The sequence below is a fragment of the Dermacentor variabilis genome, chromosome 4 (assembly GCF_050947875.1).
Source record: "Dermacentor variabilis isolate Ectoservices chromosome 4, ASM5094787v1, whole genome shotgun sequence".
In the NCBI taxonomy this organism is placed as follows: domain Eukaryota; kingdom Metazoa; phylum Arthropoda; class Arachnida; order Ixodida; family Ixodidae; genus Dermacentor; species Dermacentor variabilis.
Genome location: NC_134571.1, coordinates 128,616,191 through 128,904,548, shown reverse-complemented (window position 1 = coordinate 128,904,548; position 288,358 = coordinate 128,616,191). Strand labels below are relative to the sequence as shown.

The 288,358-nt window shown below is 46.8% G+C and overlaps 2 protein-coding genes across 4 annotated transcripts in view; both read right to left on the bottom strand.

Moving 5' to 3' along the window:
- Nucleotides 1-121,723: 121,723 nt before the first annotated feature.
- Nucleotides 121,724-233,598, bottom strand: LOC142578334 (ubiquitin-like modifier-activating enzyme 1). Its single transcript, XM_075687732.1, has 25 exons — nucleotides 233,494-233,598; nucleotides 230,770-230,843; nucleotides 191,796-191,964; nucleotides 188,657-188,791; nucleotides 186,097-186,203; nucleotides 185,770-185,860; nucleotides 167,603-167,729; nucleotides 166,071-166,168; nucleotides 163,808-163,954; nucleotides 158,957-159,127; nucleotides 154,185-154,289; nucleotides 149,220-149,297; nucleotides 148,191-148,343; nucleotides 146,387-146,552; nucleotides 144,787-144,983; nucleotides 144,276-144,340; nucleotides 143,087-143,138; nucleotides 141,271-141,417; nucleotides 132,188-132,262; nucleotides 131,847-132,014; nucleotides 129,605-129,895; nucleotides 127,321-127,425; nucleotides 125,161-125,244; nucleotides 124,011-124,105; nucleotides 121,724-121,888 (listed from the first exon to the last, which is right to left on the bottom strand). The coding sequence occupies exons 1-25, from the start codon at nucleotides 233,596-233,598 to the stop codon at nucleotides 121,747-121,749; spliced, it is 3,147 nt and encodes a 1,048-aa protein (XP_075543847.1). The 3' UTR covers nucleotides 121,724-121,746.
- A 22,514-nt stretch (nucleotides 233,599-256,112) lies between these two features.
- LOC142579766 (alpha-tocopherol transfer protein-like) overlaps nucleotides 256,113-288,358 on the bottom strand; it is a 92,456-nt gene continuing 60,210 nt past the window's right edge. For all 3 annotated transcript variants that reach the window (XM_075690317.1, XM_075690318.1, XM_075690316.1), the window contains 3 exons: nucleotides 271,522-271,715; nucleotides 261,563-261,673; nucleotides 256,113-257,965 (listed from right to left, as the gene is read on the bottom strand). In XM_075690317.1, coding sequence (XP_075546432.1) covers nucleotides 257,792-257,965; nucleotides 261,563-261,673; nucleotides 271,522-271,715 — 479 coding nt within the window. In that variant the 3' untranslated portion in view covers nucleotides 256,113-257,791. The remainder of the gene's footprint in view (nucleotides 257,966-261,562; nucleotides 261,674-271,521; nucleotides 271,716-288,358) is intronic.

Here is a 288,358-nt window from a genome sequence, read left to right as displayed (position 1 = left end):
TTGGTTTTCATGCAATATGATAACGTACATAAAACAGTTTTAAATAGCGTTTGTCGCCTTACGTACGTTAAACGTAATCACCATTGCGGAACGTTAGGGTGTGGGCTCTTTCCAGGTCAGTGAGCATGCATTGCAGTTGGTCCCCTGAGTTACTAAGCAAGGCAATATCATCAGAGAATCGCAAGTTACTAAGGTATTCTCCATTAACTCTTATCCCCAATTCTTCCCAATCCAGGTCTCTGAATACCTCCTGTAAACACGCTGTGAAGAGCATTGGAGAGATCGTATCTCCCTGCCTGACACCTTTCTTTATTGGGATTTTGTTGCTTTCTTTATGGAGGACTATGCTCTTTCAAGACTTTTACTTTACCATACTGGAACGCAAACGTAAGGAAGACGTTATAAAATATGGCGCCATCTGGTGCCTCGTACCAAACGTATCCAAGCCAAGACAATCCATTAGCAGCAATCCTATCGTTTCTATGCCGACGCGTCTCGTTAAGTGCACGGGCGCCGCAATTGTCGAACGATATGAGAAGTTGGACACGCTATGCGCTCATAACTAACTTTTCAGGTGAGTCTAGAGAGAGCGAAAACGAAAGCTCATTTCAACTACGAGAATTTTCGCTGAAGCGGGAACCATGTTGCCGCCATGTTCGACAACGCTAGTTCTTAGCGTACGTAAACATTAGTCGCCAAATAACGTACATCATCATAGCGCACGTAAACCTCAGAAACCCAATGACATTCAGAGCATCCGCAGTGATGAACCTTTTTCTTTACGTAAGTAATGCATTAAGATTAGTTGCAAGCGCTAAACTAAAACTGTCTATTATCTGGTGAGTTTAACGTTCTTGATGTTTACGGACGCCAATAAATAGCGTTGTCAATCCTCGCGGCGCTCATGGCTCCCGCTTCAGCGTGAATTATCGTTGTGGCTACGCTCTCACTCACGTTGATCCCCAATAACTATTGAAATGACCTTTCTCTTTCTCGAAACTCACCTTAAACGTTAGTTATGAGCGCATAGCGCACCCAATTTCTGGGATCCTTGGGCGATTTCGGCGCGCTTATGCCTAACCAGGCGCCTCAGCATAGCAACGACAGGATGGTTGCTAATGATTAGTCTTGGCTTAGATACGTTTGACAAGAGGCCATAAACGGCGCCCTATTTTATAACATTTTCCTTGCGTTTGCGTTCCCTTATGGTTAACTGAATGTCTTGAAAGGGTGCGCACCGTAAAGTCCCGCAAAGGTCCTTACGTTTAACGCACGTAAGGTGACAAACGCTATTATATAGCTGTCTATTATTGTGCTCATAGCAGCGGGTTCTTCCTTGCTTAAGCAGCTCAAGCTGGTATCCACTGCGTCAAAATGTGCAAAAAGAAACAACCAAAATACTACGTCGCAACGCCGTCTGTTCATACACCGTCACAAAACTCGAGCTAGAGCGTCAGCTCTTTCGTTCACCTCCAGGTTTGCGTGTCCCGCGCAACACACTAGTCTGTGTGTATTCTTGAGCTCCTTTCCCAGGAAGTTGCTAACCTTGAAAGGGAAGCGGCCGTTCATGAAGAAGCGGCACGCCTCCTGAGAGTCCGGGATGATAGTGTTGTACGACTCCCCGTGCTCTCCCAGTCCTTGATTGCCAAGGCGATGGCAAAACATTCTGCCTTGGCAATCGATGGCACTTGGGATTATGCTGGTCCCATTGCCTATGACACCGATTACCGAACGCTTCCAGTTTTACTGAGAGGCATAAACATAAACGGCATTTTCACTGTTTTTGACTAGTTTGCCTAGCCATTTCACCCCCTCTCTGTTTGTTTCTGTCTTCGTGCATATTTCTCGGGACAGGAGCGACTGAAATCCTGCTTCGGACGGGACCGGGAATATCTACCAGTACCTCGTCCAAATTTTGTGGATGTCGTGGTATACCCGCCCTCACCAGGATCTCCCTGCCCGATGTTGCCTGGTTAAGTCGGCTTCATTGTGAAATTAAAGTTGCCGCCTTGAGCTCCGCGTACCTGTTGTATACGCCAAGGCCAAGGAGCTTGTCTGAGGCCTGCCTAACGGTAAGCGCGAGGCCACCTTGTAGGTGCCTCTGACAATAGAATCAACCAGCTCCTGCTCACTCTTGTTGAGTGTGTGAAAAGGGAGGCTGTATGTTAGTTTGCTGATTACGAGTGCCTGTACTAAACGGAAATTGTCGCTTTCTTTCTTGCCTTGTTTATGGAAAGTGATTCTTTGAATCATTATTTCCACTCGTTTTGTTGCTGAATTTAGTAAATTGATGGTCTCGCTGGCCGTGCCGTTGCTCTGAACCCAGAATATCCCAACATCCGAGCAATAATGACGTCTTTGATTTGCTGATTTTTTATTTGAATTCGTATGTTCCTATGTCCCCATTTCTTTGATATCGCTTCCCGTGGATGCGCATTATCTCCGATTTTTCAGGAGCATTGCTAAGACCACTGACTCCAGTAAAGTCTACAACTGCAGTGGCCACCTTTTGGGGAGCCTGCTCCTTCTTTCCTAGGGACCCGCGCGTGGCCGTTAGGGTGATGTCGTCCACGTAAGTAGTATAACCCAGTAGCGGGACACCGTCTAGGGTGCGTGCAGGTCTACACATGGCGATGTTAAAAAGTAGAGGATAGATGATCGCTCCTCGAGGCGTACCTTTGTTTGGCATTTGAAACGCATCGCATTTGGTGTGCGATATTCCTATCGCAGCCTTCCTCCCCATGAGGAATGTTCTAATGTAATTAAAGACCTTTCTTCCACAGCCCAATATATTAAGATCGGAAAGTATCGCTTCATGTGATACATCGTCAAAGACGCCTTTCAGGTCAAGAGTTAGCAATAGGTGCTCCCCAGCCTTGGTCATACCTTTGAGTGCCTCTGCCTCTTCCTGTGACAGGAGGAACGCTTCTTTTGTCGAGAGGCCGTTGCGGATGCGCAACATGGTGGCCGGGAACAAGCCCCTGTGTTCAATGAAATTTTTAAGCCTAGTGTGTATGACCGATTCGAAGATGTTTCCCATGCAAGACGTCAGTGAAGTAGATCTGAGCGCCGGCAGGAATGGTTTCTTTCCGGGTTTTGGTATTGCAATATTTTGGCAGTTTCCCACTCTTCGCGGATCTTTGCCTTAAGCCAATAGTTTTCATTAAATTCATTTGTGATAGCTTCTATGACTTTATCGTTAAGGTTCCTAATCATAGCGTTGGTAATCTGATTGGCACAAGGGGCTGTATTCTTCTTGGCCGCCTGGGATGCCGCAAAAACCTCCTCCGTGGATATTGGGCTGCCTGTCTTCGCATCTTGTACTGCCGTATAATTGATCTGGTCTGTTGACTATATCGCGCTCCCCCCGACATATCTTTCCTTCAGATCCCCTATTAATTCCTCATTCGTGCCTGGAAATTCCTCCGCGATCCTTTGACATGTTCTGCTGGTCGCGAATTTAAACTTTTACGGCTCTAGGGTGTTCCTCAGGATGACCCAGGTTTTTGCGCTGCTCAATGTGTCGTGTAGCGAACTGCAAAATTGGATCCACACCTCAATTGCCAGTTTACGGACATATTGATTTGCTTCCTCTGCCAGAGCTGCAATGTTGGGCAGAATGTTTCTGTTCAAACCTATTTTTCGCCACCTTTTTAGCAGCTTACGCCTGCTTTCCCACAGGCCCAGGAGGTGGCTGTCCACCACCGGTGTTTCCACCGTCCGTGTGATCTTTTTCTATGCCTGCCCGTGTGCTGCTTAAATGAAATCGGATCCTTCCCCCCTCGACTCCGGTTCGGCATTGGGTGGAGGTTTGTGTACTCGGAGCTTTATCCAATTTTTCAGCGTTGTTTCCCCCACCACCCGGCGTAGCTTGGGAGTCGATAAGGGAATGCTGATGACGAAACGATCACTTCCTAGATTTTCATCTTGGTTGGTTCAAGTGGTGTGCCCGATGATGCTTGTCAAAGTGAGGTTCGGTAACGTGTCTCTCTCTACTCATGTCGTTGCCCATTCCAGTGGGCATGGTGGGGGACGTGATCAACTCCAGCCTCAGCCTGGATGCAGCTTGCTCGAGACGCGTTCCATTGGGTGTGACTTTGGGTAGCCCCATGCGGTGTTGGGAGCGTTGAAGTCTCCCAGCACCACGAGGCGTTCCTTGCTACCCAAGATATTAAGTGTCTTTGCAAGGAGTTTGCTAAAATCTTCATTCCGGTCTTTGGGGGGGAGGGCTGTGCAAAGATACTGTTACAATCTTTGTCTTGCCTCTTTGTAGAGAGAATAAGCTTATTATCTGGTGATTGAACTGAAGATTTTCTATCTACTCTACTTTGGCCTCGATTATCCTGCTCACCAGGGTGGCAACGCGGGGATAATCTGAATTTTGCAAGGTGTAATACTTTTACGTGTAGCTGTAGCCTAATGCTATATACATTTATTCAGAGGAAGCTAACGGAAGGCCACAATGGCGACGCTATATCAAGCGGGTCCACATCGTCTTCCATCTCTTCAGTGCAGCCACACTGTGGTGGCTGTGGTGGAGAAGGTGAGCGGGAGTAGCGGGGTCGTGTCAAAGGTGTCGTACGGTCAGATGATGCAGCGGGCATAGAAGGGGCGAAGGAAAAGGATGCGCTAGAGGGGCGAGGGTGGTAATCAGAAGAATAGAGCGTCGGAGAAGTCCAGCGGCTGCGGCAATGGCGAGCGACATGTCCAATGCGTCGGCAGTAAAAACAGATTGGCTTGTCGTCCACGGTTCGCCATTCGGAGAGGTTGCACTGTCCGTAAGAGCAAGAAGAGCGCGGTGGGGACGTGCGTGGAGAGAGAGGTTCTGAGCGTACGGAACGAATGGATTGCAGGCCGACGTTGAACAACTCTTGAAGGACGACGGCCTGTATCAAGGAGATTGTCACCGGAGAATTATCAGGTGATGGGAACGAAGGGGCCGCCGGTTGTGCCGCTTCGACCTCACGACGATTGATGCGGGTCAAGTTGTCACATCGCGACGGCTGGTGGTAGAGGTCGTCACAGGATGACGTAGCAGCTGTGTTGGGAAGTCGCGTGACGTGCTGGTATACCCGGCGGCTTTTAGCTTGCTCGAGACGGCGGCACTCCTTGAGGATCGTATCGATGCTGGTGACGTTGGTAAACACCAGTAAATTGAAGGCCTCGTCAGCAAGGCCTTTGAGGACGTGATTAACCTTCTCGTCCTCAGTCATGGTCGGGTCAGCCTTGGCACAAAGGACCAAGACGTCGAGAATGCGTGACACGTAGGACTCGGTCGACGTCTGTACACGTGTGGCAAGGGCTTTTTTGGCATTGACTTGGCGACCGAACGGATTGCCAAAAAGGTCGCGGAGCTTCTCTTTGAAGAGATCCCAGCTCGATATCTCCCCTTCGTGAGTTTGGAACCATGCAAGTGGAGCTCCGTCGAGGTAGAAAAGAACGTTCGCAAGCATAACAGTCGGATCCCACCTGTGACTGGTGCTGATGACACGTTCGTATAAGCGAAGCCAGTCGTCAACATCAGGACTGCCGACTCCGTTGAAAACACCAGGATCCCGAAGGGGGGGGGGGGAACGGCGACGTAGGTCGGGGCTGCAGGCGGAGACGGTTGTGTAGATGAAGTGCCGCCAGCAGGAGCCGAAGTTGCACTGTGGCCGTTGCAACCGCTGCGAAGCTCCATGACGGGTACGGGGAACGTCCACCTCCACCAAATTAATGTTACGTGTAGCTGTAGCCCAATGCTATATACATTTATTCAGAGGAAGCTAACGAAAGGCCACAATGGCGACGCTATATCAAGAGGGTCCACGTCGTCTTCCTCCTTTTCAGTGCAGCCACACTGTGGTGGCTGTTTCGTGGGAACATTCTTGCAGCTTGACCATTTTAGGGCCAATTTCCTGCAGGCATATTATATCTGGTCGAATAGGTGCACCGTTTATATAATTTTGGAGTGCAGCTGCACGCTTGTGAAAAGTGCAGCAATTTCATTGCGAAATCTCTAATTCTTCCGAACTTTTCAATTTATTTTGAGCCATGATGTACGAGAGCCTCCGGATCGTCCAGACCCACCTTTGAGGATAACTTCTTGGGTGGTATGTATTTGCGCGTCGTGCTGGTTAGAGTTGACCCCCAGGCAAGAGGCCTGCAGCCTGCTAATTCTTTCTTTTTCAACTTCTTATGGAATCAGGAGATTGCCAATTGGAATTGTTTGCGCTCTGCCTCCATTTGGACCTTAAACTGTTTAATCTCTTGCGTTAGTTTTTTTCCGTCTATCATTTTTTGGTATTGCTGATTGACTGTTATTGGAGCATCGGGAGACACCACCCCTGCCAAGCTCAACTTATTTTAGGGTTGGTTGGCAGCTGCTCCTTCTGCTCCGGGTGGGCGCGAGGGGAGGTGTTTTTTCTGTCGTTTTTGTTGGTCAAAGTGTTGTTGAGGTTTGGTTTCCAAGAGGTCTCCTCGGTTTTGTTGGACTTGGTTTGGCGGGCCCTCGATCTTGGCTTTGATCCTGATCGTAATCTTTATCTAGTCCAGTCCAGTTCCAGTTCCTTCCTTCGGTTCATTTATTTACTTATTTATTTATTTATTTATTTATTTATTTATTTATTTATTTATTTATTATACCTCGAGGACCCCAGAGATGGGGCATTACATGAGGGATGGGCTTAGTTTAACAAAACAGTGATTCGAGAGCAGGCTTGAAGTGATAGGTGTTGGAGTGGTGCGTGACGTCGCCAGACAGACCGTTCCAGTCCCTGGCGGTTTTCACAGAAAATGATCGTAGATGAGAGGTAGTCTGCGCCAAGGGAGGATACACGGCTTTGCTGTGGTTAATGCGGCTGGACTGACGATGAGCTGGTAATACAGCTGAAATGTGGAGTGGTGAATGATAGAATTTTGTGAAAAAGGCACCGCCTAGAAATAAAACGTTGCGATTTTAGATTAGTAGGACCGGCACTGGTTTTTAGTTCAGACACGCTTGCATGATAAGAATATTCAGAATAGATAAACCGCGCTGCACGGTTTTGAACTGATTCCAGTGTATTAGATAGGTTATGTTGATGAGGATCCCAGACAGAGCATGCATATGCTAACTTAGGGCGGACATATGTAACATAAGCTAACAATTTTACTGATGGGGGAGCAAGTCTTAGGTTCCGGCGGAGAAAACCGAGGGTTCGATTCGCGGCATTAGCTAAGTTAATGACATGATGTGGCCAAGTAAGGGTAGTTGAAAAGGTTATGCCGAGGAATTTATATGAGTCTACGGATGACATTTCGGCGCCTTATATGGTGTATTTCCCTTATTGGTGATGCTGTCTGCGATGGAAAGAAACTAGCGAGGTTTTTTTAGTATTTAATGACATCAGCCATTCGTTACACCATAATTCAATGCGTTTTCGGTGATTTTGAAGCAAATCCATATCTGAAGTGTTAGTTATGCGTCGATAAACTACACAATCGTCTGCGAACAATCGAATGTTAGAAGAGATCTCAGTAGAAAGATCATTCATGCAAATTAGAAGAAGTAGTGGTCCGAGAACTGTGCATTACGGTACGCCCGAAAGGACAGAAGATCGTTTAGATGACTGCGTGTTAGCAAATACAAACTACTGTCGGCAAGTGAGAGAGCTACGTATCCAGTCTAGTACAAATGCATTAATCTTGAGACGGGAAAGTTTTAGGAGTAGCCGTTGGTGTGGAACTTTGTCAAGTGCCTTTTTAAAGTCTAAGAAAATCGCATCTACAGGTACGTTCATGTCTGGAGGTTAGAGCTTAGATCATGAAGAAATAAAGCTAGTTGGGTGTCACATGAAAGACCTTTACGGAAGCCATGTTGAGCAGAATGAAATAGGTTATTGCATACTAAAAAGTTTGCGATCTGAGAGTAAATAACATGCTCCATTAGTCTGCAACAAACACTGGTGAGTGAAATGGGACGATAACTAAAGCACAACGATTGAGGACCTTTTTTGGGGACTGGAACAATCTTGCCTACTCTCCAGTCTTCCGGCACCACTCCTGATGACAATAATTGCTGAAAAATGGCACATAACATCGCGCTCACATTTGTTTTGGTGTTTTTGAGTGTGTTAACAATTATTTCATCGACACCAGACGATGATGCAAGTTTTAATGAATCAATTAGTTTCTCAATGCCGTAAGGACAAAAGGTAATATCAGGCATGGCTGCTTGATCCGAAAGAGGGAAGCGAGGTAATATGTTAACAGGTTCAATTGTGAAGAGGGAAGAAAAAGTACGTTTAAGTTGTTCAGCAATTTTGCAATCGAGAATACGATGGTTTTGTTCATCAAACAGAGCTAATGGCTGGGAGTTATTAGGGTTAATATTCTTCCAGAATTTTTCGGGGTTATTTCTTAACATAGACGGCAGCGTTTGCGAAAAAAAAGTGCGTTTTTCTTTATTTGCTAGAGCTTCGAATTCTTTTTCTGCAAGGTAATACTTATTCCATGCGCCTGCGTTGCTAAATCGTGTAGCCGAGCGAAAAAGCCTTTTCTTTTTATTGTTAAGACGCTTTAGTGTGATATTAAACCATGGGGATGACTGTTTATTTTTTTGGTTAGGGTGATAACGGGTACGTATCTCGCGAACACGTCGAGCATTTTGTTTTTAAAGAGCAGTCAGTTAATTTCGACAGAACGCATAAAAAATCTGGTGCGGAATTAATCAGCAAAATGTGCGAGTTCCAAGATAATTGCCGAATAATTCGCTTTGTCATACAGTCTGATCACTTTGGTCATCTTTGTAGGTTGTGTAAGCTGACAGGAGTAGGATGCATGGATTATGGAAATATCACCAAGACCAGGGAGATGCGTCTTTGCATAAACTTTGTCAGGATCAGAAGCAAAAATGAGGTCGAGTATGTTAGAAGAATTAAAACTTTGACGTGTAGGTTCAGTGACAAGTTGCGTTCATCCAAAGGTTAGGCATGAGTTAACAAAATCGCTTTCGGTATTGTGTTGCGAAGTTGCTGATGTTAGGCTAGTCCAGTTTATGGCGGGAAAGTTAAAAATCACCGAACAGTAACATCGGAGAGTGGTGATGCAATTCCGTTACCGAACGCACTGTCTCGTGGAATTCTGCAACAAAGTTAGGATCATTACCAGGGGGGCGATAGCAGACTGCGATTATTGTGGGTGGGTAAGAGCCGCAACACAGGATGAACAGAATTTCTAGGGAGGACGATGTCTTAATTTCACTGCATTGAAGGTCCTTATGTGCGCCAACGAATACGCCGCCACCACGTTTGGTAGTTCGATCATGCCTGAAAATATTGCATGGATTGATTCCTCCCGTTCCGAGCTGACGCATCCGGGGGGTTTCCGTTGCCCGACTTCCGGGAAGTCCTTTTTTCGAATTCAATCCTATTTCCATCGAGGCTGCCCGATTCGAGAAGTTCGGGTGACGATGTGCTTTAGCTTCTTTCTGCATGAACTGTCGCCCGTCGCATGTTCGTCGCCACAGATGTCCCACTATGGCGAGCAACCGTGTTCCTGATTGGGTTCAGTTGCCCCACATATGGAACACACGCTCATATTGGGTGATGGGCACATATCGGTTCGAAGACCCGTTGGCCGGCATATTTTGCAAACCTGGATTTTGGATTTGTATGGGTAACAGATCGGTGTCGCTTCCATAAAATACACACACCTTGGAAGCACCTTTCCGGTGAAAATCACTATCGCCGATTTGTACGAACAGAGCATTAGGATTCTTTCAAGCTTCGCACCTTCAGTGCGGATCCGTAGATTCTCCACTAGTTCCACCTGACGTGTTCCGAGTGATAAGCCGTGCACAATGCCTCGCAGAACATTTTCTGGGTATGCCACATATGAATTAAAAAGTGAAGCTTCCCCGTTATTTTCAGTTGTCGAATTTCTCGCAGCCTTCCCACCACTTGTTCGTGTGGTGGGGATATGACAATATTGAATCGGGGATGAATGCACAGCAAGAAACTGCTGCCACCAAAAGTATTCTGACAGGCCTTTATGCTCGCTTTAGCGAGCTCCGATCCAAGCCCATCTTTAACACTGAGGCCCTTCTGTGGCCCTTGATGTTATCCTTCGGGAGCGGCGGCGGTTCACGGCGTTTCCTACGTTGGAAGTCGCTGTTAGCCCGGCTCTCTCTATCTTTCGGCGAGTTTCTTAATATTTCTTTCGGTTCCCTCTTCAGGTTCCTTTTCGCTTTTCGGACTGTTCTTTTTCTTGCGACGTGACAGAACGGTGTGCCACCCGTCCTCCATCCGTGTTTGAGACGCTCAGATATCCGCGTCGTTATCTAGAGATGCGTCATTATGTTCCCGCGCCTCGTTATTTGGTGTTACATTTTGCAGGATGTCTCACGCTTCATTTGATTGAAGCTCCGACACCCGAGAGAGGTCCGGAATCAGCTCGTCTATGTCCATATGGTCTACAGTAACTGCTAAGCCCCGTCCGGCATGCTCGTTGACCAAAGGAAAACGATCGACTGCCGCCGTCCGCCGCGCTAAACCTATTCCTAGGCTTGGGCATTTCGCGTCAAAAGTTGAATCTTTTCCCACTCAAAAGTCTGAAAAGAGTTGGGAAGGCTCACCTTCGGCTTTCCTGCCGTCAGGGAATGTCTGTAGAATCCGTAAAATGTTGACTGGAGTCCTGCAAGCACATACAAGCACAGCATCCGGCACGTGCGAGAGCCTTTCCGCGCCTCGTCGCCGGCCGAAGTCGACGTTAATGTTGGCCCCTTGTTTGGATCGCACCGCTGGTACGATCTGTTGGGAACTCGGCGCTGACGCCCGTGGTTGTACCTGGGTCGCAAGCCCCAAGGGTAGCGTTGGCCTGGCGGCCTGAGGTACAACTGGAAGCATCCGAAGGTCCCGGCAAAGCATGAGTCGACTGGTAACAACAAAACAACTTGTTTATTTTAACATCGCAAAGAGTTGGCGGTCAGGTTGACCGAAGTAGAGAGACGGGAGAGCACTTTTCTCAACAGAAGAAATCGGAGCCCTCCTTTTGGCGTCCGGGGCAGCTGTTTTTATACTCTCGCAGTTGAGGGCAAGAAGGAACCCCTCAAAAGACGAGCACGTGAATGTACAATGGGCTAATGGTGACGCACACTGTCGTAGCGCTGCCGTAGCACCATGTCGAGCACGATCTCGTAGCACCCTGTTGTAGCGATGCCGTAGCACCATGTCGAGCACGATCTCGTAGCACCCTGTTGTAGCGATGCCGTAGCACCATGTCGAGCACGATCTCGTAGCACCCTGTTGTAGCGCTGCCGGTCGGGCACAATGACTGTAATGAGAGGATGATCCCTGCTTTCGCAGCGCCTGGTTCTGGCACAATGACTGGAATGCGAGGGTGATCCTTTGCGGTCGCATCGCCGCAGTCGCGCCTGGAAACACCTGCCGATGAGCGTTGCGGCGACGACGATCGGGCCAAAATGTCTGCCGCCCCGCCGCAGTCGCGCCGGCAAAACCACGTGTCGCAGGCGAAACGCAACAGACCGCCCCGCCGGGGGAAGGAGATCCCGATGGACAGGGGACTGCATCCGCTGTCCGGAGGGATGTCGCTCGATGATGCTCATAACCGAAGTCGGGCGTCCCTCGACGTTTCTTGAGCGCAGCGCACAGAGAAGGCCTCGTTCTCTAGTTCAGGTTCGCACGGGACACTGCAAAGTGACTTCGGGAGAGTTCACATTTTTGTTCTCGTTCCCGGCAAGCGTTAGAACTACGCTGAAACTCAACCGCTCAGTCAGCAAGCACGGCACAACCCTCACTAAGCCCTGCCAGGCTCTTCCCCCTTTTTATACCACTGCCTAGTTCCTTACAGTAGTCTAGCATCACTCAGAACGCGTCCACAAATTGAAAAATTGCACTAGAAAGCATATCATCACTTTGAAACACTAAACAAAAGCAATATGTTAAAAAAAAATCCTGCCTCAGGAAGAAAAACATCAGTAACAAACAATTTTGAGGCTGATTCCTACGTTAGGGGCTTCGACTTAAGCCATCGGCGTTACCGTTGAGACTCCCCTTTTTGTAACGCACCTCAAAGGAATATTGTTGTAAAGCGAGGCTCCAGCGCAGGAGGCGGCCATTTTTGGGAGAGATGGTCTGCAGCCATTGGAGAGGGCAGTGATCCGTCTCAATGATAAACCTCGAGCCGGCTAGATAGCATGACAATTTCTGAACGGCCCACACGAGACACGCACACTCTTTCTCGGTGGCGCTATACGCCTGCTCACGACTGGTCAGCTTACGACTAGCATACAGGACGGGGTGTTCTACTTCTCCATTTTCCCGTTGGCACAGTACAACGCCCATGCCTCGCTCACTAGCATCGCACTGAACAATGAACCCTTTTGTATAGTCTGGCGATCGTAGCACAGGCTGGCTTGTTAGGGCACTCTTTAGGGCGCTAAAAGCTCTTTCCTTTGTCTCGTCCCAGACGACTGTTTGAGGCTCTGTCTTTCTTAGAGCATCCGTCAGGGGAGCCGCGATATCAGAGTACCTAGGGATGTACCTCTGATAGTAGCCGGCGACACCCAAGAACGACCGAATATCGGTCTTGGTGCGCGGTTGCGGAAAGTCTCGCACAGCGGCCACTTTTATTTCAGAGGGGCGGCGACGACCCTGACCAATCACGAGACCGAGGTAGACAACCTCGGCCTGTGCTAACTGGCACTTAGGAGCCTTTACTGTCAAGCCTGCTTCGCGCAGGCGGGTTAGCACTGCCCGCAAGTGTGTCATATGCTCAGACCAGGATGCGGAGAATATCGCTACGTCGTCTAGATACGGTAAAGCGAATTCTTGCTGTCCCCGCAACACTTTATCCATGAGGCTTGAAAAACAGTATGGCGCGTTCTTCAAACCAAAACTCAACACTTTAGGACGGAATGTTCCCATTGGTGAAATGAACGCCGCATACCTACTAGCCTCTTCTGTAAGTGGAACCTGCCAATAACCCCTGACAAGATCTAGGGTGGAAATAAACTGAGCGCTACTAACTTTCTCAAGGCGCTCCTCGATGTTAGGGATCGGATAAATTTGATCCTTAGTGATGGAATTAAGCCTGCGGTAGTCGACGCAAGGACGAGGTTCCTTGCCCGGTACCTCAACTAAAATCAAAGGGGAGGTATAATCACTCTCACCTGCCTCAATAACACCGAGCTGTAGCATTTTCTTTACCTCAGCCTCCATAATATCGCTCTGGCGGGGTGACACCCGATACGCCTTGGATCGTACTGGCTCTGGGGAGGTAAGTTCTATATCATGAGTAAGTACAGAAGTCCTACCAGGCCTCTCAGAGAACAGACCTTGAAACTCTTGTAATAGCTGGTGTAGTTCGGTTTTCTGCTCGGGCGACAGCGGTGCTTTACTGATAAGGTCACTAATGACTTGACCGTTGTCTTCCCTGTTCGTCACTGAGCCTAGTCCCGGAAGCTCGACCGGAAGCTCTTCAGGAACGTTTACCATCATGCACACCACTGCTTCCCTTTGTCTATAAGGTTTGAGCAGATAACAGTGGTAAACTTGCTGTGCTTTCCGCTTTCCTGGCAGACTTACCACGTAGTTAACGTCCGACAGTTTCTGAACAATTCGTGCTGGGCCCTCCCACTGCACGTCTAGTTTGTTGTTTAGCGATGTGCGCAATATCATGACCTCATCGCCAACCTCAAAACGACGGGCCCTGGCTGTCCGATCATAATAAACCTTGGCCCTCTGCTGGGCCTTTGTCATTGCTTCACCTGACAACTCCTGTGCCCTTCTTAAGCGTTCGAGGAGCTTAAGCACGTACTCCACCACGACTGGGTCGTCGCCCCTACCTTCCCACGATTCTCGAAGCATGCGAAGCGGAGATCGAAGCGAGCGACCGTACACCAGTTCAGCTGGCGAAAACCCCGTAGCCGCATGCGGCGCGGTCCTTAAAGCAAACATCACCCCAGGCAGACACAGCTCCCAGTCAGTTCGATGTTCAAAACACAACGCTCTCAACACGCGCTTCATGACGGAGTGGAGCTTCTCAACGGAATTCGACTGTGGGTGGTACACTGAGCTGTGTAACAGCTTTACCCCACACCTTTCGAGAAAAGTTGTCGTCAAAGCGCTAGTAAACACTGTGCCCTGATCTGATTGGATTTCCGCAGGGAAACCAACTCGCGCAAATATGGACAGTAGTGCATTAACTATCTCAACTGAGCTGAGTTCTTTAAGCGGCACTGCTTCAGGGAACTTTGTCGCTGGGCAGATCACAGTCAAAATGTGTCTGTACCCCGTGGCTGTTACCGGCAGAGGTCCCACAGTATCAATAACGAGCCGTCTAAAAGGCTCCGTAATGATAGGTACCAATTTCAACGGCGCCCTCGATTTGTCCCCTGGTTTGCTCACCCGCTGACAAGTGACACATGTCCTCACGAAATGGTCTGCGTCCCGAAAACACCCTGGCCAATAGTACTCTTGCAAGAGACGGTCCTTAGTTTTCTTAACTCCTAGGTGTCCGGACCACGAACCCCCATGCGACAAGCGCAACAGATCCTGACGATAGCATTGAGGAACGATCAGCTGATCGAACTCCACTCCTCTGCGGTCTAGATACTTCCGGTACAGGACTCCACCTCTTTCCACAAAACGCGCAGTTTTCCTGGCGATACCTTCTTTGACATTGCAGCGCACGTTTTCCAGGCTGCCATCCTTTTTTTGCTCGGCTATCAAAGCCGACCGGCTGACTTTTAGCAACCTATCAAGTCCGTCTGACGTAGGCGCGATGAGCAAATCAGTAGATAGCTCTTCTAACTTTCCCGAATCGGGATTTTCCTCTCCAGTATCTGGCGCCTTCAACGCTACAGACTCAATTTTATTCTGTTCGGGCGTGCTCTGAATATCAGCTTGCTGCGCCTCTGACCCTTTTTCGTTGTTTGATAACGTCGGCCCCGCAACTACCGCCTTTGCAGCGAGCTCCCGAACCTTCGATCTGGTTAAGGCCTGAACACTAGCTTCACCAAACAAAAGCCCCTTCTCGCGCAGGAGGTGATCGGACCTGTTTGAAAATAGGTACGGGTACTGGGGTGGCAGCATAGATGACACTGCCGCCTCCGTCTCAAGCGCTCCGAAAGGTCCTTCAATAAGCACTTTTGCTACCGGCAGACACACGCTATGAGCTTCCACGGCTTGCTTGATCCATGCGCACTCGCCCGTGAACATATGGGGTTCTACATAAGACGGGTGAACTACATCCATCGTAGCTGCGGAATCGCGAAGCACTCGGCACTCTTTCCCGTTCACGAGGAGGTCTCGCATGTAAGGCTCGAGAAGCTTCATGTTCTCGTCAGTGCTGCCTATTGAAAAAAACACAACTTTTGGTGTTGTTTCCGGACACTGCGCCGAAAAGTGACCCGGCTTCTGGCACGTATAACACAAGCGCGCTCGCCTCATCTCGAACCGCTTTCTGCGTTTGGCTGCCGCCGTCTCTTTACGTTTGGTCGGACTGCTTTCGCTCGCATCCGCACTACGCGTGTCCCCCTTTAATCTCATGGGTGTGAACTTTGGCCTCTCAAACTTCGAGCCAAATTCACCCTTTTGACCGTCCTTAGCTCCGCGAGCCCGACGCGTCACAAACTCCTCGGCTAGCTCAGCGGCTTTAGCCACCGTACAAACGTCTGGCCTATCCAAGACCCAGTATCGCACGTTCTCCGGTAACCGACTATAAAACTGTTCTAGCCCGAAACACTGCAGAACTTTATCGTGGTCACCAAACGCTTTCTCTTCTTTGAGCCACTCCTGCATGTTCGACATAAGCCTATACGCAAACTCTGTATATGACTCACTTTTGCCTTTCTCATTTTCCCGAAACTTCCGACGGAACGCCTCCGCAGACAGCCGGTACTTTTTTAGAAGACTCGATTTCACTGTGTCGAAGTCCTCTGCCTCCTCTCTATCCAAGCGAGCGACTACGTCGGCCGCCTCGCCGGGTAACAAAGTGAGCAAGCGCTGTGGCCACGTTTCCCGAGAGAACCCCTGCTTCTCGCACGTTCGCTCAAAGTTAACCAGGAACAAACCAATGTCCTCTCCAAGCTTAAACGGCCGCATCAGGTCAGTCATTTTGAACAATACGCGTTCTCCTGCACCGTGTGCCTGACTTCCATTACGAGCGCGTTCCATCTCTACCTCAAGACGCTTCATTTCCAAAGCGTGTTGACGGTCACGCTCTTGTTTTTCTTTCTGTTCTTTAAGTTCGCGCTCTTCTTTTTCTTTTTGCTCTTTAAGTTCGCGCTCCTGTCTTTTTGCAGTCTCCCTCTCTTCAATGGTCTCAAGGCATTCCGACAGCTCGTCATCCTCAGCCTCTAACTCAAGAATAGCCTTTAGCAGTTCAGGTTTTCTTAGTTTGTCTGAGACATCCAGACCCAACTCTCTTGCAAGCTCCAACAATTTCGGTTTGCGCAACGACTTCAAATCCATGGCTGCTCTGAATGCTGCTTTCTCTACTGCTTACTATTGTCTTGCCGCAACTAACCCGGCAGCAACGACAACCACAATTACCAGCTCTGTTTCTAACACTAACAAAAGCCTGGCAAAGCTCAGAAGAAGAAAGTCCCGCACTCACCAAACCTCGCAGGCAGGAATTCCGCGCAGTCGTTCCGCTGCAGGCAACCAGTCATCACACAGGGCTCGTTGCACTGCTCCCGGATCGTTGTTGAGCTGCTCAGCATACAGTCAACTGCATCTCTTCGCTGCTGGCCTCCGTTGTCGCGATCTCACCGCTGGCAGACAGTTGTTTGAAGTCGGAGGCGATCTCACCGCTGCCAACCAGATGTTTGGAATCGCACCGCTGGTACGATCTGTTGGGAACTCGGCGCTGACGCCCGTGGTTGTACCTGGGTCGCAAGCCCCAAGGGTAGCGTTGGCCTGGCGGCCTGAGGTACAACTGGAAGCATCCGAAGGTCCCGGCAAAGCATGAGTCGACTGGTAACAACAAAACAACTTGTTTATTTTAACATCGCAAAGAGTTGGCGGTCAGGTTGACCGAAGTAGAGAGACGGGAGAGCACTTTTCTCAACAGAAGAAATCGGAGCCCTCCTTTTGGCGTCCGGGGCAGCTGTTTTTATACTCTCGCAGTTGAGGGCAAGAAGGAACCCCTCAAAAGACGAGCACGTGAATGTACAATGGGCTAATGGTGACGCACACTGTCGTAGCACTGCCGTAGCACCATGTCGAGCACGATCTCGTGGCACCCTGTTGTAGCGATGCCGTAGCACCATGTCGAGCACGATCTCGTAGCACCCTGTTGTAGCGATGCCGTAGCACCATGTCGAGCACGATCTCGTAGCACCCTGTTGTAGCGCTGCCGGTCGGGCACAATGACTGTAATGAGCGGATGATCCCTGCTTTCGCAGCGCCTGGTTCTGGCACAATGACTGGAATGCGAGGGTGATCCTTTGCGGTCGCATCGCCGCAGTCGCGCCTGGAAACACCTGCCGATGAGCGTTGCGGCGACGACGATCGGGCCAAAATGTCTGCCGCCCCGCCGCAGTCGCGCCGGCAAAACCACGTGTCGCAGGCGAAACGCAACACCCTCCACATGTGCGTCGAATCTTCTGGCAACTATAGTTCTTCGTGAAGTCGTCGTAGATCCAACAATTTGGTATCCTCAGAAACCTTGTGACTTTACGTACACGATGATTTAATGTTTTGGTACTGTTTGGCAAGACTTCCACAGGATAACATTTTAAAAACATAGCGTGATGCGATCTAGTCCTCACTGCTCTCAGACGCTTGGAGCGTCTCCCAACAGGCGAAGACAAAAAGTTATATGTTCGTGCCTGTCTGATCGATGTCACCTTGGTTCTTACACCTTATCCGCTCAAAAAAATTCGAGGATATATTCTGTAAAATGCACAAGCTGGAAACTATTGTGTTCCTACAAAAAGTACATTAGTAAAACAAAAGGTGAACAAGCAAGGTATTCAAAAAAGCTCATTTAGAAGAAAACTGCTCCAAATTACGAAAAAATTTCGGTTGAAAGTCCGCTGATGCCAAGCAATACATGGATGTGATATTATTTTCCTTATTTGCTTTATTGGTAAAATATAACAGGTCAAAGCGGCTGATGTTGAGCGTGCTAGCTTTAGTGCCCCGAGGACTTGTTTCCGTTGGTTAACATAGAATAAAGAGGCAATGGTTGCTACAAATGAAAGAAGGCTTACCTGATAATTTTTGTTATTCTGGCAAGAACAGCGAGCATGTTTTCTACTTTATTTCCTGGGACGCAATGCAAGAGAGAACAAACTCGACACCTTGTGGTGCTCGAACAAATTTATTGCGTGTCCTTTGCAGTTATGTCTTAAAAACGTTTAATCACCGTCAACTGCCTAACTGCACTTCTCTAGATGGACATCATATGTCTGCTTGACTGATCGTGAAGGTACAGCCACACATGCCTTGACTGAATTCCTGGCACACGCCGCACCAACCTAAACTCTACAGATTTCTTCTGATGAGGCTCCTCAATGAATGCTGCAGACGCATGTAGCAGGTCAATATTCTTGAGGCTCTCATAAGGTTGAGGGGCCATCTCATGCTCTGATTGAAAGGAAATGCCCCTTCCAGACTTCAGGTCTTGCAGGGAAGCTTGGTGCTTAACAAGTCAATGCACACGTTCGGGGCGTTCTTTACATGCCCGGTACCGGAAAACGGCAACATTGCAGACAGCTACTTGGCCCGGCGCAACTAATACAGTTGGTACGTATCTTTAAATGGCCATCTGCACTATGACTGACGCAGGGGACGTGACGGAAGATGGTTGTCTTTATTTTTTCATCTAACATTTATGGCACTCTACGTAGGGAGCACCAGGCGTCCGCTGCAGTTTATGTTGCTTGCTTTTACGAGCAAGGCCGTGTGCGGCTTCCCTTGTGGTGACGACACAGGTGAATATAGAGACTTGTTTCTTGCGACAATAATATCAATGTGCTTCATTTGAGAGAATGGCAGTTCATTTTCTCACAAAAACAAAATCCGGAACAATGCTTCGGCTCTGCTCGCGCTTCTTTGACTCATAAATATCCGCGGATTGAGTGCGGCATATGTATTCGTGAAGCATGCATATTGTGACCCATTTGCCGAGCTCTCACAAAAAAAAAAAGAACGGTTGGAGACGATGCATCCTTGATTAAGTCGCCGCTTTACCTAACAGCTAATGCGACATCGTCTTCGTAACAATTCCGAGACTACAGCCCATTAAAGCTAGGATTGAACCCTATGGATAGCACTTGCATTCACCCAACGTACAATCTGCGGTTGGGGAGCCGCAAAGGCACAATGCTTTCATGCTTTCCAACGAGATTTCCATGCCTCCTACGTTCTCCAAAGCGGAGACGCAAAGGTTCACATCAGTGCAGTAAACGCAAACGCAAATCTCTCTTTGTGGTGCGAGCAGCAGCCATTTCGCACGCAGGCTGCAGAACTATGACATTTGCGGGGTGAGCTGCTTTGAACATCTGGAACGTCTCGCGGATAGAACGTGTGATAAGCTGCTTTGACACCTGCTCTCTCCGGCCGTTCGTGACGACTGTCACAATGTCCTTTTTGTTCGGCCTCTGCCAAGAGCACCCAAGTTCATCATTGGAGAAGTAGTCGAGCGACGCTTGTACATCCGATGGAACTAACCTGAAACACGTGTACTGATCAAAATCTTACCACAAGCCGTGCTTCTCGCACCAATTTCAAGCCTTTCTGAGCATGTACGCACGTTTAGACAGCTGGGATTGCCTTTTGAACACGTTTGCTTGCAACTTGTGGAGGTACGATGTTTAAGAGATGGAGGTGCTCAGGATAGGATATTGTAGTCTCACACACTTGCACTTCGTAACAATGGCCACACTATAACCAATTAAAGCGAGGATTTCACCCCATGGGTAGGCGCATGCGCTGGTTGCTTTTAGCAACCAGATCATGCCCGGCATTATGTCACTGACGGCTCAGGTGCACTGACGCTTTCGTAAGCAGTGCATAAATTTGAGCGTATCACCGTGACCAAGACGCTTTAATTTAATCCCGTGTTTTTCTCCGTAACATCGTATGCTGTTTTTATGAATGGAATATGCTAGCTTCAAGAAGTCTAGCACTGGGCCGTTCCCGCCATAACACATTGCACGTTGCACTTCTTCCATCGTGCCCAGTTTTTTGGAACCACCCAATCATATTTGAAAACGTAAAATTAGCTTGCTATATTTAACCTAATAGCGGGAGATTATAAATTATTAATCAAAAGAATTTTTCGTTCAGAATTTTTTCCACCGAGATTCTAAGCTTTCCTTCCTTATCTCGACTGCTCACCGGTTAATGCCTCCGTCCCCTTCGAATCCCAGCGCTTCTGGAATGTGGACGTTACCAACGGGCCTCGCTGGGCGAACCCCTTCGCATTTCATTATGATGTGCCTAGTAATTTGCGGGCTTTTTTTGCCGTACGTGCATGCCTAATCTCTTGGGGCATATTTGATCCAGTATGTTTTATCCTCAGGCAGCCAGCTCCGGTCCCAATAGTAAGGCATTCCCCTTTCGTTTTCATACAGACTTTTCCTCCTGAGTTCTTTCTTGCCATTTTTGTAATTCTCCAGGGTCTATATTGTTTCTGTTTTCTTTTTGATGACTCCTGGTTGCCTATTTACATTTTCTATTGCACTGTACTTGATTGCCAAATTGCATGACTTGTTCCTTCATTCTTAGTCCACGGTCTTGAGGTACAAATTTTGGCACACTTTAGTCCCCCATTTATTTTCATGTATTTTTCTAAGTCTTTCTTACAAACTAATTCTGCTCGGCGCTTCCATGACTTCAAAAGAATCCCAACCGATGTCACCTCGCACTGCCTTACATGTAGTTTCACCACTGGCCTCCAGAGCAAACTGGCCTACCAATCTTAGGTTAACTTCCGACCCCAACAAGATGTCTGATTTCGAGCACCGAATGGCATTTGCGAAAGTTAGCGCTGGTACCATTATTACGACTCTGAGCTCGACTACTCGGAGTCGTCGAGCACTTATGGATCCAGGTCCGGTTCCAGCCCGAGGTCCAGATCCCGCTCCTTCTCGCGCCCCTGGCCTCACTTCCGGTTGCCGAGAAGGCGAACTCGGTCGCCGCCCAAGCAGCAGCAGCAGGCAGCACAAACCACTGCGGCACCCAAACACAAGGACCCCAGCAGTATCATTGGAAGACCAAGGAAGCCTCACTCAAGATGACTACAACCAAAGAACAGCAGGTCAGCTGGTAAGCAGTAGCCTCCCCCTCGTATAGAAACCGCAGACGCCAACATCTATGAAATTTGAATAGAAACTCACGAGCATGCGCGTACAGATACAAACACCCAGACAAGAAAACAGACAACTCAAACAACAAGCGACACTGCTCACACAAATGCCACAAGAGATGGCACCACACCAGGCCATCACTGACATATGAACCCTCTGGCATCCGCACCTAGATGCAAGCCTTCATGGAAGCTAGAGGCACCCAGTTAAAACTAATAACACAGATTGCAATACAACGAACATAGACAGCAATAAGACACATGGAACCAGCTGGGGACAGCAAGCTTAAGAACCAGCTTCCCTTCATAGAACTACGAAATACACTATGACGGAACCTCTGCAAAGCTACATCTGTAGCACGACCGAACCAAATGCTCTAGGTCATAAAATCACCGACCACAACATCCAAACATATCTAGCCCATACAAGCAAGTCAAAGAAAACTTAGAAACTTGGCAATGGAATTGCGGTGGGTTCCGAAGAAAAAAGGGCCGCTGGCGCAATTGATCACTCATTCCTCAAAGCCACCGGGGTTCACAGCCCTACAAGAGCCCGCTACCCGACCAAAACTAAATGACTACGAAGAATACTACACAAGTCAAGACGACAAGTGGAAGGTAGCCACACTAGTAGACAGAAACATCACAACCATACAACAAAAGCCAATAGATGACGTAGACGTACTACATGTGCTCCTCGAACTCGTCTACAAAAGCAACCAGAAACAGAACGCCTTCGTCCTAAACATCTACTGCCCCCTACCTCGCCAAATGCAGCAAAGCATTGGCAAACTCTTTAGGGACACCCTCCGCCTCACCAAAGAGAGCCCCTGGGTAATCATAGGCGATTTCAACGCTCAAAACACGCTGTGGGGGTACCATAGGCAGGACTGGAAGGATCTCCAGCTAGAAACACTAATTGAACAGTGTCGCCTCACACTCATCACACACGCGAACTCACCGACGAAGGAAGGGAACAGTGTAGCACGCGGCACAACTCCCAACATCACCTTCATCATATAAACCACGCGAGCCGAATGGCTCCACACACTGGAAAACTTAGGCAGAGATCACTACATATTCAACATAACGCTACAGACATGACGCCAACGCAGGTAGATCAGCGCAGCCATACTCACTGACTGGCAAAAAATCATGGAAGCCCAAGAACAGGCCGCACACACAATCACGAACCTGGAAGACTAGTGCGACAAGCGCCGTCGACATATACAACACCACAGAAAGGAAATCGCCACAACGGAAGTGACTTAGAGATTTAAGTATCCCACTAACTCACGCTTTGTCCAGGGGCGCTATAACGTAAAACTATTCCAATTCTGCAATCAGGCCTCCGCGACTGGTCAAAAACTTTTTTGGACCACCCGCACTTCTTGTGTCTGTCACGCGACGTCACGTAAACCACAATAACTCCCCATCTTATGTGACGTGTACACACTGATTATGCATGATTTAACCGAACAAAAGGAAAAATTCTTTTTGATTCGACGCCTTTTCGCCATTAGCCGTCGGCAATTGGTCAAGAGTTTTCGGGCTGCACCCACTTCACCTGCCTGTCACGCGAAGTTACAAAACCAGAAAAGCTCACCGCGTCAAAGTGACGTGTACGCGTTAAAGATGCATTAATAATATGGCGAACAAAACTGAATTTTCTTCTGAATAGCCGCGGACTGTCCCGTTCCGAAGGGAATAAAAGATGGCTGCCGCCGATGGCTCAGGCACTGGCTACTCGCACCTGCCGAAGAACATGGGTTTATTTGCACTTAGTAAAACTTTTTGCGTGGCCGTGTAACGTTTTCGAGCACTTTCGGCACGTTCAAGACTTCGTTAGGCCGACTCTTCTTTGCTGAGGATCCGTTTTAGCGTCATTCTTAAGCTTCCGTTGCATGCGGCCGCGATTGTCGACGAGCCACCACAAGCTAAGGAAAAGTCAACCAATCGCAGATGCTGGTATCGACCTCTTCCTCTGGTTATCGATTTTCATTGCAATGGCTCGGCACCATGGAATCCCTCTCCACTTGAGCGTGCTTCACGCCTCTTGTGAGCCAATTCGATAAGACAAGCCGCTTAGTGTAGGCAATGTTATTCATTTTTCAAGCAAACAAAAGTGACCTCCTATGAGCGAGAAGAGCGTTTGATTGGATTGTCCAGACAAACTTGCGGGTGACAGCCCGATGCTTCCATCGGCGGCTACGCAAATTTGACGTCAGGAGATTCTAATAAAAACAGATGGGAATAGTTTTACGTTATAGGGCCCCTAGTAGAAACACATTGATGTCATTTGTAACAAGGCCCTTAACAGACTAGGTTATTCGCATCATACGGTGTGACTTGCTCCTCGAGAAACTAAACTTCTAACATGTAAAACACTCATTCGTTTCACAGAATTTTGTGTGGAATCCATACAGTCCCTTTGATTTCAGAAAACTATAATCGGTGCAAAAAAAGGCAGTGGGTTTTGTTTGTAGGAGATATGACATTGACTTTTCGCCGTCTAACTCTCTTTCCCTTCTTGGTCTCACTGCTCCTGCAGAGCGTCGCAAACTTGAATGCCTGAAATTCTTTGACACGTTAATCAGTTCTCCTGATCCCTCCTCTCTAGCTACCTATTTGACTTTTTCCAAACCCTCATCTTCGAGGAGTCCCCACACTAAATATTTCAACTTTTTTTTTGACCACACTGATTCCTTTAAGTACAGCTTTTTTCCATCAATAATTGATACCTGGCATTCATTGCTGGGCAACATCCGTTCACTACCACTGAAAGAATTCCCAGTTATAAATATTTGTATGTTTGTTGTTCATCCTACTCCTGCAATAGTCTAATTGAGGCTGCAGTATGTAGAAACAAATAAATAAAATAAATCCAACTGTCTTCGTGCCGGCGTAGTCACGCTGTCCTCGTTATACCTTCGTCATCATTCCAGAATCATCGTCTTGTTGTGGTCACGCCTTCATACCGCCCTTGCAATTCCCTCCACGTCATTCCGTCTTCGTCTTTCCAGAGACGGTACTGCGTCTTCGTAAAGTCATGTCACGCCGTCATGCTCGTTGGGGACTTGCGCAAGCGAGTGTCCCTGCAACGTCGTCTAAAGCCGGAGACGGCGTATAGCGTATCTGGCCAAAGCAAGGAAAGTCTCAAGATGACCACTACAGGTGTATAAATAAACACGACTTCAGTATTACGGTGTGTCGCTGCATTGCTTGAACGCTAATCTCATTATCATCGACATTCATCGTGACACGCGTCCTGACCTAATTTTTCTCCCAACTCGGGATTCAATCCGCGTATTCACGGCGTGTGAGCCCCTGTTCTACCGCCGCCGCCGCCATGGCATACCTCTGTAGTCAATGAGCATGTGTTGCTGGGCTAGTTGGTTACGCATGATTACAAAGACGGCGCGGAATAAAACAACCCACGAAGAAGGGGCACGAAACAGCACGTAGGCGCTGCTGTCTACGCTGCGGTCTACGCTGCTGTAGGCGCTGCTGTGCCTACGTGCTATCTCGTGTCCCCCTGCGTCGTGTGTTGTTTTATTCGGCGCCGTCTTTGTAATCTGTTGTCAGGCCAGTTGTCGTTTCGAAGTAGGCAGTTGAGGCTCACTTGAAACGAGGGGCTCTCGCCTCAGAGAAATACGATTGGAAACTTTCGAAATTGAACGATGCAAGAGTGGCTGTCAGCAATCCGTCGGTGGATATCTTTGGAGAGAGACGGAATGTATTGACGCAGTATCGTAACGCGTGATTAGAAACCCTTGTCATAAGTACATGAAAAAAGGGTTATTCTTCCAACGAAGTACTTATCTACCAGCCAGGCCAGCATGTGAGTATGGATGCATACCTTTGTCCTGCTTCCATGTCATACAAATTTGTGTTTCCGTCTGTAGTACGTGCGGTCAATAAAGTCACAGGCGTCTTAAGACCAAGGCAAGCTTCCTGGTAGCCACGCTCTGACGACGATCCACTCTTGCCACCTCGGAGTTGGCGCGCGTCGCCGTCGAGCTGCTTCCGCACGTGGAGGGCGCCTGCCGCCAGCTATTGTTAAGCGCCCTGCTGGCTATGGCCACGCACATCGAGCAGCCGCTGCTCTAGGAACCACCAGCCGGGGAAGCTCCGATGGCCACGCTGGCAGGTTTCATCCACGATCACAGCGACGCGGCGCAGTGCCAGGAAGTGGTGCAGTACTCGAGGGACATACTGGACCTCATCCGAGACCGCAAGCGAGCGGTCGATGACCCACTACATACACTCTTAGATTTGTATCTCAGTACTACTAATCTTCGCGAATTTCCGCCCTCGAGGTCGTTTGTCCTTATACGGGCAGTACAGTACTTGCTTATTCAAACGGCCGACCGTTTTGCTATTGGAAACTCGAAGCTGATCTTATATTTCTTTAAGTTTTTTTAGAGGAGTGGATCGGCAATCTTCTGTACTATGGCAGAATGTTTCCATTTCATGTGACCTCGTGGACCTACAGAGGCGCCGTAACGTTGCGCGATTGCCTATAGAGCAGCTAGTGGAGAAAGGAAAGAAGGCTACAGTAGGGAGCATGACGTCAAGCAGCTAGCCTCGCCGAGCCAACGTACACTTACGCCGCCCCTCCTTTCCTTCTGGCTTACCTGCACGTTGTGAAAGGGAAAAATTACCATCCACCCGAACGTAGCAAGAAGCTACAACTGTAAAGTTTCACACCTGCGAATCTTTCTTTGAGTAATCCGTATGGGTTTCCTTTGCAGCTTCTTGCTAGGGAAGTGTTTCTTGTGGGGAAAGGAGGCTACTTTCGGGTGGATGACAGTTTTTCCCTTTCATGGCACTTCCTCCACCTTGCGGGATTCCGCAGAAATGATTTGCCTTACCTGCGCGTTGACGCATGGAAAATGCGCCCAGAGTGATTGCCGGACCTCTTAAGGCATTGCATGGTTTGCGGTAGCTATTAGTGACACCCTCTTCACAATCGGCCTTCGCTACACCCACTGTCCGCTCTACTCTCCCCCATGACCTGTGCGTTCCCGAGTTCTAGAAATTACTGCATGCCTATCACGTGGTGAGGACCTATTTCCTAAGAGCACTTCCTATGTTGACTAGGCTTCAAGACTGTCACGTGACACTCCTTTCTGATGTTATTCCTTCATCTATGGAGCAAATACTGGACCAAACGCTCGACCACATCAAGATAAAGAGGAACGCATGTTAGGTATTAGTGTTTCTGTAGCAATATGATTAACGCCAGCCAGCAATAAGCGAGTTCGAACGATGAATAGCTAGAGGTGGCCTAATAAAGGGAGTCTCTAGTCGGGGAGAATGTTAGAACCGCCAAAAAGTGGCGATTTCACAGTCCATGCCAGACAAATGCGCTAGCATTACATCACAGGTATTTAAGGTCCCGGATCCATGATTTAAAGCGCGTTCACCACATTGCAAAGCGTTATTCAAGAGGTCACTCCAAATATGTGCTATCAGTACTTCACATATACTTTCCGTTTGGACACTCCAAATGCTAACTCATTAAAAAGGCTGTTTGATACTGCACACCAAAATGTTTGAAAGAACACAAGTTCGCTTCTTCTGGTTGCTTCACTCAGCTTCTGTTTACGGGTGAAATGCACGAGACAAACCAGGGCTTTCAGTTGTCATGCGACAACATATAGTTCTTAAATGCCATTTCGCACAATTATTGTTCTTGCTCAATGTTAGTCGTGATACTTGTAGAATGTTTCCCCAGGAAATCCGAGAAATGGGGAGTAAATGTTCAGCAAGAGCTGAATTTCTTTTTCTTCTTTTTTTCACTTTTTCGAGTACGCCATTTCCTCGCAAACGTGTTTCTTTAGAACCTTTTATGGAGCGCTCAAACGCAGCTTCGACAGTAAATGGAATAGATTTAGTGATGCTGGATGAACTAATAACGAAGACGACAGACATGAAGAGGAGGGGAAGAAGAACGAAGACATGGAAGACCGTCATGGCAGCTGATTCGTATAATTAATGTCTTTGAAGGCTTTGACCGCGTATTGGAACTTTACAAGAGACACACTTCAAAGCGGAACAGTGCAACTGTTCGTAAGTGATGCCTGCATTCTCTTTAGCAACTGCTGGAGAGGCCTGCGAGTTCCATGATAAAAACAAATCCTTACAGGGCCTTCTGGAAATATCTGCGCGCGATATCATCAATCGGAGGACAAAAGCTCTCTCGGCGTTACGGGCTATCACAGTAGACAATGTCTAGTGGGAGAGACGCGTGGACGGGAATAGTGAAGGAAAATCAGGTCAGGAAGAGAAAGGAAAACGGTCAAGATGTAAGAAGCCGGACGCGGGCTATTAGGCCTAGCTACCTCACGTCACAGGACGGCGGCGTCCTGTTCGCTTTCTGAGCTGCACCGGTATCATCGACGAATGTGCCGCTCGACTTCCTCGAGGACAGACATCTCGCCGCTCAGCACGCGGGTCTGCCGCTGGTCACTGCCAGTCCTGCTATGGGACGCCACCTTCCGCCTCTAATCATTCTCTCATTCTTCTGTCGTCTTTCTTCCCATTCCCTCTCCCAAAAGACACTGAGTCACGTTACCATTAGGACTGCAGCAGTATGTGTCGCTTCTTTATCTCACCTCAACCTTCACCACCTTCACCTCAACCAGCGCATTAAGAGCGTAACTCGGCCGATTAATCAATCATTTCTCGCACGAGTGAAACATGGGTGACTGAAAATACTGCTTACAGGCAATCTGACAAGTCTCACTAGGGACTTTCTGCACTAATATATTTTTGCACAACGACGAAGAAAGAAGAGGCTGCAGTGGTATAAAACCAAAAGACGAAAGCGGAGGTGGACCTGTGCCGCCGTATGAATCTCAGGCATTATGCTAGGATCCCTTCCCATCACTTGGCGAGCCTCACTGCTGCAAGGCCCTGCTCGACATTTAGTGGTATTGTCAGTGCACATCGTGTGTTGTTTACTTCAGCGTACGCACCTGCTACCAAGCCGGAGTTTCCTCCATGGTGTTTGAGCCGGCCACAAGTGCATATAATGATTCCAGGACTACAGAAGAAGACAGATCTACCGGCCCCTGCTCTAAAACAGCTGAGCTTACTTCTTTTGCATGAGAAGTACAGCAACCACGTGCACATCTATACCGATGGATCGGCTACGTCGTGCAGTTCTGCTGGTGCCGTGGTTATACCAACGCGAGGAATGACACTGCGGTTCAAGACATCGCATGTCACGACCTCAGCGGCGGCAGAACTAACAGCCCTGCGTCGAGCACTGAAATTCATTGATTCTGAAAGACCTACAAAATTGGCTGTGTTCTGTGATTCAAAACCGGCATTACAGTGCACGCAGTCAGTTCTCCGACGCGGATGCCATGACCAATTGACATACGAAGTCGCGAAACTTTACCATCACGTCCAACAAAAAAGGTCACGAGGTCGTTTTTCAATGGGTACCTGGCCATTGTGGAATCAGTGGCAATGATTCCGCCGATAACGCTGCTCGCAGATCACATCAAGAAGAGCACAGCGTTCCGATTGCGCTTTCGAGGACAGACGCCTCAAGGCAGCTTCGACACCTGGCACGCAGTCTCACGCTGACCGAGTGGAACTCGCCAAACTTACGACTTACACGACTGCATCGACTAAACCCTTCCCTGCAACTTCGACCTCCAATCGGACTTCCTCGACGTGAAGCTACGCTTCTCTGTCGCCTTTGGTTAGGAGTTGCCTTCACAAAAGCATACTCTGCATTAATTGGAATGACTGACAGTGCAGCATGCGAGGTCTGTGGCACCGAAGAAAACATCGACCACCTGCTGTGCCACTGTCCACTGCCACTGTTGTAGCATCTTGCTACGTTCGGGTGAATGGCAATTTTTCCCTTTCACAACTTGCAGGTAAGCCAGAAGGAAAGGAGGGGCGGCGTAAGAGGACGTTGACTCGGCGAGGCTAGCTGCCTGACGTCATGCTGCCTCCTATACCCTCTTTCCTTTCTCCACGACTTGCTCTATATGTAACCGCGGAACGTTACGGCGCCTCTGTAAGTCCACGAGGTCACCTGAAATGAAAACAATCTGTCATGCGACACAAGATTGTCAATCCACACTTCTAAAAAAACTTAAAGAAATAGAAGATCAGCTTCGAGTTTCCAATAGCAAAACGGTCGCCCGTTTGAATAAGCAATTACTGTACTTCCCGTATAAAGACAAACGGCCTTGAGGGCGGAAATTCGCGAAGATTAGTAGTACTGAGATACAAATTTAAAAGCGTATCTTGTGGGTCATCGACCGCTCGCTTGCGGTCTCGGATGAGGTCCAGTATTTCCGTCGAGTACTGCCCCACTTCCTGGCACTGTGCCGTGTCGCCGAGCTCGCGGATGAAGCCTGCCAGCGTGACCATCAGAGCTTCCCCGGCTGGCGGTTCCTTGAGCAGCGGCTGCTCGATGTGCGTGGCCATAGCCAGCAGGGCGCTCAGCAATAGCTGGCGGCAGTCGCCCTCCACGTGCGGAAGCAGCTCGACGGCGTCGCGCGCCAATTTCTAGGTGGCAAGAGCGTAGCGTCGTCAGAGCGTGGCTACCAGGAAGCTTGCCTTGGTCTTAAGACGCATGGGACTTTATTGACCGCACGTACAAAAGACGCAAACACAAATTTGTATGACATAGACGCAGGGCAAAGGAATGCATCCATACTTACGTACTGGCCTGACTGGTAAATAAGTACTTTGTTGGAAGGTTAACCCTTTTTTTAAGCACTTATGACAGGGCTTTCTAATCAGGCATTAGGATACTGCGTCAATACATTCCGTCCCTTCTCGAAAGATACCCACCGAAGAATTGCTGACATCCGCCCTTGCATCGTTCAATTTCGAAAGTTTCCAGCGTATTTCGCTGAAGTGGGCCTCAACTGCCTACTTTGAAGCGACAACTCGCCTGACTACAGAGGAATGTCACGGCGGTGGTGGTAGCACAGTGGCTCACATGCCATGAATTGACAGATTGAATCCCGAGTTGGGAGAAAAATTACGCCAGGACGCATTTCACGATGAATGCCGACGGTAATGAGAGTAGCGTTCAAGCAATGCAACGATACGCCGTACTGCTGAAGTCGTGTTTATTTATATGCCTGCACTGGGAGGGGGGGGGGGGGCTCATTTTGAGACTTTCCTTGATTCGGCTAGATAAGACACACGCTGTCTCCAGCATCAGTCAATGTTGCGGGGACACTCGCTAGCGCAAGTACCCAACGAGTATGACGGCGTGACCGTGACTTTACGAAGACGCGGTGCCGTCTCTGGTAAGACGAAGACGGAATGACGTAGAGGGAATTTCGAAGGCGGTATGACGGCGTAACCATAACAAGACGACGATTATGAAATGATGAACGAGGTATAACGATGACAGCGTGACTACGCCGGCACGAAGACAATTGTATTTACTTATGTTATTTATTTGTACATACTGCAGCCTCAATTAGACTATTTCAGGAGTGGAATGAACGCCAAACATACAAATATTTAAAACTGTGAATTCTTTCAGTGGTAGTGATTGGATGTTGCCCAGCAATGACTTCCACACATCAATTATTTATGGAAAAAGCTGTATTTAAAGGAATCAGTGTGGGCAAAAAAAGGTTCAAATATTTAGAGAGTGGTGACTCCTCGTAGATGAGGATTTGGAAAAAGTCAAATAGCTATCTAGAGAGGAGAGACCAGGATATCTGATTAACGTGTGAAGGAATTTCAGGAATTAAATTTTGCTACGCTCTTCAGGAGGAGTGAGCCGAAGTAGGGAAAGAGAGTTAGACGGCAAAAAGTCAATGTCATATCTCCTACAAACAAAACGCACTGCCCTTTTTTGGCACCAATTATAGTTTTCTGAAGTCAAAGGGACTGTATGGATTCCATACGAAATTCTATGAAACGAATGAGGGTTTTACATTTTAGAAGTTTAGTTTCTTGAGGAGCAAGACATACCGTACGATGCGAATAACCTAGTCTTTTAAGGGCCTTGTTACAGATGACATCAATGTGTTTCGACCAGGGGCCCTATAACGTAAAACTATTCCAATATGTTTTTATTCCAATCTCCTGACGTCAAATTTGCGTAACCGCTGACGGAAGCATCGGGCTGTCACCCACAGGGTTGTCTCAACAGACCAATCAAAGTCTGTTCTCGTTCATATATAGGAGGTCATTTTTGTTTGATGGAAAAACGTATAACGTTGCCTACACTGAGTGGCTTCTCTTATCTAATTGGCTCACAAGAGGCGAGAAGCCCGCTCAAATGGAGAGAGATTCGATGGGGCCGAGCGACTGCACTGAAAATCGATAACCGGATGAAGAGGGCGGTGCCGGCATCTGCGATTTGTCCACTTTCCCTTACTTAGCTTGCGGTGGCTCGTCGACAATCGCGGCGGCATGCAATGGAAGCTTAAGAATGACGTTAAACGGTACCTCAGCAAAGAAGAGTGGGAAGAACGAGGTCTTAAAAGTGCCGAAAGTGCTCGAAAACATTACACGGCCACGCAAAAAGATTTAATACAAGCAAACAAACCCATGCTCTCCGGCAGGTGCGAGTACCCAGTGTCTGAGCGATCGGCGGCAGCCATCTTTTATTCCTTTCGGAACGGGGCAGCCTGCGGCTATTCAGAAGAAACTTCAGTTTCGTTCGGCATATTAATGAATCTTTAACGCGTACACGTCACTTTTATGGGGTGAGTTTTTGTGCTTTTCTGAGGTCGCGTGACATGCAGGTGAAGGGGGTGCAGCCCGAAAATTCTTGACCAATAGCCGAGGGCTAATGCCGAAAAGGCGTCGAATATGAAATAACTGTTTTTTTGTTAGGTCAAATCATGCATAATCAGTGTGTGCACGTCATATCACTTGGGGAGCTATCGCGGTTTTCTTGACATCGCGTGACAGACACAAGAAGGGGGGGTGGTCCCAAAAGTTTTTGACCAAGCGCGAAGGGTTGATTGCGGAATAGGAATAGGAAAGTTTGGAACAGTTTTACGTTCGCCCCAGGACAAACCGTGTGTTAGCAGGATACCTAAATCTCTAAGTCACTTGCGTTCTGGCGATTTCCATTCTGTGGTGTTGTTTATGTCGACGGTGCTTGTCGCATCCGTCTTTGCGGTTCGTGATTGTGCCTACGTCTTGTTTTTGAGCTTCCATGATTTTTCGCCAGTCAGTGAGTTTGGCTGTGCTGATCTGCCTGTGTAGGCGTCAAGTCTGTAGTGTTATGTTGAATATGTAGTGATCCCTGAATAAGTTTTCCAGTGTTTGAGCCATTCGGCTCGCGTGGTTTATGTGACGGAGGCGATGTTGGGAGGGGTGTCGCTTGTTACGCTGTTTCCTTCCCTCGTCGATAAGTGATGAGTGAGAGGTCACACTGTTCAATTAGTGTTTCTAACTGGAGATACTTCCAGTCCTGCCGCTGGTACCGCCACAGCGTGTGCGGAGCGTTGAAATCACCAATGATTACCCGGGGCTCTCTTTGGTGCGGCGGAGGGTGTCCCTAAAGAGTTTGCCTAAGTTTTCCCGCGTTTGGCGAAGTGGGCGGGGCAGAAGATGTTTAGGACGAAGGCCCTCTGTTTCTGGTTGCTTTTGTAGACTAGTTCGAAGAGCACATGTAGTACATCTACGTCGTCTATGGATTTGTGTTGTATGATTGTGATGTTTCTGTCTACTAGTATGGCCATCTTCCACTTGTATTGACTTGTGTAGTATTCTTCAGAGTCAGGTAGTGTTGATGGAAGTTGACCAATGATTGGTAGGCCGGTTTGCTCTGCGGGTCCGTGGGGAAACCACATGTCAGGCAGCGCACGGTGACATGGTTTGGGGTCCTCTTGAAGTAAGGAAAGCGCCGAGCGGAATTATTTTCTAATGAAGACTCAGAAAAATACATGAAAATAAATGAGTGACTAAAGTCGGCAAATATTCGTACCTCAAGACCATGGACTCAGAATAAAGGAGCAAGTCAACAAATTTGGCAGTCAAACAGTGCAATAGCAAATGTAAATAGACAACCAGGAGTCATAAAAAAGAAAATAGAAACAAAATAGACTATGGAGATTTACAAAAATGGCAAGAAAGTAATGAGAAGGGAAAGTCTGTATAGAAACGCAAGGGGAATGCCTTACAGTTGGGGCCGGAGCTGGCTGCCTGAGAATAAATATATACCGGACCAAATATGCTCCAAGAGATGAAGCATGCGTGCACAGCAAAAAATTGCCCGCAAATTACTAAGCACATCGTCATGAAATGTGAAGGGGTTCGCCAAGCGAGACCCGTTGGTAACGTCTGCATTCCAGAAGCGCTGGGATTCGAAGGGTACGGAAGCATCAACCGGTGAGCAGTCGAGATAAGGAAGGCAAGTTTAGAATATTGGTGGGAAAAAATTCTAGAGGTAAAATTTTTTTGCATTACTACTTTATAACCTCTCGCCCTTAGGTTAAATATAGCAAGCTAACATTAAGTTTTCAAATATGATTGGGTAGTTCGAAAAACAAGACTTGATGGAAGAAGGGCAACATGCAATGTGTTATGGCGGGAACGGCCCAGTGCTAGCCTTCTTGAAGCCACCATATTCCGTTCAGAAACACAGCAGACGATGTTACGGAGAGCGAAAACGGGCTCAAACTATAGCGTCTAGGTGACGTTGATACGCTCAAATTTAAGCACTGCTTACGAAAGCGTCAGTACACCTGGGCCTGCAGTGACCTAATGCCGGACATGCGCTGGTTGCTTAAAAAGCTTAAAGCAAGCAAGTGAGGCTACAAGGTCCTAACCTCCATCTCTTTCTTAACCATCGTACCTCCACAAGTTGCAAGCGAACGTGCTCAAAAAGCCATCCCAGCTGCCGCAGAACGTACATGCTCAGAAAGGCTTGAAATTGGCGAGAGAAGCACGGCATGTGGTAACATTTTGATCAGTACACGTGCTCCGTAAGCCTATTGGATGAAGAAGCTGCGCTCGACTACTTCTCCAAGGATGAACTAGGGCGCTCTTGGCTGAGGCCGAACAAAAAGGACGTTGTGACAGTCGTTACGGAGGGCCGGAGAGAGCAGGCGTCAAAGCAGCTTATGAGACGTGCTATCCGCGATGCGTTCCAGATGTTCAAAGCAGCTCACCCCGCAAATGTCATAGTCTTACAGCCTGCGTCCGAAATGGGTGCCGCTCGCATCACAAAGAGAAGTTCGCGTTTGCGTTTATTGGGCTAATATCAATCGTTGCGTCCCCGCTTTGGAGAACACAAGAGACATGAAAAGATCGTTTGAAAGCATCAAAAGCATTGTGCCTTTTGAGGCTCCCCAACCGCAGATTGTATGTACGTTGGGTGAATGCAAGTGCTACCCATGGGGTGAAATCCTAGCTTTAATGGGCAATAGTCTGGGAATAATCACGAAGACGGTGTCACATTCGCTGTTTCAGACAGCGGCGACTTAATCAAGGATACATAGTGCCCAAACGTGTTTTGTGAAAGAGCTCGGCAAATGGGTCAGAAAATCCATTCCTCAAGAATACATATGCCGCACTCAAGTCGCGGATATTTATGAGCCAAAGTGCGAGCAGAGCCGAAGCATTGTTCTGGATTTTGTTTTTGTAAGACACTGAACTGTCCTTCTCTCAAACGAAACCCAATCTTATCATTGTCGCAAGAAACAAGTCAGCATATTCACTTGGGTCGCCACCACACGGGAAGCCGCACACGGCCTTGCTCGTATAAGCAACAACATGAACTGCAGCGCAAGCTCATTTGCCGCCCATTTGGCGTCACGTCACCTGCGTCAGTCATGGTGCAGATGACCATTTAAAGATAATCAGCGCATGAGATGACCCCTCAACCTAATGAGAACCTCAAGAATGCAGATCTTCTCCATGCGTCTGCTGCATTCATGGACCAGCCTCGTCCGCAGAAATCAGCAAAGTTTAGGTCGGTGCAGCATGTGCCAGGAAATCAGTCACGGCATTTGTGGCTGTTTGCTCACGATCAGTCAAGCGGACATGTGCTGTCCATCGCGAGAACTGCGGCTAAGTAGTTGACGGTGATTAAAGCTTTTTAAGACATAACTGCACAGGACTCGCAATAAATTTGTTCGAGCACCAGAAGGTGTCGAGGGCGTTCTCTCTTGCATTGCGTCAGAGGAAATAAAATAGAAAACATGCTGACTTTTCTCGCCAGAATAAAAAAAAGAACAAGGTAGACTTTCTTGCATTTGCAGCAACCATTGCCACTTTATTCTATGTTAACCAACGGGAACAAGTGATCGGGGCACTAAAGCCAGCGCGCTCAACATCGGCCGCTTTGACGTGTTATATTTTATCAATAAAGCACATGAGGAAACATAATATCACATGCATGTATTGCTTTGCACAAGCGGACTTCCATCCGACATCTTTTCGTTATTTGTAGCAGATTTCTTTGATGAGCTTTTTTGAAAACCGTGCTTGTTCAACTTTTTTAACTAATGTTGTACATTTTGCAGGAACACAATCGTTTCCAGCTTGTATATTTTACAGATTATATCCCGGAATATTTTTGAGCGAATAAGGCGAAAGAAACCAGGTGACATCGATGGGACAGACACAAACATATATTTTTTGTCTTCGCCTGTGGGGAGACGCTCCAAGCGTCTGAGAACAGTGAGGTCAAGATAGCAGCATCACGCTCTGTTTTTTAAATGTTATCGTGCAGAAATCTTAATGAACGCAGCCAAAACACAATATCCTCGTGTTCGCAAAGTCACAAGATCTCTGAGGATACTGAATTCTTGGACCTACGACGACTTCACGAAGAAGTATCGTTGAAAGAAGATTCAACGAACATGTGGAGATGCTAACCCTAACGTCTTCTACGGCCAGCGACGAGGCGCGGGAAGGCTCTCGCACGTGCTGCATGCGGGGCTTGTGTGCGATCACAGGACTCCAATAAATATTTTACGGAGTCTGTGGACATTTCCTAATGCCAAGAAAGCTGAACTAGAGCCGTTCCTACCTCTTTTCAGAGTTTTGAGTGAGAGAAGACTCACGTTTTGACGGGAAAAGCCCAAGCGTAGGATTAGGCTTAGCGCGGCGGTCAATCCTTTTCCTTTGGTCACCGAGCATGCCGGGTGGGGCTTAGCAATTACTCTAGAGGATATGGACGTGGATGAGCCTCTTCCGGGCCCCTCTCGGGCGTTGCAGCTTCCACTAAATGAAGAGAGATATATCCTTCAACCTGTAACATCAAATAACGATGCGCGGGGAAATAACGACGCCTCTCTCGAGAACGACACGGATATCTTAGCGTCTCAGACATGGATGGAGGACGGGTGGCGCATCGTTCAATCACGTCGCTAGAAAAAGAACAGCCAGAAAAGCGAGAAGGAACCCGAAGAGGGAACCAACAGAAATATCAAGAAGTGCGAGGGAGACTCGCGAGCCAGGCTAACAGCGACTTCCCACGTAGGAAACTCCGTGGACCGCCGCCTCTCCCGAAGGATAACATCGAGGTCATTTTGAGGCTACACAAGGGCCTCATTGTTGGAGGTTTGCTTGTTATGGCGGGCATAAGCGCCTGCCAGAATGCTTTTGGAGGCAGCAGCTTTTTGTTACGGATTCATCCCGGATCTAATATCGTCATATTATCCACACCCCACTAACAAGTGGCAGGAATGCTGCGAGAAATCAGACAACTGAAAATGAGGGGCAGCTTCACCCATTTAAATCATATGTGGCAGACCAAGAAGATGTTCTGTGAGGCATTGTTCACGGCTTACCACCCGGAGCACCTCAGGCAAAACTAATGGACAATCTGCGGATACGTACTCAAGGTGTGAAGTTTGAAAGAGCCCGCATGCTGGGCTCGTCCAAATCGGCGATAGTGATTTTCACCGAAAAGGTGTTTCCAAGGTGTGTGTATCTTTAAAACATGCTGGTCAACGGGTCATCGCATCGATGTGTGCCCATCACCCGATATCAGCGCGGGTTCCAAATGTGGGGCAATTGAACATTATCAGGGACGCGGTTGATGCCAAGTTGGGCCAAGTATGACGACGAACACGCAACGGGCGACAGTTCACGCACAAAGAAGCTAAGGAATTTCTCCCCCCAAACTTCTCGAATTGAGGAGCCGTGATGGAAATCGCAGTGCACTAATTCGAAAAGAACACTTCCCCAAAATCGAGCAAACAGAGACGCCCCCGATAGGTCTGCTTGGATCGGGAGCAATCAATGAGCCAAAGGAAGTCCCGATAGAGCTCACGATAAGGATGAAGGCAAAGATCGAGAGCACGCCAAACTAAGGCTAACAAACCTTAGCAACTCTTGGAAACCAAACCTCAAAAACACTTCCGTGAAGAGAAACGACAGGAAGACCCCCCTCACATCCCCCCCCGCCGACCGGAACCGGTACACAAGGAGCAGCTGCCAACAACCAAACAGTCAGGTCAGCTTCGCGGGGGTGGTTTCCCCCAGTGCTCGAATAACGGACAATCAGCAATACAGAAAAACCATATATGAAAAAAAAGCCTAACGCATGGAATAAATCAGCTTGCGATCAAAATGGAGGCATAGCGCAAGAATTCCAATTAGCAATCTCCTCATTGCGTAAGAACTTTGATAAGAGAAATAAAACGTTGCAGCCCCTTTGCCCGGGCGTCAACAGTAACGGGCACGACATGCGAATACATCCCACCCAAGAAAGAGAAATGGACATAGATGAGTGAAGGGGTGATGAACGTCTTGGCATCCCCACACCGACTTACAACCTTGTAAAACAGATCCAAAACCTAGTACAAGAAAATGGGAGTAGCACTGCGAATCTCCGCGAACGTTTAAATTTCATGTGAGACATAGAATGAATCATAGGGGAGGAATTAGGAATTCAGAAAGAATGTCTAAGCGAGACTGCGCGGGACTTGCAGGGAGGAATTAAGGAGCAACCCCTTACCACCCCAATCACTCGTAACCCATCAAAGCCGGGTCTGGACGACGCGGAGGCTCTCGTACATCATGGCTCGAACTTCATTGAAAAGTGCGGAACCATTGGAGATTTGGCAATGGAATTGTCACACTTCTCACAGGCCAGCAGCCGCACTCCAAAATTATGCAAACGGTGCACCAATCCGACCAGATATTCTATGCCTTCAGGAAATTGTCCACAATTTGGTCAAGCTGCAAGAATATTGCACCTTGAAAAACTCAAGTTATCCCGCGTTGCCACACTGGTGAGTAGTATTATTACGGCCAAAGTAGAGCAGATAGAAAATCTTCAGATGAAGCACCATATATTAAGCTTATTCCCTCTAAAAAGCGGCAAGGCGAAGACTATACCAGTAAATTTGTATAGTCCCCGAATGGACAGGAATGAAGATTTTAGCAAATTCCTTGCGAATGCACTTAAATTATTCGGTACCAAGGACCACCTCGTGGCGCCGGGAAACTTCAACGCTTCCAACACCACATCAGGCTACCCAAAAGACACACCCGAGGGAACGCGTCTCGAACACGCAGCATCCAGGCAGGAGCTGAGCCTGATCACACTCCCCACCATGCCCACCATGATAGGCAACAGCGTCGGTAGAGACACGTTCCCGGACCTCACTTTTACATGCAACACCATGGATGCCACCTGGACCAACCTAGATGAAAATCTAGGAACTGATCATTTCTTGATCAGCATTTCCCTATCGACTCCCAAACTACACCGGGAGGCAGTGGAAACAATGCTGACAAACTAGACAAAGTTCCGACTACACAACCCTCCACCCAATGCCGAACCAGAGTAGACGGTGGAATGGTCTAATTTCATTTAAGGAGCCCGCGGGCAGGCATTGATAAACATTACACGGACAATCCAAACACCAGCCGTGGACAGCCACCTCCTGAGCCTGTAGGGAAGCAGGCGTAATCTGCTAAAAAGGTGGTGAAAACACGCTTGAACAGAAACCTTCTGCACAGGATGGCAGCTCTGGAAGTGGAAGCAAATCAAAATGCCGGTAAATTGGGAACTGAGGGGTGAATCCGATGTCGCAGTTCGCTACAAGACACATCTGGCAGCGCAAAAACCTGGGCCACCCTGAGGAACATCCCAGACCTGGAGAAGTCCCAATCCGCGATCAGCAGAATATTGCAAAGGATCGCGGAGGAATTTGCAGGCACCAATGAGGAATTAATAGGGGCTCTCAAGGAATGACATGTCGGGGGGAGCGCGACGCAGTCAGCCGGTCGGCAAGATTAATTACAAGGGCGTCCAAAACGCGAAGATAGACGCCCCGATATCCACGGAAGAGGTTATTGCGGCAGCTCAGGCGGCTAAGAAGAATACAGCCCCTGGTGCCAATCAGATTACCGACGCTATGATTAGAAACCTTAGCGATAAAGTCATAGAAGCTATTACAAGGCCATTTAATGAAAACTATTGGCTTAAGGGAGAGATGCCCGAAGAGTAAAAACTGCCAAAATTATTACAGTACGAAAACCCGTAAAGAAACCATCCCTGCAGGCGCTCAGCTATATTTCACTTCCGCCTTGCATGGGAAAACTCTTCGAATGGGTCATGCAGGGGCTTGTTCCCGGCCACCATCTTGCGCTTCTGCAAAGGAATCTTGACACAAGAGGCGTTCCTCCTGTTACAGGAGGATGTACTCAAAGGCGTACCCAAGGATGGGGAGCACCTTCTGCTAGCTCTTGACTTGAAAGGGCCTTTGACAATGTATCACTTGAAGTGATGTTTTCCGAGCTTAATATAATCGTGTGTGAAAAAAAGGTCTTTTAATACATTACAACATTTCTCACGGGGGGGGGGGGGGATGCTACGATAGGAATATCGCATGTCATATGAAATGCGTTGCAAATGCCAAACGAATGTACACCTCAAGGAGCGATCATCTATCCTCTACTTTTTAACATCCCCATCGGCAGATTTGCGTGGACACAAGACGGTGTCCCGCTACTGGGTTATACTGTTGGTGCGGACGACATCACCCTATGGGCCACGCGGGTGTCCCTAGCACAGAAGGAGTCGAACCCCAAAGAGGCGGCCACTGCAGTTGTAAACTTTGCTGGAGCCAGAGCTTTTAGCTGTGCTCCCGAAAATTAGGAAATAAGGCGCATCCACGGAAAATAATATAGAAGTAATGAAAACTAGGAACATAGAAATTCACATAAAAAAACGGCGAATAAAAGAGATCACCATTGCTCGGATCTTGGGATTCTAGGTTCAGAGCAACAGCAGGGCCAGCGAGACCATCAATTTACTAACGCCGGCAACGAAGCAAGTGGCACGGATACTGCAAAAAAACACCTTCCATAAACAAGGCACGAAAGAAAACGACACTGTCCGTTTAGTACAGGCGCTCGTTATCAGCAAACTAACATACAGCCTTCCTTTTCACACACTCAACAAGAGTGAGGAGGAGCTGGTTGATTCTATTGCCAGAGGCGCCTACAAGGTAGCCTCGCGCTTACCGGTAGGCAGGCCGACAGACAAGCTCCTTGACCTTGGCGTATACAACAGATACGCCGAGCTCAATGCGGCAACTTTAATTTCACAAAGAAGCCGACTTAACCAGACAACATCGGGCAGGGAGATCGTGGTGAGGGCGGGTATTCCACGACAACCACAAAACTTGGACGAGGTACTGGTGGATATTCCCGGTCCCATCCTAAGCAGGACTCAGTCGCTCCTGCCCCGGGAAATATGCACGAAGACTGCAACAAAAAGAGAAGAGGGGGTAAAATGTCGAGGCAAGCTAGTAAAAAAACAATGGAAATAACGTTTATGTTTACGCCTCTCAGTACAACTGGAAGCGTGCGGTTGTCGCTGTCGTAGGCAGTGACAAGACCAGCATAATCCCAAGCGCCACAGTGATCGCCTCCTCGATATCCAAGGCAGAATGCTTTGCCATTGCCTTGAATATCAAGGAGCGGGAACGGACGGGGGACTCGTATACAGCACCATCATCTCAGACTCTCAGAAGGCGTGCTGCTGTTTTATGAACAGCCGTCTCCCTTTTAAGGTTAGCAGCCTCTTGTGAAAGGAACTCAAGAATACATACAGACTGGTCTAGTGCCCTGGACACGCAGGCCTGGAGGAGAATCAAAGGGCTGACGCTTCAGCTCGAGAGCTTACGAACCGTGCGGAGCAACTACCGCCCTTCCATTCACAATAGCCAGGCACTTAACAGGAAAGACGTCGCGAGGAGGAGGATAACGATCCGGCAGGTATGACACAGTGCGATATTCTTGCTCACCAGCGCGGCATGCGGCAAAGATACGGCGCCTCACTCCCTCCCCGCCCCGCCCACATCTTTGCAAGGAGAAGGCGCAATAGGTCTCCGCAGGATTCAAGCCGAGGTCTACCCAAATTTGTCTGTCTAATGTAAGTTATCATAGAGCACATAAACCAAACACACCAAATAACGTTCGGAGCATGCGCAGTGAGGAAGACGGCATTTCTTACGTACGTAATACTTTTATGTTTGGTTGCAAACACTTTTCTATAGCTGTCCGATAGCAAAACAGGAATTGCTCAGGCAAATAACCTCATGTACAAAGATTGTGTTTACAGGATTTTTTCCAGGATGATCTTAAGCACGATGTAGCAATCCCTCGTTTCACCAGTTCAGTGTGTGCAGAGTTGTATGGTAGGCTTCCGTACGTGTGCCGTAAGACCTTGCGTCACTTTACTGATTGAATGTTAACCCATTACCGTCGACAGCCCTCGTCAGGTAGGTTCTGACGCAATTTTTCAAAGTGAAGCGTTTTTTGCTTCTTCCTTCGACTCTTCCACTCATGCTGCTGCTGCTGTGGCTGTTTTCACGCCGCGTCGGGAGAGGGTTCAGAGCACGCATATACATGGTAGGAGCGAGGCATAGACGACAGGCGACACGAGAATTCCGTTTGGACCTTTGCAGCCCGTCGCATGCGCTATATCCTCTGGAGCTCCCTAGGCGTGGCAAGAATACCCTTATGATGGCTGTAATTGTCCGTTATCCCCTGGAAACTTTGCATAGACTGCAGCGCTTGCCTTTCTACTAACGGGCAACACTCCAGAGGGGAGGCATAAAGAATGGTAGAGAGGAGGGAGGGAAAGCAGGCAGAGAACGGGTATAACCCATGCAGTAGCGAAACGAGTGAATAATAGCCTTGGCACTCTTCGCTCCCCACTGTCGTGCATGGAGGAGGGCGGGAGAGGAAAAAGGCGACGTGAGAATGCGAGGGAACGCATTTACTGCAGACGACAGCGATTGCGGACAAACTGCATAATATTTTGTGTAAGGTAGGGCATGGTACACCTTCAGCTATTTCTGAAGAATAAACACCGTGCGAATACCATGCAAAGCACCATGCAACTGACGCACCGCGTTCAGACTCAAAGCCGCATTAAGCCACTATAGTGTCAAGGTGACATCACAGCACTGTATAGCGTCTAGGCGTCCCACGTCGATTCATTACTTCTGTGCCCGCCGAGGTAGCTTTGCGGCTAATAGGTCGAGGTCACGGGTTCAATCCCAACTACGGCAGCCTCATTTCGACAGCGTCAAAATACAAAAAACTATCGTATTGTTAGATTTAGGTGCCTGTTAAAGAACCTCAGGGCGACAAAATTTATCTGTAGTCTGACACTACGGCGTGCCTTATCATTCCATTGTGGTTTTGGCACGTACAACCCCATGATTCGATTAAAGTTTAACGATTGTGCCACGATGCGATGTGCCGTCTTAGGTAATGACAATACTAACCTTCTCAGAGGTTATGAACAATGGCGCACAACAACGCCTCTAGCAAACACGTCTAGCTGGGTGTTCTGTGTACTACGCAGACAAACAGTACGGATGCATGGAAGGTAACATTTACGATCAACTCAGCACTCTCGTATTACACTATACGCTGAACACACGACGCCTACATCAGCGCTAACTATCGTGAGTCAAAGCAAACACTGCAGAAAGCTTCACTTACGTTGATTCCCACAGTGGTTGAATCAGCTTAATTTTGTTGTAGTTGTTGTTCAGATGGACAAAGCTTAACGCTACCTGTTTGCTAGCGATGTGCAATTGTCACGATCATCGTGATTTGGACGGCACCTTGTCTTATTTCACCTCCACTAAATTATCCTGGTGTGCTCCGTCATCCACCTATTTTTTGAACTCCGTCTATATTTACATTTCGACGCACTGCTAGCGGATATTGTGCATCATGTGTATGACAATCATTCTTCTGCACGGGCTGCGACACCACCCATGCAGGCCACTGCCACTCCTGGAGTCGGTGTATTACCGACGCTATCGGCATGTTCGCATGTCTCCCGTGTGTCTCTGGACACAGTGTCGTCTAGAACTTTCCGAGACGCGCTTTTCACGCGTTACGTAAGCTTAGCGGCGTCACCTTTCCGATCGTGCCCTGGGGCAGTGCTTCACCATAGGCTGCCACCTCATGACATCGTGCACGTGTCCCCGCAAAAACTGTACTTCTCTGCCCGACTCATCGAGTCTAGTCTGCGTCGAGTCGCCGGAGGCCGCAAGGTTACATGTGGTGAGCCAGGAAATGCATGAAGAATCGGGCCGTCACAGAGACCACCCTTTGCATGATTCCTCTCCATCTTGACATCAGTATGGCCATCTTGGCCATGCCAGTAAATAAAAAAAAAGCCTTCAAAAAACGCATTTTATTTTTCATCAGTTTTGGCGCCACGTCGCTAAGTGTGGCAAACCAGTAAATGTTATGGTCAACACATCAGTGCACCGGGAAACAACTTTAAAAAGCAGACTCTGACTTCATAGTTTTACTATCTACTACTTTATTGCGACGTATGATTCAGGCATTTCGGCATGAGTTGAGACACGTCGCTTCTGAAAGAAATCCGTTGCAATTATATTCCTCTGCGCCTGCGGTACACCGCTGTGTCGCGGGATTGTAGAAATACATCCTTCCAACAACGCTTCCAAAGCCTAATCGTGAGGGACAGTGACATCCTGCAACAGAAAATTTGATAAAAGGAAATGAAGTCATGAGAAGGTAGTTACGATAAGGTGACATAGAAGAAGAAAGTTTATTAATATATCTGAAACAATTAGGAAAGGTGGTTGGTTAGCAATAACTGCCTTCTACAACTCCGCGCTGCTCACTTCTTGCAACCTTCACTTATTTCGTCTTTTATTCTGAGTAGGGAAAATATTTCATTGGTAAGAATTCCCTGTGCGCCAAATTAGAGCGGAAAGGCAGATCTTACGCAAGGCTTACTGAACACAAGTTTCCTTAGATAATTCCTAAATAGATAATGAAGTGTGCTGACTCAAATGGGGATGTAAGAAACTGCGTTTACAAGGGCCATAAATGGTATTGTTACGTTGCAGAAGTCACATATCACAATGTATTCCCAATATCTACAAAAGAGACAACGATACATTAACAAGATGGCTGTGGAGACCGATTCCACCTACACCTGCTAAACGTCTTCTTCTTGTTGGCTCCACTCTTGGTGGCGCCGTAACAATATTGCGTTGTTTTATCTAAAAATTGTTGAAAGGCGATTCAACCACAACTTGTAATTGCTCAAAGGCAACGTCTTCCTGAGCAACTTGGGGGTGAGAATGGGAACTATATAATTTATTCAGTGGGCCCGCAGGCACCTCAAGTGACAGCGTGTGCGCCTTCGAGCAGAGGCGCGACGTGTCAACGACCACGTCTGCAAATGTCAGCTGTCACGAGAGAATAAGAGAACGCTTCCCTTGCCATTGGTACCAATATCTCCTGTCCAGCACAATGGTACCACCGGTACCAACGGCACCGATACTACTGGGAGTACCAGTAGTACTGGTACCAGGTCTATCTTGTAGATCGGTGTACCACCGGTACCGATATTAGCACAAGCACCGGTACCAAATCTATCTGTGCACTCGGCTCACCTGTACCGAAACCACCAGTACCACCGGCACTGCACGGTGATGCCAATGATACCTCGGGTAAGAAGGCCTTTGACTCGGTTAATCACGTTCGCGTCCCATTTGGACTCTCATCGCTCTGCATGGTCGGTTTCTCAAATGGATCACTAAGTTCTTGAAAGACACAAAGAGAAATATGTACAGAAATATCTGCTAAAGTGATGCATACACCATAAGCAAAGGAGTTCCGCAAGGAAATGTAGTAATTCCACTTCTCCTCAATGCAGCGATAGCAGAATTACAAGCAGTATTTCGGCCAGACACAAACATACCTATGTATGCTGATGACATTTGCCTAAACACATCGCACAAGTGTCTAGACGTTGTGAAGTATCAGCTGCAGGAAACTCTAAATGCAATAAGGGATGATTTGAGAGAGCGGGGCACGCAGATATGTTATCCCAAGAGACTATATTCCCCGCAGGGCCGCTTGCGTACGCAGGTGTTTGGTGTGTGGTGAAACCACGCACCCAAGGACATGAGGGTTGGACCCTCCTGCGTGTAGCGGTGTACGGCTAAGCTCTCTCAGGGGAAGATGCCGTGCGTTTGCATATTTAAGGCCTCCCCCCCCCCCGGCGGGGGTAAAACATCTCTTCGGCCTCTGCTTCCCATAGACGGTGCCTCCAGACTGGACCCACCTGGAAGAAATCAGCATTCGCTTTTAAGAGCGTTAGCTCTTACTCATCATGTTTGTTGATTTCTTGGGGTCTGCTACCACCTTCCTTTGGTGTGAAATTTTAATTCAAGGTGGCGGCCCCCATAGTAAATTGATATAGCGACGCAACTGGTGACTGGCGACGTCACGTGACTGACGTCATAATCCAAGATGGCGTCCAAATTCTGGTGCCAATGATGACTTCGCAATCCAATATGGCGGATAGAAGTGAATCCACGTGATTATAACGTCATAATAAAAGATGGCTGCATGGTTTAGGAATGTCAAATCTAAGATGGCGGCCAAATTCGGGTGCCGATGATGGAATGATGGTCAGGTATGGCGGATATAGGTGGAACCACGTGATTACGCAGTCTGGCAAAGAACTGGTGCCAAAGTTTCGATTTCCTTAATAAAAAGTGGCGGTTTTCGGTGTGACTCCATAGCCGAGATGGCGGCCACTAAATCTGGTTGTACCTTTACCCCCCAACATAGATCTTGTAACAGGGCAGTAAAACCGTCCAGTTGCGGGACCACTAGAGAAAGAAACTCAACAAGAGGGTACACTCGGCGAGAACTGGCGATAGGAAACACGTCACGCCTTGTGTTAATCCCATCCGTTAGTTGACGCGAGCATCGAAAAAAAAAGAATATGAAATGAACTTATAGACAACGTCTTATTTTTTTATTTTTTTCCCGCAGAAACTAAAGAGTTTTGTGTATAAATGAACTTATACTTCGCGACCTATTTTTTGCGTCACCTAGAAACAAGCTGGCGGCACGCCAGACGCGCCATATCATGCGTCATGCCCCAGACGTGCAACCGAAGCGAGCGAGGCCGGATGCGCATGTGAAGTTCGCCATGGCGACCCGTCTCTTTTGGATGTAGCCCGTTTGTTGGGCTCCCGTCGTTTTGTTGCGTTGCTTCTATATTCAGACAGGGCACCACTGCACTATTGGACTATGGCAAGGTGAGAAATTTTTGTTGTCAGTCTGTGACGCATTTCAAGCAAATTTAGGCTTACGGCACAAAACCTAGACTAGTGGCGCAGTTAGCGAAAAACAGCTCGGCCGTTCTGGCGCAGGTAATTTGAGTTAATAACTCGCACTGGGAAATGTTTGCGACGCTTTCTATGAGCCCCAACATTATTTTAACTTATTTCCGTAGTTTTTGGGCACGCTTGCCGCGCCCGGCGATGTGAGGCAGTTAGCGAAATCCAGCTCGACCGTGGGAAGCGTTTGCCGTGCAGTGAATCTTACTGGCTCAAGTTCGTGACGCTTTCCTTGACCCCCAACATTATTTATTTCGCCACTTTTTGGAATACTTCTGAGGTACGTGCGCCGCTCTCGGCGTAGTGGCGCAGTTATCGAAAAGCAGCTCAGGTATCTGCCGCCGTTTCGCGTGTGCTGAAAGCGCCAAAGTTCGCGATGCACTCTCTGACCCCCAGAAAATTATTCTATTTAATTTCATAACTTTTTAGGATACTTCTGAGGCATGCTTGCTACGCCTGGGGTTGTGAAACAGCAAAAACAGCAAGCCGGCCGTGGTGACGCGTAGTTTGGCGTGTACTGAATTTCAGTGTGGCGCTTTTTAAGGCCCTGCAACAACATATACCTTCTCTCGATACTCAGGCTTTTCGAAAGCGTGACGAGCGATTGCCGAGAGTGATCACAAGTGAGTGTGATGCTTGCGCCGGCAGGACACGTAGAAGATAACGCCGATGAGCTCAAAAACCAACAACTTCAGAATTCTGTCTTCTGAGCGACTGAAAACAGGCACTGCACCCATGAATTTATCTTGAGAGTGACTAGAGGGCATTCGGCGAACGTGTGACATTGTCTGGCTGATAGCCTGTGTTGCGGCTACCTCTGTGTACCTGGCGTAACATCGCGTCGACTGAGGTCAAGTTGTTTTGGAAACGCGCAGTCACATGCGCATTTATGCTGTTAAAGTACAGGAAATAATGACCGGAAGGGGAGGGATGCTTCAAAATCAGATATTTTCTTCATACTTTATGGAACTGTTTGGGAGGAGTCCACTTTCTACGAAATGTATGTAAAAGTGAATTTATCTGTAATGCAGCCCATTCACCATTCACGCACGTTTCGCCTGTATGCGCAATATTCCTGTTTGATCAATATTCCAAAATGACACATGTTTGTAATTTATTTTTTTTTAGCTGATGGCATCCGGTGGAGCTCTGTACAGCAACGACTGCTGTTTACTTGGTGGCACAACGTTTGATGAATGCACAAGAAGCCCGGAAGAAGCATTTATATAGAGCAAAATAAACATTTCATCATTTCAGAAGACGTCTTGCGTTTTCTTTATGAAATTGCACGTTACACAGATTCGGTGCAGGCTTTTAAAGATCGTTCACAATCATTTTTACTAAATAATACAATGATTCCGCGCGAAGGTCATTCGTGGTTCAGCAGTAGAAGCAAAAAAAGAAAGAACAAAATGGCGCGCCGATAAGAGGAGGTACGCGCCGGCGTGGCCTGTAACCTGCTGGCGTTCAATACGCGCGCGCTCAGAACCGAAGCCAGAATGTGTTAAATCCCATGCGCTTGGTGCGCTACAGACAATTCGCCTGCTGGGCTCTGTGGGAGTGTCTGCTCTTCATGAATCTCTTTTCTTTCTTTATTACCTCCATTACAACACCACGTAAACGCGTATAAAGCAGGTTACTTGGTGCAGAAAAATATTATTGCATCACTTGGAAAGACTGTACATATTTAAAAGGCCCTCAAAGAGGATATCACAGGCACCAAACTGCCAAGTTCCTGAAACAACTCGGGCGGTTCAATCATGTGCTTGAGGGCATCACGCGTGTACCTAAGACTTTCACTGAGGTGTTCCCTCGCAGACTCTTCAACTACTCGGGCATTCCTGAAATCCATACGCGTTTTTCACACACTGCTCATAGGCAAAAGCATTATCAAGTCAGACGGCACTCCCCCTGTGTCTGCGCATGGTAAGAACCGAATACCGAAAGGACTTAACGGCAGTTCTTTCTTCGGAGTTCGTTTGAGAACATCCCACGAGAAAACGGAGTCATGGCAATCCAAGAAGATGGGCTCAGTAGTATCAGGTTTCTTATATATGATGAGGTTAGCAGAACATGGAACAAAGAAGACCTTGATTTGTAGCCACAGCTTCAAAAGTAGGGTGCCAGAATGCAATTGAAAAAAGACGGTTTTCACTGAAGATCTAACCGGCATCTTTTAACGCGTTTCAGCACATTGAGTTCAGGTCCTAAGTTATACATCGTGCGGTAAACAGGATACGGCAAGAAAACATCAAGCAGATCCCTATAAAGTTTCTTAAGCGTCACAGAAGTCAGAAATTCATTCGAAAAATACGCTTTCAGTAAAGAAAAGGACATAAGAACTTCCCTCAGAAAGCCAATTGGTATTCGAGTTTGCTCATTCGTTGACGAGACAACCCACTCAGGCAAGGAGAACTTAATCTCGCTTGAATAACACTACGCAGAAACCTATCACTTTGGTCCCTTAAGAAAAAAAATCTACTAACAATCTGTTTCAAAAACAAATGTGTTAGCCCTAGCCCTCCATCCTTCACCGAATGAAACAACTTACGCCGGCTAGTTCTTTCCCAAGTGGATCCCCATATATATACCGCAAACACTCCGTGAATATTCTGCACCCAGATTCTTGCCTGCATAACACTTGTAGTACATAATACACCTTTGTAGCTAAAAACAAATTGCAAAAACTAGTTCTTGAAAACATCGAAAATTATGCCCACCCCACTTTACTGTCTGATCTTTATCTCTTTTTACTTCTTCGATTCAATAAGCGGCACTGTCACGATAATGATGAATGACACCCCAAGATATTTTCCTGGGGTAATTAACGCTCCAGTTCATATTGCAAAAATACTCGGGTGCCTGTGGCCAGCTGCCGTGCCATAAATCTAGACACTTAGTTCAGCTGACAACATTTCCAGTTGCGTCGCAAAAAGAAACAACCTCCTTCATAGTTTTATTCACACTTTCTCTATCACGGCAGAAAATTTCCACTTCATCTGCAAAGCCAAAACTCTAGTCTCAATTCCTGCGTAGATAAATCCACGAATAGATTTGCTTTTAATTATTTTCAAACAAAACGGCTCTAAATACTAGGCAAATAAACGAGTCGACGAACAGTATCTTTGTTTTAGTGATGATTCCACTTTTATACTGGCGCCTGATTTCCTATTAATTACTAACTTTGCAGTGCAATATTTGTACATCATTCTTACTCCATCTGTTATCACTGTATCGGCTTTAACATGTTCTAAGAGCAAAACATGATATCATGGACGACTCTGTCAAAAGCCATTTCAAGGTAAATTCGTATCAAGCTACTCTGTCCTCCCTTTCATCGCAACATTCCAGTGTGGCCCTTGCAATGTGTATATTCGAAAAGAACGAGCTGCCTTTGATACCGCATGTCTGATGGGGGCCTACAAGTTCTTTTATAACAGTCTGCATTCGTCGCACCAGTACTTTAGTGTAAACATTATAGTACGTATTTGTCAAGCTTATTGGTCGGTAGGCTTCAACCGCCAAAAGTCACGCACGATCTTTGCTTTAGGAATTAAAATAACGTGCGATGTCCGAAAAGAACTAGGTGCTTCCATGTTCTCGAACATCTTCCTTATCACGTGGCGTAATGCTACAGCTATACCACTTTTAAAGCTCTTATAGAAACCCCTCCCAGACCGTCAGGCCCCGGTGACTTGCCGGTACTAAGTTCGTCAATCGCATCCTCAACTTCTCAAAGGCTCATTGGTCTGTCGAGAGCTTCACGGACCTCGTCTGATAATGTTGGCTTTAATGGCAAGAAGTCAGTTCTAAACCTTTCAATATCACACGTCTTTTTCCCCATTAAACTTTCACAATAAGACTCAAATGCATGTTCAATCATTCCAACATCATTAGTGACTTGCCCTTGATAACTTATTTGTGTTATTTCTTTGGAAATCGCCTGTTTCTTCTGGTAACTTATTGCTCGCTTGGTAGGCGTCTCTTCCATCCATAAACTTTCGGCCCTTGCCCTTAATGCTGCACCCCTGTACTTTTCTTCATCCATGACTTCAAGCTCCGACTTAACTTCTCTGATTTCTTTCGAAAATCCAGGCGAAGAACTTTCTGCGCAGAACATATATTTTAACCTAAGGTGCAATTCCTTCTGACGCCCTTTTTCCTTTGTGATATACTACACATGCTCTTTAAATCGCGGTGAGTTTAACGTCTCTCTTGAAGAATTCACATTCTGCAGTGAATGAGAATTCACTGCGCAGATCTTCTCCTGCGCAGATCTCCAAACCAGGTTACATACGCAGTGAGCGGTGGCGCGCCCGCATCAGAGCGGTGGTGGTTGCGGATACGAGCTCTGGTCTAATTGTTGTTCCCTCGTCCTACAGGTCAGTTGATTTGCGCATGTCTTACTAGTACTTGCTGTCTTATACCGCAACCACCGACGCTGATGTTGCTATTTCGCACTCTTGTTTTCGCCAGTTTTTCAACTTGTGGATTCGCGATGCCTACGCATATCGAATAAGCGTAGAGAATAGATGACCTTCAAGCAAAATTTGACCCTCAGATGAGAAAACTCATTGAAAAAATTGTAGTTGATGTCGAAATGAATTTTCGACAATCGGGATTTGATATCAGGGCTTTAAAATTCAAAGTTACCAGCATGGATGCTAGCCTCAATATGCTTAATGGCATCGTTGAGACAACCATTGATCAACAGAAAGAGATTTCTTCAGCTAACAAATATTTGAAAAATGACAATGAAGCTCTAAGAAAGAAAGTGGCTGACCTCGAGCTGTATGGTCGACTCAACAATGATAAGATTAAGCGCGTCTCCCCTACGCAAGGCTAGGGCTCTGCCGCCATAATGCAGTCCTTTGGCAACAAAATTAACTGCCTTGTATCAAACACTGGTCTTGATGTTCACCGAGTGACAGCAATGTCCGGGCAACAAAACGTTGCGGCCCGCTTCTATTTCCGTGAGAAAAAGATCGACTTTGTTAGGAAGGCACGCAAAGCTTACCGTAACTACGGTTCCACTGGATTTTCTGGGCAAAATACCGAAGCTTTCATTTTCACCGATTACCTTTCGCCAGACAACGAGAAGCTTCTCGCTAAAGCCCTTGAACTCAACAAAAAGAAAGAATAGACGTTTCTCTGGACAGATAAGTGTCAGATAAAAGCAAGGAAGTCTGCTGACAACAGTGTGTTTCATATACAATCGGAGCTCGACCCCCTATCTATCTTCTCTTAGATATATTTACAACTCACCGTTTGTAGCGTCTATCGAATTAGATGGTGGCTTATGTTTAAACTTCTGATCTTGCTTCGTAAATCTCTCTACCATGTAGGTGGTTCGTCGATTTTAATGCTCGCAGTCTAAGAAGAGACCCTGATAATATTGTTACGGTTAATGTTGAACCGGCTTTCTTTAAAGGACGAGGTTGATGGTGAAGTCAATATGGCGTGCAGAGGCTGCGCCAGCTAAGATCTCCCTCCTCTTCTTCTAGCCGGGCTCATGCTGTAGCGATCCCCGGTTACCAGATGAAGTCCGCTGGGCAAGTCCAAATCACTCGGAAAGCTTAGGGTGAAACCGCTTAAGACGAGCAACATGCACTAACTGGGTCCGGCTAGACCAATGACCAGCGGTCGTCAAGCGTGCCACCACGTACATCAAGTCACTCAAGAGATCCACAATGACGAATGGGCCCATGTACTGGGGTAAAAACTTTTCGCATAAGCCACGTTTACGTTCCGGAGTCCACAACCACATAAAGTCTCCTTGAGCGTATGAGACAGACTGGGGTCGGCTGTCATAGCGCTCTTTCGATCGGTGTTGTGATGCCACAGTAAGAAGACAAGCAATACGCCGGGCTTCTTCGGCAAGACAAAGATTCTTGGCAACAGAGTACTCACTGTGAAAGTCAAACGGTAGAATAGTGTCAAGGCACCTTAACGGTGGACGTGCGTAAATTAGATAAAAAGGACTGCAATCGGTCGTCGCATGCTTTGTAGTATTAGAAGCATAGGTGATGAAGGGGAGTACCTCAACCTAGTCTCTGTGGTCCGGAGATACATACATGGCCAGCATGTTAGTTACAGTTCTGTTCGTACGTTCTACAAGCCAATTGTCTGAGGGTGATAAGGCGTTGAATGGTGGAACTGCGAAATGCAGAGACGAAGCAGTTCTTCTACGGCGGCGACAACGAACTCACGACCGCGATCGCTAATGATGACACGGGGGGACGATGCCGAAGAATAATAAATCGAAGAAAAAACGTTGCAACGGAAGCAGCTGTTGAAGATGGTACGGCCGCCGTTTCCGCGTAACGGGTCAAATGGTCGACACATACGATCACCCATCGGTTCTCGTTAGATGATCGGAGAAATGGGCCCAGTAGATCGATACCCACTTGTTCAAATAGCAGGCGAGGCGGCGGCAGAGGTTCGAGAAGACCTGGTGGAGTGGTCGTAGGGCGCTTGTAGCGTTGGCATTGTTCGCAACTGCCGACATAGTGTTTGACTGTGTCCCCCATCCTGGGCCAGTAAAAACGCTCCTGTGTCCGGTTCAAAGTTCTGATGAATCCTAGATGGTCAGAGGTGGCATCGTCGTGCACGATTCTCAGTATGTCCGCTCGCAGACTCTGCGGCACCACCAGAAGGAAGCCGGTGCCTTTAGCCGAATAATTGGTCTTGTAAAGCAGGCCGTAACGGACACAAAATCGACCGGTGGCTCCCGGACGCGATGAAGCTACAAATAGAGGTTCCAAACTAATATTATTTTCCTGCTCTGCCTTAAATGTAATCGAGTCTGGGGATGTAGAAGAAATGAGAGCAAAACAGTCATCAAAATTGCCTTCGTCACACTCCGTCTTCGTCACAGGAAGGCGGGAGAGACAGTCCGCAACTGCGGGGCGACGCCCAGACTTGTAGGAAATAGCGAAGTCGTACTCCTGCAGTCGAAGAGCACAACGTGCCAGTCGTCCACTCGGGTTACGGAGATTCACCAACCAGAATAACGCGTGGTGGTCAGTTACGATAGTGAACGGGCGTCCGTAGATATAGGGCCGAAATTTGCGGACAGCAAAAACAGCTGCCAAGCATTCTTGCTCGGTCACGGTGTAATTTCGTTCCGCGTTAGTCAAAGAGCGACTAGCATAAGTCACAACGTGTTCAGCTTCTTGATGACGTTACACTAGTACGGCACCGATGTCAATGAAACTGGCATCAGCATCAGCCGGTTGAAAGGGACGGCTTTTTGGAGAAGACATGTTAGGGGGTAGACCACGTCGCCGAATCTTGGGACGAAGCGACGAAAATACGAGCACAGGCCCAAGAAACTGCTCAACTCCCGCACTGACTTCGGTGCTTCGAAGGAGCTGACTGCCTCAATCTTACGTACATCCAGCCTCACACTGTTTTTGCCGACCAGATGCCCAAGTACTAACGTCTAAGTTTCCATGAAACGACAATTCTTGGAATTTAGGATCAAGCCGGCTTGTTCAACACAATCCAGAACAAGACTGAAACGGCTGTTATGCTCAATGTGCTGCCAAAAAATACCACATAATGGAGGTAGCACAAACAAATTTCCCCTTTAAGTCCTCGGAGGATAGTGTCCACGAATCGTTCGAATATTGCTGGCGCGTTACAAAGGCCGAACGGCATAACGTTAAATTCATAAAGACCATCTGCTGTCACGAAGGCAGTTTTCCCCTTATCGTCCAGGTGCATGGGTATCAGCCAATACTCCGATCGCTAATCCAGTGATGAAAAGTAGGCAGCGGAATGTAGACAATCGATGACATCATCAATTCTAGGATTCGGATACACATCGTTTTTGGTGACCGTGTTCAGTTTCCTGTAATAAACGCAGAACCGCCACGATCGTCCTTATTCTTTACTAAGATTACTGGTGTTGCCCATGGACTAGAAGGCTCTTGAACAACTGTTTTCCGTAGCATGTCTTTCACTTGTTCAGCGATAATTGTCCTCTCTGTTCAAGAAACGCGGTAAGTCTTTTGCTGAATGGGGCGCGCAGATCCACTGTCAATTCTGTGGCGAGCACGAGAAGGCGGGAGTGAAACCTGCTTGTCGCCTTGTGTGAAATCGAACAAAGAAAGATGTGCCCACAAAACCTGTGCGAGAGCGTGGCGCTCATGTGAGGGCAGCGCCTTGTTGATCATCCGTAGGATCTCCTCTTTAGAAGTGCTTTGGTGGGGATCGCTAGTATGAGACTGCTCCTCCTCGCTTGGAACTGTAATGGAGCTGTAAGTAATCTCGTCAATTTACGCGAGCTTCATATCAGCGGGAGAACAGCAGGGCCGCAAGAACAATTGAAAGACCACAAATTTGAGACGTCATTCACTACTCTCACGACAGAGCGTGGCACAAGTACATCTTTCTTTGCGCAGCTCGACGTAAGTGGCTGGACTTGCGCGTCAAATGATGAAAGGTCTGCAGCAGCGAAATTGACAGAGATACGTGACAGCGACCAAGCTGACTCGACCAAGGCGGTAGCAGCAAATCGTTCGAAACAAGACAGCAGTTTTTCTCTGGTAAGCATGTGTCGGCAAGAGTGGTGAGAAGCGCGCTATTCAAAGTAATTTTGCCTGTGCCGCAGTTAACCGATGCACCACAATGCTGAAGAAAGTCAATCCCGAGAATCACATCATGAGTGCCCCGCGGTAGTACGAGAAATTCAGTTTTCAGATCTTCTCCTCCGATCAAAACACTTGCAACACAAATACCAAGGGGAACTAGGCACTCTCCACTGACACCACGAGACATCGCACCATAATTCCACGGGAAGATAACGTTCCGCAACAGCCTCTCTTTGAAAGTCACACTCATGATATAAACGGTAGTACCAGTATCCACTAATGCTGTTGTAGGTATTGTATCAATTAACACACGTACTTTGTTCTTCATCGTCATAATAAGCAGAAGATTATTTCGCAGAGACTTACCAGCGACCTTACGTCCTTCGGCCGCGCCGCCTAGTTTCCCGACGGGGGTGGTGACGTGGCATGTCGCCGTGGTGACTGCCAACGGCGTTGGGGACTGGTTGGGGGCGTCAGGCTGCGGTCTGAAGCTGGTGAGCCCCTCCTTCTGCTATATTGACGGATCATATGCTGGGGTGGCGCGCTTGTGATGTTTGCAGTATCAGGGTCTCTCGGGAAACGCTCGTCATAACTGTCACGTTGAAAATTAGGCCAAGCTGGTGGTAGGGCCATATGTTTTTGTCTGTCGGCGCCGGCGACAAAAACAAGCAATGTGTCCTGATTCCTGATGCGCCACAGCTGTAACACACAGGCGATGCGCGACTGACGTTGTAAGCCTCTGTGTCAACCCTGAGGCGCTGCGAATAATAAACGCGATCTTCCGAATTCCGATTCTGGTGGTAGCTCGACGAGTGCGTTGATCGTGCGTCATGTCGTCGAGAAAGGTACGTCGGTGCTGTCGCAGCTGATCGACTCGACAGTCTGCAACGTCTGCCATGGCAGACAATGCGGACACAGCAGATGCATGTTCTTGAGGTTGGTAGGAAGCGCAACCAAGATGTTCGACATCCGCCCATTTGGTGTGTCGTTCAAGTTCTTCGCGGACAATTTGCCTTATAGTTGCCGCAAGGTCAAATTGAAAATTGTGGTTGTCGTTATCGTCAACGCTTGCCACCGTTCTCACATTCGCTAACCTGCGGAAATTTGGCGTGATACGGCGCAGCTTCAAGGCCTCAAATATGCTGCAATGCTTCATGAGGTCGGCGACCGAGGCGAGTCTCTACTTTCCGGATAAATAATTGTAAACATCCTCGCCCATGCCTTTCAGAAGGTGTCCAAGATTGTCCTCTTCGGACATTCGAGGATTGACCGTTTTGTAAAGCTTCGGGATCGCTTCTATGTACGTAGTAGAGGTCTCACCTGGGACTTGGGCGCGCTGAAGCAATGTCTGCTCCACCCGCTTCCTTTTCGTGGAAGAATCGCCAACTCTGTGAGGTTCGTAACGAAGCTACCTCACGTTGTGAAGGTATCCTCATGGTTCTCGAACCACACTATCGCAGTGTCTGTGAGGAACAGAACCACATTGTTGAGCTGAGATGCAGAGTTCCAGCCGTTGTACTTGCTCACACGCTTGTAGTGGGTAAGCCATTCCTCCACGTCCTCGCCGAATTTTCCTCAGAAAGGACGGGGCTCCATCTGATGCATCCAGGCACCGGTTTTTCGCATTGGAGCAGACCGAGAAGGCTGTTGGTCGCCGCTGCGGGACATCGGGATCGCAAGTTGTGTCGGAGGCAGTCGAGCGAGCCGTCGGCTCCGGCGTGGCACTTGCTGCAGCAGCTCCGTCGTCTTGGTCGAAGTACCTTGCACTTCCACCACAAAACTGTTACGGTTAATGTTGAAGTGTCCTTATTTAAAGGACGATGTTGATGGTGAAGTCAAGATGGCGTCCCGAGGCTGTGCCAGTTAACGTCTTCCACCTCTTCTCCTCGCCCGGTTATGCCGTGGCAATATTACAAAGTTCTTGTCGTCCACTGGTCACCATTTTTCCATTATATGTATTAGTGAAACATGGCAACATGCCACATGGCATGTGGGCTTCATTAATGAGTGTACAATAGAAGTCGGTGGTAACTCCATTAGACAAGATACCAGTAAGCTATCGCAGGAGACGTAAGATCTGATCAAGAAACGCCAATGTATGAAAGCCTCTAACCCTACAGCTAGAATAGAACTGGCAGAACTTTCTAAGTTATTCAACAAGCGGAAGACAGCTGACATAAGGAAGTATAATATCGATAGAATTGAACATGCTCTCACGAACGGAGGAAGCCTAAAAGCAGTGAAGAAGAAGCAAGGAATTGGAAAGGATCTGATGTATGCGTTAACAGACAAAGCCGGCAATATCATTACTAATATGGATGAGATAGTACAAGTGGCTGAGGAATTCTATAGAGATATATACAGTGCCAGTGGTACCCACAACGATAATGGAAGAGAGAATAGTCTAGAGGAATGCAAAATCCCCCAGGTAACGCCGGAAGAAGTAAAGAAAGCCTTGGGAGCTATGCAAAGGGGGAAGGCCGCTCGGGAGGATCAGGTAACAGCCGATTTGTTGAAGGATGGTGGACAGATTGTTCTACAGAGACTGGCCACCCTGTATACACAATGCCTCATGACCTCGAGCGTACCGGAATCTTGGACGAACGCTAACGCAATCCTAATCCATAAGAAAGGGGACGCCAAAGACTTGAAAAATTATAGACGGACCAGCTTACTGTCAGTTGCCTACAAAGTATTTACTAAGGTAATCGCAAATAGCATCAGGAATACCTTAGACTTCTGTCAACCAAATGTTCAGGCAGGGTTCCCTAAAGGCTACTCGACAATAGACTGTATTCACACTATCAATCAGACGATAGAGAAATGTGCGGAATATAACCAACTCTTGTATATAGCTTTCATTGATTACGAGAAAGTGTTTGATTCTGTCGAACCCTGAGCAGTCATGGAGGCATTACGGAATCAGGGTGTACACGAGCCGTATGTAAAAATACTGAAATATATCTATAGCAGCTCCACAGCCACCGTAGTCCTCCACAAAAAAGCAACAAAATCCCAATAAAGAAAGGCGTCAGGCAGGGAGATACAATCTCTCCAATGCTATTCACAGCGTGTTTACAGGAGGTATTCAGAGACCTGGATAGGGAAGAATTCGGTATAAAGGTTAATGGAGAATACCTTAGTAACTTGCGATTCGCTGATGATATTGCCTTGCTTAGTAACTCATGGGACTAATTGCAATACATGCTCACTGACCTGGAGAGGCAAAGCAGAAGAGTGGGTCTAAAAATTAATCTGCAGAAAACTAAAGTAATGTTTAACAGTCTCGGATGAGAACAGCAATTTACAATAGGTAGCGAGGCACTGGAAGCGGTAAGGGAATACGTCTACTTAGGGCAGGCAGTGACGGCGGATCCGGATTCCGAGACGGAAATAATCAGAAGAATAAGAATGGGCTTCGGTGCGCTTCGCAGGCATTCTCAGATCATGAACAGCAGGTTGCCATTATCCCTCAAGAGAAAAGTGTATAATAGCAGTGTCTTACCAGTGCTCACCTACGGGGCAGAAACCTGGGGGATTACGAAAAAGGTTCTACTTAAATTCAGGACGACACAACGAGCTATGGAAAGAAGAATGATGGGTGTAACATTAAGGGATAAAAAAAGAGCAGATTGGGTGAGGGAACAAACGCGAGTTAATGACATCTTAGCTAAAATCAAGAAAAAGAAATGGGCATATGGGCAGGACATGTAATGAGGAGGGAAGATAACCGGTGGTCATTAAGGGTTACGGAATGGATTCCAAGGGAAGGGAAGCGTAGCAGGGTGTGGCAGAACGTTAGGTGGGCGGATGAGATTAAGAAGTTTGCAGGGACGACTTGGCCACAATTAGTAAATGACCAAGATTGTTGAAGAAGTATGGGAGAGGCCTTTGCCCTGTAGTAGGCGTAACCAGACTGATGAAGAAGAAGAAGAAGATGATGATGATGATGAAACATGGCTATGTGAAAGCGATAAAGACTTATTCACGTCTCCTTCTTATGTTTCTGAATATTGCCACCGAAATTGTGATGCTCATTGTGGTGCAGCTATATTTACATCAACATGCTTGCAATATCGTGGGCACGGCAGCATCGCAAAGATGCAGCCTTCAAATCTGTTCCTGTTACTTCTACAGATAGGCTTCCTGCTGTTCCCCGCCGTGCTACGAGCTACAACCATCGTCTCGAGCTGCTTCTATCGGCCACAGGGATCGGCTGATGCACCCAGCCTCAATCGACGATATCTACCGGCTCTTGCATGATGGCGCTGCTGTTGGACGACCATTTCGGCACAGCTGGCAATGGCCACGGCAGCATCGCGAAGATGCAGCCTTTAAATCCGTTCCTGTTTATTCTACAGGTGAGCAGGCGCTATGACATATCATTTCGTAGTAACGATGTCTGCCTAATTCTACTGCCGTGCCCACGGTCGCTTCGCAAACCCTTTAGTAAACTGTTTGTTTCCTTGCGCATGTTGTTACTTCTGGGTGGACATGTTGAGTTGAACCCAGGCCCTACACTAGATGGCGTAGCAGGACAGTTAAAGCTAATTGCAGGGGATATTCAAGAAATTAAGAAACCAAAATTAATAACAAACGCTAAACTTAATGCAATTCACAAGAAACTTGAAAAGATAGCTGGCATTGAAAAACAGATCTCAGAGATCAATAACCGAATATCTAACTTAGAAATAGACTTACATGCTATGGAAAAGAAAGTCGAGGATCTGGAAAACCGGAGCTGTTGGTCCAACCTTGTCATATACGGTGTTCAAAAGGAATCAACAGACACGCTTCTTCAAATGGCCGAAAAGAATATTTTAGATGGTATACTTCAGATAAAAACCAAGCGAATCGAAAGAATCCACCGCCTAGTAAAAAGAAGCAAACTGACACCTCTAGACCGAGACCCATAATCCTTAAGCTACTCGACTGCCGACACAAAATTTCAATCCTCAAGCATTGCACGATGCTCAAGGGCTCAGGTTTCTCCATCAGTGAAGATTTTCCTCGTATTATTCGAGAAATAAGAAAGAAGCTGTGGGATCGCACGAAAGAATACCGGGATAAGCAGGAAAGGGTGTCGCTAGTCTACGATAAACGGCGTATAAATGGTCAACTTTTTGCTTGGGATAGTGACCATGATGATTTAGTTTCACTCAAAAAAAGAACGCAGGAAAGGACACCTTACAAAAGAGAGTCGCTAGAAGTCGACAGAAGTAACCCTGTAGAATGTAAACGCGCGAAGTCCTGCAAATAAAATAGACCAATTCGAAGCTCTTGTTTTAGAAATTAAACCCGACATTATTGCTGTTGCAGAAACATGGCTTCACTCGGATATTTTAGACCATGAAGTCTTGCCGCCGCGATATGTGATTGTGCGCTGAGATAGGGCCACTAGAGGCGGGGGTGTCGCACTCTTCTGTTATAAAGGACTACGATGCACCGTTTTACCAGATAAGCCAGAAATTGAGGCGGTATGGTGCAAACTACAGCTGCAGAAAGGCTGCATATTTGTAGGAGCTATCTACAGACCGCCTAACGCTGAGACAAGCTATCTAGAACTTCTTCTGGATTATATGCATGATCACATGACAAATGGCGAAATTATCATGGCTTGTGATCTTAAGCTGCCTGAAATGGAATGGTTTGTCAAAAGAAGCGCGAGGTGTTGCGAATGACGTCACGTTGGATATGTTGTTCAAATTTAACCTCAAGTAACTGGTACGCGTCCCTACACGTATCCAGGGCAAATACAGCCCGATTCTAGACGTTGTTCGTGTTAGTTACCAGTTCCTGGACGACCAGACACGCACCGAAATCTTAGACGGCATATCTGACCATAAATCAGTCCTATGGAAACTGCCTCTACCTGGTCTTCTACGACACCATGGCCCTGTAAAACGTGTTCTTGCATTCAACAGAGCAGACAACGATGCAATAATCCTCACTCACAAATTTCTAGACTTTTCAGATCTTTGCTCGGATAAAAGCTCATCGATACATAATACATGGTTACAATTCAAAGCACACGTCATGCATTCTATTGAAAATTTTGTCCCACTAGAGCGCAAACTTACAAAAAATATAATCAATGGATCACCCGCGCAATAATTCACGTTAAACATGAAATTAGTAGGCTTAGGAAAACAAGGAGGCCTGGTTTAGCCGGTAATTTCACCGCTCAGATTTCCGCGTTGAAAAGCAAGATACGGGTTTCCAAAACGCACTACTATGGTACCACTCTATCCAAGTTCATCAAAACGTTACCAGCAAAATTTTGGCGTTGCGTAAATTGTAAACGTGGCGATAGAAAGGCTTCTCCTTCAATAGAAACAAAAGATAAGGCTGTTCAATTCAATAGCTACTTCCAGTCGATTTTTACAATCAATAGTGGACTAGTGCAACATTCCCCGATTATCCCGTCTACCAAAAATAAATTACTAGAAACCCCAGAAATAACCGACAGCGGTATACTGTTTCTGCTATTAAACCTTGATGTAAAAAAAGAGCTGTGGCCCAGACAGGATGCCGGATGCTTTTCTCAAACGGTATGCAGGACCAGTTAGTAAGTACCTATGCTTAATATTCACAACATATATCCAGGATTCACAGATTCCTTCCGAATGTAAAGTCGCAAAAGTAATGCCAGTGCATAAATCCGGTTACAAGACGATCCCATCCAACTACAGGCCCATTTCCTTGACGTGTACCAGCTGGAAAATACTCGAGCATATTGCCCTCAAATTCATCACAATGTTTGCCGAAGACAATGATCTGCTGCACCCCAACCAGCACGGATTTCGGAGAGGTCTATCGACCGTAACGCAACTCGTCGAGATGATGCACGACTTGGCCCAAGCCATTAACGAACACTCCCAAATTGACATAATTTTTATGGATTTCTCAAAAGCGTTTGGTCGGGTTTCCCATGAAAAGCTAGCTTTCCAGCTGGTCCGCAAACTTGGGGATGGGCCAATGACTCGATGGATATCAAGCTAGCTGTCCGACCGTCAACAATTTGTGCAATGCAATGAGCACGCTTCTCACACATTAAATGTCACATCAGGTGTGCCCAAGGGATCCATCTTGGCACCGATAATATTTTTGTTGTTTATAAATGACCTGCCAGCAAACATTCACGCAAATATTACGCTATTCGCAGACGACTGCGTACTATATGAATAGATTGAAAGCTACAGTGACCAAATTTTGCTGAACATTGCCCTGCATTTGGTGCTCTAACTAATAACGTCTGATTCTTCTTATAAATAACTTCTTCTAAATAATAACTTCTGATCTCCGTTGGGCAGTTCACACGAAAGCTATAACCCCCAAAGTAAGGAAAAAATCGTTTTTCATTAAGCAGACGCTGCGGCACGCTGATCGTGACACTAAGCCTTTAGCGTACACCACACTTGTCCGACCGATTCTACAATACGCCAATGTAATCTGGTTCCTCTTCACAATTAGCGGTATCAGCATGCTTGAAAATGTGCAGCGCAAAACGATTAGATTTATTTTGAATCGCTGTCGACGTCTTGATTCCCCGACAGAATTGCTACGCCGTGCAGGTTTGCCCTGACTCCAAAGTCGAGCTCAAGTTCACAGCGTGAAGTTCTTATATATGCTACTGCACAACTATTTTAAGATAGACCACGCAAGAAACGTCGAAACTAAACAAACAAGGCCCCTACGTCATACACATGATCTCATTCACATGATCTCATACTCCACGAAGTCGAACAGCAAAGAATTAATGATTTCCTTGAGATGTTAAATAGCTCACTTCATACGTACTCATCAGCCTGACGTCATTTATTTGTATTCTCCAGATGATTATTTGGTTTTTCCATCGGCATGCTTGTCAATACTCATATTCATACTTACTGTTGTAAGTATATTTTTTCTTCTTATTTGTAATTGTTTAGTACATCTGCCCCTGACAATTACTGTTAATTCTGCGTCTTTCTGTGCCCCACTCATGTAATAACCCTGTGAAAGGGTTGACAGTATGTTGAAATAAATAAATAAATAAATAATAAATAATAAATATCAAAGGCGACCAGATTTCGCCTTAAATGTTAACAAATGCGAATCCGTGTGGATAGAGCTTTATGAACTGCACTTTTCATAAGCCAATAAGAACTTAGTTATTGCCTGCATCTACCGCTCGCCATCATCATCTCTCTCAGAGTTCTGCTTAGCTTTGGGTGATGTGATGAATGCTCCATCACAAGAAGGAAAAAGGGTTAATATTTTAGGGGATAGGAACACCAGCCTCCTTGAAGGTACAAACGCAAAGGTTTCTGGATACATTACTCGTTTCAGTCGGTATGGTTACAAGTGCCTCATGTCTATGCCCACCCGTCTTTCACTTTATGAGAATGGTATTCTCATTGATCATATCTTGTCCAACCACATTAATCCACTGAAGCTGGTGTTGTCGAGGTTTCTATAACAGATAATTACTCTGTTTTTGCACATACAACCACTCCAAATATTAAAAAAAAACCCAGCACCTTAAGAATCACTTAAACATAGCGTCATTCATTAATATTATTGAGTAATGTGACTGGTCCTCAATTCTGAAGTGCAATAATGCAGAAATTCTATGTAAACAATTTTCAACCATCACAGCAAATGCGCTTTCAGCCGCATTCGAATCGGTATCGTGCTGAAAAAGAAATACGCTGCCCCAATTATTCCGTGGCTGACACCTAATCTATTAAAATGCCAGAAGAAAAAGGAAAAAGAAAAACATCGCCCTTTAATGTTCCTCTACCCAGGCGCTATAAAGATTACCCAAACACTTTAGGAAAATTACTTAAAGCCGCTTGAATCAAGTGCTTCGAAGAGAAAATAAAATGGGCTGGGAGAGATAGCAACCAACAGTGGAAAATTGTGAATTCCTTTCTTGGCAGAACTACTACGCGTTCCGAGATAACGTTGGTTCAGTTGGGGAAGCATGTGATTGAAGATCCGTTAGATATTGCGAACGCTTTCAATAACATCATCATCATCATCATCATCATCATCAGCCTGGTTACGCCCACTGCAGGGCAAAGGCCTCTCCCATACTTCTCCAACAACCCCGGTCATGTACTAATTGTGGCCATGCCATGCCTGCAAACTTCTTAATCTCATCCGCCCACCTAACTTTCTGCCGCCCCCTGCTACGCTTCCCTTGCCTTGGGATCCAGTCCGTAACCCTTAATGACCATCGGTTATCTTCCCTCTCATTACATGTCCTGCCCATGCCCATTTCTTTTTCTTGATTTCAACTAAGATGTCATTAACTCGCGTTTGTTCCCTCACCCAATCTGCTCTTTTCTTATCCCTTAACGTTACACCTATCATTCTTCTTTCCACAGCTCGTTGCGTCGTCCTCAATTTGAGTAGAACCCTCATTCGGCGTTAACCCACCTCAGTCGACAACACCCCTCTACTACACATGCTCGCGATTCTCACATGCTTTCATTTCTTTATCCGGCTTCACCTGAAGACGTTTACACTGTTATCATTGTTATTAATAATGCAGCTGCTGATGTTGATAATTTTTCTGCTGGCCACATAAAAATGATAGAGCATTTAATCTGTGGTGCTTTCTGTCACACCGTCAATCTTGTATCTGTAACTGGATTCTCCCAAATCGCACTGAAAGAAGCAAATATGATTCCCGTATTTAAGAAAGGAGACAAGCGAATAATCTCTAATTACCGCCCTATAACAATTTTCTCATTTTTCAGTAAAGTCATAGAAAAACTTTTTGCAGGACGTTTAAGAACTTATCTACACAAGTTTGGTATTCGTTCCAATAACGAGTCTGGTTTCAGACCAGAATAATCAACTTAATTGGGTCTAAAATCACTAACAGATAAAATAAAATCTGCCCTTGACACCGGCAATGTTGGTGGAGGTGTACTTGTTGACCTTTCAAAGGCTTCTGATTCGATTGCACATGATATTTTATTGCAGAAACTATAGTCAATCGGTGTGTCTGGGACTCCTTTAGAACAAAGTCTTAGTTATTTGCATGATCCTGAACAAGAGCTACATGTGTCTGATACCTATTCTAATCCCCGAACCATCAACATATGCATTCCGCAGGTCTCAATCCTGGGTCCACTTTCATTTCTGACTTATCTCAATGATCTTCCGCTAAGTCTTGTACATTCTTCCGGTATACTTTATGCAGATGATACCACTCCATTAACCGTTCTAGTTCCACTCCAATAACTAATAACTCCAATACCACTCCAATAACTACTTCATTCGTACAAGTATTTAGGAGTAACACTTTCGAGAGATCTTTCCTGCAATTCTCGTGTTACTAACCTTATATCATCCGCGAAAAGGACGTTAGGATTTCTAAAACGTCATCTACATCATGCTCCTCAACATGTAAAATTATTAGCCTACGAATCATTTCTAAGGTCAAAACTAGAATTTGCATCGCCTATTTGGAATCCTCATCAAGCATACCTAATTAATGATCTTGAATATGTACAAAATAGCGCCGCTGGTTTCATCCACTCGTCATGTTCCTTCGGTATCCGCGTTTCCTCCTTAAAAACTGCATCCGCATTAACCCCTTTATCGCTCCGTCTTCGCATTGCCAGCCTATCGTTATTTCACGAATTCTTTCATAGCCCCATGCGCATCACACTTTGCATCCTTCCCCCTACACGCATATCTCACCGCACCAGCCATCAGCCACAAATTGCCCGTCCACGCTCACGCACCGTCACGTTTTCAAATTACTCTTTTCCTCGCACAGCTGCAGACTGGAACGGCCTTCCTAACGACGTTCCTGTCATTATGGGACCATCGAAGTTCATCGAAAGTGTAAAAAACTTCGTGGTATTGTCACTATGTATTTTTATTCTTGCCGCCACTTTTGTAACGCTCCATATATTGGGGCCTTGAAGGTAATAAAATGAAATGAAATTCGACACATTGTTCAGCGATATAAGATGTCTAATAATACATGAACGAGCATTTCTTCTAAACAAAGTTGAGGAAATATTCGGGTCATTCACAATGCGGGAGCAATGTGAGAAATATAGCGCACCTAATGGAAACAAAAATACATACTATCAGGGTATTGGCAGAGAGAGGTCCGCTTGTCACATCCTGGAAAAGAACGAGTCCAAATCAGAAACTAAATGCAGTAACAAACTATTATTCAGTTTAGCCACAGACACCTTCACAAGTGCAAATTCTTGCGTTGTAAAGCTTCTTTTTTCTGTGTGACTATGCTATTCTCAAAACTAACACTGTTACGAGTCGCTTTACACTGATCGCCGAGAAAGAAGCCCCATTAATGATATTCGCCCACCTCAAGTAAATAAAGCGAAACCAACTTCTCAAATAGTTCTTCGTTCCTATCAAAGAGAAAACAGAAAAGGGGGCGCAGAACCACATGGACGAAAACCCAAACTTGGAGGCTGTATGCCAACTACTTGTACAGCGTTCACAAAGTATTTGATCCATTTTCTCTATGCTATCAGGTACAGGCGGCTTACACGTAGTTGACGTACATGCTCTGTGTTTGGGATCCCTGTGCTATATGCCTGGCACCAATTGTTTTTCTTCTATGTTCAGTGAACGTGCATAAGTACAGTCGGCAAAAGAATACTGCTCCCGTTCGAATGCCAATAGGAAAAAAATATGAAATCTTTTTTGCAATTCGCATGAATGTATGATGAGTTGACGAATGATTAGACATCATAGATACGGCATCAATTCATATAATTCCTAATAATTGCCTTTAGTAAAAAGAGGAGCGAAAGGAGATATATTACTACCTTGCTGATCGATCCTAGCTTCCACATCTTCGGCAGCATATGTTGCTTGGAGAAACAATAGAACAATCGGCAACAACATCATCGGGAGAGTGTGCGTAGACGCCATCAGTATGGTAGACGCTCGTGGGCGAGTTCTGTGCAGCAGCAGAGGAGCGGCGTTTATATTTGCTCCCCGATTCTTACATTGCCCAGCTGGAAACGTGACTTAACGAACTACGGTCTGTTTTTCTCATATTCCCTACTACGTCAGCAGAAAACACGACTGACGCACAGAAGATCAATCTTCAAAACAAGCTATTTCCTATAACTTATCAAATCCTTTTCACTTCCATTCAACGTTGAATATATAGGAGTCTATGTACGAACGCGCGGAGACCATGATCGAATGTATTTTTTTTTTGCACGAGGAAAATGTAATCAATGTTATGATATATGCACCTAAAGAGTGATTTCTCAGCGCAAGTTTCTTATTTGTGTGTTTTATCTGGATCAGTTCTAAGATGGGGAACTTGTGCATAGTGGTTGTTATGCATGAATAATTTCCTGCTTGTTAGAACCAAGCTCTGTTTCATATTTGCTTAAACATGTTTTCGCAAGTCAGAGTCGGTGTTCTCTTGGCATATGATCTTAAACATATTCAACCCGTCGGGGCTATTACAAGAAAATGAAAAACATATTCTTTCTAGCTTCTTGAATCATCATAACAGAAAGTGAAAAAAAACTAAATGTTGGACAAACCGAGAAAACAGGATAATCAAACAAAGATTCACATCGTATTCGACTGCCGCAGTCGGCTGCGAAATACAGGCTATTTTTGGGCGGAAATAATATTCGTCATTGTGAACGTTTTTCGCTGGAAGTGCTTGAGAGCAGAATCATTCTTTACTTCACTGTACTGCCTTAATGAACCCCGTTTATGGGGTTTTACGGGGTCAACAAACACAAGAGATGGGCCAAGAATTGAAAAATACAAAGAAGAGTCTTCATGTGGAACATCGTGCCATGACGTTCTTTGCAAAAGTTGATGTAGACCTGATGGCTGCAATGTAGCCGGGAAGGCCTTTCCAGTCCACTGCTGTAGGAAGAAAAAATGAGACAGCGAAAGTGGTAGTGCTACCACGTGAGCATGCAATTTGATACGGACGGGTAATGCGATTGGATATGTGCGTCGTTGGGACGATGTAGGGTGCGCGATTGAGGAAGCTGTGAAAAAACTTTTCGAGGCGAACAGAGGCTGGCGATGCGGCGACGCACAGAAATATTTAGACGACCACTTTCGCTCTTGAGGGATGCTATGCTTATGTCGTATGAGTATAAAGAATGGATTGAATAATGAAATTCGTTGATTAAATACACTTGGTGCAGACTCCAGGAAGGCGCCGAACAATCATGTTTGGATCTGATTAGAGACTTATACGCGTGAAGTTTTATTTTCGGTGGGGCGTGAAGCAAATGACACTTTAAACAATGGAGAGATCTGTTGGCTGGTGATATGACTTTGGTGAGGTGTGCGCTCCAGGACAGATAGCAGGATACGGTGACGCTCAGGTGTTTACTGCATTGAAATTGTTCAACAGTGGAGTTAGAGATTAAGCATGACAAAAAAAAACGAGAGGATTATGCTGGTGTTTAGCGAAATGAGTTTGCATTTAGTCTGATTACGCTTCATTAGCCAAAGATCGCACCACTCCTGTACGTGGTTGAGGTAATCTTGGAGAGCAATTTGATCAGAAAGGCTACTAATTCTGCGAAAGATGACACAATCGTAGGCAAACATACTTATATGAGATGGTAGGTATGAAGCTATGAATAGAATATGTATATGATGTAGTAGATATCAGGAGATATGTGGAGGGTACATTGTTAATGTATATTAGGAACAGAAGGGGTGTGAGGACAGACCCTTGGAGAAATCATGATGTTACTCAGAGGTTGCTAGAAAAGTTATTTATAATAAAGATCAAGTAGAAGAGTTAATCGGAAATTACAAAATCTGTTCAAAAATGTTGGGGTACAGGTTGAACTGGGGTTGAACTGGGTAACAGTTGTTTGTGCTTTACTTTGTAGAATGTTTTATCGAAGTCCAGAAAGATTGTATCACTCTAAAGTTTACAGACAGGATTAGAATGTAAATTATGAATAAATATTGCCAGTTGAATTTCACAAGATAAATATTTACGTAAAACATGCTGATAATGAAATTGATAGTGTCTAGGAAGTGTACTATTTGCGACTATTAGGACATGTTCAATGATTTTCTATGGCATACTCGTTAGTAAGGGGGCGGCAGTTTATGGGGGATCGTTTAATACCTGACTTGTAGACCGCAATGACCCTTCCCACTTTTCAGTCATCTGCGAAATTCCTGTTTCAAGCGACCGTGAAAAATACACTGTAATTTTTTATTAGTATGTTTTATTACTTTAGTGTTCTTTTCGTCTACGCCAGCGAATGATGATAGTTTAATTTTGGAGATGACTAACGAAATGCCAGAAAGAGAGAATGTCACTGAGGTCATCATTGGTAATGTCGTAGTAGGTAGCGTAGGCAATGGTAAATCAGCTTCCTTACTTAACACAGATGAAAACGCGATGTTGAACACAACCCCATGATGAGTGTCGCTCGCGGCAGGGATGACACGGAAGGGGGCAAAGAGTGAAGGTGGCCAAGAGAGAAGGGGGCAAAACATAATTCGCCTTCCTTGGTAGCAGGCAGGCAGCTTCTCGGAGTGGCAAGCGAGGCGGCCAGCAGAGCAGACATGGGTAGGCGGGCGATTACTTCTTTTGAGGTGTCATGCCACCGTCACTATATATGAGCACATGGCACTGTACGGTATCGAGTTTACATATAACACATCGTTGTGATGTGAATAATCACACAGTACACTCGTTTTCCAGAGCGGCGCACATTACATTCAGCTGCTTGAAATCGATGCTCGAAACACATTCGGCTAGCTGATTTATTCAGAGCGCTGCACTCCAGGTCAGAGCAGTCAGAAACGCTCTCTACTTGGACGCGAGACCCCGACCAAGTTCTGAGAACAGTTTTGGTCCGGTGGCTCCTGCAACTTCCGCTGTTGGCTGCCTCGGAGCATGCGCGACTTGATTCTTTCCAACTGAAAACGCGCTCACGTGTTTGCTATTCCGACCTCAGATTGCCATGGCGAGCGCCTGCATGTTCGGCTCGGTCACGCTTTATCCGTCTTAGATCAGGAATGGGCTGCGCGTCTTTGCAATCCGAGTACGACCGCGGTAGGTAACTGCCGAATGTAAGATTTTGTGAGATATATAACTTGCCACGTCGCCTTTTTGTATAGTGTCATGGTGTCTCAAAATACAGCTACACTAACACGCTCCGCTTTAAACAAATGTACGAAAGGAACGTGCCGATTCCTGACAACAGGTGGGTGAGGGCCCCTGGGCACTCGAAAAAACTAGGGTTCAGGCTTTCCATGTTGTAGATGACCTCAGTTTGGGCAGACAACCATTCACAAATTCCTACTAGATTATGCTCGCCCCATCATAGAAATGAACTTATAACACGATATCGGAATCAAAAGCGGATATCATCGAAAACATCTGACCTGTTCGCGTTTGCATCCCTTCGCAGACGCCACAGGCTCTAAATTCAAGTAAGCAGATGGTGCTCTCGTATCGGCATGGTCATCCAAATTTCCGACTCGGCTGACTTCCATGGGGTTCATGTAAATGTAACCTATGATTTATAGTGCATCGCATCCTTAGGCACGATTCTCACAGCCGTAGCCCACCCCCTCCAGTCACCGACACCACAGTGGCGTCCATCAGCATCGAGAGTTTCCTCGTCGCCGGTTTCTGCTGACGGACGCCGATACAAACAGAGTAACGGGGCGCTGCTGATGACGGCTGCGTGTATGAGGCTTTACAGCAGATCAGCATGACAACCCTAATCTTAATTTCGCCAATTTTGACAATTAATCTTAATTTTACCGACGTACTTCTACAAGATGAGAGGCCCAACTGGAAAACCTTTTGTTTCGTGTGAGCTGTTACTTGCTGGCCGAGTTCGAAAAGATGCTCCTTATAGCGATCGGCTGACGGCTGTTGCGTACAGATCTAGCGTAGAATTTTTTTTTGTGATAGTGTCACAGAAGTCATCGTATTCATAAAGTGCGACCGACAACAAGTGCTGCTATAGTTTTTAAAAGTGGTGGTGTATAGAAATGCTTTGCTTATATTGAGCTCGTTATCACCGCTGCTGACAACCCAGTATCCTCCACCTGTTGCGGTCCTTTGCTGGACGTCTTCGATTCGCATCTTAAAGCACGAAGTGGAAGCATATCCCGAGTCAGAAGTGGTCAAAAAAGCATAAGCCTAAGGACAGGGTACCCGAAGATTTTCGTTCTGTACATTACACATAATTACACATATCGAGTCCATCTATGATCACAGTGGTAGTTGTTACCAAGATTGTTGCACGAATTTTACGTGCAATTGTAAAGAGCACACACGGACTTTACCTGCAGTAACGCCGGACGGTATGCGTTGGTGAGGAAGTGGTTCCTTCTCATTTCATCATGGCGATCATGATCAGCGTAACCTCGAACTGCCACTTCCTTTATGACGTCTCTGCAAAGTTCGTATATGTTATTAGACAGTTTTAGTATAGCGTACGCTATACCATTGCGTACGCTAAAAAATAGCGGATCGGCACTGCGCATGCGCTGAACGCTAAACGAAATAGCGGGTATAGCGGGCGTACGCAACGCAAACGAGTTATCGTTAGCGTTCTTGCGGGGTTTGCGGAGCTTGCGGGAAACATGGCGGCGGTCCCGGCTGCCCGCTTCGAATTGAATTTGGGATTGCTTTTGTAAAATGCACTTCGTTCGTAGCAGATGACTGTGTAAACGGCTTTCGCTTAGTCTCAGGCCGCTTCGACGACAGAGTATTATGGATAACCTCGTGGTGTTTTCGAGATCGCTTCTCGTTTCGAACGAATCAAAGCCTAACGAAAGAAACGTTCGAGATGTCAGCGCCACCTGTCGCTAAACGCGCGAAATAGCCGCAACGACGGTATATGGCCTCTGAGATCCGAAGATATCGCCGGTCAACTAAAGTTGTAGAAAACGTGCGCTGCTTAGCGTACGCTATATTAGGGAGTTTTAGAATGGGGGCCCCAATAGTTTGGGGCCCCAAAGAGCTTTGCGGGTGTTAGCGTTGGAGCACGCAGGAGTGAAAAGTTTTAGAATAGGGTTTGACGTTTGCGGGTAGCGTCTTGCGCTGACAGCGCCACTACGGCGTCAAGGAAAAAATATTAGCAATATTTAAATAAAATATACTATTTTATGATAGCAATAATAATTTTTTACTTGCGCGTATTCGCGTTTAAGTACAATTTAGAGGTAATTCTCTGTAAGCAGCAAACAATTAGTTGCGCTTAGTTTTGAGCAAACCAACCTTACTAGCCTTCACCAGCCAAGCTTAGCCGCGTTAAGGCTGTTTCACATGCTGCGACTGCAACGACGAAAATCGGTGCTGTCGCACGCGTCGCAATGCGATTTTTAGAGGGCTCATTTCACATGATTGCGATTTCAACAATGCGACTGGTGCGACGCCCAGGGTTGCTTACAGCCAGGTTTCGCGGCACACGCTGCATAATTACTTTATTGTAGTGAATAAAACGTTTACACTATAATATTATTGACTTATCTTCATTAGAAGCAAATAATATGTACGTTTACTAATTTAAAACCGTTAGTTAAGATTTGTCTTGGAGTGCGCGACGGCGGTTTCTGTAGATCAGTGCAACATCGCGCACGTAAACAGCTGTTCGCAGGTGGTTCAGCAATTCTTTATTCTATGGTTCAGCGCTGTGTGTTGTCTTATCTACCTTCTATGACCGTTTCGTTTTGCCTGCGCTACAACAATCTACAAGATGGCCTACCGACAAGTTCATATAGCTGCCCTCACCGTATATGCAGTATTCGGAGTTCGGCTGCACGAAGTTGTCGTGTCAGCCCAACAAGATCCTCGCGCTACCCGTGCTCGGCGTCAGCTTTTGGAGAAATGATGCGTGTACAATGCCCGTCATTGCGCATATGTGGTGCCTGCTCCTAGCCATATTCTTACGCCAAACGCATCAAGAAGCACCAACCCGAACGCCCGCGTGTGCCCCTGAACGAAGCCTCAAACGATCTGTGTGATTACGACGTGGAATGAAAATTGTGTTGTGAAATTCAACCTTAGCGCTAGCCTGGTTCGTCCATCGCCGTGCTTGCGCTGCGAATATATATATGGGAACCCTCTATAAATATTTCTAAAGGCGCAAAAGCCGACGAACCAAATGTTTCGAGCAGTTACCGTCACTTTTGTAGAAACCTGTACGTTGTAACATAGCATTCTAAAAGACACACTTCTCGTCCACTTTGTTGTCCCGTGTCTCGCGCTGGTACTATACTCGGAACTTCTAACAAGAAGACCATATCAATACGCGCTATCCATAATGCAGGATCGTGGGCCCACGGCAGGCGCACTTGCCGTAGAATTTTTCAGCTTTCTGCTCAGCCTCGCACGCCTCTCACGGTTAGCCTGTTCTGTGGAAATAAATATTATTATCAATGTTATTAGATATTATAGTTTCTTCACTGTAATTTATAGCAATCTTCCAGATTTCTTAAGATAGTCATGCATTTAACCTGTATTAGATCAACATTGTTACGACATGCTAATGGGAGTCATTTCAAACTAGATTGCTCAGCCAGAGAAAGTACAAATGCAAGCCTCCATGTTTATTCCAATTTGGTATTCCTAAACAGATTATATTGGCAGAATTTTGTGTCTGCTTGCATTTCCTGCAATTCGATGTTCAGAGCTGGAAAAACTGATTCCTTTTCTTGCTGTCGAAAGGCTGCTTCAATGTCGATAGCAAGCTATAATTATTCATTTCGAAAGTGTTAAGCAATGACTATATGTCTAAGCTTATCAATGCATTTTTGTTCCACGAACACAATCAAGTTTTCTCTCCGTCTCATTGACAGCCATGGAATGAAACCGTTCACTTTCATAAGTATCAGGATGCAAACATTCTGGAGTTTGTCCTGAGCATTTGTCTGCATCCTATAGTGTGCATGTTTGTATCAAGTTATGGTGTTACAATCTATAGTAATTAACTATAGTGCAACAGAAATACGATGGACAGGAACGAAGTGAACACACAGAGCACTTCGTTCTTGTCTGTTGTCAATCTGTTGCACTTTAGTTAATAATGATTACACACAAAGTCATCTAGTTTTCAGTTATTATGTCGGGCTTATAAGCCTGCTTGTGTCCTGGAATATCTGCACGGTTATGTATCCTGTAATTTAATTTCTGGCCATGTGCTTGCAAGTCGCGTGTCAATCTCCTGATTTTCCTGACAATCTTGTGTGATGTGCAGGCCCAAATAGTTTCTAGTGAATCCATGCAGGGTGTTGTGCAGGGTGTAATCTGCACTACAAGTGCTGCTTTGATTGCTTTCAGTTCAGCTTTTCTAGGTGTAGGATGACCTGGAATGGTACTCACTTATATAGGGTTTAGCTTTATGTAGTGTCATACTACTGTTACACTGCTATTGCCATGCCATATGTGCCTTATGTTTGCTTGCATCTTCATGATTAGCAACCTCCTCTGTGTGTTTGGCAGTTGCATATAGTCTCCTGGCTTAATTGTTTGCCCCCATATTCCACGGTATGGGCCTGTTGTGTTTCAAGTTCAGGCACTCCCGAGGTTGTGTTTCTGAAGGGAGGGGTAGTCGTCTTTGCATCTCATATGCTAGCTGGCATAGTATCTTGGGACGAGGTTCTGAGCTCTTGAGACAAAGAATTTGTGCTGCAGGCTGCAACTCTACTGTCTAGGTGCTTGTTCGTTAGCTCTTTCTCATAGAGGTCTTCAAGCATGGTAAAGTTGGAAAGACCTGTTATTACTACCCGATGCCTGTATTCGACGAGTTGTCTTTTTTGTGTGCTGCTGGTAATTCATACCGTACCATACCTTGGACACAAGCACAGCATCTGCGATTTTCTATAGTATCCACTTGTCCACCCCCATTATTTCGAGATTATTCTTTTCACCAGGTGTGGAAGTTGCGTCCAGGCATTGCATAATTGTTTCACCCACGTGCTGGCTCTGCCGTCATGGGCTTACACTGGCTGAGGATTTGTGGATGTTGTCTTGTGGGCATACTTGTCCAGCTATGTGGATCACAATGTGCAATCTGGGGCAGTTCTTGATTCTAGTCTTTCTTTTTTTTTCGACGTTGATATGAGCTGACTTATCAGAAAGCGAGAGGCCAGACCGGCCAAGAAAGTCTGAAGTGTTGTCGAGGGCTTGTTGCATCATTCTTGATTTCTGCATAAGATAGCTTTCCCATAGACTGTAATACACCATAGGCTGTAGTGTTTCTTGTAGTATGCCCGTGTTGTTGGTATGTGTGGGCCAAATGTACCTCCAACTCTCACCTGGAATTTTCTGCCTTTCAGAAAGTTACTGTTTAAGTGCTCTACCAAAAATGTTTTTGCTCATCGTTCCTCTTATTAGAGCAGCATGAGGTACTCCTGTTAAAAGCCTCTTAACTCTCTTTATTCTTTCATAAGCGGTATTACACAATGTCCTGCAATAAAGTTCCTGCTGCTTATGGCCCACTCATATCTGCCAGAAGGGACAACTCTTGAAAAAGGTTTTCTTTGTGCTATGTGTGCGACGTATATGTAGTATGAGCATTCATGCCTTGATATTATACATCTGTAGAACCAGCTTCCTGACAGAGTACTTGCTATACCTGATCATGCTTATTTGTGCAGTGCTGTTGAACAATACATATTGATGCAATGAATATTTACACACTCGAATTATCACGAAACATGGTTGTTTTACAATTCTGCCCTTTGCTTTCTATTGGTGTTAGATTTTGCATAAGCATGCCCCCCTATGCAATAGTATATCGAAGTGTAAGGGTTCAATAAAAGGTGATGAACTAAGTCTAAGTGCAAGAGCTTTTTTTTCACCTATGACTCCCATTGAAATGCGACTTCCATGGCTGGCAAAACAACCCCTCGCCTTGTGTTAGCAGCAGAATGCTATAGCCACAGTGGCAGGTGAACAAATTGAAGAACAATATTTCTGTCTATAATTTTTTTTCTTGCCTGTATGTAAGTAAAGTTTGGAATAAGTTTGTCATTGCAAAAAAGCCCAGTTTGTGTTATTTTATTGAATAAACCACATATTGTGTATAGTTGAAATGCAGAAATTTGTTCTAAAATCCTCGGGTGATATATGTTCTTGCAAGTAGCATGGTATTTCATTATTTATAAAGATAGTAATCGCAGCGGATATCGTTATATGGTTTTACACACTAATATATGTAATCACAAACTTATTAGAAACTTACTAGAAACATGTAAGGCATGAATGTTTCTGCACACTTGATCAGCCGTGAACGTGCAAGAACTGCTTGTACTGGCTGACTTCACTGCACAGTTTTGATTTACTTTTCTTCAGCGTGTCGTTTTATACTCTTTTATCCCCACAAGAACAGGCCATTTGCCTGCTTTTCGCATTGTTGCACGAGTTCTACATAATTGTGCAGGAGGGTACGTTGTCACTGTGCCATTATAGCAAGCAATTTACTTAATCTACTAGCTGTACAGTTAAGTACCTTGCAGAGCATGTGTTCATACAGATGCAGTAAGGATACAAAGTCCGCAACATAGTCAATGTTTATTGGTTTCTGTGCAAGAAAAAAAAATATCCAGAGAAGAGGTGCAACTTAACGTGCATGTAATGTTTTATTCAAGCCACGGATTTAATGCTATCGTAGCAAATTCATTACGATAGCCTACACTTTCGCTCTGTCAAATTTAATAAGAGGCAAGATAAGCTTTCAAGATGCATCGGGAAATTCATGCTTGAAAACCGACAAGAAAATGCAACTGAACGGTACCGCGTTCAGCGCAACGTTGAAACTTCGGGTACTTTGCTGTCTTGTCATTTGCCCTTGCCAAGTTTGAAGTAATTCAAGCTGCTTTGTAAGCGCGATTTCTGCATGCTACTCAGCAAAAGAAAATTGTGACGACCTCGTCGTCTGCTGGGGTTCGAACACCTCCTAGCACTGAGAACTCCCAAAGGCGTACGAAGCAAACGTGAAAATGCACTTCATTTGCTGTGTAGCGTGTCAACAAACGCATAGCAATCGGAGAATGCAATCTGCGGTACAAGTTTTTTATTCTCCCTTCGCGTACGTACCGAATTCGACGATCCACCTCTCCGCGCATTGCACTTGTCGTGCGAGGCGCCATTTTCCAAAACAAACCGGCGGAATAGCTCCGTTGACAGCTCTCCGCGCAATTTCGACGGAAAATCGCAGCGATCGGTGCGACGGTGCGACTGTGCGACCAACCGGTTGGTCGCAGCCGAAAATCGGGGGGTCGGCACTGCGACTGCGATTTTCATCGCAAACGACGGAAATCGCACTTCCGGTGCGACGAAAATCGCATCATGTGAAACAGGCTTTAGGCCTACGAGCCATAAGATCCACAATCGAATTCAATATCAGCGGCGTCTAATGAGTCAATCTTCATAACACACGCTATTTGAGAGAAAGCGATAACCGCACTCACTTCTCCTAGCTTGCGAACTTCTCGCGTTACCGCTAATCGAACCCAGTTTTGTGCTAGGTTAGAGCCGTCGCTTCGATGGGTGCCGCCATGTTTGCCGACGCAAAGCTTTTGGGGCCGCTATTTGGGCTCCCGCTAAATCGGTGAAATAGCGTTCCCAACACAAAACCCAAACAGCGTTTGCGTCTTGCGCATGCGCAGTGGCTTCGACGCTATTTCTTTGGGGCCCCAAAACGTTTGGGGCCCCTATTCTAAAACTCTCTACAATAGCGTATAGCGTACGCTATAGTTGCGGACGCTAAACTAAAACTGTCTATTACTACCAAATCCTCAGCGGCCATGCCAATGTGTTTCCCTCACCACAAGCCAATTCTATCATAGTATTAGTCAATGCTTCAGTGCTCTGCGGATTACATTACCCGACTAGTTAATTTATAAGGTCACACCAGTAAAAAAAACATATTCCATAAATCACTCTTATCGACATTTACGTGTCCTTAACGGCGGAACGCTGCCAAGCGGTCCAAAGTTTACCGGGTGACTGCTCCTACTCGACAGCTTTGCGTGTGTGTGTGTCTGTGTGTTTTCACGAAACTATAGAAAGATGATCGGGCAGGTAACAAGGGTTCTTTTCTATACGTATAAAAATGATTTGAAGTAATTAAGAAGCAGAAACTTGTAAACTGTTCATAAAAACGCTTTGGAGAATACCAGTCAATCTTAAAGCTCACGAAAGAAAAAGAGGCAGAACTGAAATCATTAAACCTGTTTATGCATGCAGAAGTTACTTTAAACATTCCGTGTCATCTCGAAATGTCACCACGCCAATTGTAATAATATTCCAAAGGTTTCAACAAAAAGAGGTAGCGTGAGCAAGCTATCGCTACCTGAGCACGACAACAATATGGAAATGTACTTAAACATATCCGTCATATTGTTACCTTCGGCGAGAAAAACACGTCAGACGTTTTAGCACGGTCATTATTTCTATATTTTTTTCACTATAGCAAAATAGGCCGGCATTGGGAATGCTTTAATTTAACGTTCTTGATGCATATAATACAACAACAACAGCGCATTTCTTTCGAGCTGGAAATAATAAGGGTGCATTTTCTGAAAGTTGCATTTGCATTTTAGAAGAGTTTGTTCCTGAAGCTCGGAGAAGAAGCTGAACAAGCGTTTAAGGTCAACTTAAGACGCACTTCAGGGCAGTGGTAAACGTGATACGCCGTGATATTCCAACAAATACTAAAAAAAAGAAAATAACGCTGAAGACCCCCTTTTTTTTTTGTTCGAGATGCAACTAACAGTAAGCATGCTCTATCCAAACAAGGTTCGAGTGTAGTATGGTGACACAATTGTTAAGCTGTAGACTTTAGTATTGAAAACGTTATCAGAGCCTTATAGGACTGTTTCTCATGGGCCTAAAGCCCATTGGTCGCCGGTATTAATATAGAGATTTTGTTTAATCACTGTGGTAACTAAGTCGAGACAAAGGCGATAACAGCGGTGGTCAGATCTATATAAAGAAACACACACAAGCGTTGGCTCGCTATTTATCGTTGAAACCGAGCGCAGTCTGCTTGGAGACTATATACCTACGAAAGCGGGTGACTATTGCATATGGGCACGTTAGCCGGCAAGTAAAAATAGATTTTTTCGCATTTCTATTTCAAGCGTCTTTTTTGCGAGGCAACTAAAGCGCATTCATGTAATCATCTTGGCTATTCTGAAGTTAGGGCTGTGGAATCCAGTTAAATCCTCTAAAACTATTTATTTATCTCAGATTTGCGAAAACGAGATCAGTTCTTATTTTGCCACTTTGCTAAGTTTATAAAATGGAACCCAGCATAAAGGGTGCAGTTTTTCTGCTCTTACCTAAATGAGTCCACTGCGATAAAAGGACGTTTTTTATATAAAGACGATGTTTTCTTTTTTTTTAGATTGAAGGGACAACTTCTTACACATAATTCATTGTTTTTAGAACATTCGGAATGTTGCTACATATATTCATGTCAGAATGCTTCAGTTTATTCGTTAACTAGCTAGCAGGCTTGCTTAGTTGTCGACGCGTACAGCATACTCAGCAAGCAGATTTAAAAAAGATGTTGGGTTTAGCATCCTAAACGTACACAGTGGGTTGTAAGCGACGCAGGAGTGCTTTAGCTCCTGATTCGTGTATACGATCGGGCGATCGTTCACATGCACCTGTATCTAATTGCAGATATAAACGCAGATATTTGGGCGAGTCGGTACAAACGCACGATGGATACAGGCAGCGCAAGTTTTACACAGACCATAGGTCAGGAAGACAAACACGCGCGCTGAACAGCGCTGGTTCGTGTCTTCTTGTTCGGTGGTGTGCGTAAAAGTTGCGATATTCATTTCCATCATCTAATGCAAAAAACGTTTTTTTTTTTAATCCAGTGGCCGTGTCTAAGTAGAGAACCACTTTGGAGGGCGTTTCGAGAAGCGCCCGCCAGGGCCGGGATCGCAACGCCGCGGAATCTACGCGGCACGGCTTGAGGCAGCAAATGGCTAAGCAAAGAGTGAGCCTCATCTGTTTAAAGTGACCGAACTGGCTGGGGAAATGGCCCTAGAGGGTCCGAAGGCGTGAAAAACTTTTAACACTGTCTTGAAGGCTGTGGTTGGAAGGATCGATGACGTTCTCGATACTAAGTACAAAGCAGAAGCGCGCGCGAATTTGCGACTAAGAACAATGCATACGAGAGTGCGGCATGACAACAAAGCACCGTGGTGCAACGCAGTTCTTGTGAGCATATTTTTCGGTTTTCTCTAGGCATCTGTAATGCTTTGTGAGGCCTGGAATGGATCACAGTTTTTTCTGTCCTACGATTCTCTCCTACTAGACTCAAGATTGACGAGTTTTTGACCCTCGAAATTCAGCTTGGGCCAAAGGGAACACCTCAGCGTGCGGTGATCTCCCCGACGCTGTTCAAAATCTCCCTGATCAACCTGTCGAGGGCCTTGAACAAGATCCCAAACATTAACCACACGATCTACGCGGGCGACATCTCCGACATCAGGGAGGACAATCTGATCCGGATTATCTACGCCTTCGTGCTATGCCACCTCGCTTATTCAGGGGCTATGCACAAATGGCTCGTGTCGGAGCGCAACAAGATCAGTGCCCTAATCAGAATAGTCTTCAAGCTTGCCCTCGGCCTTCCTGTCCGAACGCACACAAAAGACCTCCTCAATTTGGGAATTCACAACACGTTCGAAGAAATTGTTCAAGCCCAAGAGTTTTCTGAGTTTGTCAGAGTCTCCGGTACCCCATCGGGCCGAGCCGTACTTGGCAAGCTGGTACCCACGTTCGTCGGTCCCGACGCTGTGAAGCTGCCGAACGACGTAAGATCTAACATTCCCATACGCCGGATGCCACGCAGTATGCATGCCACCTACAACGAAGGACGAAGACGATCCAGGGATAAAGCTCTGCTCGCCAGTGCCTGCTTCAACAAGGATCGAACCTGATTCGTAGACTCTGCTTCGTACGTTCAAGAAGAAGCCATCTCCTCAGTGGTCATCGACTGTGATTCCAAAGTCCTCAGTTGCACTACCATCCGCATTTCTAGTTCCACCGTTGCAGAGCAGCAGGTTGCTATTGCTCTTGCATTCATGGACAGCGTACTTGACATGATTTCTTCAGATTCCAAGGCCGCTATTAGGGCCTTTCAGATGGGAATGGTGGCTCCCCAGGCTCTACGTATAATCCAAAGTGCTAAAGACATCAAACATCACTCATTGGCCTGGTTCCCTGAGCACCTTGGAACCATTTAGGGTGCCTCGTTCAACCCTTGCGAGGAGGCGCACTCGGCTGCGCGAGGTTTGACTGACCGTGCGTCGGGCAACGCGTCCTCTCTTGGGTGACCCGAGCCTCTCTGCTCGTACAACAAGACCTGCAATCATAATTATCTATAAAGAAGATTCCAGCCTTTACCGCATTCCTCGCTGTGCAGGGCCCAGGCAGTCTCTCTGAGACTTCTGTAAACAAGCACTTACCCGAGCCCCAGGGCGCTGTGCACAATGTACTCCGAGTGGTTCACAAGCCCGGACTGTCCCCTGTGTGGTAGTTATGCGGACTTCGAGCATGTACTGTGGGGCTGCGCCTATGCCGGTCCCCCTTTCATCCAAGAGGAAATGACGGAGCTCATTAGCGCCCAAGACCAGACCTCTCAAATCCTGGCAGTCCAGAGGGCTCGAGAGAGGGCCGTCAGATTTCACCTGATGGTCTCCGAGTGGGCCTAGCCAGGTGACGTTGAGTTTATTCGCGTCTATTGTGGTCCAAACAAAGTTGTTTCACTCACTCACTCACTCACTCATTTAATTGTATCTCGAATGAAATTCATCAAGGTTAACATCGCAAACGCATTTGGTACTAACTTTGATTATACATTACATTCATATAATTCATGTTGAAATACATCCGTCCTTTTATCGCAGTGGAATCATTTAGGTAAGAGCAGAAAAACTGTGCACCCTCTATGCTGGGTTCCATTTTATAAACTTAGCAAAGTGGCAAAATAAGAACTGATCTCGTTTTCACAAATCTGAGATAAATAAATAGTTTTAGAGGATGTAACTGGATTCCACAGCCCTAACTTCAGAATAGCCACGACGATTACATGAATGCGCTTTAGTTGCCTCGCACAAAAGGCGCTTGAAATACAAATCCGAACAAATCCATTTTTACTTGCCGGCTAACGTGCCCATATGAAATAGTCACCCGCTTTCGTAGGTATACAGTCTCCAAGCAGACTACGCTCTGATCCAACGATAAACAGCGAGCCAACGCTTGTGTGCGTTTCTTTATATAGATCTGACCACCGCTGTAATCGCCTTTGTCTCGACTTAGTTACCGCAGTGATTAAACAAAATCTCTATATTAATACCGGCGACCAATGGGCTTTAGGCCCATGAGAAACGGTCCTATAATGCTCTGATAACGTTTTCAATACTAAAGTCTACAGCTTAACAATTGTGTAACCATACTACACTCGAACCTTGTTTGGATAGAGCATGCTTACTGTTAGATGCACCTCGAAAGAAAAGAGCGGTCTTCAGCGTTATTTTCTTTTCTTTTAGTATTTGTTGGAATATCAGGGCGTATCACGTTTACCACCGCCCTGAGGTGCGTCTTAAGTTGACCTTAAACGCTCGTTCAGCTTCTTCTCCGAGCTTCAGGAACAAACTCTTCTAACATGCAAATGCAACTTTCAGAAAATGCACCCTTATTATTGCCAGCTCGAAAGAACTGCGCTGTTGTTGTTGTATTAAATGCATCAAGAACGTTAAATTAAAGCATTCCCAATGCCGGCGTATTTTGCTATAGTGAAAAAAATATAGAAATAATGACCGTGCTAACACGTCGGACGTGTTTTTCTCGCCGAAGGTAACAATATGACGGATATGTTTAAGTACATTTCCATATTGTTGTCGTGCTCAGGTAGCGATAGCTTGCTCACGCTATGTCTTTCTGTTGAAACCTTTGGAATATTATTACAATTGGTGTGGTGACATTTCGAGATGACACGGGATGTTTAAAGTAACTTGTGCATGCATAAACAGGTTTAGTGATTTCAGTTCTTCCTCTTTTTCTTTCGTGAGCTTTAAGATTGACTGGTATTCTCCAAAGCGTTTTTATGAACAGTTTACAAGTTTTTGCTTCTTAATTACTTCAAATCATTTTTATACGTATAGAAAAGAACCCTTGTTACCTGCCCCATCATCTTTCTATAATTTCGTGAAAACACACAGACACACACACACGCAAAGCTGTTGAGTAGGAGCAGTCACCCGGATAACTTGGGAAGCTTGGCAGCGTTCCGCCGTTAAGCACACGTAAATGTCGATAAGAGTGATTTGTGGAATATGTTTTTTTACTGGTGTGACCTTATAAATAATCTAGTCGGGTAATGTAATGCGCAGAGCACTGAAGCATTCACTAATATTATGATAGAATTGGCGTGTGGTGAAGGAAACACAATGGCATGGCCGCCGAGGATTTGGTAGTAATAAAATATATGAACTTTGCAGAAACGTCATAAAGGAAGTGGCATTTGGAGGTTACGCTGATAATGATCGCCATGATGACATGAGAAGGAACCACTTCCTCACCAACGCATACCGTCCCGCGTTGCTGCAGGTAAAGTCCGTGTGTGCTCTTTACAAATGCCCGTAAAAATTAGTGTAACAACCTTGGTAACAACTACTACTGTGATCATAGATAGACTCGATATGTGTAATTATGTGTAATGTACAGAACGAAAGTCTTCGGGTACCCTGTCCTTAGATTTATGCTTTTTCGACCACTTCTGACTCGGGATATGCTTCCAATTCGTGCTTTAAGATGCGAATCGAAGGCGTCCAGCAAAGGACCGCAACAGGTGGAGGATACTGGGTTGTCAGCAGCGGTGATAACGAGCTCAATATAAGCACTGCATTTCTATACACCACCACTTTTAAAAACTTTAGGAGCACTTGTTGTCAGTCGCACTTTATGAATGCGATGACTTCTGTGACACTATCACACAAAAAAAAATTCTACGCTAGATCTGTACGCAACAGCCGTCGGCCGATCGCTATAAGGAGCATCTTTTCGAACTCGGCCAGCAAGTAACAGCTCACACGAAACAAAAGGTTTTCCAGTTGGGCCTCTCATCTTGTAGAAGTACGTCGGCAAAATTAAGATTAATTGGCAAAATTGGTAAAATTAAGATTAGGGTTGTCATGCTGATCTGCTGTAAAGCCTCATACACGCAGCCGTCTTCAGCACCGCCCCGTCAGCAGAAACCGGCGACGACGAAACTCTCGATGCTGATGGACGCCACGGCGGCGTCAGTGACTGGAGGGGGTGGGCTACGGCTGTGAGAATCGTGCCTAAGGATACGATGCACTATAAATTATAGGCTACATTTACATGAACCCCATGCAAGTCAGCCAAGTAGAAAATTTGGATGACCATGCCGATACGAGAGCACCATCTGCTTACTTGAATTTAGAGCCCGTGGCGTCTGCGACGGGATGCAAACGCGAACATGTCAGATGTTTTCGATGATATCCGCTTTTGATTTCGATTTCGTGTTATAAGTTCATTTCTATGATGGGGCGAGCACAATCTAGTAGGAATTCGCGAACGGTTGTCAGCTCAAACTGAGGTCATCTACAACATGGAAAGCCTCAACCATAGTTTTTTCGAGTGGCCAGGGGACCTCATCTAGCTGTTGTCCGAAATCGGCACGCTCCTTTCGTACATTTGTATAAAGCGGAGCGTGTCAGTGTAGCTGTATTTTGAGACAACATGACACTATACAAAAAGGCGACGTGGCAAGTTATATATCTCACAAAATCTTACATTCGGCAGTTACCTACCGCGGTCGTACTCGGATTGCAAAGACGCGCAGCCCATTCCTGATCTAAGCCGGATAAAGCGTGACCGAGCCGAACATGCAGGCGCTCGCCATAGCAATCTGAGGCCGGAACAGCAAACACGTGAGTGCGTTTTCAGTTGGAAAGAATCAAGTCGCGCATGCTCCGAGGCACCCAACAGCGCAAGTTGCAGGAGCCACCGGACCAAAACTGTTCTCAGAACTTGGTCGTGCTCTCGCGTCCACGTAGAGAGCGTTTCTGACTGCTCTGACCTGGAGTGCAGCGCTCTGAATAACTCAGCCAGCCGAATGTGTTTCGAGCATCGATTTCAAGCAGCTGAATGTAATGTGCGCCGCTCTGGAAAACGAGTGTACTGTGTGATTATTCACATCAGACCGATGTGTTATATGTAAACTCGATACCGTATAGTGCCATGTGCTCATATATAGTGACGGTGGCATGACACACTTAAAGAAGTCATCGCCCGCCTACCCATGTCTGCTTTGCTGGCCGCCTCGCCTGCCACTCCGAGAAGCAGCCTCCCTGCTACCAAGGAAGGCGAATTGTGTTTTGGCCCCCTTATCGCTTGGATACCTTCACTGTTTGCCCCCTTTCCTGTCATCCCTGCCGCGAGCGACACTCATCATGCTGTTGTGTTCAACATCGCGTTTTCATCCGTGTTTAGTAAGGAAGCTGATTTCCCATTGCCTACGCTTCCTACTACGACTTTACCATTGATGACCTGAGTGACATTCTCTGTTTCTGGCATTTCGTCAGTCATCTCCAAAATTAAACTATCATCATTCGCTGGCGTAGAAGAAAAGAACACTAAACTAATAAAACATACTAATAAAAAATTGCAGTGTATTTTTCACGGTCGCTTGAAACAGGAATTCCGCAGATGTCTGAAAAGTGGGAAGGGTCATTGCGGTCCACAAGTCAGGTAGTAAACGATCCCCCATAAACTACCGCCCCCTTACTAACGAGAATGCCATAGAAAACTATTGAAAATGTCCTAATACTCGCAAATAGTACACTTCTTAGACACCAACAATTTCATAATCAGCATGGTTTACGTAAATCTTTATCTTGTGAAATACAACTGGCAATATTTATTCATAACTTATATTCGAATCCTGTCTGCAAACCTTAGAGTGATGCAATCTATCTGGACTTCGATAAAACATTCTACAATGTACAGCAAAAAGAACTGTTACTGAAGCTTGCCCAGTTCAACCTGTACCCTAACATTTTTGAACAGATTTCGTAATTTCTGATTAACTGTTCTACTTCGTCTTTATTATAAATAACTTTTCTAGCAAACTGTGAGTAACATCAAGATTTCTCCAAAGGTCCGTCCTCACACCCCTTCTGTTCCTAATATACATTAACAATCTACCCTCCACGTATCTCCTGATATCTACTATATCATATATATCTTCTATTCATAGCTTCATACCTACCGTCTCATATAAGTATGTTTGCCTACGATTGTGTCATCTTTCGCAGAATTAGTAACCTTTCTGATCAAATTGCTCTCCAAAATCACCTCAACCACGTACAGGAGTGGTGCGATCTTTGGCTAATGAAGCATAATCAGACTAAATGCAAACTCATTTCGCTAAACACCAGCATAATCCTTTCGTTTTTTTTTGTCATGCGTAATCTCTAACTCCACTGTTGAACAATTTCAATGCAGTAAACACCTGAGCGTCACCTTATCCTGCAATCTGTCCTGGCGCGCACACCTCACCAAAGTCATATCACCAGCCAACAGATCTCTCCATTGTTTAAAGTGTCATTAGCTTCACACCCCACCGAAAATAAAACTTCACGCGTATAAGTCTCTAATCAGATATATACATGATTATTCGGCGCCTTCCTGGAGTCCAAACCAAGTGTATTTAATCAACGAATTTCATTATTCAATCCATTCTTTATACTCATACGACATAAGCATAGCATCCCTCAAGAGCGAGACTGGTCTTCTAAATATTTCTGTGCGTCGCCGCATCGCCAGCGTCTGTTCGCTTCAAAAAGTTTTTTCACAGGTTCCTGAATCGTGCACCCTACATCGTCCCAACGACGCACATATCCAATCGCATTACCCATCCGTATCAAATTGCATGCTCACGTCGTAGCACTACCACTTTCGCTGTCTCATTTTTTCTTCCTACAGCAGTGGACTGCAATGGCCTTCCCATGCTACATTGCAGCCATCAGGTGTACATCAACTTTTGCAAAGAACGTCATAGCACGATGTTCCACATGAAGACTCTTCTTTGTATTTTTCATTTCTTGGCCCATCTCTTATGTGTGTTGACCCCGTAAAACCCCATAAACGGGGTTCATTACTCTAGTACAGTGAAGTAAACAATGATTCTGCTCTCAAGCACTTCCAGCGAGAAACGTTGACAATTACGAATATTATTCCCGCTCCAAAATAGCCTGTATTTCGCCGCCGACTGCGGCAGTCGAATACGATGTGAATGTTTGTTTGATTATCCTGTTTTCTCGGTCTGTCCAACATTTAGTTTTTCTTCACTTTCTGTTATGATGATTCAGGAAGCTAGAAACAATATGTTTTTCATTTTCTTGCAATAGCCATGTCGGGTTTAATATCTTTAAGACCATATGCCAAGAGAACACCGACTCTGACTTGCGAAAGCATATGTTTAAGCAAATATGAAACAGAGCTTGGTTCTAACAAGCAGGAAATTATTCATGCATACCAACCACTATACACAAGTTCCCTATCTTAGAACTGATCCAGATAAAACACACAAATAATAAACTTGCGCTGAGAAATCACTCTTTAGGTGCATATATCATAACATTGATTGCATTTTCCTCGTGCAAAAAAAAATACATTCGATCATGGTCTCTGCGCGTCCGTACGTAGACTCCTATATATTCAACGTTGAATGGAAGTGAAAAGGATTTGATAAGTTCTAGGAAATAGCTTGTTTTGAAGATTGATGTTCTGTGCGTTAGTCGTGTTTTCTGCTGACGTAGTAGGGAATATGAGAAAAACAGACCGTAGTTCGTTAAGTCACGTTTCCAGCTGGGCGATGTAAGAATCGGGAAGCAAATATGAACGCCTCTCTTCTGCTGCTGCATGAATGATGAATATGAATTGATGCCGTATCTATGATGTCTAATCATTCGTCAACACATCATACAGTCACGCGCATTGCAAAAAGATTTCATATTTTTTTCTTATTGGCATTCAAACGGGAGCAGTATTCTTTTGCCGACTGTACTTATGCACGTTCACTGTAAGTAGAAGAAAAAAATTACCGACGATTACGTTACTTCCTAATGCGAAATTTGAGCGCAGCAAATAAGCTGTTTCACCTTTTGGATAGATTGAGGCAAAGAAATCGAGCAACACATGTATGCGCTATCACAGAATTTTTTTTTTATTTTTCACACGTATTCCTTTAACAAAGACTCCACTAACAGTTCTTGACAGTCATGAAGGAAGCTTTGTGGTCGGAGAAATAGACTGATATATGTTCGACTTGGTACACCAATGCTTGATTCTCTAAGACGAGATCTATACAAGTGCCTCGCGAGGTTGTCACAGCCGTGGGGGAAGCAGAGGCTAAGCGCCGCCGCCGAGAAGACCCTGCCGTTCGCGCCGCCGAAGCGGAGGCTCATTGCCGCCGTCGAGAGCAACCAGCAGTAAGCGAGGCTGAAGCAGAAGCTCATCGCCGCCGCCGAGAAGACCCTGCAGTTCGCGCCGCCGAAGCGGAGGCTCATCGCCGCCGTCGAGAGCAACCAGCAGTAAGCGGAAGCGGAGGGGGGCGGCGTGTACACCCAGCGGCAAACGATGGGGGCAGAAGCGCGCGCAGCAAGCGGACAACACGATAAAGGGAGGAGGGAAGAGATAGCAGCGACTGACTGATGCCTTTGACTGATACTCTTTCTGCATGGCGGCGACGGTGTTCTATGCAGTCACGTTATCTTGACTCTCTAGCGGCGTCAGCGGCATCCAGCGGTATCAGTCGGTCGCTGCTAGCGCTGGGGGGATGAAAGGGAGGCGGAGCTGGTTACGAGGCCGACGACGACGCCGACGCCGACGACGACGCGAAACCCAGGAACGGACGCCAAAGAGCTGCGCTCTAAAAACAAGTGGTGCCAGGCATATAGCACAGGGAACCCAAACACATAGCATGTACGTCAACTACGTGTAAGCCGCCTGTACCAGATAGTATACAGAAAATGGATCAAATACTTGGTGAAAGCTGTACAAGTAGTTGGTATACGGCCTCCAAGTTTGGGTTTTCGTCCTCGTGGTTTTGCGCCCCCTTTTCTTCTTTCTCTTTGATAGGAACGACGAACTACCTGAGAAGTTGGTTTCGCTTTATTTATTTGAGGTGGGCGAATATCATTAATGGCGCTTCTTTCTCGGCGATCAGTGCAAAGCGACTGGTAAAAGTTTTGGTTTTGAGAATAGCATAGTCACAGAGAAAAAAGAAACTTTACAACGCAAGAATTTGCACTTGTAAAGGTGTCTGTGGCTAAACTGAATAATAGTTTGTTACTGCATTTAGTTCCTGATTTGGACTCGTTCTTTTCAAGGATGTGACAAGCGGGTCACTCTCTGCAAATACCCATATAGTATGTATTTTTCTTTCCATTATGTGCGCTATATTTCTCTCATTGCTTCCCACATTTGAATGACCCAATTATTTCTTCAACTTTGTTTAGAATAAATGCTCGGTTATGTATTATTAGACGTGTTATATCGCTGAACAATGTGTCGAATTTCATTTCATTTTATTACCTTCAAGGCCCCAATATATGGAGCGTTACAAAAGTGGTGGCAAGAATAAAAATACATAGTGACAATACCACGAAGTTTTTTACACTTTCGATGAACTTCGATGGGCCCATAATGACAGCAACGTCGTTAGGAAGGCCGTTCCAGTCTGCAGCTGTGCGAGGAAAAGAGTAATTTGAAAACGTGACAGTGCGTGAGCGTGGACGGGCAATTTGTGGCTGATGGCTGGTGCGGTGAGATATGCGTGTAGGGGGAAGGATGCAAAGTGTGATGCGCATGGGGCTATGAAGGAATTTGGGAAATGAAGATAGGCTGGCAATGCGAAAACGAAGCGATAAAGGGGTTAATGCGGATGCAGTTTTTAAGGAGGAAACGCGGATATCAAAGGAACATGACGAGTGGATGAAACCAGCGGCGAAATTTTGTACACATTCAAGATCATTAATTAGCTATCCTTGATGAGGATTCCAACTAGGTGATGCAAATTCTAGTTTTGACCTGACAAATGATTCGTAGGCTAATAATTTTACATGTTGAGGAGCATGATGTAGATGACGTTTTAGAAATCCTAACGTCCTTTTCGCAGATGATATTTGGTTAGTAACACGAGAATTCCAGGAAAGGTCGCTCGAATGTGTTACTCCTAAATGCTTGTACGAATGAACTAGTTCTACCGGCACTACAGAGATTACATAAGGAAATAAGAGAGAATTACGGCGACGGGAAATGGACAAATATTTACACTTACGTGGGTTAAGTTCCATTGGCCACTCGTTGCACCAGTCCTGGACAGCATTAAGATCAGTTTGCAGAGATGATTGGTCAGCGGTGGAAGTGATAGCGCGATATATCACACAATCATTTTAAAACATGGGATTTCAGAAAAACTTACTTTTTTTTTACCGAGAATTGTTCATAACCGTAGCGTATATAAAAATTGCCACGATATTAAATATAAAAATTGATCTTTGAAATTATTTCGTAATAAACTCCTAATCTGAGAAATTGTTTGGCGCATTGTTATGGCAGTACCAAAGTCCGCCAGTGCTTAACGCATTTTGCTAGAAACTCTATGAGTAGCGCCACTTTTAAAAATGTAACGACCAAAGAACTGTGCTCTGAATAAGATTACTGTACCAATTTTAGGTACTTCGAATAATACATTGCGGAAGGTATAAACGATTATCAGTATCAGTACAGTGGGATGACAAAGTTCCTTGGCATAGGAGCAGCCAGGCGCTTACAATAGAAGATAGATGAGAAAAGGATGCATAGAAAGGCAGGGAGGTCAACCAGAGGTAGTTTCGTTAGCTACCCTGAACGGGGGGAAGGAGTAGGGGTATGAAAAAAGAAGGTACAATGCCATTTAGGCAAGGCATAGTACCAGCCATGGACGGACTTCTACGAGCCCCTCGATCCCCGCGATCCTCTATCTCGCTTATGGTGAACGATAAGAGGTCCCCGAATGCGTCCCGTTCAGCGTTTGCCATTCAGATCTCTAGCTTTCTTTCAAGAGTGTTCAGATGTCGATGTTGCAGAAGATTTTGGTACGACTCTGTCCAACCAAGTCTTTCCTCATGGACCTGCCATTTTCCGGTCAGGAACTCGTGGCGGCACTTGCTCTGTGCGGACGCATATTATAACCAGGGCCTGATGAACTTTCACACAGATCTTCGCGCTGTCGTGGTGAGCAGGCACCAGGTGTCTCACCTGATATCTATAATGAGTCCTGGCGAGTTGAGCCGGCTCCCCTAGGCTCAAAGACTAATAGTACACTTTCATTTCTTAAACCTGGCAAGACCCCTCTTGAACATTTATCATACCGCCCCATAGCAAGTTGCTGGAGAGGATGATCCTTGCATTTCTGGAGTGGTATGTTGAGTACAACAGTGTTTACCCAGACGTCATGGCAGGTTTTCGGCGTGGCCGTTCGCAGAATGACATCGTGATCGACTTGGTAAGGTACGTAGAACACTAAAAAGGCGGTGAGATCATTTGTGGTGTCATATTCCTCGACGTCACGTGACGACGTGACAGAAGTTTATTCTTCCTTTCATGAGAAGACAAGAAACACTTACACCAAGGAATACATAGGGGAAATTACTTGTGCCTAACAAATGAAATAAAGAAACGATAAATTAATGGAAATTAAAGTGGATGAAAAAAGAACTTTCCGCACGTGGGGAACGATCCCACAACCTTCGCATTGTGCGTGCGATGCGTTAAATTCCCGATTTGAAGCATCTTGTGGATGTAAGTTCAGCTGCTGCGAACCAAAGCGTGGATGGCACTGCTTCCACGATAGTTGTGCATAAGGCGCCTATCTTGTTTACGTGATTGTTTCTCGCAAGCACAAAAGAAGTTTGCGAATGTATCGTAGTATCTGAAGGTACAAATGGAAAGTGTCGCATCGGATATGAAATTTCCGATACTATCTTGTATCTATTGTATTATTCTGGTAACCTACAGGAGGAGCTGGATAGCGTATCCACTTGCTGCAACAAATGGCTATTGCAGCTCAACACAACTAAATGCAAAAGTATGCGCGTCTTTCTAGCTGTACCGCTTGTGATGTATACCCATATTCAATTAATGGTACTGCCTTGTCAGATGTTAACTTTTATAAGTATTTTGGCCTGTATATTACTTGTAACTTTTCATGGAATGTGCCTCTTCAAGATTCAGAATTCAAGATTTATTATCGAAGTACATGTAATACATTCCATATGACATATAAATGCAGGAGGTCTCAAAGTCGCAAGACTGAGAGTGAGACCGCCTATAAATTCATACATCAGGCATCAACATTTCGGTAAACCGTGGTAAACACAGAAAATTGAGCTATAAAAATGTTCAGTTAAGCAAGAAATAAAACATATGTACATAAATAAAAGAGCGCTTATTCTGAACATTAAGAAGTGTTTGTGAGTTTGGCAAGTTTTAACGCAAAGCCTTTTTAGACGTTTCAAAGGATTTCTGCTTTATACCTACATTCAAGGAATTCTAGAATAAAATTGATCTTAATTTAGCTGTTGACTTGCTATAGTTAGTCCTGAGTTTAGGTAAGACAAAGTTATTTAATTTTGCACTGCGAGTTGATGATACATGATCAAACTGGTTAGTGTGCCGTTCAGGAATCGGAAGCCTTCCATTCACTTATTTATATATAAGAATGCCGAAAAAGTATCCGTTTTGTTTTTTAACTGATAAAATACTATGTGAGTAGAGTTATGAGGACGCATTCGACATGAAGCTGCTGAAGTTCATTATCCTTATTGCTTGATAATGGAAGTGCTGAACGGTTGATAAATGAGTAACGTACGTGTTTCCCTACGATGAGATGCAATATACAGTGTTGCTGTGAAAGAATAATATAGCGTAATAAAGCGGCAACAATATTTCAAAACGAAAGGAAGGACGAACTTTTAGTAACATTCGAATGACATATGCTGCTTCTCGCTTGAGCAGTGAGATATGCAAGTTAAACATTAAATGTTCATCTATTTTGATCCCAAGAAACGTAGCGCTAAAGCTAGCATCAATTCGAGCATCACGCACATAAACAAAGGAATTGTAAGGAAAAATTCAGTTAGTTTACGAAAATGTCACGAAGTTAGATTTTTGGCATTTATATATATTTTATTCATTTTTCAACCATTCAACAACATTTATCAAATCTGTATTAAGTTTAAACAACATGGAGTCGACATCTTTACCGGCGGTTATTGGAGTGGTAACATCTGCTTAAAGTATACAGGAACAATGTACAAGACTTGGCGGAAGATCATTGAGATGAATCAGAAATGAAAGTGGACCCAGGATTGACACCTGCGGAACGCATATGTTGATGGTTCGGGGATTAGGATAGGTATCAGACACATGTAGTTCTTGTTCACTATCATGCAAATAACTAAGACTTTGTTCTAAGGGGGACCCAGATACACCGATTGACTATAGTTTCTGCAATAAAATATCATGCGCAATCGAATCAGAAGCCTTTGAAAGGTCAAGAAATACACCTCCAACAACATTGCCGGTGTCAATGGCAGATTTTATTTTATCTGTTAGTGATTTTAGACCCAATTCAGTTGATTATTCTGGTCTGAAACCAGACTCGTTATTGGAACGAATACCAAACTTGTCTAGATAACTTTTTAAACGTCCTGCAAAAAGTTTTTGTATGACTTTACTGAAAAATGAAAAAAAATTGTTATAGGGCGGTAATTAGAGATTATTCGCTTGTCTCCTTTCTTAAAAACGGGAATCATATTTGCTTCCTTTAGTGCGATTTGGGAGAATCCAGTTACGGGTACAAGATTGACGATGTGAAAGAAAGCACCACGGATTAAATGCGCTATCATTTTTATGTGGCCAGCAGGAAAATTATCAAGATCAGCATCTGCATTATTAATAATAATGATAACAGTGTAAACGTCTTCAGGTGAAGCAGGATAAAGAAAAGAAAGCATGTGAGAATCGCGAGCATGTGTAGTAGAGGGGTGTTGTCGACTGAGGTGGATTAATGCCGAATATGTCATTGAAAGTGTTCGCAATATCTAACGGATCTTCAATCATATGCTTCCCCAAGGGAACCAACGTTATCTCGGAACGCGTAGTAGTTCTCCCAAGAAAGGAATTCACAATTTTCCAGTGTTGGCTGCCATCACTCCCAGCCCGTTTTATTTTCTGTTCGAAGTACTTCATTCAAGTGGCTTTAAGTAATTTTCCTAAAGTGTTTCTTTGTTTCTTATAGCGCCTGGGTATAGGAATATTAAAGGGCGATTTTTGTTCTTTTTTCCTTTTTCTTCAGGCATTTTAATAGATTAGGTGTCAGCCACGGAATAATTGGGGCAGCGTATTTCTTTTTCTGCACGATAGCACTTCCGATGCAGCTGAAAGCGCATTTGCAGTGATGGTTGAAAATTGTTTATATGCAATTTCTGCATTACTGCCCTTCAGAATTGAGGACCAGTCACATTACTCAATAATATTAATGAATGACGGTACGTTTAAGTGATTCTTAAAGTGCTGGTTTTTTATAATTCTTGGAGTGGTTATACGTGCAAAAACAGAGTATATAGACACCTCGACAACACCAGCTTCAGGAGGATTAATATGGTTGGACAAGATATGATCAATGAGAGTACCATTGTCATAAAGTGAAAGACGGGTACGCGTAGACATGAGGCACTTATAACCATACCGACTGAAACGAGTAATGTATCCAGAAACCTTTGCGTTTGTACCTTCATGGAGGCTGGTGTTCCCATCCCCTAAAATATAGACCCTTTTTCCTTCTAGTGATGGAGCATTCATCACATCACCCAAAGCTAAGCAGAACTCTGAGAAAGATGATGATGGCGAGCGGTAGATGCAGGCAATAACTAAATTCTTATTGGCTTATGAAAAGTGCAGTTCATAATGTTCTATACACACGGATTCGCATTTGTTAACATTTAATACGAAATCTGGTCGCCTTTGATATTTATTTATTTATTTATTTATTTATTTATTTATTTATTTATTTATTTCAACATACTGTCAACCCTTTCACAGGGTTTTTACATGAGTGGGGCACAGAAAGAAGCAGTAATAATAGTAATTGTCAGGGGCAGATATACTAAACAACTACAAATAAGAAGAAAAAATATACGTACAACAGTAAGTATGAATATGAGTATTGACAAGCATGCCGATGGAAAAAACAAATAATCATCTGGAGAATACAAATAGATGACATAAGGCTGATGAATACGTATTAAGTGAGTTATTTAACATCTCAAGGAAATCATTAATTCTTTGCTGTTCGACTTCGTGGAGTATGAGATCATGTGTATGACGTAGGGGCCTTGTTTGTTTAGTTTCGAGGTTTCTTGCGTGGTCTATCTTAAAATAGTTGTGCAGTAGCATATATAAGAACTTCAGGCGGTGAACTTGAGCTCGGCTTTGTAGTCAAGGCAGACCTGCACGGCGTAGCAATTCTGTCGGGGAATCAAGGCGTTGACAGCGGTTAAAAATAAATCTATTGGCTTTGCGCTGCACATTTTCAAGCATGCTGATACCGCTACTTGTGAAGAGGAACCAGATTACATTGGCGTATTGTAGAATCGGTCGGACAAGTGTGGTGTACGCTAAAGGCTTAGTGTCACGATCAGCGTGCCGCAGCGTCTGCTTAAGGAAAAACAATTTTTTCCTTGCTTTGGGGGATATAGCTTCCGTGTGAACTGCCCAACGGAGATCAGAAGTTATTATTTAGAAGAAGTCATTTATAAGAAGAATCAGACGTTATTAGTTAGAGCACCAAATGCAGGGCAATGTTCAGCTTAGTTTGGTCACTGTAGCTTTTAATCTCTTCATATAGTACGCAGTCGTCTGCGAATAGCGTAATATTTGCGTGAATGTTTGCTGGCAGGTCATTTATAAACAACAAAAATATTATCGGTGCCAAGATGGATCCCTTGGGCACACCTGATGTGACATTTAATGTGTGAGAAGCGTGCTCATTGCATTGCACAAATTGTTGACAGTCGGACAACTTGCTTGATATCCATCGAGTCATTGGCCCATCCCCAAGTTTGCGGACCAGCTGGAAAGCTAGCTTTTCATGGGAAACCCGATCAAACGCTTATGAGAAATCCATAAAAATTATGTCAATTTGGGAGTGTTCGTTAATGCCGTGGGCCAAGTCGTGCATTATCTCGACGAGTTGCGTTACGGTCGATAGACCTCTCCGAAATCTGTGCTGGTTGGGGTGCAGCAGATCATTGTCTTCGGCAAACATTGTGATGAATTTGAGGACAATATGCTCGAGTATTTTCCAGCTGGTACACGTAAAGGAAAAGGGCCTGTAGTTGGATGGGAACGTCTTGTCACCAGATTTATGCACTGCGATTACTTTTGCGACTTTCCATTCGGAAGGAATCTGTGAATCCTGGATAGATTTTGTGAATATTAAGCGTAGGTACTAACTGGTGATGCATACCATTTGAGAAAAGCAACCGGCATCCTGTGTCGGCCACAGCTCTTTTTTTCCATCAAGGCTTAATAGCAGACACAATATACCGCTGTCGGTTATTTCTGGGGTTTCTAGTAATTTATTTTTGGTAGACGGGATAATCGGGGAATGTTGTACTAGTCCACTATTGGTTGTAAAAATCGACTGGAAGTAGCTATTGAATTGATCAGCCTTATCTTTTGCTTCGATTGAAGGAGAAGCCTTTCTATCGCTACGTTAACAATTTACGCAACGCCAAAATTTTGCTGGTAACGTTTTGATGAACTTGGATAGAGTTGCACCATAGTAGTGCACTTTGGAAACCCGTATCTTGCTTTTCAACGCGGAAATCTGAGCGGTGAAATTACCGGCTAAACCAGGCCTCCTTGTTTTCCTAAGCCCACTAATTTCACGTTTAACGTGAATTATTGTGCGGGTGATCCATGGATTATATTTCCTTGTAAGTTTGCGCTCTAGTGGGACAAAATTTTCAATAGAATGCATGACGTGTGCTTTGAATTGCAACCATGTATTATGTATCGATGAGCTTTTATCCGAGCAAAGATCTGAAAAGTCTAGAAATTTGTGAGTGAGGATTATTGCATCGCTGTCTGCTCTGTTGAATGCAAGAACACGTTTTACAGGGCCATGGTGTCGTAGAAGACCAGGTAGAGGCAGTTTCCATAGGACTGATTTATGGTCGGATATGCCGTCTAAGATTCCGGAGCGTGTCTGGTCGTTCAGGAACTGGTAACTAACACGAACAACGTCTAGAATAGAGCTGTATTTGCCCTGGATACGTGTGGGGACGCGTACCAGTTACTTGAGGTTATATTTGAACAACATATCCAATATGGCGTCATTCGCAGCACCTCGCGCTTCTTTTGACGAACCATTCCATTTCAGGCAGGTTAAGATCACCAGCCATGATAATTTTGCCATTTGCCATGTGATCATGCATATAATCCAGAAGAAGTTCTAGATAGCTTGTCGCAGCGTTAGGTGGTCTGTAGTTAGCTCCTACAAATATGCAGCCTTCCTGCAGCTGTAGTTTGCACCACACCGCCTCAATTTCTGGCTTATCTGGTAAAACGGTGAATCGTAGTTCTTTATTAAAGGAGAGTGCGACACCCCCGCCTCTAGTGGCCCTATCTCAGCGCACAATCCCATATCCCGGCGGCAAGACTTCATGCTCTAAAATATCCGAGTGAAGCCATGTTTCTGCAACAGCTTTAATGTCAGGTTTAATTTCTAAAACAAGAGCTTCGAATTGGTCTATTTTATTTGCAGGACTTCGCGCGTTTGTATTCTACAGGGTTACTTCTGTCGACTTCGAGCGACTCTCTTTTTTAGGGCGTCCTTTTCCGCGTTTTTTTTTTTTTTTTGGACTGCAATTAAATCATTATGGTCACTATCCCAAGCAAAAAGTTGACCATTTATACGCCCTTTATCGTAGACTAGCGACACCCTTTCCTGCTTATCCCGGTATTCTTTCGTTCGATCCCACAGCTTCTTTCTTATTTCTCGAATACTACGAGGAAAATCTTCACTGATGGAGAAACCTGAACCCTTGAGCATCGTGCAATGCTTGAGGATTGCAATTTTTTCTCGGCAGTCGAGTAGTTTAAGAATTATGGGTCTCCATCTAGAGGTGTCAGTTTGCTTCTTTTTACTAGGCGGTGGATTCTTTCGATTCCCTTGGTTTTTATCTGAAGTATACCATCTAAAATATTCTTTTCGACCATTTCAAGAAGCATGTCTGTTGATTCCTTTTGAACACCGTATATGACAAGGTTGGACCGACGGCTCCAGTTTTCCAGATCCTCGACTTTCTTTTCCATAGCATGCAAGTCTTTTTCTAAGTTAGATATTTGTTTATTGATCTCAGAGATCTGTTTTTCAATGCCAGTTATCTTTTCAAGTTTCTTGCGAATTGAATTAAGTCAAGCGTTTGTTATTGATTTTTGTTTCTTAATTCCTTGAATATCCCCTGCAATTAGCTTTAACTGTTCTGCTACTCCATCTAGTGTAGGGTCGGGGTTCAACTCAACATGCCCACCCAGAAGTAACAACATGCGCAAGACAACAAACAGTTTACTAAAGGGTTTGCGAAGCGACCGTGGGCACGACAGCAGAATTAGGCAGACATCGTTACTACGAAATGATATGTCATAGCGTCTGCTCACCTGTAGAATAAACAGGAATGGATTTAAAGGCTGCATCTTCGCGATGCTGCCGTGCCCATTGCCAGCTGTGCCGCAAGGGTCGCTCCAACAGCAGCGCCATCATGGAAGAGCCGGTAGCTATCGTCGATTGAGGCTGGGTGCATCAGCCGATCCCGGTCGCCGATAAAAGCAGCTCGAGACGATGGTTGTCGCTCGTAGCACGCCGGGGAACAGCAGGGAGCCTATCTGCAGAAGTAACAGGAACAGATTTGAAGGCTGCATCTTTGCGATGCTGCCGTGCCCACGATATTGCAAGCATGTTGATATAAATATAGCTGCACCACGATGAGCATCACAGTTTCGGTGGCAATATTCAGAAACATAAGAAGGAAACGTGAATAAGTCTTTATCGCTATCACATAGCCATGTTTCATCATCATCATCATCATCAGCCTGGTTACGCCCACTGCAGGGCAAAGGCCTCTCCCATACTTCTCCAACAACCCTGGTCATGTACTAATTGTGGCCATGTCGTCCCTGCAAACATCTTAATCTCATCCGCCCAACTACCTTTCTGACACCCCCTGCTACGCTTCCCTTCCCTTGGAATCCAGTCCGTAACCCTTAATGACCACCGTTTATCTTCCCTCCTCATTACATGTCCTGCCTATGCCCCCCCAATTCTCTTTCTTGATTTCAACTAAGATGTCATTAACTCGCGTTTGTACCCGCACCCAACCTGTTCTTTTCTTATCCCTTAACGTTACACCCATCGCTCTTCTTTCCATAGCTCGTTGCGTCGTCCTCAATTTAAGTAGAACCTTTTTCGCAAGCCTCCAGGTTTCTGCCCCGTAGGTGAGTACTGGTAAGACACAGCTATTATACACTTTTCTCTTGAGGGATAATGGCAACCTGCTGTTCATGATCTGAGAATGCCTGCCAAACGCACCTCAGCTCATTCTTATCCTTCTGATTATTCCTGTCTCATGATCCGGATACGCCGTCACTACCTGCCCTAAGTAGATGTATTCCCTTGCCACTTCCCGTGCCTCGCTACCAATTGTAAATTGCTGTTCTCTTCCGAGACTGTTAAACATTACTTTAGTTTTCTGCAGATTAATTTTTAGGCCCACTCTTCTGCTTTGCATCTCAAGATCAGTGAGCATGTATTGCAATTGGTCCCATGAGTTACTAAGCAAGGCAATGACATCAGCGAATCGCAAGTTACTAGGGTATTCTCAATTTAATTTTAACCCCAATTCTTCCCAATCCAGGTCTCTGAATACCTCCTGTAAACACTCTGTGAATAACATTGGAGAGATTGTATCTCCCTGCCTGACGCCTTTCTTTATTGGGATTTTGTTGCTCTCTTTATGGAGGACTACCGTGGCTGTGGAGCTGCTATCGATATCTTTCAGTATTTTTACATTCGGCTCGTCTACACCCTGATTCTGTAATGCCTCCATGACTGCTGAGTTTTCGACAGAATCAAACGCTTTCTCTTCATCAGTGAAAGCTATATATACGGGTTGGTTATATTCCGCACATTTCTCTATCACTTGATTGATAGTGTGAATATGGTCTATTGTCGAGTAGCCTTTACAGAACCCTGCCTGATCCTTTGGTTGACAGAAGTCTAAGGTGTTCCTGATTCTATTTGCGATTACCTTAGTAAATATTTTGTAGGCAACTGACAGTAAGCTGGTCGGTCTATAATTTTTCAAGTCTTTGGCGTCCCCTTTCTTATGGATTAGGATTATGTTAGCGTTCTTTCAAGATTCCGGTATGCTCGAGGTCATGAGGCATTGTGTATACAGGGTGGCCAGTCTCTGTAGAACAATCTGCCCATCATCCTTCAACAAATCGGCTGTTACCTGATCCTCCCCAGCTGCCTTCCCCCGTTGCATAGCTCCCAAGGCTTTCTTTACTTCTTCCGGCGTTACCTGTGGGATTTCGCCTTCCTCTAGACTATACTATCTTCCATTATCGTCGTGGGTGCCACTGGTACTGTATAAATCTGTATAGAATTCCTCAGCCACTTGAACTATCTCATCCATATTAGTAATGATATTGCCGGCTTTGTCTCTTAACGCATACATCAGATCCTTGCCAATTCCTAGTTTATTCTTCACTGCCTTTAGGCTTCCTCAGTTCCTGAGAGCATGTTCAATTCTCTCCATATTATACTTCCTTATGTCAGCTGTCTTACGCTTGTTGATTAACTTCGAAAGTTCTGCCAGTTCTATTCTAGCTGTAGGGTTAGAGGCTTTCATACATTATCATTTCTTGATCAGGTCTTACGTCTCCTGCGATAGCTTACTGGTATCTTGTCTAATGGAGTTACCACCGACTTCTATTGTACACTCCTTGATGATGCCCACATGCCATGTGGCATGTTGCCATGTTTCGCTAATACATATAATAGAAAAATGGTGACCAGTGGACGACAAGAACTTTGTAATATTGCCACGGCATGAGCCGGGCGAGGAGAAAAGGCGGAAGACGTTAACTGGCACAGCCTCAGGACGCCATCTTGACTTCACCATCAACATCGTCCTTTAAATAAGGACAGTTCAACATTAACCGTAACAGTTTTGCGGTGGAAGTGCAAGGTACTTCGACCAAGACGACGGAGCTGCTGCAGCAAGTGCCACGCCGGAGCTGACGGCTCGCTCGACTGCCTCCGACACCGCTTGCGATCCCGATGTCCCGCAGCGGCGACCGGCAGCCTTCGCTGTCTGCTCCAATGCGAACAACCGGTGCGCGGATGCATCAGATGGAGCCCCGTCCTTTCTCAGGACAATTCAGCGAGGACGTTTAGGAATGGCTCACCCACTACAAGCGTGTGAGCAAGAAAACGGCTGGAACTCCGCAGCTCACCTCAACAATGTCGTTCTGTTCCTCACAGACACTGCGATAGTGTGGTTCGAGAACGATGAAGGTACCTTCACAACGTGGGATAGCTTCGTTACTCACCTCACAGAGTTTGCCATTCTACCTCGAAAAGGGAGCGGGTGGAGCAGACATTGCTTCAGCACTCCCAAGTCCCAGGTGAGACCTCTACTACGTTCATAGAGGCGATCCCGAAGCTTTAGAAAACGGTCAATCCTCGAATGTCCGAAGAGGACAATCTTGGACACCTTCTCGAAGGCATGGGCGAGGATGTTTACAATTATTTATCCGGAAAGTAGAGACTCGCCTCGGTCGCCGAACTCATCAAGCATTGCCGCATATTTGAGGCCTTGGAAGCTGCGCCGTATCACGCCAAATTTCCGCAGGTTAGCGAATGTGACAACGGTGGCAAGCGCTGACGATAGCGACAACCACAGTTTTCAATTTGACCTTGCGGCAACTATAAGGCAAATTGTCCGCGAAGAACTTGAACGACACACCAAAGGGGCGGATGTCGAACAGCTTGGTTGCGCTTCCTACCAACCTCAAGAACATGCATCTGCTGTGTCCGCATTGTCTGCCATCACAGGTGTTGCAGACTGTCGATTCGATCAGCTGCGACAGCACCGACGTTCCTTTCCAGACGACATGACGCACGACCAACACATTCGTCGAGCTACCACCAGGAATCGGAATTCGGAAGATCGCGTTTATTAGTCGCAGCGCCCCAGAGTTGATACAGAGGCTTACAACGTCACTCGCGCATCGCCTGTGTGTTACAGCTGTGGCGCATCAGGAATCAGGACACATTGCTCGTTTTTGTCGCCGGCGCCGACAGACAAAAACATATGGCCCTACCACCAGCTTGGCCTAATTTTTAACGTCACAGTTATGACGACTGTTGGCCGAGAGACCCTGATACTGCAAACATCACAGGCGCGCCACCCCAGAATATCATCCGTCAGTATAGTAGAAGGAGGGGCTCACCAGCTTCAGACCGCAACCTGATGCCCCCAACCAGTCGTCAACGCCGTTGACCGTCACCACGGCGACGTGCCACGTCACCACCGCCGTCAGTAAACTAGCCGGCGCGGCCGATAGAGGTAAGGTCGCTGGACAGTCTGCGTCTCTGCGAAATAGTCTTCTGCTTATTATGATGATGAAGAACAAAGTGCGTGTGTTAATTGTTACAATACCTACAACAGCATTAGTAGATATTGGTGCTACCGTTTATATCATGAGTGTGACTATGAAAGAGAGGCTGGGTCGGAAAGTTATGTTCCCGTGGAATGATGGTGTGACGTTTCGTGGTGTCACTGGAGAGTGCCTAGTTCCCCTTAGTATTTGTGTTGCAAGTGTTTTGTTCGGAGGAGAAGATCTTAAAACTGAATTTCTCGCACTACCGCTGTGCACTTATGATGTGATTCTCGGGATCAACTTTCTTCAGCATTGCGGTGCATCCGTTAACTGTGGCACAGGCGAAATTACTTTGAATAGCGCGCTTCTCACCACTCTTGCCGGCACATCCTTACCAGAGAAAAACTGCTGTCTTGTTTAGAACGATTTGCTGCTACCGCCTTGGTCGAGTCAACTTCGTCACTGTCACGTATCTCTGTCAATTTCACTGCTGCAGACCTCCAGCCACTTACTTCGAGCTGCGCAAAGAAAGATGTACATGTACCACGCTCTGTCGTGACCGTAGTAAATGGCGTCTCAAATTGTTGGGTTTTCAATTGTTCTTGCGTCCCTGCTGTTCTCCCGCGTGATATGAAGCTCGCGTAATTTGACGATATTACTTACAGCTCCATTACAGTTGTAAGCGAGGAGGAGCAGTCTCATACTAGTGATCCCCACCGAAGCACTTCTGAAGAGGGGATCCTACGCATGATCAACAAGGCGCTGCCCTCACATGAGCGCCACGCTCTCGCACAGGTTTTGTGGGCACATCTTTCTGTGTTCGATTTCACAAAAGGCGACAAGCACGCTTCACTCCCGCCTTCTCGTGCTCGTCACAGAATTGACAGCGGATCGGCGCGCCCCATTCAGCAAAAGCCTTACCACGTTTCTTCAACAGAGAGGACACTTATCGCTGAACAAGTGAAAGACGTGCTACGGAAAACTGTTGTACAAAAGTCCTCTAGTCCATGGGCAGCACCAGTAATCTTAGTAAAGAATAAGGATGGATCGTGGCGGTTCTGCGTTTATTACAGGAAACTGAACACGGTCACTAAAAAGGATGTGTATCCGACTCCTAGAATTAGTGATGTCATCGATTGTCTACATTCCGCTGCCTACATTTTATCACTGGATTAGCGATCGGGGTATTGGCTGATACCCGTGCACCTAGACGACAAGGGGAAGACGGCCTTCGTGACAGCAGATGGTCTTTATGAATTTAACGTTATGCCGTTCGGCCTTTGTAACGCGCCAGCAACATTCCAGCGATTCATGGACACTATCCTACGAGGAGTTAAAGGGGAAATTTGTTTGGGCTACCTCGATTATGTGGTGATTTAGGGCAGCACATTGAGTGAGCATAATATCCGTTTCAGTCTTGTTCTGGATTGTGTCAAACAAGCCGGCTTGATCCTAAATTCCAAGAATTGTCGTTTCATGGAAACGGAGACGTTAGTACTTGGGCATCTGGTCGGCAAAAACGGTGTGAGGCCAGATGTACGTAAGATTGAGGCTGTCAGCTCCTTCGAAGCACCGAAGTCAGTGCGGGAGTTGAGCAGATTCTTGGGCCTGTGCTCGTATTTTCGTCGCTTCGTCCCAAGATTCGCCGACGTGGTGTACCGCCTAACATGTCTTCTCCAAAAAGCCGTCCCTTTCAACCGGACATCGGCTTGCGACGACGCGTTCCGCCAGCTAAAATTTCTACTAACGTCATGGCCCCTATTGCGTCCCTTCGATGCATCCTCACCTACGGAAGTGCATGCTGATGCCAGTGGCATTGGCATCGGTGCCGTACTAGTGTAACATCATCAAGGCGCTGAACACGTTGTGACTTATGCTAGTCGCTCTTTGACTAACGCGCAACGAAATTACACTGTGACCGAGCAAGATTGCTTGGCAGCTGTTTTCGCTGTCCGCAAATTTCGGCCCTATATTTAAGGACGCCCGTTCACTATCGTTACTGACCACCACGCGTTATGCTGGTTGGTGAATCTCCGTGACCCGAGTGGACGACTGGCACGTTGGGCTCTTCGACTGCAGGAGTATGACTTCGTTATTTCCTACAAGTGTGGGCGTCGCCACGCAGTTGCGGACTGTCTCTCCCGCCTTCCTGTGACGAAGACGGAGTGTGACGAAGGCAATTTTGATGACTGTTTTGCTCTCATTTCTTCTACATCCCCAGACTCGATTACATTTAAGGCAGAGCAGGAAAATAATATTAGTTTGGAACCTCTATTTGTAGCTTCATCGCGTCCGGGAGCCACCGGTCGATTTTGTGTCCGTTACGGCCTGCTTTACAAGACCAATTATTCGGCTAAAGGCGCCGGCTTCCTTCTGGTGATGCCGCAGAGTCTGCGAGCGGACATACTGAGAATCGTGCACGACGATGCCACCTCTGGCCATCTAGGATTCATCAGAACTTTGAAACGGACAAAGGAGTGTTTTTACTGGCCCAGGAAGGGGGACACAGTCAAACACTACGTCGGCAGTTGCGAACAATGCCAACGCTACAAGCGCCCTACGACCGCTCCACCAGGTCTTCTCCAACCTCTGCCGCCGCCTCGCCTGCCATTTGAAGAAGTGGGTATCGATATACTGAGCCCATTTCCCCGATCTTCTAACGACAACCGATGGGTGATCGTATGTGTCGACCATCTGACCCGTTACGCGGAAATGGCGGCCGTACCATCTTCAGCAGCTGCGTCCGCTGCAACGTTTTTTCTTCGATTTATTATTCTTCGGCATCGTCCCCCCGTGTCATCATTAGCGATCGCGGTCGTGAGTTCGTTGTCGCCGCCGTAGAAGAACTGCTTCGTATCTGCATTTCGCAGTTCCGCCATTCAACGCCTTATCACCCTCAGACAATTGGCTTGTAGAACGTACGAACAGAACTGTAACTAACATGCTGGCCATGTATGTATCTTCGGACCACAGAGACTAGCATGACGTACTCCCCTTCATCACCTATGCTTCTAATACTGCAAAGCATGCGACGACCGATCGCAGACCTTTTTATCTCCTTTACGCACGTCCACCGCTAAGGTGCCTTGACACTATTCTACCGTTTGACTTTCACAGCTAGTACTCTGTGCCAAGAAGCTTTGTCTTGCCGAAGAAGCCCGGCGTATTGCTCGTCTTCGTACTGTGGCATCACAACACCGATCGAAAGAGCGCTATGACAGCCGACACCAATCTGTCTCGTATGCTCAAGGAGACTTCGTGTGGTTGTGGACTCCGGAATGTAAACGTTGCTTATGCAAAAAGTTTTTACCCCCAAGAGATCGTCATTGTCGATCTCTTGAGTGACTGGACGTACGTTGCTCGTCTTAAGCGGTTTCACCTTACGCTTTCCAAGTGATTTGGACTTGCCCAGCGGGCTTCGTCTGGCAACCGGGGATTGCATGAGGCCGACGAGGAGAAGAGGAGGAAGATCTTAGCTGACGCAGCCTCGGGACGCCATATTGACTTCACCATCAAACTCGTCCTTTAAAGAAAGCCGGTTCAACATTAACCGTAACAATATTATCAGGGTCTCTTCTTAGACTGCGAGCATTAAAATCGACGAACCACCTACATGGTAGAGCCATTTACGAAGCAAGATCAGAAGTTTAAACATAAGCCACCATCTAATTAGATAGACGCTACAAACGGTGGGTTGTAAATATATCTAAAAGAAGATAGACAGGGGGTCGAGCTCCGATTTTATATGAAACACGCTGTTATCAGCAGACTTCCTTCCTTTTATCTGACACTTATCTGTCCAGAGAAACGTCCACTCTTTCTTTTTATCGAGTGCAAGGGCTTTAGCGAAAAGCTTCTCGTTGTCTGGCGAAAGGTAATCGTTGACAAAGAAAGCTTGGGTATTTTGCCCAGAAAATCCAGTGGAACCGTAGTTACGGTAAGCTTTGCGTGCCCTCCTAACAAAGTCGATCTTTTTCTCACGGAAATAGAAACAGGCCGCAATATTTTGTTGCCCGGACATTGCTGTCACTCGGTGAACATCAAGATCAGTGTGTGATACAGGGCAGTTAATTTTGTTGCCAAAGGACTGCATTATGGCGGCAGAGCCCTTCCCTTGCGTAGGGGAGACGCGCTTGATCTTAACATTGTTGAGTCGACCATAAACAAGAAAGGGGCTGACAGATGGAATAGCACACTGTGGTATAAAGTTTGTAAACAGGGATGAAGTGCCTCAGACAGGCTGGCCAACGTTTCGATAGGAGGACCTATCTTCGTCAAAGGCGGCCTCGTCATCCTCGGCGTGTTAGTTTTAAAGGGTTAGTGCAGTGACGTCACGTGCGGGTGTTGTCGCTGGCGGCTGGTTTTAAAGAGAGAGATTACAAGTGGAAACAAGCAGTGTCGTCCGACGTCTGTGAGCTTCATTCTCAAGACGAGGGGACAAGAGCGTGAGAGTGGGCACGCGGGGAGAAAAGAAAAGAAATAGAAGCAGAAAAAAAGAAAAGAAAGGGGGGGGGGGAAACCAGGGCGGCACCAAGACAGACAAAAAAGGGGGGAGTGAAAGAAAAAGAAAGAGAAAAGTGAAATCTTTAAGAAATACGGGGGCTTGGGAGCGTGTTGGGGATGCGAAAGGTTAGGAGGTATTGAGGGGGAGTCGTTGGCGGCATGTTTTTGAGGCATTAAAACGGTCGGTCAAGCGGTCAGCGCGCGAGTAACACAAAAGACAAAAAAAAAAGAGAAAGGAGAAAACCCAGAAACACACACACAAAAAAAACATGAGTTGAAAGTGACTTGAGTAGCATAGTAGTAATACGTCGAGTAACTTTGAAATAGTTAAGGTGGCGACGAGGAGTCTGCGGTGCAATGTATGGGGTGACTGAAAGGCAGCGGCATCGTCTTTCAAGGGGCACTGCCCCACGCGCTTAACGTAGGTGTCGTTACGGCGGCATCCAGAGATGGCGATACTCTGGGTTGAGGCGCCGAAAAAGGCATATTGACTTCGGAATGTGTTGTCGAGGGGATTTCAAGAAAAAAAAAAGATTAAAGAAAAAGGGGGGAGGGAAGGGAGAGGGGGAGGGGGGCTGATACCGGTATAACAAACAGGAGGGTGACGCGCGCAGAAGGGGGCAAGTGTACATGGAAGAAGGGGATCGTACAGTTGGTATAGACGTAAAAACCTGGAAGAGTACATTAAATTGAGTAGTAGGCAGGAAAAAAATTTTTCGGAATGGAAGAGTAGGTGAGGTTAAGAATTAAAGTTGGCTGGTGGCCTAATGTGTTTTGTGTATTGGTTGATGATATGAGAGTTTCAGATTTAAGTTACAGCTTTTAAAGATTCTAAGTTGCCGCGTGCCAAATTAATTCCTGTCGGGTGTAGGCAATTAAACTTGTGTATGAGGTATGATTCCGTATACTTCCTTTCGCGAGGGGAACGGAAATTTGTTTGTAGTATATAGAGCCTTGCTTTGTCAAACATATGTCCATGTTCATTAAAGTGGCTGGCTACTGCTTTGGGTAAATTGTGTTTTGTGTCCACGCGGTGACCATTGAGTCTTGTATTAATTTGTTGTCCAGTCTCACCTATGTATTGTTTGCTACAAGCGGCGCATTCTAGACAGTTCGCATTCTAGACGCATTCGGCGCATTCTAGACGTCTATACCAACTGTACGATCCCCTTCTTCCATGTACACTTGCCCCCTTCTGCGCGCGTCACCCTCCTGTTTGTTATACCGGTTTCAGCCCCCCTCCCCCTCTCCCTTCCCTCCCCCCCTTTTTCTTTAATCTTTTTTTTTTCTTGAAATCCCCTCGACAACACATTCCGAAGTCAATATGCCTTTTTCGGCGCCTCAACCCAGAGTATCGCCATCTCTGGATGCCGCCGTAACGACACCTACGTTAAGCGCGTGGGGCAGTGCCCCTTGAAAGACGATGCCGCTGCCTTTCAGTCACCCCATACATTGCACCGCAGACTCCTCGTCGCCACCTTAACTATTTCAAAGTTACTCGACGTATTACTACTATGCTACTCAAGTCACTTTCAACTCATGTTTTTTTTGTGTGTGTGTTTCTGGGTTTTCTCCTTTCTCTTTTTTTTTTGCCTTTTGTGTTACTCGCGCGCTGACCGCTTGACCGACCGTTTTAATGCCTCAAAAACATGCCGCCAACGACTCCCCCTCAATACCTCCTAACCTTTCGCATCCCCAACACGCTCCCAAGCCCCCGTATTTCGTAAAGATTTCACTTTTCTCTTTCTTTTTCTTTCACTCCCCCCTTTTTTGTCTGTCTTGGTGCCGCCCTGGTTTCCCCCCCCCCCTTTCTTTTCTTTTTTTCTGCTTCTATTTCTTTTCTTTTCTCCCCGCGTGCCCACTCTCACGCTCTTGTCCCCTCGTCTTGAGAATGAAGCTCACAGACGTCGGACGACACTGCTTGTTTCCTCTTGTAATCTCTCTCTTTAAAACCAGCCGCCAGCGACAACACCCGCACGTGACGTCACTGCACTAACCCTTTAAAACTAACACGCCGAGGATGACGAGGCCGCCTTTGACGAAGATAGGTCCTCCTATCGAAACGTTGGCCAGCCTGTCTGAGGCACTTCATCCCTGTTTACAAACTTTGAGTCGACCATACAGCTCGAGCTCAGCCACTTTCTTTCTTAGAGCTTCATTCTCATTTTTCAAATATTTGTTAGCTGAAGAAATCTCTTTCTGTTGATCAGGGGTTGCCTCAACGATGTCATTAAGCATATAGATGCTAGCATCCATGCTCGTAACGTTGAATTTTAAAGCCCTGATATCAAATCCCGATTCTCGAAACTTCATTTCGACATCAACTACAATTTTTTCAAATGCGTGTCCTGTGCAGTTATGTCTTAAAAAGGTTTAATCGCCATCAACTACCTAGCCGCAGTTCTCGCTATGGATAGCATATGTCCTCTTGACTGATCGTGAGCAAACAACCACAAATGCCATGACTGAATTCCTGGCACACGCTGCACCGACCTAAACTTTGCTGATTTCTGCGGTCGAGGCTCGTCCATGAATGCAGCAGACGCATGGAGAAGATCTGCATTCTTGAGGTTCTCATTAGGTTGAGGGGTCACCTCATGCGCTGATTGCAAAGAGGGGCCCCTTCCAGAATTCAGGTGTTGCATGGAAGCTTGGTGCTCAACGAGTCAATGCACATGTTTGGGGTGTTCTTTGCATGCCCGGTAGCGGAAAACGGCCACATTGCAGATGTGTACTTGGCCCGGCACAACTAATACAGAATCTTTAAACGGCCATCTGCACCATGACTGACGCAGGTGACGTGACGCCAAATGGGCGGCAAATGAGCTTGCGCTGCAGTTCATGTTGTTGCTTATACGGGCAAGGCCGTGTGCGGCTTCCCGTGTGGTGGAGACACAAGTGAATATGCTGACTTGTTTCTTGCGACAATGATAAGATTGGGTTTCGTTTGAGAGAATGACAGTTCGGTTTCAGAACTCAAATCCAGAACAATGCTTCGGCTCTGCTCGCACTTTGACTCATAAATATCTGCGACTTTAGTGCGGCATGTGTATTCGTGAGGAATGGATTTTCTGACCCATTTGCCGAGCTCTTTTACAAAACACAGTTGGACACTATGTATCCTTGATTAAGTCGCCGCTGTCTGAAACAGCGAATGTGACACCGTCTTCGTGATTATTCCCAGACTATTGCCCATTAAAGCTAGGATTTCACCCCATGGGTAGCACTTGCATTCACCCAACGTACAATCTGCGGTTGGGGAGCCTCAAAAGGCACAATGCTTTTGATGCTTTCCAACGATCTTTTCATGTCTCTTATGTTCTCCAAAGCGGAGACGCAAAGGTTGACATTAGCCCAATAAACGCAAACGCAAACCTCTCTTTGTGATGCGAGCGGCACCAATTTTGCACGCAGGCTGTAAAACTATGACATTTGCGGGGTGAGCTGCTTTGAACGTCTGGAACGCATCGCGGATAGAACGTGTCATAAGCTGCTTTGACACCTGCTCTTTCCGGCCCTCTGTAAAGAGGGTCACAGCGTTCTTTTTGTGCGGCCTCAGCCAAGAGCACCCTAGTTCATCCTTGGAGAGGTATTCGAGCGCAGCTTCTTCATCCGATAGGCTTACGGAGCACGTGTACTGATCAAAATCTTACCACATGCCGTGCTTCTCTCACCAATTTCAAGCCTTTCTGAGCATGTACGTACTGCGACAGCTGGGATTGCTTTTTGAACACGTTTGCTTGCAACTTGTGGAGCTACGATGGTTAAGAGATGGAGGTCCTCAGGATAGGACATTGTAGCCTCACTTGCTTGCTTTCAGCTTTTAAGCAACCAGCGCATGCCATAAAAACATATTGGAATAGTTTTACGTTATAGGGCCCCTGGTCGAAACACATTGATGTCATCTGTAACAAGGTCCTTAAATGACTATGTTATTCGCATCGTACGGTATGTCTTGCTCCTGAAGAAACTAAACTTCTAACATGTAAAACCCTCATTCGTTTCATAGAACTTTGTATGGAATCCATAGAGTCCCTTTGACTTCAGAAAACTATAATTGGTGCAAAAAAAACGCAGTGCGTTTTGTTTGTAGGAGATATGACATTGACTTTTTGCCGTCTAACTCCCTTTCCCTACTTCCTCTTACTCCTCCTGGCGAGCGTCGCAAACTTGAATGCCTGAAATTCCTTCACACGTTAATCAGATCTCCTGGTCTCTCCTCTCTAGATAGCTATTTGACTTTTTCCAAATCCTCATCTACGAGGAGTCACCGCACTCTAAACATCTGAACCTTTTTTTCCCACACTGATTCCTTTAAATACAGCATTTTCCATAAATAATTCATGTCTGGAAGTCATTGCTGGGCAACATCCGTTCACTACCGCTGAAAGAATTCACAGTTTTAAATATTTGCATGTTTGTTGTTCATCCCACTTCTGAAATAGTCTAATTGAGGATGGAGTATGTACAAATAAATAAGTTAAATAAATCCAATTGTCTTCGTGCCGGCATAGTCACGCTGTCATCGTTATACCTCGGTCATAATTTCATAATCGTCGTCTTGTTATGGTCACGCCGTCATACCGCCTTTGAAATTCCCTCTATGTCATTCTGTTTTCGTCTTACCAGAAACGGCACTGCGTCTTCGTAAAGCCACGGTAACACCGTCATACTCGGGGAGCAGGCACGTCGAAAACGTGCTGGCTCCCCGTAGCATTCCGATGGTGTACTCGACGGCCGGGATGTGATGCCATTCTCGTTGAACGTATCTGTTGAGTTCCGTGAAGTCAACACCGATTCGAACAGCACCCGAGGGTTTAAGAACGACAACCATAGGTGCGCACCATGTAGTAGGCTCGGTGTCAGGAGAAATGACGCCTAGTGTTTGCATCCGCTCGAGCTCTTGTCTTGTTTTTTCGAACAATGGCAGGGGGACTCTACGTGGGGACGACAGCGCGAAAGATTTTGCTTCCGGATTCAACTTGAGGTCGTACTCTTCTTTGAAGGTCCCCATTCACTGGAACACTTGTGGAAAATCAGATTCGGGGTCCACTTTCTTCACTACGTTGATTTGTGGTATTACGCAGAGCCTTTCTATCGCTGGTTTCCCAAGAAGGCCTTTCGGAGGCCTTGAAGTACGTACACGTCCTCGCGGCTGCTCGTTCCTGCAAATGTCATATTCATGGCAGCCATACCAGATATGGCAAGGGATTTACCATCAGGCCCCTGAAGCCGACGCTTTGCTGGTTGAAGTTTTATCGCGGGAAAGATGCGAGTGAAGAGCTCCGCCGGAATGACCGTTTCGTCCGCTCCAGTATCTATTTTAAATACCACATTCGAGGATTCAACAAGGATGGGAACTTCCCACCTGTAAGCGGATGAATGGCACGCGACTCCGAGGAAGCCTGGTTCCTCGGTCCGGTTTTCGACGTTCCTGACAGCTCTGGTTGATCGGCAAACCGCTTCGAAGTGTCCTCTTTTGTCGCACTTTCTGCAGACTGCATCTTTCGCTGGACAGGACGCTAGACTGTGCCTGCTTCTTCCGCACCAGCCGCATGGTTTGGGAACGTTGTTTCCACTTTCAGGCAGAGGTGCGTTTTTCCCAACTTGTCGCGTACCGCTCTGGGACTGTATTCGGTGAACTTCCTGTTCTCGCACGCGGTGAATATCTGCCTGCTGTTGGTTGACGGTCTCGTGCTGTCGTGCCACCAACAACGCTTTCTGTAGTTTTAGGTCCGGATCGAGTTGCAGAGCTCTCGAGATCTTACGGTCTTGGAGACCCACCACGAGACGATCTCGAATTAAATCCTCCCGCAGCTCCCCGTAGTCACACGTGGAAGCAAGCGCGTGCAGTGCAGTGGCAAAATCCTCGACGGATTCGCCGTCTTGTTGCGTTCGGGTGTTAAACTTCATCCTTTCATAAATGATGTTCCGTCGAGGAACAAAGTAGGCCTCGTACTCTTGCAGTACGACCTTAACTTCTGGTCGCCGGGCTCAAGCTTGAACGTTTTGGAGATATCCTCTGCTTGAGGTCCCATTAGATACACCAATGCATCTACTTGACTCTTTTCTGGCTTCCCGTCTAGTCCAGATGCAGTTCGGAAGCGAATAAATTGCTGTTTCCAGGGAGGCCAGTCGTTGGGCGTTGCAAAGCTGAAGGGCTGGGGTGGAGCAATTTGAAACAAAGCCATCTTACGTGGTCTTTCCTTGTAAGGCACTCGTTGACGTGTCCGGCGTCTGGCACTGTTTAGTGGGCCCGCGGCGTCGTCGTTTCAGGGCTAGTCTGACGTCCGAGAGCCGTGGTGCCTCAGATCGGCGGGCGCCACTTCTGACACCATGTTTGCGTCGTGAACAGACGCAAAGAAGTGTGCGTCTTTCACCATCGACAAGCAACAACCAAAGAACCTTTATCGCCTTTATTATCAGAAAGCAGCGGCCTTTATAGACCGCATCACGAGTGCCCCAGCGGCGCTGTAACTGCTGACGCTGCCCAAGCTGGCGAGCTATCTTATCGCACAGGGATATGCACTAGCGAGTGTCCCCGCAACATTGACTGATGCTGAAGACAGCGTGTATCGTATCTAGACGAAGCAAGGAAAGTCTCAAAATGACCGCCCCCCCCCCCCCCCAGTGCAGGTATATAAATAAACACGACTTCAGCAGTACGGCGTGTCGTTGCATTGCTTGAACGCTACTCTCATTACCGTCGACATTCATCTTGAAATGCGTCATGGCGTAATTTTTCTCCCAACTCGGGATTCAATCTGCCAAGTCACGGCATGTGAGCCTCTGTGCTACCACCGCCGCCGTGACATACCTCTGTAGTCAGGCGAGTTGTCGCTTCAAAGTAGGCATTTAAGGCCCACTTGAGACAAGGGGCGATCGCCTCAGCGAAATACGCTGGAAACTTTCGAAATTGAACGATGCAAGAGCGGCTGTCAGCAATTCTTCGGTGGCCATCTTTGGAGAAGGGACGGAATGTATTGACGCAGTATCGTAATGCCTGATTAGAAAGCCCTGTCATAAGTGCATAAAAAAGGGTTAACCTTCCAACAAAGTACTTATTTACCAGTCAGGCCAGTATGTAAGTGTGGATGCATTCCTTTGTCCTGCTTCCATGCCATACAAATTTGAGTGTGCGTCTTTAATACGTGCGGTCAATAAAGTCACATGCGTCTTAAGACCAAGGCAAGCTTCCTGGTAGCCACGCTCTTACAACGCTCCACTCTTGCCACCTAGAAGTTGGCGCGCGACGCCGTCGAGCTGCTTCCGCACGTGGAGGGCGCCTGCCGCCAGCTATTGCTGAGCGCCCTGCTGGCATTGGCCGCGCACATCGGGCAGCCGCTGCTCAGGGAACCGCCAGCCGGGGGAGCTCTGATGGCCACGCTGGCAGGCTTCATCCGCGAGCACTGCGACACGGCGCAGTGCCAGGAAGTGGTGCAGTACTCGACGGAAATACTGGACCTCATCCGAGACCGCAAGCGAGCGGTCGATGACCCACTAGATACGCTTAAAATTTGTATCTCAGTACTACTAATCTTCGCGAATTTCCGCTCTCAAGGCCGTTTGTCTTTACACAGGCAGTACAGTAATTGCTTATTCAAACGGGCGACCGTTTTGCTATCGGAAACTCGAAGCTGATCTTCTATTTATTTAAGTTTTTTTAGAGGAGTGGATCGACAATCTTCTGTTGCATGGCAGAATGTTTCCATTTCATGTGACCTCGTGGACTTACAGAGGCGTCGTAACCTTGCGCGATTACCTACAGAGCAAGTCATGGAGAAAGGAAAGAGGCTATAGGAGGGAGCACGACATCAGGCCGCTAGCCTCGCCGAGCCAACGTCCTCTTACGCCGCCCCTCTTTTCCTTCTGGCTTACCTGCACGTTGTGAAAGGGAAAAATTTCCATCCACCCGAACGTAGCAAGAAGCTACAACTGTGAAGTTTCACAGCGGCGAAGCTTTCTTTCTGAGTAACCCGTATGGGTTTCCTTTGCAGCTTCTTGCTACATTCGGGTGGATGGCAGTTTTTCCCTTTTATGCTACTTGCTCCACTTTGCACGATTCCGCGTAAATGAATTTCCTTACCTGAGCGTTGACTAATGGAAAATGCGCCTAGAGTGATTGCCGGACCTCTTAGGGCCTTTTTTGCATTGCGGTAGCTATTAGTGACACCCTCGTCACAATCGGCCCTCGCTACACTCACTGTCCACTCTACTCTCCCCCATGACCTGTGCGTTCCCGAGGGCTAGAAATTACTGCATGCCTATCAAGTGAAGAGGACCTATTTCCTAAGAGCACTTTCTATGTTGACTAGGCTTCAAGACTGTCCCGTGACACACCTTTCTGATGTTATTCCTTCCTCTATGGAGCAAGTACTCTAGTTGGCCGAAACACTGGACCCAACGCTCGACCACATCAAGATACAGAGGAACGCATGTTGGCCCTTAGTATTTCTGGAGCAATATGATTAACACCAGTCAGGAATAAATGAGTGCGAACGATGAACAGCTAGAGGCGGCCTGATAAAGGGAGCCTCTAGTCGGGGAGAATGTTAGAACCCCCAAAAAGTGGCGACTTCGCAGCCATTCCCAGACAAATGCGCTAGGATTACATCGCAGCTCTTTAGGGTCCCGGATTCATGATATAAAGCGCGTTCACCACATTGCATAGCGTTATTCAAGAGGTCACTCCACACATGTCCCATCAGTACTTCACGTATACTTTCCGCTTGGACACTCCAAATGCTAACTCATTAAAAAGGCTATACTGCACACGGAAATCTGCGAAAGAACATAAGTTCACTTCTTCTGGTTACTTCACTGAGCTTCTATTTACGGGCTAAATGCACGAGACAAATCAGGGCTTTCAGTTGCCATGCGACAACATATATTTCTTAAATGCCATTTCGCATAATTATTGTTCTTGCTCAATGTTAGATGTGATACTTGTAGAATGTTTCCCCAGGGAATCCGAGAAATGGGGAGTAAATGTTTAGCAAAAGTTGCCTTTGTTTTCTTCTTCGTTTTTTTTTTTCACTTTTCCGAGTACGCCATTTCCTCGCAAACGCGTTTTTAAAGAACCTTTTATGAAGCGCTCAAACGCAGCTTCGACAGTCAATAGAAGGGATGTACTTATGCTGGATGAACTGATAATGAAAACGACAGAGATGAAGAGGAGAAGGAGAATGAAGACATGGAGAACCGTCATGGCAACCGATTCGTATAATTCATGTCTTGGAAGGCTTTGACCGCGTATTGGAACTTTTAGAGAGACACAATTCAACGCGAAACACTGCAACTGTTCGTACGTGATGTCTGCATTCTCTTTCGCAGCTGCTGGAGAGGTCTGCGAGTTCCATGATGAAAACAGATCGTTACATGGCCTTCTGGAAATTTCTGCGCGCGATATCATCATGCGGAGGACGCAAGCGCTCTCGGCGTTGCGGGCTATCATAGTAGACAATGTCTAGTGGGAGAGACGCGTGGACGCGAATAGTCAAAGAAAATCAGGTCACAAAGAGAAAGGAAAACGGTCGAGATGTAAGAAGCCGGACGCCGGCTACTAGGTTTGCCTCACGTTACAGAACGGCGGCGTCCTATTCGATCTCTGAGCTGCACCGGTATCCTCGACGAATGCGCCGCTCGACTTCCTCGAGGACAGACATCTCGCCGCCCAGCACGCGGGTCTGCTGCTCGCCACTGCCAGTCCTGCTATTGGACGCCACTTTCCCCCTCTAATCCTTCCCTTATTCTTCTATCGTCTTTCTTCTCATTTCCCTCTCCCCACAGACACTGAGCCATGCTCCCGTTAGGGCTGCAGCAGTATGAGCCGCTTCTTTATCTCACCTCAATCTTCACCACCTTCGCTTCAACCAGCGCATCGGGGGCGTAACTCGAGCGCTTAATCAGTCATTCGTTGCATGAGTGCAGCATGGGGGACTGAACATAACGCTTACGGGAAATCTGGCGAGTTCATCTAGGAAGTTTCCGCAGTAATTTTTTTTTTTTTACACAACAGTGAAGAAAGAAGAGGATTTAGTGGTAAGAAACCAAAAGACGAAAGCGAAGGTGGCATCAAAAATGCGTAGGATGCAGACAGAAGTAGAAAGTGACGTTATCTTGCCTGCTGAGAGTTTCGAGTCGCACGCTATTGTAGTTTTCTCAGCGTGTCCTTTACATCAACGTTTCGTTGTTGATAACTTATCATGGACAGTATTATCCACGACCAAGTAACCGACGCACTGGTTCTACAGCACGAGCTCCACAAACAAATCCAGAAGCTCATACGTCAGGGTTGTAATTTGCATCATTTTCAAAATGAAGTTCATGGGGTTGGCTGCGAATTGGAACTATGACAAGCATGTATGAGGTTGCAAGGCCTGTCGCTTGTTTCACTGCATGGTTGGAGGCAGGTAGGGCCGAGGCAGCCTTCTTTAATGTCCCTGAAAAAAAAGAAAGAAAGATTATGCAGGTCCCATGCACTGTGGGAGTCAATGTAATGCGAAACATTCTGCAGGTATATTTGATTATGTAGCATTGTTTGGAATTGCGCAAAGGATTACCAGGTTGCGTTTTATGTCCGTGCGCTTTATGTCGGCAACAAAGGGGGTGTTTGGGGTGATTGGGGGTGTTGTGGCATAAGTAGGGAGTGCACGAAAGAACGGAGCCATGCAACGCTCCCAATAATGGTTCAGAAAATTTGAGGCGGGGAACATTTTCTCTGTTAAAAAATAACATAGGTAACACATTAGGCAAAAAATGAAAAAAGGAGCTCCGTGGCGCAACCCGCCACCCTGTTTCAAAGGGGACCCTCATAACATCCATCCATCCGTCGATCCAGATAGAATGTCCCTAAGAGCGTGTCTCAGCGCGCATCGAGGTCCCCTAGTGTAAGGAGGGTGTATGTGGCTATGGTGCAAGGTAAAGCCTGTTTGTTGCGAGGTAGTGTCCCTGTATGCAGCTAGTGCGAAGCGACGGCATGCCAACGGCAATGACTTGAAGATGACTGTGGCAGTAGAACAACGACGATAAACATGACGACTGATTTATCGTACTCCGCTGAAGAACCACTACAACCTGGTTGGTTACGATCCAGGCCGATCCCGAAGGCTGTGAGATGCTACGTGGGAATGAGAGTGGTAAGGTCGCTGTTATTTCGTCACGACACGAATGCGTATGTGGCCTAGTGGAGAGAGAGCATCAGGCATGTGATTCAAATCCCACCATAAGACACGTAATTCGTTTTTGTTGAGCAACAGCATGCGTGAGACCTCCCGCGCGTCAGCTCGGAAATACACCCAGCAACAGCCAAAGTCTAGGGAAGAAGCAAAGAAATAAAGATAATAAATTCTGGAGTTCTATAAAGCCAAAACAACGATGTTGTTATGATGAACGCTGTAGTCGGGGACTATGCGTGGGACCGCGTTAGGTTGCTTAACGCGCACCTAAATTTAAGTGTGCGCGAGTGTTTCATTTCGTCCCCATCGAAATGCGGCCGTCGTGGCCTGTATTTAACCCGCGAGTTCGAGCTAAGCGGTGGATCGCCATGCATAGCCACAAAGACATACATAGCGGTTAGTCCCAAGAGGCAAACGATGCTTCCATTTAAATAAAAAATACAGGAATCATCTATAAACGCTCTTTGTGCCTCATCAGGCACAACAAAGCGGTATACGCCTCCTCGATACGCGATAGCTGCGACCACCAGGTCGCCCAAAGTGAAATGCTTCGATATGGATTATCAAGAGATATGCAGAAATGCAAGAATACGAGCCAATCGCAAGGATCGTAAGGAAGTTCATCCATATATACTGTGTACTATATTAATATAGTGAAACACGGGTGGAAGGAATCTTTGTTAATTCTGCGTTATATGCGGGTTCGCCGTAAAACAAAAGCGAGATTACGAAAATGTCATGCTCACCCCCTGCAAAACAGGCTTATTTGTTTACTGCGAAATTAAGATTCCGCAGTAAATGCTATGCCTAATTTTATCCTTGAGGGAGAGATAGAGCGATATTTATTTTGTGAGAAATGACTGTGGAGGGTTTGTCTACTCAGCGTTAGGGTAGGAGGAAAGAGGAACAAAAACAGAGGGAGAAAGCGAAGAACTGATACATGATTATGACCATACGAAAATAAAAGGCATGGATAAGTAATTTAAAATGAACTGGAAACACTTATTACAATCGTCTCTGTTTCCTAATACAATAATCGACATCCCTTTTTTTTAAATTCAGCGAGTTGGTGTTGTTATACATGAACAGAGGAATAACATATTTTAGAATCGTAACTGAGAAAGGTGTATTTGGATCCCCTAAGCAAACAAAAATAATATTGAGGAGTTTTCATATTGGCGTCAATGCACCTAAGTATTGAATATTGTAATGTTGACACTCGCAAAACAATATTGAACGATATTGAAATATACATGAAGGACATTGACTTTGTTGCCACTAATGTCCAAGCATGAGTGACTCTTCCAACTGGTGGGGTGAAAGTTGGCCATTGCTCCAGAGAATGAACAAACGCTGTTAAGTCCAGCGAAAATAACGTTGCAGAAATGCCGGCAACCGTTCAGCAGCCGACCAACGTGTCCATACACACGTGAATGAATGAATGAAAAACTTTAATTATCCCTCATTAAAAGGAAGGGGGCAACGGAATAGAGGGTGGGGGGAGGAACTACTTGAAGTAGGCCTCCTCTATCCTCTCAGCCCATTCCAGGATGGACTCCTGAAGGTCGGTCTTCGAGCTGCGCAAGGCAGCCTCCCACTACTCGTCACTAGATATTAATTGCTTGAGGAAAGGGGATACTTGGGGCACCCTCACAGTCTACTTTGGAAGAGACGCAGAATTTGCAAGAAGGAGAAAGGTAAATGGAGGGATGAATGCAGTGGAGGAGGTAAGGGGAGAAAAAGGTGCGAGTCTGCAGCTGTCGCCACAAAACTTCACACCTGCGCGGGGATTTGCCCATAAGTGGCGGAAAGGTTAAACGGTCTAATCGGTAGTGTGTGCAGATGTCGTTGTAGGTAATAAGCCGATCCCGCGCTATAAACGGCGCCTCCTCCGTGGCGAGGTCCCATACACACGTGAAAATTACCTTAGAATAGCGGCAGAAATCGCTATCTCAAACATTGCTCCAATCATTTCGCGTTGTCATCAAGCAACAATACCATGTCACGACGCTGAATCGAAGTACCGGATCAACAGAGCCCTCATAGTTTCTATAGGCTACACACGGTCTCAGTCATTGCCAGAATTGAACAGTACCCACTTCAGTGCCGGTCCCTAATATTTATCATAGAGTTCTACAGGGAAGCCAGGTGCCCCAATGGGGCAAACCTGTCACCTCAAAAGCCCACTACAACGCTAGGACTGGGTGCGCTTTAACGAACCCCGGGCCAGGCGGTCAGCATAAATCTGGAATACAGCCCCACTACAGCGTGCCTCGTAAGAAGATCGTGATTTTGGCACGTAAGATCCCAGAATTTAATCTAAGATTTGACTTCTATAAATGTGGAAAAGAAGAAAGCAAAATAAATATCACTCTTCCGCGACTTTCCGGGTCACTTATATTATCGGTGGCCTATACATTACTTATGTCCTAGATCATATTCAAAAATATATCGCCTAGTATATGCTCTGGGCTCTGAACATATTTTTTTTTTAATTCTCGTTTTCTGTATACAGTTCAGCGCCTGTACAACGAAGGAATAATTTTGTCCCATATATTTTGTGATTGTGAGCTGCGCGGTTCGCGACCTTTACAAAGAAGTGACCTGTACAACGAATTATCTCGGAGGGCCCAAGCACTTCGTTATATAAAGGCATTCGCCTGCGCCTGGGTTTAGAACGAATCGCACGTACATTCCCTTTATCATCATCGGGCAGGTTGGCGCTATCACTTGCTCAGCACGTATCGCACGTCAGGCAATTCCACTTTCTCGCCGGTGTTGATGTCGTTGCCCATTAGCTGAAGCATCAGGGCGCGCTTCCCGGGGTCGATCTCCGTCCTGGACACCATCTCCGACACTTTACTTAGCCTGCAAAAAAAAAAAAGAGCCACGGACAACGCTCCTAATCAACAACCGTTGAACAGCTGCTGCGCACTGGCAGCTACATACCCTTCGCCCAACGTCTAAGTGATAAAGTACTTTTTTTTTTCTGTAGTGTAATACAAAGCAACGCACGCAGCATTGCAAACAGAAAGCCGGTGACGTCAAATGTGGAAACATAGCAAGGTCGATTCAAATAGGTCGCGAAGCTTCGGGCGAAAAGCGGTTCAGTACAGATTGTCACCGACATCAGCATGGGAGGTTATGGGAGCAGCGATTGAAGCGCGACTAGGTTTGGAGGGAACAAACATTGGGAAAGAAAAACGCGTTTTTTAATTCAAACGAGACACAGTTGGATTCATTCAAGGAAAATAAAGTTCCTAGTCAATTTTATATATTCGTGACGAGTTAAGAAAATACAAGTTTAATTTTATTATTATTAATAAATGCATTTCTTTTCAGCGCCCATCGCTACAGGGGGCGTTGACGCCACTATCACTCGCAATGCAATGCACGTCTTGAAATGGGCAGAAAGGCGCACTCGTATCACCTGTTGAAATACGCCCCCCTCACAGTTTGTGCTTTCTTGCTTGTCGAAGTTTGTCTGAATTTGGTGACGCGGGTAGCTTCACTGCTTCTTAATCTGTTCAGTCAAAAGTAGTGAGTTACGACCGCCAGATAATTGTGTAGTTGTTTTCGTGCGACTGCGCTGCCCGACGGGCTTGGCATCCAGCAATAGGATCAGCACTCTACACCTAAAGCTTTCGTCGGCCTCCAAAGAAAGTATGTTCTGTGCAGGGGTGCGATTTCGACAACCGTACGGCTGGCCTTTTCCTGCATCGCTTTCAACGCTGAAAGCTCGAAACGCCCATCAAGTCGAATGGCGGGGCATTTGAATATATAGCTCCAAAGGAAGAACAACAAAACAAATTTCGCGCCTTCGAAAACAAAATGACGTCACTTGTGCTTTTAACGGACATGGCGTCACATTATTTTTTCTTCCGCCGGAAGTGTTCCCACCACATACAGATGGCGCTAAGCCCCATGGACCGCCGATGGACCGCCATGTTTTGAACGTATGGGCTCCTATGGAAGCTTCGCTACCAGGTATATTTACCTTGAACATAGCGCCTCGGCAGCTGGGATTTTGGACCCGTACCTGCTCCAAAAAGACATGTTTTTGAGCTTAACCCTTCGTCTGCTAGCGCCAACAAATGTCGCCGTCACACAGCCATGCGATTGTTACAGTACTTCAGGACTTGTAGGTAAGCTGGGACACTAAATTTGAAATGTAAATGAACATTACACGCCTATGGTGTGAAAAGGGACAAACATACAAAGAAAGCAAACCACGGAGTGTCGTCTCAATTCATGGGTTTAAGAAAAACGAAAGCATCAGTGTTTTAACTGTCAAAGGGTTAACAGGGTCGTTAAGGCGCCGGGATGACAATTTTTTCCCCTTTCACTTTTACGGATTACACCATATATCGTTTCTGGCAACATTATGATACGAATGTAATGGATAGTTATTCCATGAAAACTATCGCTATTGTTTGTTATTGGTAAAGGATTCAGTGCATATCAAGCTATTCAGTTCCATTATTTCTCTTTTGCGTCCCTTTTAACCCTCTAAAGCTCAAGGTATCACTTATGCTGCACTGAGTTCAACTCTTAAAATATCTAATTATTTATGCCCGGGAAATTTTTCTGGTGGTGGTATAGTATAACTCCTAGTATAGTGGTTTAATAAACCAATTACTGATTAATGTATTGCTGTTTACTAATCAAATTATTAATCAAATAATGTCATTGTTGTTTTGGTCGTCGTCGTCGTCGTCGTCATCGTTGTTGTTGTTGTTGTTGTTGTTGTTGTTGTTGTTGTTGTTGTTGTTGTTGTTGTTGTTGTTGTTGTTGTTGTTGTTGTTGTTGTTGTTGTTGTTGTTGTTGTTGTTGTACAAATCTACTCTCCTTGCCAAAAAACAAAACTGGACATGCTGCCTTAATTTTCCTGGATGTGTAACTGCACTAGGGTATCGCAGGGTTAAAGCAGCAACCCTGAATTTGAGCCATCGCATTGCCTTGTTGAAGCAGCTAAAGCAGGTGCGCTTACGCCAGGTTCAGGCGACTCCGCGACGGGGGTGCGTAGGCGTCGTAGAGCATGCGGGCTCCTTCCGAAAGGTATAGGATTTCGACTTGGAACTCGTTCTGCGGGGAAAGGAAAAGAAAAATTAAGAAACCAGGGCTAAGAAACTGCATTTCACGTCGTGAGCAATAAACGTACTGGAATTTATTACAAAGCAAGTAGTCGTAAAAATAAAGCGTAGCTGGAGTAATAATGTTAACAATAAAAATGGTTAGAAACGACCGCGGAAGAGTCTGTGATGTACTTATCGAAAGACTGCTAATAATAAAAGTTTAGGCTAGAACTTCTTGTCATAATCTTGACCAACATTTCGTGGCTACATTTCTTATGGTTGCATTTTACGCTAGGAACGTTCGGCTCCTCGAATGATGATGATGAATGACGATGATGAATTGCGCCGAAGAACTCTGCGCGCAGATCGGCCAGAAAACAACTTCTGTCGTCGCAAAGAAAGTTCTTTGATGCGCCAATAGGAAGTCAGCAGATAAGTCAAGTGAATGCGAAGATACTTCGCAAGTTGAAAGTGGCGTCACTCAAGTGTTGAGTGGCCCTTAAATAAAGCTAGGTCCCGGTTCCCTCCACTGATCCACAGCTTCGTAAGCAGACTTGGAGGTCTCGTTCTCACTCCGGTAGTTGCGGCTGAGTTGATTGGAGGCAAATATTGTTACGTTCTTCATACGGTGAAGGAGAAGACACTCGTTATAGAATGTACCCAACGTATTGTTCGCCTGGCGCGCATTTTGACTTGCCGAAATAATTTTGATATACAACTGGTGAGAGCATTCGCGGGAATGCATCGACACAATTTTGCTTGTTAAACAGGCAACTTGACATTCAAAGCCATATTCTGAACAAGGAATCGCATAAAACGCCTTTTCAATGTATTTTTGGCGCTGCATCACCATCTTCACTTAGTTTCGATACGGGCTAAATTTCCCCCACCTCGCGCTTCGCCCCCCCCCAGCACGCGCACACACCCAAGCACAAACAAACACACATACATGCACGCACATATGCACACACACGCGCGCGCGCGCACGCAAACGCACACACGTGCAGACACAAACCACAAGTACACGTACACGAGTGCACAATTAAACAAACAAGTATCACTCACCCTGAAATGGTCAAGAAACTCCGCAAGAGTCAACTCCCCCTCAATGTCGAGGCAGTTCCAGAACGTGTACTCACGATCACGAAACTGTTAGGAACAAGAAAAAACAATGCACTAAGAATGAAGTAAAGGGAAGCGAAGCCTAAGCAGCTCGAAAATGTAGTGAAGGTGCCACATATCGTTGAGGCGTATTGGGTTTATTGCGGATGAATTTTCCCTCCGGTCTTGCCTCGAGGTTTCACGCCTCGGGGTTTTATATCGTTGCAGTATATATGTAAGAAATATGTCAGAGAACAATATCTGTGACTACGGGAGGTAGAGTGTTCAGTGAACTCGCTCGCTACCGCGCGCTCGCTAAAAGCTGGGAAAGGAGGACTGTGCGGGTTCTGGTTCAGGCACGACAATTCATCTTTTGTTGGGCGATGATCGAAGGCTTGCTTGCACAAGTTCTCGCGATGTTACTGATACGCAGAAGCAGGCAACGAAGCCAGAAAAAGCACAGGGAAAATTAATCGTTAGGTTTATTTGAAATCTAGAAATATTATAGTTAAAGAGAACGTCAGTGGACGAAAAGATACCTTGACGCAGGCGTGAGCTGAAGCCATATATATATAACTGCTGACGTGACGGCGTGTTTTGATTTCAGTCAGCAAAAATTACCTCCGCATTAGTATGCGAAGTATATCACTTGTGGTTCCACTTGGGCGCAGTGAACACCTCTACAAACATCTATATGTGGTCAATTTACATGCGCCGTTTAAACGAAATATTCATCTGTAACTGTCAAATCAAACGTACGCTGCAATACGCATATGCACAAGCAGTGGTCTTTATGCCATTAGGTAGCATACGAGGTTTTTTTGTTTTTTTTTTTCGGCCACGTCCCTGCTCTTCTAAGTTCTCGTGTTACGTGACGCCATCGAGTAAAAGAAATAGGATGTTCAAAAACCGCGCGCGATGGCTTTGAGTGGCGCTACCTAACACTTCCAGGGCTAGATCTACCATACGTAGATACCCAGGATAGTGGCCGGATTGATAGCCGTCGCCGTAGCGCCATCGGCAGTGAAACACGCGCGTAATGCGGACGTTCTGGTTTCGGCTCCCTCCGGCGGCAAGTTATCTTAGCCTCCACGTTCATTTGTCTTTTCCTCGTTGCTTTCTACATTTCAATTTCAATCGCATCTAATTTCCCCCTATGCTTTCCTTGACTTCATTGTCTGTTGGCTTTATATGTGGTCATGATTATGAAAAATCGAACCCTCTCTCGTTCATACCAAACAAAGAAGCGCATGAAAGTGTCGGCGTAAGCTGGCACGTACACCAAGCACTGAGCACAACGAGGAGGCCGGGGCGTTGCGTAGCCCACTATGAACGCAAATTTAACCGGAACCGTCTATAGGCAGAGCAACATTGTGCAGAGTTGCATTGTAAAGCCCCGTGGTCACGTGTTCGGGTGAGTTGTGGCATGGAGGAAATTAAGAAATTGGACGCGTATCTGCATGGCTACGCTGAAAAATGGCTTTTAAGCAGGTAAGGGTGGTGGTGCCATACGTCACTTCATCGCTGCGTCCAAGAAAAATTTATTGCCCGTTCCTTATATTTGTGCCCTAAAAGGTCACACTGCTCTGACAGTGTTAAATTCTGTAAGGGTCGTCCGGTGAAAGCTTGCCTAATGTTTGAATAAGGCTCTATGTCAATCTTGGCATTTTGCTGTTGTCCAGTTTTGTTTTGCATGTCGAGCGATGTACGTATAAATGTGCTGACGTCTTCTCCTGAGAATATAGTATCAAGGAGGAGGCTGTACGAACAACTCTGTTTAGCACAACTTACACTGCAACATAATTTCAGTTGGAGTGCGGTGACTTCATTATCTAAATGTATAAAAACGAGCTTGGAAATAGATATAAAGTATATATAGGCATTCTAATTGCTTAACAAAAAAAAAAGTGTCTTTACAAAAACCGTATTGACAAAGAGAACAACTGCATCCTTTAAAAATACAGGTATATCTAGGGAATTTAGGTATCCCATTTAGGGGAAAAACTGGTTTTAGTGCTTGGCGGTATACTGTGCGTCGACACCAAGAATGGCGGTCGGCTAGCGTTCTGTCTAATGATATCGCATTGAAATGAATGAAAATGCAAACAAGAAATGGAAGCGCACCTTTTTCTTCGCAGCTGGAATGGGTTCCGAGAAACCGACGAAAGGAAGTGCCAAGTTGACGAAACTGTTCTTGTACAGCTCCAGTCTGTTGTGGCCTTGAACCAGCTGCGTAGAGAAAGCGGGTAAAGGCAAAGATGTCGCACTGCCGGTCATCGTTTCATTTTCCAATGTGGCTACCAACGGACACACAGTTTAAGATCCCCTCGTCTGGCTTGCGATGTAAACTGCTCAAAATGACAATACGAAAGACGGAACGAAAGATTGTTTGCTCGGGCTATCAAATGAGTGTCCGTTAAGCAGCATAAGCACACTCAGTTGATAGTCGCTTAGGATCCTTTCTTGTGTTTACACTTGTCTTGCGACTTTGACGTCGTGGAAACTTTGCCAACAGAACCCAGCCACTCGAAGTTCTCTCCATCTCCTGGAGTTCTTTAAGTTCCAACTCTTTGGATAGAGGGACACTGTTCCGAATAGTGTTAAAGCAACTGCCAGTTTCACATCCATAGCGGGACTTTCACGGATAAGGAACGCTTGAAGTCCACAAATACCCTAGAAATTGCCGGAACTACGAAGGCAAGCTATACTCAACTGCACGATGACCACACTGAAACAATTTTCTGCCCGAAGAGACGCGAATGCATAACATTACTACTATACATGTAACCTGCACAGGTGACCGGCGGAATCCGGACGTGAATAAAGCATGTATAATCTTCGTTTCTAGGAACTCGGCGCGATCATACCAAGTCGGCACGTCTCGACCCGTCCAGACTTACGCACGGCCGCTGACAATGCCACGAAGCAGCGACCGACCGGATGTCACTAATTTCAGCGTGCACCACGACAAAGGCAAGAAGGGACGAAGTGCAAGCGCTCGTCCTCGTATATTCTTGTCTTGTTCCCCGGATGCCAGGTGTTTTTTTTTTTAACACTAACGCAAATCATCAACTAGCCCGGTCTCGTACCAGACGTTGCCGCTATACAAGACGACTCGCCTCGACTTTGTCCTGTTCATGTAAACGTAGCTATGGAGTGTCACAACCACGACGACCACTTATCCAAAAGCTGGAACATGTGTACGGCGTGTGCACGCAGACAGTATATCTTGGGGAGGGGGGGGGGCGATTATACAGACACCACAGGCGCATTCGCGCATGCGCGGATCGCGCGCCGAGTGTTGCAAATCACCTGCAGGATCTGCTGCTGGTGCGAGCGCAAAGACAAGCCGATGACGCGATTGTTTGACCATGTGAACGCATGCCCAGTTAGTAAGTAAATCTCTATACTGCTATTTATGCTACGCGCCCGTAGAAACCACGAGCCTTACTTCGTGTAATAATTTAATTTCATTACTATCCCTGTCGATGCTTTGCCATTTAGGATAGACGGCGACATACTTGTTTCTTTAATTCTACTAGTCTATAAGTAAGATATGTCTTGTGTTGCACATCCCAATGCTACCCATGCGGGTGAGTTATGTCGACATGTTCAGGTTCCTCGAGCGACAAAGTGATACATCACCGATAGGGTATAATAAGAAATTGCGCCACAGACGTTTTAATTGCTGATTTCAGGGCATAAGTTAAAATATTGCGCTCGAAGACACTGACTTTCTGAGGCATTCCATTTTATAGGAATTTGTAAAATAACTAGAAAGTGTGTTAATATATTTATGAGATATATTTGGCCAGCAGGCCGTATTCCGGTAGGCCGTGTCGTACGAGTTTGTCATCCCACTGGCAAAGCTGCGCGTTTATAACGCCGCGAACGTTAAGGAAAATGCGCTCTTTTGTATTTACGAAGGTGGTTAGAATTACGCAGTTAAAAGGGACAACTGTGTTCAGTCCTGCTGAATAGTCACTCTCAACTACGTATGAATTAAGCTGTGCGGCTATTTTAGTTATAAATAAAAGCTACTTGGTGAAACGTTGTTAGCTGCTCAATTGATCTCAATCAGACAGGAAGCTTGTGTTCACCTGCACATAATTAGCCAGGGTCAATGGTTGAAATTCTGCAACGTTCAACTACCTTTCATAAATAAGAATACAGAAATTAAAAAAAAGAATGTCCGGCAAAGTGTCAATTGCACAATTGTCCACTAAAAACGCATTCAGAAAAGAACCAGGGGCCTAATCTACAAAGCTTTCGTTTTCGCAAGTTTTCTTTGCCATTGGGCGGCCGCCTTATGCGCAGCGTTGAGATTGGCTTGAATTTTCTCTTACGAACAATTCTGCAGCGTAAGAGCCTCTCGTGAATACAGAACCAGTGTTGCTCTTCTCTGCACCTTGTAAAGTTCGAGACAGGCGAGGCCCGCCACGAGCGATGCGGTGGTGGCGATGGCGGGGACGATCTTGCCCGCGATGAGCTTGCTCTTGAGTAGGTCGGCCGGCTGAATGTCGTAGTTCGCGGCGCGCAGGTTCGAGGCCGCCGCGATGAAGTCCATGTGTGCGTCGTCGTCCTTCTCGAACTCGAGCGTCGTTAGGGTCAAGTCGTCGAGATCCTTTCGAGCTGGCAGCTCCTTCTGCAGTTTGTCCAGGAGCTCATTGTCTACGTAAGTGGAGAAATGCGACAGCCACTGGTGAAAGGCGAAGAACGGGGACGACCGACGCGACGCGAACTTCCATTCCCCGTCACGGGAAATTGTTGCGCGAATGGAAGTAAGGGGTAGGGCACGAGAAGACACGCATGAGCGTCTTCTTGTGCGGTGTCCATTCCTTCTATTCGCGCACCTATAATTTCCTTTCTGAATCGTCGATCAACGATAGCCTCTAAATATGTTGGGAATACCACGCACGAAGGCACACAGGAACAGGGTAAGCGTGTTCTTGTGAGGTGTGAATTCTTTCTATTCGCGAAACTGATTTCCTATGGTAATCGTACGTCAACTAAACTCTCAAGATGTTGCACTTCCATTCTCCGGTTCGCAGTACTGGGCACCGTGGTCGAAGCTATAAGCGTTATGCGCCACGGCATAAGTCGGTGCGCGAGACCACATGAGCGTGGAGGATGCTCTGACGCTGAGGGACACGTGGCGCATGGAAGACGGGCCCATTGGCACAATCTAGCCCCACGTTGGCTTGAGCCAATAGTAGCGTGAACGACAGCGATACAATCTCGTGAAAAATTAGGCGTGTAGCTTCACTGTTTATACGAGCTTCACTGGTATACGAGCCAAAAAGCTGAAAGCTCGAGGCACGCGCCGTTGGAAGGCAGCGAGGCTCGACAACAACTAGCTACGTCACAAGATAATCATAAGACGTTACATATGCAGTGTATGCGCAGAGTATACCGGGTGTTACAGCGAATACTTTCAAAAAGCTTTTAAAGGTTGCCTGTGACGGATAGCACAATTCCAGTTCATGAACTACTATAAGTGAAGGACATTACTTGCACAGAAAATTTAAAGGCATAATCGACTAATTAACAATTCTCAAATTAAGTGTTTACTAGTTACCCTATGGCGCATATCGTAGTTTACAAGTTCTAGCCGTGGAGTTCGCGAGGCGGATTAACTTGGAATGAATTCTCAGGATGACATCAGTTTGGAGATATTCATTCCCGAACTTTGCGGAGAAATTCATTGGCGTTCCATTTAGTTTCCGAACAAAACGTCGTTTTATCATCATCATCATCATCATCAGCCTGGTTACGCCCACTGCAGGGCAAAGGCCTCTCCCATACTTCTCCAACAACCCCGGTCATGTACTAATTGTGGCCATGCCGTCCCTGCAAACTTCTTAATCTCATCCGCCCACCTAACTTTCTGCCGCCCCCTGCTACGCTTCCCTTCCCTTGGGATCCAGTCCGTAACCCTTAATGACCATCGATTATCTTCCCTCCTCATTACATGTCCTGCCCATGCCCATTTCTTTTTCTTGATTTCAACTAAGATGTCATTAACTCGCGTTTGTTCCCTCACCCAATCTGCTCTTTTCTTATCCCTTAACGTTACACCTATCATTCTTCTTTCCATAGCTCGTTGTGTCGTTTTATGCATTCAAGCAAAAAAGTAACTCTGTTCGTAGGCATATGCGTTACGTGATGACGAATGACAATTCGTCTGAGCGCTTGCTTAACTTACCTTTATACAAGGCATGCGTTTCAGAGCCCTCTCTTCGTGCTTCGAAAATCCGACAAGGTTTCGACTATAGAGCTCAAGCATTCCGTTGTGAGGGTGAGAGATGGAAAGAGCGGCTACAGATCACCCTGCTCTGGTGCAGAGGAGCGTAACTGCCAGCCGAACGTGCCACTACTAGCGCCGTTAGAGCAGCATGCTGCATGCAGCCTACGCACCTGCACCCATCTGCGCATGCTCCGTCCGAGCAAGCTGCCACTGAGCGCCGAGCTCAAGCAAACGGCGCAAGCACGCCCTAGCGCACAGCGGCCCCTCATGCGAAGTATACTACATCGGGGTGGTGGATAATGTGCGTTTCAAACACTTAAAAGATTAAACGAAAACCGCGCAATGACACAAGTAAGTAAGCGAAGAAACCGGTGACAAACGCACCGTCAGGCGGCGCGACCACTGGCTCATTCGAGTTGGCGACAACTTCAGCGTTTTTTGGGGGAACGTAGACCGGTACGTCGACTTCTTCGAGAATCTTGGCAATCACGCCGCGGTCCGTGTTGTTCGGAATACCGAACATGGTTGCCCGCAGGTTCGCCGCAGCTACGATGTAGTCCATGTGCAGTGTCTATGGCGAGATGGCAGGCAGGGCCGCGGATAGAAAAAAACAGAGAGAAAGAAAAGCAAAAAAAACCGCCAAACGATCAGTTTCCTCGCCACGGAAGGGCAAAAGCAATGAGTATATTCTGCAAATCCGTGTCACGCGCAATAGGCGTCGGTACACGGCATGCAAATCCTTACGTTGTTGGGGTCAAACTCAATCGGATGGGGGCAGCGCCTGCGGCCCGACCAGAACGGCATAAACGAACTGGTGAGCTGTGGAGAAAAGAGACAGAGAACGGGCCGGTGGTATTATTCCACCCGTCGCATCGTAACGTGGAATCACACGAGGTAGTTTGGTCAGAATATTGCGACAAAGGCAACTAAAGAATAACGACAGAAAGGCGATAACCCAATTTCTTCTTTCTTAAGCAAAATGGCGAACTGGTCGTATTAGCGTGCACTCATGGCTAGGAAAGCGGGAAGGGACGCAGACGACTGAAGAACACGGAACGAGCGGTTATTACCTGAGACGGTTCTATCAGAAACTTGCATAATGTCGAACCCGGTTATATCGAACGGACTTTTGTACTTGAAATCGTTAGATGTATGAAGCAATTACCCAAACTCGCTTATAACATACCTAAACAGATCTGTGACGCCTTCGTTATATAAGGATTTGCTAACTCCAAGTGGAGGAAACAAACAAGGAAGTAATGCATTTATTGAAAGCAATGTATATTTCCTCACACACACACGCACGCACGCACGCACGCACGCGCACACACACGCACGCACACACACCCACACACACACACACACACATACACACACACACACACACATGCGCGCGCGCGCACACACACACACATTCCTGATAGCCTTCCTGTTAATACGAGGGAGCCACGCGCTATGACTTTTCTCGGACAGCATTCTTGTTCACCGCATTGTCACGTTATAACTTTAAGAAAGCAATGCAGGCCTGTGCCTGCCTTTGTGTTCGTACTTTTGCGCAGAAGATTTGCTCCTCTCGCTGCAGCCGATAACCGAGCACACCGCCATGACTACTGCGCGCGCTGAAAGCACGCGCGATGTAAACAACAACGAATGGAGCCGGCGTCAGGCGATGGTGATGGGGGCCGCGTATTCCAAAATTTCTTGCTTTACTTCCACGAAAGCTATGTATACGACGGAGGGATCATTTGTAAGTTTTCCGAAATTTTTGTCCTTGAGCTGAATTATTCAAAAAGGCAGACATTACTGGCATGATAAATAGAAACGAACACTTAACTAATTAACGAAAATTTACTAATTAACTTCCATATTGATAACTTCATGGCACATATTGGAATTTACGAATTGTAGCCGGCGAGTTATAAGACGTATCATCCACTTGAATTGAGCCTAGAGGATGACATCAGTTCTGAGATACTATTTCCCAAACTGTGGGGCGAAATCACCTTTGTGCTTGAAGTTACTTTTGTTCAATAGTTCAAAACCCGCCGTGGTGGCTCAGTAGCTAAGGTGTTCCACTGCTAAGCACGAGGTCGCGGGATCAAATACCGGCAGCGGCGGCGTCATTTCGTCGGGGGCGATGTGTAAAAACACCCGTGTCCCATTAAATTCAATTCAATTATGGGGTTTTACGTGCCAAAACCACTTTCTGATAATGAGGCACGCCGTAGTGGAGGACTCCGGAAATTTCGACCAGCTGGGGATCTTTAACGTGCACGTAAATGTAAGTACACGGGTGTTTTCGCATTTAGCCCCCATCGAAATGCGGCCGCCATGGCCGGGATTTGATCCCGCGACCTCGTGCTCAGCAGCCCAACACCATAGCCACTGAGCAACCACGGCGGGTGTGTCCCGTTCATTCGGGGCACGTTAAGATCCCCTTGTAGTGAGAATTCATCCGGAGTACTCCACTACGGAGTGCCTCATAATCAAATCCTGGTTTCTGCACGTAAAACCCCAGAATTCAATTCAATGCATAAACGAGCGTTATGTTTACACACACACGCACGCACGCAGACCAAGGTCCGCATTAAAGGCATGATTAGCACCAAGATGTGAAGCTTATTTTCCTTTGTTTATCGTCTGGCCCGTTGAGCAGTGCCCACTTACAATAGCCCCGGAAAGAAAGAAAAAAATATCCCCGTGTGTAATCCGCCGTAGTAACTGCACACAACTCTGCTCAAGTCTGCAAAAACGGTCTCCATTCAGGGATTCACGAGTTTGTCGGCCAGCCGCTCTTTTCTCCCATTCCTCGGCGATGCTAACAAAGCTGGATTCATACGCCGGACGTCATCGCCGACGAATCAGTCACGTGGTATCTGACGTGAATCGGATCCCTTCGCAGCCAGCACTCGCACGGCAGCGGATGACAGCGCGGATGGAGAAGCTCTCGCATCGGCAATTGCGGCCGAGCAAACGCGACCGAGCCGAAAATCCCAGTGGTGCATCGCGAAGCACTTGGCGCAGACTAAGAGATCGCCGCGGGAACCGGTGACGCATGAGTTTGCCGGCGCCGCGTGCACTATTCGCCGGCTACTACACGCAAAATGGCTACCTGCAAAGCGGAAGAGAATGGGCGACCGTGAAAGAGGAGGCAGCTTGAACAAGCAGGGGTGAGGAGGAGGTGGAGCTCCCTAGGAGGTAACGAAGTTTTCAATGGCGGAGAACCTTGCCTTGAGTTGTAGCTACCGTGAAAGAGGAGGGAGTTTGAACAAACAGGGGTGAGGAGGAGGTGGAGCTCCCTAGGAGGTAACGAAGTCTTCAATGGCGGAGAACCTTGCCTTGAGGGGTAGCTTCGCGGCAGCGCGCGCCGCGCTGCCGTGAAGCCATACTTCATGGCAAAATTCGCATATGATTTCCAACCACACTTTACAGTTAAATGTTACTTTTAAATGTTGACTTCTTATGATATTATTAAAAAATCGGGCGCCTTAGTTAACACCTTTCTTCTCGTTCATTGTATGACGAGAGTCTCGAATCCGGCAAAATTGATGCCTTCAGGGAGCACGAGTGGGTTTACTGACCACTTGCCTTCACCCAAAAAGATCACGTAGTCGTGACGCCTGTGGTAGAAAGGACGTTCCATATCCGCCGCCAAGGTTTGTTACTGGTGGCGCTGGCTAACACTTCCAGGTTTAGTTCTCGTAGTAACACATAAATACCCCAGAATGTGGATGGGAAAACAGCGCCGCAGTGCTTCAATTGGTAGAGCACCGCACGCTTATTGCGAAGACGTGGGATCGTTCTCCACCTGCGGCAAGTTGTTTAATCCACTTTCATTTCCATTAATTTATCATTTCTTTAATTCATTTATTAGGTAAAAGTAATTTCCCCTGTGTTGACCTTGGTGCTTCTGTTTGTTTGCTTCTTATGTTAGTATATATATAGAGGGTGTCCCGGCTAACTTAAGCCGGAGTTCAAAAATATGCGAATGCCACGTGTATATATATATATATATATATATATATATATATATATATATATATATATATATATATATACATGTAGCTGAAGCGGAACAGTATTTACAATTTATTTACAGGGAAGCTAACGGAGGCCAAAATGGCGACGCTATATCAAGCCGGCACACACGTCGTCTTCGTCCTCCTCAGTGCAGCCACACTGTGGCGGCTGTTCCGTAGCATCACCCCCGGCTGTAGAAGCACCGTGCCGGTGCTTTATCTACACATACACGTGGTGAAAGGTGTGTGGTATGGTTTTAGTCTCGCCACGTGAACGATGTCACTTGCAGCTGATGATGACGCTGAGAGGTCGGCGGGGATGATTTCATACGTCACATCAGTCACTTGTCGCACCACACGGTAAGGGCCATTGTAGCGCGACAGCAGCTTTTCGGAAAGGCCCACACGTCGAATGGCTGACCAGAGAAGCACCAGAGAACCCGGAGAAAAGTGCACGTCGCGATGGTGGCAATTATAGCGTCTCTGATGCTCCTGTGAGGCCTCGAGACGGGTGCGGGCGAGCTGGCGTGCGTGGTCGGTGTGTGCGATCGCGTCGCGGGCGTATTCAGTGGCTGAACGTGTGGCCGAGGGCAGCAAAGTGTCCAAGGGCATTGCGGTTTCTCGGCCATATAGGAGGTAGAATGGCGAATAGCCGGCGGTGTCGTGACGCGATGAATTATACGCGAACGTCAAATATGGTAAGTGAAGATCCCAGTCGTGGTGGTCGGTCGCAACATACTTTGAAAGCATGTCGGTGATGGTCCGGTTGAGGCGCTCCGTGAGGCCGTTGGAATGTGGGTGGTAGGACGTGCTGAACTTGTGCTTTGTCGACCAGGAGCGGAGGAGCTCCTCGACGACTGCCGACAGAAAGCTGCGGCCACGGTCGTGTGAGTAATTGGCGCGGAGCTCCGTGCGCTAAAATGATGTCATACAGAAGAAAGTCGGCAACGTCAGTAGCACAACTTGTCGGGAGGGCTCTGGTGATTGCGTACCGCGTTGCATAATCAGTAGCGACGGCGACCCATCTATGTCCGGAGCCCGAGAGAGGAAATGGTCCAAGAAGGTCTAGACCAACACGGAAAAAGGGTTCGGGTGGGATATCTATCGGCTGGAGACATCTAGCTGGAGGTGTGGTGGTCTTCTTCCGGCGCTGACAGGGCTCACAAGCGGCAACGTAGCGCCTCACGGAGCGTGCGAGACCCGGCCAAAAGAATCGACGTCGTACACGGTCGTATGTGCGCAAGACGCCCAAGTGTCCAGCCAAGGGAGCGTCGTGAAGTTGCTGAAGGACAGTCGAACGCAGGTGCGATGGAATTACGAGCAGAAGGTCAAGGCCATGTGGATCAAAATTGCGGCGGTATAATGCCCCATCCTTAAGGAGAAACATCCGGAGAGAGGCGTCGCCAGGAGTTGACTCCAGACGGTCGACGAGGGCTCGTAATGAAGGATCGCGGCGTTGCTCGTTGCCGATTTGAAGCAACTGGGACACAGAGAAAACGCAAGCGATGGCGTCCGCATCAGCCGGTTCTTCGGCGGGGTGGCGGGACAAACAATCGGCATCCTGGTGCAAGCGTCCCGTCTTATATACCACAGAATATTCTTGCGGGCGTAACGCCCAGCGAGCGAGTCGTCCCGTGGGGTCCTTGAGCGAGGATAGCCAGCAGAGAGCGTGGTGATCAGTGATGACACAGAAGGGGCGTCCGTACAAGTATGGACGAAACTTCGCAACAGCCCACACAAGAGCGAGGCACTCGCGCTCTGTGATTGAATAATTGCGCTCGGCGGGTGATAGAAGTCGGCTGGCATAGGCTATAACGCGATCATGTCCACGCTGGCGTTGTGCTAACACTGCTCCTATGCCGTGACCACTGGCATCAGTTCGAACTTTCGTTGAGGCACACGGGTCAAAGGGGGCCAAAATTGGAGGCGTGGTAAGGAGAGTAGTCAGCTGCGAAAAATACGCGGCGTGGTCAGGACCCCAAGAAAAAGGGGCGTCTTTTTTCAAGAGGTCGGTAAGGGGACGTACGATGGTCGCAAAATCCTTCACAAAGCGTCGGAAATAAGAGCACAGCCCTGCGAAGCTACGAACGTCCTTCGCAGACTTGGGAACAGGAAAATTCGTAACGGCGCGAATTTTGTCCGGATCGGGTCGCACGCCTCTGGCGTCCACGAGGTGTCCAAGGACGGCGATTTGGCGGCGAGCGAAGTGACATTTTGACGCGTTCAACTGGAGACCGGCGCGGCGGAACACGTCAAGAATCGCTGAAAGACAGTCTAGATGCGTGTCGAATGTGGGCGAATAAGCGATGACGTCGTCCAGATAGCACAAACAGGTGGACCACTTGAACCCCTGAAGCAGAGTCCATCATTCGCTCGAAGGTGGCGGGCGCGTTACAGAGACCGAAAGGCATCACCTTGAAACTGATAAAGGCCGTCAGGGGTAACAAATGCAGTGTTCTCTCGGTCAATGTCGTCGACGGATATTTGCCAGTAGCCGGACCGTAAGTCGATAGCAAAAAAATAGGTGGCACCGTACAGGCAATCTAGAGCGTCATCAATATGTGGCAAAGGGTACACATGCTTTTTTGTGATTTTGTTCAGGTGGCGATAACCTACACAAAAGCGCCACGTTCCATCCTTCTTCTTGACAAGTACCACGGGAGACGCCCAGGGACTACAGGAAGGCTCGATAATGTCCTTTTCAGGCATCTTTTTGACTTCCTGTTGGGTAACAACTCGTGCCGATGCAGAAACACGATATGGACGTCGGTGAATAGGGTTCGCATCGCCAGTATTTATGCGATGGGTCACGACGGATGTTTGACCTAAGGGTCGATTGTCAAAGTCAAGAATGTCACGATAGCCTTCAAGAACGCGGCAAAGAGCTTCAGATTGAGCAGGTGTAAGGTCAGAGGAAACCATCTTCTCAATGTCGACGTCAGTGCCGTGCGATGACGTCACGGTATGGGCTGAGCTGTAACGATCTTCCACTTTGAATGGCTCGACCTCATCATCCTGCAAAGCGCTAATTATAGCCAAGGAGATCCCCTGAGGCAGAACTTGCGCGGTTAGCGCGAAATTGACAAGGGGAAGGCAGGTGCGGTTGCCAGTAATTTTCAGCACAGTGTGCGGCACTGTAACACCATGTGTAAGCATAACGGCCGGAATAGGTGCGGCCGCGTAATTGCCGTCATGTACAGCTGGTGAAGACAACAAGTCGACGTGTGTCACAGAGTGGGGCGGTAGGCAAATGAAATCCATGAAGCTCAAATGGCTTGGAGGCGGGTCCACAGGGTCGGCAAGAAGAGGCAAGTCAAGGCGAAGTGAGCCGGCCGAACAGTCAATGAGGGCAGAATGATTGGCAAGAAAATCCAGACCGAGAATGAGTTCGTGAGGGCAATGCTCGATGACGGTGAAGAGAACGACGGTGTGTCTCTCAGCAATGGTGAGTCGGGCAGAACACATGCCAACAATAGCGACAGCCCCTCCGTCGGCTACTTGTTCAACTCGGTTCGGGGCAGGCGTCAGAACTTTCTTGAGCCGACGGCGAAGAGCAGCACTCATAATTGACACATGCGCCGCGCTGTCCATCAACGCGCACACAGGAACATTGTCAACGAGAACGTCCAAAAGGTTCTTGTTCGTGGATATGGTGAATGGAGGATTTCGTGCCAATGTCGTGATTTCAGCTTCACCTCCAGAAGCTGCACTGTCTAGTTTTCCGGTCGGGGGTGCGGCGAGTAGGTCGGAGAAGGAGCACGGCGTGACGGGGGCGAGTGAGATTGGCGGCGGGAGGGAGAAGGCGAGCGGGAGTAGCGGGGTCGTGTCAAAGGTGTCGCAGGGTCAGATGATGGGGGGGGGGGGGGGCATAGAAGGAGCGAAGGAAAAGGACGCGCTAGAGGGGCGAGGGTGGTAATCAGGAAAATAGCGTGTCGGAGAAGTCCAGCAGCTGCGGCAGTGGCGAGCGACATGTCCAATGCGTCGGCAGTTAAAACAGATCGGCTTGTCGTCCACGGTTCGCCATTCGGAGGGGTTGCGCTGTCCATAAGAGGAGTAAGAAGAGCGGGGTGGTGACGTGCGGGGAGAAAGAGGTTCCTAGCGTACGGAACGAATGGATTGCAGGCCGACGTTGGACAACTCTTGACAGACGACGGCCTGGATCAAGGAGATTGTCACTGGAGAATGATCTGGTAACGGGAGTGAAGGGGCCGCAGGTTGTGCCGCTTCGACCTCACGACGAATGATGCGGGTCAAGTTGTCACACCGCAACGGCTGGTGGAAGAGGTCGTCGCAGGATGACGTAGCAGCTGTGTTGGGAAGTCGCGTGATGTGCTGGGACACCCGGCGGCTTTTAGCATGCTCGAGACGGCGGCACTCCTTGAGGATGGTATCGATGCTGGTGACGTTAAATGACCAATAAATTGAACGCGTCGTCAGCAATGCCTTTGAGGACGTGATTAACGTTATCGTCCTCAGACATGTCCGGGTCAGCCTTGGCACAAAGGGCCAAGACCTCGAGAATGTACGACACGTAGGACTCGGTCGACGTCTGTACACGTGTGGCAAGGGCTTTTTTGGCATTGACTTGTCGACCAAACGGATTGCCAAAAAGGTCGCGGAGCTTGTCTTCGAAGAGATCCCAGCTCGAGATCTCCTCTTCGTGAGTCTGGAACCACGCCAGTGGAGCTCCGTCGAGGTAGAAAAGAACGTTGGCAAGCATAATAGTCGCACCCCACCTGTGACTGGTGCTGACACGTTCGTATAAGCGGATCCAGTCGTCAACATCAGGACTGCCGACCCCGTTGAAAACACCATGATCCCGAGGTCGGGAGGCGGCGACGTAGGTCGGGGCTGCAGGCGGAGACGCTTGCGTAGATGAAGTGCCGCCGGCCGGAGCCGAAGTTGCAGTGTCGCCGTTGCGACCGCTACAAAGCTGCATTACGGATACGGGGAACGCCCACCTCCACCAAATTAATATTACGTGTAGCTGAAGCCGAATACTATTTACAATTTATTTACATGGAAGCCAACGGGGGCCAAAATGGCGACGCTATATCAAGCCGGCACACACGTCGTCCGTCGTCTTCGTCCTCCTCAGTGCAGCCACACTGTGGCGGCTGTTCCGTAGCAACATATATATATATATATATATATATATATATATATATATATATATATATATATATATATATATATATATATATATATATATATATATATATATGCAGTAATTTATCTTGTATCGGGCGTTTAAGAAGCCATACGAAATGCAGGCAGATGTATATATACAGAAAAAGCAAAGCAAACATGTAATTCTACGTTTCAGCTGGTGTACCGCCTTTATCAAGAGGGGGATTACAAGCACAGAGAGTTCAATTTACATATATTCTGCTTAAGAGTATGGTATATGGGCACAGCTTGCAGCAGCGAGAGAGAACAAAAAAGACGCTAAAAGCATGTGCATATACATTTCCGTACAAAAGCACCAAAGGCAGTATAAATGGCTTATACTAGCCGCCACGCTGACGCACCGGCACGGTGATAAACTTGGTACGAGACGTAACGTGAAAGCTGTCTATAAATACGTGGGCTGCAAGTCGGTGCACTGGGTGCATCCTCATTCACTAGTGTGCAGACTAATCAGCCAAATCGAATAGCTTTATTATCATGCCAACGCCGGACTCTAGCCAAACCATCTGCGCATGCGCGCATCGCGAGGAGATGTGTTTAATGGTCTGAACGCAGCAAAGGGCCGGTGCGACGCCATTTTTTTCCGCGTTTGTTACCGCTGAGAGATAAAGATCTCACCTGTTCAGCGGGATAGGCTTGGAGCAGTTTCCTGATTCGAGTGTTGTACTGCTCTTGAAAGTGCAGCCTGGCGAAATCGACGCATTCGTCGAAGACTCTTGGCCGCTCGTCCACCAGAATATTCTTGAGTTCTTCCAGCAAGACGACCTGAAACGGAGTAGCACAGCTGCTCATAGCATGGAGTCCGTTAGCACGACTTCGCAATTAATTCGTGGCCGCGGTGTTTGCATAGTGGTAACGTAATGCTTAGGCGAGGTGAAGAAAACCGTGCATCTAGATATTGTTACTCTTCACAAACAAGGCCATGGAAACGCTTCCGGAGCCGTCCTCCCAACGCTTCGCCTGATGTAATCTAGATGTGGCGTTGGGAAGGCAATGGGTCAAACAGCTCTCCATATCTGATGTCAGTGTCATATTTGATCTGCAAAGCTTAGGTGAAGCGCGTGACGAGATTTTTCAGCCGAGTGCAAATTCACGGTCCGAACTTGTCAGGTGTGTGCGCGCACATAAGGTACAACCGCGCTTCAATGCACAGTATACGGCGTCTGGCACAAATTGAGGAGGCCAAGCAGCGTACGCAGCAGTCTGCGGAGACCGTAGTCGATTGCCTCACATCTGAGAGTAAGACAGGGGTGCCCGTATTTATAAGTAAATTTCGGGACAACTGCAAGACATGCCTGTCCTCAGGGGACATTCAACGCTCGACTATATAGGGCGTACCCGAACATCGCGTGTCCAACGGCAGCGTACTCGGAAGTAGAATGAGCCAGCGAGGGTCCGATGTGATTCTTTCAAAAGACTAACCTAAGGAGAGAGTAGTCATAACTAATTGTCCCGTTTTCTGGGCGATGAGCTTTTCGCGAAGGCAAGATCCCGTCACAGAAACATCAAGTGTTACAAATGGGCGGAACAGTGCTCACCACCACTCTGTAAAGCAGACCCCGACTGCACGCGACAGTACTCTTATTCACAGTGAGCCAAGTGAAAAAAGCAGTTGCGACAGTTTTCTCATTTTCTTTGAAGCGCCTACACACAACAGCCCTGAAGGGTGTGCAGCCATAAAATGACGGGAGGGACAGTGCTTCTCCTTATCCCCGAGCCGCCTTCAGTTGTCGATACGACTGCGAAGACGAACCACAGGCGTCCGAGCATTGCGAGTCCTCTCTTTCGCGAACACGGACAACTGTGTGTGCAAAAGGGTTAGCAAGGAAGATGGGCACGAGGAAGTTTGTTTCTGGAGGATCTGCATGTCTAGAGACAGTGTCGAGCAGCAAAGAGACATAATTTGTAACAAAATGAACGTTGTAGGGAATAACGAATCAGACTGACTCCCATTCGCCTTCTTTGATTTCTTTCTTCTCCGCCTTCCTTTATTTTCTACAACTTGGGCGTCTTCAATTCCCAAGGTGCATGCATGCTGCTCGTGTATTCCGAGAGTGCTCGCATGTGTCCAGTATTTGGAGACGCTTAAAGAGCTCATTCCTCATGAAGACTCCCTGAAGGGGAGGTATCCTCAGGAGATCCGACTGATGTAACAAAGCAAGAGCGTAAAATATTGTTCATGTTGTCAAATAAAAAAAATTGAATGTAACTAGAATACAAAAGAGCGCCGCACATAGTAAACATGTGCGCTGTATACTTTTGTGAGATGCTAAGATTGAATATATTTCCAGGACAGATGGCGCAATGACAGGTTGTCACAAAGGCTGCGACATTGAAAACTATGTCACGCCACTTGCGATAGGAAATAGCTTACGCCGAATTTGACGTGTACTAGTGCAGCCCGCGTGACCACATGAAATAAACAATGCTTTACCTTTTGACTCAGTGGCAACGTCTGTAGCCTATCGGGCAGAAAATTGGGATCTCTGAAAAAAAATCCGAGCCGTGATGGCGTTAGAAAACAAGCCAGAAATTTTGATTGCTCACACACGTCGTCACCAATATGGGGGATTTTTTTTTCTGTTTCTTTTCTTGCACTGATGTCCCGAAATAAATGTATATTCAGTTATGTTTATATATAGTCCAGTGCAAAAGCCAAGCGTAACGTGATCAGAGCCTTGCTTAACCACCGAGTGCCCCGAAACACGACCTGTTTGAAGGATCGAGAAGAATCAGGTCAAGGCCTAAATATTTCCGGCAGCTGCGCTAATAAAGATGGCACACACATACAGCTCTAAGCAATCTCACAGGTAGGAATCGCGTGCCCTGGTGCACGTAGCAATGTATTTAAGCCCTTTGTTTCTAACAAAAAGAGAATTCCAGAGGAATATGCCTTGCGGGGTCCCGAAGTCCCACATATATAGGCGTCAGAAAAACCGCCGACCGGTGGAGGCGTTGCTCTTTAAAAAATCTCGCATGGTATTTAATAATAATAATATTTGGGGTTTTACGTGCCAAAACCACTTTCTGATTATGAGGCACGCCGTAGTGGAAGACTCCGGAAATTTTGACCACCTGGGGTTCTTTAACTCGCATGGTATTTCACTGCATCTCAAAAAAACATACTATTCAAGGCGACTGGAGGTCATTAGAAACGCAATGGAATATCTATGACGTCATTTATAAGTGCCAAGTAAAACATGCTCAAAACATTTACTGCCATATAGCGTAAAGTCATTGTATATACGCTCTAATTAGAGCTGCTGACACTTCGTTCATTTCCTTACTATACACTTGAGCACCGTTATTTACATTCTCGTTTTGATGAAAGTCAATTATTCTTCTGATTCCCTAAATACAAATTATTAATTATTTAATTAATTAACTTATTTATTTACATTTCCGCAGAGACGCCAAAGCGCCTGATGCTGTCGGGTTGGGGAAGGCGTCAAGACCACATTCCCCAATTTATTTAATTCCAGAGGCTGGATTCTTATTTATTTCGTTTATATGCCGACCAAATTTCCTCGCCTTACGGATTAGCTTTCCGAAGGAGCTAACAGAGTGTAGCGAACACGAATTTTACGCCCCTATCCGACGCAATCCTCGGGCGTTTCACTCACCTCAAGTACTCGACGGCATTCACAGCACTCATCTTGAACAGACCTTCGAACTCATCGCGTGCCCACTGAAAAGACAAAACATTTATTCGTTTAATTTCAGTTCTTTTTTTTTCATTTTATTTCATTCTCTGAGTCTTTCTTTTCCAGTGAGTTGTCATAACGACCCAGATGAGCTGGAAAACGCACGCTCGAGGCGTCCGCGCAAAATGTAGACAAAAATTATTTAATGTAACCATCACTAGGCTGCATGGCGATATTGCATCGTCAAGACGTTTTTTTCCCTGTGCGTGTGGAAAGGGACTCTGTGCACTCCTTTTCATGGTAACCCCGCGCGTACAAAGCACATTGTATTTTCTTTTATTTGTTCTTTTCCTACTTGGGGCTCCTAATTAAGACAAACACATCGATATCGTGCAAGGTTCAGCGAGCTGCAGTAGGCGACAGGCCACGAAACGTGCCTCGCGTAAAGCGAACGAGGCTGCGCATGATTATAGTAAGGAGCGAGACGGACCTGCAGCGTGTGCTCGATTGTGTAGGGAAAGTTCTTGATGGTGCAGACGGGCACGGACGTCTCGGGCGGGTCCAGGGAGCACGAGTAGGACTCGGTCATGTGAGGAACCACGACCTGAACGTTGCCCTTCGTGCCCGTCATGCCCGACTCGAGCAGCGGTTTGCAGAACCACACGCATCGCTGGTCGATGTACAGGCCTGCGCGACACGTATACTATTGTTCGACAACCTGAGATGTTGTCGTCGTCGATTACTGGCAGCGTGTCGTCAATGACCCGAAATGAGAGTGAGCGCACCAGTGGTCCTGAAACATAAATAATTGGCTTAATGAACTTTGTGATAGCTGTCGCGAAAGTTCCCACAGGATGGCCCTTTATGCACTCGACATAAAGTGCTGCGGCGGGCTGTGGACGCTGGCGCAGAGAGAGAGAGATTTAGTTACAGAAAGGCAGAGAGGTCGGCCTGAGCTATAACTTGCTCTGGCCTGCTACTCTACACTGGGGAAAAGGGACGGGGAGGGAAAGAGCTGATGAATGATGGTGGTATAAGGAAGAGATGCGTATATACAAATTCACAGTTGTGGCATCTCTGAAGCCGTGCGTCCAGCCCAGTGGCTTGGAGAAAAGCTATAGCGGCACTTGTTACCAGGGGTCACGGACTTAGCGAGTCACTGCTCAAACTCCGTTGCAAGGTCGTCGAGGCAAGCTTTACCGCTGAGTACGTCGAATGAGAGTTGCGAGTCGACGGGATATCGACATGATATGTGAAATGAGTGCGACTGCTGGGGTATCGCGAAGTGCGCGAGGGTGAGGTGGAGGTCACGGAGGTGTCGTATAAGGCACGTTTGACTTGCGGCATCGAAAAGTGAGTTGATTACTGAAGTATATTTGACTATAATTGTCACGAGTCAGCCACTTTATATCCGCGGCCTATAACTTGTTTCCTACTATACTGCTCCGTGGCTGGTCATTCTCTTAAGCTCCGTCATCGAAGCATGCACTTATTTAGCGGGTTATTGCCACGCTATTCTTTCTGAGTCTATGAAACGAAATGGCTTATCCATCATTGCTGGAATTTGCTGGAACAACTATGTCGAATGCCAACTTTTCTCTACTGCCCACCGACTGAGCCAAGTTTGCTAAGCTCGCTGCGCAAATCTATTGTCTTAACACTCATGCGTTTAAAAACGTGGCCCTGCATATCAAATGTAGAGTCAATAGCGGCCTTAGCCTTGGTATGAATTTATTATATAGCAGGAGAGTAATCTACCTTTCTTATCCGAAAGCACCGCACTGAGGTTGTTGTGCGTAATATATGCCGCCTACCATCCTTCACAGGCACTACACTCACAGGCACGCCTAGTTTGCATTCTTCTCATCCCTATCTCATTCCTGCGCTGTGAATTTGCCCCATAAATCCCCAACCATAGCCCGGTCACCTACTCGGACGGTCAGTTTGGCAGCAGCGACTGTTATACCAACTCGATTAAATCAAGAATAAATCGTGACGACACATTTTCGCAGCTTCTCCATGTTGGATACGACTTCATCGCAATCCGCATTAACGAGTCGTATACAGTATACTAATGGGCGGCCACTCACGTGCGTCCAGGTTGTCCAGTGCGTTGGCCACGCCGTCCAGGGATTCAAAGAAGTGGTCGTTGTAGACGCTCTCTGTATCTGTACCGACTCTGTCCTCGTGAACCCTGATGTTGATTTCTGGATTCATTCGGGCCACAGCTTCCGCGGCGGTGGCTGACTTCATGCGCTGCGTTGAGACGTACGGTAAACAAACAAACAAAGATCAGCTAAAAGCAAGCTGTACAGTTAGCGCCTGCACAGCAGGCGAAGCATAAAGCAAAAGTAACAACACATAGAATAAGACATTTTCATCCGTGGTATACCGGCCCGTCATTTACGCTATACGTAGCAACCTCACGATCACGGCGTTCGCTTTTCCACAACTTTTGCTGCGTATTTCTCTGCACGTTGCTTTACCTGTAGTGTTGTGTACTTATCGATTTTTTTTCCCTACAGGCAAAGTGCAATAACCACCATCTGGACCCTTAGCCGCTATGGCTAGTCACGGCAGCATGGACGTAAATCCGGCAAAATAACTGCGAACTACGAAACATGCACGACTACAATTGCACACATCACATGAAGTGTAACCATCTTTCATACATGCGAAAATGCACATATATACATGATTACACACACATGATATCATCATATTATTACATGACATGATTATGGCATGATTGCTCACATAGATGGTTAATATAATAACAATAATAATATAATAATTATAATACATAATATAATATATATAATTGAAATATTATATAATTATAATGTTATATCACTATAATAACATATATAATAATAATAACGATAAACTAATGCACACGCACACACTCAAGAACAAGCTACAACGGATAGATGTATGTGAAGCTCGAACATGTTTTTACGTCTGTGTGTTACGTTATATTAGCAGCTTTATATGTTGTGGACCGAGCTGTATTAAACGGCATGCAGTGAAATAAGATAATGTGAAGCGTGCGAAAGCAGTAGTTAATAAAAATACTGCAAGAACGCGCCTGTTGTGCCAGAAACGCATCGTAATAAGTAGCTGGGGCCCCATTCCAATTTTCCGACAGAAAATAAAGAAACAAAAACACACACACTTTAAACGCAGAAATTCTGTTATGAGACAACCGCTGTACGAATATGGAGAAATTTTGTTGCATTTAAGAGATAAAGTTAGATGATAACTGGTTCAGGAAGCACAATTTCAATTTATGACTTTACATGCTCTAAACAAATTGCCCACAATGGGTTAGGTAAAAAAAATATACAAGCACAAATTTTACAGACCTATAACCCTGCACCAAGAAGAGACAGCGCAGCACTTCTGTAAATTGCATCTGTTGGGGCATTTAGAGCGGGCAAATTTGACATATGAAATCATAGTGCAAGTGAAAATGTTACATTGTTTACAAGCGCCTAGCGAAAGTCGTTGTCAAAAATAGAGGTGCTGTTCAGAAACGTGAATCATGCATCTTATTTGTCCGCTTGAGTTCTTTACATTTAAACTATGGTCCTCTCAGGTGGTCATTAACGCATCGTACCGTCTGTTCTATGAGCTTCCTGCCATAGGGCAATGGCAGGTCATACGACACTGCCTCTTCCCAATCAACGAGATGGTTTCCATGTCTCTTGGAACGGCCACACGCAGTTTTACGACACGGGACCGGTTTGCCAACCTACACAGATTGCTAAGTTTATGCGGTGCAGGAAGAAAAAGACCACCCTCGCGCTGCAGATAAACTTAGCAAACTGTGTCGGTTGAGAAACCGAAACGATTGTCTCGTACACCCCAATGGAACGAAGACGGCCTACGCACACCGATGTCATCGGACCGAAACAGGAACTGCCTGTTGAGATTGGATCTCTCGATGACGTCCATGTCTGTGATGTGAATGCAGCCGTCGGCCGCCCCAACGCCCATCATGGCGAAGTTCTTGAGTAGCTCGCAGCCGATGGCCCCGGCCCCGACCTGCGCATGTTACGGACGCATCGATCCTGATATAAGTGATTTTACTTTGCAAGTTGCGCCATGACAATTTTGCTGCTTTAGCTTATTTTCCATTCATTAAACAGACTTCCGCTTTGTTGAGCAATATCAATGCACCCTAGCGGTTTATCTGCTTCCTGCTAATTGTGACGTTATTTTCTACAGTATAGCCTTCCCAGTCGTTTCTCAGTGGACTTAAAGAAAGTACTATTTAGAAAGTTATGGTGACTTAGGGAGTGTTCACTATGTAAATGCCGTGGCACTTATTAGCGCTTTTCCAGCAATGGTTACGTCCGTCCGTACGTACGTACGTACGTCCAGAAGCTCAATTGTTGTATTATGATTGTGTTTTTTGTTGCATTTGCCTTTCCTGCTCGGGCCTATATAGTGCTGCCGTATTGCACAAATTGAATCAATGATACTCTTCAAGCTCATTTGACAGTGGCCTGCTGCACGCGCAGTTGACAGATACATTTCTATCACACGGTGCGTTTGTCGTCGAATACATGCACCGTGGAAAATTAAGTGATATATCAGGAAGTCGGGTAATCACTGAAGCGCGAGCACAAATTCTATTGTGGCGTCAAAACGTGTCATCCTAGCACGTACTAACTTTTGATTTTTGTTCGTATCATTCTTTTTTTGTCGTGAGAACATCATCTCACTGGCCTTTGCGTTTTGCTGTTATTAGAAGCAATACGAAAATCGATCTAAAATTGTTCCAAACAATACCAATGGAAGCGAATTGATGTGATCTGCAAGTTAGGTACACGAATTATTCCATTCAATCTGCTCGAAGATATTAATTCGCTCGTACGAAGCACGAATTGCGGAAATTCCCCCCGAGCCGATTCTCACCACGAAATACGTCTGTGCCATCAGTAGGTCTTGAACTTGGGTACCGAACACACGGGCCTGCCCGGCGTACCGCGTCTGCTCCTGCAGAAGGAAACAGAGGTAAAAGAAAATGGAAATATAGTACGTCGTTTATCTGTTACATCAAACATATCTAAATGAAAAGATCAGCAGACTGAAGCAAGGTGACAAACTTTCTGGCGAATACGACACCCCGACAGTATTGCCACGCCGCAGCCTCCGAAATATTCGCACAGATGTAGCCGCTCTCAGAATCTGCGTGACGCAAACAACTTCGCAGGAAGTGCTAAGCGCGAATGTTGCGCGAACATCGCGAGATAGCGCAGTGGTTATACTGCGTCCCCTTTCCAATCGCACATTGCTGCAGGTAGATAGGTTCTATTTCCGGGCATTACTATTTGTCCGGCGGTGAGGCCAAAGCTGAGAATCAGCAGGTGCCCAAATTGACAGCAATTTTCGTTCGTATATGCGTTTTTTTTTTTCGATTGGTCGGCCGCCTTAATTCGTGTATATGTCCAGCACCAGGATTGGCTGAATTTTTCTCTTACGAACCATTCTAGCACTGAACGCTTTCTGTGAATACGAGTCCAGCTAGAGGATTGTCGTCTGACGGCGATGCTGTACGACGATGGTGCAACGGAAGGACCAGGTGCCCAAAACACCGTTTCGAGCTTTTAAATGTAATCGCCAGCAAAAGTGAAAAAGAAATTATGAATATTCAACGCGCATATTGAATCTATGTGAAAGGAAGCTTTCGTGAAGCGGGTAGTTAGGCGTTAAAGCACTGTTCATCTTCTGCGACACGTTCAGCAGCATAACAATTACGTTCTTGCCCGGCAAACCGCAAGGACTTGAAACACGCACTGACGCGACCGCGGTCATACACTGTCTGCGAGATCGACCCACTTTGCTATGACACTGCATCCAAGATCGGCTTATTTTACTCGGCGATATACCAATTAAGCAGACCCGTCGAACCTCAAAAAAGAAGGCATAGAAAGCTGCGCTTTAACAAATGTACGCTTGACGGGGTGTAATTATTGTACTGGAGATACGTAGAAACCGCTTCCTGTTTTTGCTTTGACCTGCGTAATTCCGTAAAGAAAAGTGCCAGCCGCCGACACATCTGTAGGGTTAGTGAAATTGAGGCTACACGTAGGCGGATTCGTTATATGAGTGCTGTAGTTGTGTTACATAGCTATTCGGTGAGACGTCGACGACAACAACAATGTCGTCGTCGTCGTCCGCAGCACCAGCAGCCGTGGTCATTAAAATCCGGGAGAGCTCGCTAAGAACGGTTCGCTTCAAGAGAAAGAAAAAAAAAAGACAGCAAATTTGTGCGGCCATGCAGAATCACAGCGCAATTTCCAGCGAAGCTGTTTCATTCGAGCAGTCGCAATAAGAATTTATCTAGCCTGTAATTAAATCACACACTTTATAGAGGTTTTTCACATATTAGTCACCAATTTGCAACATTTCCCACATATAATGTTTTCGAGCATTTCTTTATGTAGCCAAGACCGCGCTTCACCTTCGGACGTTTAGCTTCGCAAATGATGTCTGTCTAAAAAGTAACTGAACTGAAGTGATCAACAAGTTATTTCTGTGCCAAATGGCAAACTCTTTGGTATCGCCTTCAAACTAATCCCTCTTCAGTCCAATACTATTTTTCATCCTTCTTTGTTACGCTTCTGTGCATCGCTGGAAGGATTCATTTGGGATGTTCCGCAGCTTCGTAGTTATGGCCCTCTCGATCACCTCCACGCCTTCAAAACGGTTTCCTAGGTAATTCCCTTGAGCTTGGAGAACAAAAAGTAACAGGGGGAAGTTCGGGTGAACATAGGTTGGTAGTTTTAGGATGGCAATGTTTCACTTGGGCAGAAAGTGCCGGATGCTGAAGGCATTGAGACTCGGTGCATTGCCTTGATGCAGCAACCAGAATTTGTCCCGCCACAACTCCCGTCTCTTCTCGCACTCTGAGCGAAGCAAACGCTGCAAAATCTATTTGCGAACTTGCTCACTCATCATCTGGCCATGTGGCAAGAGCTAACTGTTGGCGATGCATCTGACATTGAAAAACGCTAACAGCTTGACTTGGAGTGCCTTGATTCTTCGGCCTCGCGCGGAGACAGCGGAGACTTCCACTGACATCTCTGGCACTTGGATTCTGGGTCGTACTAAAAAAAATTCACACCTCATCACCGGTAATGACTAGAAAAAGCAACTGTCGTTCAGTTTGAAAATGGTGCGATGATATTCAGACATGTTCACGCGGAGCTAGCTCTGACCCGAATTCACCAGCCGCGACACCATCCTTACACAGATTTCTTGCATGCCCAAATCTTCAGTGATCGCGCTCCAAATGCTGTCCTTTCGCATGTTCAACTGCTTGGCTATCATTCGAACAGTCACCTGCCGATCAGCACACAGCATCTGTCTTACACGGTCAACGTTATCGTCATTCCTGCTTGTTGACGGTCTCCGGCTTCTTGAGTCATCTTCCACGTCCTCGCTCACCTCTCGGAACCTTTTGTGTCACTCAAACGCAGGTGCGCGTCCCGTGACGTCATCTTCATATACCCGTCGAGGCATTTGGAGTGCTTCTGAGGGAGTTTTCCCCCAAACAAACAAGAAATTTCAGGTTATTTCGTTGCTCCTTACTCACAGTTGATTCCCCAGTTTTTCAGCTGACCGGATTGCAAAGAAAATAGTAAAAACAATACCTATGATTAAGAAATGTCAATGGCTCCAGAAAGCTGAGATTACGGTCACACACTAGCAAGACATCCTATTATTGGACAAAATCATAAGCTTTTCTATATTTCGCTCATAGCTCACACAGCAGGCTCAGTCCCGTGACCTCGTATAAGTCTCCTCTCCGCCACCCCTCCCCCCCTCCCCACGCCCGACGCCTCATTCTCGCCAAATTTGATCTCGGTGTCTGTTATACGTATTCCACGAATACGTGCTAAAAGGTGTGCGTGATAGAACGACTCACTCAGAATTTTGCCTGCACATCGACCATAGGCTGTTCTATGTTTCAACGAAATATAGATAAAAAAGGCTCGTTTTCTTGCATTCGTGTTTGCAGCGCGGATTTGGGAAAAAAAAAACACCTACACAGAAGGACGCATGTGGGCTGGACAAGCGCTGGACCAGTCACCACCAGCTGGATCAAACTGGACCAGCGGACCAAACTGGTCCAGCGCTCGTCCGGTGTACTCGTTCCTTTCTGTGTGTAAGTACTTTATAAATTGGCGCTGCAAACATGAATGCGAGATCTAGCAACCAACAAGCCCATCTCACCACTTTGACTGACTAGTTCAGTTATTCAACAACACTATTGGAGCCTCGCATAACCCATGAATATCGGAGAAAATTGAGGGTACAGCACTTTTTTTAAGCAATCGTAATTATTCTAGGAATGGTAAGCTTTCCCCACGCAACACCTGCAACAATGTTCCGATTTCCAATAAATGTTAACTGAATGCCACGTAGAGTTGTTCTCTACTTGGAAACATTGAGTTTAACGGCCGTATACCGCTTATGAGCACTTGCTAAAGTAATTTGTTTCAAGCACTATAAGTTATACACCCGCATTAAAATTCACACGCAAGTGGGTGACAATGTTCTCTTCATTTTCGCCAGACGTGATGTCGGCGACAATCACAGTTCTCCTAAGACTGCGGGCCACTTTTTTCGCAGTTCGTAAGTCACGCTTGCACAGGCACACTCACAGCGCTTGCCTGCGTAATTTACTGCAAATGCTGAAACTAAACCACACCATTAGACCTTTGCCTACAAATCACCGTTATAGTTCGACGAAATATAAGAACTGTGACTCGTTTAGTTGACCGGGAACGCCGTGGGCACTTCGTATAACACATGAAAATATGGGGAAAATGAAGGTCGACAAGTTATTCTCAAAGCTTATAAATATTCGAGAAACGTTACAGTTTACCCTCACAATAAACTTAACATGCTTCCCATTCGCACCAACTTAAGACAGAATTGTGTCCTTACACTGGGAAACAGCGGATAACGGATAACGCGGATAACGCTTGCGAGTATTTGCTGGACCCTTTTTATTACGAAGGTTCTAATTCATCCACAAACTTCTAACTTCGCGTGCAAATAGTTCTTAATGTTCCCCGTATTATCACTCAGTTTAAGCTTGGGTGACAGTTATAGTTTCCCAGGACAGAGGGCTAAATTTTGAACCGTTCGTAAAACATACACTGATAGCGCTGTGGAGCCATTGAAAACGTAATCTACTACAAAATCAATAATTAAGCCACGCGCTTTGAACTTTACCTACACATCACGCATAGCCCCATCCTTTAGTCTCACTAAATATAAACCTGGTACATTGTTTACTTGACCTAAAACAGCCGGGCAACCTGTGGCTTATATCTTTCTCTCGGGATATTGAGAAACAGCTGCTAACGGCAGCATGACGCTTTCGAACGCTTGCTTAAGAAATGTTTTGCACTATCTGTAGTTAACTGACGCTCTTCACACTTGACCAGATATCATTCATAAAATGCTCCCCCTTCTCTCAAAATGTGGACTTTGTGGCACATGAAGGTCTTCCAGACCACTGAGCAGATTGTCTACGAGGTTCGTAATATATGCTTACGAAAAAGGAAGGTTCAGCATTTTTCACTAAGCCTCTAAACCAAGACACTTCAGATTCTTCTTATACATCAGTCATAACATGCATCACATTTCCTTCAAATATAAACTCATTGAATGACCTAGTTTTCTTCTCCTTTCTTGTTTTTTCGTGGGGGGGGGGGGGGCACTCTGAAACCACGCATGTAAGATTTTCGATCACTTCTAGTCGCACTAACAGCTTCTCTCTAACATAATGTGGAGTTGGCATCATTTAAAGTGAAGTGGGCGGTTTCATAGCTACGAGTCATCTACGCAGGCCGTAGCGCTCACCATTGCAATGGCATCCACCTCCGGAACTTCGCCCACCTGTGGGAGGCACTCGAAGGCGTCGAAGTAAAACCACTGCTGGATCGGCGTGAACTTGCCACTGCACGCCTACAACAAGGAAACAACAACATTAATCGGAGCGACGCAAGTCGCTGTGAAAACCATTCCGGTGGTGACATATATTGAGTGGTACGCGTTTACTTCTGTCATCGCAATTTTTCGATTAAGGAAGCACGTCGGTTGAGACAGTATTCGCTCTAACGTGGGACTACCGATCAATATTGTTTACATGGGGTTCCTTAACGGGGACTCCATGTACACGAGAGTTTTTTTTTTCCATTTCATCCCTAACAAGATGCGGCCGCACAGCGGCCGAAAATCGATCCCACCACCTCGTGCTCAGCAGCAATGTTACCGCAGGGGCATGAGTGAAATTGCTGGTCGGTCTGCAAGCTCGGTCGTCTGAAGCTTTAGCAAACATGCGTACAAGCGCTACAACGCAGGACGCGAGTCATGCTTTTGCAGCACGGGTGCTACCCAGTTCAGAAATGGGACTGACGTGACCACTAAAATTATTAGCCCTTGCGAAAACTTCCACTGTTAAAAAAAAGAGGGGGGGGGGAGAGGGGGGCTGTCGACGCTAGAAAAGACAAGGCCGACGTTTATGATGGTTCAAATGGTTATATGATTATATGTTGAATATATATCTCTATTCTGTCTCTTTGTCTATTTTTCGTGTTCATTACTATTTCATTTCGTATTTTCGTATTTCATGCGCGAATGTGCAGACCTTCGTCTTCTTTAGCGTCGAAACTACATTTGTCATTTCTTGTGAATTGAGGGCACGTTAAACATCCCCAGGTGGTGGTCAAATTCATTCCGGAGTTTACCATTACGGCGTGCCTCACAATCAAATCGTGGTTTTAGAACGTAAACCCTAGAATTAATTCAGGTTGGCCCTTCTTTTACTGGAAGTTGTTGCAAGGTAGTCAGATCGCAGCTACTTCAAGCCCATGTTAAGTCAGCAAAGAAGACCTTGTCTTTAAAAGCACGCAAAGTTTACGCGCGCGGCGAGAGCTCGGGGCACGTGGGAACATCCGGGATACGAGTGTAAGCTAGCGTATACTCAACAGACGGCTCTAGCAATAAATATTGCGCAATGTATGAACCCGGATGTTTCCGGCTAATTATACTCATTTTTGTTAGTAATCTTCGTTACTGAATACTGTTGCGTGTTCTCGGCATGAAGAGGTATATTCGATACCGAGATCACGTTCATGCGACATCTACAAATGACCTAACCAACCATTTCTTTGGTAGTGGTTACAAGATAGCCAGATCCCAGACACGCTAAGCCAATGTGAAGTCAGCAGAGAACGAAATGCCTTCAAAAATTTGGCAGTTTCCCCCGAAGGGGAGCGAAGTAGTGATAACGAGATCAAGCCTTATATTTATCGCGTTCGAACTTCTCAGATGGTGTTCTAACGATATGCGCGGGTGTGACGGGTTGGCGCGACGCAAAAAATTATGGGGTTTTACGTGCCAAAACCACATTCTGATTATGAGGCACGCCGTAGTGGAGGACTCCGGAAATTTCGACCACCTGGGGTTCTTTAACGTGCACCTAAATCTAAGTACATGGGTGTTTTGGCATTTCGCCCCCATCGAAATGCGGCCGCCGTGGCCGGGATTCGAACCCGCGACCTCGTGCTCAGCAGCCTAACACCATAGCCACAGAGCAACCACGGCGGGTGTGAGGGCGCGACGCAGTACACATCGCAACTCCTGCTGGTCAGAAGGTACAAGCCCCCTGGCAGCTATACCAGGCGTCTCACGACGCTCAGGTGAGGAGGGGCGCCGCCAGTGGCCCTGGAGGTGAGGTGAGGTGAAATGAACTTTATATGATCCTGGAGGGCCCGGGCAGACACCCTCCGCGTCTGGATGGTACACGAGACGATACTGACGGCAAACAACCGGCGCTAATCAGCATCCAGTGAAACATTAGAGAATCTTAAGCCCGACGCATATTGTCCGTTCCGCTCAGACCAGTGCATACGCGAAAGCAGCTTAGCTAAAACGTTAGTGTTCCTATAGCATGCTTGCACACAATGCTCACGCCCACAGCGAAAGGTAGAAGGCTGTCCTGGGCCTCACCCAGTGATCTCCAATCACCCCCGACTGCTAATCTCCAAGTTTCTGCCCCCATACCGGTAGAATGCAATGATTGCACACTTTTCTTTTCAACGACAGCGCTGAGCTCCCTGTCTTCCTTTGGTAATGTCTGCTGTATGCGCTTTAAGCCACTTTTATTCTTCTGCAAATTACATTCTCATAATGAGGACCCCCTGTGAGTAAATTACCTAAATAAACGTACTCCTTCGCAAGTTCCAGAGGCTGAAAGGCGATCATGAATTCTTGTTTCCTCACCAGGCTATTGAACACTACATTTGCCTTCTGCACATTAATCATCAACCCTGCTCTTAGACTTTCTCTGTGAACGCCCTCCGTCATTCATTGCAATTCGTCCCCAGCGTTGCCGAACAGGTCAATGTCATCTGGAAACCGACCGTTGTTGAGATATTCGCAGTTGATCCGCACTCCTAATCGTTCCCGTCGTTTTACTGCGATAGTAATTACGCGAACGTTCCGGGCGCGCCTTCGCCATTGGTGTCGGCGTTGTTGTGCTGTCCTGCTATCAACGACGCATGCGCGGCGCAGGCATGGAACGTCACAAGGCCTCCAGAGACACGAGGCGCGTTCGGCTGCCAAAAGCGACGAAGCCAAGTGCACGCATCCTATCCCGCACCGCTCAGTCGGCTCTACCGGATCCAGGCCGGCAGTGTTGTGGATTTCAGTGCTGCGGCGTGAACGCTGTGCGCACACGCGGTAGCATTTGCGTTGAGCAGCCGTTTGCGCATCCGGCTGTGGCGAACGTCAAGCTAACTTTTTGTAATCCACTCCTTGCACGCTGACCAACGCCGGCAGTTTTCTTTCGTTCTCATCTCGTGCGTCGTCGAGGTGCGACATCTGCACGCCGTTCGCACGCTCCTCCTTGCAACAGCGTTCGGTGCGCAACGCTAAGCCTTGCTGTCGCTTTCAGTGCTTTGCCTCCGGGAGGAGTTGACATCTCGTTCAGGCAAGCCCACTCCGCTACTCTGTAGAACCTCTCACGTTCCGCGCGTGAGAGACGTTCCATGCGCCGTCGATGGCGAGACAGCACGACGACGACGGCGGCACCACTCCAGCTCGCGGAACCTTCGCACCTCTACAACAGCCTACCGAAATTAACGGTTAGTTAAGAAACACTGGCTGACAGATTTGTTTCATTTTACAGTAAATAGGTTTTACTTCATTTCAATAACCCTCTGAGCGGTTAAGTATTACATAAAGGGTGGGTTAAAGCCCCAGACTCGTAACTGTGAATTTAAACGTTGCAATACAAAAAGACCCTGCAAATAAATACACTTTAATGTAATGCAAGACGCTTACTTCTCGGAACTGGACAGGGGCCGAATTCACAAAGCTTTTCGTTCCTAAGTGCTGTTTTTCATGGGCTGATCACCATCATTAATAATATGTCCTACATCACTATAAGCTGGCAGGAACGCTTTTAGCGTAAGAAAGTTTTGCGACTATGGGCCCATATGTTTAGGTATAAAGACCGAACACACAAGTACTAACGCAATTCTGATGTTACAATTCAATATCAGAGAAGCACATCAACCGAATGCGATCAATATATAAAAAGGCGAAATGCGAAGTGACAGCCTTTGTAATCGCTTCTGTGCATGTTATGGGGGTGATATCACGAGGAAGGCTGTTCCAGTTTGTGGCTGCATAAAAAAAAATGAAGTGACAAGAGTTGATGTACGGACACGCGGTCGGACGACCTGTAGAGAATGGCCAACACGTCGAATATCTGTGGAGTTTAAGATAAGGTGAGCAGTACATAGAACAACAAAAGAAAGAATGCAGAAACTCTATTGGAGTTGTCTAAATATGCGTAAGCGTACCCCCAAGTTTCAGTTGAACCGCCCCCAAATTTCAAGTTGCCCACCCCATCGGGATTTTAGTTGACCCAGCCCCAAAATTCAAGTTGGCCGCACTCAAATTTAAGTTGGCCTTCCCCCAAATATTAAGTTCGCCCACCCCCAAATTTAAGTTGCTCCACATTCAAATTTCAGTCGACAAACCCCCAAATTTCAAGTTGACCCACCCCCAAACTTCGGTTGACCCACCCCTACTATAACCTTCCCCGTCCATTTTTCTAAGGAGTCCTATGTATTCCGACGGGTATTCTCTTTTTATTTTTATTGTTTCAATTGTTCCTTATCTCTTATAAACCTACGAATCATCTACATTAACACCATTATAACGATTACATGTCTTTGGAAATGACGCATTTTTGTGCATATACAAGGCATTACACTTTTCGCGTGACGGGGCTGCGATACTCGCCATAAAATTCTTGCGCATTAAAAGTTGTGAGATGAATGACAGGCTTGCAATGCGGTGATGGAATGACAGAGGTGAATCTGAGATTGCGCTTCCCTTTTGCTGGCCCAGATTCTGTAGACCCAACCGACCCGGTTATGTGCCCTACGTATTACATGGCCTGCCCAGCTCCATTTTATTTTTCTGCCTGATGTCAACTACATTATCTCTCAGTGACCATTTAATCGTTGCTATTTCGAAAGGGCCGACTATTAAAGTGGCCGCAGTATGCGTGGCGAGTGCGTTTACAATCCGTGGAGCAACACGCGTTGAGAGCTCACCTTAATGACTTCCTGTGCGGCAATGCTGCCGATGACGGCTTGCATGGGACACAGGGAACCTGCTGACACGCAAGAGAGCGTAGTGAGAAGCTTCTCGTCCACCTTGTCCAATGGGTCGGCCTGCAAGGCATTCTTCTCCTTCGCAAGCTGGACTACCGCCGCTGCGTCGTCCTGCACCATGGCAATCAGCGGCCTTCGTAAACCAGGCTCTGCGCATCGGCTGATGGTCTTATTACTCGCGATATACGTAATAGTTTTGCTATACTTCGTGAAGTCTGTTGTCTGAAGCAATTCGCGCCGGACGTGTTTCGCCTTATCCAACACTTTAGTTTCAATGGCACATTATTCTCAGTGTTTCCGTGCAGTGGTTCTCATTCGTGTCAGCTTGCCTGAGGCTTCTAATGTGTCATACATCTAATCATGCAAAAAACTCAAGAACGACAAAGGGAAAGAATGCGTGGGGCCGCAACATTCATAAGGGGACTGATCACCAGTGAAGCTGTTTAGGCTGCATAGATGGGCTGCACACATTATGAAATCATACCCATCTGCCGTAACCGCTGCTGCAGCCGCGCCGGCACCTCCGACGCGCGTGACGTTATAACCACAAAAGTTCAGGCCATGTGCACAGGCGCGGTCAGCACACTATTTCCCCCTCTCCCCCTACCCATCTCCATTGCTGCAGCGCGTCGCCAGACTATTTCCTCCTCTCCCCCACTCGTCCGCATTGCTGCAGCGCCGTCGCCACACTTTCCCCTTCTCCCCTACCCGTCTCCGTTGCTGCAGCACTGTCGGCACACTATTTCGCCCTCTCCCCCTACCAGTCTCCATGGCCGCTATCTTGTACACGTTGAAAAGCCGACGTTCGATTTCGCCTCGCGCGATTGTCCAGGCTGCGCCGATATCGCGGCCTAGGCCAATCTAGTCCAATCGCGCGAGGCGAAATCGAACGTCGGCTTTTCGACCGTGTACAAGATAGCGGCCCATTGCTGCAGCACCATTACCACACTCTTTCCCCCTCTCTCACACCCGTCAACTAAAGCCCCTCAAACATCGTAAAGTAGCGGTTAGCTTTGAAGGATGCCGCCTCCTCCTCGCGCGCTCTGGCTGAGGCCGAGGACGCGTCGCTATTGGCCTAATAGCATCACGTGGGCCCTCGCGCCATGCTTAGCGCCATTTTCGCTCGAGAAGCTTCTACGGAGCGGCGAGGAGCGCATGTTGACGCCGTTGCTACGCTCGAGCGGTGTAGGCAGCGTCACGGTCGAGGAGGGTGCGTGAAAAAGAAGAGAAACGAGGAGGAAGGAGGGCGGAGAAGGAGAATGCCGTTACTTTAGGTAGTTTAAGGGGCTTTAACGTCCGCATTTCTGCAGCGCCATCTCCACACTCTTTCCCCCTCTACCCCTACACGTCTTCATTGCTGGAGCACTGTGCCCACAATCTTTCTCCCTGTCCCCTACCCGTCTCCGTCGCTGTTAGTGTTCCTGTATATGCTCCCGCAGGGAGCAGAGTTGCGCATACCTTTTCCGGCACCGCTCGCACTGCTATTCGCCGAGCGCGATCACGTGGTGCAAAATGACGTCAAATAATCAACCGCGCGCTCCGAAGCCAACTTTACGGACACGGCGCCGACTCGTTTCTGTCGGTGCCATCGAAATTGTAATCAGCGGACCATCGAGCGCGCGTAGCAACGATCGGCTCCTGGTTGCAGGTACGGTATTCGAGGACAATAAGTTAATGAATTCGGTGAAGTGCTACGAAGCAGATCATTTTGACACTTGTATTGCAGTATGACGGGTTGCAGCGCACCAAACTGCGCAAATCGCATGGAAGGTGGCAAAGCTTTTCACGCGGTGCCGTGCGGACGGACGACACCGGCCGGCTCCGAAAGGGGCCAGGATATGCGAGGTCCGTTCGCCTTTTTTACAGAGGTGAGTTCGACTTGTTTAAACTAAAGCGACATTCATCTCGATTAACACTCCTGTAGACGCTGAAATGCGTACGCCTGGCATGAGAGATTGTTCAGTTGTACAATTTTTGGTGTATATGTGCAGCGCGACACAGACGCGAAACAAAGAAAGGATGACACGTCTGCGTCGCGCTGCACATATACCCCTATAATGTTAACTTACCAACTCGCTCAATTCTCTTTGTTGCTTATACGATTGTTCTGATTATGCGGCTCCAGAAAAGTGTGTTCAGAACAGAGTGAATACTAGCCGGTGAAATTGGGCCCGCTGCACCATGGCTTTTCTCTGCTCCGTTTTATTATTGTTTTTGTCGGCGTTCTGATTTTCCATGTAAAGTCGATTGATGTCCTGGTGTTCATTGTTTTGTAGTAAGCGAAAACACCGTGCGCTCCCGCTTATAAGACAACTGGGATAGCTACAGCATTTAGCGCCTGCATATATATGTTGCTTGTTCGATCATCCTTAGTCGACGCGTGAGGAATGTGAAATTATTTTTGTACATGTAATAAGCTCTGTTCTATAGAAAATTAACCTGAGTAGTATGAAGAGATAAAGAAAAAATGTGCTGTCATATTACAGTCTGCAATGTGTGAATAATTACTTTACCAGTTTGTCATCTTTTGTGATTAGCTAGTCCAATAAAAATAACCAGTTGTTACTCTTAATAACTTGTTGCCTTTCCAGTGGCTTTGAATTCAGCCCCCCCAAGGCTCCAATAACCAGCACTCATCTCCTGCTGCCACCAGCCATTGCTCATCCATTCCCTTGTACGAAATAAATTTCATCTAGAAGCTCGTGCATCTTGCATCTTTTTCCACTTGCAGACTTGCTGCTACGAAGCAGCTCTTAAGTTTGCGATATGAAGCATAAAAATAAGCTTTGCAGAAGATGTGCGCATGTGAACATTTCAAATGCGTTTAAATTTACGTGTCTGAACCGCATATATCGAGAACGTGCAGCTGCTGTGAACGACGTTTTGTGATGAATGATGGTCAACGGTCACTGACATAATTGCAGGCGCGATAATTCTGTTCGCAACATCCATTATTCGTCTCGTTTTGGCAGCCAAAATGTGCTCACAGAATTGTCTAACACACGTGCGTGACGTTTTCTTTAAACACCCTTTAAAACATTTCTTGCCTTCGGCCTCCGCGAGGAAACTTCACATGCGTGCTCAAAAACGTCGCACCGCTTTTTGTTGCAAGGTAATGCGCTTTTGCACGGGAACTTTTGAGCTGTCTGAGCCACGGGCGTAGTGAGGATTTCATTTCGAGAGATCGAGGGGGTCCTATACTTTATATGTGCATTCGTGCGTGCGTTCGTATATGTGCGTGTATATATGTACACACAAACTAAACATTTCGGGGGCGTTGGTACCTCTACGCCTACGTCAATCGTTGGAGCTTGGCCTGCATTAAAAAGTGTCATCTTGCTCAGCGCTTGCGTACAGTTGCCGCATGTAGCTCGCGACCAGCAGACAAAAGCAAATGGAACACCACGCGGCATTTGCCTCCTGCGCGCGCGAGGAGTGGCTCCACTGCAGAGCTGGATCATAAGCCGGACCTATGCGCAACTCTGCTCCCTGCGGGAGCATATACAGGAGCACTAGTCGCTGTAGCACCGTCACCACACTTTCCCCTCTCCACTACCCGGCTCCATTGTTGTAGTGATGTGCCCACAATCTTTCTCCCTCTCCCCTACCCGTCTCCATTGCTGCAGCGCCGTCGCCACACTATTTCTCCCTCGCTCCAGCCCGTCTCTACAGCTGCAGCGCCGTCGACTCACTTTTCCCCTCTCCCCTACCCGTCTCCCTTCCAGCAGCTACGGCACCTCCGACGCGCGTGACGTTATAACTGCAGAAGCGCCGGCCACGTGTACAGGCGCTGTCGCCACACTATTCCCCCTCTCCCTTAAATGGTAGGCTGCGCGTGTTCCTGTCCACGATACAGACGCAAGCCGCTTAGGGTACCCCCTCTGAGAATGCATGCAGAGGACGGCATACGGGGGCTAGAGATAAACTGCTTCGCTGTAAAAAGTGGAAGAAAAACAAAGAGGTGCACAGCAAAATATTGAAGGCAAAGCCGTCATTTGCAGAGTACCTGCCAGGTGGCGCCACAATACCGCGCCGCATTAGCGCCGCAACAAGCGCAGCCGCTTTGCTAAGGCGTCTGGTATTTGCGCGTTGCAGCTCAAGTTCGTCATACATTTGAAGTGGTGATTGATGAGGAAGAACCCCTACGGCATCGCCACTTTATGAGCCGTGAAACTGCAATACCAATACGCCACAGTCGCAGTTTTATTCAAATAGCCTTTAGATTTTACTTTATCCTCAAGCATGTCGCTAAACTGTCAGTCACCTAAAGGGACACGAAAGGAAAATATTATGTCGAGCTAGATCGATAAGTTATTCATCTAGAAATATATAATCGTTTTCTGTGTCCCAACACGTGTATCACTTTGTTGCATAGAAAGTTCCCGCTGAAGGTCCCGCTGTTCTTTGATTTGAACCACTCACGCATACGCATGAGCTGACGTAGTCTCCACGTGACCTATGCCGCTCTGTGAAATCAGCCTGTGCTGATGCCGCATGAGAGGTACCATAGTCCAAAACAGGTGGCGCCACTCCGATTTCCCAATTTCGTTATTTTTTCGCTTATAGAAGCTCTGTTCTCGCTACACTGACAAATTCGTTATTACAGGAGCGCGATCTGTCAATCCACCTCAAGTTGATATTTTCCTTTAGTGTTCCTTCAAGAGGGAGCCCTGTATGCACTCTCTACCATTCAACAAGTAATTTCCCTCGTACGGTCCACATCTGCTGTGATCGTATAGAGCTCTGTACTTCACTCTACGCTAGCCTCACCGGCATTCAATGCTTCCGTACCATGTTCCAAGGACGCGGGAGCCGCGAGTGCAGCTTGTGAAAGGCGTGTAGAGCCTGGAACCCCAAATGCAGCTGTGCCGGATGATGTGCGTTTGCCGAGTTAGGAGCAACAAACTCTGGGTTCACCATAGATTCCTTCAAGGGTTTCTGAAAAAAAAAAGGCATGAATGGAAACACTGGCATCCACAAGAAAGCACCTCGACGCTCAATAGGAAATCGATACGCACTCCTTAGCAAGAGAGCTTTTCAGTTGAACAAAGAAGAAACAACAACAAAAGCGGGCAGTTTGGCAACTCATTTTCAGGAAAGCTGATGGCGAGAACAATGCCCCAACTAGACTAACGAGACTAATGCACTAACGCCCTTGAATACCTGGCAATGACTTGGTCAAGCTATTAACGAAACAACTCACACTAATTAACCCCCGCACCTAATTGTAACAATGCCCGCACATCGCTATCACCATTTCTCACATCCCATCCATTTTTCAGCGTGATATATGACTTTTGATTATTTGTAAAGATGCTTACATCCTCAGGCGTTTCTCTTTCGGCATTGACATTTTCGGCGCTTAGCGTTTCTCGGCTGTTCACGTCGCAGTTGTAGAACGCGGCACCATGGGGCAGTCGCCCTACCAATGAGCTTGTCGGTAGGCCAATGGATGGCAGGGTGAGGTAGAACTGATTAATTCTTCTTCACCGTGGAACACTGAATAATCAAATGGGTGCCGCTGAAACTGGCAGGTGAAGGAAGTTTACGTGAAAGGGGAACTTCCTCCACCACGTGTATTTCCGCACAACCGCAGTTAATTTAGTAAAGACACACGTTAAGAACCCGATTTCCACAATTGATGTGTATCCGCGCCGACTAAACTGTGTTTCACGTAACAAGAATTAAACTTCAAAATTTCAGTGATGCATTTTAGACAAATGAGACCAGCCGTGTGTTATTCGTATGGTCGTCTCGACTTACCCACGCTATAATATCGAAGTGCGATTAGTTATAGTTAATTACTTGCGTGTAATTATGGAAAATTATAAATGTTTGTTAAGGGCGTAAGTCGCATTTCACAAGCTTTACGGCGAATACAAAAGAACAAGAAACGATAATGTTGTTTGCATCACCTTATATCTTTTACGTGGTTCTTCTTTACCAGGCTCTGTAGGAACCCAGGAAGTATGAGAACGATTCAATGGCGATTTAGCAGTAAATGCAAGAGGAATGCGTTATCGTTACACCGCAGTTCTTTGAGCTCCCGGATCAACGATTTAAACCGCGTTCTCCACATTGCAAAGTGTTTTTCAGGCACTCATCTATGCACGTCCTGCCCCTTCGAGGAACTGACGGGGGTCCGGAGTAGACCACCGTCAGACCACGTGACTGGCTTCCCACACTTCCCACACGTGCTCTTTTCTCCTCTTTAATGCTAACGCATCAAAAATGGTTTCAAAATGACGTCACTGCGTGCTGGCGCAATCTGGATATGCAGTGCTCTCAATCATGTTTCAACAGAACGAAGCCCGCATGCCAGTCGTGAGCAAACGATTATGCCTGCATCCGGGCTTCGTTATTTTTCAATTTATTTACCCTAGTGTCCAAACAGCCTCTGCGAAAGAAACGGACCCATTACGAAGACGCCCACTACCTCTAGCATAAGTTAGGCAAGTAACCTTTCTAATGCGTGAACAAATGTCACTTGTGTATTTCATTACGTCATTTCTGTATCGTAGTGCCCATACACCGTCTTCAGTACGGGCATGATACTTCACGCGACCCACAGAGGCAGCGTCCCTGTTACAGCCTACCCATTTTCTATTCCTTCTTTTTCATATTTGGCAGGTTTTCTTGGGATATTACTTGGAAAACAGAGCGAAAAGATTGGAGCGAAATAGATAACACAGGCTGCAGTGCCCTGAAAAGGATGGAGAGCGCCGTAAAAGATATACGACGTCATAGAGACAACTTTACTAGATGAAAGTTTCAGCGCGCTGTACAACTTTTCAGAAATCAGTTATGCTTTAAGACACACATTTATTTTTCTCAAATGAAGCGCAACTACTTAACTAATCACACTTCGACGAATAGTCTGAGTAACATAATTAAGACGAATAAGAACAATATATGCCGCTGGTCTCGTTTTTTCTAAAATTCACCACTTCATTTTTTGTTTGAGGCTTGCTTCTAGCCACGTGAGGCATGCCGCGATACACGCAGCGTCACGCTCCAGTGGCTACACGGCATGTCGATAGAAATAGCCGCTTACAAACTTGATATCCTTCGGCATCTTAACCTCGGTTGCAACGCCTCCGATGGCGTATTCTCCGATCTTCGTCGCAAGCTTCACGGAGAATGTGTGTGGACCTAAAGGAAAGAAGGACAAAAGCAGGAAAGGTAAACGAGACAGCAACAAGCGGTCTCTGTTGCACAATAACCGCTACAGTATAGGCGATAACGCGTGAGCCATACGAAGCTACCCCCGATTTAATCATCATTACAATATTTTATACCCACTGCAGGTACCAAGGCCGCTTCGCTTTTTCGGAAATGTCTGCAACGCTCTGGAGCATATCTCTTCTACCGGAACGATAAATGTAATCTGTCTCGCGTGCCTTTTATTTGTTTAACGCTGAGCGCATGGTATTTTCACGCCACGAACAGCGTGCACGTATACGAGCAAGACGTATACAGCTTTCCTGTACAGGAAGGTAGAGAGCTCACAGAGAGTTCAAGAAAGGGAAACAACGCAAGATAGATGGCGATTATTATTATCTGGGGACAAAAGGCTCAGGAGGTGCAGATCCCTCTTAGAGTGCGTTCACAACGACACCCAGTGACCTCGTATACTTGTGTCCGTACAACACCGTTATCCGCACTATGCAAACGCGGCAATTTTATCGCAAATTTGAGACACTTGCTGAACTTTGAAAACTTCCGTATCGTAGCACTTCCTGACGCACATACTATGGTTATTAAATGACACCATTTCCGATATTCGGTTTACCTGCGATGGTAAACTGGTTACTAGTTCAATAACCTATAGCTATCCAAAAGTTTGTGAATGGTATAGTTCATCTAGGCCAAGTAGTCACAAAAGACCCGTTTTATTATTATTATTATTGTTATTATTATTATTATTATTATTATTATTATTATTATTATTATTATTATTATTATTATTATTATTATTATTATTATTATTATTATTATTATTATTATTATTATTATTATTATTATTATTATTATTATTATTCAGGAGAAGGAGAAGTTGGTATTTAATAACACGAAAAGCTTGCATATACTCTCCCTATTGCCCTTTTTTACATAGCGTTGTGACCCTTTTTTCTGTTGTATTACTAACTAAAGGCAACAAGAATGCAGGTCTCTGTAATGATCAACGTATCTCTAACGCTACGCTGAGTTTGATGCCTAAAAATTCTGATTTAAGCACAGAAAACGTAACTTCATATTTAGGCCTGTAGTGGTGTTTTGATAAGCTGTCGCGAAGATTGAATTGTGGGTAGTTTAGGGAACGAAGGGCTAATTAATTAGTTTACTAATTCGGTTCTTACTGAAATGATATGTCATTGTTTTTGTACAAGTGTACTCTCCATAGGCAGAAATAACAGCTAACCGGTAGCTTCAATATTTCTTAAAATGAAAGTGTGTCTGAGCCTTACAGAAATATGGCAACTCATGTAACAATCATTCACCAATATTTTTAAAAACCATAACGGTGATATCCTAAAAGTAAAAAAAAATGGCACAGCATTCTAGAGAAAAGGTAGCTTCACTCACATAAAACTTTTACCTCCGTGGGCGGACAGTTATTAATCTCGGGCGTGCCCCTGACCTCTGAAAACTTGACGTAGTCGCCGTCTTCGAAACCATGCCGCACTTTGTCCAAGGTTTTGACCTCTCCTTTCTTGTCGTACGTAGACAGGTGAATCAAAAAGAAGGCGTTACGATGAGCGCATGGGAAGCATACAAAGGCTTAAGTTCAAGGCTTTCTATGACAGCATTTAGCCCCGTTGTTCTAGTGATAGCAATTAATATCTGTGGAATACACGGGTGTGACAGTTACTGGCAGTGTAAGAACTCAGGTAACCGTTACGACGACGCGACGTCAGAGGGTCGCCAAAGAGTAAAACAAGGTTAGTTCAGTCTTGTGAAGTGTTTTTTTTTTTCGAAGACTATATTTGGTGTATTTGGCAAGAGAATGTTTGTTACTATCGGACAAAATTAAGAGCGGCATTTGCCTCTTCGAATTCCGCTCATAAAACGCAGCCCTTGTACTTCAGTTTGACGTCACGGATTTCAAAGTTGCTCGCGTGCTTGAGACATTTTTCTACAAAAACGTTATCAGAGCTCGACAGGCAGAGTCGTTTGTTTCTTCAGAGTGCAATGAGGTCATTGTTTTTTCGACACTATTAACTAGTTCCAGCCGATTTTGTCGACTCCTGATGGCATCACGGCACGCTAGCGCGGTATCTTCAAGCCCGTCTATCGTTTTCTCGTCTTTTAAATGGCTTACTGACGGCTTAACAGTGAAACTTTGTTTTTGCACTTCGTAAGCTCAGTTTACCGATACAGGGGCGCCGTAACGTAAAACTATTCCAAACTTTTCTCTTCGAATTCTGCAGTCAGCCCTCCGCGATTGGTAAAAAAATTTTCGAGCAAGAGCCCCGCTATAGAACACATGCTACGGGAATGCTAGAGACTAATACAGTACGATGCGAGCGAAGCCTCCATCGACAGCCTCCGCGCGCGATGGCAGGCCGCGCTGCACAGCTCGAACCTGCAAGACCAACTCTTGGCAGCCCAGCGGGCCAAGGAAGCCGCCGAGAGGCAAGAACTCTTGGCCGAAACCTCGGCGGAGGTCCCAGCCCACTAACTCGCCGGACTGCAATCGTTCTGATTCAAAATAAAGTTTTCTCACTCACTCACTCGCTCACTCACTCACTCACTCACTCACTCACTCACTCACTCACTCACCTCCCCTGAGCCTGTCTGTCATGCGACGTCACGAAAACCGCGAAAGTGCCTCATCTGATAAGATATGTGAATACTGATTATGCATGATTAGACCGAACTAAAGAAAAACAATAACTGATTCGGTGCCTTTTTTTTTGCCATTAGCTAAAAGACGTCGTTTGTCCAATTGCTACTGGACAAACGTTTTCGGGCTGCACCCCTTCGCCTGTCTGACGCGCGACGTCACAAAAGCACGAGGGCTCACAGAGTCAAGGTGAAGTTACGCGTTAAAGGCGCATTAATATGCCGAACAAAACTGAATTTTCGGACCGCCCCGTTCCGAAAGGAATAGAAGACGGCTGTCCGCCGATCGCTGTGGCACTCTCTACTCGGAGCTGCAGGGGATCATGGATTTATTTGAGTCTAATGAAAAAAATTGCGTGGCACTATAACGTTATCGAGACCTTTCGGCACGTGTACGACATCGCGCTGCCAACTCTTTTTTTTTTTTTTTTGCTGAGCATCCGTTCTAGCGGTATTTCTTGAACTTCCGTTGCACGCCGCCGCGATTTTCGACCAGCCACCGCAAGCTAAGTAAGGGAAGCGGACCAATTGCAGACGTCGGCACCACCCTCATCATCTGGTTATCTACTTTCACTGCGCTGATTCGGCCCCATTGAAATTCTCTCCACTTGAGTGTGCTCCCCGCCTCTTCTCAGCAAATTAGATAAGAAAAGACTGCTCAACGTAGGCAATGCTATTCGCTTTGAAAGCAAAAAAGAGTGACAACCTACAAACGAGAAGCGCGTTTGATTGGGCTACCATGCAGCAACAACTCACAGCTATACAACAGACAGCGGCACGACAACAATTTGCAGCAATACAACAACACTCTAACACTCAGTTGGCAGAACGCATCATGAGACTAGAGGAGCGCACTGGAAGCTCGTCAAAGCCGGCGCTCCAAGAAAACAGCTCATCAGACCCTACCAGATTTGCCAGATTCTCTGGGCTCCCCAGAACCCCATCTTGTGCAGGCATCACCACCCCTTAATAACCAAGAAGGCTCCTCCTCAACATATATGCAGTAAGCGCGGGGGCTCCCCAGGTGAAACCACGGTGTGACAGTGGAATTGCCGGGGCTACAAGAACAAGTATGGATCACTGATACAATACATGGCTACATCAACAAGACCCCCTGAAATCATCGCACTGTAAGAAACGAACACACACGTCCGCCTACCCGGATACGTCACGTATGCCAACGATACAAGTGACAGCATTCCCACCCTGGTTAGTAAGAAGCTAGTTGCCGTTCAACACCAACTCCAACAATCCGAACCGCTTGACATTCTGCTCGAAATTATCCCACGAGCAACAAAGAAGGTGTTTGAATCGGACCGCTGGTACGATCTGTTGGGAACTCGGCGCTGACGCCCGTGGTTGTACCTGGGTCGCAAGCCCCAAGGGTAGCGTTGGCCTGGCGGCCTGGGGTACAACTGGAAGCATCCGAAGGTCCCGGCAAAGCATGAGTCGACTGGTAACAACAAAACAACTTGTTTATTTTAACATCGCAAAGAGTTGGCGGTCAGGTTTGACCGAAGTAGAGAGACGGGAGAGCACTTCACTCAACTGAAGAAATCGGAGCCCTCCTTTTGGCGTCCGGGGGCAGCTGTTTTTATACTCTCGCAGTTGAGGGCAAGAAGGAACCCCTCAAAAGACGAGCACGTGAATGTACAATGGGCTAATGGTGACGCACACTGTCGTAGCGATGCCGTAGCACCATGTCGAGCACGATCTCGTAGCACCCTGTCGTGGCGCTGCGCACGATCTCGTAGCATCCTGTCGTGGCGCTGCGCACGATCTCGTAGCACCCTGTCGTGGCGCTGCCGTTCGGGCACAATGACTGGAACGAGATCCCTGCTTTGGCATCGCCTGTTTCGGGCCCAATAACTGGAATGAGATCCCTGCTTTGGCATCGCCTGTTTCGGGCACAATGACTGGAACGAGATCCCTGCTTTGGCATCGCCTGTTTCGGGCCCAATAACTGGAATGAGATCCCTGCTTTGGCATCGCCTGTTTCGGGCACAATGACTGGAATGCGAGGAGGATCCCTAGGCGGTCGCATCGCCGCAGACGCGCCTGGAAACACCTGGCGATGAGTGTTGCGGCGACGACGATCGGGCCAAAATGTCTGCCGCCCCGCCGCAGTCGCGCCGGCAAAACCACGTGTCGCAGGCGAAACGCAACAGACCGCCCCGCCGGGGGAAGGAGATCCCGATGGACAGGGGACTGCATCCGCTGTCCGGAGGGATGTCGCTCGATGATGCTCATAACCGAAGTCGGGCGTCCCTTGACGTTTCTTGAGCGCAGCGCACAGAGAAGGCCTCGTTCTCTCGTTCAGGTTCGCACGGGACACTGCAAAGTGACTTCGGGAGAGTTCACATTTTTGTTCTCGTTCCCGGCAAGCGTTAGAACTACGCTGAAAACTCAACCGCTCAGTCAGCAAGCACGGCACAACCCTCACTAAGCCCTGCCAGGCTCTTTCCCCTTTTTATACCACTGCCTAGTTCCTTACAGTAGTCTAGCATCACTCAGAACGCGTCCACAAATTGAAAAATTGCACTAGAAAGCATATCATCACTTTGAAACACTAAACAAAAGCAATATGTTAAAAAAAATCCTGCCTCAGGAAGAAAAACATCAGTAACAAACAATTTTGAGGCTGATTCCTACGTTAGGGGCTTCGACTTAAGCCATCGGCGTTACCGTTGAGACTCCCCTTTTTGTAACGCACCTCAAAGGAATATTGTTGTAAAGCGAGGCTCCAGCGCAGGAGGCGGCCATTTTTGGGAGAGATGGTCTGCAGCCATTGGAGAGGGCAGTGATCCGTCTCAATGATAAACCTCGAGCCGGCTAGATAGCATGACAATTTCTGAACGGCCCACACGAGACACGCACACTCTTTCTCGGTGGCGCTATACGCCTGCTCACGACTGGTCAGCTTACGACTAGCATACAGGACGGGGTGTTCTACTTCTCCATTTTCCCGTTGGCACAGTACAACGCCCATGCCTCGCTCACTAGCATCGCACTGAACAATGAACCCTTTTGTATAGTCTGGCGATCGTAGCACAGGCTGGCTTGTTAGGGCACTCTTTAGGGCGCTAAAAGCTCTTTCCTTGGTCTCGTCCCAGACGACTGTTTGAGGCTCTGTTTTTCTTAGAGCATCCGTCAGGGGAGCCGCGATATCAGAGTACCTAGGGATGTACCTCTGATAGTAGCCGGCGACACCCAAGAACGACCGAATATCGGTCTTGGTGCGCGGTTGCGGAAAGTCTCGCACAGCGGCCACTTTTATCTCAGAGGGGCGGCGACGACCCTGACCAATCACGTGACCGAGGTAGACAACCTCGGCCTGTGCTAACTGGCACTTAGGAGCCTTGACTGTCAAGCCCGCTTCGCGCAGGCGGGTTAGCACTGCCCGCAAGTGTGCCATATGCTCAGACCAGGATGCGGAGAATATCGCTACGTCGTCTAGATACGGTAAAGCGAATTCTTGCTGTCCCCGCAACACTTTATCCATGAGACTTGAAAAACAGTATGGCGCGTTCTTCAAACCAAAACTCAACACTTTAGGACGGAATGTTCCCATTGGTGAAATGAACGCCGCATACCTACTAGCCTCTTCTGTAAGTGGAACCTGCCAATAACCCCTGACAAGATCTAGGGTGGAAATAAACTGAGCGCTACTAACTTTCTCAAGGCGCTCCTCGATGTTAGGGATCGGATAAATTTGATCCTTAGTGATGGAATTAAGCCTGCGGTAGTCGACGCAAGGACGAGGTTCCTTGCCCGGTACCTCAACTAAAATCAAAGGGGAGGTATAATCACTCTCACCTGCCTCAATAACACCGAGCTGTAGCATTTTCTTTACCTCAGCCTTCATAATATCGCTCTGGCGGGGTGACACCCGATACGCCTTGGATCGTACTGGCTCTGGGGAGGTAAGTTCTATATCATGAGTAAGTACCGAAGTCCTACCAGGCCTCTCAGAGAACAGACCTTGAAACTCTTGTAATAGCTGGTGTAGTTCGGTTTTCTGCTCGGGCGTCAGCGGTGCTTTACTGATAAGGTCACTAATGACTTGACCGGTGTCTTCCCTGTTCGTCACTGAGCCTAGTCCTGGAAGCTCGACCGGAAGCTCTTCAGGAACGTTTACCATCATGCACACCACTGCTTCCCGTTGTCTATAAGGTTTGAGCAGATTACAGTGGTAAACTTGCTGTGCTTTCCGCTTTCCTGGCAGACTTACCACGTAGTTAACGTCCGACAGTTTCTGAACAATTCGTGCTGGGCCCTCCCACTGCACGTCTAGTTTGTTGTTTAGCGATGTGCGCAATATCATGACCTCATCGCCAACCTCAAAACGACGGGCCCTGGCTGTCCGATCATAATAAACCTTGGCCCTCTGCTGGGCCTTTGTCATTGCTTCACCTGACAACTCCTGTGCCCTTCTTAAGCGTTCGAGGAGCTTAAGCACGTACTCCACCACGACTGGGTCGTCGCCCCTACCTTCCCATGATTCTCGAAGCATGCGAAGCGGAGATCGAAGCGAGCGACCGTACACCAGTTCAGCTGGCGAAAACCCCGTAGCCGCATGCGGCGCGGTCCTTAAAGCAAACATCACCCCAGGCAGACACAGCTCCCAGTCAGTTCGATGTTCAAAACACAACGCTCTCAACACGCGCTTCATGACGGAGTGGAGCTTCTCAACGGAATTCGACTGTGGGTGGCACACTGAGCTGTGTAACAGCTTTACCCCACACCTTTCGAGAAAAGTTGTCGTCAAAGCGCTAGTAAACACTGTGCCCTGATCTGATTGAATTTCTGCAGGAAAACCAACTCGCGCAAATATGGACAGTAGTGCATTGACTATCTCAACTGAGCTGAGTTCTTTAAGCGGCACTGCTTCAGGGAACTTTGTCGCTGGGCAGATCACAGTCAAAATGTGTCTGTACCCCGTGGCTGTTACCGGCAGAGGTCCCACAGTATCAATAACGAGCCGTCTAAAAGGCTCCGTAATGATAGGTACCAATTTCAACGGCGCCCTCGATTTGTCCCCTGGTTTGCCCACCCGCTGACAAGTGTCACATGTCCTCACGAAATGGTCTGCGTCCCGAAAACACCCTGGCCAATAGTACTCTTGCAAGAGACGGTCCTTAGTTTTCTTAACTCCTAGGTGTCCGGACCACGAACCCCCATGTGACAAGCGCAACAGATCCTGACGATAGCATTGAGGCACGACCAGCTGATCGAACTCCACTCCTCTTCGGTCTAGATACTTCCGGTACAGGACTCCACCTCTTTCCACAAACCGCGCAGTTTTCCTGGCGATACCTTCTTTGACATTGCAGCGCACGTTTTCCAGGCTGCCATCTTTTTTTTGCTCGGCTATCAAAGCCGACCGGCTGACTTTTAGCAACCTATCAAGTCCGTCTGACGTAGGCGCGATGAGCAAATCAGTAGATAGCTCTTCTAACTTTCCCGTGTCGGGCGGTTCCTCTCCAGTATCTGGCGCCTTCAACGCTACAGACTCAATTTTATTCAGTTCGGGCGTGCTCTGAATATCAGCTTGCTGCGCCTCTGACCCTTTTTCGTTGTTTGATAACGTCGGCCCCGCAACTACCGCCTTTGCAGCGAGCTCCCGAACCTTCGATCTGGTTAAGGCCTGAACACTAGCTTCACCAAACAAAAGCCCCTTCTCGCGCAGGAGGTGATCGGACCTGTTTGAAAATAGGTACGGGTACTGGGGTGGCAGCATAGATGACACTGCCGCCTCCGTCTCAAGCGCTCCGAAAGGTCCTTCAATAAGCACTTTTGCTACCGGCAGACACACGCTATGAGCTTCCACGGCTTGCTTGATCCATGCGCACTCGCCCGTGAACATATGGGGTTCTACGTAAGACGGGTGAACTACATCCATCGTTGCTGCGGAATCGCGAAGCACTCGGCACTCTTTCCCGTTCACGAGGAGGTCTCGCATGTAAGGCTCGAGAAGCTTCATGTTCTCGTCAGTGCTGCCTATTGAAAAAAACACAACTTTTGGTGTTGTTTCCGGACACTGCGCCGAAAAGTGACCCGGCTTCTGGCACGTATAACACAAGCGCGCTCGCCTCATCTCGAACCGCTTTCTGCGTTTGGCTGCCGCCGTCTCTTTACGTCTGGTCGGACTGCTTTCACTCGCATCCGCACTACGCGTGTCCCCCTTTACTCTCATGGGTGTGAACTTCGGCCTCTCAAACTTCAAGCCAAATTCACCCTTTTGACCGTCCTTAGCTCCGCGAGCCCGACGCGTCACAAACTCCTCGGCTAGCTCAGCGGCTCTAGCCACCGTACTCACGTCTGGCCTATCCAAGACCCAGTATCGCACGTTCTCAGGTAACCGACTATAAAACTGTTCTAGCCCGAAACACTGCAGAACTTTATCGTGGTCACCAAACGCTTTCTCTTCTTTGAGCCACTCCTGCATGTTCGACATAAGCCTATACGCAAACTCTGTATATGACTCACTTCTGCCTTTCTCATTTTCCCGAAACTTCCGACGGAACGCCTCCGCAGACAGCCGGTACTTTTTTAGAAGACTCGATTTCACTGTGTCGAAATCCTCTGCTTCCTCTCTATCCAAGCGAGCGACTACGTCGGCCGCCTCGCCGGGTAACAAAGTGAGCAAGCGCTGTGGCCACGTTTCCCGAGAGAACCCCTGCTTCTCGCACGTTCGCTCAAAGTTAACCAGGAACAAACCAATGTCCTCTCCAAGCTTAAACGGCCGCATCAGGTCAGTCATTTTGAACAATACTCGTTCTCCTGCACCGTGTGCCTGACTTCCATTACGAGCGCGTTCCATCTCTACCTCAAGACGCTTCATTTCCAAAGCGTGTTGATGGTCACGCTCTTGTTGCTCTCGCTCTTTCTGTTCTTTACGTTCACGCTCTTCTTTTTCTTTTGCAGTCTCCCTCTCTTCAATAGTCTCAAGGCATTCCGACAGCTCGTCATCCTCAGCCTCTAACTCAAGAATAGCCTTTAGCAGTTCTGGTTTTCTGAGTTTGTCCGAGACATCCAGACCCAACTCTCTTGCAAGCTCCAACAATTTCGGTTTGCGCAACGACTTCAAATCCATGGCTGCTCTGAATGCTGCTTTCTCTACTGCTTACTATTGTCTTGCCGCAAACTAACCCGGCAGCAACGACAACCACAATTACCAGCTCTGTTTCTGACACTAACAAAAGCCTGGCAAAGCTCAGAAGAAGAAAGTCCCGCACTCACCAAACCTCGCAGGCAGGAATTCCGCGCAGTCGTTCCGCTGCAGGCAACCAGTCGTCACACAGGGCTCGTTGCACTGCTCCCGGATCGTCGTTGAGCTGCTCAGCATACTGTCAACTGCATCTCTTTGCTGCTGGCCTCCGTTGTCGCGATCTCGCCGCTGGCAGACCGTTGTTTGAAGTCGTAGGCGATCTCACCGCTGCCAACCAGATGTTTGAATCGGACCGCTGGTACGATCTGTTGGGAACTCGGCGCTGACGCCCGTGGTTGTACCTGGGTCGCAAGCCCCAAGGGTAGCGTTGGCCTGGCGGCCTGGGGTACAACTGGAAGCATCCGAAGGTCCCGGCAAAGCATGAGTCGACTGGTAACAACAAAACAACTTGTTTATTTTAACATCGCAAAGAGTTGGCGGTCAGGTTTGACCGAAGTAGAGAGACGGGAGAGCACTTCACTCAACTGAAGAAATCGGAGCCCTCCTTTTGGCGTCCGGGGGCAGCTGTTTTTATACTCTCGCAGTTGAGGGCAAGAAGGAACCCCTCAAAAGACGAGCACGTGAATGTACAATGGGCTAATGGTGACGCACACTGTCGTAGCGATGCCGTAGCGCCATGTCGAGCACGATCTCGTAGCACCCTGTCGTGGCGCTGCGCACGATCTCGTAGCATCCTGTCGTGGCGCTGCGCACGATCTCGTAGCACCCTGTCGTGGCGCTGCCGTTCGGGCACAATGACTGGAACGAGATCCCTGCTTTGGCATCGCCTGTTTCGGGCCCAATAACTGGAATGAGATCCCTGCTTTGGCATCGCCTGTTTCGGGCACAATGACTGGAACGAGATCCCTGCTTTGGCATCGCCTGTTTCGGGCCCAATAACTGGAATGAGATCCCTGCTTTGGCATCGCCTGTTTCGGGCACAATGACTGGAATGCGAGGAGGATCCCTAGGCGGTCGCATCGCCGCAGACGCGCCTGGAAACACCTGGCGATGAGTGTTGCGGCGACGACGATCGGGCCAAAATGTCTGCCGCCCCGCCGCAGTCGCGCCGGCAAAACCACGTGTCGCAGGCGAAACGCAACAAAGGGTACCATGTTTGTTCTAAACGTCTGCTCTCGGCCGAAAAGCGCGCCATCGGTCCTCAAACAGGTTTTGGAGCAAGCCACGCACGCAGCAGGCAACCATCCGCTTCCAATAGTGTGCGACTTTAATGCAGCCCACCCCCTCTGGGGTTATACGTACACCATGTAACACCAGGGGAAACCTGCTTCACAAAGTTATTGAGGACATGGATCTCACACTCGTCAACGATCCAAGGAATAGAACGAGGCTCGGCACAAGTTCAAAGAGACACGAGCCCCGACTTAACCCTCACCAGAAGTATCCCCCAAGCTTGCTGGACCAATCTGGGGGAGTACCTAGGCAACGACCACGCGCTGCTAGCCACCACTCTCCATGGGCTGGAATACAAAGCCAGCATAGGCACTGCTCGCCTCACTGATTGGACCAAGCTGCGGGAGATGAGAAAAGAGCTACGAACGAACAGAGTCAACAGCTTCAGTTAATTAAGGACTGGATAACTCAGCTTCACCAGGATGTGAAGGCGCACACCAAAATGCTTAAAACATACACCACTGCTCCGAGCATCGACGCTCGCTTGCTCCGCATGTGGGAAGCCCGGCGGAGCCTGCTGAAGCATTGGGAAAGGCAAAGATTAAATCGCAAGCTCAAGAGGCGAATAGCACTACTCACACAAGAGGCTGCGGATTACGCTACCACGCTATGTCGAGAAAATTGGCTATCCCTCGGCGACAGCTTGAGAGGAAGACTGAGTACTTCCAAGAGGTGGAAGTTATTGAGGTATTTAATCAACCCGGCCAGCAGCAAAACGGAATCCTACCACAAGATGGCCCGAGTAATTCACCAATTTCAAGGAAACGAGGCGGACCTCCTTTGAATCTCAAAGCCCAGTACTTCCCCACACAGCCATCGGGGCCTCTGCCACCCTACACCGGCACCCCTAACGAGCTCCTAGATGAGGGCATTCATCTACATGAAGTAACAGCGGCGATAATGGGCTTGAGACGCCACACAGCCCCGGAAATGGACCAAATTACCAATAAGGCACTTGTAAATGTTGGCAGCCCCTCGCTACCATAGCTTACCGCTCATCTTAACGAAGTATGGAGGGAAGGAAACCTACCCGAAGACTGGAAAATGGCCGAGGTTCCTCTGATACCGAAGCCAGGCAAGCCGCCAGCCATTGAGTACGTATACGACCGATCTCCCTCACTTCGTGTGTAGGAAAGCTCCTACAGCACATCGTTCTCAACCGGCTACAACCATTCCTGGAGGGCTCGGGGAAACTTTCCAGCCACGATGATAGGTTTCCGTCAGCACCTCTCAACTCAAGACATCCCCCTTCAGCTGAAAGAGGATTGTACCAGTGACACGCAACTCCCCCACGGCTATCCTCGCCTTAGATCTTAAATGGGCGTTTGATAACATCAAGCATACAGCAATCTTACAGAGGCTAAACACGCTGGGATGTGGGGCCAGGACGTATTACTATCTCAGAGATTTCCTCTCAGATAAAAAAGCCATCCTAAAGGTCGGGAACCAAGCCACAAGCCCCTTCTTACTGGGCGGGCGCGGCACACTACAGGGCGCAGTGTTATCCCCTCTCCTTTTCAATATCGCCCTAATAGACCTTCCGCCGCTCCTCGATAACAAACCGGGGTTCCGGCATGGACTATATGCCGACGACGTTACCATCTGATCATCCATAGGTTCCATCGCGGAAATGGAGAGCCACTTGCAGGAAATGGCAAACGTGGTGAGCGACTGTGCTATAAGTCCTGTGGCCTCAGATGCGCTCCCCAAATGTCGGAGCTACTCCTGGTCTCACCGCGAAAGAAGCACGCATCCGACTCGCCCACTATCAACATACCACTGGATGGACACACCATCGTTCCGTCTCAGAGCGTAAAGATATTGGGAATGGTTTTCCAGTTGGGGGGGGGGGTGGATCGCACCAATACAATATTCATTCACAAGCTTAAGAATACAACAGCCCAAGTTACCCACATGATTGGGCGAATAACAACCAAGACAAGAGGCGTGGGGGAGGCGGACACGCTTCGGCTTGTCCAAGCATTCGTCGTGTCTCGAATAACTTACGCTATTCCATACGCACTACTCAACGCAACGGAACTCAACTAAATCAACGCAATGATCAGAAAGGCATATAAGCAGGCGATGGGCCTGCCGATCAGTACGTCCACAGAACGCCTACTACGACTAGGTGTGCACAACACGGCAGAGGAGCTGATCGAGGCACATTTATCCAGTCAGCGAACAAGGCTGGCGGTTACAGAAGCGGAGAGGTCCATCGTCTTACGCCTGGGTCTCTCTGCCCCTCTCAGTCATCCGCCGCCTCAGACTGTGAGCTTACCCCATGCCATTCGGAGCAACATCACCGTACGTTTTCTACCTCGCAACATGCACCCAGTGCACCGCGCAGAGTGAAGGCAGGCCCGGGCCATGGCCATACACAAGTGATACGGGACTTTACCGTCTACAGAATACACGGACGCGGGTTCTTGCCCCAGACGCGCAGCGACAACAGCCACCGTAGCCGTCAACAAAGAACATCGGAGCAGCATTTCGCTCACACGGGACCATCCTCTCCAAGTCGAAGAAGCGACCATAGCCCTCGCGCTCTCCCAAACAGAGGTTGAAGTCATAGTGACCAACTCCCAACAGGCGTGCCGCAACTTTGCTAGCGGCAGAATTCATACCACTACGCTCCAGATCATCAATCAAAAGCCGACAACGAGATCAGTCATGATCACCTGGGCGCCAGCTCATCACGGCAATCCTGGCAATGAGGTCGTCAACCACGTGGCTCGAGATTTGACCCACCGAGCCGACGGTGTTACGTTTCGCCTACGACGCGCGGTTTAGCCGGCGCGACTGCAACAAAGCGGCAGACATTTTGGCCGTTCGGCGTCGCCGCTACGCTCCCCGCCAAGCGCGTCCAGGCATGTTCCGATGCCACGTGTCTTCATGTGCGTGTGTGAGTGTATGTGCCATTGTGCCCGACTGGAGGCGCTACGAGAATAGAAGTCACCTTCTCCTCCCAGCCATTGTGCCCGACCAGAGGCGCTACGAGAGTAGAAGTTACCTTCTCCTCCCAGTCATTGTGCCCGACCAGAGGCGCTACGAGAGTAGAAGTTACCTTCTCCTCCCAGTCATTGTGCCCGACCAGAGGCGCTACGAGAGTAGAAGTTACCTTCTCCTCCCAGTCTTTGTGCCCGACCAACGGCGCTACGACAGTATGCGTCACCTTATCCCATTGTACAATCACGTGCTCGTCTATTGAGGGGTTCCTTCTTGCCCTCAACTGCGAGAGTATAAAAACAGCTGCCCCGGACGCCAAAAAGAGGGCTCCGATTTCTTCTGTTGAGTAAAGTGCACTCCCGTCTCTCTACTTCGGTCAACCTGACCGCCAACTCTTTGCGATGTTAAAATAAACAAGTTGTTTTGTTGTTACCAGTCGACTCATGCTTTGCCGGGACCTTCGGATGCTTCCAGTTGTACCCCAGGCCGCCAGGCCAACGCTACCCTTGGGGCTTGCGACCCAGGTACAACCACGGGCGTCAGCGCCGAGTTCCCAACAGGTCGTACCATCGGTGCGACCACAACAACCGTTGCCATCGGTGGGATTCAAATAACGGCGATGAATCTGAACCCGAGCGCAAGCACCCTCTAGTCTCGTACCAAGACATCGCAAAACACTACAAGCTAACCCGCAGAACATATGCGCCCCCACGCAAGTCACTGCCTAGAGAGCAGGAGCGATTCCTCCGAGCTCTACAGGTTAATACATTCCGCCACCCAACCAGAAATCACCTGCCAGCCTCTACACAATTCTCTCCGCAATGCCGCTTCTGCGCAGAGCCCGGGTCCCTCAGGCACATAGCAGGGGGGTTGCAAAGCGGCACCATTAAATCCTCCGAACCCTTACCCCACCAACGAGCTTTGCGAGAGAGCCTTGGCCAGCTCCGACCTCGAGGATCAGCAACGGGTGATTGCGAGGGCCCAGGACGCGGCCCGAGCTCAAGGCCTTCTGGAATGAGGACGCCTCTACAAAGCTGCACTCACCCAATAAATATGCTTATTCTCTCTCTCTCTTTTGATTGGGCTTTTCGAACAACGCTGCGGAATGCCGCCCGATGCTTGCGTCGGTGGTTACGTAAATTTCACGTCAGTGGAGTGGTATAAAAAGAGATTTGAATAGTTTCACGTTATAGGGCCCCAGATCAGCCTATCGTTACTCTTAAGCGTCTCTTGAAAGTAACGGGCCCAATTCAAGTGTTAGAACCATTGCTAAGCCTCATCCAAGACCCAGCCTTTCATGGGCTTCGATATACAGAGCCAGATTTTAACCCATCAGTCGTGAGAAGCATCGCGGGAAAACCGGGTCAGCTCCCGTTCAATCCCAAATTGCTGATCCTGCGCTGTGCGATCCATATGACATTCACGTGGGCCCGCAACGATAGCGTTCCTTATATGTTTTTCAGGAACGTTTTAGCTACTGAGGTTTCATAATGTGTTTATATTGAGCGCTCGGAGCCCCGTAATGTCATACGTCGGCGTTTAGTTTTAGATGTTTTCGATACAAATGCTTCCCCGGGGCAACGGGATGGTTTTGGTGTCCAGCGCGGGCCTGTCTGGCAGCCATCTCGTTATTTTTCTTTTCCCTGTGTGTTAGACCGCAGCAACAACAACAAACGCGCAAGACGACGTCGACAACAGCAACAAAAAAATTTGGAGGACGCTTAAGCTCCACCTTTAAGAGTGGGACGCGATAGTATTCAAAGATCCCTGACTGCTTTTCACGATTCCCGACAGCTGCAGCTCATGTAACCGTAATGTTTACCGCACGACGGCGGGCTTTCTGGTCGAAACGCGGCCTCTTGCAGTGGCCGCGATGGATGGATGGGTGGATGGATGCTATGAGCGTCCCCTTTGGAACAGGGCGGTGGGTTTCGCCACCAAGCCCTTGCTATTATACTGCCTAATGTCCTACCTAGGGTAAAAAATAAAAAAGAAAAGAAAAAACCCACGATGAATTCGCATAAATAAATTTTCTGACTCCCTATTGTGAACTTTGTCCTTGTGCGTCTGTTTTTTGTCGTTTCCCAATTTGTTGTTTACCAATCTTTCAATCGCCTCTACTAATCTCTATTGCGGACATGTTTACTTTCCCCCTGCTCTCGCTGGACCCAAGGGTTTCAAGGAGGCCATTGGTGCCGAAATCGACCACTGGGCAGACGTCTTCACATTCTAATAAAACATGCTCCATCGTTTCCCTAGCTTTCCCGCAGCAAGCGGCGGCGATGCAGCAGAGGCGAGCGCCATCTGGAAGTTTTTCAAGGAAGCGGGTGCGTTGCTCCGTGGGCTCTGAGATATTTACGCGCCCGCGTGCGCAATTGGCGGACGCCGTCTCCGGCCTGTGCATTGTAAAAACACTGGAAAAGAAGTTTGCATGAGTTTTCGCGTAACAGAATTCTGTTTTCTCTTATATTCAAATTACAGTCCGAGAGCTAGTATATGTTTAGGTAGTGTAGAAGTCGTAGTTTACGATTTTTCTACGAATTTTAGCGTGAGAAATTCAATTAGTACACTGAATTCCTTGCGTCACATGGATGGCCTAGGTGTGTGTGGTTCGAAAATCGGTGTGCCGAGAAGACTGCGAGTTGAAATTTTCGGTAGCTGCATCTGATCGTGCATTTTGTTTCTGTTTATTGTTTTTCAGTCTTCATTATGACTTGATTAGTGTTCTCGGTATATCGAGATTAGCCGGCTTTGCAGAGGCCTACCATAGAGAAAGAAATTCAAGAAGAGACGACGCTCAGTAAAAACTGGAAACAGGAAGCACGTCAGGCCTAGTTTCGACTCCATCCGTTATTTGACGCGACCATCGGGGGAAAAAGAATGTGATATGAACTTACAGACGTTTCATTTTGTTTTCATTGTTTCCCACTAAAACTAAAAAACGTTTTGTCTGTAAATGAACTTATTCTTAGAGACTACTTTTTCTTGCGTTGCCTAGCAAGAAGCTAGCGGCACGCCAGACGCGCGTCCGTGCGTCATGCGCCAGACATGCCACAGGAGCGAGCGAGGCGGGCTGCGCATGCGAAGCTCGCATGCTCGGAGACTCGCCTGTTTTGGATGTAGCCCGCTTCTTTTTTTTTTTTTTTTTTTGGGGGGGGGGGGGGGGGGCCGGTGCGCAGGGCTTCCGGCGTTCTCTTGTGTTCCGTCTGCATTTCGATGCGGCACCGCTGCACTACTGGACTACAGCAAGGTGAGGAATTTTGTTTGGCAGTGTATACGACGCATTTCAAGCACATTTAGGCTTACTGCACAAACTGAACCCATATGGTGACGTAGTTCTCGAAAAACAGCTCCGCCGTCCAGGCATAGTAATTTCAATTAACTACTTATACTGGGAGACGATTGCGACGCTTTCTATGAGCCCAAGCATTATTACAACTTATTTCGGTACTTTTTGGGCACGCTCGCCGCACCTGGATTTGTGACGAAAGGCACCTCGGCCGTGTGACGCAGTTCCGCGTGTATATACGGAATCTTACCGGGACAAGTTTTGGCGCCTTCTCTGACCCCAGACATTATTGTAACTAATTTCGCTAGTTTTGGGGGTACTTTTCAAGCACACTGGCCGCGCTCGGCTGTGTGCCGCAGTTAGTTTCGCGTGTATTGAATCTTACTGGGAGAAGTTCGTGACGCATTCTCTGACCCAAAAATTATTCTAATTCATTTCGTAACACTTTTGGGGATACTTTTGAGACAAGCTCGCCGCGCCTGGGGTTGTGAAGCTGTTTGCAAAAAAAAGCGAACCGGCCGTGGTGAGTTAGTTTTGCGTGTACTAAATTTTAGTGGGACAAGTTTGGGACGCTTTTTATGGCCCTGCAACAACATATACCTTATTTCGGTACTCACGCTTGTCGAAAACCCGACGAGCGATTGTCGAGAGGGATAACACGGGAGTGTGTTGCTTGCTACGGCAGCACGCGTAAAAAATAACGCCAAGTAGCTCAAGAACTTGGCATTTCTGTCTTCTGAGCGCCTGAGAACAGGCTTTGCACCCACGAATCTATGTTGAGTGCGACTAGAAGGCATGCTGCGAACGTGTAACATGGTCTGGCTTGAGAGCCTGTGTTTTAGCCACCTCTGTGTACTCGGTGTCCTATCGCGTCGACAGACGCCAAGTTGTTTTAGAAACGCGCAGTCACCCGTGTATTTGCGCTCTTAAAGTGCAGAAAGTAATGCCCGGGAAGGGAGGGATGCGTGAAAATCGGATGTTTTCTTCAGATTTTATGGCATTGTTTGGGAGGAGTCTATTTGTTACGAAATATGTGTAAAAGTGAATTTATCTGTAATGCCTCTCATTCACCACTTACGCACGTTCCGCCTCTACACGCAATATTCCTGTAAGTTCAATATACCAAAATGATACATGCTTGTAATTTAATTTTTTTCAGTTGATGGCATCCGGTGGAGCTTCGTACAGCAACGACTGCTGCTTACCTGGGACCACAACTTTGCATGAATGCACAAGAAGCCCGGAATGAGCATTTATATAGAACAAAGGTAAACATTTCACCATTTCAGAAGACGTCTTGCGTTTTCTTTATGAAATTGTACGTGACACAGATTCGGTGGAGGCTTGTAAAGATCGTTCGCAAACATTTTTATGAAATAATAAAACGATTCCCCGCCAAGGTCGCGCGTGGTTCAGCAGTAGAAGCGAAAAAAAAAAAATACTCAGCGATCAGAGGAGCCGGCGTGGTGTATACCAACTGGTGTTCAATACGCGCGCGCCCGAAACCGAAACCAGAAGGTGTTAATACCATCCGCTTGGTGCGCTACAGTCAACTCAGCCGCGGGGCTCTATGGGAGTGTCCGCTCTTGTTGAAATTTCTTTCTCTGTGGGCCTACCTTCTGCCCCTTCCCCTTTTCTCCGCCCTATAAACGGACGCTAAAGAGAAACGCTGATTCGATTTAGTCCTGCAAAGTATTATCTCGAAATTCTATTGCAGTTAATTTCAGCGCAAAGGTTGCACTGCTTTCTAGAACTGAAAATTAGGATCAAGCTTTCCACTTATCTTTCTTTTCATTTTAACTTTCACGCCGACAACCCAGCGCCATTATGTCGATGTGACGTCATGTCTTTCAAAGCATTCCTTTCTTTTTTCGTATTTGGGCCTTTGTATAGCGCAGCAAATGTTCCGGAAACTCGTAAGTTCGACCTTCTGCTCCTTTAGAATACAACGTGGTCCGTCCTTTCCCATAAGCAACAAAAAATTTACTAGGCCCAAACAGACACTCAAAGTTTGTGGCGTGGTGGCGACCTGGCGAGCGAGTCACTCGGCGGCGTCGCAACCAACCTTTCGATTTGGCGTCTTTTCTAGCTTAGCAAGCGCCCCCCCCCCCCCCCCCCCCCCGGCTCCCTCACGTCAAGAGTTGCTCTTTTTGGCGTTGTAGAAGGCTTTTTTACTCTTACAGCTCCACAGTCCTCTTAAGTGTCGCTTTTAAAGGAGAGTTTGGCAGGGGAGCGTATGAGAGAACGCTTTTAATTCCCACACACCTCGCTGATGGATTGCACCATAACCGACAGCGGCTGCTCTCCGTTGGCGTCGTGCACGCGGAACTTGTCGCCGAAGTCGCAAAAGATCTGCCTGCGGAGAGAAGGACCAAGGTGGAAACACACACGCACACACAGTAGTTCGCGTCATTTCAGTGACGCAAATGGGAAGCGACAGCTCGCTACAGGTAATGCCCAAAACATTGCTTCAGGCGCGTGCCGACAGCAAAAGCATAGCCTTCGAGATTCATTTCTGTTGCCCGGTGGTAGAGGTCACTGAGTGCGCCGATTTGGACGCCACGTATAGCGATCTGGTTGCAGTGTACGCACCCAGCAAGGCCTCTGGTATCGGCGACGATGACAGGGATCTTGTTCTCGTGGGTGAAGGCCGCGATGGACTGCTGCGTTTCCAGTGGGGTCTCTGTCAGCACCACCACCTATAGTGGAGAATCAAATATGGGTTGTACTTGCGTACAGCCGTGCTCTCTTGCCTTGCTTGTGTGTTTACGCTTAATTTCTTATTTTGTTTGGTGACGGTGTCCAACTACCGCAAAAGGCACCAGAGTTCGCGTATTTTAAAGCGAAGCTTTCTGCGAAAAAGCCCTGCAGGAAAGCCAACTTACGCATCCGCGTAGAACACTACAGTTTACATTCGCAGTTGTACCGACTCTCGACCAATATATATATATATATATATATGCTATGCAAGTGTAGAGTTCGTGAAAGTGTGAGTGTGTGCGTGTTAAATAAAGGCTACCCAACTTAACGAACTGTGTCTTTATTCAAGTTCAGCGTTCAAAAAATACAACCCTGAACAAGCAATCAAATCGGGCCGCTCAGCATTTATTGTGTTCGTTGCGTGGTCTTCAACTTTGGACTTTAACTTTGATTCAGTGTCCATGGGGGGAAAGCTTCGTGTACCGCCATCTTTCTTTAAGAATGGGGCTTTGATTTTTATTAGTTCGTATTGTAGCCAATACGTACCACATAAGTTTATTTATTTATTTTTGCAGTGGAAGCTGTTAAGGGCTACTCTTCCCACTTCCGTGCACGCGTGTAGAAAAAAAATTGTGAAGATAGTGCAATGACGGGATAGGCCACGGCCGAGGTGACGCAGGCGGTAAGCACTCCCCATAGGTGGGAAGAGAGTGCAATACCGGGCTGGCCCGCGGCCGAGGTCCAGTTCGCCATTAAGGGGCCCACATACACAGCTTCGCTGGTCATCCTTCTTCACAGAGTGGAACTGAGATTTATTTATTTATTTATTTATTTATCACAAAAAAATGTTTCCATAGCTAAAAAAAATTATGTTGCCTTATTTCTTGCATGTTCAGCATCATTCAAAACGGAAATCGGTAGAACATAACTGAAAGTTTTTCAGCGTCTCAGCAGATTTTGCTACGAGCAACAATGCGAACGGATTAACCTAGAAATCTACTCGCCTTGTCGAGACGAAATATATTCGCAGAAATACGGTGCTCTTAGTGAACCAAAGAGGACGACTCGTGGAATGCCTCAGGCTGGCAGCCAACGTTTCGACAAGAGGACTCTTGTCGAAACGTCGGTTTCAGCCTGGCGCTCCCCTTGTTTGCGCATCTGTCGATCGCACTACTGTAATTACTAATCGTAGTAGTAGTAGTGGTGGTGGTAGTTGCATTGAACTGCGCAATGCCTTTGTTGTTGCTCCCCAAAACAGTTGAAAAGCTGCATTCACAATCAACTTGAGCCCTGTGACGCATTACACCCCATTAACCTGACGCATCGTTTTATACGTTCAATTGCACACCTCCGAACTCTTGATTAAGTGCAGGGGTAAATAAGGAAAGTGTCATATTAGTTGTTAGTAGTGCAAGAAGCCGATCACGGAATAATTAATTACTGTAGGCCTACTAATTCATTTTACTAAAACACAGTTGATAGCATTTTGTAGCAATGCACTATCCGTGGCCAGAAATAAACGGCAACAAAATGTTTTAATCCTTATTCACGTGGAATAGTGTTTGTGGATTGCCTCGTCGACTTACTAGCAAATATACAAGACTGTGATCGGCCTTTGTTGGTGATGACGACGCAAAAACTCCAGGTGGGTCTATCCCGGAGGCAGTGTACTGCCTCCAGGATAGACAGGTTAGTCTATACTTACAGTGCACGATACGCGTCCTAACGAGAGTTGCAATGCGGCAGAGAAACCAGGACTGATGAAACAACGGTGTTGCTTAATCACGCGCTTTGTGTGTCGAAATGAATGTCGTAGTCGTGCGATTTTGTTATTGACGAAGCACCGATAGCAATGCGTAACGACCGTTGGCCGCTGATCATAAAGTAGGCAAAATTGGTTGACAGAAAGGTCACGAAAAGTACGCCGGCAGCGGCATTTAAGTGCTGTGACGAGTTTTTATTTATTTATTTATTTATTTATTTATTTATTTATTTATTTATTTATTTATTACTGACTCCTGCATTCGCTGCAAACGCATTGGATGAGGGAGTGGGAGGGATGTGAATATATTTGCGATATTTTGTTAAACAATAACTCACTACGTGGTGACACGCATCGTAAGCACGACGGTGAGTGAAACTAGGAATTAGTACAACACAAACACTGTCCGCGCAAATGCTGCGTACTGAAATATGGTGACATACAGCCACTGTATTAAAAAGATGTAAAAAATGTAATAAATACATTTTCATGCTTACATAAGTTGAGAGTCATAGCTAAAAACATTGACGTAAAGCACTCATAAGCGAAGCTCTGCAGCATTTTTTTTTTCATGTGTACTTCTACAAGTTAGCAGTGTACTTGTGTGAACAGCGCTTCACTGCTTATGCTTTAATGAAGTGGCACTACTTTATGTGGCGGAAGGCATTCAGGGGAGTTCGGATCACTCACGGTGAACTGCTTCAGGAAATCCTCGGTTAGCGGTTCCGTGTGGGCTTTCACCTGCACGTACTGGTTCAGCCGTCCCAGCAAAGGCTCGCAAGCGTCCGCCCGGTTGTGACCCACGGCTCGTTCACTTAGGTAGTACTGCAACGAACGAAAGAATCGAGCGGACGCCGCTGGTGCTGCGCACACGAGCTTTACAGCAGATGCTAGACAGTCTCTCCGCAGTCTCGTACTCTCGACAGCGCGCTTTCGAGTTACTGATCTTCGGACATGTAACTACAAACTTCGTTGCGCTGTTAAGAACGGCCTGCTTAGATGCAAGTTTTGCCAGCCAGTTGCGACGGCGACGTCAACTTTCTAGGAACGCCACCGTTACGCTCTAGCCTCGTCGCCGTTGTGACTGAATGCGTTCGGCGGGCCAACTATTGTTACCGAACCCACCAACGTCGACCTGTTCTGCTATGAGCGGGGGGGTTGCCGCGGGAACGTCTACCAAGGCCCCTTCTCATGCGCCGTCCGAGACGCAAGACAATGGGTAACCGACCGCGCTGCGGGGTCAGCTCGGGGAATAAAGGACACCTTTCCTGACGTGGGCCCCGAGTTCGACGAAGTCCGGCTGACCTCGGTTGGGGACCGTGAACCTCGCGCACGGAAGTGTGTGTGTGAGTGTGTGTGTGTGTAAACCGTCCCGCAGAGAAGCGACTTGTTTACGATGGCTGGACGGCCGTTTCCGTCACCTGGGTATCGGGGGATGACCGAGTGTTTATAAACCGCTGTTGTGCGGCTGCTCAGGGCACTCTCACTCAAGCAGCCATGTTAGACTGATGTACTTTCTCAAGCAGTCATGCTAGACTGATTTAGATACTGTAAATAAACCCATATTCTTCGTTCTCGATGAGAAGCAGGCGTTCCCTTCATCAACCTCCTCAGCGTGGATAAGTTGGACGACGGCATGGGCCAGCTACCTTCTAATTCATGCCGGACTCCAATCTTGACAACGGGTTACGAGCGATGGGATCGAGCCCCCAATCCTGACAGCGCCTGGTTTAACGTTTTCTTTTGATGAGGTAGTGATTAGTAAATTTCAAGCCGTGTTTTTTTTGTTGTTGTTGTTGTTGCTTAAGATATATATTTTAGGCTATTTTGTCAATACCAATATTCATGAACCTTTACACTTTCCTTCAATAAGAATAAAAATTGGCCATGAAAGCAGCCATATATACGTGTGGCTCAGGTAAAACTTGGAAAGATAGACGAAAGCTGGATACTACTGCGATCGCATATCGTGGTCGTTTCCCGCCCGGCCACATTCCCTACTCCTGCTTTAACAAATTACACCGCTATGTTTATTTGTAAACACCTTACAGCCTGTGAATACCTAGCAGTCCGGCAGCCTTACTTCATTCCAAAGTGGCCAGAGGTGCCGTGAATCCTAAGCCATGGTTGCTGGAAAAGTGATGTGGATGCTATGTAAACTTTGGCGTATATACGACGCGCCTCTCAAACAGAGATTAAAGCGCTAGCCGCCGCGGTGTCTCGTCGCCTATAACGTTCCGCAGCTGCGGAACGTGTGACGTGTCATGACGTCAACGTGTGACGTGTGACTGCAGTGACGTGTCATCAATTCGTGGGCACCGCGGTGATATTCTCAAGGAGAAATGGCACATAAACACTCGCGTAGTAAGGTTTCGGTGCGAAGTAAATAATACCACGTGATCTAAAGAAGTACGGAGGTTTCCGACTGTAGCATATATGCGTCAAGCGCTTAACAATAGTGACAGAAACTATCGTAGATGATTGTCAAAATGAGCAATAGCGTTCCTATGCAATTATGCGGTCCGTCGATGTTCATACCAACCCACCGCCGTTGCTTAGTGGCTGTTGGTGTTGGGCTGCCAAGCACGAGGTCTCGGGATCAAATCCCGGCCACGGCGGCTGCATTTCGATGGGCGCGGAATGCGAAAACATCCGTGTACTTAGATTTAGGTGCGCGTTAAAGAGCCTCGGGTGGTCTCAATTTCCAGAGTCCCCCAATACGGCGTGCCTCGTAAGGCGTACCCCAGTACGGTGTTGTCGCACGTAAAAACGTACAATTCAATTCAATCTTCATGCCATCCCGTGATTCACGGCAACCCTCCTTGTGCGTACAATGTGATTAGACAATACGCTTTTGTTGCAGAATCAGCGTCAACATCAAGGAAATCTTGTGGAGTATAGGAGCGTCTCGCGTCTAGCCATATCTGGATAACAGTGATAACACGGTGAAACCAAACGTCTCATTACTACGCCTCTGATATGCGGTGACTCGCACTGCGCGCATGCCGACGAGGCGAAGGCCTCACGAGATATCGGTGACGTCATGCCGCTCGCGGCTTCAGTCGCCTGCGCCAACCATTCAGGCGCCCCCTGTCTCCTCTCTCGCACTTGTGCTTTCTCGTCCGCTCTCCTCCTCTTCCTTGCTGTTGCGGCCATCTCCAGTTTATTGTGCAAGAAGGTCGTCCATCCGTCCAACCAAATTGCGCGTAGAGAAAGAAATATATAGCTTTAAAGGGGTACTGACAGGATATTGTCAAATCGTTCTTTTTTTGCTTTAAATGAAGGTCCTGTACCTCTAAACCCCAGATATTACGCTGTCAAGCCTCACAGTGCCCTAACTATTTCATTATAATAGATTTTCTAGAGCCAGTTCTGGTTTCGCTTCCCTGGAAGATAATCTGTTGTGACGTCATGGCGCAATATATGGTCACGTGGGAGCCGGAGATTGCGACGTTTTGACAATCACACACTCTAGTCGTCCGCCATGCTTCTACATTGGCCCTCGTACAGAGTAGCAGCACACGAAGCAACCGAGCGAGCCGGAGCGAGTGTCAAAACATTGCAACCTGCAGCTCCCACGTGACCACATACTGTTTCATGACGTCACAACATGTTATCCTCCTGGGGAACGAAACCTAAACTGGATGGTGAACAGTTAATATATTATTTACGGTGCTCTGAGGCTTGTCACTATTTTTTTCTATGGTTTAGAAGTCTACGAATTTCATTTAACGCAACCAAATGAACAGTCGAAAATATTCTGACAGTACCAATTTCTATATAATGAAACTAAGGCTAACGGCCCAAAGTGATAGGAAGGCCCGCTAACCTGAGAAGAGAGGTCCGCCAGCGTGCACACTGCCTCGTCATGAATGGTGACGGACCTGACGCCAGCCAGGATGACGTTCTTGGCAATCTCCACGCCCAGGCCACCCATGCCCGAAATGAGCACGTCCGATTGGGCCATGCGAACCATGGCTTCGCGTCCGAGCACGTAGCTGCAATATGAGTCGTGACTTATTAGTATCTGACCTCCTCTCCTAGGAGAGTGCTAAGAAGCCCAAGTCGTTCCGAGTACGTCTCGTGACCAGATTTCTGCCTTCCTGTTTATTACTATGTTTAGGCACAACACAAGTGGAGGCCATGGGCAGCCACTTGTAAATCAGTGGAGTATCAGAGTCGCTGAAATCACGTTCCTAATTGACATATCATCATCATCATCATCATCATCATCATCCTCACCACCATCGTCATCATGATCATCCTATTTTATGTCCACTGCAGGACGGAGGCCTCTTCCCTGCGATCTCCAATTACTCCTGTCCTGCGCCAACCGTTTCCAACTACACTCTAAAAACTAGGGAGGGTATTGCAGGAGTGAAGCGGCCGATTTACTCTTCAAAGCGCTGTTTTACTCTCGCAAAATGTCAAGTGCAGTGAAATGCATTTTTCACTCCGTCACCAAGGAGAGAGTGAAATGTGCTTTTCACTCTGACCTTCTGAGGGAGAGTATAATGCCTGTTCTACTCTTGCGGCAATAGAGAACAAAACGTAGCATAATCAACTGCTTCAACTGTAGGAGGCTGGCCCCGAACATGGCCATGCATCACTCACGCACGCTGAGCAAAGAACACACCGTTTTGCTTCTAAGAGAACAGGCAGCCACAGTTCAAAGGAACGTGGAGCCAGCGCTCTACTTTTTCACTCGGAGTTGCTCTACTGAGCGCGCGCTCAACATCGCGGAACAGCACAGCGCCGGAGAAGGTGATCCGTCCAGCGAGCAGTAACGAAGGCCATCCAAGGGAGATCGTGTGTCAGCCATCTCGCGTCGCCGTGAAAACACGACACTCGTTCGTCATTCGTTGGATGTAACAACAAACCCTCCACGCTAAGTGAATTCTAACTTAGGTGAACATTCTGCTATATGACATGCTATCGGCAGGAAGTCGTCGCGGCGCTTAGCCGACACGATTGACAAGGGACAAGACAAGCGCGCCGTGTCTCTCGATGTCAATCGAAAAAGCCAGTCGTCGCGATAACTGCATGTGATTTTATCACTTGTCGCTATCCGTAAGAGCTTGAAAATCGCAAACGCTGCCAGAACCATGGTATGTTCAATAAGACGTGATGCGAGAGGACGCTTAAAATGGTTTGTTCACCAGCCCATGATTCCGAGCCTATGCGGAGCATGCTTAGCGTGCGTTTTGTGTGTTTTAATTTATTCAGTTTGGCTGTCTACGGTGTACGGAACGCTGTTGAAATAAGGAGTCACATAATAGAAGGCGTCATTTTGCTGGCAGCCTGCTTTCGTTATAAATAAGCTGCGCGCTTGGCGATGTCTCGCTCATGGGTAATATGCGATCACTGAAGTTACGTGCAGCTCCAGTGCTAGTTAGAAACTTTGCCGCCGTCTTTCAGCTGCATGCTGCAAAAGGTCAGTTGGGTGCGTTATTTTGAAGTTACTGAAAACCCATAAGGAATCCATGGTTTATGCTGAATAAAGTATAAACCTCATATAAGCTATCTTGCGCGCGACAGCTACAAGCGATGCGATGGAGGTGGCTGTCGCGTTCGCTCGTCGCCTACAACTTGTACTCAGTGTTGTCAGGTTGGACGAGGCGGCATAGCCCAAAGCTCGAAAAATTGCACCCCAAATGTAGCCAAGCACAAAAAAAGAGCAAGGAAAAATTGTAGCCAAATATAGCCATTTTTATTTGCAGTTTTATTTGTATATATATTTTCACATTCGACTACGTCAATCACCTTTTGCGCAACCCGTTGTAGCAAAAAGTATGTGATGGTCGACCCTTGACATCAACAACAGCGACATCATGCTTTCACAAACACTTCTTAGTTGGCCCAGAAAACTCAAGTGCCGGCGAATCGCTGCAGAAGGCGAAACTATCGAGATGAATCTTGAACGTAAACACGAACAAAAAAAGTAAATATGGAATGGCAGTGAAAGCTGACGACAGTCGAAGCTTTCGAACGAAAAGAAAATTGCTTTCGCTGCCATTCCATCTTCACAGAGGGGAACGATTGTCATTTTTGCGTTGCGAGTCTGGCGTCGTTTGTCATTCGGAGGTGCCCGGGCTCGCGATTGTCGCTTTCGTTCCACATCGCGGGAACGTTCTTCGTCGGTGGTCGTTTCGCGCCGGTGCCGTTAACATTCTCGTTGCTGTTCCCTCCGGCGCTCCTCGTAGGCATGTTGTTCTTCGGGTGTACGACCTATACGTGTCCGCCCCATCGATAACGGAGCTGTTTTAGCACCGATACCTCTCCGGCTTATATAATGCGATAACCTTGATGTCACGCTGTTGTTCACGGCGAGCGTTATGATCTGTTCCGCATTTTGACATCTACGCCGCTGCAGTGCACTCGCATTGGTCTGTCAGAAGTCGCTAAATGCGTTTCTGTTGCCGGACGCCGAAAAAACTATGGAAGGTTAGTCATCTAGAGCTTTCGCTCTAAGAACTCGGAGGGCGCTTTGCCTTTACAAGTGGAATGCTATAGCATTCAAAGATCCCTTACTGTTTCTCATGCTTCGTTGTAACTGCAGCTTAAACGTAATGCTTACCACCAAACGCCGGCGCCTCTCCCTATGCACAAAGATGGGCTTTCTGTATTTTTCTTTTTTTTTTGTCTTTCCGTCGCACCGCAGGCACTGCCGCTGCCGCGCATGCGAGCGCCACCGGGATGGTGTTGCAGAGAACCGAGCGCACCATTCCCATTAATGGCGAATTCAGCAAATCGCACCGCTACACACCGCCGCACCCCAATGCGCCGATTCATCCAGTGATCATCGCCCCAGGGCCGCCCGGTGCGCGTCGGTGCGATTTGCCGAATTCGTCATAAGCTTAACAGACCTCAAACGACAGCCAGGAAAGGGGGTTTGTGTTGGGTTTCCGCGCAATAGAAATACGTTTTCTCGTGCATTCAAATTACAATCAGACGCTATCATGCCTGTACGTTGTGTGCGAGTCGTATACTTACAAAATTTTCTGACGCATTTTACTTTGAGAAATTCACTTAGTTCAGTAACGCCTATGCGCCATTCGGAGGCCCTGCGTGGTTCGGGATCATTTTTCTCATACGGACAGCGGCGTCAACAACGGGCGCCAGCGCCGGATTTCTTGCCGCACGGTGCCCTTAACGCTGTCACGTTAAGATTCATCATGCAGCTAAAGTAAAATGGCAGTAAAGCTTACCGCGACAAACGTGGAGCAAGTCGAAAGCTGCACGCGGCGTGATACTCCACCCAGAAACGATGGCCATAAACACACTGGAGCGTGTCATCTACCCGTGCTACCCTTTTTTCATGCGCGGTCGCCCGACCCTATTTTATTGCTCCCCCTTTTTCAGCATAGCCATGTTAGTACAGTGTACTGTGAAACACCCTCTACTTCCAGGATCATTCCGATGCCTGGTGATCGGGCGTCTGATGACTGAAACCGATAAGACAAAGATGAAACGATGTTGCTGGCACAGATGTTCGCACGGTGAAGCGCGGTACCAATTTAGCTGCATCAAAGATCAAATCCATCGGCTCAGACAACTGCGTACTTACTGATGGGGATGTGGGCGTTTTACGCACGCACACACGCGCAACCGCATTGCCGGCTCAGCGATATAAAACATGGCCTTCGATATTTGTTTATACTCTACGAGAGCCACTTCTGAAACGTGGATTAGGGCGTCATGTAAAGCCCAAACAAAACCAAGTCGCAGATTTTAAGTAGCCCAAATATAGGCACATAGCCAACTCTCCCAAGTCGACGGCAAAAATTTTTTTTCTGTAGCCCAATTTGGCTATATATAGCCAAACCTGGGAACACTGGAACTTCTACTCCGTGCTAGCGACGATGTTGTGCGACGTGTCCACAGTGTTGCCGGTATGAGGGTTGAAAATACGCGTCGGAAATAGCGTGTCGTGTGCTTTATTAACTTAAATTCATGTATTTTACTGTAAAAAGTAGCATAAAATATTTCCGAAGGTCTTGCAGTAGGTTCTTATCCTTGCACATATAAAAATTCAATCGTTTGCTCGTTCCGCACGACAATCGGTAGTATCTGAGTGTTGTACATCCATTTCCGGCTTCGCGCTATTGGCTGGTCGCTCATACCACTTCCGGGAGAACAGCGACGAATTCTAGATTTCTAGAACCGAGCGATCTGTTCAAGCGACGGCCCGTTTTGTCGCTCGAAGCCGTGTTTCGTCGCCGTCGCGCACTAAATCGCTCTCATAGTGTTTAGCTGAACCTGTTTTTGCTCATGTATTGAAATGGTGTGATTATATGTCTGATTTTATGTCTCCTGTTGCGGTTTTCGAGCACGGTGCAAACTGAAAGGGTGCTTATGTCTGCGAACTCGGTGAATTGTCAAGCAGCTAGTTATGCATCGGCCTTCGAATATAACGGCTGCTGTGTGGAATTACAATTGCAGGGGCGCTTTGCATGCGCTTATTGTTTTGGACATGCCTGTGCTCATATGAGTTGGCGTTTCGGAGTTATGTCATACGAACAGCTGAATCACCCTTCCTCTGGGGTTTACAAGCGTAATGCGTGCATCTTGCTACTGCATGGCTATTAAAAAAGTGTTTATCGTTTTCATATTTTTAGTGGAGAAATAAAGTACCAAAATAAAACATTGCTTTAATTCCGTGTTACCGGTAATCTGTCGTACACAAAACAAGGAGTTGGTCTAATAAACTAATAACTGCGATCTGACTGCAACCTTTACCTGCCTTCAAGAATGTAAAATACCAGATTTCAAACTGCAGCATTAGTCGAGTCTGTCAAAAAAGAACTCCATTGCGCATCTCAAGAATCAAAATAAGTTCGTGCCTTTCAGTAAGCTGAGATTCAGGCCGTAGTGAGCTTTCCTGTTATTGAAATGTGGGTAAGCTTGCCATAACAAACCTTGTTGTCCTTTCTTACAGGCACATCCAGTCATATTCATTGAACCGGAGGACCAAGTTTTCATCCCTACTTAGCATCATGTTTGAAGATATGATACTCAAATTATGGCTTGAGCAGTGGCACAACCAGAGATGGTGCGGGCGAAACACTGGGCACGTGCTTAGGATGTGTCACGAGTGGTGTTCGTGACACACCAGACTAATGACAGACTTACGACATCTGACAATGACCAATATTATATTTTTAGCAGGAGTATTTTAACATTGGTGCTGAAAGAGGATGAACTGTTGGTTTTTTTTTTGTTTAAATCTAAAATTGGAAGTTAGTTTAGCAGTTGACTGTTGCAGTCATTTAGATGTTTCGCATGCATTTCAATAGGAAGATTAAGAGCTAACACTTTCTTTTGGTGCCATGACCTTGACTGTCTTGATGTTGTTCTACACCATGTCCTCGTGCTGATTTTCGCACGCGATATGCAAGGACACAAAGATGTCAAAGACCCAGTCCAGCACGACTCCACGTAGTGCAGAGGAGCGCAAGCCAAAGAATCAAAATATATTACCATGCAATTTGGACAAGAAAACTAGAATGTGGGTATATTGGATGTACCATTTGACTAAATATCAACAAAATCAAAATACAGTACGTCACACCAAGGTGAAGATTCTCACCTGCTCTAGGCAGTCATCTTAACATCGTATATTTATGTAATGTCTCTGATGGGAAAGTCAAAATCAAGTATGCTCTCTGGAGACAAACACATAGGAGCAAGTGTCATAGAAAACTTAGAAATGTGTTTTAAAAAAAGCTGATTAGTTTTGTGAGAAGTGACTGCATTTTGTCTTGCTTCTCAACAGATCCATCCATGTGATAAAAGAATAGCGGTACAATGAAATTGCATATTTGCTTAGTGACATGATACATACTTGCAGTGAGCACGGTGCCTGTGTTCGCTATAGAAAGCAACAGCTCATGCTTGGTTAGGTGCTCGCCTACATTTAACAGCATCAATAGCTTACATTTAATAGCATGTGAATGCAAAGGTGCAAATACAAACCACTGTGATTCTGTATTTTAAATGCTGACATGAAGCAGGCAGATTTTCATGTCTTCCTTTTTATCTATTTTTACACCTAGATTTAGAATAATGGCTTCCTTTTAGGTTCCAGAAAGGGGAAGCATTGGGGGAAGAGAATCCCATATTTAAGAAGTCATTATCGTTTACGTGCATGCGCACGAAACTAGTTCATTAGAATCGCTCGTGCTTCCCGAAACGAACGAAAACAAGGAGCAATTAAGGCCTCTGTGCACACCGTGGTGCACACCTTACGTCTAAGAAGTCAGAGAGTCACTTCGAATTGAGAATTATTTGAAAAATGTAAAATTGTGGCTTGTCTAATCTACCTTACAACCAAGTATGCTAGTGGAGGTAGAGATGCGTTCAATTCAAAGAACTGAGAGCATCTGATTAGAACACTTGTTCATCAATTGGCGGATGTGAACACGTAGTGTTAAGCAAAAGCCCCTTAGTTTCATGGCTTCTGTAGACAATTCTTCCGGACTTAAGATAGAGTGCGCAGTGAGGCGATGTAATAATCTTCCTAGGCACATATGTACTTGTTTTGAGACAAAGATTCTGTGAAGTGCGATAATTTTTCTCAGTTAAGCACATCTTGCCCACTTCAGTAGGAAAAAAGCTTTGGTTTCAGGTAGTTGGTTCATTGGGCAATTATATGCATAGTCGCATGCCAAATCCACATGCATGTAAGGGATATGTGAAACAGGATGGTGCCATTCTCAATTTATGTTTTGCTTCTTTGTTCTTTTTCGTGCACTTCCCTGCCTGTACTTATGCTTATGTTGTCTTTGATGCATCATATTCGTCACATCTGATTTTTGATTCACATCTAAAGCCATGCTATACTTTAGTTAGATTGCATATTCAACGAGTCACAATATTTGATCATGTAATCATGCAAGCTGCTCCTCAGAAGTATAGCATTCTTACCGTAATGGGAATAGAAAGTTACCATATATGACAAGAAATTTGATGCGCAAGATTTTAATGCCAATGCTCCTTGCAGTTTGATACTCATCTGCTACACAATAGATAATATTGTAAATTTAATTTAATTTATTCGTGAGAAAGTGCAACGGATGAATGCCAACAGCACCTGGAAACTACTTTCGTGAGGAGGCCAACCGAATAAGAAATATAATACGCCTCTATACCGGTTTGAGGCTGGGCAGGATATTGCTGCAGAACCATGACAAGACACAATTAGAAACAACGGGGTGCAGCCCATACATGAATAGCTTTATGTGAAATATAAGCAAAGCTAGCTAGACCTGCGGCCTCACATGAAAATGTACAACACACTTCTAACTACACTGTACTCTCAGTCAGGAACATCCATACGCTGTACAGGACGTTATAAAATGAGCTGCTGTCTTAGAATATGGCACACAAAAAAAGTTTCTTGCACAATTTATCCACATTACCAGCCTCATTCATCTAGTAACCTCTGCCATATAAGTGCACGCATTTTGTGCCAGAAATGCGTTTGATGGCCAGTAATGTGGCGCATATTTCTCTTTGTTCATAGCGTCAATACTTTGTGAATTTGCATACGTTCGTTCTATGTTTAACTTTCCATTGTATACTTTATTTTTGAAAAGAAGGAGCCAACTAAAATGAAAGGATATTTCTACACTAATACTGATGAAACTTTAGAGAATACGTATACTTATGTTTTATTACAAGATGTCTTGTAATGTTCATGGACATCATTGTAATGTGATTTTATGTGTTTGTCAGCATGTTTCTGAAATTATTATTCCGTTTGTCTTGTGACTGATCAATAAAGATTTTGACCTTTTAAGAATGAAAATGTTTCATTTGAGTAACTCTGCGACTACAGATTACATCCCATTCACCAAGGATAAGTGCAGAAGCTGCTTATGAAGGAATCAAATACTCCATACATGTAAGTATTGCGAATACCTTCTAACATGACCATGGATCTACATCGTGCGTTCACACTATTGGGAAGGGTACTAGCACTCTGTTCTGAAGGAGTACAAGTACTCTGTTTCGGGGAGCAGAAACACGCGGCTTGAAGGAGTAGAATTACTCAGTTTGGAGGAGTAGAAGCACTCGGTCTGGGGGAGTACTATTACCCCTGTGGGGTGAGTATTAGCACTCTGCGGAAGAGTACTAGCACTCCCTGTGGGGAGAGAAGTAGGACTCTGCGGAAGGTTACTAGCACTCCCTTGCGGCGGAGTAACAAAATTCTGTCTGGAGGAGTTGACCTACTCTCTCTCAAAGAGGGTCGATCTACTCTCGAAAAGAGAGTGGAATATGGGACAAGCAGATACTCCCTCAAATATAGTGCCCCGCACTCTCTTTATATTTAGAGTGTAGCGATGAGGTCAGAAGGGCGTTGCAAGACATGAAACGAGGAATAGCGGCAGGATAAGATGGAATAACAGTCGATTTAATCAAAGATGGAGGAGATATAATGCTTGGAAAACTGGCGGCTCTTCATACGAACTGTCTATCGATTGCAAGGGTCCCAGAAAACTGGAAGAATGCGAACAATATACTAATTCACAAAAAGTGAGAAGTTAAGAAATCGAAAAATTATAGGCTCCTTATGTTACTCCCAGTATTATATAAAATATTTACCAAAATAATCTCTAATAGAATAAGGGCAACACTGGAGTTTAGTCAACCAAGGGAACAGGCTTGCTTCAGGAAGGATTTCTCTGCAATGGATCACATCCATGCCATTAATCGGTTAGGGAGAAATCCGCAGAGGATAATAAGCCTCTCTATATGGCTTTCATAGAATACGAAAAGGTATTTGATTCAGTAGAGATGCCAGCAGTCATAGCGGCATTACGTAAACAAGGAGTACAGAACTCTTACGTAAATACCTTGTAAAATATCTACAGAGGTTCTACAGCGACCTTAATTCTACACAAGAAAAGCAGGAAGATACCTAAAAAGACAAAGGTAAGACAGGAAGACACAATCTCTCGAATGCATTCACTGCGTGCTTCGAAGTACTCAAGGTATTAAACAGGGTAGGCTCGACGGCGAATCGACGGCGAATATTTCAGCAATCTTCGATTTACCGATCACATTGTTTTATTCGGCAACAATGCAGACGAGTTACAACAAATGATTGAGGACTTTACCAGAGAGAGTGTGAGAGTGGGGTTGAAGATTAATATGCAGAAGACAAAGATAATGATAAATAGCTGGGTAAAGGAAGAGTGCAGGATCGCCAGTGGGCCTCTAGAGTCTTCGAAGACATTTACCTAGGTCACTTAATCACAGGGAAACCTGATCATGAGAAGGATATTCACAGAAGAATAAAAATGGGTTAGGTCGCATACGGCAGACATAGTCAGCTCCTGACTGGAATCTTATAAATTTTATTAAAAAGGAAGGTGTATAATCAGTGCATTTTACCAGTGCTGACATATGGGACAGAGACTTAGAGGCTGACAAAGAAGCTTGAGCGCAACTTAAGGACCGCGCAAAGAGCGATGGAACGAATAGTGCTAGGCATAACGTTAAGAGACAGAAAAAAAGCGGTTTGGATGAGAGCAAACGCGTATAGGCAATATTCAAATTAACATCAAAACAAAAAAATGGAGCTGGGCAGGTCATGTAATATCCTGGTTATATTACCGGTGGACCATTAGGGTTACAGAATGGGTATTAAGAGAAGGGAAACGCAATCGAGGATGACAGAAAACTATGTGGAGCGATGAAATTTCTAAATTTGCGGCGCTAGTTGGAATCGGTTGGCGCAGGACAGGGACAATTGGAGATCGAGGGAGAGGCCTTCGTCCTAAAAAAAATAAAACAGGATGATGATGATGATGATGATGATGATGATGATGATGATGAATCACATATTTAGCTTGATAATACATTGTGAATGAAAAATGGAATTCGTATTTCTTCGTCGGGTTAGTAAAATAAAACAATTACACATGTACCTGTACTTGGCAGCAACATTAATGGCTATGAAGGCAAGTTCTGGTTACATGGAGAAGACACGCAACGTAAGTGCACAAGGTATCATGACAAAGAACACGAAATACGTAGTAGCAAGTGGTTTACAAATCTCACAAATATGTATGCAAATGGACACTAAGACAGACAAGCCGTTGTGTAGTCGAAGCGCTCATCTGAATTGACTCAAGCTGTGAACCGCATACAGCAGGTTTGCACCATCTTAAACCACTGAGTTTAGACCGCGACGTGAACTGGAATAGTAAGCTTTCTTGTCATTCCACTGCAACTAATGTAGATACTATTCGAGTGCACGGCAAAGTAGGCAGTGAGAAATGACCGGTAAAAAACTTCGGCAGAGACACTTGAGACTGCTTAAGTGTGGGAATGCGAAATCATTGTGGTCTCTCGGCATTAATGTTTTTGCTTAGGCATTAATCCGTATGTGGCCGTGCACGTTGTAAACTTGGACGGCATTCCTTTTACTGTTCCCTTGCTTCGTCTTCTGCGGCATGCTTCTGCGGGCGACCACGTTTCAAAGATGCCGCTGAGGTAGACGCTTCGGAATGCATCGCAGTGGACACAGCACCGATGAAGTGCGAAGAGCAAGTCCCGCACAGGAAGCATCGACGTCACGTGCAGTGACGCAGGCACAGCGCACAACTTTAGTCGAACATAACCGTGGAGCCACCGTGGTTTCAGTGGAACGTTCTCGTGTCGCACTTCGAAGGCCCGGGCTCGATCCCCACGCAGACAGCGATGGAGCAAATTTTCTCTTCAATTCCATTAATTGACTTTGTTTAGAGAAACCTGCCTGCACAATCCGATGTCAATCAGAGCACTTTTGATGTGTTTTTACTACTTTTCCGGCCATTTGTGGTACCCTCATTCCGTCACGCCGCAGACGGCAACACCAGATTCTCGCGTAATAGAACATACAATGCTTTCTCAGTAATATGACGCCCCTCTATTGTTTTAAAAACACACACACATACGGGAACAATTGTGGCGGTTGCTATAGATAGATGAAAAACTTTACAACCTTTATACGTCTGTCAGCACGCGATATGCTACGCTGATCCACTCCTTCGAAGCGAGATATGTCAGGCTTAACACTCAAGCCAAGCTTTTTCTAGGGATCTTCAAGGGACGCCTTGCAATGACCAACTCCATGAGAAAAACAATAGTCGCAAAGCCTAACAGTGAGAAGAAAAGCAAGAAGAACGGCGCCAGGTGAGCGAGTTGGTTCGGAGAGACGTCAATACTTGACTGAGCAAATGAACTTACTTCGCATTGACGAAGGTGCATTATTCTGGCCATCGAAGCAGAGAACCTTCGAAAATTCTGCGGAAGTGCTCCCGGAATCCCCGCAGAAACGGGAAGCTCTTTCGAGCGGCAATTGTTAACCATACGGTCAGAATTTCCTCCTTTGATTCCACAAAGCCATGCATACGCAGATGCCTTAAGAAGCACGGCGGGAACCGCCTTGTGATGCATGCACGCTCCTTTTGGTTTGCACATTCCGCGCAACGCAAAGGATCTTTGACGCAGTTGAATTCTTTTCTTTGAAGTGCTGCGTGGGGCTTTGCGTAAATACCAGGGCTCTTCGTGTGCTCTTCTGATTATCATTGGGAAATTAAACAATAATCATTGAGAAACCGAGAACAGCTTGTAGTATTCCTAAGCCCCCAGTTCTCTGCAAAGTCTTGATAAGCTTTGCAGACAGACGGAGGCCTTTGTCACTAAGCAAAGTGTCGGGAATGCTATGCATTGCGAAGATGCTCTTGAGTGCCGCTATTACTAACTCGGCAGACGTGGACGGTAGGGTGATTAGTTCCGGGTACCCAGAATTGTAGTCCACCCCTAACAGAAACTAGTGGTCATTCAGATCAAAAAGGTCTGTGGTCACTTGCTCCCAGGCTACTGCAGGAGTTTTTGTTGGCATCATCGTCTGGACCCGTTGGACACGTTTGCCGCTGTGGTTTTCGCTTGGCTGCTGAAATCTGACCACCACACAGGTTCTCTGGCTTGTGCGAAATACCGGTTAAAGCCTTGGTGAGCGTTCTGAAACAGGTTCACAATGTCTTGAAGCAGTATAGCTGGTACTACAAAGTATTCTTTTATCAGTAGAAGACCATCGCAGATGGAAAAGTTGCCTCGGTGTTCCCATTGGCCGCTCGTGTTCAGTAGAAACCAGTCACGCCTAGATGAACCTTCGGAGCAGTATTTCTTTATGGCTGGAGATTTCCCATCTCATTCCTGATTATGCTATGAAATCTTCAAGGTGCTCCGCCAAGCTTGACTAAAGAGGCTTCACAACTTGCGACAGAAATACCTCAACGCTGTCCGCAGAGATTGGAGAAGCTGAGCGTTCCGGATCTCTCGATATAGTGTTATTCATGCCAAGGCGATTGCGTGGAACACTTGACCGTGAACTGGTAATGAAAGAGCCTGGTGTGAAACCGTTGCGCTCTACGAGGCATGAGGTCTAGGTCAGCCATTCCCAGCAAGGTGGTTGTTGGTCAGTTTCAACGAGAAAGCTGAGCCCCCTCACAAACTCGTCGAACCCAGGTCTGCGCTCCTTTTCGATTTGGCTATACCGGTGTTCAGCGAAAGCAAAAGCTTGCGATGGAAAGGCAACTGCTCGTCTTTCCTTGGCAGGTTGATCACGCAGAAGAGATGAGCCCAGTCCATAGGAGCTGGCATCGGCAGATAGGTGGAAATTCTTAGTTATACCAAGCCATGCATGAGCCTCAGGCAACGAGTACTGCGGGGAGTCAAAGTCTGTTGCTCGAGGAGTATGCCATATTTATACACTTTTTTTGTTGCGTAGCAGTCTGAGAGGCGCTGTGGGCTGGATAAAATTGCCGAAAAGCGTCCAAAATGTTTGAGCATCTCCAGCACGCGCTTTATTCCAGTAAATTGTGCTGGATCCTGAACTATTGTGACAGCAGTTATCTTGTCGATGTCGGTCGCGATGCCACAAGAGCTGACGGCAACAAACTGGAACTTGTCCGCCAAAGCACCTAAGTAACACTTCGAAACGTTCAAGGTAACTCTAGGCTCCCGCACCCTGTGGTTGACGGCTAGAATATGGCTGTCATGCTTGAAGAAATTCATGCCGTGTATGAGAATGCCATTCACCATGTTCACACAGACTTCGATACCTTGTAGAATTCTTTACATGTGTCTCTGAAACGCCTCTGGAGCAGAGGTGATTCTGAAGAACAAAGGGGTATTAAGAAAGTGACTAAAGGGGGTAAATAATGCGGTTGTTTTTGCGAGCTTTCGGAGAGGTGTACATGATGAAACCCTGACCTGGCATCTGGCATCCACCTTGTCAAAGACTGTACAAGACCCCAGCAGTCTGCGCAGCTGGTCAGCGGCAGGTATGAGGCACTTCTCGGGCAGGGCCGTCTGTTTAAACTTACTCTGGTCGACACATAGGCGGTATCCCCCTGCCACTCTTGGGATTACTACGACGCCTGAAAACCACGGCGCGGGCTTGGTGGATCAAGAGATGGCTCCTGGATTCTCCAGTTTGTCTAGTTTGTCCGGTTCCTTTTTCGCCAGCCCCCTGAAGGGAAGAGTTATTCGTCTTGCGACAGCACAAGGCAGAATTAAGTCTACCTTAATCCATTGTGCCTTATTTACTTCGCCCTAATTAACACCAAAGTGTGTGAGTTGGACTCCCACCAAAGGTCGAGGGTTTAATTGCCATCGGTGGTCACGCCAATTCCGACAACTACGCCGCATTTTTCGCCTCATGAGCCATACAATGCTTTCGCATTAATAAATGTCTCTATGGTTCCTACATACTGCAAATTGGCTACGGACTAGAATATGTCGCAAAAGCTCTAGAAAGGCACTTTAACTCTACTTCGCCCTCTATTTCCTTACCTCCCACTAATAGTTAAGCTTTGAAAGAGGTCACGGTTTCGCAACTGGCGCATGTAGTAAGCTAGCTGCCCTATTCAGCGCCAGGTCTTGATGGCATCACTACGTGACGAATAGTAAAAAAAATCGTTATTTAGGATTCCTATTTAAGATTCCTTAGATTCCTGTATTCAGGGGGAATCCAAGACTTGCGTTTGTTGGGTGTGCTTCCTCGACTCTTTCATGTCAGTAATCAGTTGTCGAGGTACCCAACCAGCGCAAATGTTCTTGTAACGCAGGAGGCCTTTAATAATGTGGTTCACTGAACCCATGGAAATGGCGAGTATTGTTATAATATCGTGTTACCTTATCCTGGGATTGCCCCGAATCAGCTCGTCCACCTGAACCTCATCAGAGGCCGTTGCGGGCCGTCCACTTCAGTGCTGATCCTGGAGAATTTATGCGGCTGGATTTTGGTCCTTCAAATTTCTTGCCCACCTCCGCTCGGTGTTGACGTCAACACTAGCATCCCCATAAACTCCAGTCAGACGGTGATGAATGCTAATGGGCGCACAACCTTCCGCAGTCAGAAAGTCAATGACAGCCCGCTCTTTCAACCGCACGTCAGCACTGGATGCCATGGATTGCTCAATTACTTTGGAACGCGAAGAGATAAGAAGGTTAAGTAAATGACATTTTATAGCTGAAAGATCAGTGCAATAATGATCAAGAGTTCAAAATCATTGCAGTACTATCAGCAAGGTAGTGGGCTTGAAGGCATTGCTTTCTGAATAGCCCTCGTATATGCTAGCGTAGCGATTTTTTTTTTTTGTGAACGTACGATCAGAGTGAAAGTTGAGGCGCAATGCGAACAGCAGCAGCAACAACGGCTAGCGTGCAACTTCGACCACTGGTTACGTGCAACTGGGCAGGTGACACACGGCATGCGAGCATTCTCAGTCAATCCCGCAGAATAAATGTGTGCCACTAAGAATGCACCCGAATTGACAAGCAGAACACAAGTTACAAAACAGCATTAAATAAAGAAGTCAACAACGGAAATTTGAAGTCGGCCACAGAAAAATGGAGAAATCGGCACCAGAAACAGCCGCGTCGGGAGAAAGAAGTGAAATCAACAAAATTGGACCACAAAGCGCATTGAAAGAAGAATGCTAGGCTACACGTAGAAATTGAGTGAGGCGAGAGCATATTAATAAATATAAAGGGAAGATCCGCTTATCACTGATTCACATGTCATGCGCGTAATTCGTCAATATCTTGCTGTTCTTTTTCTTCACTGTCCTTGCCTTGGTATTGTGCTGGGGATTTGAAGATAGCTGGCTCTAAAAACGTCCTATCTTCTGAATTTTCTGCATTTCAGATAAAAATGTCACTTAAGAAAGCACAAAAAATATCAGGAGGGATAGCAACGGACCAAATCACGAGGCTGGAAAAGCTTCGAGAGAAAACGAAACACCAGAATGTAGAATTTAATAATCAAGCATGCAACAGTAAAAGAATGAAGAAGAGAGTGAATTAAAGGAAGGAAATTAGGAAATATTGTTAGAGAAATTATTGATGGAATGAAACGGAACAACCCCCGACTGAAATTTCTATAAAGGGAGCTTCAGCATATATTGGTGCGTTTTGGCTCTAAGGCAGTCACATGTCGAAATTTTAGGAAACTACCAAGCAGCAAATGTAATCCTGTATGAATAAAAAACAACAAAAAAGGAACAGAAATTTGGCGATAGTATGACAATCTGAAAGTATGGTAGCGCAATTGAAAGACTGAAAGTGAAGATTAAAAGAGAAAAGAAGAGCACAAAGTAACCTGAAATCCTAGAGGCATCAAACGTACACAAAGTCGAGAACTCCGTAATGTGAGGTATTGGCGATAAAGACGTGAAGTAATACGAATTCCAGATGGATGTAGGAGAAAAAGTTTCATAAAGGATGACGTCGAAAAGGAAGTTTGTGACTAGATTTACACCAAGTACTTGCAATTCAGGGGGAACAGACAAAAAAATTGGAGGACGCTTAAGCTTCGCCTTCAAGAGTGGAACGCGATAGCGTTATCGCACCCCGTTCGCACCGCCCACTCATTCGCCCAGCATGCTCTTGACGAGACGAAGGGGAGAAGCGGGTGAGTGGCGCGCCACCTGTCGGGGCGGCGCCGTAGATTGCGAGGAGGGGGTCTTCTGTGTTTGCCGCAAGATGACTCTACGTGTGCGCCAAGCGCAGAAGAAATTTAGCGGAAACGTACTTCGCTACTCGTTCAACTGCGACTTCTGTAATATACATGCTCATAATTACCGATATACACCGCAGTATAACTTTCTACAGCACGTTTCTAAGACAACACCGCATTCACTAGAGGCGCTTTTGTTCCGCTGTGAACCATCGAACTCGTGGCTGAGTGGTAGCGCCTCCGTCTCACACTACGGAGGCCCTGGTTCGACTCTCACCCAGCCCATCTTGCAAGTTTTTATTTATGAATTGCCTTCCGAGATTTTTCGCTCATGGCCAACGCCGCAGCCGACACCGGCTTTTCTGCGACACGAGTTCCTTAACGCTGTCGCGTTGAAAAGAACAATAACAACGAAACACGAGTTGAAACCTGTGAACGTTACAAGGGAACACGTAATGAATATACAATATAAAAGATACCAATCAATGCATTGTCACTTCGAGTATACGCGGGCTGAGACCTGAAATAGTGACAGACCAAGTGCTGATAAATCCCTAATCAAACGAGCTAAAATCAGCTACAGAAAATTTGGGCATTATCAACCACAAAGCTTCATAGGAAAAAGCGGTGAGAAAGTTTTGAAATAGCACAGCTCCAGGATTGTATGGATTTCCAATTATGACAGCCAACTGCCATACGGGCTGGGCTTTCATAATTGTAAATCCATACGGGCTTTCTTTTTGGAGAAACCGGCCGAGCTTTGTGCGCCGTTGACTTAAACTCCCTGACGTATTAATGAAATATAATTAGGTTCAAGATGAATGCAGTGAGCCTTACGTAAAGACAAAGGCGCGCCAGGATTACGTCACATGTCACAAGTGTTCTTTAATTAACAACATCAGCGATGTATGGCGTATAGACAGTAATGTATTGGTGTCTTTTTTAAGTACAGTTAGTTTCAGCAAAGCGTTAACATATACGTCCAGCATTACCGCATACCGGCTACCACGAATGCGCAAACGCTGCACCGAATACCGTGTTTGCGCAACATTGCAGCTGAGGCTACCCGTTTCCATTCTCATCAGTACTTTATATATACTTGTTCTGCTTCGTAATAGCAGGACACAAGTGGTAAAATTGGCTATCGCTTTGTCTCATCTCATGCTGAGGACAAACTATAAGCGCTGTTTTGGAGTTATTATTCGGATCGGTTGCTTGTTTTGACCTGGCCTAGAAGGGCCCGTAGAGATGGTGCGTGTTGTGTTGTCGCCACCCGATCTCTGAGGAGACGGACGCGTAAAACTCGTCGAATTCCATCCAAAGGATTACGCCCCAGCAATCAGCGTCAATAAACGCCATACAGTCATGTGGCCCAATCTAGGCCTATAGCAGCGTCAAAACAATAAACTGATCCTAATGATAACGACACGAAAGCTACAATAAGGGTTCGGTCCGGGCTTGTTGGTTTTACATTATTTACGTGTAGCGTTGCGCGTAGAACAGAGGCAAAAGAAGGAACTGAGTGACACACAAGGAGCGTAAATTAACAACAATTTATTGCGGAGAAGAACGTTGCTTTAGTTACACTTTCTCACAAACACCATTGCGCATGACAACAAGGGCAGAACCACACCGAAAGAACGACAGTACACAGGCGTCATGTCATTCAAATCCGCTATTCCCTGAACTGATAAAATTATAGATGCCATGCAAATGCATTTGTCTTGTAGACTTGTGATACGTGATAAGCTTGTGGATTGCACGGTCATTGCGAAATCAAATAATGAAATCATAAGCCTGGTTATTGAGATTCACAATATCACAAGGATGTTCGTAACATCAGTTAGTGCAGTCGCAAAGACCGTCCAGGGCACTTACAAACTAGATGACGTGCCATCAGCCGAAATTGAAACGCGAACCCCTCCAAACCTCTATTACAAAGCACTGTTTGGTTTCCAGGTTCTCCTGCATTTATCATCATCATGACAATCACCATTATTAGGAAAGAAGCAGGGCATATGCGACAGTCAAAACTGAATTACTTTTTCAGATCCATACATATCACTTGATCACATTAAAACTAGACGTACGCGCGGAGTTTAAAACGCCGTTTTGTTTTGACTGTGGTAGGTGACCTGCTCCTTTACCAGGAATTATACTACCTCATCAGATGGTATTGCGTCGAAGTCCTGAGTTTGAGTTAGATTAAAGTGCACCTAAGACGCGGACACAGGACGGGAGTTGACGTCTCGGCAAAAGGGCGGTTGCTCAGTGATATCGTCACTGACTGCGTTATTTCCTTCGCCTTTCTTCCACGCAGATACAAATGTAGATGCTGGTGGGCACGGATACCGATGTTGTTGTTGTTGCCTCAGGTACGTATGCCATGAGGAGCATAAAGAAAGAATGTGAGCGTTGTTGTCTTCGTTTCCTATTCGCACGGCGCCAACGCCGATAACGGGCCGTGAGCGCCGGGCCAGGCCTGTTGGCTCGAGGTACAATGTTTCACCAAAGCGCACTACGGAGCACCGTGAAATTGGCCGACAAATGTCTATTATGTTAACTTTTAATTCCATTAACGAATTTCGAGGATTTTGTATGATCCTCTGGAGAAGTTTGCAGTGGACAAAGAGGCATTCAGCTCTTTCCAAATTGGATATAGATTTGATCGTACCGTTTTGCACGCTCACGTGCATCTTGAAATAAGTATGAAATTAGCCCGATGTCAGAGGCAAATCGTGACTGTAGTAACATTGGATATAATAACAGCCTTTTATAAATTTGAACATGACATTTTACTGAATCACTTAAAGGGGCATTGGTTCCAAAATTGATTGTTACGGATGGGGTGGGCGTATATACAAGATGATAGATGTTTAGCGTAGAGCAAGGGACAGGACGGTCATTCAAGGCCAACAGGCAGCGGCCAGCTCCTCGCGCGCACCTTTACTTTCTCTTCCTTCGGCTGTGTCGTGCAGCGTGACAGCTTCTCCGGGCGCAGACGAAGCTCAGCGAGCGAAGTATGTAGCCAGATGGTGGTACAGTTTGAGTCGGGCGACGTGCACGACTTGCGTTTTACGTGCCCGCCGGTTGTGCGAAGTCACTCTTGCGATTACGTATGTCACGTCACTCTAGCGCGTCAGTATGACGTACGTGCCGCTGTATCGTGATAGAAATTTTGTGTACAGCCGCCTTTTGAGTACCGGTGTCCAAAGCCAAACAAAGTCCTCAGGAGCAATTGTGACGAGTATATGTCGAGCGTCGTAACGGAGCCTGCCCACGATCTTGTTAGGAGAGAGTCCGGAGGCGGCCCAGTCGACGGGATTCTTCGGCACGAGATAAAGTCTGGCCTATGATAGAGTCATCATGTGGAGACCAGGGAAGGGTAGTGTCCATAAAGCTTTGGGGGTTGCGCGCATACAGAAGAAAGAAAGGCGCATAACCTGTGACTTCATGCTTGGCTGTATTGTAAGCGTAGGTAAAAACTGGTACAATATAATCCCAATTTTTGTGATTTATGAGGCATACATGGCAAACATGTTCGTCAGGAAACGATTTGTGTGCTCAGTGACGCCGTTTGTTTGCGGGTGGTAACATCTAAAAAGACGTAGCAGTTCTTCAACAAGGTCCGCAGTAAACTGCCGTCCAGGATCATTAATCACAAAGCGCGGAGCACCGTTACGGAGAATCCCGGAGTACAGCAGGAAAGATGAAACGTCAGCTGCTGCAGCCGAAGCAAGTGCCGCCGTCTTAGTATACCGGGTGAACTACTCCACACAAAATAATCGATTGAGGTTCGGTAGTAGACTTGGGGAAGGTACCCAGCAAGTCGAGAATAAAATAGTCTACTGGCCTCTTAATTAAAACAAAATTTTATCGCTTTGCGAAATGTTTTCTAAATTTACGTCTAAAGTAACGTGGCGTTCCTCAAGGTACTGTCATTTCACTTTACGGTTCAATGTATAATCAAGCCTTACACATATCTAGCTTAACATTAAAGCTTGCCTCGCAATCTCTAAGCTCCATACCACCGGTCTGGCGACCGATCGACCAAGCGACAAGTTGGTTGCAGTGGCAACACTGATTAGCATATCGATCTGCTTCGAAAGAGCTCATTGAAGCGCCATTTCCCGCAGCACACACAGAATGACAACGTTGACCAGGGCAAAGCGTGGAGTTAGCGCTTCTACATGCTCACGTATGACATGTCCGTAGCGTGAAACATGCCAAAATAAACGAGATTCGTCGGACATACCTCCTTCTACACAATCGTATACGTCTAACAGACCTGCAAAAAAAGTTAAACGGATATGTCGGATATAGCTTTAGCCGCAACCTATTAACTCGTGACGTCTATAAATGTTTGACGTCGCAAACTGACTAATAGGCAGGGGTTAAAGAATGTGCGAGCTCACCGCGTCTTTCCTCCCCCACCCTCCCTCTCTTTCTATCTTGTCTTTCTATTCCCTCTTTCTCGTCGCCCAGCGTATAGTAGCCAAGCAGGCGCATTTCTGGCTAACATCCCTGCCTTCTCTCTTTATTTCTCCCTCCTCCTATAAATGTTTGCCCTGTTAGCATACCTCTGCTGCCTGTATCCGAACGCCCGCCATCCGTCGCAGTCTGCACCTCTGACACCAGGAGAAATGTGGGGAGCTCGGTACGTAGTGTGACACCTTAAGATGGAGGCCTGCTGTTAGAACAGCCCATAGTATAAAGGTGACAAAATTCTTTCTTATCTTAGTCAAATTTTTATAGCTCTTACATTATTTTCTACAAAAGTTCAGCTAACTTCTGTTGGTGCCCATATCATACTTCCAATTCTAAGTGTTGTTGCATTATTGCTCAACTATCACATGTTTAACTTGATGATGCATTGAGAATTAAAAATGAGAATTCGCCGATTAAGTACAATCAAAACAATGCGACATGTACATGTAAGTGGCAGCAACTTTATTGGCAAAGTAGGCGGGTTCTGGTCACGGGGAAAAGACACGCAATGTATGTGCTTAACGCACCGTGACAAAGAACAAGAAAGACGTAGTAGCAAGTGGGTTACAAATGACGAACTATGTATGCTAAGTGACACAAACACAAGCAGCTGTGCAGCCGAAGCGCTTATCTAAACTAACTCAAGCTGTAAATCACATACAGGAGGTTCGCAATCTCTTAAACTAATTTGTTTATTTGTTTGTTTGTTTGTTAGTTAGTTAGTTAGTTAGTTAGTTAGTTAGTTAGTTAGTTTGTTTGTTTGTTTGTTTGTTTGTTTGTTTGTTTGTTTGTTTGTTTGTTTGTTTGTTTGTACATACTGCAGCCCGATCGGGCTATTGCAGGAGTGGGTGAGAAAGACAGAGAAATGAAAATAGTAATACAGGCAATACGAACAATACAAACCAACACAAACCAAAACTATTCAATGGCCGCCAAGAATAAGTTTAAAGGAAGAAAACGAGTAGCACCAGGCAAAGAATTCCAGTACTCGATTACACGAGGGAAATAAACTGTATTTAAATGTGTTCGTACGGGCAAAATAAGGTGCGGTGTTTAGGTGATCGTGACTTCTAGTATTAGGTGGTTTTGCAGGAGTTAGGTAGTTATCTGAAGATATACGGCAAGAAGAGTTAATAATGCAATGCAAAAACTTCAGTGATTCCGTGCGTCGTCGATCTTGCACTCATTTTGGACCGGGACGTGAACCGGAATAGTAAGTTTGTTTGTTATTCCACTGCATCTAATGAACATATTATATGAGTACACGGCAAAGGAGGCAGTGAGAAATGACCGGTAAAAAACTTCCTCAGACTCACTTAAGACTGCTTACGTGTGGGAATACGAAAGCACTGTAGTCTCTTTGGGGAAATGTTTTTGGTTATGTATTCATCCGTATGTCGTCGTGCACGTTGTAAACTTGCAAGGCGTTCCTTTTCCTATTCCCTTGCTTCGTCTTCTGCGGCATGCTTCTGCGGGCGACCACGTTTCAGAGATGCCGCGGAGGTAGACGCTTCGGAATGCATTGCAGTAGACACAGCACCGATGAAGTGCGAAGAGCAAGTCCCGCACAGGAAGCAGCGACGTCACGTGTCACGTGTGCAGTGACGCAGGCACAACGCACAACTTTAGTCGAACATAACCGTGAAGCCACCGTGGCTTCAGTGGAACGTTCTCGTCTCGCACTTCGAAGGCCCGGGCTCGATCCCCACGCAGACAGCGATGGAGCAAATTTTCTCTTCAATTCCATTAATTGACTTTGGTTAGAGAAACCTGACTGCCCAATCCGATGTCAATCCGAGCACTTTTGATGTCTTTTTACTCTTCACTTTGCCGGCCATTTGTGGTACCCTCATTCCGTCACGCCGCCGACGGCAACACCAGATTCTCGTGTAATAGAACATACAATGCTTTCTCAGTAATATGACGCCCCTCTATTGCTTTAAACACACACACACACATACAGGAACAATTGTGACGGTTGCTATAGATAGGTGAAAAACTTTACAACCTTTATACGACTGTCAGCACGCAATGTGCTGCGCTGATCGACTTCTTCGAAGCGAGATATGTCAGGCTTAACAATCAAGCCAAGCTTTTTCTAGGGATCTTCAAGGGACGCCTTGCAATGACCAACTCCATGAGAAAAACAATAGTCGCAAAGCCTAACAGTGAGAAGAAAAGCAAGAAGAACGGCGCCAGGTGAGCGAGTTGGTTCGGAGAGACGTCAACACTTGACTGAGCAAATGAACTTACTTCGCATCGACGGAAATGCATTAATTCTGGCCATCGAAGCAGAGAACCTTCGAAAATTCTGCGGAGGTGCTCCCGGAATCCCCGCAGAAACGGGAAGTTCTTTCGAGCGGGCATTGTTAACCATACGGTCAGAAATTCCTCCTTTGATTCCACCAAGCCATGCATACGCAGACGCCTTAAGAGGCACGGCGGGAACCGCCTTGTGATGCACGCATGCCCCTTTTGGTTTGCATATTCCATGCAACGCAAAGGATCTTTGACCCATTTGAATCCTTTTCTTTGAAGTGCTGCGTGCAGCTTCGCGTAAATACCAGCGCTCTGCGTGCGCTCTCTTGCCAAAATCACATGTACCATAGTGCCCTGTAGTACGCACGGATTGATCTTCAGATTATCGAGGGCTTCTTCAAGTTCACCGAGAGTATCAACGACATCCGGCGTTCGCCTGGAACTAAGCCTCGAGACAAGCTCACCTCGGAAGTAGTTCGAAAGCGGGAGAATGGCCAGGAGCCATACACCGCACAACATACCTCGCTTCACGGCCGAACGTCGCGGGCGTGGAAGCGGCGCAGAAGTGGAGTAGAACGAAGCAAGCAGGAACATGAATGAGCCACTAATGTTGCTACGCATTCCAGGACGTCGACCCACAGCTTGTCTTTGAAAAAAAGCCAGTGTGAGCGAGGTGCAAGAGAACGCTGTAACAAGTAAACAAAGGCCGAGCTTTGACTCCAGCAGAACGTCGAAGAAGGAAACGGGCACTGGTTGAATGCCTTTAACGTAAAACCTTTCTTCGGTTTGGCTGTGTGCTGCAGGAAAGGAGAAAGTGCGAAGAATCCAGGAGTTCATAGGCCTTACGTCCCCGCTGATGTCAATATTGCCGTCTGAGAGGTCGTCGTCTAATGCTCTTAGTTTTTTGTAGTGGATCCACGTGAGCGTAACGTTGTACATGTTGAGTGTCTTCAAGGTGAATGCTGATTCGAAGTAGTTTTGATGCGGTGTTACGACATATGTGTACCCTACGCGCATTTCTCTGTTTCTCAGCTCGTTGTGGCTGAGAAGTATATTATATTTATTTGTTGCCATTAATGTGGAGCCTTTCGTGTACAGAGAGAAAAATGCATTCTGCAGAGATTGCGACGGTGTCTTCAGATCTTTTGCGGTTTCATATTCTAGTTTGGGCCCACATGTGAAGTTTCTCAAGCGTGTTCTACAAACGAAACGATCCATGGCGTCCCTCGACTCAACGCTATCATCTATGAGCAACCAATCGACCAAGTATGACGCGACATGAAACTTAAATGTTTCATTAAGACATGTATGCATGTTTGAACTTAAATGTCGGACGAGCACATTTGTCTTGACACTTTTTGCTGCTTTTTTGTTTAAATCCCTGATAAATCTTCTCCCCGGCAGTTTCCATACACTGATTGGCCACGGCAGGTGGTGAAGCAAAACGTTGTCTTGTTCTTCCCAATGCCTTCTGCAGGTAGCCAGTGCCACGTGATCATGACTTGAGATGGAGGTAAGCAAAGTGGTGAGCAACTGCTCGTTGAAATGCACAGAAAATGTTAAATTCTTTTCCCCGTATGTATTTCCTGCGCCAGTGAGGAGAGGTATGAGTATGGTTAGTAGTGAAGCCACAAACCGTATTCTGGCCATATGTGTACTCTACATAGGCAACTGGGACTGTAAAGATACCAGACGCTTGTGCTAACTATTACTCATGGACAAGCCAATTGCAGTCATTGGGAATGGTGAGTCAAGTTGCTATAGCGCCTAATGATGTTCTCGGAAAAAGTAATCGATGAGTAGTCAATGGCAGCTTTCCTGTTTTGCAGTTCAATCTATACACACGCAAAATGCAGGAGGGCGAGAGGTGCACAGTATTTGCTTACTTGCGCGACATGAATATACCTAGCACCGTTACAACGCAACGTTACCTAGCAACGTTACAAGCACATTATGGGCGAAACGCTGCCTCTATTCCTTAGTGACCATCTTCTAGAGCTGTCGTATTCACTAGATGCCTCCTGGCGACTGCCGGGGCTAAGACCACGAAGGGTACTCCCTGCAGCGACGCCTAAGGAAAGCACAAGGAACAGAATGGTACCAACGGGCGAGTTATTGGCGAAGCAATTTTTGAGGCTTACACATGGAGATGCTGTGAAAGTGCAGTTTCTTTCTCTTGCAGTCGCAGACACATCTCATTCGCATATTTACTGCTTCATTGTGCATTTTCCAATTTACGAATTCAAGCTTGTGAGTTTCCAAGGCTTATTCGTTTTGGACGAATTTGCATGATAACACCATTTCAGAGATGTTCAAAGCCAAAGCTTCCAACGAAATAGGTGGGCATTTCTCTTACTTTTGAGCTTCGATGCACAAAACGGTGGTTTGTCGAATATGCAATTTGAACAATACTGCATATTTGTCGCCAATTTTAAGACGCATATTTAAGAACCCGTGCCATCCTTAACATTCGTTCCAAGTTTACGCGCCTTGCAGATTCACCGACTACAATTCGTTAATATCAACATGTGCTGTAAATTAAGTAACTAAAATTTAATAATTATTTTTGCTAATTATTCAATCATGCGTTTCGATTTCTCGAGCCAGTATCTTGCGTCGCTTCGTGTGACACAGTTCAAGGCTTTCGATTAAGCTTTCTACCACAGGTCATCTAAAACAAACTCTATTCTAAATAAAAAGGCACCCCCAATACAAAACACTTTAAATTACGGATGTTCGAACAGTGAACTTTTGAAGTACGACTAAATGCGAGTAATAGAAAAGACGACCTCCAAATAATGGACCAAAGGCCTAACCTTTTCTTTTTTTAAACAAAGTCAAATATAAATATTACGTGGTGTTGGGTCATTAAAAAGTTGCCTTGTTTATATCATTACGTACACGGATCTGATGCCATTCGCAGTTAGAATTGCGGTTAACTTTTATGAAAACATGGCAAGATAAATAAAACGAGCCTGCAGCCTTTTCGAGTTATATAGGTCTCGTGCGGCTATTGAGGCCGCGGAGCGTGTTTCTATATAAGTTACAGAGACTTGGGTTCCGTGAAAACTGTGTTATGTAGGAGAAGATATTACAAATCATGAACTAACCAAAGGGTCCGCTTCTCCTAAGCCTTGAGATGTTATACGGGCTACGGCAGGCACTGTCGCTACGGCTTCGCTTTGAGCAATCTTCGAATGCATGCACTTTCAATATTTTTACGCAATTAATACATTTTACCATGCCTAATTCGATGACGAGACATGTTACAAATGCATATTTCTACGGACAACTCAATGGCTGTAGAGATGATAGAACGGAGAGATACCGCATCCCTGACGACGTCAGTAAATAAGCAGAGAGGTCGCCACAGAAGTCAGTAAAGATGCTGCGATTGCTCTGCTTCAGCATTATATTTGAGAAAGCGAGGACTGCTTGTGGTATTTCTAGACGTTTAGGTCTTTGCGAATTCTTAAAAGGATTTGCAGGCAAACTGAGACCAGTTGTCACTAAGCAGCGTGTAGGGAATGCCATGCCTGGCGAAGATGCTCTTGAGTGCCGCTCTTACTTCCGCGGTTGAAGTGGACCGAAGGGTGATCACTTCCGTGTACCGATAACGGTATTCCACCGCTAACGAAAACTTCTGACCATCCGGACGAAGCTGGTCTGTGGACACCGCTCCCAGGCTGCTGCAGGTGTTTCAGTTCCCAGCATCGTTTGGGCACGTTGGACACGTCTTCCACTGTAGACTTCATTTGGTTCCTAGGACCTGATCACCACACCGACTCTGGCTAGTGCCAAACATCGGTTAGCGCCTTGGTGATTGCCGTGTAGGAGGCAAAGGTTCACCATGTCTAGACGTAGTTGAGCTGGTATTACAAGGAACACCATCGCAGATGGAGATGTTGCCCTGGTGTTGCCATTAGCGAGTCACATTCAACGGCAACCAGTCAAGTCTAGGCCAACCTTCGGAGGTGTAGTCCTTTATCGCTGCACGTTCATCTTCTGATTCCTTACCAGCTCTGAAGTATTCAAGGCACACCGCTAAAACTGATGAAATAGCGTTCACAACTTGTGACACAAATAGCTCAACGCTGTCCACAAAGACAGGAGAGTTGGAGCGCTCTTGATCCCATGACAGAGTGTCAGCCATGGCAAGCAGCTTTCCCGAAACAACCTTGAACGTGAACTGGTAGTGAAAAAGCCTGATGCGAAACCGTTGCACTCAAGGAGGCATGAGGTCTAGGTAAGGCTATCCCAAAGAAAGATATTAAATGACTATTGGACATTTTCAACCGCAAAGCTGAGGTCCCTCAGGAACGTATCGAACCTCGAATTTCCCATGAGACGGCCAGCACCTCCTTTTCGATTTGGCTGTAGCGTTGTTCGGCGAAAGTCAAGGCTGTTGATAGGCAGGCTGTATCTAGGCTTTCTGGTTGGTTGATCCTGAAGAAGGATCTAGCCCATTCTACAGAACCTCGCGTCGGCAGATACTGATGATTGAAATTTTTGTTTATACTGATCCATCAGTGAGCTTGAGGCAACTGTATATTCAGGGAGTCAAAGTCTCGAGACAGTGTCTTGATGTGTACCAACGTTTAAGCGAGCGGCGCCATGAATGCAATGAGTGTTTTCAGCTCTGCAGCTTTCTTCGCCTCAGTGCTCCCTTCAGTTGATAGTCGGCGTTCGCGTCGTCCACTTCTCTACTCTTGCGTCCTGTCTGCACGCCTCACCTCGTTTTTGCGTAATGAATCCTTACCAACTAGCTGAGCTTTCTGTCGTTCTAAGCTTCAGTGAAGCCCTCACCATTTTGATCAATGAGTATGTGCCACTAAGTGTGTGAGAAGCGTGGGAACAATTCTCAGGGTTCGCAGACACCGGCACGCCACGCTTCTCTTCTCGGAGGTCATGCGCAAGCTTTTAGGCATCCACTACATGGCACAGCGCGTTTTCCAAAAAGAACGAGAGAAAGGAGTCTGGTCGCCGTAGGACGCGCTTCTACCGTTTCTATGGGCTCACACGCACCCGTGCGCCATGAATTTGTGCAACCATGCGCTTCTGGTCGGCAGCGCTAGATGTGGACGAGTGCGCTTAGGAATGCGATATATAAGAGCCCCGCAGCAGCACACGTCTCATACATAACCCGTTTTTGGCGGTGGGGACACGTTCTGCAAATATTTTGATTCAATGCTGAATGCGTACCGTCGAATGCTATCGTGAGATAGCGTCTGCCATTTTTCCTTTAGTTTTCTTCGTCTTCGCTCCGTCTATCTTGAGTGCACTTGTCCCAGAGCATCACACTTGATTTTCGGCAAAGCTAGTCCCTCAAGCAAATGTCGCGCAAGCTCATGATGAGCCCCTCACATACGAGGCGTTCCTCGTCTGTTGCTGACGGGTATTTGCGCTTTTTCACCATGTTTTCGAGCGTTGTGTAGAAGGTGTCCACCGTTACCGCGGGCACCGGTGCACGTCGGTGCAACCGGCAAGATTCGTACACCTCTTTGACCGGATACCAATGAGCACCTCTCTCAAAGGAACCATGGGCCTAGGCGTCCGTTATGAGCGAAGCAAGGATGTCCTGTGCTTGAGTACCCATTCATTGTAGGAACGTGCACACCTTGGTTTGTTTGGGAGTGGCGGTCAGACCCGACGTGAACACATAGTCCTTGAAATGGATTAGTCATACAGTCCTCTGAATTGGGCCTCCAAATGTGATGGATGGCAGAGAGCGGAGAGTGATGCTGGTGACTACCGAGGGAGTTACGCGCAGCCTGGTGTTCGGTATTCTTAGAACATGAAGTGGCGTTGTTTGGACCGTGGTCGTGCTACTCGAATCTCGCGAACAAGAAGCGACTGCATCGCACCGTTGCCGTGCCTGTAAGAGCCCTGACTTTATTTACACTGCGAAATACGTACACTTAAAGGGCACCACCGACAGTCACTTGGGGAATATTTTTGCGCCTTCTACAGCCGTTAATAATATCCGTGTAGCGTAGCAGTGGATCAGTAACGTTGTCGATGAGGAAGGGGCTGTTCAACGATCCAAACAAGGTGGCTGCATTGGCGATATAAACCTCCTGGAGGATTTAGATGCCCGGTATCTCTTCTGGTACAGGAATGCTGCAGTTGTTATCCACTTAATCGCCGTCCAACGGCTTTGCGCAGGGATGCCTTTAAAACCCGGATGTATCTTTCGCAATATCACGCACCAAGCGGCCTGGAATGAACGTACTTTCGTATTACGTTACGACTTGTAACTGTCCTTTATGGTGTGGTCAGTCGAGATGCCTTTGACAGCTTTGAGTTCCTTGGGGGCTCTCTTGCAGGTAGGTACGTTGTTACTGTAAATTGTCTGGCATATTCCTCACTTTGCTACGAACCGTCGAAAGGATTGTTAGAGGCTTTTGGTTGTGACGTTTGTTACAATTTCCAAATTTACGGCTTGCGTCTCCGCATAAGTAAAAATAACTATGTATATCTTCCCGGTCTTATCCTGGTTTGTGTGCCTTGCTCGCAGTGGATCCATAAAATCTACTGCGATGATTTCGAATGATTGTGCTTGGGTTACGCTGTCAGCTCGAGCTCCTATAAGGATGGTGGTGCTTCTTTTCTAAGAGGCCTTGAATTGAAGCGCCTACCGACGACACACTCTCTTGTAATTCGCTTGACGGCTTGTCGTCCTTTTATCAGCCGAAACTTTGTCATCAGCTTCATCAGCGTGTCCATGATTCCACCATATTGACTCGTGTACTTGTTTGTCTTTATCGGGCGACACGTTTCACCATTTAACAAATGTTATTGCACAGCGCAGGACGCGCCTGCTTGTATCGGAAGTTTCTGGAATGTTATCGATGCTTCCATCCGCTGTCTGTGACCGAACCTTGCGTAATCTGATCGCATGTGTGTGTGACGCGAATAATGTAGATCTTTGTGGAACGCACGCGGGTCCCAGCGATTACTCTGGAACATTCGACGACTGATGTATAAAAACCGACGTGCTTGACCCGCTGATCATATTTTCGACGATCGCCGACAGCGTTCGCCGCTTTCGCCGTTCTTTGAGTGTAGCCTGTTTTTGAGGGCACAAGTTCGCCCAATAAAACGCTAGTTTCGTCTTTATCAGTTTGGCTGCTTTCTTCACAGTCACTACCACGTAACATCTGGTGGAGGTGCTTGTGCTTTTATGTACCGAACGCCCCCTCAAAGCCTCGATCCAAGCCCAAAGCCCGACGACAAAACCAACATCGCCCAAGACCAGCGTGCTAGCCGCAGACTGCAAGGACTGCCCCCAGAGCACGGGCTTCTAGCTGAGTCGACAAAGAAGATCGTGGCCAAGACAACCACCATGGCTGCCCCAGCGTCCCCCGTTATCCTGCAACAACTTCGGGACCCACCGACCTTCCATGGAGCAGCGACTGAAGACCCAAAATCCTGGCTGGAGACCTACGAACGAATCGCGAATTTCAACAACTGGGACTCCGAAGACAAGCTGCGGCATGTATACTTCGCCTTAGAAGACGGCGCCAGAACGTGATTTGAGAACCGGGAGTCGACCATGACAACATGGGACCTATTCCGTAGCGACTTCCTGCGCACCTTTAAGAGCGTCGTGCGCAAGGAAAGGGCCGAAGCTAAGCTGGACGCCCTAGTGCAGCTACCTAACGAGAACGTTGCCATATTTACGGAAGAAATGAGCTGTCTGTTCCACCACGCCGACCCGGATATGCCCGAGGAGGAAAAATTCCGCCTACTCATGCGTGGTGTGAAGGAAGACCTTTTCGACGCAATGATACGAAGCCCACCGAAGACCGTAGAAGAGTTCCTTCGCGAGGCCACCAGCATCGAGAAGACACTCGAAATGCGGAACCGGCAATTCAACCGCCGTACAAACACCACCAACTACGTAGGAATTCAATCACTGGCCACGGACGATCTGCGCGAGACCATCAGGGCCATTGAGCGCGAAGAACTGCGCAAGGTCTTGCCTTCGTCGCAGCCTAGAGTGGCCTCGATCGCCGACATCGTGAAAGAAGAGGTGCACCGATCGCTTGGAGTTCCTGAGGTGCAACCACAATTACCGCAGCCCCAGCCAGAAGCGATGACCTACGCCGCCGTCGCATGCCGTCAAGGTCCCCCTCTGCGACCGCGCCAGGGCCCTACAACGCCACAATTGCGTCGTCCGCCGCCGCCGCCGCCAGCATACCCACCTGTCGCCTAACTCACCTACGCGAGGAAAACGGACATTTGGCGAGCCACCGACCACCGCCCGCTCTGCTATCACTGCGGAGAAGCCGGCCATGTGTACCGCCGATGCCCATAACGGGAGATGGGACTGCGAGGTTCTGCCGTTTACGCGCCGCGACCACAGATTGGCGAACGAACTCGCGATATCGCCGACTACCTCGCCACCACTGAGTGGAGCCCTCGACGACCGTCCCGTTCGCCATCACCCGACCACTACTTGTCGCCGCAGCGCCGACCATACACTGGCCCAGCGCGGGGCCGGTCTGGGAGCCCATATCCGAAAAACTAAAAGCAGCAACCGATGGAGGTGCGGTTGATGTTCGTCGAACTAACTAAGATCCTCCGCCGCCGACGAAGACGACAAAGAAACCATCTCGACGACCTAATGACGACACGCCGCCGTCCCGACGAAGTCTGGAAGCAAAGAATACGCCGACGAAAGACGACCTGACGACGCCACGTACCAGCCACAGGTCAACGAGACGCAGCCGTGATCCGACGTCAACACCTAACTATAACGCAAGGCAAAGAACCACCGACCTCGACGTGCTTCTCGACGGCCACGCAGTCCCCGCCTTAGTAGACACAGGAGCCGATTACTCCGTCATGAGTGGACCCATCGCCGCCCAGTTGAAGAAAGTTAAGACTGCATGGGAAGGCCCTCAAATTCGGACCGCTGGAGGACACCTCATTACGCCGACGGGAATCTGCACGGCAAGAATTAACGTTAATGACCGGAGTTACCCTGCCACCTTCGTTATCATCCAACAGTGTTCACGAGACGTCATTCTCGGCAAGGACTTCCTGAACCAACACGGCGCAATCGTCGACCTGAAGTCGAAGTCGATAACGCTGTCGGAAGATCGGGCGATACCGCCGGAGAGCTTTCATAGTCACCACGCCTTAAGCATGCTTGAAAGTGAAGTCAGCATCCCGCCCCGCTCCAGCATTGTCGTTTCCGTCGGCACCAAAACACCTGCCGACGTAAAAGGCGTCGTCGAGGGTGTTCAACGTCTATTGCTAGACCGTGAAGTTTGCGTCGCAAGAGGGATCGCTCGGCTGCACGGACGAAAAACTGAAGTGTTGCTGAGAAACTTCAGCCAGGAGTTCAAACGCATCAACAAGGGCACTACGATCGCGTACATCGAGGAAATTCTGGAAACCAGTAATGCGTTTGTCCGCTCGGATTCTGCCGCATCTACCCCGAACCAGACTTCGAGAGAAATCCAGGTCTCACCATGAGTAAGCAGCAACAGCTCAGAAGTCTTCTCCGACGATACAAAGGCTGCTTTTCGACGTCATCGAGGATTCGACAAACACCGGTCGTAAAGCATCGCATAATCACCGAAGAGTGCGCTAGCCCACTCCGCCAGAGCCCTTACCGAGTTTCGACGCGAGAACCTGAAGCTATAAGAGAACAAGTCGGGTGAAATGCTGCGCGACAATATTATCCAGCCATCGCAAAGCCCGTGGGCATCTCCTGTAGTCTTGGTGAAGAAAAAGGACGGAACCCTACGTTTCTGCGTCGATTATCGACGATGTAACAAGATCACGAAGAAGGATGTATAGCCCCTTCCACGGATAGACGACGCATTAGATCGGCTCTGCAACGCAAAATACTTCTCGTCGATGGATCTCAAGTCTGGCTACTGGCAAATAGAAGTCGACGAGAGAGATCGCGAAAAGACCGCATTCATCACGCCAGACGGCCTCTACGAGTTCAAGGTTATGCCATTCGGGCTGTGCTCGGCGCCTGCAACGACCCAGCGCGTCGTGGACACGGTGTTAGCAGAATTGAAGTGGCAGACCTGTCTTGTTTACTTCGATGACGTCGTCGCCTTCGCAGGAAATTTCGACGAACACCTTAGGCGGCTTGCGACAGTACTAGAGGCCATCAAGTCATCAGGGTTCACTCTGAAGCCAGAGAAGTGCCGCTTCGCTTACGATGAGCTTCTGTTCCTAAGCCACGTCATCAGCAAGTCTGCAGTCCACTTCAGCAGAAAAAAAGCTTTTCTTTCAGGTAGTTGGTTCATTGTGCAAGTATATGCATAGTGGCATGCAAAATCCATGTGCACGGAAGTGATATGTGTGCCAGGATGGTGCAATTCTCAATTTGTGTTTTGCTTCTTTGTCTTTTTCGTGCACTTCTCTGCCTGTACTTAAGCTTATGTCGCCTTTGATGCATCATATTTATCACATTTGATTTTGGTTCACATCGGAAGCCGTGCTATATTTTAGTTAGATTGCATATTCAACGAGCCACAATGATTGATCACGTAATTATGCAACCTGCTCCTCAGAAGTATATCATTCTTACCGTAATGGGAATAGAAAGTTACCATATATGACAAGATTTTAATGCCAATGCTCCTTGCAGTTTGATACTCATTTGCTACACAATAGATAATATTGTAAATTTAATTTAATTTATTCGTGAGAATGTGCAACGGATGAATGCCAACAGTACCAGGAAACTACTTTCGTGAGGAGGCAAACCGAATAAGAAACATAATGCGCCTCTGTAGCGGTTTGAGACCGGGCAGGATGTTGCTGCAGAACCATGACAAGACGCACGTAGAAGCAATGGGGTGCAGCCCATACATGAATAGCTTTATGTGAAACATAAGCAAAGCTAGCTAGACCTGTGGCCTCACATGAGAATATACAACACACTTCTAAATGCACTGTACTCTCAGTCAGAAACATCCATAGCTTGTACAGGACGTTATAAAATGAGCTGCAGTCTTAGAATATGGCGCACAAAAAAAAAGTTTCTTGCACAATTTATCCACATTACCAGCCCCATGCTTAGCAGCTCATCTAGTAACCTCTGCCATATAAGTGCACGCATTTCGTGCCAGAAATGCCTTTGCTGGCCAGTAATGTGGCGCATATTTCTCTTCGTTCATAGCGTCAATACTTTGTGAATTTGCACACGTTCATTCTATGTTTAACTTTCCATTATATACTTTATTTTTGAAAAGAAGGAGCCAATTGAAATATAAGGATATTTCTACACTGTAATACTGATAAAACGTTAGATAATATGTATACTTATGTTTTATTACAAGATGTGTTGTAATGTTCATGGACATCATTGTAATGTGATTTATGTGCTTGTCAGTATGTTTCTCAAATTATTATTCAGTTCGTCTTGTGACTGATCAATAAAGATTTTGACCTTTTAATAGAGAAAATATTTTATTTGAGAAGCTCGGCGACTACAGATTACATCCCATTCACCAAGCATAAGTGCAGAAGCTGCTTATGAAGGAATCAAATATTCCCTACATGCATGTATTGCGAACCCCGTCTAACATGACCATGGATGTACATCGTGCTTTCACACTATTGGGAAGAGTATTAGCACTCTGTTTGGGGGAGTAGAAACACTCGGCTTGGAGGAGTAAAGTACGCGGTTTGAAGGAGCTCTAGTAGAACCATTCGCTCTGGGTGAGTACTATTACCCCTGTGGAAAGAGTATTCGCACTCTGCAGAAGAGTACTAGCACTCCGTTGCGGTGAAGTAACAAAACCCTAAGGGAGGAGTTGTCCTACTCTCTCTCTCTCAGACAGGGTCGATCTACTCTCGAAAAGAGTGAACTATGGGACAAGCAGATACTCCCTCAAAGAGAGTGCCGGGAGCTCTGTTTTAGAGTGTAGCACCCGCAAATCTACACTCCTAAGCAAAATTACACCCTTTGGGGTGTATATCTGCTACACAGTTATAATCGCCATCTGCCTTACTTGCGTTTCCTTACTTGAAAATGCCGCGCCCTCTACTTTCTTGTCGGGAATGCTGTGTCATGCTGATAACTCGCATGGCGTTCGTTACTGGGAAGTACCGGGCTAAACAGTAATGGTGTGGTCAGCAGGCTTTCTTCTTCTTGAATCAACCTCTCTCTCTCTCTCTCTGTCCTTGTTAGTGCTGACATGTGTTGACTATTTGTAATGTGTGATATGTGGGGGCTGTTATTGAGAGCTCTGTAATAGAATTAAATGCAGATAACACGAAGATACGGCCGACCTTGCGCCACATACACGTATTTGTGCTCTTGTGGGTTCACGTTATGCGTTATTGTAATGCCCTGAATAAACAACCATTAAGCTTAGCAGGACTCTTCGAAGAACTATCAGACATTGGTTGGGATATTATCGGCCTTAGTGACATTAGAAGACCTGGTGAGGCTTACACATTGATGAATAACGGCCATGTCCTCTGCTATAGAGGTCTCCCGGATAAGAAGCAATACGGGGTAGGATTCGTAATTAATAGACATAGCGGGCAACACTGACGAATTCTACTGCATCAACGAGAGGGTAGCAGTAGTCGTAATCAAACTCAATAAAAGGTATACAATGCTACGCTCCAACATCCAGTCACGACGATCAGGAAGTAGTTCAGTTTTATGAAGATGTTGAATTAGCGATGAGAAAAATGCAAGCATTGTATACAGTGGTAATGGGCGACTTCAATGCAAAAGTAGGGAAAAAGCAGGCGGGTGAAGAGGCAATTGGCAACTAGGATGTAGACTCTTGAAACGCTAGAGGTTAGATGCTGGTAGAATTCGCACAAAGGAATAAGCTGAGAATAATTAACACTTTTTTGAAGAAACGTAGCAACAGAAAATGGACCTGGAAAATCCCTTAAGGTGAAACAAGAAATTAAATCGATTTCATACTTTCCGCCGATCCCAGCATAGTGCAGGATGTTCAAGTAATAGGTAGGGTAAAATGTAGTGATCATAGGTTAGTTAGGGGCAGGATCCACCTCAATTTAAACAGAGAAAGAGTAAAATTGATCAAGAAAGAACAAGTCAACTTAGAGGCAGTAAGGGTAAAAGCAGGGAAATTTAGGCTCGTACTTGCATACCAATATGCAGCCTTAGAACAGAGAGATGATGATCACATAGAGATAATGAATGAAACCATAACGAGGCTGGCTTCAGAGGCAGCAGTTGAAGTGGGAGGCAAGGCACCAAGGCAACCAGTAGGCAAGCTCTCTCAAGTAACAAAGGACCTAATAAAGAAGCGACAATGAATGAAAGTGTCCAACTTAAGAGATAAGATAGAATCCACGGAACTGTCAAAACTGATCAACAAGACGAAAATAGGTGATATTCGAAACTATAACGTGAGAAAGACTCAAGAAGTCAAAAAATGGACGCAGCCTGAATGCAGTGAGAAGGAAACTTGGCATAGGACAAACCAAGATGTATGCACTAAAAGATAAGCAGTGTAATATCATCATCAATCTTGAAGATATAGTAACTGCAGCGGAAGAATTCTATACTGACCTTTACAGTGCCCAGACGACTCAGGAGCACTCTATTCAAAACAATAATGAACAGTATACAGAAACTCCTCCTATAACTAGAGATGAGGTCAGAAACGCCTTGCATGGCATGAAACGGGGAAAAGCGGCAGGAGAGGATAGAATAACACTCGATTAATTCAAAGATGGAGGAGGCATAATGCTGGGAAAACTGGCGGCTCTCTATACGAAGTGTCTATCGACTGCAAGGGTCCCAGAAAACTGGAAGAATGCAAACATTATACTAATCCACAAGAAGGGCGACGTTAAAGAACTAAAAAATTACAGGCGCATTAGCTTACTCCCAGTACTGTGTAAAATATTTACCAAAATAATCTCCAATAGAATAAGGACAACACGGGAATTTAGTCAACCAAGGGAGCAGGCTGGCTTCAGGAAAGGTTACTCTACAATGGATCACATCCATGTCATTAACCAGGTTATCGAGAAATCAGCAGAGTAAAATAAACCTCTTTATATGGCTTTCGTAGATTACGAAAAAGAATTTGATTCAGTAGAGATACCAGCCGTCATAGAGGCATTGCATAATCAAGGAGTACAGACCGCTTACGTAAATACACTAGAAAATATCTACAGAGATTCCACAGCCACCTTAATTCTAATCAAGAAAAGTAGGAAGATACCTATAAAGAAAGGGGTCAAACAAGGAGACACAATCTCTCCAATGCTATTCACTGCGTGCTTAGAAGAAATATTCAAGCTATTAAACTGGGAAGGTTTAGGAGTAAAGATCGACGGCAAATACCTCAACAACCTTCGGTTTGCCGATGACATAGTTCTATTCAGAAACAATGCAGACGAGTTGCAACAAATTATTGAGGACCTTAACAGGGAAAGTGTAAGAGGGGGACTGAAGGTTAATATTCAGAAGACAAAGATAATGATAAATAACCTGGCAAGGGAACAAGAGTTCAAGATCGCAAGTCAGCCTCTAGAGTCTGTGGCGGAGTACGTTTACCTAGGTCAACTAATCACAAGGAACCCGGACCATGAGAAGGAAATTCACAGAAGAATAAAAATGGGTTGGATCGCATACGGCAGACATCGGGAGCTCCTGAATGGGAGCTTACCGTTATCGTTGAAAACGAAAGTATACAATCAGTGCATTATACCGGTGCTGACACACGGCACAGAGACTTGGAGGCTGGCAAAGAAGTTTGATAACAAGTTAAGGACCGCGCAAAGAGTGATGGAACGAAGAATGCTAGGCATAACTTTAAGAGACAGAAAGAGAGCAGTTTGGATCAGAGAGCAAACGGGCATAGACGATATTCTAATAGACATTGAGAAAAGAATGGCGCTGGGCAAGTGATGTAATGCGCAGACTTGATAACCGTTGGACCATTAGGGTAACAGAATGGGTACCAAGAGAAGTGAATTAAGCGCAATAGAAGACGGCAGAAGACTAGATGGAGTGACGAAATTAGGAAATTTTGGGGTGCAAGTTGGAATCGGTTGGCGCAGGATAGGGGTAATCGGAGATCGCAGGGAGAGGCCTTCGTCCTGCACTGGAAATGAATTGGATGATGATGATGATGATGATGATGATGATGATGATGATGATGATGATGATGATGATGATGATGATGATGATGATTGTCAGTATCATCGGTAGACAGCACTTCACGGCTATTTCAGCGCTCCTGCCAAGCGCTAACTGTCCCTGTGGCTTTTAATCGTTGGTGCGCAGCACTATCGCATAACATTAGCCGCAATATATCAATCAGCTTGGTAGCGATTGCGGAAGGTGCGAATGTCGTACTGAAACGCTCTTCCGTTGAATCAGTCAGTCAGTCAAACTGAGTCGTGCACCAAGTGTACGGAGCTATTTAACCAGATTTTATCGTACGTGTTGTTGGGTGTATTGCAGTGCGATGTGGCTTGCAGCGACTTTAAGTAATTCATGAAACTACCCATTCAAGCGGCGCTGCATGAAATGTTATGCGCATGTGATTAAGCAGCACCCCCATGGCACGTACGGTTCTACAATAAGTTTACATTAGTACAGCAAAAAAATGATTGTTCCTGGATGTTTTGTTGCATGCAACAGATGCATGCCGAGTAATGCACATAGTTCCACGCACATGCGAGCATTTGCGCCGGTTCGTGTAAGAATGAAGACAGTATACCCGGACGAGACTTAAAGCTTACCCGTTGAAGCAGACATGTTCCCCACACTTGTCAAACACCGTCTTACCGTCCGCACAGTGACCCCCCTCCCTCCTTGACTGCGACGCCAACCTCACTCATTCGCAAAATATCCACTAGCACGATTCGAACTACGTTGTATTTTTTCTGAATTTTTCATGGTGACCACCATTTGAGCGATCACAAACGGGTATTCGCTTTGTGTACTTTTTCACCAGACCGGTCTGTGATGCCGACGTCTTGCCGAAAGTCAGGCCGACGTCGGCTCATTCAGTCTAACAGACCTCGCACGTAATTTAAGCCATTGACTTACAGCTGTCTAGAGTAAAGGCTCTCATCGATGTCTGGCGGTTTCTGTTCCGACGGGTCAGAGGTAGCCGCTTGTCCCTGCACATACGAAGGCATAAAAGCCAGACTGAGATGTGGGCATTTACTTGAGCAAATAGGCGCAGATATGTGGTTGGTAAAAAAGATGAAGTAGGAAATGTTGTATAGTAAGGAAAATGGACTAGGGCGTATTTCGAAGAACTGCGGCTTACCAGTACCACTGCAAAGGAAAGCATGTAAAACTAGGGAAGCAAGTTGGACCAATTGACTACAATTAGGCTAGCTAGTGAGTTGAAGTCTAGCGTCGTGTCCCGTGTGCTTATCGTTCTCGTCTTGTCTTTTTAGTGCTAGTTAAATATGATACGCTCGTGGCTATTTGCCAACATCAACCTATTGCGACTGAAATTCAGGGTGAACTGGGGGGGGGGGGGGGGAGGCTTAGAAGAAATTTAATGACCACGCTGCGCACGATAGACAGGAGGTTGATAGGCATGACGTTTTAAGGTATAGCAAGGCATAAACATTGATTATAGATCTAACGCGGATTGAACATATTCTAGTTAAGATTATAAGAGGAAACGTCAGTTGCGCGGGTTAAGCAATGCGTAAAAAAATCTAACAAACAATGGTCCTTTCCATTAAATGAACGTGTTCCAAAGGAAGTGCACATAGTCAATCGGCAATTCAGATGGAGTAATGTAGTTCGGAAGTTTGCAGGAATAAGTAGAATTGGTGTCAACGGCGGATTGCGTTGATTGCACATATCTTGGAGCGCCATGATAAACGTTCAAACGGAGGCTAACGTAAATGAGTGCTGTCAAGTCTGTGCGACGGTGCCTTCAGGCATGATGTTGTCGCCGGCGGTTGAGTTCAGTAAACTGGTGACACAATACCTGCCTCAACAGTCACTGACGGTTACCGCGCTGCCGAGGATTGATTCGTCTGAGGCTCATCTTAACTTCCACTCGCGACTTCGAGATGGCGAATGATTGCCAAAGAGCGGTTCGAGAATAAGTAACCTTTAGCAGTTGTGGGTTTTCGTTGGTCCAAAAGGCCTCGGCACAGCCGACAGGGTTAAATGCCTCACTTCATATCTACCACACTACTAATAGAGCATGGACAGATAAGAAGGCTGCACAGGCACCGACTTACTTCTTAGGGCTTATTTGGAACATACCAACATCCATCAAAAAACGCAGTTGCCCTTCTGAGATCATGCACGCTAGTTGAGACACGCTGGGCTGCTAAATAATGGCTGTATGGAAATGCTGCTTCTTTAGTGCTTTCTATATATTTTCTTTAACTTCCGATCGTGCTCTGCCTTCTGCAAAACAAATCGTCAGTTCTCAGCCAGAATCAGTACATCAACTCTCTCTCGTGTTTCGCGCCATCCACAGCGTCTATTATAACCAGCGCAGCCCAACGCGTCACTTTGTCGCACCTGTGACACCGTCATAGAACGTCCAAAGAGGTTTTGATGTGAAAGCGTCAAATGGCTTATTGAGCGAAAAAGCCAGCGCCTTTCATCTGTAGCAGCGAAACGGCGGGTAAATTTCTATTGACTGCGAAGGCCACGTCATGAGCGCGTCTCGACGGAGCGGAGCCGATAGCGCGCCTGGTGTTGCGTGAAGGGAGAGGGCGTGGCCGCGGCGCCACGTCACCCTTCCCGCTCTCGGAAGCCTATGTTATTCGCGTGTTCTTTGTACGCGCAAGCGCTCGCCTGCGTTCCACCTGCCCCTCGGTGAGGCCAAATCCAAGCGCGCCAAGCGTCTGAATGCGCTCGATTGCCCGCGAGGAGTTGGAAGGACCGCTCAGCGGCACTCAATTAGACGTTAACGCTTTCGCATTCGCAACTCAGAAGAAGTGCTTAGCTGTCCTCGGCCTTTTTTTTTTGCCTCCTTGAGAACATTTCACTGAATTGTGGAAGTGGTGTACTTAGGACACCTCAAAACTTCCAGTCGCTTGCTGTGAACAGCGTGATTGGCAATAAAAAAGAAAGCACTCCCGTGTTGCGTCACGCTAGAGGCGTTCAAGTAAAGAAGAAGCTCCATCCCTCGACCCCACGTATGTAAAATGTTTGCGTCATCTGAATACAAAACTCACTTATAAAATTATGATTAGCTGCCGACAATACGCTTTAGCAGTATTGCTAAATCTTCGTAAATGTACGCCAAATTCACCAGTAGTGCAGCTCATAACCGAAACCGGAAGTCTTCTGGAGCCACTCCCTATACTGTTTCATACTTGGAAAACTCAAGGTCGATCTCATGCTGCTGCCGACGTGCATCAGTGGCAGCTTAACCAGTCCGTGAATGGCGAGCAGCATACGCATATATGGACCGAGCGACTGCGCCCCTGAACTGACTTGCCTCGTCCTTCTGACTTCTAACGACCCTTCGTGAAGCTAAATTTCCATCGCAGATTTTTGAGTGCGTCCATTCGGTTGCGAAGTTACAGCACTAAGCAGAATCTAACCGCACAAAGCAATAACGAAAGCCGAGACGTGTTTTCTTAACTAAGCGCACGCCAAATAGCAGAAGACGAAAAAGAAATTATGTACTCCCAACGACTACTACGGCGGTTGAACGTCCACAGCGTCAGATTCCGTTTAATGTGCGTGCACGCCTTCAAAGCGGGTAAATAGCGAGTTGGTCTCAGCCGAGGGTATATAACAGTGTATGTATGCCGACAACAAATGGCGCTCACTCACCTCCTTTTCCGACGTGTCACGGTCGTCGGTCCTTTGTCTCTTCGCCGGAGGAGAAGGGTCTTCCTCATCTTCCGAATGGGCCATGGTGCCCTGCCGGGCGCCCATCGGACCCCTTGGCCACGACGAGCGTGGTTACCCTTCTCGCGCAGCGGCCGCCGTCCTGCCCGTCGCTGTTCCGCGCCGACGCTGCCTCCTCCGCTGGGGTTAGGGCAGCCTTGCGACGGCCAGGACACCGGTCCCGGTGCGCGGCAGGGACACCACCGGTCGCGCGGCTTCCCGGCGAACGTTCTTGTTCGCGTTTCCAACGAATGGAAATCACCCACTACGGGGAATCGGCCAAGAAGAAGATGAGCCTTCGAAAGGACGAATTTCACGCTGCTGTAACTAAACGCCCAGTCAGTTACTCAAGCTAACGGATGTTATAATAGGAAACAATGCGATTTCCTTTATAAACCTAAAAACAAAAAAAATCGTTGTTTAGATATATGAGATGTCGCAAAATTTTGCCATCGCCAATTATTATTGAATATGTCAATCTGCCTTCCGATGAAATGTGAAAACCTCTTGAACTCATTGCTAAAGGCTTGGAGTGTAGATTCACGTCGTCGATGTCCTATAATTTGCAAAAGTCAGCCTCAACATCACTGTTTGCTGAAGTTACATTGCATGAATTACCTCGAGTGATTCCTGACTTGCCCTTGTCAGCCCCTGGTCCTGATGGAATTACCGTTGACGTGACAAAAATTTTATTCGATCTATTTCCTAGCGACCTTCTAAACGTTATAAACAATTCATTAAACAATGCCTGAACACCGCACGATTGGAAAGCAGCTAAAGTAATCCAAATACCTAAAAAACAAGGAGTAGGTTATAGCAGAAAATATTAGGCCTATTTCTCTTACTTCTTATATGTTCATGCTCATAGAGAGGGTACTACATTGCAGAATTGCTATCTGGGTGACGGATAATTTAATATTAAGTCCAAATCAAATAGGCTTTAGAGCTGATTGCTCAATACGGGGTGCCCATGCTGATTTAGAGAGCCGCATCCAACTTGCTCTGAAAAGGAGACAATATTCTGCTTTAGGGACATTAGGTATAGCTAAGGCATATAACAGCGTTGAACATTCAATTTTACTGGATATTGTGCAGAGTCGTAATTTTACAAATTGTATTATCGCGTGGTTGACAGAATTATTGCGATCAAGATAATTTTATTGCTTCAAGTACGGCTGTTCCTCGTCTAAATTCAGACAGACTCGCGGTGTTACCCAAGGACCAGTCCTGTCTCCAATATTATTTAATATATTAATGAGCTCCATCCCCACTTGTCAGGAGGTGCAAGTTTATGTGTATGCAGATTCAGACTGACAGTGACATTTACGCCCTATGCGAAAAATTACAAAGATGCATGAGTATGCTTGAGGTATGGCTTCAGAGAATCTGTATCTAATTAAATGTAAGTAAAAGCGCAACATTAGTATTCCCGCTCACGGATCCAATTTCAATTTCTATAACTTATAAGTAAGAACCCATTCCATAGGCTGAGTCTCTAAAATATTTGGGAATCATATATGATAGAAAACTCAACTGGAGTCCACACGTAGAAAGTGTTGCGTGTACAACGTGCTTTGGGTATTCTGCGCAGAAATAGTAACCGACAATAGGGATTCCCTGCTAATGATTTATGAAATTTATATGCACCCAATATTGTAATTCGTGTGTGTATTGTTCTCAGGCTGCCCTGCTTATAAAACAAAGCCTGTAATTCTTTGGAGCGTGAAGCCCTGCGCATGTGTCTGGGACACTCAAGGTTTGCGGCTATTAACGTTATCTAACAAGAAGCGCGCCTACCAACATTGCCCTGCAGATTTCGCATCTTAACAATTCCAATATTTCTGAAGTTTTACAGATTGCCGATTAGACGATCTGAATACTCCTTTATTAATGATCCAAATTCCTTCTTTCTTTCTCGTTGGCCTCGTTTTCACGCTCCACAGATTGTATCTGTACAAAAACAATTACATAGTCTGAATGTGAACATTCGAGAGGTGATTCCATCAACTGAATGAAATCAGAATACCAAAATAGAATTTTATGACATTTTCCTCCGTAACCCTAAGTTTCAATCAGTCAAGTTTTTAAATAACCTGTTGCAAGATTGTCTTGCAACACGTACAGCCAAATAACATAGTAAATAAATAGCTATAGATGCTTCGGTGAGCAACGAAAAGGCGGGCGTAGGCATTTTCTCGCTTTCGCTTGGCTGGTAATTTTCCTTGAGACTGCCAGATTTCACTCCCATTTTTTGAAACCGAGCTTTTAGCAATGATTTTAGTGCTTCGGAAACTCCTTTAGAACGCAATAAGTGCGGTTATTATAATATATTCCGTTTCTGTCTGTACTTCGCTGACAACTTCATCCAATTCGCCAACTCTGCAGACGTTTCTAACATTAGTTCCTCCATAGTTGGATTTTCTAAAACTGTTATGGGTACCAGGTCACTGTGGATTATATTTAAATGAAATAAGCGCGAGCATCCCTGAGTAGACATATAATGCCAGTTCTTCCAGTAGTGGCGCACATAACAGCAATTAGATATCGAACATATTCAATTCATAGAGACGTCATTGAATCAATAAAAACATGGACAGAATTTCAGCACCTGAAATTTCTGTGCGAAATCCAGTGGTGTCCATCAAGAATATCAGAAGTATTGGTCACGAGATTACGCTGCTGTGTCCCCCCATTAAACCTCTATTTACGCAGGACTGGTCTGACGCTATCACATCTGTGTCCATACTGCCAAGAAACAGAATACCTAGATCACTATTTTTGTTATGTCGTCGATACAGCTTATTAAGAAAAATACTTCTAGAAATTCCGCTTGTTAAGTTAGGGTTACCCTTATCATCAGAAATAACACTACCTTACGGTGTGTCAGTTATAGGGGTCAGCCACAGGGAGTCGTTTGATGCCGTTTGCGGTTACATACTTTTTTTAATGTTCTTTCGTTATTTCTTTGTTTTTGTATGTGTTTTTTTTTCTTGTTTTGATCAGATATCTAACACTTCAAAGGATTAAGGAAATGTTTCAGCACACAATTGTTCACAAATCCCCCAGCGTGGGTATGAGTCATAATATCAGGCCATCCTCAGCATCAAAAACAGCTATGGTTGGGGACAGAAAGCGATTAACAACAATGACAACAAGAGAAGGCAAGACAGCCAAACACGTCTGACAGCCCTGCCCTCTACAGCCGCCTTCGTCACTACCGTGTCTATTGGACTCCTTTCTCCAGTAGAAAAGAAGTGTTCCAGAGATTCACTCTAAATGCATAAAGGGCACAAGGGCGATATAGGTCTGGCTATATCGCCCTTGTGTCTTTATGCAATGAGAGTGAATCTCTGGAACACTTAGTTTGGCGTGCCAACTTTTCATTGTTCAACGAAAAAGATTTTTACAAGAACGCTTCCAAAAGCTTGTCTTGAATTTCACTCTTCCCATAACTCTTTCTTTTGGGGCTGTTCCTGTGGCTGTCACCCAGTACGGTAGTACTGAGTTACAGCCACAGGAACGTTTGAGGAGCCCTGTATCTTTCTGCGTGAGAGAAAACGAATGTCATGTTAGAATTCTTTAAAATTCTTATAATGTTCACAGCATTCATAAAAATACATAGATAATTGATTTTTTATACCTGTAACAGTAGACACTTTAAATCCCAATTGCAAGAAACTTATTTCACTTTACCCTAATTTATTTTTAAAAAAACATGCTAACAGTTCCTTCACCGCCCCATTCATGACCGATCCCCCAGAGTGAGTTGCACTTGTTCACTAGGGAACAAGAACAAGAACTGCTTTCTGTGCAGCTCGTTCTTCGACGGATCGTTGCCGTGCGACACTGCAAATCATTTCTCTGTAGAGACCCCTTCCTGGCGTCTTGGTGTTGGCGCTATGGGCATAACATTAAGGGATATCGATCGGTTCCTCTCAGCCGTAAATATGGAGAAAACCGCGAAACAAAAAAATTTTCCTTGCAGGAAGTACAGTGTTATATCTTCAGGGGTTCTCACTCAGCTGACTATGCCAACTGCTCTGCGAGAGCGCAGGAATTGCAAATTTTACAGATTATTGAGCAAAAGAGAGGCTCAATACGTAAAGCCCGTTTGATCATTGCAGAGCGATCTCGCGGGTATGCTGGTGGAGCAAATCGGCTTTCTTGTGCAGTAGACTCATTGCTCTCTGATGTCATAGCTTCGGCAGTAGAGAGGGCAATGAAGGAGGCAATGGAAAATATAGTTGTGAGTCTATCGGAGTCATTGGCACAAGTGGTTACCGCTCAAAGGACTCAACTCCTTCAGATGGTTGCCCGTCCAGCCATGGCATCTAAACTTCCAATGCCCTTAGATGCGAATGATGCTGAAAACATCAAATCCGGGCCCTTCTAACATTTGGCCTAACAAGACCCCTCCTGTGTATCATGCAGAACAGGAATCAGATTGGAGGTCAGATTGTGGCTCCCAAGAAACAAACATGGAGCTTAGCTCCCGTGCTCTTAAACGCGATGCATTTCCTGCATAGCGCCGGCATCTACAATTACAATAAAATGAAGACAAAAAAGGGCCAGAAGGAAAATATTTCTAAAAAATCGTTTTTGACGGATAGTATCCTAGACAAGGCAGTTTCTGCTGCTGGTCTTAGATCAACGTAGGGACGCAAAAGATATTACAGTGAAATTGCCGTTCCATTTGTTTCGCTGTTGTTGACTTACGTTAGCTCTGTACCCAACGTTCCTCTGATATCGTTGCATTGCAAGAAACCTAGTTATCAGCAGAAAAGATAGCTCATCTGAAAAACTACCGTACATTTCGTTTGGACCGTTCCTCTTGTGGTGGCGGCTTAGCTATCTTCATCTCGTCAAAAAGTACACACCGGGCTAAAATGGCTTACCAGCGTATGACTTCAGAAAGTGAAATTCTAGTTATAGACATTTCTACTCCAGTCCGCATCCCAGTGACGTTAGTTAATGTTTATTTCGCCGAAGGCATACTGAAGACCAGTAGTCGAGATTCGGTAATTAGGACCTGTAGAAAAGAAATCATTTTCGCCGGAGACTTTAACTCCGATCATACTTCATGGGGTTTTAAGACCAATTCGAGTGGTAAACGTTTGTGTGATTGGACTTCTAACGATGATCTATTATCCATTAACGCAAGAGCAGCCAGATTGGTTTGTAGTCGGTAACATTCCGCGATATGTCTCAATTTCGCTAGCTCTAACTTGTCTATCTCCACATGGTCTGCTATAAACTCTGGCTGAAGTCGTAGCCATCTTCCTATACTTTTTGAGCTTGTATTTCCGCTGACTCAAATTAGCATGCATTCAAATAACTTTGTTAATTTCAGCAAAATCAAGATGGTCCTAAACATGGCTTTATCTAATCAGCAATGGGATATTGAAGAAGAAAAGGCCATAAATTTAATTTTCTGTTTTCCAAGATTCCTTAAAGAAGTCTCAATTCACTGTGCACTCCCCTAAAAGTGGGTCTTCTGACTCTAGGTGGAACGCAGCGCACTCGCGTGATTACAGGATAGGAGAAGGAGCGTTGCAAAAGCTACTTCATAACCAGTGTCCCAGAAATTGGAGAGACTATAGGTTCGCTGCACAAACATTTAATAAAACAGTCGCAAATGCGAAAGACAACTCTGATTGTAGTTTTTAGAGTCTCGATTGTGCAACATTTGGACGACACAAACAGAAGAGAAACACACACCACAGAGCGCTAATTGCAACCATCGTTTTATTCCTTGTCAAAGGAATAAATACAGGAAGGTACTCGTGGGGGGAGGGGGAGGGGGGGGTTAACGACAAAAAAAAATTTCTACAGACATGGCCATCCACCAATGTCAAGCCAGCTTTGTAATGTGATCATTTTTGACATCGCAAAAAAGGAACCACGATACAAAATTCCAGATTAGCGCGTGAGGAAATCGAGCCTCTAATATGCCATACCAACACGCCCAGTCTTCAACATTGGCAATTAGAGATTGCCAAGGTTGAGATTGCCAAGGTTAGAGATTGCCAAGATTGCCAATTAGAGATTGCGGATGTCGGCCATTCTTTAAGAAATGCAAGATCGTGAGTAAAGATGGCAGCCAAATTGCGCGAGAAATAATCGAAGCTGCTGAGATTGCATGTTTGGGAAGTATGTGCGTGAGCATGGCATCAGTCTCCCTTAGTGCAAAGGAAATAGATTTCCTCACGCGCTAATCTGGAATTTTGTATCGTGGTTCCTTTTTTGCGATGTCAAAAATGATCACATGACAAAGCTTGCTTGGCATTGGTGGATGGCCATGTTTGTAAAATCTTTTTGTTTTTGTCGTTACCCTCCTCCCGAGTATCTTCCAGTATTCATTCCATTGACAGGGAAATAAAACGATAGTTGCAAGTAGCGCTCCGTGGTGGTGTGTTTCTCTTCTGTGTGTGTCGTCCAAATGTTGCGCAATCGAGCCTCTAATATGCTATACCAACATGCCCAGTCTTCAACCTCGGCAAGTCTGATTGTAAGCACTTCGACTTTCAAGGGCCACCAACAAAAAAAACACTCTTTGGATTTCTGAGAAATAAAGAGGTCCTTCCGGCACAAACAAACATCGAGTGTGATTCCAACATTCTGCGAATTAGACAAATTACTGGAGGATATTGCTAAAAGTCTAGAATGTCGCTTTAAGTCTACTTTGCCCTAGCACGCTATGCAAGCTACTAATGTGAAGACTTCGAAGGTGTTACAATTACTAAGGCAACTAAGCCAAAATCTACTAAGCCAACTGCCCAATTCCGCGCCAGACCCCTGTGGAACTACTATGCCTATAATAAAAACTTTAAGATATCGCCTCGTGCATTACTTACCATGGTAAACCATTCTCTTAAAACTTCGAGGCTTCCTCCGGAAGGGAGACTTGCAAAACTAATCCCATTATTGAAAAGCAAGGTGCCCGTTACGTCTTAGATAATATTGGGCCACTATATCTTACATCTAACTTAGTAAAACTAATCGAAAGAATCTTACACGACCGCTTAGATAATTGGCTAATAGAGAACATGATCTTGAGTGCATGCCAAATTTGCTTCAGACGAGGGTTCTCGATTTGGTGTGCCCATTTCAACCTAGAAAGTATTATTCAAGTAGCTCGATGTCATAAAAAATATGCAGCCTTAGTCACTTTGCATATCACTAAAGCGCATAACAGTGCAAAACATGTCAGCCTAATACACGAGCTTCAGAATGTAGATCTGTCAGATTATTTTGTCGCGTGGGTTTATGAATTTTTCGACAGCCGGGAATTTTACTGCTCTCAACGTGGACTGTCTTCGTTAACATGTAAACAGTCGAGAGGTCTACCGCAAGAATCAGTCCTATCGCCCTTGTTGTTTAATGTTTTACTGAGTACTGTACCTTTGCAACAGGAAGTGCATGCGTACGTATAAGCCGACTACATCGCATTTTTTGCTGCATCGGTACAGTTACATGTTTTTTGCTAAACACTACAGCCCTATATGAGTAGCCTAGAATTGTGGCTTGATGGCATTAGCCTCTCTCTTAATATCAGAAAAAGCGCCATCCTAATTTTCCTTCAACGCGTTCCTGCGCAAATTTCCATTCTTTATCGAGAAGAGGGTATTCCGCAGGTGAATTCAATTAAATATTTGGGTGCAGTATTCACCGAAAAGATTGATCGCAGTCCGCATATGCAGCTTATTAGCTCAAAAGGAGCGCGCGCAGCAGGAATGCTGCGTAGACTTAGTAGCAAGTGATCAGATTTGCGTCGGCATGCCCTCGTAATGATGTATTATTGCATGTATGTTTAGCACGATGATAGACTTCGGCTGCGTTTTGCTTTCTCATGGACCTGCATACAAAATTTGGCCTCTGCTTTTATTAGAACGATAGGCATTACGTTTATGTCTAGGGCTTCCTAAATTTGCCAGCAATTGATATCTTATTTCAAGAAGCACGCCTGCATTCTCTTTTCATGTGATTTCATATCCGAACAGTACAAACTTTAAAATATGTCCATCACTGCAGAGAAGGTCACGATATGTTTTCATTAAAGAATCGGCCTCATTTTTTAACCACCAGTGATATCGCTCACGTTGCCCTCAACTTGTTTTCGCACGAAACTCTTCTACCCAATAAATGTTCACCTATGCGTGATATAGCCTCAATAAAAACCTCGGCTCCAGTCGCTAAAACTTAATTTGATGATATTTTTTCAGAACAATGGCTAAACATTTACCTTATCAATACATTAATAGTATTTTGGAAGACCACCTTGTATACCTGGGTACAAAGAACGTGATACCAACTAATCCATTCGTCTGCTAAGAGAAGACAGGTGTGGGCATCGTATTAGCATATCTAAATCGGTCTTTTCGCGTTCAGATACCTGACTTTACGCCCATCTTTCAAGCGGAATTATTGGCAATTATTTTAGCTTTACGCAAATTACCATCATCTCTGTCATCAGCAGTAATTTTAACTGAGTGTCTGTCCGTTTGTTCCTAACGACCACGTCCAAATCGTCAGATTCATTAGAAACTGCCTCTTCTCTCCTCCCAAGACACTTACGTCTCGTTCGGTAAGTGTGGGTGCCAGGCCACAATGGTCTAGCATTAAACGAATATGCAGATGCACTCGCAGTAGCATCCCACGATGTTCATATAATCCCTATTTCACCTACGTCAGCTTTCATCACTGCCGCGTGCTCTTTTTGTCAGACAATCCTGTCCTATCGTGCATACGTTCCATCAGGTTATACAGCTCCAGCGAGAGTTGTACATAGCTCTCTCGACTCGAGACAACAGTACTTTGCCCACTGTGGCTCGGTGTCGATTTCACAAGGACTTTTGCCTTCCGAGTCGGTCCGGGTGAGGGCGCAGCTTGCAGTCACTGCGGTGACGAGGAGATCATAGAACACGTGCTTTGCCACTGTCCTCGATACAGCGCGCACCGGCTGTCGCTAGCGGACGTCTTGACACGCCGTGACGACAGGCCACTTTCATAACAGACAGTCTTGGAATGCCGACCTGAACTGTCGTCACACTGAAAGTCGGTCAAGGCTTTGTTGACCTTTTTTCGTGGCAGTGGCCTATTAGAAAGACTATCATGATCCCGTCCTTTTCTTTCTTTACGTCTTTCCTTTTGTCCCCACACTTCTTTCCATGTTTACTTCCCCTTTCCCTTCCCCTAGTGCAGGGTAGCAAACTGGAGGCTTTAACTTTGGTTGACCGCCCTGCCTTTCTCTCATTTGCATCTCTCTCTCTCTCTTTCATAACTGCGGCGCGATGAATAAAATACACTACTGCAGATAGCTTCAAGCGGTAATCGTTGTCAACATACGATTTCTCGCATGTCAATTTTCCTTGGAACAACAAATGGGGCTCCGCTAGAAAAATTGAATTAACGATTACGAGACCACGGTACCGAGTCCCCCTACTGAACTTTTACCTCCGCAAGTCTCATCTGGTTATATTACCTTTGTGTCCTTTATACAGTGAGAGTGAATCTCTGCAACACTTCTTTTTGACACGCCGCTGGTTCATTATTCAAAGGAAAATATTTTCAGAAGAACCCTTCCAAAACCTTGTCTTGAATTTAGCTCTTCCAGTAATTATTTCCTTTGGCGCTACTGTTCTGGGTTCAGCCACAGGGACATTTGTGAAGCCCTCGGCATCTTTATGCGTGAGACAAAAAAAATTGCATGCTGAAATTCTTCTTAATGCTTATTGTGCCCGCGTACCTTTTTTCTGCAATACTTAGATATTTTATTATTCATATCTGCAACAGTAGGCACTTTAAATCCCATTTACAAGATACTTATTTCATTTCACCTTACTTCCTAAAAAAATTGTTAACAGCTTTTTCATTGTCCGATTCATGGCCGATCCTCCAGGGTTGCTTGCGCCATTTCATTGGAGAACAAGAACAAGAATGGCGCGTACTCACAGCGGGGTTGGGCCACGATAGGGTGGCTCGTACTCACAAATAATTTCCGGGCTATCATGCATCTGTTTATTAATCACATTGGCCTCTTTCCACCATCTATCTATTCTGTACCATTTCCTCGTTCCCTCCATGTGTAGCAGCAAGTTTGTTTCATCAACACATTGGCCTCTTACCGTCGTCTATCTCTTCTGTAGCATTTTTCCTTTTCCCTCCATTAGAAAGTAAGAAGCATGTCATTCAAGAGAACCTCTCCACCTTTCGGACATTAAATACCTCCCTCGCTTTCTCTACACCCGTCGCGGATTTCCTGTAGCTATAGCGTTGCGCGGCTGTGGTCAAGGTCGTGGTTCCGTTATAAATATTATCTCTCTCTCTCTCTCTCTCTCTCTCTCTCTCTCTCTCTCTGTGTGTGTGTGTTTGTGTTTGTGTGTTTGTGTGTGTGTGTGTGTGCGTGTGTGTGCGTGCGTGCGTGCGTGTGTGTGTGTGTGTGTGTGTGTGTGTGTGTGTGTGTGTGTGTGTGTGTGTGTGTGTGTGTGTGTGTGTGTGTGTGTGTGTGTGTGTGTGTGTGTGTGTGTGTGTGTGTGTGTGTGTGTGTGTGTGTGTTATTGCAGGGATGAATGAAGAAGTTGACAAGGCAAAACTTGGAACAATGGGTAGTGTGTAAATGAATCGGACCCGATGAGTGAATGATTACATTTAAAAGAAATCGAACAAACGTTCACTTAACTATTTATCCTGGAAGGAAATCACAACTGATAGGTATAGTAAGCAAAACAAAAAATCAGCATGGTGAATGCTTTGTAGCTTGAATGAAGTCACGCACAGCGTTATAGACATTTTAGGCATGAAATGGTTTTAGCTCCCGTTGCGGGCGGCCTTCAAGTGACCTTGAGTCAAAAAGTCAGAGCCGTTATCTGGGCACTCAAACGAGAACATCCGGACAAGTTGCGAGAACAAAGCGAGGTCAACCGGGCAACCAGTCAAAACTTAAGAAAATGCGGTCGCTGGCCCCAACCATTTGTACAGGACCCCATTACATACCGCAGTCACTGCCCAAACAAGTTACAAATAATATTGCTTCCGAGTTCTTCCTAACGTTTCTTGTTCACAATATCACTCAAGCTAGAACTGTAACTTGTATTACGCTGAAGTTTTATTTGTCATTTCGAAGAGCGGACGTTCAAAAGGCATATACAGGGCACCATGCACTTCATTGTCATCTTCTGGCGCTGAGACAGGGTTGCCTGTGCTCTTTTGAACGCCAGCGGTCCGTGAGTTCCGCGGCGCGGGTTTCGCGTCGCTTCGAGAGATAGCGCCACGCTGCGTGGCACCTTCTTTAGGCGTTTTTCTTCTAGCTGGGAAGTGCGCTCTGTCTCGCTAGCGTCTTTCGCTGCCTGTCGTGCCGCCTTCAGCCGGTCTTCTTCTAGCTGGGTAGCGTCCATATGGACCTGTTCACAGTATGGTGTGGTGCAGTGTGGTGGGGTGGGGTGAACCATTGCGAACATGCACTACACCCATATTAAGATTGTGGCTAGTATCATCTCCAGCCAATTTGCTTTGCTGTTTGCCATGTCATGCTTAGATCTACTTTCGATTACGGGAGATCCAGTAAGTCTTCCTCGAGATCGGCTGAGATCACAGATCTGGATTTGAGTGTAATGTACGTCCCCAGCTCTAATTAAGCTGCGTATAGTAGTTTTGCTTCTATTGAGAAAGATACACAATTTTTCATGTTTTCTTGCTCTGTCATGTTGTGAACGCTGTTTAAGGAGGCTGAGAATTACTCAAGCCATTCATTGCTGCTTTTTTCTCATTATTATTTATTTATTTATTTATTTATCTATTTATTTATTTATTTAGGTGGAAAAAGTTTTCTTTGAGATGATTTTATGTTGATTCCTTCATGCATGGCACACGCCCACGAGGGGGCATTGTGCACACAAAAAAGGATAAACAAACTGATTAGTTATAGATAACGAGTAGCAGGTAGTATTAAAGTTGTTGCGATATCGTGGCTCCTACACGCGAGGAGAATTGGGCACAGGGAACAAGGTGAAACCTGCCTCACAACAAGGACGAATAAAGGAAATATTCAAAAAGTAGAGCAGAGAGAATTAAAAGTAAATAATAAAATACAATTAAAATAGAGAAGAGAGAATCCCCTATGTGCTTGTTTTCTGCATTGATTTCTTTTATTATTTTTTGATTGCAGAAATCTTACAGACAACCTCCGCGAGCTTCGTCCGCAGAGCGTAGACTGTCTGTATCTGTCTTTGCTGCGTGCGATTAGGCCCTTGGTGTGGCACCCAATTGCCGGAAGTAGCCAGTAATCATGGAACGTCATCTGACTGTCGTCCATCTGGGTAAGATAAAAGCTCCAATAGCCCACGACGTGGGTTATTGCCACGAAATCCGGCTGCAGCGGCTACATTATCTTTCGAGGGAGAAATTTGAGGCGTACGCAAGTTGATCTTGAGAGATGCACATTCTAATTATAAATTTGTATGCAGCATAAACAACATGGCCAGTCTTTTTCTTGCGACCTGCAGTAATAACTGGGCGATAAATATGATATAGAGAACATAATTGCAAGTACCTTTATGGGCGCAGTCTATCTGGGCAAATATCAAAAACAGAAGGCATTGAGGAAGGAGGTGATGGGAGTTGGTTTCAAAGAAGGGAAAAAATACCAAACTGAGGCGTCCTCTGAGTGTGCGAGTTGGGACACAAGAATATAACTGCGAACGGATGTGCAGACAATCCTGTGGCCCTTCGCAGCAATAATTCTTCATGGCGAAGGTAAAAAAAAAACTGGAAAAGTTAGTTCAAGTCGGTGATACTGCTCAGCCAAAAATATATATAGTATTTTTAATAAAGGTGAGTTCATGGTTTTAGGACGGGCAGAAAAGGCCGGCTATTTTAGCACCGTTACAACATGAGCACTGGGCTGTGAGCCCGTATAATTGAATTGTCGCGAAATTTCTGCTGTTTTTTTCCACCGACCACAAGCAACTTCTTCCTTTCAAAACGAAGGCGTCTTAGGTACTGATGCATCGAATCTAGAGCACGCAAAATATGAATTTCAATGCAATGTAGCACCGGACGTGACTCAAGGAATTATTGGAATGTTATTGGCTACTCTTATGGGACCATTGCGAGACTAGTAGAAATTAATAACATACGGCAATGTAGGTCATGTGCAGCAAGAAAGATATGACCATTCCAGGTTCATGCTGCACTGTGGCTTGCACGAGCCTCAAAGTCGAAGGTAAATCAGTAGTCACCTATTAATACGTCCTGGGAGCCACACTAATTTTGTGCAATTTCTATTTTTTTTTCTTTACCTTTACAACTTCGACGTCGCAGCAATTGCAACAAGTGTCATGTGCCATAAGTAAGAGACACTTCAATGCACATTTTAGAACGGACTAGAATTAGAGAATGCGTGCAAACCTGTATGTTAAACGGTGCCTGTAGTAGGTAACAAGATAGACTTGCCTCCGCTGGCTCAGGGCATATAACATTCACCTGCTCAGCACGCGGTGATGGGTTTAATCCTTGCCATGTCGGTCGCGTTCGAATCGTCTGTGCTTCGAGTGCATTTTAAAGAACCTCGGGTGGTCTAAATTAATGCAGAGCCCTCCACTTCGCCAACCTTCATAGCACGTGTGCAGATTCGCGATGTTAGACCCCACATTTTTAGCGAGAACGTAGTCACGGAAGTTCGGCATACTTTCTCAGGATGAAGGCTATGGAGCGTAACGTTACATTGCTTACAGCTCTCCTGGTGCCTTGGGTTCTCATAAAAGTAGTGAGAATGCTTTAAAAAGGTGGCGCCCACGTAGAAGTTATTCAGGTATGACAAAATCATTTCTGCGGCCCTTTCACCCGTTGCTACGATATGGCAGACTTCAGAAGAACAGTATTAAGCTTGACAATATAGAAGCATGGCAGTGTCTTGAATGGTTTGCTTTCATGAAATTTGTAAGGTGCGTTCAAGATATTTTCGCTGGAAGCGGTTCATGAGGTGACGTCCTTCAATATGGTCGGGTAGCACGCTGCAGAATTTTAAGCTCATAACTTCTGATTTGCTAGCAACTCAGGTTGGTTTTAATCCTTTGCAGACGCAAACCATTTATCCACTTCACGTTCACTCCTGCGAAGAATTGTCTGCGTTGTGAATGCCACGCAGAAAAGGCATTTGAGCGAAGAAACGCTTAGTAAGAGACTTACTTCAAGACATTTTCTTTATCCCTGAGGCTCTTGCACACTGTAGTTTATACAACCAGCATCGCACTACGGGTGATCACTACAGGAACCACTAATATGAACCGCTTTATCTGGGTTCCTCATCTTCGCTTTCTCTTGTACGAAGTGCTCTTATACGAAGAAATTTGCTCGTTCTCTGACGGCGGAATATATTTCTTCTTGGCGCTAAAACTATCTTCAGGTTCACTCAACTCACATTATACATTTAAAGGGCCCCTAAACCACCCTGAGCTCGCAAAGTTGCTACGTAGTAGCTCAGCTCTGTACCACTCTACAAGGAACATGTAGCCGAAATATTTTTTAATGGTGTAGTATTATCAAAGTTATAGACGTTTGATGAACGACTACGCGACCGCCGAAATTTCTCCCTTGCTTTCGCTACTCTCCCCACTGGAACTGTCTCCTCCTCGCCGCGTTTACTCTCACCAACCACATGCAGTGCAGCGATAGCTACGGGTTGCGTCAACACACCCGAAGAAAGGCTCCTCCATTGTGCGCCCCTAATAGGCCTCTGCGCGGCGCCGACTGAATGGAACCTTCAGTGCGCACAATGGCCCAGCACAACTCCATTCTCGCAACACGCAACTGGCTCACGGGTTTTCTTTCTTTATTTTTTCTAATTTGTGGCTACCTGCTGGCGCGTAGCACTGCCATTTTCGCGAAGAGGGATCTTCATGGTACACTGTACACGATTCGCATGATTGTTTAGAATATGTAACAAAAATATGACAGAGATGGTTTAGGTATTATTCTAAAACATATGCGGAGTAAACATCGCTACTTTCTTGATGCTTCCATACCACGTAAGGGGCATACAAATTATTTTAAGTGTGTTGCTAAGGAAGCACGGCTGTCGTACGGAGATGCAAAGTTTAGTACCGTTGACGCAACTAACAAACAAAAAGAACAATGCTCGCAAGCTTGCGCATCTCCAGACGTCTGATCTGAATCAATGTAATTGTATCAGGGGGTTACAATTCATAAACACTGACCTGTTACAATTCTAAAATTCCAATAAGTGCCAAAAGGTAACTAATTAGTGAATTTCCTTCAATTGTGTATATTATGGTTTTCGATTTCTTGTGCAGGCATTGTCCACCTCTTTGAATATTCCAGCTCAAACAATGTAATTGTTCGAAGGCGTGATGCGATCTCTTTCCCGCGTCTTTATTTTAGTTGTCGCTCGAGTGTAGAGCACCACGAGCCCAGTGTGCGGATGCCCAGATGCCCCGATGTTTTCCTCGCAGGCCACCTGGCTCGAGCGCGGACAGCATACGGAGGCCGCAGCTTCGTCTCCCTCAGTCTGATGGTGCCGGTTCGCATGCAAGAGTTGTGGTGCCGGCTCTCTTGCAAGAGTTATGTTAATGTCCAAGAGTCTGCAGCTCGCTGACACCTTGGTGTGCTGTAGCCTTGGCCGCGAAATCCACAAGTGGACGATCGTGAACAGTCGTATTGACTTCTATTCACGACAAGGGGTCAGCAACGGGGTTGTCCGCGTTGAACGTATGTGTCAGATGTCACTTGAAATTTAAGAAGTGTAGGCGAGTTAGAGGATCTCACGGGGTGTGTGGGAAGAGTTGATAGCAGTCGAAGCGCACATGAGCTGCTTGTGGTCGGAAAGAATGTCAAATTTTGAACCTTCGAGAGAGTGGCGGAAATGCTTCACCGCGAAGTAGGCCACCAGCAGTTCGTGACCGTAGTGTGCTGTAATAGCGTTCAGATGGGGAGAGATTCCGTGAAACTAAAGCTACGAGGTGCCTAACTATATCGACCAACTGCTGCAGTACTGCTCTGACAGCAGCGTCTGAGGCGTCAACCATGAGTGACGCGAGGGTGCCGAACTTTGGATGAGCGAGGAGGGTGGTGTTGGCAAGAGCTTCCTTGATGGAGCTGACGGTTGTCTCGGCGTGATCTGTACAGTAGATGGAGGAGTTCGACTTTGATTGGACAGCAGGGCAAGAAGCGGGTGCAAGATAGCGGCGCAGCGGGGAATGAACCGTCGGTAGTAGCTGGCGAAGCCGGTAAGTTCCCTCAGTTGCCTCACTGTCAAGGGAGGTGGAAATTGAATGATGGCTTCCACACGAGCCGAGGGAGGGGAGATCCTGCGGGAATCCACGGGATGGCCAAGGAAGTCCAGTGCAGGAACGCTGAACTCGCTGTGGGGTCCGTTCACCACAAGTTCGTATTTTTGGAGCAGCTCAACAACTTGACGGAGATTACCTTCGTGGACGTCTTCTGAGTGGCTGAAAATGACAATATCGTCGATGTATGCGAAACAGCAGGCCTAACCGCGGAGCACCTGGTCGACAAGCCGTTGAAATGTTGAAGGGCGTTTCGCAAACCGAAGGGCATGTGTATGTATTCATATATGCCAAAAGGTGTTATATATATGATGCCGGTCATCGGCACATAAGAAGCTTCTACAGGTGGTACGCTTTCACTAAGTCAACTTTGTTGAAGATAGTACAGCCGTGCAGCAAAGAAGTGAAGTCTGTATGTGCGTACTATCGGATAAGCGGTCCGGTACCGTCACCTTTTTAAGAGTGCGGCGGTCACTGCTGTGTGCAGTGGCGTAGCAACAGGGGGGGCCGGGGGGCCGTGGGCCCCGGGTGCAAGGGGCCATTGAGGGGGGGGGGGGTGTCATATACGTCTGAAGACACCCCTCTTTCCGCCGGCTACAGCCGGAGAGGGGGTGACAGAAGACCTATGGGCCCCGGGTGCCAGACGACCTAGCTACGCCACTGGCTGTGTGGTCTACTGTCACTTGTGGGTTTGGGCACCATGTGGAGTGGTGACGGCCAGAGATCGGTTGAGGGGCGGGCCTATCCGAGCTCAAGCATGTGCTCGAACTCTTGCCATGGGATTTTGCAGCGAGCAGGTGCGAGACGACGAGGACGTGCGAGAACAGACGCCCCGACCGTCACGATGTGATGTGACTCATTACGTTGTGACGTATTGGGTCTTCAAGGGAAGGAGCTTGATAGAGGCCTGAGAATTCCTGGAGAAGTGGGGAGACTTCGGCATGAACTTGAACAAAACGGAAAGTTGGTACGTGCGATCTCACACCTTGAACCATCTCTGAGTCCATGGGACGGCCATGTTGAAGGCCCACAATAAGCTTGAAGCGCCAGAGAAAATCCGCACCGATGACTGACACATGTACGCCGGCGATTACGAATATCTCGCGGAATGTCCATCACAAGCCGATGTCGAGGGTGACAGACTTCTGACCATGCGTTCATATATCGTCGAACCACTGACTCCAGTGACAGGTGGCATGGTGTGGCGGCGTCAGGGCCCCTCCAGCATAGGAGGGATTACGCATACCTCGAGGTATGCGTGATCCCTGCATCAACAAGGTATAGTACCTTGGTGATATGCGGTCGGTGACGTGGAAGAGGCGGATCTACGCTCGGTCTATGGCACTGACCGCCTTCACTGCATGGCCAGACCGTTTCCCGCAAATGCACAAGGCTGTCGGCACTGTCGAACACGGTCGCCGTACGGGTCGTTGCAACAGCACACGTTGCGAGACAGACTTGGCGATCTGTCTCGACTGCGGCTGCGTAGTCGATGTCGTGATGGTCCGCGATGTCGGTCTACTTTTATTGAACCTAGCTCGGCGGCCAGCTGGTCGACTTTGCGGGTGAGCTGCTCGTTAGCGTCAGGGTTACGGGCCTAGCGCTCGCTGCGCCCCGATGAGCCGAATGGAGAAGACGCACGTGTCCCCTCGATGACAGGGAAAATGGGCGTACCGACATCCATGACTTTGTCGGCCATCTGTGCTAACGAGTCGAGGGCGTTCGATGACACAGCCAAGATCACGCGCAGCATGCTGCGGCAGTTGCTGCAGGATGTGCTCACGAAGGATCTATGAGTCTAGCAAAGCGGTGCGGTCTGCGATTAGATGCATCATGCGGCGCAGGAGATCCATGGGTTGGCAGTCACCGAGTACCACCGCGGTGAGCAGCTGCTGCTCTGATTCGGTTGTGCGACGCATGAGTTCCGGATTAAGATGGCCTACGGGTCGCCAGCAGGAGGAGAGCGCAGAATATCCCTGGCGATGGCTATAACAGCAAGTGGCAGCACGCCGATGACGTGGTCGTATTTTGCTGTTTGTGACGTCCCGCGGCGTCGGCGGGAAACCTGCTCGACGCGGGGAAATCAGAGTTCCGAGTCCGACTGCTAGAACTCTGGTAACTTAAGAGCAGCGACGACAGCGTCGGGTACCGTGGGGTTCGGCGTCGCGGCGTTGTTGGAGTCGGTTTCCATATCCCGCAGGAGTGGGTCAGCCTCGAGCCTTGACTAGGTTGCCACCGACAATAATTGGCCCATGACTGTATATACATATGGTGCGAGCGTCGGGAGGGACGAGGACATGGCGCATTGCTGTCGGGCGTCCGGAACTCATCACTTCTGAGTTGCTTGTTTCGAAGCGGTGCGTATCGAGAAGCGTCCGAGGTCACCACTTGTGAAAAGGCGTGAGGTGGTCTATTAGTTATATCGGAACCATAAAAACGAAACCATTCAAATTCAATTTGGTTGAAGGAAAAGGAAGCTTAAAATTTTGAATATAGAGTTTAAATCTCATTTTTCTAATAGAAAACCTTGGATGGCAGCGCTAACCTTCCCGTAACTGTACCCAAGAGTAGAGGCACCCAAGAGTTGTCAATATTGAATAATTAAATCTAACGCAACATGGCGGAGTGGTTTTTCTAAGGCTCCTTTTTTTAAGGCAATAAATCGCGAAGAAATTTTAAAAGAAGGCTCTATGATCTCATCTTCCCTGCGCTTAGGTAGGTAAGCTCGGTCAGCGGTGGGTTTGCGCACTTTCGGTATTTGTTCGAAACATGGACTCCCTACACGTCCTAATTGTGAGTAAAACCTGCGCAATGGTACCAGTGAATGGCACGTTCTATAAACACTTGTTCACCGAGCGAGTATGAACTTCAGGGTGTGCGCACAACCGTAAGCGCGCAGCCAGAGTTGCGCTGCAGTCGCGTAGTGGTGAATCTTACGTTAAATAAAAGGGCATTCTCACTTCTATTGTAATCATTGTTACAGTTCTACATATGGTGCTTGGTGATATTGCTCCACTCGTTATCTTTGGCGTGGAAAAAATTGCGCTGCGCACGGCTGTGACAATTCTGCTACAAAATGAAATGGCGCGAAATAACTGTTATGTTCGACAGATGGATGCTGTGATGCACTCGGTATAGCTGGCATGCGCATTCATGCGTTTTAATATGACAGTTGTCGCGGGTCCCACAAATCTGGAGCAAGGGCCATGAGTTTGACTGAGTAACTGAATGCTTCACTGACGGACTCCATGACTAACTCAAAAAATTCGTGAGCTGACTTACTGGCCTGGAAGGAATAATTGTTGGGCTGGTTGGTCTTTCAATCCGGATGAGGAAAGTTAGTGAAACAAAACACAACACGCACTGGAAGAGAAGACGCATACAAGCGCTACTTGCAAGTGTTTAATAGCTGGAAAGGTCTTACTTATATGTCACCTTGCCACGCATGCGCATAATAAGTATACATCACATATAAAGGAGGAAGGATACGTGTGCTTCAAAGACGGTTGTGTAAAAAGTCAGATTCTGAGGTAAGACCGCGATCGATGGCTCACTTGTACAACTACATCAGACCTATTCGACTAAATAGGCTTCCAGAGTAAGTCTTGAGTAAAGGTTGCCGTCTCTGTCAAGAATGGTTGTCTCCGAGAAACGAGTCTCTCAACCTACACGAGTAACAAGTTTATTTAGTAATAAGAGTAATAAGCAGTAATAGTAGTAAGAGTTTAGTAATAAGATCAAAAATTGAGTAATAAGTTTATTTATTGAATGCGTTTGTTTGGTTTTTCTGGCAAATGGTGTCCAGATGATTCATCTGTAGCGACGTGATTCGAGTAAATTTTATGGGGCTTTTTTTCCAGTGTGTGTGTGTGTGCGTGTGCGTGCGTGCGTGTGTGTGTGTGTGTGTGTGTGTGTGTGTGTGTGTGTGTGCGTGTGTGTGTGCGTGCGTGCGTGCGTGTGTGTGTGTGTGTGTGTTTGTCTGTGTGTGTGTGTGTGTGCGTGCGTGTGTGTGTGTGTGTGTGTGTGTGCGTGCGTGTGTGTGTGTGTGTGTGTGTGCGTGCGTGTGTGTGTGTGTGTGTGTGTGTGTGTGTGTGTGTGTGTGTGTGTGTGTGTGTGTGTGTGTGTGTGTGTGTGTGTGTGTGTGTGTGTGTGTGTTCGAAGCAAAATAAAACACCGTGCACTCAACTTACCTGTAGCAGCTGCGGTAGAGCAGTCATTACGGTGCTTAGCAGCAGGTGAGCACTAGGTTGAGGGTTCGCTTGCCAGCTGCAGCGCCATTGTGATAGGAGTGGAATTCGAAGACCTTAGTTTGTCGAGTTTTGTTTGCATGTTGAAAAACCCTCAGTGGGTAAAAACTAACCCCTTCAGACACTGCGGACACAGTCAGGCACGCTAAGAAGTGCACCAAAAGCAAAGTAACTGACGAAAATAAAGGCTTTTAGAACTCGCTGCATACATCACGAAACACTTCCGACTGTAACTGCGCTGCAAGTTTGATTAATAAGTGTAATGTTTCAGTAGAACGAGTTGGAATCGGTATAGACGGCTGGATATTTGCTCTCGGTGTTGGTGTTCGTGTCGTCGTGCAACGGGTTCGAGGCTTTCATCGTTTTTCACATGTTGCATCAGGCACGTTTTGAAACTGGCTAGGTAGGTGTTTTCCACGTATGCTGGAACTTAAATAGCTGATATTGTCATATCTCACGTTCCTGCAGAGAGTCTTCGCATGGAGCCCCAAATCTGTAAACTTGAGAAAAGCTCGCCTAAGAAGTAAAGATTGTTAATCCATTCTGTAGCTTGTGGTTTTCGTGATACTAAAAATACAAAAGATGTCTGAATTTTCAATGGACAGAGTTAATGGGTGCGTAAAGGGGCTAATTCGAATCATCCCACTATAAAGAGTCTCTTGTGGCTCGTGCCCTGCTTTCTATTGTTAAACCCCATCAGTCGATTGTGTTACATTCTTCTGGGTTATTGCAAACGGTACATACTTACCTTCTCTTATAGTACTCCTCCTGTACCAGTGTATGCTTTCCGGTAACTTACTCGTCACGGTTATACTGTGGAGACTACAGATCAGCAACAGTCACCGCCCACTGTGACGGACGAAAATGCGGTTGATAGTCAGGGTTTAATAAAAGAATGGTTGGGTATTATTCTTTACTACGGTCACGGTTTGTGTTGACCATTGAAACACTGCCACCGATTTGCTGAATATTTGTGAGGTTGCAATGATCGCTACTCATAATGAGTCTATTAGATCGTTGTTCGAGAGCAGTGTGCCAATACCACCCGCGTATACTTGTCCGCTGTTACTGAAAAACCCTAATTTTTAATCAAATCGTCTGAGGCTATGGAGAAAGAAAAGATAAGTAGCCCCGACCATGTTTCACGGGCAAGACCAGATGTCACGAATTCTACAAGTGTCAGAAGCCACTACACATTAACACAACCAGGTGGCTAAAAAGCGAAGAGCGTGAACTCGTCGCACTACCACGGGACGTCAACCGATAGCTTGTGACGTCGTCAGGCGAATCGTTCAATCAAGACTGACTGTCATTGCTTCGTGGCGAAAGTCCCCTTTCAGACGACACTGACGACGAAAGAAGTGTTGGTGAATGAGGTATGCTATTTATTTCGTTTTTCAGCATCTGGACTTCATGTTGATTAAAAAGCGGTTGACATATCTCCACTGGAATCTGCATCAGCTTCGACGTCCTTCATCGTTTATCAAAGTGAAAAACACCGTCACTTAACAAATAACAGTAAGGTGTCGCCTCAACAGCGAGGACACATCCACGTTCGATTTCTTGAAAAGAACACAAAGAAGAGCGTATTTTGGGGTCAAGGAGAGGAATAAGGAAACCCTGCCCCTACGGTTATGCTGTCGCATCCCACCATTAAACTATTATTTACATGAAGCTGGTCTGATGACGACCCTATTATGCTACATATGCAATGAAGTTGAATGGATAGACCACTTCTTCTTATACTTCCGACGATATTCAAGCCCAAGAAAGAAGTTACGCGGAGCTACACTTTCCTAGTTTGGACAAGGATGAGGTATTCCTGTCATGCGATACCATTTGGGGCCTCAACCACAGGAATCATTGTTGTGCTGTATTTGATAAGAGTCAAATACCGTGCAACAAAGATCCCTGTTGTTAATGCCCCAAGTGATATGAGAAATGAAACAACTACAGTGTTAATTTCTATTTACTCGCCCTTCTCTCTCTCTCTCTCCCTGTTTTTTTTTGTTGCTGTTCACTATTCATTTCAGTGAAATTGATTTATCAATATTTCGTTCATACCACTTTCATAATTTTGTTTCAGTTAGTCTGATTGTTCAGTTGCCCACTATTCTTGTCTTTCTGCGTCTTCCCTTTTTCCATTTTTTTAAGATATTTAGAATAATTATATTAAACCGCCTACTGCAGCCTGATATTTGGCCTGTCCCACTTTGTGGGTACATGCTATAGCTGAGGATTATTATTATTATGAGAAAAAGCAAAAAGTTTTCGAAACGTGCGGGAAACAGAGTGACATTCAATACGCTGTCAAACGCGAACTTTTGCCTTTTTTTTTAAATAACGCCGCGACGTTCAACTTCTCCCGGTATATCAAATCACAAGGGTCGAACCACGACCCTTTCAGTGGTTTCGTTTACACACCAAGCAAGCACATCATAAGTTTACAGGTCCCGAACTTTCACTTGTACAATGGGCAGCCGAAGAGCAGTGTATAAGGGACGCATACACAGTACAGAAAATTGTCACCCCCAGGGGTGCTGGTTTCGTCCTATGACTGAAATCGTAAACTTAAGGAGTAAAATTCAACTGTTCATGGGAACAAAGGACGTTCTGTTTTAGCAACTTCTTTTGTGCTAAGTAAATATGATGACGATAGCTGCGACAGTCGATACGAAAACTGCATGAAGAAAAACTTTAATAGCTGTCGCTGTCAAATTTTCGTCCCGAATATTACGGCGCGCATACAGGTGGTCAGAATTAATTCACAGTTACCAGCTCTGCGCCTTCTTTCATCGCAAGTGTAATCTCAGCTCGCTGTCGTGCAGGTAAAATTGTGACACTGTTGAGAGTATAAGGGTGTTAGGCAGCACACGCAATGGTGCAAAAAAAAAAGGTTGTTTTTCTCTGTGATACTCTTACTCCCATATTCTTAGAACGTGAACTCCTGCACTCGACACCCCATTTCGACTCAACAAAGTGGCTGGAAGCGCTTCCTTTCGACAAGAGTAGTCGCTGCGCTTGCGTGACACTTCACTTCGATTCCTGAGCTAAGGCCTTCTGACCACGTGCTTCCACCGTTGCCTGCGCGAATGCATTCGGGTACAGGTGCCTTCTTCGAGCAACTCCTCGTCCACGAAATCACCGAGGAGGGTTAAAGCAAAGCACGGCGTCCTCTTAAATCGAAGAGTGGCGCTGTGCTTCCAGTGTAGATGCCAGCCTGCAACGCTGATCTGACGAGCATGTATATATATGGGCTGGGAGGCGCTTGTGTGAATCAACGCGCTACGTATATCAGTCGAAGAGACGCCGGCATTTGGGAAATATATACACGCTTAGCCGAGCCAACGGCAGTCGGTGCCGCCTATACCCCAACGAGTGCCTCGTGTTCCTCGACAACACAAATTTCACTTCTTTTTTTTTTTTAAACTCCGACGAGTCAACCTGCGCTCTGGAATAAACAAAAAACAGCAGGGAATGTAAAAAAAAAAGAACGAGAGAAAAACAAGAACAGAGAGAAGTCGTTGAACATTCGTCATCGCGCTCGCCGCTGTAGCGTGATTCCTTCGGAGACGCGTAAGGTATCGGCGCTCGGGTCGCGTCGAAGCCTCTGGCGCCTCTTGGGTCGAGCGCGGTCCCGAGCCGACTGTGCGTATAGTGCATCTCTCTCTCCCCCTCCTCCATTCTCGCTTCTCAGGTGCAGTACCCGTACTTCAGGTCCTGGACGAAGCTGTCCTCCCGGTCGTACAGGCCCTGGCAGTACTTGGTGTTGTCGAAGGGACCGTGCACCCCGCCGTACTCCTCGGGCAGGATGCCGGGCGGGAGGTGCTGGTGCAACGAGGCCATGTCTGAACCGTGGATGTGTATCTGCGGCGCAGAGCGGCAACACGTTACGAGGATGGTCAGAGGAGTCCATCAAGCTCGTGATATAAACGATGCGTCAAGTTATGTATACGCAGACAATGGTAGAGTGCAGGCTTTTAACGTAGCGGACGGGCACGAAGATCTCGAAGGGGCGCTACTGGAGGTATATACACTGATATTAATTGACAGTGGAGGAGGTGTTTACGGTAATTCACTTTCGGGGACACGATCACTTCTGTGAGATTTCGCGCGATTAGCACCAAGCCCATCAGCGTCTACGGGCCGCGACAGCATTTTGAGGCCACAATCAAGCACGATTTCTTAGCACGGTGTCACCATGTCACTTGGTGTCACCTGCACAAGCGGACGTGCCTGATGCTATTCAGGGGAAATCTCGCGGAAGTGATTGAATCCCCAAGAAGCCAACGACCGGGTACACTGCCCCTGAGAGAAAATATTCTTTTGGCGGAAAATTATCGATTATTATAGTGGCCGAAATGAGGGCCACTTTATGCAATTTCGCGCCCTAACCTTATAGTGACGGTATACGTGGTTGTGATATCACGAGAATTTCAGCGTATTTTCCCGCATTCTGGTCATTTAGACTTCTGAAAGGGTCGCGTGGCTTGCTATAAGGTTGAGACTTTGGTTCCCTTCAAAATGTAACGTAGTCTTTTCTTCACCGGCAAACCACTGACTGGACCCGACTAGACGCTGACGAAATCTGTAACGTCACGGCGAGCTCACGCAGAAACTCCAGGGCGACGTCGGCACTTTTCTTTTCGCTCTTGCAAGACTGATTTTCAAACCACACCTCGCGACGCGAGTAAGCGCATCTACGTTAAACATAAAATTCTGGGGGTTTGACGTGCCAAATACCACAATCTGATTATGAGGCATGCCGTAGTGGGGGACTCCGGATTAATTTCGACCACTTGGGGTTCTTTAACGCGCACCCAATGCACGGTACACTGGAGCGTTTCTTCTTCTTTTTTTTTGCGTTACGTCGTGATCTAAATGTGGCCGCCGCGGGCGGGATTCGATCCCGTGCCTCCGGGCTTACCAGCGCAACGCCATATAAACACTATACCACCCCGGCGGATCGCATTTACGTGAAGCCCACGTACCTGTCCTACTCACAGCTTTCATAGTTTTGCAGGAAGGAAGTTGCCGGAAAGTTTCACCTGTGGGCCAAGGAGACGACAGCTACGTCGGAAAGAAGGCTATAGTGATTGGTCCTGGTGGTAACAAGAGGTTGGCTCGAGTTTGTATACAGAGTGGTTCTCTTTTACTTTTTTTTTACTTTACACATTTTGTGTTTCATAAAAGGACTATGAGCGTAACGAACGTGGTGTTTTGCAGAGTAGCTGTAAGGCGAAGCGGACAAACTTTGCAGCTATAACATGAGTTTCAACAAACTAAAGAACATTAGTAATTAACGTTTTTCTTAGAATCTTGGGGGCTGCTGTTTAAACTACCAATTTGGAGGCAGTGACCGTTTAATTGGCCCAGAGAGAGAGACAGAGATAAAAGGAAGGCAGGGATGTTAACCAGTCAAGAGTGCGGTTGGCTACCCTGCGCTGGGGGAAGCGAGTAGGGTAATAGAAAGAAAACGGAGAAAGGAGAGATACGGTAGGGAGACGATCACGAACAGCACGACAGTCAAATGCGCTCGCACAAGCGAGACGTTCTAAGAAAGCACAGAAGTGCCTTTAGTGCCTTCTGATATTGTCTGTTCACTGAGCAGACGATCATTTAGTTTCCTGAATGCGTTGGTCATAGATTGTCTTTGTTTTTCAAACTGAGGACAGTGACACAATAGGTGGTCAGTGCTCTCCTCGCAGCCGCAGACATCCCATGCAGGTCTGTCAGCCATTCCAATGAGTGCTGAGTAAGGTTTCGTGAAGGCAACTCCCAACCACAACCGACACAGAAGAGACGCTTCGCGTCGGTGCAGTCTGGCCGGATATCTGAGTTGCAGCGAAGGGAATTGAGTCTGCGCAGTCTGGTGCACCTTGTACATGCGGTGTTCCACTCAGCTAACAATAGCGTGCGCGCTAGAACGCAAAGCTAATGGACCCATACTTTTTTAAAATTTATTTTGAAAATTGCATTCCTTCATTTGAGATAGCAATCATCGACGCTCAATCCAGGCAATGTCGAAACCGAGGGCGCCGTCAGCGCAGAAAAGGCAGTCCCGCTATTGGGTCAGACGAAAATGCCCCGCGACGAAGTTCGAAGGACGGCACGTCGTGGCAAACACTGATACACAGGGCAAGTCGCGGCAGATGCTTGCCAGCCAAAACGTGCCGCATCAGTATCTGCCGCGCTGTTCAGTTTCAACACTCCGTCGCGCTTTTCGTCACAGAGCGTTTTCGACTGATGCGGCTGCTTTTTCTGGATTGACTGGATTGAGCGTTCCAATCTGATGAAGATTATCCGGAACTAAAATGCGATTTTCAAGACACGAAAGAGTAAGGTGCATTAAAAGATAACTGCCCAAACATTTATCACATAAACAACTTTTACAAGGTTCTAACCAACATTTATTTCATTATTTTCAGTTGCTATTCTGAAAACTTATGTTTTTGTGGCAAAGTGCGAGTTGGTCCGCCTCGCCTGTCAACACTGTAAAATAATTTACACCCTAAAAAGTCAAAAAGGGTGTATATGTGTCTATAACTCACACCCTTAGGGTGTTATCTATATAACGGACACCCTAAGGGTGTGAGTTATAGACACATTTACACCCTTTCTCACTTTTTAGGGTGTAAATTATTTTACAGTGAACTCCTCTACAAGAACGTCACCTTCCCTAGCTCATTAACCCTGCTTTATAAAGAGCTGCCTCTTATTTTTTAAAGAGAAAAACAGCCTGTATACGATCGATTCGGGGGCGATTGAGAAACTAGTAAGGCAGAGTGCTAGAATCTGACCAAACACAGACGGCTTCATTAGCCGCTACATATAGCAAGAAGCGAGATTAAGGCCACTCGTGGAGTGTCCCTCCCGCTAAAGGTTTCTGTCTGATCGCATATGAGCGACGTTATAATACCGCGTAGAATGACACAAGTTGAGGTTTTTTCGGCATGCGCTATTACTAACGGAATGCGGAGCACTTGAACCAAATTAACGTTTGACGCTTTTTTTTTTTACATATACATCCAAATTTTAGTGCACGCCACGGTCACTGAATCTTCGCGCTGCGAGTGGGCTTACATTCAGAGCCAAAAGTAACCCCGTAATCCCGACGTCCGCAGCGGTAGCCCAGAGACTATTCCGTGGCGCTGCTACGCTCACCTGGTCGCTGGTTCAAATCCAGGCCGCGGCGGTCGCATTTCGATGCGGGCGAAATGCAAGAAAAGAAAAAGAAAAACGCACGCGTACTTAGATTTAGGTTCGTGTTAAAAAATCCCCAGGTGGTCGTTGTTAACCAGTTAGCCGTTACGGCGTCCCTCATAAGTATAGACAGTTGTTGTGGCTCGCAAAACCAACCGCAGAATATAATCAGTTTAATTTTAAAAATTCCCGACATTTTGTCGAACGAAAATTTGTGGTGTGGAGAAAGGGAGCGCATTCGACCGGTGATCGCGCACTGACCCTGTTGATGTTCTTGGTGGTGAGGAAGGGCTTGGCCAACGAGAAGAACACGTTGAACACCGACGGCTGGTAAACCACGTGCACGGCCTTGAACCGTGCTGGCAGGCAGTCCTGTCGACACGGAAGCAAGAAGGAAGAAAGTGAACATTGGCTCAGAAACAATAATACAGGAAGCCTTTATTTGAGAAAAATTCAACCCCTGAAAGAAAGAAGAAAAATTTGGAGGACGCTTAAGCTTCGCCTTTAAGAGTGGAGCGCCAATGGCATTCAAACATCCCTGACTACTTCTCACGCTTTCCGGCAACTGCAGCTTATGCAAGCGTAATGTTTACAGGGAAACGCCATGGCACGAAGGCGAGCTTTCTGGTAGAAACGCGGCCTCTTGCGTGGCCCGATCCTGGAAGGTATTGCACAACCGCGCCAAACCTCAAACGGCCGCTTGAAAAGGGGTTTGTCTTTGAGTTTCCGCATAACAAAATTATGTTTTCTCGTATATTCAAATTACAGTCCGACGCTTCAATGTCTGTAGGTTGTGTGTAAGTTGTACTTTACGAATTTTCTGACGCATTTTATTTTGAGAAATTCAATTAGTTCACTAACGCCTATGCGCTACGCAGAGGGCCTGCGTGTTTGGGAATGAGTGGCACAGGATGATTTTTTCCCTCACAGACAACGCCGCCGACGCCGACGCCCACACCGGATTTTCTGCGACACGGGGCCCTTAACGCTATCGCGTTGAAACCTTATTGACGTCGCGCAACCTCAAGCCATATTCTGCAGCTCTGCACAAGTACCAATTTCAGACTGAATCCAAGCCAAGTAGGCCAAGTGGTGCTCCGAAGATGAAGACTTGGATTGACGCAAGTGAAGAAGAAGAAAAGAAAAGGTTGCCTCAATTGTGACGTGAACGGTTCCAGAGGATCTTTGTCGCTGTCCTAATTAACGAAGGAAAGTCTTCTTGTCGCAACGTTGGCACCAATTGAAGCGTTTACTGTTCTAGGTGGCATTTAAGGCTTTTCTATTGGTCACGCTGTAAACTTTTTCGTTCTTCCCGACGTAGTGCCTACTGCTGAGATTAGGGCATTCCCTGGGGGCTGCACAGTGTACGTGTTCTTGTCCAGGACTTTTTCCCGGGATATATTGGTTCGGGCATACGAACGTTTACTCACTGTTTCAAGATACAAGTACAAAACAAAGGAACAGGCGCAATTTTCAAGCTTTAATGTCTGAAACGCCAACCACTGAATTTAGAGGTTCACTTCAAAAAAAGCTCTGGAATTTTACGTGCCAAAAGTATTATCTGTTGCGCTGCATTGTTCTTATAGCATCATCTACCAGTGAGCCTAACAGGAAACTGCATGATCTGATTATGAGGCACGGTGTAGTGGAGACTCCGGATCAATTGTGACCGTCTAGGTTTCTTTAACGTGCCTCTAAATCAAAGTAAACGAGTGTTTTTCTACTTCGACCTCATCGAAATGCGGCGGCCGCAACCGGTATGGTATTCGCCACCTCTAGCTCAGCAGTCCGCCATATATCCACAGGGCTGTAGGTCAAGAGAGAGAGAGAGAGAAAGAAACGTTTATTGTACGAAACAGTGTCCCGAGCGAGGACGGGGATCACCCTAAGGTGGGAAGGCTCCTTAGTCCAGGAACCCTCTGGCTTCGACTGCCCTCTTGGCCCTGGCGACGAGTTGTCGTTGGTCTTCCAGGTCCCCGAAGGTTAGCTTGTCCTCCCACGTTTCGAATAGGTCGTTTGATTCTATTGCTCGTTTTGCGTGCGTCTCTAGTTGCATTTCGCTGCCTTCCTGCCACGCGCATTCCAGGAACAAGTGTGCCAGAGTGTCGGGTACGTTGCAGAGTGCGCAGAGGTATCCGTAGAGCGTCGGGTAGAGGCGATGCATTATCATTCCGTGCGTGTACGTATTACTTTGCAGGCGTCTGAGGATCAGGCTTTCTTCTCTGTCGAGTTTAGGGTGCGGTGGAGGGTACACTCGACGCTCGAGCCTGTAATGTTGCAATATGGCCGAATAGTTGGTGGGTACGGCCTCCGTCTCTTCTGTCACGGGTCCGAGAGCGCGTGGGGAGAGGGGAGCCCGGCTGACGTGCTCGCGGGCAGCGGCGTGGGCCGCTTCGTTCCCCTGTAGTCCCTCGAGTCCGGGTACCCACGTTACGGAGGTGTACGGGAGCGGAGTGCCTCGTCGTTTTAGTATCTTGAGTGCATCGGCCGAGATGCGGCCCCTCAAGAAGTTTCTGCAGGCGGCCTGAGAGTCAGTGAATATAACCACTGAGGAATACATTGTTGCGCCAAAAAAGGAAAATAAAGACTTGAGAAGGAAGAGTACGAAAAAACAGCGCTCAATCTGTCTTTTCGTACTCTTCCTTCTCAAGTCTTTATTTTCCTTTTTCGGCGCAACAACGTACTCTTCCTTCTCAAGTCTTTATTTTCCTTTTTTGGCGCAACAATGTATTCTTCAGATCCCAACCAACTCGCCCAGCAACAAGTTCTACTCGATAACCACTGAGTCTGTGCATGTAGTGGTGGCGAGGGCGATGGCCGCTTCTTCAGCCGTTTCCGGGTTGCGTGCCTTGACGGTTGCCGATGCTAGCTCGGAGCCTTGGTAGTCTACCACGCTGAGAGCGTACGCGTTTCGATGCGGATACTTGGCCGCGTCGGTGTAGCGGGCATTCGGGTCATGCTTGAAACTTCGTTGGATGGCATTGGCTCTAGCCTGTCTTCTACTCTTGTGATATATGGGATGCATGTTGCGCGGGACACGTGCGATGCAAATGCACTCTCGAAAGTCAGGTGGTATTCGCTCTTTCTTGTCCGTGTCTGCGACATACGTCTCGCTGTAGTTCAGGTGTCGCAGTACTGATCTCCCTGTGGGCGTGAGCTTGAGGCGTTCTAGCTGGCTGTTCTTGTGCGCTTCGGCGAGCTCTTGCCACGTGTTGTGGACGCCCATCTTAAGGAGACGTGATGTAGAGGCCATGGCGGGTAGTCCCAGGGCGACTTTGATTGCCTTCCTTATCATGATGTTGAGCTTTTCTATTTCACCGTTCTTTAAAGCCAGGTACGGCGTGCCGTATGTGATGCGGCTGGTGAGCAGTGCTTGTATTATTATGCTTAGAGTGTCTTGCTCCTTGAGCCCGCTTCTTTGGTTTGAGATCCTCTTGACAAGGTGCGTGAGTTGCGAAAGGGTGCGTTCTAGTCTCGGTAGGCTTGCAGCTCCCGATCCGTCTTTGTGGATGTGGAGTCCAAGTATTCGTATGGTGTCGACTTTCGGGATTGTTGTCCCGTTAAGTGTGATGGTAGGGTCGGGCTCTTCGTAGTTGGGTGGTCGGCCTCTCGTTCTTGCTTTCAGGACGAGGTGCTCAGACTTCTCTGGGGCGCAGCGGAGACCGCAGTCGCGGAGATAGCTTTCGATGGTGTCGACGGCTTCTTGTAAGCTACTTTCTTGCCTTCCAACGTTCGTAGCTCTGGTCCAGAGCGTGACGTCATCAGCATACATCGCGTGACGCAGATCTGGTATGGTCTCGAGGAGTGGGGGTAGCTTGATCATAGCTACGTTAAAGAGTAGCGGTGAAATGACCGACCCCTGCGGGGTGCCTCTGTTTGGAAGTAGGAAGCTTTCACTGCGGATGTTGCAGATTCCGACTGTTGCCGTGCGGTCCATCAGAAAGTTTCTGACGTATGCGTAGGTCCTAGCGCCGCAGCCGGTGTCTTCGAGATTGGTGAAGATCGCGTCGTGGCTAACGTTATCAAAGGCTCCCTTGACGTCTACTGCCACTATGGAGTATTTGCTTCGATTGTTTAAGTGATCTAGAAGGCCTTCCTTTAGTTGTAAGAGAACGTCCTGCGTTGAGAGGTGCTGCCTGAAGCCGAACATGGTGTCTGGTAGGTGACCGTTGTCTTCCAGGTACTGGGTAATGCGATCGTGAACCATATGTTCGAAAAGCTTTCCCGCGCACGAGGTGAGGGAAATTGGGCGTAGGTTCTCCAAGCTGAGAGGTTTGTTGGGCTTAGGGATCATGGTAATGTCCGAGTGTTTCCACACAGCAGGCAGTTCTCCTTTCTCCCAGCACTCATTGTAGTAACGGAGGAGAGCCTCGGTGGCCTGCGGCGGTAGGTTGCGTAGGTGTTTGTTAATGATCCGGTCTTTACCAGGGCTAGTATTTCTAGTCAGCTTGGATAGGGCTACGTGGATTTCGGCCTGCGTGAAGGGTCGGTCGAGTTCTGTATTCGGTTTTCCAGAGTATTCTTTGCTGCGAGTTGACGCGGTAGAGGGTGCGTCTCCGCATAGTTTCTTTTGTAGTTCTCGCAGGAGGTGTTCTTCTGATCCGGCGTGGTTGTGGATAAGACTGTGAAGATGTTGCTTCTGTTTCGTTTTGGTGGGTTCAGTGGCCAGGAGTGCGCGTAGGAGGTGCCAGGTCCTCTTCGTGCTCAGAGTCCCCTGTAGATTGTCACAGAAAGCGTGCCAGTTCTGCCTGGCGAGGTGGTCCGCATAGTCTTGAGCCTGCTTGGTCAGGAGAGCAATACGTGTTTTTAGCTTTCTGTTAAGCTTTTGTCGCTTCCATCTCTTCAAGAGGCCACGTCTTGCCTCCCAGAGATGGAGGAGGTGCGTGTCGACCGCGGGTGTATCGGCATCGAGTTGTATGATCTTGGTGTAACGTTCTGCTGTGTCTAATACATTTTTGAGCCACTCGTCAATGTCAGTTATGCTTGCTCCGGAATCTAGCTTGTCCCTAAAGGATTTCCATTCAGTTAACTGTGCAGTTCCGGTCTTGTTCTGTTTACGGGTGTGTGCTACATATAATTGGAGGATATGGTGATCGCTACCTAAGGTTTCCTGGAGTCGACTCCACTCTGCCCAGGGGACGTCAGCAGTAAAGGTTAGATCGGGGTTGGTGTCCCTCGAGACGCTGTTTCCAATTCTTGTGGTCTGGAGAGGATCATTCCAGAGGGTGAGTCTGTGTTGCTGGGCAGCATCATGCACTCTAGCACCCTTCTTTGTGGTGGTATGATAGCCCCATGCCGTGTGCGAGGCGTTGAAGTCTCCCACTATGACGAGTTGGTGTCCATTCGTGGATTTACTGATTTTTCGCACAAAGTGATCGAAGTCCAGTAGCTGGTCGCGAGGCGGGCTGTACACGCTGGCCACGAATAGGCTTTTCTGCGTCTTTCGTTCCGGTAAAACCTCGATTAAGGTGTGTTCGGTCTGGGTGTCCTCTACGTCATGTTTTGGGCTGTGAAAGTTTTCTTCACCAGTATGGCAGTTCGTCGGGTTTGTGCATATGTAGCGTATCCTTGCAGTCGGACGTTCTGCGTGTTGGTTTCCTGTAGTGCTATGACTTCGGGTTGATTCAGCTTGACGAATTCTTGTAGATTGGCGTGTCGAGGGCGGTATGATCGACAGTTCCATTGCCATATGCGTATAGTTGAATGCTGGTTCTTTGCCTTGTGGTTAGGGGTCGCCATCGTCGTAAGATTCGAATTCACGTCGGCGATCGCGAGTGGGCGAGACCGAGTGAGAGTCGCTGTGGCTGTTCGCCCGTGCCTTCTTCCGAGTCGTGGGGCGCGAATTGTCGAGCTGTGCTTTAGTGATATAGTTGTTCTTTACATGCGCGATAAAATTGCTGAGCTGTGGTGCGATCCCATCAATTTTGGCGTTTAACGTGGCGATCTTGTTTTCGAAGGTAGCGGCTGTTTTTTCGACAGCTGATTGGACAACTTTTTCCATTGTGGCGTGAATGTTCTTCATAAAGGCTTCTTGAATTATCAGGCACCTTGCATCTACTATGGCTTCAACGTCGGCCTTGGTCAACGTCGTTCCCGACTGTCTGTTTATGTTTTCGAGCTCCTGGCATTTTTGATGCAGCTTGTCTGTGAGTTCTTGTTGCTCTTTGCATTTTTGAAGCAGTTTGTCGGTGAGCTCTTGCTGTTTCTGTTGACTGCGGAGTAGCTTGTCTATGAGGTCTTGCTGGCTTTGTAATTGGCTGTGCTGATTCTGCAGTTTGCTCTGTTGGTTCTGCTGCTTGTTTGCTGGGACCCGAATGACTGCCGCTTCGGCCGATGCATCCAAGCTGCTCGTACCAGCCGAGTCGCTCGAGCCATTTACCGCATCGGCGTAGCTCGCGCGTTTGACTGAGCGGGAGCGAGAGCGGGAACGTGAGCGCGAAGCACTTCGCAGTATTGGCTTGGAGCTGCTGCGCCTGGGCGAGCTGCCCGCACTGACACTGCTCGAACTGGTGGCCAAGGTGCCCAGCTCCGGGAACTCTTCACTGCTGGAGCTCCAGCGGTTGTCTCTTTCTTGTAGTCTGTTAAGGCGCTGTTGCCGTATATTGTAGGGTGGAGGGCTTGGCTTCAGTTTCTTCTTGCACTCTGTACTTGCAGTTTCGTGCGCTTCTCCGCAGAGCTTGCAGGTCGGTTTGCAGTCATGGTCTTGTGGTTGTCCAGTCTTGCCGCACTTGTAGCAAAAATCTGGGATGGGTTTCGGACAGACGTCTTGGCGGTGTCCCGTGTTGCCACAGGTGCGACAGTACTGCACTGACTTGCGATATGGTCTGCAGCGGAAGTCTACGCTCTGGAAGATGATGTAGTAGGGAACGTGCGGTCCTTCGAAGAATACGATTGCCGCGGTCGACTGACCCATCATTCGGGCGTGAAGGACGGTGTATCGTGCCGGTGCTCGGATTCCTGCCATAAGTTCTGCAGTGCTTGTTCCTGGTATAAGGCCATTGATGACGCCTCGGGATACGTCGTCAGGGGTTCGTATGTTGCCTTTGACGTTGTGGTAAGTGCCTCCGAGCTGTATTCTGTTGATGCTGACCAGCGTCTTGGCGTCTTCCTTGTCGGCCGTGCTTGCGATGATTAAATTTTCGATTCTCTGTACTTGTACGCGTACTTTATCATTGAAGTCCTGCTGCGATAGTCCACTCGCTCTACCGATGGCGTGCATGACTGCGACGGTATGCCATTTGGCGAGGTCGAGACCTGCTTGCGGGCGGTAGACGATCTTAAAGTCGTCAAGTGGCAGGGGCGGCATCCTGGGTCTGCGTTGTTGCTGTAAAGGTGCTGCATTGGGCGTTTGCTCATCGGTTGGTTTTTTTGCCGGCGTCTTTGAATTCGAGGTGTCCTTCTTTGCTTTCTTGTTTCTTGTGATCCAGGTGCTTTCCGCTTCGATTGTTCGGCCGCTTTCTGCATCATAGTTCCAGGTACCTTCCCCGGTGTTTTCTTCCGTCCGGTCTGTTTGCATTGCATTTGCTTCATCTTCTTTCTGGTTTGTCATTTCGCTTGCAGCAGCTGCTTCTCGGCTCATCGTAGGGGCTCTTCGCCGCGGCGTGGGCGAGCGCTCGTGTGCTCGTGCTCACGCGGCGCGTGGCGCGCGGCGCGAGGGTGTTTCTGCCGATGAGATCGCGGGAGCTGGTTCTGGCGTTAGGCTTAACCGGGCGGGTAGGCGGTCGTCGGGAATAACGCTTTATATCTTGAGATAAGGTGCACTCACCCGAAAGTGGCTAGTGTCCGCCGGTTACTCTGGTCTTGCCGGCTGCACCGGTGCAAAACTTGGGTTCGTCACTGGCCTTTTTCCGGGTTGAGAAGCACGAGAAGCGGGAGCCCATGTGAGACACTGCTGAACTCCACGCCTGTAGGTCAAGTTCGCTTGAAATAGCTGTTCGGGCGTACATACAACCCCTGGCTTGCATATCAAATAATAACGTTGCAAATCTTATTGCTACCCTGTCCGTTAATATTTTTCCTCTTCCGTTGTACTTGTGACTTCGCCAAGCGGTTTCGATTTTACTAGATGATCGCCTTTATCAGCTCCCTACAGTAGATACGTTAACTATTATTATTATCAGGTAATTAACATCACACGTGAAGTCGTGCCCTCACAGACAACGCTTTTCTCTGAGGTCATGGCATGGGGCTTCCGAATTGCCGAACGCTATAGGAAAACTGACTTGATGAGTGCCAAAACAGGAAAACTGCGGTGCTCGGTATGAATATAATCTAACTGCTTGTGCATATCAACTGAGCGTAAAACGACAACCGAAAGTGGAAAACAGACAACTAATCAGTGAGGATAAGAAGAGACTAACTAATGATGAACTGCCCCGTATAAACGTACGCGATACTTTGATAGGTGGACATAAACTCGTCAAAGGAATTTGGCAGAAGAAAAATTCACTTATTGAAAAGACGACCAGCCCGTCTGAGGCAGTCATCGTCGTCCGAGTCCGCAGCGCGTCTTTTCTTTTGTTTTTCATCTTTCGGTCTGTACACCTAATAATAAGTGGAATACGAGGGGATATCACGGTGCCGTAAGGCCGCCTTTCACATTTTAATCAGTCTTCATCTCCTGGTACTTGTCCCAGATCCGATGGGCGGCATGTACGTGTTAGAGCAGGCAGTGCTCTTTGCGCCGACTGGTCTACAATTATCGTTGCATGTCTTCAACAGGATATTAAATAGCAACATTAAGTCAGTTTTGACTGGCAAAGCACTCGTTTGAAAACTGTATATTTATTCATTTGGTAGGAAAATGTCGATTAATGTAGGGCACTATAACGTAAAACTATTCCAAACTTTTCTATTCCAACTCTGCTATCAGCCCTCTACGATTGGTCAAAAACTTTTTTCGACCACCCCTACTTCACCTGTCTGTCACACGACGTCACGAAAACCACGATAGCCCCCCAACTGATATAATGTGTACACACTGATTATGCATAATTTGACAGAAAAAAGAAAAACAGTTATTTCTGGTTCGACCTCTTTTCGCCATTAGCCCTCGGCTATTGGTAAAAAGTTTTCGGGCTGCACCCACTTCACCTGCCTGTCACGCGACGTCACAAAACCGCACAAACTCGCCGCGTCAAAGTGACGTGTACGCGATAAAGATGCATTATTATGCCGAACAAAACTGAATTTTCTTCGGAATAGCCGCAGGCTGCCCCGTTCCGAAAGGAATAAAAGATGGCTGCCGCCGATCGCTGAGACGCTGGCTACTCGCACCTGCCGGAGAGCATGGGTGTACTTACGTATAATAAAACTTCTCGCGTGGCCGTGTAACGTTTTCGAGCCCTTTCGGCACGTTTACCACCTCATTCTGCCAACTCTTCTTTGCTGAGGGTCCGTTTTAGCGTCATTCTTAAGCTTCCGTTGTATGCCGCCGCGATTTTCGACCGGCCACCACAAGCTAAATAAGGGAAAGCCGACCAATCGCAGACGCCGGCACCACCCTCTTCATCCGGTTATCGATTTTCAGTGCACTGGCTCTGCCCCAGTGAATCCCTCTCCACTTGAGCGTTCTCCTCGCCTGTTTTCAGCCAATTAGATACGACAAGCCGCTCAGTGTAGGCAATGTTATTCATTTTTCAAGCAAACAAAAGTGACCTCCTATAAACAAGGAGAGCGTTTGATTGGTCTGTTCAGACAACCCTGCGGGTGACCGCCCGGTGCTTGCGTCGGTGGTTACACAAATTTGACATCAGGAGATTGGAATAGAAACATATTGGAGTAGTTTTACGTTATAGGGCCCGTAGTCGAGAAAATGAATCCCAAACTTCCCTTTCATTAATTTCGCCGCAAAAAAGCCCATCGTCGTAATTTCTCGTATTTGGGCTGTTTCGAGACAAAATAATTTGTTGAAACCATAGCTAGATTGCGTCATTGCTCCTTTGAAATAGAGCGTAGAGTTTTTCTGTGCCGATAAGCAGGCAAGTAGACCCGAACGGACATTCTAGGCGGAGAAGTCCCAGCAATTTCTCGGTGTGAAACTTTGTTTGGGCATCACAGAATTACCTTTACTAAGCAAGACTTGGCACGCTAGTTGGTTGGACACTCTGTAAGGTGCAGGAAAGACGAGGGCAACGAGAGAACCAGCCGCGAGCACCCCGCGGGATCGTAAGGTTGACGCCGCGAGCATTCTTTCTATGTATATATATATACACACTCGCCTGCAGCAGGTCGATGGTCTTGCGGACCTGGGAGATGGGGAAGGCGAGCAAGTGCTGCAGCCCCCAACCGCGGCAGTCCAGGATGCAGACGAGCCCTTTGACCTGCACCGCGGGGTCCAGGCAGATGTCCTCCAGGCACAGCATGTTGGCCTTGCGCAGCTGGTAGTAGTCGTAGTCGCACGGCTTCCAGCAGCCTGCAATGGGGGACGAGGCGAGACAAATGTGCGCATGCACGGTCAACGACATTGTGAGAGAATGTTTGTAAGAAGTGAGGGCAAGGAGGTCGCTCTGGGGATGCCCTGCTTGGACCAGTTGTACTCGATCTGCACCGAGGAAACAGGAAGACGAGGGAGCTACGAGTTTACCGGATGGAGACGTGGACATAGGGAAGCGGCGCAGAACGCACAAGAGCCAAGGGCGTGCGAATGGTGCATTCGAAATTTCGAATAGCCTGCGCTATTCGATTCCCCATTTTTTGCGAGAATTCAGTAGCAGAAGTTGTCGAATGTTCGTTTCCGCTCGAATATAAGGGGCAATGGCACTTATTTGAGTCTATAGAGACCAGCGAGATTGACCGATGCGCCGTGGGGACTGTTCCGAATGAATGGCCTGTAGGACAGTCGTGTTTATTGAGCAGAGGCGGCAAGTTCCTCAGCAGACGTACGGGGGGACAGGTGACGTCTGCTCAATGATTTCCAGTCGTTCAATAACAGGCAGGTGGTATAGAAATTTGTCATCTCTACTTAGGCAAAGCAATTTTTATTTGTCCAGTCGCACTTAGTGCGCATACATTTAAAACAATGCGCGGTGCTGCACAATCATTATTGTTCTCTCCTTCAGCAAACTCGACACTGTACTTGTATGTGGTGAAGTGCCGCTCCCTTGTTTCATTACTGCCATTGACATGGTGCTCCAGATAGCTGAAAGCAGTCGTTTCTCATTTACGTACAAGCTCCTCAACTGACTGAACATTCATTTGCGAACTGCATTCCCAGAACGCATCGAATCGTGTAAATCAGGCCTTTTTTTAAGTAAGAGACTCCATGTAGATTTGCATTTCACTTTGTTTAGAAATGAGAAAATATTCGATATTCAATTCAATATTTGCGGTGTCTTCCTTTTTTTCATATTTCTACTCGACTAAATTTTTGAAGTTCGCTATTGGAACACTCCTAATGAAGACATTATTCAGATTCTAGAATTTAAACTTATGCTGTTTAGGAAAAGAAGCACTTCAGGGTTGACCTGAAAGCTAGTGTTGGTAACGCAGGAGAACCAACTAAAATATCGCCAGTGAAGAGCTGGTTATGAAAGCAGTCAACGCCTGTATATCACGAGCGTAACGAGGGTTCAAGAGACAGGCAATATCGTGCACAGTTTTAGGGACGTGGCGGCACGCAGTCTGCAGTTTCAGTTCTGACGAGTGAAGACATCTATATTTGCTACATAACCAGAATTTATGTGGAGCGGTGTGAACTTCGCGTTAAACAGAGTTGAATAATGTAAAAACCTAACGTAAACAGGAACTAAGTACACGAGTGTTTTCGCATTTCGCCCCCCCCCCCCCCTATCGAAATGGGGCCGCCGTGGCCGGGATTCGATCGTGCTTGGCAGCCCAACACCATAGCCACTAAGCAACCATGGCGGGTTGAGTACTGACGTCAGTGCCTCGTCAGTGTGATAGGAGGTTGGTCGCACACCTAGTAGTAAAACGATTCTGCGTTACAAAAACAAAACAAAACACACACACAGGACACGAACGGCCCGCCCGTCTGCTCGCAAACAAAAACCGGCTGTGCTCCTCTTGCGCGATTGCTTGCTTGATAACTTGTTGCGTTGGCCCGGAAGCGAAGCCATGCAGGAACGAGCTACCATAGATACTGGCTGCGCACTTGCTCCGGAGTCTTTTTTCCCCGACAGAATCACATCGCGGAAGAACAGCAGCGGTGCGGGCGATTTCGTTTCCGCTGCTAGAGAGTGCGATTATCAGAACAGAACGTTTACGATGCAACTCCACTGATTGAGAGAGAGAACTTCTTAACAACTGCTGAAAGAGGCGGTAGCTGACTCCTAAGGTGCCGGGAGAGTAATATACACAGCCATGATAGCAACCCGACTAACTGGAGTATAGTGTACTTAAATGCAACCTCTTCACGTACTGCGTTGTGCAAGCTACATGGTTGGCGTTGGCCAAACAAGTTGGGCTCATACGACCATCCAACGCGACGGACGATTTCCAGGACGAATCCTTGAAGTCAGCGGAGTGTCCGCATACGCAAAGAAGGCAGAGAAGAACGGACACCAAAATCCGTGGCTTTCGATGTATGTAACAGCTCTGCGACTACCATTTGTTTCTGCATATGACGTCACAAAGTATATCGGGTGTTTCCGGATGACATTAGGTAATATTTTAAAAAATAGTCGTTTTGAAATAAAACGAAGGTTTCTTCTGAGACGTGCCGTGCCACCAGTGGTGGAGACCGTGGAGTGAATGTGATATGTGTTAATTAGCCGCCAATTAACAAAAATTATATTAGTACCTTTTGATCTTACTGTTTCAGCATACTCATCGCAGTTGGGAAATTGAAGCGAGCGCTCCGTAGTAGCCATATTAACTTTTGTTTCTGTAAACATTTGATTACCCACGGACTGTGGCACGACAGATTTTTGGTTATCAGAGCGCTAAGCTCGCTGCATGTATACGCTGTTAAGAACTCGAGGCGATGTTCTGCTTTACGCCACCCAGCAAGCAGGCAGCCAGTGAGCTGCAGCTCCGTGCTCCTAGCTGTCAATTTCAAGCAACATTTTGGCACCTGTGTTTGTTTCACATGTACGAATTAGAGAATTGAATAAAAAATTTATTATGTACGTATTTTGACATTTTCACCTTGCTTCGAGTCATTTATTCGAACCTTGAATTGAGTACTCATTTCACTGGCTGAGAAATCCGTGATCTTTAATTACTCCTCTGTTAAATGCATGATGCGCTACACGGCTCAAGGGACAACGAACGAAGTGTTTTTCCTGTTGACACGAGTGCACTTCAAGTGTTTTACGAGAACGGAAATAAATTAAACATACGAAAGCAGTAACACAGAAGGAAAAACAAAACTCGACAGAACCCATCTCACGATGACTGTCGACGGCAATGCGTTTAGCATTGAATCAATATAGCGACACAACGTATTGCCACCCTCCAAAGCAGTGATGTCTGAGGCGCGTCCTGCAGCGGGGCTCCCCTTCCGTACTTCCCTGCGCGGAGGCCTGCGCATTTCGGAGGCCTGTGCGTGGCCTCCGAAATGCGTGGCGCGCCGGTGCGTGCGAACGCTCAGAATCGTTCCCTCGCTTGCCTCACACCCAGTGGCACACACTCAGTGAACCAAGTTGGCGAGAGGTGCTTTGAGGAGAGACACATACCCGGTGGATGCGTGGCGCCGCCTGCTAAAGCGGCGGGCTGCTATCCTTGAGATCTTGTGACCTGGGATCGATTCCGCTCAGCATCGGAGAAATCTAAGGGATCTTTTCCGTCATTGTACGATACATTCCCAGTGGCGCGTACATATATAGTTGCACAAGTTGGTGTCAAATACGTTCGTTTAAGAGGGGCACGCACATAGTGGCACATGCACAGTGACCAAGGTTGGCAGTTAAGAGGTTTATTGAATGAAGACTGGCACAGACCGAGCGGCACGTACCCCTTGCTCCAAGACGGCGTCAAAGGGTTTCATCGAAAAGCAGTGCCCATGCAGTCCCGCATCTACAGTGACCCATGCCGTTGTGAAAGAAGTTCGTTGAAAAGCGGCGCATACGTACATATCCCCACATGCTCAGTGACGCAAGTTGGTCCGTTGGTTCGTTTCGAAGTCCGTTCCCTCAGCATAGCGGCCCGATGCGCCAAGCATTCGAACACGGTCTACCCAGTCAACGAAGTAGGCGGGAAAGTAGAAACGAATATAGAAAGATAGCAATCGGAAAGTGCGTGAAGTACCCAAAGAATGCTAACACATTAAAAATAAATTTGCAAAATACGACGTATTGTTCTTCATGCGTTCATGATGGGCGCGCTGGCGGCGCCGGTCATGAAAAGAAAGAGAGAGAAGTGGTTCGATGTGAAATGGAAAGGTTGGTGCTATCTTCTGTAGCCCTTGAGGGAGCACGGCTCAGCGCCAGTCGTGAACGCCCGAACAAGTTACGCTGGTATATAGTGGGAAAGAGTGGCTTGCAAGCTTTCCCCTCTCTCCCCTCTATTGCTGACAAGCTTGTTCTAAACATGGAATCGTTGTTGAAGCTTCTCGAAAAAGCGGACGACACCAAGAGATGTGTCCTTCAGACGACCTCACGGTTTTTGATCCATTAGGTTGGCTATCCCCGTTCGTCGTTAGGATGACAGTTCCCTTTCGAAGATTGTGGGAGCATGGCACAGCGCGGGAAGAAGTTATACCTGAGCCACTTAGATACGAATGGGAAACTTCATCCAATGAACTCAAAGCTCTAAGGTGCTTTCACTTCCAAGGTATGAGCTGAAGCTATTAATTGACGAGCCTACAAGCTTACAGTTTCACGTATTTGCGAATGCCAGCTCTAGTGCTCACGTTGCCCTAGCTCATCTGACACTTAAAGATCAATGCGGTAATGTCGACGTTTAGTTTCTGTTTTCGAAGTGTATTGTAGCGTCAATGAAACGGATCACGCTACAACGTTTGGAATTGGTAGCCGCGGCTCCGGCTTCTCTAGAGTCCTAAAGTTCTTGCGGGAGGCTGCAGAGACCAGGCGCTAGAAAATAGAAGAGCACCTGTGGACGGACTCAATTGCAACGTTTTGTTGGATACAAAGCTCGGCAACCAAGTGGAAGTAATTTGTTTATAACAGAGTTAACGAGATACTTCAAGTAACAGGTCCATACCAGTGGCATCACTGTTCGGGAACACAAAACCCGGCTGATCTGTTGACGCGTGGGCTTTCGCCTACAGACCTTAGAAATAGCCAGATGTGCTGGACAGAATCTAACTGGCTTCTACGTTCGGCAAATAGTTGGGCAACGAAATATGACATTCAAGATTTTGGACCGGCTGACGAACAAGTTGCTTCTGAGTTAGAAACAAGCGTTCTAATGCTGGTGAACGTGATAAAAGAACCACTTTTTCAGTGCCGAAAGATTTAGTTCTTAGATACGGATCGCAAGAGTGACAGCATGGGTAAAACGCTTCGTGGACAACTGTCGATCGCCGTCGTCGCATAGAGATGGAGCACTTACATCTACTGAACTTCAAGACGCCGGGAACATCTGGTTCAAGCAAATACAAACAAATACATATGCCAGAGAGAGAGAGAGCACAACTTGAACTGGGACAAGACCTCGACAAGACGTCGTCAATTAGACACTTGCATCCCTTCATCGACGATAAGGGCATCATGAGGATCAGAACTCGCCTTCAGAACTTTGATGTCAGTTACAACGAAAAGGCTCCCGTGCAACTGCAGCGCGACCACCGGGTTGAGCGCCTCGCCATTTTGCAAACGCATAGAACTGTGCTTCACGGAGGTATCCGTGGCACCTTAACGGAACTTCGCGCCCGGTTCTTGGTGCCCAGAGTGCGACACGCAGTGAAGCGAGCGCTGCGAAAATGTGTGATTTATGCTCGGTTCCGCCTGAAGGCTGCGAGTGTACCGGCAGCCCCTCTTCCCAATGATCGTGTGTGCATTTCGCGCCCTCTCGAAGTTGCGGGAATTGACTTTGCAGGGCCAGTTTTTTTTTTCTTTTTTTTTTGAAGATTGCAGTGGGGCGTTAGCGTGTGCATAGTGCCCTTCCCGTGTGCAGTAGTAAGAGCAATTCATCTTGAGCATGTTGTTGGACTTACTGCAAATGCTTATCCTCGTGAACTTCAAAAGATGTTGTGCAAGACGTAAAATAGCGCGAATAGTATACTTGGACAACACTACAGTATCTAAGAAAGTACACGTGAGCTAGGTTCCATGCATCACTTGTAGAGAAAAGACGAAGTCAGCCAGAATAGCTTGGCCCATGGCATAACTTGGAAATTTACTGCAGAGAGAGCCTTGGTGGGGTGGCTTTTGGGAGCAGTTAGTCATGATTGTGAAGATGTGCCTTCGCAAGTCATTGGGAAAGGTGTCTGTTAACTCACAACAACTGAGCACTTCGCCAACAGAAACTGAAGTTGTTGCGAATTCCAGACTTATAATTTCCATTTACTCTGCTTCTAAAGAACCAGACATTCTAACCTAGTCTTCTTTTTCTTTTTTTTAGGCAGCTGTCTTCTGTCTAATCGTTAAACTTCGGATAAACGGGAAGAAAATGATACTGAGCTGCTCAGTTTGTGGGTCCACAGGCGGCTAATTAATGTAACGACTGTAGAAGCGATGGGACGCTATAACGTAAATCTATTCCAAACTTTTCTATTCCAATTCTGCAGTCAGCCCTCCGCAATTGGTCAAAAACTGTTTTGGACCACCCCCACTTCTCCTGTCTGTCACGCGACGTCATGAAAACCGCGCTAGTTCCCCATCTGACATGACGTGTACGCGCTGATTATGCATGATTGGACCTAACAAAAGAAAAATAGTTACTTCTGATTCGACGCCTTTTCGCCATTGGCCCTCGGTTATGGGTCAAGAGTTTTCGGGCTGCGCCCACTTCACCTGCCCCTCACGCGACGTCACAAAACCGCGAAATTTCACCGCGTCAAGGTGACGTGTACGCGTTAAAGATGCATTACTATGCCGAACAAAACTGAATTTTCTTCTGAATAGCCGCAGGCTGCCCCGTTCCGAAAGGAATAAAAGATGGCTGCCGCCGGTCCCTCAGGTCCTGGGTACTCCCACCTGCCGGAGAGCTTGGGTTTATTTGAGTTTAATAAAGCGTTCTGCGTGGCCGTATGTAACGTTTTCGAGCACCTTCAGCACGTTTACGACCCAGTTCTACCAACTCTTCTTTGCTGAGGATTTGTTTTACTGTCATGCTCAAGCTTCCGTTGCATGCCGCAGCGATTTTCGACCAGCCACCGCAAGCAAAGTGAGGGAAAACGGACCAATCGCACACGCTGGCATTCACCCTCTTCATCCGGTTATCGATTTTCAGTGCAGTGGCTCGGCCCCATCGAATCCCTCTCTACTTGAGAGTGCTCCTCGATCTTGTCAGCCAATTAGATAAGACAAGCCACTCAGTGTAGGCAATGTTATTCGTTTTTCAAGCAAACAAAAGTGACTTCCTGTGAAAGAGGAGAGCGTTTGATTGGTCTGTTCAGACAACCCTAACGGGTGACCGCCCGATGCTTGCATCGACGGTTACGCAAATGTGACGTCAATAGATTAGAATAAAAACATATTGGAATAGTTTTACGTTATAGGGCCGATGGCTTCGTGAATATATCTCCTAACACTTCAAAGGGTTTACTCGAGGAAAGCATGAAAAACACTCATAGCATAAAGATGAGGTTGTGATTATTCACGAGGCCAACGCTCCCGGAATGTTCGTGGAAAACTGGTGCAGCGAGCGACTGTATCCAAAGTAAAGATGGCATCGTTCGTGCTTGTGAAGTCAAAGCACCCAGAAGCTCACAGCTGGTCCGACTTGCAGAAACTGTGCCCTTTAGACCTCGCCACCTCAGGCTCCCGGATGTTTTACATATTAGAGGAAGAGAGCTACGTCGGGGTCTAGCGCGTTCAGCGCAAGCGGAGTGCTCGTGTTCACGCGTGCTTCTTGAATGATTCCAACGACTAGCTTGGACGCGTTGCTACCGTTATCCTGCAGGGTAAATGACTCTCCCTTGTCCCTCCCATTTACCGCGAAGGCTCCTTTGTTTCGCAGATACATCATCAGGGACGTCATGAATGCGTGGTTTTGTTTTGTTTGAGATTTATTCGGAGTGTGACGCCCGTCAACCACCAGTGGAGGAAGCGGCACTCGAGCGGCGCGTCGGCATGCGACCGTGTGCAATTTCGACGTCCCGGTAAAGCTATGGAGTCTCCGCAACCTCTCAATTTGCGACATGCATGCGCGTATCAGTTGCGACATGGTAAAATTGTGCGCAAGATTGATGAAGGGCATGGTTGCGGGAAAAGATAAGGCCTAGGTGGTGGCTGAAGTTGTCGAGGGCGTGTTTTAAACGCTAACGTCGATTTTCACGCTACCAGAGTAATTTAACGCAGCCAGGTGCGGTGCTGTTGCACTTCTTCCCGTTTTCCGACTTTGTGACATTAGGAGGCTGTGCAGGCTGTCGCCTGCCCGAATGTAAAATTGTGGAGGCGTGTCGGTTTATCAACGATGCCTGGATAGCGGAAGAGCTGGCCAATCGAATTCATTCCGGTTTGACTGAAAAAACCGTCGGTCCACATTTCGTTAGTCGTACCTCAGGGAGCACAGATAGTATTGGCCCTGTCGACCAGTGGCGTTATGTAGATAAATGGTGTCATGTGCCACGCGTCAACCGCCCCCCGCCCTACAATTACCGTCTCTCGTTTTAAATCCTTCTCACGGGAGCCACTCCGCTGACAAAGCTCTTCGGAGCCTCGTGACTGGCCGACTTCAGTGCGTCGCCGGCGTTCGTGATTATCCTACAATTGGACGGCGATGACGCAGTGAGGAAGCATTTTAACGCTCACGAAGTGACCCGCCTACGTAATCTCGGCACCCCCTGACTTCATCTAACGCTTCCACAGCCCGGCGCGTTATTGCCACTGCAGTGTGCCGGAAACTATATATTTCTACTCGTTACATGGTGCGGCCGAGTTGGGACGAGGCGGAGCACGGCGTTTCTCGAACACGTTTTGCTCGGCGCCGCACCTATGCTTAGCGTCTCCGGTTTGGCGGTTATCTTCATCGGAACCATTTGTTTCTTTTTTTTCCTTCGGCCAAGCGGTGAACAAACAAGCATCGGCGGCGGCATACCAGCCACGCCACTGCTCCGTTCGGCGTAAGCGCTTCCGCCTGGCTGTGTCTAGTCTTCCCGTTATCTTTCCTGTTTTTCTTTTTCTGGTATTTTTTTATTGCGATAGCAATTATACGGACTCTCGAGAAGCGTTCTTCCCGTCGGCGCCGTCGTGCTGTCCTGGTATCAATCGTACATGCGAGACCCGCTATTGGAATGCTAGAACTCAAAAGGTCCCCAGAGCTGCTCAATGCGTTTGGCTACGAAAGCGACGAGGTCCCCAAGTGGACGCACATTCACCACTCCGTTCACTCATTCAGCGGTGCTGAAGCATGACCTTCGAGATTTGCGCGCGCAAATCTAGGAGGCCATGGCCGGAGCCAGGTCGGCGTTCTGATGTCCTGTTGGCGTGAGCGCTGCGCACACGTACACTAGCCGTTCTGCTAATGAACTGTGCACATGTGCGTAGCACATCATGGTCGATACATTTGTCGCCGCAGAAGTGTACACGGCGGCTGACGATGCATTTCTCTAAACTTGTGCTGAGCACGGTATCTGTGCTATACGAATCTGACTCCACTACTCATCGACATAATATCCCCAACTTGAACATGTGCACCCCCTTAGGTGAAAATTACGGAGTTAATTGGTCACACTTTGTTGATTAGCTAGCGTGACACTGTCACTTGGTCGCGCTAGTAATGCCCGCCTTTTCAAGAAATCCAGCTGATGTGCGACCGAATTGTGATCTCCGTCGTAAAATATTCTTAAAGCTTGTTTCAAACATTGAAGTAATCCTCTGGCATGTACTGACTGCTTGCAGAGGGAGCAGCGCCAGCTGTATACGTGACTTTTCCTGTTACACCGCCTGGCTCGTCCGCGCACAGCCATATAGCGGAGGGCACGTGAACGGAAAGCCTCGAGTCCCATCCAGCAGGATAGTGGGCCTAACCTGTCCCTCGTCGCTCTGACTCACTCGTTGAGTTTATTTTAAGCTACGCGTGAGAGGGGGAGGGGGGGAGGTATAGGTTGTCCTGAGTGATGCTTGGGGCCTCGCAACCTGCGAGCGATAGTTGTGTGAGCAGGGCACATGTATACAGGGGCCCTATAACGTAAAGCTATTGCAATTTGTTTTTATTCCAATCTCCTGACGTCAACCTTACGTAACCATCGACGCAAGCGTTGGGCGCTAAGCCGTAGCGTTGTTTGAAAAGCCGAATCAAACGCTCTGCTCGTTTATAGGAGGCCACTTTTGTTTGCTTTCAAAGCGAATAGCATTGCACACATTGAGCCGTTTTTCTTATGTGAATGGCTGACAAGAGGAGAGAGGCCCGTTCAAGTGTAGAGGGTTTCGACAGGGACGAGCCAGCACAGTGAAAGTAGATAACCGGATGAGGGGGGTCTGCGATTGGTCAGCTTCCACTTAGCTTGCGGTGGCTGCTACAATATCGCGGCCCCGTGCAGCGGTAGATTAAGTATGCCGATAAAAGTGATCCTCAGCAAAAAAGAGTTCGCCGAGCGATGTCCTATGCGTGTGGAAAGGGCTCGATAACGTTATACTGACCCGAAAAAGTTTATAATGCGCGAACAAATCCATGCTCCCCGGCAGCTTCCAATAGCCGGTGCCAGAGCGATCGGCGGGCAGCCATCCTCCATTCCTTTCGGTACAGGGCAGCCTTCGGCTATTCAGAAACAAATTCACTTTTGTTCGGCATAATAACGCATCCTTAACCCGTACACATCACTTTGACGCGGTGAGTTTTCGCGCTTTTGTGCCATCCCCTCACAGACGGGCGAAGCGGGCGCAGCCCGGAACCTTTTGACCAATAGCAGAGGGCTAATGGCGAAAAAAGGCGTCGAATCAGAAATAATAATTTGCTTTTGTTTCGTCTGATCATGTGTGCACATGTTATATCAGAGGGGGCGTTTTCTCGGTTTTTTGTGGCGTCGCATGACAAAGATGAAGTAGAGGTGGCCTGAAAAATCTTTTGACATATCGTGGAGGGCTGATTGCAGATTTGGAATAGAAGAGCTTCGAATAGCTTTATTTTATATCACCCTTAGTTACAAAAAGTAGGATATCTGCAGCGTGTTCTGACCGGAACGAATGCGTAAAGTGATCAGCAGTGCTTTTACTTGCAGTTTTCATGTTGTGCGCATACTTTGTCCTTTCTGGAAGTAAATGACTATAGTTGATGGTCTACAGCGCTTGTTCTGCCCTTTCTATCCTTGCCTTAGTGTTCCATCGCTCCGCTGGAACAATGCAAACACGTAACCAGTACTAACTATAAAGCCCAGCTCGTTACCCTTACTGCCCTCCAACCTTTAAATTGCTCTCAGAATTTCATGTTCGTGGCCGTGAGATGCGGCGGCTTAAAGGGGCAGTAAATTGGGATATAATCTGAGTTGGATTAGTAACCCTTTTTGGTTAACGTTGCCTACAGGCAACAACCAGAAAAAAATTTTGTTTCTCTTGCTGAGTTTCGGTATTGAGTACAAGATTTCTGGCTAAATATTGTCAGCCAACACTGAATGACAGGCAGCAAGCGTCATATGTCGGTTTAGATCAGGAACACGGGTCGAGGAAAAAAAGAAGTTTGGCACGCGACTGGTCTTCTTTTGAAATTTATTTATCAAAATTACGGATTTCTAAATTTATTCGCTCGACACATATTTAAAATCTGCCGGACTCTTGGCCAATTCCCGGGAATGCGTATGTGCCAAAGACGTTAAGGCCATCATCATCATCATCATCATCATCATCATCATCATCATCATCATCATCATCATCATCATCATCATCCGCATCATCATCATCATCATCGTCGTCGTCGTCGTCGTCATCAAGCTCTTTGTCTACACCTACAAGCTCGTTCAGAGAAGACAGACCTATGCAAGATCGCCGGCTGCATTGCACCTGATCACGTGCCACACGTGGTGTACAGCAAATCGAACGTACAGCTATGGTTCACATATGATGAAAACTGTCGGTACAAATTCTAAATGAAGCCATAGGTGGTTCGGGGCGAAGCCCGCTTCAATGTCGAAGGATCTTGAATAGCAGAAGTACGTGCGAAGAATACAAGGAAGGACAGAGCGCTTCCTCGTACACTCTGAGCTGTCATCACCTGCTCTTAAACAACTAACTCTGCTCCTTTTGCACGAGAAGTACGCCGAACACGTACATATTTATACTGATGGATCGGCAACTCTCCAGTGTTCCTCTGGAGCCGTGGTCTTCCCAGCGAAAGCCACCACCATCAGTTTCAAGACATGTCACCCAACGACACCGATGGCCGCGGAACTTGCAGCCCTTCGCGCTGCACTTCGTCTCGTCAGCCAAGAGCAACCTCGAAGGTGGTCAATATTCAGTGACTCGAAGGCTGCACTGCAATCTTTGCTATCGGCCCTGCAGCGCGGACCACACGAACAACTGGTATTTGAGATTAGAGAACTCATTCATACCTTAACTGAGAAAGGACACCACGTGACATTTCAGTGGCTTCCAAGTCACTGCGGAGTCATAGGGAATGAACACGCTGACAACGCTGCTCGGTCGGCTCTTCAAGGGGACGAAGAGGAGCCGATACCGTTATCAAGGACAGATGCCGCTCGAAAACTTCGAATGATCAGCCGTGACATCACGTTCTCCTTGTGGAACGCTGGAAGTTTTCACGACTACCGACTCCACAATCTTGACTACTCTCTACGCCTTTGTATTCCAGCTGGACTCTGCCGTCGCGAAGCTACCCTGCTTTGTCGACTATGGCTAGGGGTGGCTTTCACCAAGTCTTTCGCTTACCGAATTGGATGGGCCGACGACGCCACGTGTGAGGACTGTGGTAACGAGGAGACTTTTCACCACCTTCTTTGTGACTGTCCTCGATATAATTTACAGAGACAATCACTCGCAACCGCGATAGCGCGCTTTGACCAAAGACCTCTCACAGAGGAACTTATTTTACAATACCGCCATCACAAGCCATCGCAGCAGAGGGCGACGAGGGCACTGTTGCGGTTTTTGAGGGCGACAGGATTGGACAGGCGGCTGTAGCCTGAACAAATGTTGATAGTGTGGCAAGTGTCACTGTGCTGTGCGATGACAGTATTCGGTGCCAGTGACCGATGGTGACTGTGTGTCTAGGCTCCTTCCTTTCCTTATCTCTACTTTGTTACCACTTTACCTCCCCCTCCCCTCTCTCCCCAGTGTAGGGTAGCCAACCGGATCTTTTTCTCTGGTTAACCTCCCTGCCTTTCCCCTTTCCTCTCTCTCTCTCTCTCTCTTCTCACGTACTTGCGCTATTCAAGATCATTTACCATGGCGTACCATAGCAAGCCCAAATTGCTGCGGTTGTACCCATTTCCAAGTTTCGTGCCTGGTGTTCTTTCCCCCCATTTCTGAAAAATTTTCTGCTAAATATTTTTCTTTCTTTTCGTTGATTATGCTCCTTTTTTATGTGTTTTGCATATTTAAATAGAAACCAAATATTTTTTCGAGTATTTGTATGTACCGTCATTAAAGGGTTAAATTATGCTTTTGCAATAGCAAGAAAGTGTATTACCTTCTATAGAGGCTTGGGGCGCTATAACGTAACGCTATTCCAAATTTTTCTATTCCAATTCTGAAATCAGCCCTCCGCGATTGGTCAAAAACTTTTTGGGACCACCCCCACTTCGCCTGTCTGTCGCGCGACGTCACGAAAACCGCGATGGCTCCCCATCTGATATGACGGGTACATACTGATTATGCATCATTGGACAGAATAAAACAAAAGTAGTTATTTCTGATTCGACGCCTTTTCACCATTATCCCTCGGCTATTGGTCAAAAGTATTTGCCTGCATCCACTTCACCTGCCTGTCACGCGACGTCACAAAACCGCGAAAACTCACCGCGTCAAAGTGACGTGTACGCGATAAAGATGCATTATTATGCCGAACAAAACTGAATTTTCTTCGGAATAGCCGCAGGCTGCCCCGTTCCGAAAGGAATAAAAGATGGCTGCACCGATCGCTCAGACACTGGCTACTCGCACATGCCGGAGAGCGTGGGTTTATTTGCGCACAATAAAACTTTATGCGTGGCCATGCAACGTTTTCGAACACTTTCGCCACGTTTACGACCTCGCTCTGCCAGCTCTTCTTTGCTGCGGATCCGTTTTAGCGGCATTCTTAGCCTTCCGTTGCATGCCGCCGCGATTACCGACCAGCCACCGCAAGCTAAGTAAGGGAAAGCGGACCAATCGCAGACGCTCGCACTACCCTCTTCATATGGTTATCGATTGTCAATGCGCTGGCTCGACCCCATTCAATCCCTCTCCACTTGAGCGTGCTCCTCGCCTCTTATCAACCAATTAGATCAGACAAGCCGCTCACTGTAGGCAATGTTATTCGTTTTGAAAGCAAACAAAAGTGACCGCCTATAAACGAGGAGAGCGTTTGATTGGTCTGTTCAGACAACCCTGCGGGTCACCGCCCGATGCTTACGTCGGCGGTTATGCCAACTTGATGTCAGGAGATTGGAATAAAAACATATTGGAATAGTTTTAAGTTATAGGGCCCTTGGTATGAGACTGAAAAAAATGCAATGTATTCGGACCGTCCCATCAGGAATAGCTTGTCCGTAAAGAAGGGCTATATTGCGGACGTTTTTAAGGAACTAAAGGCTCAACGTATCGACTGTGATTGATTGATTGATTGATTGATTGATTGATTGATTGATTGATTGATTGATTGATTGATTGATTGATTGATTGATTGATTGATTGATTGATTGATTGATTTTAGAGTCCCAAGGCGTCATTGGGGCTATGAGAGACGCCGCAGTGAACGGATCCGGGTTCATTTTCACCAGCCGAGGTTCCTCAACCGGAGCACCTAAATATAAGTAACATGATCGCTCTTACATTTCGCCCCCATCTAAATACTGCCGCCGGGCGCGGGAATCGAACAGGCAACCTCGAACTCAGCAGCTCATCGCCATCATCCAATGAACACCACCACGGCGGGCACCAAGTTTCGATAACCTTTACTGCGTCGGAACGGGCAGAACACGAGGAAATATCTTGACGGTATGTGATGCATCATTGACCAATCATCGATGTTGTTTCCTCGCGAAGTTCAGAAAAAAAAGGGAAGTTGGTTTTTCATTTTCTTCACTATAGTAGTGAATCATCATTTGCTTTGCTGTCAACTGAAGGGGGGAGGGTAAAGTTCTTAAAGAATAATATCAGTCTAAAGTGATTTACTGTAGCTTTCTAGTGCGCCTTTAACGACTACAGAGTGGGCTTCCTACTACATATATAAGCCCATATATAAGCGCTATTTTAAGGTGATCAGAACACCAAAATTTTGACAGATATATGCCACCAAAGTTGGCGAGCAGCCATTTTGGTCCCTAATCTTGCTGGAAGTTGCGGCGCCTTCCTGTCTTCCTTTATTGCGCTCTGACATTTACCCACGTTGGGAGGTGATTTTATCGATTTCTTTAAATTAATTTTATAGCAATGCACGCAGTAAATCTCCACACACCTTCAATATATATGTTGCCTTCTTCTTTTAATTTAACCTACCAACTTTATTTCTATTCAATTGTGTATCGCCAGAACATACAAAGCAACAATTACAGAGCGTGGTTACGTGCTCTTAGTAGCATTATTTCACATGAAGAATGTGAAGTGCTTTGAGCATTGTCGATCGTTGCCCTCCACTTGCACGTAATGTAAAGGCTGTCTTTCGAAGTGTGCATTAATAAAGAACGTGCTTACTAGCCTCTTGAACTATAAGGTAAACGCGCTGTGTATACTGCGCTCACATATGCTATATGTCTATTGCTATACTTTACACAGAAAAAAAATTATATTACTTTTACGTCACCAAAGGGTACGCGGAACGTGGTCTGCCTGGCTGGTTTTCCTACATGTTGTGGCACATATCGTATAATTTATCGGAAACTTTCACCCCCGCCTCCCGTTTAGCTGGCGGCGTCAAGTACTCTTACAAGGATCGTCACCACTATAAAACAATAGTTGCGAGACTGCAATGTGTAGGCTCCCTACTACGTACATACTAACGTCGCCCCCTAGAGTTAACAAACAGCTTGCAACATAAGGAGGCCTTGCTTTCGCGATGTTCTTGTGCCGAGGTTGTAGCAAAGCAGCTGTTAACCTTTACTCGAAACTCCTTTTACGCCGTGGTCGTGACAAAAAGCAGCTGTTAACCTTCAGTCGAAACTTCTTTTATGCCGTGGGCGTGACATAATTGAAGTCTGCGCTAAAGGTATCTGGCTGCAAGTGACACGAAGCGCAACAGCTTCAAAAATTAATAGATTAACACAAACTTCGCCTAGGTATTATTTGCAACGTCGCGTAAGAGACCAGTCTAACTGCGTATGTCGTCGGGGTTATTAAAGAGCTGTTAATGTGACTTACCATTTCGTACTGACCAACACTATGAGGAACGCACCGTCTACGTTACGTTAACGTTTACACTGCAGATTGCATAGCATTTTTTGTGGCACACTTACATACAAGACGGGTAGCTCTCTAAAAAAGAACTTCGGCAACAACTCTCAAGCGTGAGGCGCAAGGGGCCGACGTCTCCGTCTTTCCTTTCGCCTCTTTTTTCAATTTACTAATCCGTTAGTATTCAAAGATAAAGGGGAAAAAAAAAGTTGATTGAAAGTATTCTTACATGGCCCTCGGCGGGTTTGCCATAATTACAAAAGACCGATGCTATCGCTCACATCGACTAGTTCGGATACAACGATACGCAAACCGCACATTTCAAACAGCGAACAGCATGTTCTCGCCTCCTTTCCCCCTCTCCGTCCTGCCTCAAGCTTGTTGCCGATCTTTTAATTACTAACTGTCATCACTGCAATTGCGGCGGCGACGGCAAGCTGCGACGGGCGTCTTTACGTTCGGCCCTCTTACATTCGGCAACATCGCCGCA

Bases quoted from the DNA above. Each gene is read 5' to 3' on its own strand.
- LOC142578334 (XM_075687732.1), bottom strand. From the start codon at position 233,598: ATGGGCGCCCGGCAGGGCACCATGGCCCATTCGGAAGATGAGGAAGAC. The intron at 146,553-148,190 runs GTGCGTAGGCCG...GTCTCAACGCAG, and splicing joins TTCGGTCCGATGACATCGGT to CGCATGAAGTCAGCCACCGC. The intron at 141,418-143,086 runs GTAAAGCATTGT...ACTCCGTTTCAG, and splicing joins CGTTGCCACTGAGTCAAAAG to GTCGTCTTGCTGGAAGAACT.